The 261,446-nt window shown below is 40.3% G+C and overlaps 10 protein-coding genes and 1 long non-coding RNA gene across 36 annotated transcripts; 7 read left to right on the forward strand and 4 right to left on the reverse strand.

Annotated features, from left to right (window-relative positions):
* Positions 1–11,078: 11,078 nt before the first annotated feature.
* Positions 11,079–125,149, reverse strand: slc2a9l2 (solute carrier family 2 member 9, like 2). Of its 2 annotated transcripts, XM_004545266.5 has the most exons (14): positions 125,030–125,149; positions 114,499–114,636; positions 112,749–112,828; positions 108,775–108,876; positions 98,706–98,866; positions 96,049–96,173; positions 94,375–94,520; positions 80,800–80,932; positions 65,282–65,469; positions 63,056–63,166; positions 48,952–49,053; positions 48,541–48,616; positions 28,350–28,477; positions 11,079–11,488 (listed from the first exon to the last, which is right to left on the reverse strand). In XM_004545266.5, exons 3-14 carry the CDS (start codon positions 112,809–112,811, stop codon positions 11,246–11,248), a joined length of 1,578 nt encoding a protein of 525 aa, XP_004545323.3. In that variant the 5' UTR covers positions 112,812–112,828; positions 114,499–114,636; positions 125,030–125,149; the 3' UTR covers positions 11,079–11,245. The 2 variants fall into 2 exon arrangements, with proteins under 2 accessions (XP_004545323.3, XP_004545324.3); XM_004545267.5 differs by lacking the exon at positions 114,499–114,636.
* A 1,995-nt stretch (positions 125,150–127,144) lies between these two features.
* On the reverse strand, positions 127,145–140,116 carry wdr1 (WD repeat domain 1). Of its 2 annotated transcripts, none has more exons than XM_076883841.1 (15): positions 139,958–140,116; positions 138,369–138,490; positions 137,750–137,840; positions 134,230–134,377; positions 133,695–133,875; positions 132,591–132,668; positions 132,430–132,510; positions 131,775–132,008; positions 131,054–131,143; positions 130,347–130,501; positions 130,028–130,115; positions 129,785–129,895; positions 129,481–129,654; positions 129,186–129,330; positions 127,145–128,031 (listed from the first exon to the last, which is right to left on the reverse strand). In XM_076883841.1, exons 1-15 carry the CDS (start codon positions 139,971–139,973, stop codon positions 127,925–127,927), a joined length of 1,821 nt encoding a protein of 606 aa, XP_076739956.1. In that variant the 5' UTR covers positions 139,974–140,116; the 3' UTR covers positions 127,145–127,924. The 2 variants fall into 2 exon arrangements, with proteins under 2 accessions (XP_076739956.1, XP_076739957.1); XM_076883842.1 differs by having other exon boundaries at positions 130,347–130,498; positions 131,051–131,143.
* Positions 140,117–142,681: 2,565 nt separating this feature from the next.
* Positions 142,682–152,191, forward strand: idh3b (isocitrate dehydrogenase (NAD(+)) 3 non-catalytic subunit beta). 2 transcript variants are annotated; one of them, XM_004545263.6, is made up of 11 exons: positions 142,682–142,793; positions 145,113–145,286; positions 145,669–145,789; positions 145,938–145,998; positions 146,081–146,213; positions 146,600–146,733; positions 146,861–146,963; positions 147,219–147,365; positions 148,544–148,638; positions 148,819–148,879; positions 149,760–152,191. In XM_004545263.6, exons 1-11 carry the CDS (start codon positions 142,752–142,754, stop codon positions 149,847–149,849), a joined length of 1,161 nt encoding a protein of 386 aa, XP_004545320.1. In that variant the 5' UTR covers positions 142,682–142,751; the 3' UTR covers positions 149,850–152,191. The 2 variants fall into 2 exon arrangements, with proteins under 2 accessions (XP_004545320.1, XP_004545321.1); XM_004545264.4 differs by having other exon boundaries at positions 151,643–152,191.
* A 1,687-nt stretch (positions 152,192–153,878) lies between these two features.
* ptpra (protein tyrosine phosphatase receptor type A) lies at positions 153,879–185,058 on the forward strand. 2 transcript variants are annotated; one of them, XM_004545261.5, is made up of 22 exons: positions 153,879–154,310; positions 167,248–167,293; positions 167,552–167,633; positions 167,718–168,119; positions 174,262–174,361; positions 174,554–174,627; positions 175,118–175,254; positions 176,063–176,153; positions 176,280–176,356; positions 176,460–176,496; positions 176,601–176,698; positions 177,033–177,152; positions 177,338–177,504; positions 177,600–177,735; positions 177,904–178,053; positions 178,200–178,293; positions 178,456–178,532; positions 178,710–178,844; positions 179,900–180,025; positions 180,136–180,287; positions 180,657–180,792; positions 181,368–185,058. In XM_004545261.5, exons 2-22 carry the CDS (start codon positions 167,273–167,275, stop codon positions 181,440–181,442), a joined length of 2,487 nt encoding a protein of 828 aa, XP_004545318.3. In that variant the 5' UTR covers positions 153,879–154,310; positions 167,248–167,272; the 3' UTR covers positions 181,443–185,058. The 2 variants fall into 2 exon arrangements, with proteins under 2 accessions (XP_004545318.3, XP_004545319.3); XM_004545262.5 differs by having other exon boundaries at positions 167,557–167,633.
* Positions 185,059–186,365: 1,307 nt separating this feature from the next.
* On the forward strand, positions 186,366–188,170 carry gnrh2 (gonadotropin-releasing hormone 2). Of its 2 annotated transcripts, XM_004545260.2 has the most exons (4): positions 186,366–186,698; positions 187,279–187,424; positions 187,530–187,613; positions 187,875–188,170. In XM_004545260.2, exons 2-4 carry the CDS (start codon positions 187,290–187,292, stop codon positions 187,911–187,913), a joined length of 258 nt encoding a protein of 85 aa, XP_004545317.1. In that variant the 5' UTR covers positions 186,366–186,698; positions 187,279–187,289; the 3' UTR covers positions 187,914–188,170. The 2 variants fall into 2 exon arrangements, with proteins under 2 accessions (XP_004545317.1, XP_076739961.1); XM_076883846.1 differs by lacking the exon at positions 186,366–186,698 and having other exon boundaries at positions 187,123–187,424.
* Positions 188,171–188,306: 136 nt separating this feature from the next.
* zmat1 (zinc finger matrin-type 1) lies at positions 188,307–194,442 on the forward strand. 3 transcript variants are annotated; one of them, XM_076883845.1, is made up of 7 exons: positions 188,307–188,452; positions 190,860–190,966; positions 191,076–191,147; positions 191,375–191,510; positions 191,619–191,906; positions 192,501–192,591; positions 192,965–194,442. In XM_076883845.1, exons 4-7 carry the CDS (start codon positions 191,381–191,383, stop codon positions 193,929–193,931), a joined length of 1,476 nt encoding a protein of 491 aa, XP_076739960.1. In that variant the 5' UTR covers positions 188,307–188,452; positions 190,860–190,966; positions 191,076–191,147; positions 191,375–191,380; the 3' UTR covers positions 193,932–194,442. The 3 variants fall into 3 exon arrangements, with proteins under 3 accessions (XP_076739960.1, XP_023008274.3, XP_076739959.1); XM_023152506.3 differs by lacking the exon at positions 188,307–188,452 and adding an exon at positions 188,464–188,605; XM_076883844.1 differs by lacking the exon at positions 188,307–188,452 and adding an exon at positions 188,628–189,293.
* Positions 194,443–197,128: 2,686 nt separating this feature from the next.
* Positions 197,129–201,720, forward strand: cd8b (cd8 beta). The gene is made up of 7 exons (XM_004545259.3): positions 197,129–197,319; positions 198,350–198,706; positions 200,349–200,432; positions 200,593–200,682; positions 200,870–200,903; positions 201,067–201,113; positions 201,194–201,720. Exons 1-6 carry the CDS (start codon positions 197,265–197,267, stop codon positions 201,083–201,085), a joined length of 639 nt encoding a protein of 212 aa, XP_004545316.1. The 5' UTR covers positions 197,129–197,264; the 3' UTR covers positions 201,086–201,113; positions 201,194–201,720.
* A 1,336-nt stretch (positions 201,721–203,056) lies between these two features.
* LOC143418739 (uncharacterized) lies at positions 203,057–204,601 on the reverse strand. Its single transcript, XR_013098753.1, has 3 exons — positions 204,435–204,601; positions 204,240–204,332; positions 203,057–203,320 (listed from the first exon to the last, which is right to left on the reverse strand). It is a non-coding gene; the product is annotated as an uncharacterized LOC143418739 (long non-coding RNA).
* Positions 204,602–206,847: 2,246 nt separating this feature from the next.
* Positions 206,848–210,369, forward strand: cd8a (CD8a molecule). The gene is made up of 6 exons (XM_004545258.6): positions 206,848–207,167; positions 207,287–207,604; positions 207,694–207,792; positions 207,894–208,004; positions 208,166–208,205; positions 208,646–210,369. The coding sequence occupies exons 1-6, from the start codon at positions 207,119–207,121 to the stop codon at positions 208,695–208,697; spliced, it is 669 nt and encodes a 222-aa protein (XP_004545315.1). The 5' UTR covers positions 206,848–207,118; the 3' UTR covers positions 208,698–210,369.
* On the reverse strand, positions 209,458–240,576 carry cast (calpastatin). Of its 19 annotated transcripts, XM_004545243.6 has the most exons (36): positions 239,419–239,736; positions 238,676–238,765; positions 223,744–223,812; positions 221,283–221,396; positions 220,331–220,441; positions 219,596–219,742; positions 219,190–219,234; positions 219,005–219,106; positions 218,765–218,845; positions 218,090–218,128; positions 217,348–217,431; positions 217,099–217,170; positions 216,883–217,002; positions 216,572–216,694; positions 216,394–216,498; positions 216,159–216,275; positions 215,833–215,943; positions 215,686–215,754; positions 215,420–215,536; positions 215,188–215,292; positions 214,976–215,092; positions 214,740–214,850; positions 214,465–214,578; positions 214,203–214,277; positions 213,973–214,077; positions 213,644–213,760; positions 213,402–213,512; positions 213,208–213,315; positions 213,005–213,109; positions 212,813–212,905; positions 212,335–212,379; positions 212,103–212,240; positions 211,664–211,750; positions 211,364–211,393; positions 210,994–211,094; positions 209,458–210,890 (listed from the first exon to the last, which is right to left on the reverse strand). In XM_004545243.6, exons 1-35 carry the CDS (start codon positions 239,446–239,448, stop codon positions 211,002–211,004), a joined length of 3,300 nt encoding a protein of 1,099 aa, XP_004545300.2. In that variant the 5' UTR covers positions 239,449–239,736; the 3' UTR covers positions 209,458–210,890; positions 210,994–211,001. The 19 variants fall into 19 exon arrangements, with proteins under 19 accessions (XP_004545300.2, XP_004545303.2, XP_004545305.2 ...); XM_004545246.5 differs by lacking the exons at positions 238,676–238,765; positions 239,419–239,736 and adding an exon at positions 240,200–240,576; XM_004545248.6 differs by lacking the exon at positions 220,331–220,441 and having other exon boundaries at positions 239,419–239,735.
* Positions 240,577–247,129: 6,553 nt separating this feature from the next.
* pcsk1 (proprotein convertase subtilisin/kexin type 1) lies at positions 247,130–260,855 on the forward strand. The gene is made up of 14 exons (XM_004545242.6): positions 247,130–247,578; positions 248,559–248,663; positions 248,750–248,872; positions 251,710–251,856; positions 252,940–253,016; positions 253,799–253,887; positions 254,779–254,951; positions 255,378–255,590; positions 255,682–255,782; positions 255,872–256,105; positions 257,273–257,430; positions 257,516–257,649; positions 257,804–257,965; positions 258,747–260,855. The coding sequence occupies exons 1-14, from the start codon at positions 247,396–247,398 to the stop codon at positions 259,155–259,157; spliced, it is 2,310 nt and encodes a 769-aa protein (XP_004545299.3). The 5' UTR covers positions 247,130–247,395; the 3' UTR covers positions 259,158–260,855.
* The last annotated feature ends 591 nt before the right edge of the window (positions 260,856–261,446 follow it).

The raw sequence follows: 261,446 nt of genomic DNA on the forward strand, positions 1-261,446 counted from the left end.
AGCCTCGCGACCCTATCATAACACCGACATTGGGACATAAGACGACATCAGGAGTTAGCACAACTTGATGATAAATTATTCTGTGGTGTTTGTAGAGCAAGCAGTTGAAAATCATTTTTAATTACAGAAGTAGTTTGTGATTATAAGCGAAGGATCAAATAAATACAAATAAAATGCACTGCTCAAAAGCTTGTTTTTACACTCGTGAAACTCATGTTAAACACATGATGAACGATCTTTACTTGAAGGGGGAGAGCCATAGTTTGTTATCCACTACAGTACTTACTGTCCTGCTTACTTTGGGTTCAGGAAGCAATTAACATCAAGCTTTCATTATTGTTATCTGAACTTACACTTACTTTTCTCATATTTATGGCAGCCAGTGTAGAAAATTATGTCCCAGGTTTCTCACAAGTTGATAGAAAAACCTCCACCTGGAATGAAATACAAACTTGTGCACAAGCCGACAGTGAAAAACTGACACCTCTATTTGATCAACAAATTACAGGGTCAGTTTAAATCAACAAAAGCTGGTTACCAGCCTCTGTGTCAGGCTCGGTCCTCTAAAGTCTTTATCAATTTGACCTTGAGCTGAAAGTAAATGCTAAGATCTGGATGCTAGAGAAATATTCTTTTCAGTTTGCATTTTGGAATACAAGGCAGAACAGATGGCCTGTCCAATGTATTGCAAAAAACTGACTGTTTGATCTAATCAGCTTTCTGCCTTTGTACAATCAGGTGTTTTCTGAGATGCCGGCCAACTCTGCTGAATACTTTTCCCCTGTAAATCGTGCTATTGAGAGGGGGTTTTTTTTGAGAGAGAAATTGTATCACTGTGACTTGAGTATGTCTTGGCATACTAAGTTGTGCCACATACACAGTTCAGTTCAGTTCAGTTCAAATCACAAAAGGTGCCTCAAGGTGCTTTATACTGCAAGATAAAGACCCTACAATAATGCAGAGAAAACCTCAACAATCTGATGACCTCCAATAAGCAAGCATTTAGCAACATTCGGAAGGAAAACCTCCCTTTTAACAGGAAGACTCTTCCAACAGAACCAGTGCTCAGGGATGGGCAGCCATCTGCCACAGCTGGTTAAGGTTAAGGGGAGGAAGACAGGACAAAAGACACGCAGTGGAAGAGAGCCAGAGATTAATAATAACTTCTGATTAAATGCAGAGTGGTGTATAAACACATGAAGTGAAGGGAGATGAGTGCAGCAGAAGAAAGGCTCACAGCTTCATGGGAAGCCCCCAGAAGCCTAGACCTTTTATACAGTGGGGAGAGGAGGGCATAACACTGACACATGCACTTTATGTCGGTTGATTGGCAGAAACTGTCTTGTAGTCGTTGGATACAGTATTTAGGGAAGCTTGATGCATCCTGTTACTATCACAAGACTTCTCTTTCCCTTTAAGCCACTACCTTTTATTAGCTGTGAAACTCTGGTTCCTCTTGTGATCTTACATATATAAACATAATTCCCAGAGGTGCTGGGCTCAATATCATGCTTCTTAAATTGTGTTTCATTACAAAGCATGTTAGTCAGAAGTTTTGTGAAGCATGAGAGTTTTATCTATGTATAATCAGCGCTAGGCTATGGACCGGACAGGAGTGTCGGTCTGGAGGTTTGAAGTCGATGTAGCAGCAGCGCTAAGAACATTAGCATGATGCTCCCCTCCTTAAACTACAGGGTGATAAGAGGTGCCGCATTGCTGCCTGACTGCGCTGCCATTGCTATACTGTATAAGGTCACTCCCCCATCCCACCCTGCCCAGAATGGTGGTCTGTTGCCATGGTAACTGATGAATATGTCATTTATGTTAGGTCGATGTGATGGCAGGGAACGCAAGCCTCTGGCCCTGAGCTTTCTTTCTGCGAGTACAGGTGGAGCTTTCTCTCCATTCCAGGAGATGTTGACAGCAGGAAAACATTATCCGCGATGGTGTTCCACTTTGGGGAGTGATTCCATTTATAAAGATCCGAGCCTGACAAGCAGATTGCCATTGTTCATCAAGCCAGACAATATATTTACAGTATGTTAACTCATTGCTTCTTTTGCTTTAATTATAGCATCTATGTCTCTTACCATCTTGTCAATTCCAGTTGTAATGGAGTTTGGCACTTTTTTTTTCAAGCAGATTTTAAGAGTAGGTGACAACATTTGGCCCATCTGTCACAACTTTGAAATGGAAACACGATGAAAGTTTGCTTTTACGACAATCATTTTTGGGCTTTTATGTCAAGCTATTTACAGACAAGGCTCCAATGTGTTAACAGTCTGGGACTCAAATGTGCTGCATTTGAGCAAGGTTTACGACTTTAAGTAATTGAGTAATTTATTTTCACTGGATCACTTTGACTTGCATCACACCATGCAGTGTCCAGCGATAAAAGGGCACAGAGGTTGAAAAAAGCCATCAATTCTCTGAAATAATGAAACCATCTCAAAAGCAAATCAGCTCATTGTCGAAGCCAGTCTAATCAGATTTGGCCTTTCACTGATAGAATCCAAAGACTTGTTGCTTTTTCCTTTTTTCTCCCCATGTAATGTTAGGCTAGCCTAATGATTTGTTCGAATAATAGGCCAGCACACATCTAATTGTTTTCGAATCAATGTTTAAATGCATAACCCAAAACAAATGACTGTGAAATGAAATCAGTAGAGCTGTCTGCTCTCGAATACCAAACATATTCCAACTCTGTTGCAACTTAACTCATTTCAAGGTCTTTGTCATGTTCATGTTTTCCATGTTGTTGTTTTAATGACACCATAATTCAAATTGTTAAGGTTTTCATCCAAAACAGGTGAGAAGACCAACACTTGGGGGATGATTGGCTTGCAGTGAAAGACATGTTTGTAATGTTGCATAAAGTTAGCTTTTATTTAATTAAGCCAGCAGACTTGGTGAACTACAGTGGGGCAAAAAAGTATTTAGTCAGCCACCGATTGTGCAAGTTCCCCCACCTACAATGATGACAGAGGTCAGTAATTTGCACCAGAGGTACACTTCAACTGTGAGAGACAGAATGTGAAAAAAAAATCCATGAATCCACATGGTAGGATTTGTAAAGAATTTATTCGTAAATCAGGGTGGAAAATAAGTATTTGGTCAATAACAAAAATACAACTCAATACTTTGTAACATAACCTTTGTTGGCAATAACAGAGGTCAAACGTTTACTATAGGTCTTTACCAGGTTTGCACACACAGTAGCTGGTATTTTGGCCCATTCCTCCATGCAGATCTTCTCGAGAGCAGTGATGTTTTGGGGCTGTCGCCGAGCAACACGGACTTTCAACTCCCGCCACAGATTTTCTATGGGGTTGAGGTCTGGAGACTGGCTAGGCCACTCCAGGACTTTCAAATGCTTCTTACGGAGCCACTCCTTTGTTGCCCGGGCGGTGTGTTTTGAATCATTGTCATGTTGGAAGACCCAGCCTCGTTTCATCTTCAAAGTTCTCACTGATGGAAGGAGGTTTTGGCTCAAAATCTCACGATACATGGCCCCATTCATTCTTTCCTTAACACGGATCAGTCGTCCTGTCCCCTTGGCAGAAAAACAGCCCCATAGCATGATGTTTCCACCCCCATGCTTCACAGTAGGTATGGTGTTCTTGGGATGCAACTCAGTATTCTTCTTCCTCCAAACACGACGAGTTGAGTTTATACCAAAAAGTTCTACTTTGGTTTCATCTGACCACATGACATTCTCCCAATCCTCTGCTGTACCATCCATGTGCTCTCTGGCAAACTTCAGACGGGCCTGGACATGCACTGGCTTCAGCAGCGGAACACGTCTGGCACTGCGGGATTTGATTCCCTGCCGTTGTAGTGTGTTACTGATGGTGACCTTTGTTACTTTGGTCCCAGCTCTCTGCAGGTCATTCACCAGGTCCCCCCGTGTGGTTCTGGGATCTTTGCTCACCGTTCTCATGATCATTTTGACCCCACGGGATGAGATCTTGCGTGGAGCCCCAGATCAAGGGAGATTATCAGTGGTCTTGTATGTCTTCCATTTTCTGATGATTGCTCCCACAGTTGATTTTTTCACACCAAGCTGCTTGCCTATTGTAGATTCACTCTTCCCAGTCTGGTGCAGGTCTACAATACTTTTCCTGGTGTCCTTCGAAAGCTCTTTGGTCTTGGCCATGGCGGAGTTTGGAGTCTGACTGTTTGAGGCTGTGGACAGGTGTCTTTTATACAGATGATGAGTTCAAACAGGTGCCATTCATACAGGTAACGAGTGGGGGACAGAAAAGCTTCTTACAGAAGACGTTACAGGTCTGTGAGAGCCAGAGATTTTCCATGTTTGAGGTGACCAAATACTTATTTTCCACCCTGATTTACGAATAAATTCTTTACAAATCCTACCATGTGAATTCATGGATTTTTTTTTCACATTCTGTCTCTCACAGTTGAAGTGTACCTCTGGTGCAAATTACTGACCTCTGTCATCATTTTAAGTGGGGGAACTTGCACAATCGGTGGCTGACTAAATACTTTTTGCCCCACTGTACATATGATGGCAACATTACAGATGAAGCATAGTGTGTATGTAAGCACATATACACAGCCATAGAAAGCGAGTGTGTACATATTGAGTCCAGCTCTGTTTGGTGGGTGATGGTATAAAAATATTTTTATTTTATTTTATTGATAAAAATGACTTTATCTAGAGATGTTTATCTTATTTCCATGCTTATGTATCTACATAAACATAAAAATTCAACCTGCAGCGACTTTTGAAAAGTAGTCAGTTAGAGACCTGAGAGGAACTACACCTGTCAGCACTTGGTTAATTATTTTAAATTGTGTAGTTTTTATGGTTGAACTTACTTTCTTTTAAAGACCACGTATCTGCATTCACACACTCCACATTTTGCTAGACTTTGATTGAATTCAATAAAATTAGGTTCTTTCAAACTCCATTATGTGTGGTCTCCCTATTTTGTGAGCTTTGAGCCAGCTCGCACACAGACACACACACACTTAAAGTGACCATCTCGGCCAGTAACAGGAGAATCACTCACCCATTGAGTGTTCTCTCATTGGTTAAGCATAAAGCATCATCCCAGGGTGTCATGCAATGTTGTTCTAACAAAGGCCACCTGCGCCTCCCTGTTGTACACAAGCTTTCTTTTTTTTCATGCTGATCGTTCTGTTTTTCTCTGACTTATTCCCTTCACTGATTACATTTAGACTTTTAAAACTATTTGGTTAGGTTAAGTCACTAAAAAGGACTAGGTGAAAAAAAAACTACTGTGGTTTGTGTAAATGCGCCCGTTCACAAAACAGTAACCCTAAAGTTCAGCGTGACAAACGTGTCTTCCTAACACAATAACCTGGCACGTTAGCTTATGCCAACAAAGGACACTTACAGCTACGATTAAACAGCTTTACCTGGGAATGAGAACAAGCTCATGTTACTGTGTGAATAAAGAATGTTTCAGCTCTACAAATTTTATTCAAATTGAGGATGTTTAGCTGATATTTAGAGGCAGTCCAAGATGCCTTATTTACAGTGATTAGTGTGTTTTTCTTTCTTTGTTTTTGATTAAAACTATACAGTACAAATGAAATGTGTGCTGTAATAAACCAGAGAAAAGAATCCGCTAAACCTAAGTACCCAATGCTTACTAAAAACACACACACTCACATACTTGCTTGAGGGTGTCTGAAGTAATAAAGCTTACTTGTGGTAAACTATCACCACTGAGACTGAAGAGAAAGCAGGTGCTTCAGGGCCACAGTGGCCTTATAAAAGGGCTGCCAGTGGAAGGACCCTATAGCCAAATTGTGTTTTATTAAGTGCAAATGTCAACAAAGGTCTTAAAGCTATAGCCAACACAACAAGATTGAATGGTTCACAGTATCAAGAGTGCCCCCAAACCTTCCTGTTGGGTGGCATGGTTCAACCAATCAACTCTCCAGTCAACAAAAGAGGGTCGGAGGATAAGTACTACAAAAACAAGCCAAAAAATGCCCCAAGACGCAGGTGTGGGAGGCTGGGATGCAACAGGTCAATGTTCCTTTGCAAAACAAGACGTGCCTGTATTATTAAACGCCAGTGAAGTTTTCATCGCAGTGCCAAGGGTCTAATACTGTTGGTGTTGGTTGTGAGGATGGGGAGGCAGCATCCTTGTTATTATCAAGTGACAGGAGAATCCTGGCTATGTTTTTGTTTGTGTGAAAATCGAAATACACTATATGGACAAAAGTACGGGGCCACGTAAATATTACACCCCCAGGAGCTGTTTGGCCATGGAAACTGATGCCATGACGCTCCCAGCACACAGTTTGGTGCTGATGTTAATGATTGAGGTCTGGAACTCCTCAATCATGGAAGGTCTGCAGTAATGGCACTGAAAGCACCTACATTGAAAGATTAAGAAGTGTGACCAAATACTTTAGTCCATACAATGTAGCTTTGATAGTTGCATATCATTTAAAGAAAATACTAGATGTTTTTCCAAAAGGATTTGGGATATAGTGTGCAATATAAAGATGCTTAGTCATAGTGCAGCTGTGTAGACAAAAGATAAAGTCTGACAAATTCCATAATTATGGTTTTCACATCAAAGTAAATTACAGGTTTGACACAGTTAATTTGGTGGATAAACCGATGATTGTTTGTCTCTTTTGTTTTCCATTAGCTGTGACCAGATGGAGAAGACAAATCCAGCAGCGAGTGTTTAATGCAGTGGGCAGGCAGACTCCAAAGTGGGTTAATCCTTCACTGCTGAGGCAACAAACTCCGAGGGTGAGCATGGCAGAGATGTAGCGTGCAATAAATGTCTGCTTAGAGTGAAATGATTATAGAGTTGAACAATGTTAGAATTATACGGAGAGATAAATAATCAGATTATGTTAAATTATATCATATCATCATTAAGTCATTAAAATGCATTTGCTTTGAGACTATTGTGGTAGAAAACATGAAACATGAATGATTTTTGTGATGAATATACTGAAATACAAGCAGGATTCAGCAATATGAACAAAGCAAAGACATCTGGTTGGTTGTCATAATTCAAGTGCTGAGGCAGACTATGTAGAGAGAATACAGTGCACATCTGCAGGGCAGGAAACCTTCTGTCACTGTTCATGTAGATATACTTCAACACACTGTCAGAAACCCAGACTTGGAGAACATTTTTGTCCTCATATTTAACCATAACAGAACTGTGTAAAAAGGAATATACTTATTTTAAACTACAAAGTCCAGGCAGTGTCAGAAAAAAGGGCTCCAATGTACCTGGATAAGAGGCACAGAAACATTGAAGACTGCAGAACTGCTTTCATTGGGTAAAATAGAAAACCACAGAAATTCATATTTTCATTTCTTTCATTGAAAGTTTTCTCATTGTAGAGAAGGGAGACAATCTTGACTTCAACATGAAATGAACTTTAAACTTTAAAAAGTATTTCACACCTGCAATCAAGAGATACAGCGATACATCAGCTCTCAGAGTTAGCCAGACCAAGTCTATATCTACCAAACAAAGTGCTTTAAAGATGAAACTGTCTTTTTTTCACAGTGCTAAAAACTAAAACTACATGTTTTAAATGATCAAACACTTTTTAATTTTAGACAAATTATTATTTAGTTTACTACTAAGGGAAAATAGCTATTCAGACCTATCTGGGCCCATGTGAAAAAGGATTTTCCTCCTACACCTAATGACTGGTTTGGCCACCCTTGGCAGCAAGAATGAAAAATAACATGGTTTCCAAACACCAATCAAGTGTTTGGAAAAACTGCCCGTGAGTCTTTCACATCATTGTGGAAGAATTCTGGCCCACTGTCATTTGCAGAATTATAATTCAGCCAAATTGAAGGCTTTTTGAGCACGAACAGCATGCCAAACCATATCAACAGCTGTTAACTTGTTAGAGTTAAGTGATTAGGCCACTCCAAAAATCTTAATTATGTTCTTTTTGAGCCGTTCAGAGGTGGACTTCCTGGTGTGTTTCAGAAAATTGTCCTGCTGCATAACTCAAAACTGAATTCACAGTTCCATCTATTACAGCAAGTCGTCCAGGTCCTGAAACACCAAAGCACTCTACCTCCACCATTTTTGACTGTTGGTATGATAGTCTTTTTAAAAAATGCTGTTATAGTTTTACACCAGATGTAACAAGACGCAAACCTTCAAAAAGTTCAACTTCTCTGTTGTCAGTCCGCAGACTATTTTTCCAAACATTTATGGCAAATGTGAGACAAGCCTTTGTGTTTCTTTTTTGTCAGTAGTGTCTCGGTCGTTGTGTCCTTGGGCAAGACACTTCACCTACCGCCTACTGGTGTTGGCCAGAGGGGCCGATGGCGCGATATGGCAGCCTTGCTTCTGTCAGTCTGCCCCAGGGCAGCTGTGGCTACAACTGTAGCTTGCCTCCACCAGTGTATGAATGTGAGAGTGAATGAATAGTGGAATTGTAAAGCGCTTTGAGGGCCCTGAAAAGCGCTATATAAATGCAATCCATTATTATTATTATTATTATAGTGGTTTTCTCCTTGGAACATCCCATGGGTTCACTTTTGTCCAGTCTCTGTCTTATTGTTGAAGTCTGACCTTAGCTGAGGCAATTGAAACCTTCAGGTTTTTAGATGTTGCTCTGGGTTCTTTTGTGGCCTTCTAGATGAGTTGCCGATGTACTCTTGGAGTAATTGTGGTAGGCTGTCCACTCCTGGGATTGTTCGCTACTGTTGCACGTTTTTTTCTCTATGTGAATAAAGGCTCTCACTGTGGTTCACTGGAGCCTTAAAAATTTATTTTCAACCCTTTTTAGACTGACAGACGGAAATTACTTTAGATTGTGGCATGATGTGTTGCTTTTGACATCTTTTCACCTACTTCACTTTGTTCTCCCCGTGTTTCGTGGGTTCTCACCGGGTACTGCGGCTTCCTCCCACAATCCAGAGACATCCAGTTAGTGCGGTTAGGTTAATTGGTCATTCTAACCCTGAGCCCACCCACCCCTGAGCAACCCTGACAAGGAAAAGTGGAAGAGATAGGATGGATGGGAGTGGCAGTTACGTTTTCCACCAACAGTGAAATGGTAAATGGCCTGTATTTGTAAAGCGCTTAGGGACTAGGAAAGCGCTATACCACTCCCTCCCGTCCAGTCATCCACCCATATTGACACACTGGTGATGGAAAGCTACGTTGTAGCCGCAGCTGCCCTGGGGCACACTGACAGAGGCGAGGCTGCCGGACACTGGCACCACCGGGCCCTCTGACCATCACCAGTAGGCATAGGGTGAAGTGTCTTGCCCAAGGACACAACGACTGAGACTGTCCAAGCCGGGGCTCAAACCGGCAACCTTACGATTGCAAGGCGATCGCCATAACAAGTGAATTGGAAAAGCACTTAAGAAAATGCATGGATGGTTATTTTCAAGTGGAATCATATCACCCACATTGCAAATTGCTGTCAGCTGTCATTCAGTGTATGATTTGCTGTGCTGCTGCAGAGATCCAGGCCAGACCAGGCAGAAGCTGTTTCATCAGATGAAAAGAGGCTGGTAACATTTTTGTAAAATCAAATGAGCATTACAACCTGGATTTAAGATAAAATGTTAAATATTTACACACAAGGAGCTGTTGAATACCAGAGTGCATCAATTAAATGGAAGGAAAATCCTCGATGGGTTCTGTTTTCAAATGGTTGAAGGAATTGTTTGAAATTTGATTTTCAGTCATTCTCTCTTCATAGGACATGCGAGTGGGATTCACACATGCCTCCTGTTGCACCCACTTCTTATTTTGCATAATCTGAAGTTAATTTGACACCGCTTCCTGACGGGTTGGTTAACCAGCGATTTATCAAGCATACATTACTCTGCAGTGTTCTCTCATTAAACATATACGGCTTTGCAGCAGTGTGGTATCATAATTACTCTCTCAGCACTCACCCAGCAAAGCATTCTGTAAATTGCACAGTAAGTAATGCTTCTGACAATATATTCTCCAATAGTAGCAAGCTGGAACAGAGCTGTAAGGGACAACATTCTCCGTCTTCTGGTATGTTAGGTAAATGTAATCTGAGACACTAACTCACTGGATATTTGCAAAAATTAAAAGGACATGAAGACGCATGTAGGTTCTCCACCACCTTTCTACAATGCTATTTGAAAACGTGGACATCCCATCATAGCATGACACATACACACAGAAACACACTTTGTGTCTGTGTCTATATGAGGGGGTAGAGTGTCAGCCCCCCAGGCAGCGGACTTTCAAATATTGAGTACGCCCTACTGTGGAACAAACTGCGACTGCTATCCAATGCCACGCTTGTCTGCCTCTGTTCAGATCACTTCCTCCGCTGGCTCCAGCCATCTGGTGGGAGGTAGCCTTGGCTCGTTTCAGATTTGGAAAGGATCCAAATAGCTTTCCCTGTCAGCTTTACTGCGCTCTCTGCGTTCTCTCTCCCAGGTTGTGTATATTAAGACGTTAACCAAGACATCAGGATTACAGCTATAATCCTGAAATTTATGTCTCTCCTCAGATGCACGTCTGTCCCACCTCTCATTTATTAGGCTCTTAGGGAAGACTGAGATGAAGAGAGATGGTGATGTTGCTATAACTGGTGTTACTAAAGAAGAATGATCATATTTCTGGTGGTTCTGGCACACCTCTGTTTAGTGTCAGGACACAATCATCTGAGATGTGTTTCTTGCAGTGATAAACCCATAAAGCATGTTTTGGTTTTCTCGCCCCCAGCTGTACTGTTTTGGTCCAATGTCAACATGAAGACAACACTGTGCACAACCAGATCAGTATCAAAAAGCCAAGAAACACCTAGCCCATTAAGTTTTTTGTGGACGTTTTGGCAAAGCAAAATACATTTTTTCAGAGACATTGGTAGAGACTTAAAGTGAAAAAAACAGTGACTAACAGACCGAAAAAAAACTCTGTATGCACTCTAATATTAGACAGAACTGTAAAAGCAATCAGTGGAATCAACATCTAATGTAAGCCCCAAACCGCAGTCATTTTTGTGACTGCTGAAGAGCCTCAGAACAGAATAGGAACGATTTGTTTCATCTTATTGAGAGACACAGACAAATACTTGCTTCATTGCTTTATCTAAAAAAAATTGCAGTCATATGAAAAAAACATTGAAAAAAAGCATTGACTTTACTTCATTTTTTATGCTCAGTAAATATGTAAAAACAAGACATATTTTCACACATTTAACATGGCTTCTCGATTATGACTGTGCTTCATTCCTTCATTTACAAGGACGTTTGCATCTTAGTGGCATCTTGGGCTTTTCCATTCGTGTCAGAGTTAATAGACAGAACCAGCTCCATTTCCTGACCAGGCGAGGGGATGGGCATTTTATTAATCTTGGCAAAGCTCTGGCTGATGTCCATAAAGGTTTTATTTTTGGTTTCCGGGAGGACGACATAGAGGTATATGGATCCCAGAATGCAGACTGCCACAAACACAAGGAAGGAAAAGGACTGCAGCGTCTCCTGTGCAAACAGAAAACATACAGACAAGAAACATGAGACATATCAGATTTGTGCATACACTGTGCTGTTTTCAACATCCTTACCCTCAGTTCATCATTCTTCAATCAGATGACATCTAGTAAAGTTTATTAAAAAACAAAAATTTTACAGCAGAATTTTAAACAATTAAATGATTACTGGCATGTCCACCTCCACACAGCTGGATCGTGACATTTTTCAGTCCATCTCTGCAGAGACATCATCTGTGGCATCTGTTTTGTCATCTGTTTTGTCAAATGTGTGTCATTGATGAGGACAGCATAACATTCCCATGATTTTCCGCTCAAAAGAATCCTACAAGCATATAAACTGAACATTACTCTTCTTGTATATACTTGCATGTAGTCGTGTGTTCAAGTACCAAAAGTATGAAAGGTAACCTTGTCCTGTGGGTTATGCCAATAATAGAGATTAGTGACAGATTTAAAAATACACACTGACTGATTACCCAGAGGGAGATTTAGATGTGGAGAGAGGGTTTTGTGCGTGTGCGTATGTGAGTAAGAGAGAAAGACAGAGAAAGAGTCTGAGAGAGAAAGGTTGGGTGTAGGGCAGAGAAACTTGGCTGACCCTGACCAGTATGTTACCAACTATAATCCCTCGCTTATGAGGAGGCAGACTGCAAATGCAGAACTATGTACCAGGTATTAGAAATGCAGTGTCCAAACAACCACGACCTCAGTAAAGAACTACTTACCACTTTGATTTCAGTTGGTTATATCACCACTGCTGTTAGTCTCTGACACTGTTTTCCTCTGTTGAGAGTATTTCATAATAGCGCCATAAAAAAAAACAAAACCTCAGAGCATCGTGCAAAGGGCCTGACCCAGTTTCCATGCTGCCTCTGTGACGTAACACTCATCTGCAAAGTTAGCAAGTTCTTCAGAAAGAACTGCCTTTCTCTCTCAGTTGTCAGGGTAGATGAGTCATCTTACAAACAGGATATTTATGCGTTCACTCCATTTGTCATTAATCGAATTTTTGCAAGCCCGTGGATTGACAAGGATGAGACAGTCCTGATTTTGACACTGGGATAAGCCTTTGATCTGCTGTGGTGGCTCAGCTGGGTTCAGTGTGGTGCACACGCAGACAGTAAGGCATGAACACAAAGACCCAATTGCTGTACAAACACACACACAAACAGACACACTTTTTTCATGCTTAAATGAATGTTGGCTGAATAATGTGCAAACAGAAAAGGCGAGGTGAATGCTCTAAAATGCACTGCAGACGTACTGTAAATCTAATCTGGTCAAATGAGTGTCCATGCTTGGACATATACTGTCAGTCACTGGTTTCTGGTGCAACAATGAGTCATTGCTGGGGGTAGGGGTTTGCCGGTGTTAAAAGGGGGATATTTGCATGGCTGTGGGCTTTCATAGATTGTGTTGCCTGTGGGAGGCACAACGAGGAGATGGAAATGTATACAAGATTTGAAATGTCCACACTGGACTGATTTATGGATTACACTGATCAGCCACAACATTAAAACCCCTGGGAGAGAATAACATTGATCATCTTGTTACAATGCAGTGTTCTGTTGGGAAACCAGGAGTCCTGGCATTGATGTGGATCTTTTGACGTTGTCTTCAGACTCTCCAGATTCCAATATGATCAAGCTTCTGTGACAACCCATAGGACCCAATGGATCTGCTGCCAAAGTCCTGATGCCCGACTCTACAGTTGAGTGTTGTGGCTAATCCTTGGCTATATCATTGTTGTTACAATATGAGCATACAAGACAAAAAAACAACAATACCCATTAAGCATCATGTTTATGGATCACAGCTGCATTAATAAGACAAACACAAAGTCATTCAAAACTCATAGCGTATGAATGGATGTGATTGAATGTGATGGGTCATTAGGTTTTACAGATCTCATGCACAAATAGAGCTTGTTGTTATTGCCCCATTTTATACTTATATATACATTTATATTGGTGTGAAGCATCGCATTGGAACTAGAGCTCCTGCTATCTTAGCATTTCTCCATACGATGACTTCACCAGCTTTGGTAAGGGTTAAAAAAATGGCAAGTGAAAGTTTCTTCTTTTCATAAAATTCACTGTGGCAGAAATTGACGTTATACTGTTTGTTTGTACTGGCTGACTAGAGTTATAGAGCAGCGTGCATAGTTTGTGAAAAGCTTGCCTGAGTCAATAACTGCAGAGTTCCAAACCTCCACCGTTATTAGCATCAGCACACAAAGTGTGCGCTGGGAGCTTCATGGCATCAGTTTCCATGACAGAGAAGCTCTTGCTCTTGCAATTCTTAGGGAATGCTTTAGACTCCAATTGCAGCAGAAAGAAGGTCCTGTAACCCTGTAGTGCATCCTGCTTGGTGCATGAGTTTGTGAGACCTTTACATCATGTTTATTTGTTTTTTCAGAAAAACCTGATGTACACAATTAGACACGTGGTGCTACTGTGAGCAATAAATACACATAAATGCTCGTTGTAGCAAAAAGGATACAAATTAAAACTAATATGCAAATTGATATTTAATTTCTTTCCTCTTAATTTTTCAGAAGGTTCCATAAATCCTCCAGTTAGACTTTTCTGGCAATTATTTCATGGTTCAGGCTTTATGAGGTGAAAGCACGCATTAGATCTGTTAAATTTATATTAAAAAAGAAAGAAAGAAAAGAGCCAGTTAAACAAAAAATCTCTGTTAAAACTTCAAATGAGGCTGTCAACAGTATCTCAAATGAACACATACAGGATGGCTGGAGCCTTTTCGTGTGGAGTTTGCGTATTATTCCTGTGCCTGTATGGTTTTCCAAATTAGCTAAAGGTGAATTGATTTGGAGAACTGATGATTCAAAATGATGATAGTGTGTGGTTGTCGGTGTTAGCTCTGCGATGAACCTCCAATTTGTCTTGAATATAGACAAATCCAAGATGGCGGTACACATCGAGTTAAGATATCTCACTTATCTTAACTGCACTACTGTATAGTTTTCATTGATCAGGAAATAGCCTTGGTGGAGTTTTCGGGAGTGTTAATTGGTATAATTGCTACTTAATGTGTTCCTTTCCTGCACCATAGGCCTGGGAGCATTTTGCATATCTGTGTTCAGGTGCTGCTGTCCTTTTAGATATCCATGTACGGAATTAAAAAGTGCTAATAATTGATAATATTTCATATTACAAGATTTTAACTGCTATATTTTATAACCCCATTTGAAAACCTAGCTCTGCAGAGCACTAACTGACACCTCAGCAGTGGCCTGCCATGGAAAGATGGGTTGTGACAGTTAAACGGTGTGTTGTCTGGAAAGGGGTCAGAGCTGGTTTCAGGTGCATGTCAGAAACCAGTCAGTCACTGCTGGGATCTGGATGCCAGGCATGTGCCTGGGAGTTCGTGGGGCTAGCAAAACCCAACCAACAAAAGCAACGAGCAACTCTGTAATATTTGTGGAATTGGCTGGCTAAAAATAACCTTCTGTTGCTTTCTGTTTCTCACACGTGTCCAAATCTTCCCTGCCAGGTCAGCCTTATCTCTTGCTCTTCTCTAGGACTTTCTCCTGTGACACACTCTTATTGTATACCTTTATTATCTGTTTAATTACCTATTCAGCTCTATATCTACTTGACCTTCCATTTCCTGACATAAATTACCAGCAATCTCATTGTTCAGCCATCAAAATACCAAAAAAACCCCAAAAAAACCACCTGTTTATCATGACATCATACCTCTTTGTCCTGTCTTCCTACTGGTCAGTGGTACATGACAGGTAGAAGTGCAATATATCATCCTTTATTTCTCCAATCCTTATTTTTTACAAGAATGAAGTGACAGTGCAGACACAATGGTGAGGTGTTCAGGCTCCTGTACATCTACTGACAACTCTTCATTTAAGGATTCATAGTCTGGTGTAGCTCTAGCACAGGAGAGTATAGGTGTTTCATTACATATACAGGGTACCTGACATGCTGAAACCGGCAGGGTTCAGCACATTTCTGTAAATGACTTCCACAATGCAAGCTTCCTATTCTTAGCAGTGGGTGTTGCTTACCTAGTTATATTGTGATCGGTAACATGACACAAAGGAAAACAAATGTAGTTTTTTGTCACACTGCCAATGTGAAGATGTGGATGGCATTTTTGGTTTTTAGTCACACTTCATTCGAGACTGAAATATCTTTACAGATGAGTTCCCCCACCAAACTTTGTGTTTCAGAGAGAAGTATCTGGAGAATGGAGCTCTGACGAGTTTTCCAGAGTTATACTTTGGCGTAACACTCTGGTAACCGCTTCTCTCCTAGCGCCATAGCCAGATCTTGATCGTTAGATTTAAACTCTTCTGTGGTGGTGTACCGAGGTAAAACCACAAACATTGTGTCATTTTCCTAGTGCTTATGGGCCTGACTGTATAGCTATGAAATAGTGACTTTGCAAACATTTTAACATCTCCAAAATTAATTACACTTTGAGAACACATCTGTTATTCCTGTGGGAGCTCATGCATCACACAGTCGGTGTGAGAGTGGAAGTGCAGGAACGCATCGCCCAATGGAGTTTTGAGATGTTTGGGCTTTAATTTTTTTTTTTCTTAAATTCAGCAAGACTAAATGAAAAGGAAAAGACAGATCATACAAGAACAACTTCCACCTCTAAGAAAACACCATCTAAGTGTTTGTTACGCCCTTTTCAGCTATTTTAGTTCTTCGTTCACTCTTTGCCTCCAACACATGACACTCCGGTACAGCTGACTGAAAGGACAAAATTAGATTTATCTGGGGGGGCTACTGAGCGAACAGGCAGAAAACATTTGACGGAAGGTCAAAACGGCGTCACTAAAATGTCCACCGTGCCTCAAGCAAACTTTCACTCTGATCTCAAACTTCTACGATGACTTTTGTCGAACTTTTTCTTTCTCACAATGAATGTGCCCTTAAAGCTACGGTCAGAGAACCTCGCTTTGTGGGAAAGTTGCAGAGGCGGAGGGAAGAACATATTGTTTCTTCCAAAAAAGGTGAAACTCTGTTTAGTTGTAATTACAATCAGGTTCTGAGTCACTGTTTTCATGGCAAACACATATGCTCAACATCTGCTCTCTAGGCTAAAACCACTTCTGATTGACAAGTCGTTTTGTCAAGCCACTTATCATTTATCTCGTCCATGTCAAAACCATAGAATATAATTCATGGTGCTGTAGCATTTTCTGTCGCATACGTCACATAGGGCTGCTAGAATGTAGAAACTGTAACCAAGATCTACATTTATGGATGAATAAAAATCAAAGAGACAAAAGAAAAAGAGAAATCCCCCTGTGAAGTCACACACACCCGTGTACCGTAAACCGAATTCATTTGCATTTCCAGTGTAGTTCAATCCCATATTCATTAATTTTCAAAGCCCTGCTCCTGTTTTCAGAACTTATCAAAATCTTATCCCTGAAAAATCCACTGATAATATCATCTGTGCTCATCTTCATCAATCTGTGAATACACTGTACAACTGATTCCTGTTCACAAAACTCCTGATGAGTGCTAGAGGCTAAATATCACGCACCCAACTGGATCAACTGGAGGTCAGATTCATTCCTGAGTTCCTGCACTCTTATGATGATCATTGGATGCCCGATATTTCAAGGAGCAAAGGAGTGCTTGAGAAAAAACACAAGAACAAAGATGCACGTGAAATCCCAGAAGGAATGTTTAAGATAAGACGGGCAAAGGAATCATGAAATGACACGTCACAGGCTTCTTTATGTAACTCTGTGTAATTAAAACATCATCACACCCAGCTTTAGCTATAAATTCACATGCACTGAATAGTTAATCGTATTTGTAGTCCAGGCACTCAAACACAATTATTCAAAATGTATTTACTTTGCAGAGTCATGCACCTGTGTAGATGCATCCGTATTAACTACCCTGCTGCTCAGAGCTTTAAAGTATTAAATTCAATGTTTTTCTGCATTAATTCACTTTTTTAAATCAGCCGCATCAGATAGAAAATAGCCCTTTCTATTAAAAAAATCCTCCAGGTTAACTGGAAATAAAATAATTTATGTAATTATGAATGATTTATTAACTGAAAACTCTGGCTTTACGGTACAATGTATTCATTCACAGATGAATCTATTTAACTAATTCATTAGAAATCAGCGAAGACAAGCAAGAATACAATGAACAAGTTTGTTTAAGGGTGCAGGAACATCAGCGTACATATTTAGATTTTATTTTTTTATCTCACAAAGATTGAAATGTCAAATGCCATTAGGATCTAATGAGGGACAAGTGGGTCATTATAACCAAGGGCAAAGTTCTGTCTAAAAAAAAAGGCAGAACCATGTCCTCTGCACACAGGGCAGATATAATCAGACACTAGCACTTTATATTAGGTAATGTAAGAAAAGCAAAGTTAAAAACTCAAATATGCCATGTAAGAAATATAAAGGTCACACTTTCAGTTGAAATGTCATTTTTAAAAATATCTCTGTAACGATGTGTTATATAGATAATGCCGTTTTCCTAACGAGCCAGATAATGATGGTACGGTGTCTTTAGCAACAAAGTTTTCCTACTGTGGAGTAGCTAGAAATTGCTATCACTGTCCACAGTAATAGTTTAACAATTTTAATAATGCTCTAATTAGAAAGCACACAATTCAAGTTGCCAGAGTGCAATCTAAAAGTGGCAGCCACACTGAAAGCTGTTTCGAAATGCCTGAGAAGATGATTTTGCCTCTCTCTTTTTGATTAAGATAACTTAATAACTTCAAGACAAACGCAACGCAAAACCTCCATCTGAGTAAGAAACCAAAAGAGCAACACGTCACACTTCTAAGCCCATTTAAGAGCTCTGTTGGTTTTTAACTCAGGTGGAGAGAATGAGGTGTGTCTGCAGCTGCAGAGCAAGCCTCGCAGTTGTGAAGCAGCACTGGTGAATGTTTGCCCAAAGCTCAGTAGATTTGTCACCAGAGACAACTTGCTGAATAGATACAAAAACTCACTGAATCTATAAAGCAAACAGGTTGCCAATAAAGAAGTCTTCTTAAGTGCGATAATCACTGCTGTGAGTGTCAGGAATGCCAAGCACCCAATCTAATGTGGTATATGTTAGGTTATGTGACAAAGAAAGCTTTCACAGGACTCTATGCAGTCCTATAAAAAACTAAGTATGCCGTTAATGCTTCAATAGGAATAAAGAGCATAAGGAGCAGCCAGCATTTGATGCACCTATTGCACCTATATAAACACAAAGGTTTGTGTAGTTTGCTTGCCCGGAGCATACAGGTTTATTTTAAAACAGAGCAATGAGTTTCCCGTGTATGGACAGAAAAGTCACCCCAAGCTTAGAGTGCTCAGAGAAACAAACAAGCAAAAAAACCCAAGAGCTACATCTCAGACTCTACAGACCTCATTGAGCATGTTAAATGTTAAAGTTTATCAGAGAATAATTAGACAGAGGTTCAACAAGGATGGCTTGTTTGGAAGGGTTGCAAAGAGAAAGTCTCTCTCTAAAAAGAACATGGCAGCAAGGCTTAGCTTTGGAAAGGTGCATCTGAACAAATGGAACAATGTCCTTCAGAGAGATGAGACCAGAGGGGAGATGTTGGGCCATAATGAACAGCACCATGTTTAAGTACACTGGTAGAGAGGTGATGATTTGGGCTTGTTTTACAGCCACAGGAGCAGGGCACCTTGCAATCATCGAGTCAGACATGAAATCCTGTGTATACCAAAGTATTCTAAAGATGACCAACCGTTTTCAAGAAATGAATACTTCTAGTTTTCCTGCCGAAGATGATTTTACATGCTATTGAATCATGGAGTGCACTCCATTTGTGAAAAATGCTGTTTTTATTATAGACATTGTACCTTGAAATAGGTAAATGCTGATATAGGAAAAAAATCATCTGTCATGAACAACAGACTGCTGTATGTTGTGTAAAGTTTGAAAAATAGAAGACTGACGCAAGCTGTACAGACAGATCCAGAGAGATCAGCAATAGATGCTTTAATTAAAATCATATTCTGTCAGTAGGAATTACCAGATACAACTCACTTAACAGATCATTGGGAGTGATACAGCAAAAACTACTTAAGTACTCAAAGAATAAAACAGCTCGATATAAATTTTTAAAGGGATCGTGCACTAGGAAAACAGCAGGTTGTTGGAGATCTGTGTTATGAATTCTAACCAGAAATGGAAATGTCAAACTGAAGAACACCTTTGCTTGCAATGCTGTAAACAAACTTGTCTTCACTGGTGCAGTACAGAGTACTGAGACACAATTAATACTGAGACACTTGGACAAAATTAAAGCAATGAACTGTGGATGACTCGAAAGCTTCACTGGCTGAAATGAGAAGAATGTTTTAACCACTAAACGACTTCATTTTTTGTGCGCTAACATGAGATTGAAATGAAAAATAGCAGCAGTGAAGGACACAAAGAGACTGATATAGTTATAATTGTTTAAAATGTGAAAGAGGCCAAAGGAATAGCAAATGAGCTTAATTTTAATCCTTTAGTTATAAAATCCTTGGAAGATGAGCACTAACAGCAGAGGGAAAACAGGAGGAGACATATACTGTGTGACGCATGAGGCTGGCAAACAAGTATTCAGTCTGTGGAATGAGGAACCACATTGCTTCGATAGAACTATGTCAGACTGATTTATCCTCTTTTCAGTTCAGTATCTTTTATGCTAGCCTGCATTCAGATCATAAGCAGATGTATACGATAGGTTGAGGCAGCCACAAATTGTCAGATTCAGCGCATATAGCAATGATTCACCGAGTGGTTCATTTTTAAAGGTAGATAACCCGCATTCATCGCCTTTTCATCAGGATTCCCATTTTTGCAATGTTTGATTTAAAAAAACCCTCACACTTCAGTAAAAGTCCCTTTTTTCACTCTAAAACGCTAGATCCCCCACCCACCGTCTTAAAGGAATACTGCTTGTCTTTACAAAGAAGTTGGTCCACCTTAAAACAAAACAAAATGAAAGAATATAAAAGAATTGTTTTCATGCAGTATCAAGAGAAAATAAATCAATGAATGACCTTTAATGTACCTTCAAAGGACACCGCAGCCAGCCAAGTTGGACAGTTATTATACAGAATGTACTCATTAAGGTTGCCTGTCAAGATATTAATGGCTGCTACAAAATATCAAAGACAGAGGGATGAGAAGAAAGAAACAGCGATGGTTCATTTATAATACACACACAGGCTGTGATTTCCCCAGTAAAACTCCAGGGTTTCCTCCAGTGTCTGCAAGCCAGCTGCGCCAGAGCATCAGATTTTAACATGCTTTTTCAGACAGGAGGGGTCAACAGTCCCAACAACTTTACTCGCTGAAACTATAAACTCTTTTGTTCTTCTTTACAGTTCCAGCCTTTCCCAGCTTTCCTTCTGCACCTCTGAATTCAGTGTTATAGTGTTAAAATTACATGTGAGCTTCACTGTAAGTAACTGTGTCACCACTGCCTTTACAGAACGCAACTGAAAATCAAAGTCTGTGTCTTCAGATAATGTTCCTGTAGGGGGACTCCCACCTCTGTGTCCCAGATGAGAGTTTTGCTTTTGTCACAGCAGCAGCTCGCTAAAAACACCTCGTGCAACAGCATTTAATGAACATATATGTGCCGGCGTTGTTAAAAGAAAGTCTGATATGGGACAGAACACCCTCCAAGATAATAATGGGGGTTTTTTTGTAACTGGAAGAGTACTAAAGGTCTAGAAATAAAGAATTAATAACCTTGGGCCGTCCCCTGTACAGGTATTTAAAAATGCAGTTAAAATGCAGCAGGAAAAAAGAGAATAATAAAAAAGTAGTAATAAAAAGTATTAAATTAGTAAAAAATTATAAATATTAAAAAAGAAAATGAAAAAATGAGCATGTTATGGTTCCACAGTGAAAGTGTTTAATCCAGATTCATATTTTAAGCTTAAAAACAGGTTTTTGATTTTTCTGTTTGTTTTGTTTCATGTTCATCACTGCACATATGTGAGTAAAAAAATATTCCCAGTGACTCTATTGCTTCATAGCTTATTCTATAAATTTCATTTTCCCAATAATGGGAAAAATAAGCATGCACACAGTGTGTACAATAGTACGGAGCTCCATATGTCTTGAACTCCAGGAGCCATAAACCTCCTATCCAGTAAAAAGGCCTCTAAAATCCTCGGGCTTTTTTTTGGGGGGGGGGGGGATACTACATGTGCAGGGCATTCTGTTATCTCACAAACAAAAGCTCAGCGCCATTCTGTGTGGCAGAAAACTGCCGCTGGAACACCTGCAGTGAATTGTCTGTGTTATCAGCCTGATTTCCCCCTACTACACCCAGAGTGGCAGTACAGTTTATAATTGTGTTGGCACTGGTCCAGCTCCTGTTGGGGAAAACTGCAGCCACTCAAGCTGCACAGGAGGTTATACATGTAGTCCAGTCGCATGGAGGAATTTAACACCCTCGTTCAGAATGGTTAGCCCTCTAAACAGACGCATCAAAATGCTGCCAGTCTTCCCCCACCATGATGGAAACCATTCAAAGTGCCCATCCTTGACGTCTGCTGTTTGAAGTGTAACATATTTGAAATAGCTGTAATAACAGCCAAATTATTTCATATCAGTTTTTCTTTTGTTCTGGTGCGTTGTTCTTCTTGGAGAGCAATCAAAAACGATCCCGTTCCCATATCCCTGCTTTCTGCTGCACTGCTTCAGTGATTCTCTGAATGCCCAGTGCTGATCTTGTCTTTGAGAAAGCGTACACTGCAAGAATGTGCAGTTGTTGAAGACATCCGTCCAGAATCAGAAAAGTGCTAACCATCTGAGTCCACCAGCTTGTCCCAGGGCTGTCTGGGTTGTGTTTGCAAGCTAAGACTCTTTTAATGTTCATAATGATGAGTTTATTCAATCTTTGGACATTAATAGATCTGATGGTGCTTCGCTGATCTCCATTTTCTTCTCATGAGGAATATAAATTGATTTCTCTGTCCAGCGTGCTTGCTTTCCTCTTTGTGATCATGGCCTCATATTACCAAGTCTAGCCTTATTTCTTGTCAGTGACTCACTCGCTGCTTTACAGGAGATAACTGCTATGAATGTAGCTGCACAAGAGTAACTATCCCCATGGGCCACAGATTCTATCCAACCCAGGCATATGCTACATCACAGGCCTTGTTAAAAGGGAAGTCAATTCAAGACATTTGACTTCTCACACTGGGAGCAGATTTCCTGAAGTATCTAATCTCTCTGGATTGTCTATCAGGATGTCAGGTTGACTTTAAAGTAATACAGGCTGGTTTTATCTTTATAAAAAGTTAAAGAACTAATTTCAATGAGCTGAAATCCACTAAGTGATAAGACTATAAGGCTGCAACGGATAAACTAGAAATTGCTTCAGATAAGGCAGTTGGTTCTCAGGAAATGAGGGCAAATCCAAAGGCCCAACACATTTACAATACCTAAAGGTCAATTTTAGTCCCATAGGATCTGCAGTATAGTGAGCTGGCTGATGGCTAAAGACAAAGGCAACCAAATGTTTGTAAGAGACACACACATACACATAAAATGGCTCAGAGTATGAGAGCTGCTGAAAGAAATACCACCAGCACTGCATAGGCACAATAGTTAAAACTCCAGAGGAAGTCAGATGTCCACATTTTGCAGCCCAGTGTCTATGTCTGTTATAGCTGTAAACACCATTAACATTAAAGGATCCGACCACATCAGCCTCGATCTTAAAAAAGCAAAAAATACAAATAAAAAGCTCACACATCGACTTGGGTGGTAGAAATGTCATCCATCACTAAAAACATGCAGTTTAATTTATCTGGCATAAATCTGATGTGTGTATGAATGCGATGTTTCTGTGCGTCTGAGTGAAAAGATGTGGTTGTTGTGGTAGCTCAAATTATTAATTTTTAATGCAACCTAAATTGTGGCACAAAAAGACCAAATTTTTTTCTCCAAACAGTTGCAGTAAAACATGCTGCAGTAAAACAATGAAAAAAAAAATAGAAAAACAAACAAACAAAAACACAGGGATGCAACAAAAAGAGTTACGATGAGAGGAGGCAGCGACGAACAGTTGCCTGGAGCAACCGGTTGGGTTTCAGGAGATGAAAGAGGACCTGGTGTCTTTTGAGAAAACATTCCAGTTTTACACACTGATAGGCTCTTCTGTCCTCAACTCCTGTATATTTTTTATTATGTCACCCCAAATTTCATTTCTAACAAACAACATTCAAGGATCTTTTTTTTGCAGTTTTTTGAGAAATCATGTGCATTTAAAGCAAAACTCTCAGCCTGCTCTCTATATTAACCTCTGCACAGTACTTTTGGGTGCTCTGTCTATCCTTGTCTATTTGTAGCAGCTCTTTTTAAAAGGCTAAAGTAACGAGTATCGGCTGTGTGCTGGTTAGGAGAAAATACACCTGAACCGCCACCTTGTTCAAATAAAAATCCTTTTCTGTTGGCACCAAACTACACGAGCTCTTATGCAGCGTTGAATGTAAATCTGTTTCTGTGTCTATGCATTCAGCATTGCTGTCACGTCTCACACTGTTACACCTTGTTAAGAAATGTCCAAACAGTGAAACCGGCGCATCAGCGGTACAGCAGGATACATATCAATGCAGGATGCGTTAAGGCGCAGTGTTGCTGGACATTCGAAAACATTTTGACTAAATGGATGAACAACATCAGACATCACAACATCTCTGAAACACGTAAGATTAAATTTTAGCATTACTGCACAGCTCATGAAGGCTGTACAAACTTTTAATCTTTACTGCTGTTAAGCTCCAAATACACTGCAAACATATACCAACATGTTCCAAAATACAACTGAATCTTTAATTAAAGATCCCCAACTCCAGAAATGAAAATGCCCTTTTCTTTTAAACTATAGATCAATCCAAGTATCGATAGTATTGATACCAACTGCCGGTATTGGTATTGGATTGATAATAGCATGACAGGATCGATAACTTGTTTCTACCCTCCAAGTTCACTTTGTTCCCTAATGAATCGTGTTAATTTTTGATTTATTTAAAGTCTGTAGCACATTTAAAACAACAGAAGCAGAAAGACCCAGTTTCAAAATACACGAAAGGCTATAAAAGGTGTGTTTTGCTGGTATGTCTGTGAAGGTTCTCAGTCATCCAGGTCATCGTAGTCAAAGGAGCTTGCAAAGAAAAGCGTCTGGACTTCTTTAAGTTGCTTGAAGACGTTTCACCTCTCATCCGAGAAGCTTCTTCAGTTCTAAGGTCAAATGGTGGAGAGTCCCAGATATAAACCTAGTGGGAGTAACCCCCCACAGAGGGACAAAAGGACCCCCTGATGATCCTCTAATCACCTGAGCCAAGGTGTGAAACTGGGTGTGGGTCACAATCAGCCAGAGTTTCGGGTGAGTTCATTGTGAAACCTGGCCGCACCTTATCATGCGAATTCCTGAGGTCAGATGGCCCAGGATGTGAGTGGGCGTTAAGGCGTCTGGGAAGGGATCTCAAAACTGGATTATAGATGGCAGAGAGTTGGTGTCGTAAACCCCCGCCTCTGTTCAAAGATGGTCGCTCACAGTGGACATAGATGTCCACATAGACATCTATGTCCACACTCTCCACCATTTGACCTTAGAACTGAAGAAGCTTCTCGGATGAGAGGTGAAACGTCTTCAAGCAACTTAAAGAAGTCCAGACGCTTTTCTTTGCAAGCTCCTTTGACTGTTTTGCTGGTAATTATTCCAAAAATTAAAAATCACAGTGATTTAGTGCTTAATAAAATGTATTCAGAATTAACAAATTAATAATGATTCATCTCATAAACCATGATACGCTACTCTTCCTCACATACACTGCCTTAAAATGATCAGTATTGGTATTGGCAATATCAGCCTTGTATTTACTTAGTGTCAGATCTGTACAAAAACTTTCAGTACTACCACCTCTAGTTTGCAGGATTTTTGTTTAAAAATTCAATTCTAAACTAAAACCTCTTTGATATCACTGATGGTAAGTTCTTAATTTTGGAAAATAGCTTACAAGCTAGACGGGACATTATAAAACAGTTTTCAAAAGTAGTGATTCTCATGAAAATATCTAATCTGTAAAGTGGGTTAAGTGCCCCTTAACAGTAACTTTTACTGCCAATATTTTGCTGGTACGGAGTTAAAGCTCACAATATTATCACACTAACCAGGGAAATAAAACCCCAATTCATAATTCCTGTAGAGTATGCCCTGCATGGCTTAACTGCTTTTCCTCAGGGCTGTGCCAGGCGAGGCTTGTAGTAAATGAAGCAGGATCACAGTTTTCATATCTGCGCTTTACATAAAGGTCAGGATTAAGTTTAAAGTCTTCTGTGCTCAATCCAAGTGCCTTGAAGAAAACTACCTTATAAAAGTTAAGTGGTGTGCGTCGGAGCGCCAGTCGAAGCGAGTTCATCTTCCTATCATCATTTTTAAATACATTCAGGCGTACAAGCATGATTTTCAAGAACATTTTCTTCATTAGGTTAAAAATCATGCATTGTTTGGTTAATAACACTACAGCTTTGGCTTCTTTTGTAATATATTTTTTTATTGTAAATTCAATATATGCTCCTGATGTTGTAAACCTGAGTGAGTAAGCTGCAAAATCATACCATAACTAAAATGCAGTGTGAACATTAAGGAGTGTTACAACATTGATATTTAATAATGATGATATCATGGGAACGATACACATATCCACATACAGGGAGTGCAGAATTATTAGGCAAATGAGTATTTTGTCCACATCATCCTCTTCATGCATGTTGTCTTACTCCAAGCTGTATAGGCTTGAAAGCCTACTACCAATTAAGCATATTAGGTGATGTGCATCTCTGTAATGAGAAGGGGTGTGGTCTAATGACATCAACACCCTATATCAGGTGTGCATAATTATTAGGCAACTTCCTTTCCTTTGGCAAAATGGGTCAAAAGAAGGACTTGACAGGCTCAGAAAAGTCAGAAATAGTGAGATATCTTGCAGAGGGATGCAGCAGTCTCAAAATTGCAAAGCTTCTGAAGCGTGATCATCGAACAATCAAGCGTTTCATTCAAAATAGTCAACAGGGTCGCAAGAAGCGTGTGGAAAAACCAAGGCGCAAAATAACTGGCCATGAACTGAGAAAAGTCAAGCGTGCAGCTGCCAAGATGCCACTTGCCACCAGTTTGGCCATATTTCAGAGCTGCAACATCACTGGAGTGCCCAAAAGCACAAGGTGTGCAATACTCAGAGACATGGCCAAGGTAAGAAAGGCTGAAAGACGACCACCACTGAACAAGACACACAAGCTGAAACGTCAAGACTGGGCTAAGAAATATCTCAAGACTGGTTTTTCTAAGGTTTTATGGACTGATGAAATGAGAGTGAGTCTTGATGGGCCAGATGGATGGGCCCGTGGCTGGATTGGTAAAGGGCAGAGAGCTCCAGTCCGACTCAGACGCCAGCAAGGTGGAGGTGGAGTACTGGTTTGGGCTGGTATCATCAAAGATGAGCTTGTGGGGCCTTTTCGGGTTGAGGATGGAGTCAAGCTCAACTCCCAGTCCTACTGCCAGTTTCTGGAAGACACCTTCAAGCAGTGGTACAGGAAGAAGTCTGCATCCTTCAAGAAAAACATGATTTTCATGCAGGACAATGCTCCATCACACACGTCCAAGTACTCCACAGCGTGGCTGGCAAGAAAGGGTATAAAAGAAGAAAAACTAATGACATGGCCACCTTGTTCACCTGATCTGAACCCCATTGAGAACCTGTGGTCCATCATCAAATGTGAGATTTACAAGGAGGGAAAACAGTACACCTCTCTGAACAGTGTCTGGGAGGCTGTGGTTGCTGCTGCACGCAATGTTGATGGTGAACAGATCAAAACACTGACAGAATCCATGGATGGCAGGCTTTTGAGTGTCCTTGCAAAGAAAGGTGGCTATATTGGTCTCTGATTTGTTTTTGTTTTGTTTTTGAATGTCAGAAATGTATATTTGTGAATGTGGAGATGTTATATTGGTTTCACTGGTGAAAATAAATAATTGAAATGGGTATATATTTGTTTTTTGTTAAGTTTCCTAATAATTATGCACAGTAATAGTCACCTGCACACACAGATATCCCCCTAAAATAGCTAAAACTAAAAACAAACTAAAAACTACTTCCAAAAACATTCAGCTTTGATATTAATGAGTTTTTTGGGTTCATTGAGAACATGGTTGTTGTTCAATAATAAAATTATTCCTCAAAAATACAACTTGCCTAATAATTCTGCACTCCCTGTATTTAAAAGATGGACATAGCTTTGATATTAAAAAATTAAGCCACTGGTAAACTATGTATAAAAAAATTGGTCCACATTAATGCTAAAAAGAATGATAAAATGCATTTAGTGTGGGCCTTCCTTGTGACTAACAAGTCATTACCCTATGAGATGGTGGTTAAAATACTCAGTCCATATTTGATATGGATCTAAACTAACCAACGACTGGTGTCATGGTGTCTACACTCATCTTTTACATCCAGTGGCCAGTACCCCAGTGTGTGGATACGATTGCTCCACAGAGGTGACCTGTCGAGGGTGTACGCGGTCCAGTAACAGCTGAGAACTGGATAAGCAGTTAAGAAACTTGATTGACAGATGATTGTGGATATGAGTGAGACGTTCACACTTTACAGAAGCTAGCTTTCCTCATTTGCCAGTTTTCTCTAACCCCATTTGGCAGAAAAGATTACGTTTTATACGTTTTATAAGTATACTGTGTGTTATTTTTGTCATGATAACCGTGTAATTAAAAACAGATATTGTGGTAGCCTGAGAGTATACATAAATAATGCCACTTACTTGAATAAATGGAAAAAGGAGGCCCACGGCAAAGTTAGATAGCCAGTTTACTGTGCCAGCGATCATGAAGGCAGCAGGTCGATAAGACTGTTCAAACAGTTCCCCGGTCAGGATAAAGGGGATGCCACCTGACAGAGAAAAAGACAGATGCTTAATGATTTATTGATTGATTAATTTTATTATTTTTTTTAAAAATTCTCCAATCTGCTCTATATTTGTTACAATTGACAAAAAAAATGTGCCAGGTGACTTTAAGTTAGATATTAATAATCCCTCTAACTGTACTGCAACAGAATTTCTTAACATTGCTAAATTATTCATTTAGGGCAATGTGTTACCAGCCCCACACAGGATCTGGCTTTTACGCTTGACATATCTGTTAACTGTCGCCTAATGAAAGCCATTATTCTTACATCAACTCATAAAAAATATGTCTTGTTGTCTTGAGTAACAATAATAAGCACAATCCAAGGTTCAACCCTATCAACTGACTCATTCATCATACTCAGTTTTCTATCTTTGCTATATCTTCTAAGGTTTGTGAAAAATTTCTGTTGTCTGAGTTTTATTTATGAGTTCCACGACACGCCGATGATGTGGAAGTCTCAAAAACTCACAAAAAGTCATTTAAAAATATGATACATTTGGCTTTAAAGGGTTAAAGAGGTTTTACCTGTCATAAATCCCTGGCACCTCTCTATCACAAACAAATCCCTTTCATCTCGCTGTGATCCAGATTACTTTAAAACAACCAGTTTCTTCCCTCCTCAGACTCCACTGCTTTAAAGAATTACAGACCCATTTCCAAACAGCCATTTATTTCAAACATCTTTGAGAAAATTGTTGCTCATCACTTCCTTCAGCTGGCTGAGGGAAACATCTTTGATTAATTCCAATCTGGTTACTGATCAAACAGCACCACTAAAACATGACCATAACCTAAAATTACTAAAAAATACAACACTAAAGATAAAGGTGACTATTCCACTTTGGTCCTACTAGACTCATCTGCTGTCTTTGACACCACTGATCATGTCATTCTTACTAACAGATTACAGAATTAGGTTGGCATCACTGCCACAGCTCTCAAATAGTTTTCATCACAATTATCTGACAGATACTTCAGTCCTTATCCGCACCTGTCTTATGTGGAGTCAGTCAAGGCTCAGTCATTGGCCCATTTCTGTTCTCTTTACTAATGTTACCCTGGTTGAGCTTCAAAGCCATTTCTTACCATTTATATGCTGATGATACACAGCTGTACTTTTTTTGTCAAGCCTAACAACCTGAACAGCCTCCCCTACATCAGGGGATGCTTCATTGTCTGTAAAAAAATGGATGTCCTCAAATTTCCTCCCATTTCAATTCTGGTAAAATTGAAGTTTTTTATGATCAGTCCTGAAAACTTCTCTGTGGAGCTCACATCAAGAAAGTGCATCAGCTCACTCTGGAGTAATATCATATCATCTCCTAAGGACGTTTGTATCACAGCTCTTAAGTTAATCTTGTTTCCTTCATCACAGAAAATAAATCCTGACTGTGATTCAATAATGTGGTATTGTTAATACGCAGTTTAGTTTTCTCCAGCATTGATTATTGGAATCATTAACACAAACACCACAAGTTCTGAAATTATTTAATGGGAATCCTCTACAGTTTCTATTCCAACAATACATGCATATAGGCATAAATCCTGGTATTAAGGTCCAGACCAAACTTTTGTTGAAGTGAAATAAAAGTTGCTTCCCTGTTGTCTTATCAATAAATGACACAACAACACAGCATGCAGTTAGAATATTTTCTTAAGCACACAAAACACATGAAGATGGATTTGCTAAATTCTTTTGGCCCCTCAATTATGGATGTAAACACAGTGCCACAGTTGAAAATGGCTAAAAGAGAAAACCTTCGGGCATTCTTATACAAACCAAAGAAACAGTAAAAGGCAACCATCTCTTGGAGCGCTGAGTCTTGGGTAGATTATGTTGGCAGAGAAGCCAAGAGTACCAACAATTTGTTGCAGTGGGCGTATAGCATGTGCAGTAGATTGAAAAAAAGCATGATTAAGGGCGCATGCAGCATGTTTTGCTTGAATGTAAATGACTGAAAACAAAATGCCTTTCAACATTGCTGTGCATGGTCAAGTGATGGAAGAGAATCACACGCAGGGTCATTGTTTATTTTCACAATGTAGACACTATTATTATAAGTTATGCCTAATTTGGAATCAGCTCCAGCCTGCAGAATACTGATGTGAGGGTATAGATGGTGTTCTGTGTAAACCAAAGCATGCTGTCGATTGGTGTTCGCAGGCAGCTTCGAACGTGGCTCCCTATAACCTCACACATCTCACAGTTTCTCCCACACTGATTCTAAACAAAGATATGCACACATGGATGAGTTTATATCTGCATTGTTACTTGTCTGGTATGATTTAAGATATCACTGCTATTGCCTTGTGCATTGTAAATGTGGTTGAAATATCCAACAAAAACATCGGCTAAGATAAAAATCTTTCAGACCAGTGGCTTTTGCATTTAATCCTCACAGCAGGTTTTTTGTTGTCACATAATTGCTTCTGAGGCGACAGTTAATGAGCTACAAGCCACATGAGCATTTTCGGCGTGTGGTGAATAAAGGGAGGAATGGCTTCCATTAGCCCTTAGCATCCTCTTACATTTAATTGCTTGTAGTAATAAACTATCCCATTGATGGAAAAAGATGCTTTTTAACAAATGTGACCAGCTGATTAAAAGTGATTGCATGTGTTCATGCAAGAACAGAGCTGACCTACCTACCTACCATAGGGATAAAGGACTGGCTCTGTGTGAGCACATTACAGCCTCAGATTCTTGAGGTAGTAGAGAAGATAATCAGCTTCACATCAGGTGCGTTATTTGAAAAATTCACTTACTGTGATAGTTTTCTTTATAATGCTAACACAGAAAACCAGTTATTTATAAAGCCTTACTCTGATTGAGAAATGATCTCTTCCTCTTCCCAAAGTCTAAACTTGACACCAAGCAGTTTTAATGTCGATTAATTAGGGGTATGACAGTCTGAGATGCATACCAGTCACAGTTCTGTCTTTCTGTCTCACCTGGTTTTCTGCAGCAATGAACCCCCCCCCCCCCCCCCCCCCCCCCCCCCGCTTTGGCTTTGTGTATCAGAGCCTAATGTTACAGTAGCAGAAAGAAGACAGTGAGCAGCTGTGCATGAATATGAATTCACTAATTCACATAACTAATTTGCATTCACATTCGAAGCCTTAGTTTTAAAGTTTGCAAACACGAATCACATTTACTGATAAATTTCAGACATATTAGGCATTTTGTGCATGATTCCTCCCCAGGATTGCAACTCTGATATAAATGTAACACAAAACTAATCACAGTAGCAGGACAGCACCACACGGGACAGAACAAATGTGCAGACACACAATGCAGAGAGAATGTGTATATATGTATAAGTTGTATAAGAGGCTAGGGTTCGGTGTGTTTACAACTATTAAAAAAATGGATGAAAAGCAAAGTGATATTTAGAGCAATTTAAGCTTAAAAATGTTGGCAATGCCTTACAATTTAACTTCAGTTAATTAAGTGGTTGAGGATTTGCCAAGGACAGCCATTTAATTGGGCTATTCATGTTATACGGCCAGCAGCATAAGTTTGTGGAGGAGACGGCATGCTACCATCTATGTGCTAGTTTTACCTAAATGTCAAAGCCCTTTTCTCTGGAAACATCCGTCTTTATGACCTGTGCGGACACATTTTTACTGTATGGCCTATTTATGTTAACGATTAATATCCAACCGCGTATATACATGATAAAATTGAAAAAAAAAAATGTACGGGGGGAGATTCCTGCTAGAGGGAATTGCATTTATCAAAATTATACTGGCAAATGTTTTCTGCATTAAAACATACAATTGTTTGGATTACAACACGTTCACACTGAGGGACTCGCAGCTGGTGGGCAATGCATGCATACATTACAGCATTCTGACACGTTCGTGTTCATGCAAAAATATGACATGTGCATTGTTCCAGTGTTTATTGTAGCGTACATCAAAACCATACAAATGGAAGAAGAAATTTCAAAAGATATACATCCAAATACAAATCTCAGAACCAATGCTGTAGCTTTGCTATTCACTTGCTTACTAATGGATGGCGTGTTTAAGTGTATTATTAAATAATTAGCATTTATCTGCTAGTATGACAGAATGCAATTAAAGCTATTTAATAATTAAGAGATCATTTGTGACAGAAAACAAAAGGTTTAATTAAAAAACATGAATTAAATCAGGCCTGAATGATATAACATCACAGAGCAGATCAGACCAAAAAATGGGTTGGATTTGTGACAGGAACTGTTGCACTGTCCTTCTGTTTAGGGCTGAACGATTATGGAAAATAATCTAATTGCGATTTTTTGCCCCAATATTGCGATTGCGATGCGATATGCGATTATTTTTAAAGGTCTTTGTCTTCTGTATTATTAAACAAAGACAAGCAATACATCATATAGTATGGCCAATACTATATTACATTAATTTTAAACTGTTCTTTCCTGGAAGACAGACCTCTGTTATGATGACATGAGGTGATGCATGAATTGATGACTGACATTTTTATTTAACTTCTTCAATCACAACAGTATATTTGAACATACACAATAGTTTATTTTTAGCTTACAAACATCTGAGCATAAAGTGCTGACAAGGAACCCTGGTGTAAACATTAAAATGAAAGTCAGTACAATGTGCAGATTGCAGAAATATACATAAACAAAATCAGTGGCTTTACCACACTCAGTTTTTCGACATCTGTGAACTACTAGACAGTCATTCAATTAAAAAATAATATTAAATAAATAAAACTAATAAATAAAAAATACACACATCTTACTGATCTCTGCAGTCAGTAACATTACACATAAAGTGCAAACATAATAGCAATTGTATAAACACACACACAAACACGCCTTTAAAATTTAAAGGCGTGAAATTGGACGGTCTAGCCTTCTGAATCAGAAGGCTAGTTCTGATTAGCGTCACCGCTGTCTCGGTGGAGTTTAATAAACTCGGCCGTCTGCTTCTTGCTATCTAAAATATAACCAGACACTGGTGTAAATTCTCGACTGTCTCATACTTCTGTTTAATAAGTTTTCTGTTTGACGTTTAGTCAGCTGTGTGAAAACCAAGGAGGAACCCACCCGGGGGATTAATAAAGTTTTATTTTATCTAATCTAATAACTTTAATCTCAGCCAAACCGATTTACTCACGAACAAACAAAACACTGAAAAAAGCCCAACAATAACATTTTTAGGTTGTCTAAGTGACTTATATATTACGTTTAACCCGAGCAGCGAAACTCCGCGGTGATCTGAAAATGATGTGCCGGGAGTTGTGCCGTTCTCGGCCGCATCAGTAACCCTCGAGCTCCCGGCTAGCTGTCGAGCTGGTGGGTAGCAGACGCCTCTGAAAACGTCGAAGCACTTTTGCAAATATGGGATATCTTGATAAACCGAGCAGATATTTGATGTTTACACAACTACTTTCTCGCCTGAAAATATGTTAAAAGTTTATTTTGTGACCCAGAAAGATTAGTATGAGTAATTTTAAAACTTAGTAGCGGCCGCCATTGCTGGAAACTGGAGTTTGGCTGGGCCGCGCTATGAATTCTGGGATATGGTAGTAATTTGGACAGCCTTCGGCGCATCGCTGTGATGTAATCGGTCTACAAATGCGGCCTCAGGAGGATGCAGCCCATGAATTTGGACATGTCCAGAGTATAATCGCAGCCTTTGCGGTTAGAAAATTGCACTTGATCATGTCGCGATATTATCGCAAATGCGATATATCGTTCAGCCCTACTTCTGTTTCAGCTTGACCTGCTGCGATGTCAGTGGACTGGTTACGCGCTACTAGTGCCAGACCCTTGATCTGTTGTGCCTCAGGCAGACAGAGCTGCAGAGTAAAACAAATACAAGAAGGCCTCACTAGAGGCAAGTGGGTTTCTTTCTCTCTCACCCACAATTAGTTGTGACAGATCTTTTTGTTTTAAATCAACTTAAATATTTATCAATCAGTGTTTTATGCCAATGCTGGAGTTTTCATTTTTCATACATATAGTTTTGTTTCATTTACAAAAGCATAATCAGCATTATTGTTTATGAGATGGTTATAGTTGGTTTTAAATTATGCACAGGTCCCAGAGACACTGCTGTTCCTGGAACAATCTTGGTTATGTGCGTAGTCACCCCTAATGGCAAATTCTGAGCTAAGAAAAATCCTGTGTGACCTTGTCATAACTCATGTGGCTTACTCGATTGCTCTCCGTTTGTTGTATCTATGTTTCTAATATTATCTAACAACAGTTCACACACTAATTACATAATGGGATAATACTGTCACAGTAGCAGAATGGTGCCCAGCAAGGGCACAGCAAGGGTGTCATATTTTGCGGTATATTCAGAAACGTCCAAGTATTTAATGGATTTAGAAGTAAAAGATAATCGTGCTCAGAAAATCATCATTAATGCCAGTAGATGCATTTAGAGTTAGACTGTTAAAGTACCAGTTTTTAACATTTCCACTTAATATTTAAGCACATCACTGTGGAGTTTGAAAAGCAGCACCACTACTTAAACTGATGTACTGCTGAGCAGTTCTGAGTTGTTCTGAGGACTAAAGTAAAATGAAGTCTGGTATTCATTTACTAATTGTGACTTTATAAAATCTTGGCTAAAACATTTTAATCCTTGTGAGTTTGTTAAAGGTTATAGCAGAGCATTTATGGAGACCATCTGCAGGGATAACATTTTTTTAAAAAAAAAGCAACTAAAGGGAAAGATTATTTTTCTCGCTGATATGACAAGAAATGTAGACGTCGTCTAAAATGTTACATGACTGAGAAAAAACTGTCAAAGCTCACAAAATTACTAGGATGTTTCTGCTTTTCTTTGCACGCCACAGAAATGCACATATCTATTACCGGCTCAGCTTCACATAATCAGATGAGACTTATAAAGTACGGCTGTCATGGACCTCAACACATCACTGCAGTTTTGTCAAGCTATTTGCAGGTATGTGACCACAAACAATGCAACACTAATGTGTCCACTGTTTTGGACAATAAGCCCCCAGTCAACTGGGCTTAGAAACATCCACAATCATCTGGCAACCACTGGATGCTAGATGTAACTGGCTGCTGGAGGTTGACAGCAGTTACTGGGAACATGACTGCAAAAGCTCGAGTTACTGGTCGTTACAATCACCTCATATTCTTTCACCCTCTGGTTGATGAATTGAGACAAAATTTGTTGCATTTGCTGTAGTTTCAGGGTGGGCTTTTTCCAAGCAGCCATTTTGACATTTAAACACAGGTGGTAGTAAACATTACTTAATACTCTGTAGCTAGATAGAAAATAATCTTTGACTTAAAAAAGATGGAAATGTCCTATTTTAATGGAAAGTAGGACATTAAAAGAGTTTAATATGGTAAATATATTGCACATTTACGTGCTAATCATCAGTAGCATAGAATTATCATACTCATGTTGGGATGCAGGCAACAGCTTTTGACTCAAAACACTGCAGTGCTTGCTAACATACAGCACAGAGTGACTAGCATGTATTTTGTGTGTCATCCAGAAAACATCTTTTAATCATCTCTTACGTTCACTATCCATCTTGGCTCATTCATTAATTTTGGGCAGTTTAAAAATAATTACTAGCTGGCTGACTGTACTGCATTATGCACAATAAAAAGTCATCATAAATATGAGATAATTACTTTGGATTAGTTTCTTAAAGTAATTTCCATCCAGGCGTAGGTCATGACACCATTAAGAGCCTGGTTTGGAGTCAGTAAGTGTGCTCTGGGCATCTGTGACATCTTTCTTTTATCTAACACAAAAGAGTAGCAAGTAAAATGTCACTAAAATAACTCTTCAAAAATGTGGAGGCTGCTTCTGCTATTCAATGAAGATCAAAAGATATTTTTAACTCGGTGTATTCTGGCGAAAAGAAAAAAAACTGGCTGAGCATCAGCATTTGACTAACTCCACAGCTGTTGTATTACCCAGTTCGCTGTGTTTACTCTAAGGCTTTTCTGACACTAAAAGAGAAAGATGTCTGTGAGAGTGAACTGCGGGGAGTTAAGCTCATATTCTGCCCACAGCAGGAAAAAAAAACAGCTGAGGAATTTCCAGGTCAATTGCTCTCTCAGCTTGAATATATTGTAGATGAGTCCAGAGGAGAGAGACGAGGCCATTTTTGCCCAGGAGCAAGCAGAGTCATGGCACAAACCGGTGGCCCTGACTAGAAACATGCTAACTGGTGAGTTGATGCTTAATCTTTGAGCAGAAACGAGAGGCTTACCAACATGTCAGCGTTAACTTTGGAGTGAAGGGGAAAAGTCAGGATTGCAATTATTATATTATTATTACAGGAGACTGTTTGCAGGACACACAATGCTGAGTCCACACAGAGCTCGCATTGACAAAGGAATTCATGTGCCATCTCAAAGGATTCCTGATCCATGACACCATTCATGTTTCCAACAATAGGAAAACCTCTTCCGGCTGGTAATGCAGAGACAGTTATGAATCCAGAAGCAAAGGCATTTCAAGTGTTCTCTTCTTCACATTCAGGACCCAAAAGACAGCCGAGGACGAGCTCCTGGCAGAAGATCAATACCACATCTATGTGAACAAAACATTGTTTCCTGCTTTTCAGAAACCGGGCACTGTATCCATGGGTGGAATATTACAAAGTGCAAACGATCCTCACAGGAGACATCAGCCTTGGGATGCAAAGAAATATTTATGAAGCTAAGAAAGAAATTACAACAATCAGGGCTCTACTGCAAACTACAGCAACTTATGATCATAATTTATATTTTTATGCTAAATGCAACTGTGAGGGTTGATTTAAGTGTTAATTCATGAGGCTAAATGACAAATTAGTCAAACGACATACTGTACAGCAAGACTGGGATATTTAAAAAAAGTAGAAACTCTGCCTCTGTGTACTGAGAAGACACAATAAATGACAAGAGATGATAAACACAAAAATGACAGATGCACCCACACGCATATAATTTCACATGCAGAGACCATTTCCCTCACAGACTCATAAATCCATAAGACTTTACTTCTTCCTTCAAAGCCCTCCTCAACAACAAGAAGAGGGCTTTCAGAGGGGGCAACAAAGAGGAGGTGAGGAAGGTCCAGGTGTTACTAAAGGACAAGATCAGAGAGGCTAAGGACAATTACAGGAGGAAGCTGGAGTGGAAACTCCAGCAGAACAGCATGAGAGAGGTGTGGAGGGGCATGAAGACCATCACTGGATTCAGGCCAACCAACAGCAGGGGAGCTGAGGGAGGTGAGAATAGAGCCGACGAGTTGAATCTGTTTTTCAATAGATTCGACACCACAGTGTCTGCTCCCACCCCCACAACCTCACCTGCAGTCAGCCTGGAATCCAGAGCCACACCACTGTGCCAGCCTCTCTCTTCACATGTTGCCTCCTGTGAGATTCCTGACACCCCTCCCCCACCCATCACCTTCACTCAATACCAGGTTGAGATGCAAATGAGGAGACTTCACTCAGGCAAGTCTGCTGGACCAGACGGAGTGAGTCCCCTTGTCCTCAAGGCCTGTGCCCCCCAGCTGTGTGGAGTCTTTCATAAACTGTTTATGCTGAGTCTGAGTCTGCAGAGGGTCCCGGTGATGTGGAAGACATCATGCCTCGTCCCTGTACCAAAGACGCCACGTCCCAGTGGCCCCCAGGATTACAGGCCCGTGGCACTGACCTCCCACATCATGAAGACCCTGGAAAGGCTCATCCTGGACCAGCTGCGACCCATAGTAAGACCACATCTGGATCCCCTTCAGTTCGCTTATCAGCCTCGTCTCGGAACAGAGGACGCCATCATCTACCTGCTCAATCGTGTCTACACCCATCTGGACCAGCCGGCGAGCACTGTGAGGGTCATGTTTTTTGACTTTTCCAGTGCTTTCAACACCATCAGGCCGACCCTCCTGGGTGATAAGTTAGCAGCGATGCAGGTGGATGCTTCTCTGGTGTCCTGGATTGTTGATTACCTGACAGGAAGACCACAATATGTACGTCTCCCACAGTGTGTGTCTGACAAGGTGATTAGCAACACAGGGGCACCACAGGGGACTGTCCTCTCCCCCTTCCTCTTCACCCTCTACACCACAGACTTCAGCCACTGCACAGAGACCTGCCATCTTCAGAAGTTTTCTGATGACTCTGCGGTGGTTGGATGCATCAGCAGGGATGATGAGACAGAGTACCGGGCTGTGGTCGACTCCTTTGTCACGTGGTGTGAGCAGAATCATCTGCAGCTCAACGTGGCAAAGACCAAGGAACTGATCGTGGACTTCAGGAAGACCAGGAAACACTTGACCCCTGTTTCAATCCAGGGGGTCAGTGTTGACATTGTGGAGGACTATAAATACCTTGGAGTACACATTGACAATAAACTGGACTGGGCTAAAAACACCACAGCACTTTACAGGAAGGGCCAGAGTCGTCTCTATTTTTTGAGGCGACTGAGGTCCTTCAACATCTGCCAGAAAATGCTGAGGATTTTCTATGAGTCTGTTGTGGCCAGTGCGATCCTCTATGCTGTTGCATGCTGGGGGAGCAGGCTGAGGGTCGCAGATGCCAACAGACTTAATAAACTGATCCGTAAGGCCAGCAATGTTGTGGGGATGGAGCTGGACTCCCTCAAGGTGGTGTCGGAGAGGCGGATGCTGTCCAAGATAAAGACAATGTTGGATAACACCTCCCACCCACTCCATGACATGTTGGTCAGTCACAGGAGCATGTTCAGTGAGAGACTGAGATTACCGAAAAGCACCACTGAACGACACAGGAAATCTTTCCTGCCTGTGGCCATCTCCCTGTACAACGCATCCACTTAACACACTGTTTGCTGCTACAACTACACATGTTTCTTTTCCAAATATTTATTTATAAGTGACTTATGTATGTATGTATGTATATATATGTATATATTGTACTATTCTTAGTTAGCGTATTGTCTGTCTTGTCTTAATGTTGGTTTAAAATGGAGCACTGTAACAAAAAATAATTTCCCCCAGGGATCAATAAAGTATTCTGATTCTGATTCTGATTCTGATTTCTTTTGCTCTTCTAATCATTTTTTTCTCCGTCTGCCACGCATCATTAAGTTTCCCCTTGGTGTGAGTTCACTCCACAGAGACGCTGCTCTTATCACTTCGGTTTCTGTGTGTTTTTGCTCGTGGCTCCTAAAGAGAAAGCGCATGCCACTCTTGTCAGGAAGCATTCCCATCTTACCCCTGGTGTCTCTCATTGCTTGCCACCTCTCACAACAGCAAGCCGGGTGGCCCAACATGTTTATGTCCAGATTCTCAGGTGAAAGGTGATTCATCTTGTTCAGTGGATTTCAGTCTCCTCTGTCGTGGCCTGTCTGTAGCACTTTGCAACCATCTTTTTGTCTTTCCCTCACTTATATCGACAAATGGACAATTGACTGCAAAAATCCATAACTTTCCAAAAAGAAACTCTTTTGTTTTAAATCTGATTTATGTGAATGGAACTGATTTGACCTAAATGTGTCGTGTATGATGGAGTTATCCTACTTTTGTTTTGCAACTCCCAGAAAATTATTCAATTGTACTAAAATAACAATACAAGTCAGGCTCAGACCACAACTGCCGATTATTTATTCAAATAGCTTTTAGCTGAATTCCAATGCAATTGAAAATCTTTACGACTGTGATTTAATTTACACTCCACCAAAGCTCCAGTGATATAAATAATAACAGTATTTCACCACCCACACACCACCACGATTGCGAAGGGAACTACACATAGAGAATCCTTAATGTTGTAGCCAAATTGAGTGTCCTTCACTCTCAAAGTAGCAGTACTACTCTATTACTAGCCATACTCACACAAGCCCTGCTCTGAAGAAGAGTGCTGCTGGGCTGTGGCTGTGGAGCCACATCTTGCACTGGGTCGCTGCTTCTGTCAAATTAGATACTCTTTGTTTTTGAAAAAGAAAACAAAAGAGATCACCGTGGTTGTGATTGGTGTATCGAATCTGGCAGAGCCAGCAGGGGCAGTTGTGCTGGCTTTGAAAGATGCAGGTATGCCCTAGGTTTGGTTTTTGGCTAAGAGGAACTCTGATTCTTAGCTCCTGTTCACATTAAAGCAGCTGAAAGCAGTATATATTTCACTTCACTTCACTAATAGAATAAGGTGTCACTCTTGGTCGTACAACCCTTATATGTGTTCAGTAATTTTGCACAAACATTTCACTTAAGTTGTCTGCCAGTGAAAAATGTGCACAGAGCCATTTTTATGTAAATACACAATTTACACTTGGACAATAAGGGGTCTAGTGTAATATGACAGGGAACACCAATTATTTTCCTTTTATCGCTGAACAATGTTTATCTATAGCGACTGCTTCAATGCTTTTCCATAATCGCCTCCAGGCAGATTTGCACTGTAGTGCACAAAAGAATGTCATTTGCATTTTATCCCACAAAGAAAACTCTCCTAGAACACGTGGGTTTGTTTACTTGCTCCTGCAGTGATTGAATACTTCCATTCTGACCAACAGATAAAATGTCAAAGGAGCAACGTGATCAATATTAATATGTTAATGTTGAAAGAAATCACTGTGTGCCATCAATGTGGTCAGCTGATTTGGGGAACAAAAGGATTCAAGGACTCTCCACTGGATTATGTTTGTGTAAAGTGAGCACAATATGCTACAATCTAATTAAAAGTTTTCTTCAGCCACCTACCTATAATGAATGTTCTCAAACTCTCACGGGCCAGTGCTTCCACTCAGCCTTCTAGTAGATGTACATTTGGTTTAAATTAGAAAATCCTAGAAGATTTTTTAAAAAGTTGCCCTCTGACTTTGAGGTCAAGGTCACTGGGATTCTCACTCTTCCGAGACTTTTAGTAGATGCATTTATAGTATTCATTTGCAAAATTGTTACTGCCTTCTGCTCAAGCTATTGTATTCACAAACTTGTCGCATGCTGGCCTGGCAGGGGGACAGCTATAGGTCATCAACCTTTTATGGATGAGAGGTAAAATGATTATATCATTATTACTTCTGATTAGCGTCATTAAAATACATTAAAATAGTAAGCGGATGGTCACTGGTCAGGAGCAGGACAAGATCGCAGTTACATGTAACCAACCAGCAAAAAGTTGACTGCATGAAAGTAACACATTACTAGAAAGAAAAACTTGTCAAAGTTGTAAAATGTTTGTTTGCAGCAGCTCACAGCCATGACTGGGAGGAGCTTTTTAAAACTTTCTCCTTACTGAACATTTTAGTAATTCCAGTGTTCAATTACAATGCTTCCCTGTGAAAAAGCTAAAAAAAAACAGCACCATCCCTAATCAAGAGTAAAATAAATGAGTTCTTCTTCTGAAGATAACTAAGCTCAAAGAATAGCCACATGCTTATTTTTAATTCTGTTTAACTGACTCTGCCCACCACAGTCCTTTTTTTTTAAAGCGCTTTGTTAGCGTCTTCTCCTCTAGAGATCAATTCTGCCATTTCCTCAAAGTGACAAGTTTATAGTGGCAACACTTTCTGTGAGTTCAGCCTGCATTGATCCCTTGCCCTTGTGCTCTATTGTTGAGGATTAGAAGAACTTTTATTTGTTAGATCACAAACTTCATCTCCAGGCTGTTCACTAAAGAGAAGTCATCAGGGAACTGAGACAGGGAGAAATAAAGAGGATGAGAGATGAGTTTGTACCATACACAAAGTGCTTAGTTTGACAATATGGGTTTGTTTCTTGTACATGCTCGTCTCTCAGTGGTATGTCAATAGTGCAATATGAAAGAAAAGCTGCAAAGTTACACAACAAACCGACCAAAATAACAATGCACACATCTAGGTGCAAACGGTGACAGCTTGACTGTGAAATGCTTATTTTTATCCTCGGCGGCAGAATAATCCCCGCTTTACATGAGAAGTGACTCACCAGCATAAACTGATTTAATTGTTCAGCTGTGAAATGAGCACGTGCTTAAAATATTGATTTCAAGAACTTCTTCCAAATTAGATTTGAAACTGTTTACAGAGCAGGAGAAACCTCTGTCTGCAGGCTGGGTTTGCAGGGGGGCTCAGTTTGAATCCAACAGATTCAAATTCCACGTTCACCATGTGCCTGTATGGATTCTCTCCAGATACTCCACAGACATGCTTATTACATTAATAGGTGAGCCTAAATTGGTTGTACTGTAGGTGTGAATGTGAGTACATCTGTCTGTTTCAGCCTTGCGATAGACTGGGGACCTGTCCAATATTCACCCCACATCTTATCAAATGACAGCTGGAATCGCTTCCAGCCCTACCCCGCAATCTTGATTTGGATAAGCAGTTAAGAAAATGGATGAGTTTCTGTCACATTAAAATAATTTGGTACTAAACTTTCAATAATTTCTGTCAGACGTTAGGGCTGACTCCAAAAAGTGGCAAATTTATTTCACAGTAAGCAGGAAGACAGCTATTTTGGCCAATGCATCCAAACTTTGGATGTTGCCTTCAAGGTGCTGCACTGACGAATCAAAATGCACAGAGGCTCCACTAGCTGACTGATTTTTGCTACAGCTGAGCAAATTATCTCCTTAAAGAAAAAAAAATGCACAAAAAAAATCATATGAGATACGACAACTCTACAGTTTAGATTTAAATTAAAGCCAAGTGATTCGTGCTGTGGAGCAACACTTCACATGCAACTGAGTCAGTGCTATCACAAAGAGCTGCAGGCCCATGAAGCAGGCGTCGCTGCAGTGAATATTCAGCAGGATGCAAGCTGAGGATATTCCTCCCTCGATTGAGCAACCCACGACAAAACGTGAAATGGACACAGTGGACCAGCAGGTCTATTTCACATTTTGCTTTGCCTCTCCAAAATGTGAAATGGACACCCATGCAGAAATTGCATTACAAATAGGGGCAGATAATATATTTAAAGCCATAAAGTTGGTAGTGAGCAAAAAACTTATGAAGTACATCCCAGGGTCTGTAAATTGTCAGAATCAATTAAGCTAGGCGGTTTATATGTATATATGTTTATATGTACATACATGTAAATGTGTTATGTCTGTTTAAATGCTTTCCTGTGATTATTTTCATGTTGGCTCAAAATAAAATATTACCCTCTGCTGTTCCTACAACTTCTGCTTGCGTGTCCATTTCACATTTTGGACAGGCAAAGCCTGAAATGGACACAGTGGTCTGTTTCAGGCTTTGTCGTGACATCGGGTTGGAATGAGATATCTGTTATACTGTTTAGTACTACAAATCCAGTAGAGCTCATTTAAAATTAATTACGTAAAAGTAATAATTAATTTTAGAAGGTTTTGTGAAAATAAAGTATTGGCCTAGACCAGGGGTGGGCAAGTCCAGGCCTCGAGGGCCGGTGTCCCACAGGATTTAGATATGACCCTGGGTCAACACACCTGAATCACATGATTAGTTCATTACCAGCCTCTGGAGAACTTAAGGACATGTTGAGGAGGTCATTTAGCCATTTAAATTAGCTGTGTTGGTTCAAGGACACATCTAAAACCTGCAGGACACCGGCCCTCGAGGCCTGGAGTTGCCCACCCCTGGCTTAGACCCACAAAGATCATTAATGAGTTGGATCCAACCTGTGTTTCTGTACAACACTTTGGGCAAACGTTTTGTTTTTAAACGTGCTATATAAATAAACTGGATTTGGATTTGGATTTGAACCCAAGATTCACAGGATATTTATTATGTGGATTTACAATTCGGCACTACCACTCAAATCATATCCCTTTAGATTCATGACGTATAACATAAGTACCCACATAAATGAAAAATAATGAAGAATATGTCACAACCACTGAAAGAAACACCAGTGCCGTGGGGGAAAAGACAATATTCCAAACTAACAAACACTTCACTACACTTTGGGGTTGCATTTATCTCTGCTGTCCCACAGGAAACAGTGACAACAGCATTAAAGCTATTTACTTTTTGGCAAGATAAAAGGAATTGCAATCCCAGGACTCTATAAAATAAAGATATATTTTAGGAAGATACTATTTATTGACTTGCTTCTGCTTCGAAATGACAGCTCTCAACTTGTTCTCCATGCAGAGTGTAGGGATGGAAGGAGTGATGGGATGCGGCGTAAGTTTGTTATAGACTATGCAGTATTATTTGTTTACAAAAATAGGAGGCACAGTTAAATGGGTTTAGAAACAGCTCAGGAGTGGTTTCTGACATGGGCTCAACACTCAACACGGGCGACAAAAAGAGAGAATCAGCAATTTCCAGTTGAGGTGAGAGTGTCAGCCTGCTAGAAGAAATTAAAAAAAGGAGTGGTGTGGAGCTATACTGCAGTACTTGAATGCTTCTATTTCAGTACCCTTGCACTTCAATGTATAATCGCTGTCCCTATGGTGACAGCTGCACAAATCATTAGCTTCATGAACGTATACAGTGATTCAATATACAGCCTGCAGCTATGAAAAGACCCAGTAAATCTTGACTAGACATATCTGCATCAAGGATGCTCCACAACAGCTTCAGTGTACACCACAAGAATGGATTTGCTCAACAGACAGCAGTTTCACCTGTCAATCATCTGAACATCTGTCTACGTGTGAAAAATGTGCATATTTTTTTTTCTTCCTGAAGCTTCGACAGCTGTCTGTCACTATTAGAAGTAATATGTCAAAAACAGCACATTCAGTAGTTTGTACCAAACAAGGTGTGTGGACATATGTGTTTGCTGTAATGAGCAGGTGTTGGAGGACTTTGTAAAATCTGTAACTAAGTTTCAGTTCAGACTGAATCTGCACATTTTGTTGTTGTCCTGTCCTCTCCCGAAAATATGTTACAGTTATTCTTGATAAAAAGAAGCCAGAATCAAATATTTAATTATCACCTGTATTGTTCAAGGATTGTTATAAAGTTTGAGGACAAAATGCCAAATTCATAGAGCAACACAATCACAATAAAAAAGAAAGTAGGCCTTCTTTCAGACCCAAGGTTTTATGTATCAAGGCAACATAAAAACAGCAAGACTTTTGAGTCATGGAACAGGACAGAACCTGAATGAACTGAAACAACACTGTAAAGAACAGTTGACCAATGAGAGACTGATGAGTTCATACAGAAAATGATTACTTCGGCTTATTGCTGCTAAAGGTGGTTCTACAGTGACAATCATGTGGTGTACTATTTTCACACATTCTGCATTGTGGCTTAGTTTTTATTCGACACATAATGAAACAGTGTCTCGTGTTGCTGGTCGTGTGAGTTTGTCACTGAATAATTTTACCTTTGGTAAGGACAAGATAATTATGTATTATATACTGACACATAACATATCATTTTATTATCTCTGTATGTCTTAATTTTGCTGCCATGTACAGTAATTACAGCTAATTCATTTTTATAAGTTACCCTAAAGAAACATTTTAAATGCTGTAAAATGTAGAACGCTGTCACACAGAGCGGTGGTAATAATTTGATGCGAGCTAATCAAAGCTTCGTCCTTTCCTTTCTTTAATTGACGACCTCCTGTTACATCTATTTTATTGGCGCCAGTAATTTACTGCAGTGGTGCCATATGGATACATGCTTGGCCAGATTTCATGAGAGTTTAGCATTAATAAACAACTGGTTATAATTAAAAATGTTACTTACATTATAACTTATAATTAACATTTTCACTTGACTGCAGTTTTACACTTTGCCCTTTTTCCATCTTCCAGTCCATCGTTTTCTATTTGACAGCACTAATATCCAGTTGAGGGAATATGTTTTAGTTCCATAAGCAACCACACTATGAAAACATGATATTTTTACAGAGCATTAACTAAACCAGCGCTGAGCTATTGTTTTAGATACATCACTATTTTAAACGATAAAACATACCAATATTCAATTCACAAAAAATATAATTATTTATGTGGTGGACTGTAATAACCAAAGGGTGTCACAGTGTTGTTTGAGTGTACTGCTACAAAACCCAGTTAAGTCTATTCTGTTGCATTCTCCCATGTAACAAGACTGCTGCAGAGGGCAACTGCTAGCAGTAAATTAACCTTCCACCGATCACAGTTTTAATCTATTCTAATGTCGTCTATAAAAATCTCCATGAGTGATGGAAGTGAACTTAAAAGCCATCAAATATGTCTGCCAAATTTTGTTCTTCTAAAGGTGAACCCTGAGACACAGTGAAGAAACTGAAGCCTATGCCAAATTGGCTATTAGTCCTTGTGACAGCACTTTCTAGGACAGTGCAAACAGGGAATCCAATAAAGTCACTCCCCTGATCTCACACTGAGTAACTGCGCTGTCTGAGGCTCATTCAGCTTCCTCTAAAATATCCCATCGCACCACTAAACCCTAACAAGTACTGTACAAGCGCCCAAAGTGTGTCATTCCTGCATGTTTTGAATGTTACGTTGACACTGTGAAAGCTGGATAACTGTCTGCGACAGTCATATGAAGAAGCACAGAGAGATTATTTATCTCTTTTATTGCTCTGTTTAGCAGAATGGCAAAAAGGACAGGGTGAGAGAGCGATAACGACTAAACTACAGTCCAGGTGAGCTTCATACAAGATGCTACAAAGGCACAAGATACACCAATGCAAACAAGGACTAACTCAAATCTGTATCTGATGATTTCCTATGAGCCAAGACATTATTTTGGTTAAAGAAAAAAAATCTGTGAATTTGTTGCAACTGTGACAGCTGCACTGATTATATTTCAAATACTAGTTCATAGTGCTAAAATACAGAAAACTAAGAAATGAAGTGAAGTAAAACACAACCAAATTTGGAAAGTAATAAGCTCATCCGGGACAATCAGGATCAGAAAAAGAAAGATTTGAATAAAAGATTCATTTTTTTAAAAAGGTTTAGTTTTTGTTCTCTTACAAGTACAACGCAAAGCATTAGCATTAGCATTAGAAAATGAAAATGACATTTGACAAAGCATTTTGAATGCTGGCCTTATCAAACTGCAAATTGGAAAAAGAGGAAAATGAAAGAAAGAAACATTCAGATATAAAAAACAATACCAAGAAAGCAGCTTCAAGAGACAGAGAGACAAGAAAGAAGGCTTTCAAGATTCAAAGATTCCAAGATTAAGAAAAAAATCATATATTTGAAGAAATAAAATTATAATTCAATGAAAGGGGAAGCTAAAAAGAGAAAATAAACAATAAACAAAAATAAAAGCTACAGCTCTGCCTTTTGTCATTATCAAACAGGAAAATCTCCCTCTGCTCTTATGGAGAAATATAATCTTTGTTTTTGAAATATCTGGGCCATGGTTTCCATGGTGAAGTGACTTAAGAGGAGGTGTGGCTGCTCATTTATCCACTGGAAGGCTCACATCACTACTGGGGTCATCCCTCTGGTGAAACCCCACCCCCACCCCCACTCTCAAGCCATTCACCAGGCATCAGTAGTGAGAAGCTTCATTTGTTTCAATAGGCTATAAATCATCACTGTGCAGTCAAACGATCTTCCTTTCCTCAGTGATTACCTCAAAAATGCACCTTAAAAAGAATTGATTGACTCAAATGGTGTTGTTATGTGCATTATGTCTGTGTCTCAGCATAAGGTTGTCTCATTTTCTTCCTCTTTATTAAAGAACTTTGGTATGAAAAAAATAAAACAATAAAATGTGCTTCACTTACTGTTGTGTGCGTGTCAGGTTTTTGATATTTTCTCCTACTCTGCAATTCCAGTCTCATTCTAAAGACACTGAGACACTTTACTGGGTGAATGCTCCCTGGAGATATTACTGCACAAGGATGAGCATGTGTGATGACAGGAATAGCTTCACCTTGAAACTTAAAGTCAAACTTGCACAAGACCTGCCGTGGACACTGCCACATTTGCAGGACAATGACATACACTGTATACTGTATGGCTCCTTTTTTAGTATGCTAATATATGACAGGAGCTTACTTTGCGATGCCAATCATTCCAGGCCGGAGTTGGGGAAAGTCACATTGATTATACAACAGGTACAGTACTTCACTGAATTACAGACACAGATTATTGAGCTAATCTGCTTGCAGGGTGTTTACTTTGATCGAAACAGAATATGTGAGTAGTTTTACCTGGTCCAGAGCAAAACGAGGCAATCACAGCGAGTATGCAGAGGTAACTGAGGTAGGGCATCCATGACACTCTATCCTGAAAGGAATCAGAGAGAGCAAGTGACATAATCAGTATTTTGTTATATATTACAGCTGCTGTACTGTGTGGTATTTAAATATTTTGCATTGTAAAAGTTTTGCTAATAAGTAATTACAGTTCAAGATTTTAATGATACTGAATGATGCAAAAAATGTTTCATAATAAAAGTGCTTTTTTTAAATATAAATATATGTACATTTATAGAATTTTGATGAATTTTAGAAGTTTGAGATTTGCAACTGTGTTAAAATCCATGTTTTCTCAGAATATATTTTTATGTTGCCTCTTCAGATATTGTATGTCTAGTATAAAGGACAGGAAGTGTGGCTTACCTGGAAATTAAGAAAAACTGTGAGTAGGCTGAAGAACACGGCCATGGAAAAGAAACCAAATATGAGAAGGGGCTTCCTGCCAATTCGTTCTATCACCAAGCCCTGGAGAAAAGACAGCATAATAAACAACAGGGTTTTGTATATCATTTTTGGCTGCAGAGTTAATTTTATCCAATTTATAGATCTGGGATCCACATGCCAATGGTCCACCATGATAAAGTTTATGACTATTAGAATTTGTCATTCCTTGTATGATTTGTAAAAAAAATTAACTGCACTCCGCCCATACAACCACTGAAAGCAGCCCATCCGCCCAATCACATCTCTTAACATGACCGGCCCCTCCCCTACCTTCACTGTCTAGAAAAGCTTTAGTGTGGAAGAAGTGGTGAGAAGATGGAGCTGGAAAGCTGAGAGAAAACTATAAAAAGGAAGTAAAAGCATAATGTGTCAAATTAACCAACATGTTAGCTATCGCAGCAGCTGCACCGTGAACAGTAGTACCAGAAACAACTAATAACCAGGCCTCACAAGTGACAGGAGGCTGCAGCTGCTAGCACCAGCTGTGGAGAATAGGCGAAGTGATGAGAAGGGTGAAATTAATGTGGTAAGAAAATTAATGGAGGAACATAATTAGGAAGAGAGAGATTCAAGGATTCAGGTAAAATGACAATGAGTCACTGCTAACAGCTAAAGTGTAGCTTCTCATTGTCACACGCTGCAGTGCAACAAAGAACTAACCCGACAACAACTGTGCCAAGCATGATATCAATAATCAAACAAAATGAAATGAAATATGAACATTATATGTGTACGCTATATGTAGAGTGAGATATATCTCTGCTGAAACCTTTTCATTATTTAGAGACACATTCTTTATGTTGGCAGAGCTCATTACAGCCAGTTTTTGTAGCGTACTGACCTCTGGAATTTTATTTTTACTTGATCAGTGCAGGAGATAGATTAAAAACAAATAGTTAATGCTAATGGTTCTAGTGTAAAGTCTAGTAAAGCCATTAAAGGTCACTGATCATCAGTTTATCAGAGTGAGGGTTATGGTCCTGGCTTAAAAAGTTGGCCGACATATCTGTAAGGGAATTTGCCAGTTGGTCAGCACAACATCTGGGCATCTTTTAAGGTACTGTAGCTTTGCATAGGTTGACTCACTTTATAAAGGTCCAAATCAAATGTGTCCTGAAAGACCAGAAGTCATTACAATCACAGGACTTCCCAGAGTCTTTAAAGTGATTCTGCATTGTCTGACCTTAAGAACATTTGACTTTCCCGATAAATGAGATCTGATTGGCTCCTACTGGTCTCATGGGTAACCATATCACTGATTTAGATGGCATCATTTTGCAAAGTTGTCCTATCCCTCAAACCTTGCTGATATGCTGATTTACTTCACAGTTCACCCTGTGATTTGCTTCAGTGAAGCAAAGGCTTATATCCAAGAATTACCATCACAAATGGGATGGTCTGAGGTGCTGCCTATATATACAGTAACATATACATACAGATTTCATCATCCATAACACTGCATGTGGCTCATCAGTGATTCTGTCACAGTAGGTCTTTGACCGGGTCCGTCTAGATTATGGATGCAGCATGAGCCATGACCCTATTCAAGTGCAGGCCACAGCTGCAGGCCTTCTTCCATCATAGTCTGTGTGAATTAAATGGCACTGCTCTTACCTCTTAAAACCAGTGGGACTTCATGACGTTGTGCAAAAAGGTCACTGTTATTTGTACAATATTTGTTCCCATACCAAGGGGCTTCTGAGTTGAGACTGAGAGGCAAAGATAGCGGGTGTTTATGTATGGTGTAGGGGAGGTGCTGAGCTTTCTTAAGAAGAAAACAGATTTTTTTTTTTATGTTCCAAGAATACATTGGCTTTAATTTTGCTTTTTTAAGCAGTTTCCTATTAGCATGTTGCAGAATATATCAGTCTTCATTTGTAAATGACTCCAAAAGCACTGCAGTTCACTTAGGATGTATGTGTACATGTGTGTAAATACAGTGTCCATACCCTACTAGTCCCTGTAGGCACCAACTATTAATCTTCTAGGCTCTACCCACACTGCAGAGGCACACGGATTTGCACACAGCAGCAAAACTCCAGTTCATTAAGACCTCTGAAGGTGCGAGAAGCTGAATATTTATAAGCCTTATTTTATATTTACATGACACAAAGTGACAACACACATTTGTCTATTGTAGCTTTTGTGTGCTGTACAAAGATGGTAAAAAGAAAGTACACCCCCTGATCATTTTAAGGGTTTACATATCAGGACAATTTAAAAATCATCTAGTCCCTTCCAGGTCATAAACTTAGGTAAATACAACGTCAGATCAACAACACAACAGATTTCACAATGTCATTATTTATTTAAGAATATTTAAGCCACAATCTAGAAACAATGTGTGAAAAATTAAGTGCACCCGATGACTCAGTAGCTTGTAGAACCTCTGGCAGCAATAATTTGAAGTAATTACTGTCTGCATGAATTTATCAGTGTCACATGGTTTTGGGTGAATTCTGGCTGACTCCTCTTTACAGTGTTGCTTAAATTCATTGATGTTTGTGGGTATTTGTTTATGCATAGCCCTCTTAAGGTCTCCTAAGCTGTTGGACAGATGGCCTCAAATACTTTTGGTAGACAGAGGAGCTCACGTTCACCTCAACAACTTAACAATGTGCCCAGGTCATGTGGTTGCAAAACACCCTTCCACCACCATGCTTAACAGTTGGCGTCAGGTGTTTGTGCTGATATGCTGCATTTCTTTTTGGCTTAACGTGGAGCTCTGCATTAGGGCTAAACAGATGCAATTTTGCAAACTTAAGCCATGCTGGTATGTCCTTTTTAGAGAAAAAATTACATAGCAACCAGATTTCTCATTGCAAACAGTCTTTTTCTAATTGCACTGTCATGAACTTAAACATTCAACATGCTAACTGAGGCCTATAAAGCTAGAGACATAGTTTCGGTTTCTGTGGCTTCAGGGGGTGAATTTGCTGGGGAATCCACTCTTGGAAAAATTGGCAATGTTCTTGAATCTTTTCCACTTGATGGAAACAGCCTTATGACACTTCCCACACTGATGGGCGGCAACAATTGCTTCTTCATTCATTCTTCATTGCATGTACTTGTACTGACATATACCTAAATGTTCCAAAGCAGCAAACTGTCAAAGCTTTTGCAAAAGTGCTCACACTTGCTGACTGATGATCAGTTAACCAAGTGCATTTAATTAGCAGCACAGAGCTGCTACTTACCTTCTTAATTCCCATGGAAGAAGTAAGGGTGTACTTAAGCCGCTTTTCTATTAGTACCTACTCCACCAGGGTTCCAAGCGATACGAGGTGATTCAAAAATGTGACATCAACAGACTACATGCCAAAGATTGGCTAGTCAGTGACATCGCTCAATTAGTCATGAGAGCGTCTCCTTCACAAAAATCAAAACTACCATTGCGTTTTTTATAGGGCTGCATATGTGAAAACTTTCTGTAAAGTCCTGCTGCTGAGGTTAGATTCTACAAGCTATCAAATGAGGTGTTTTTGTGTAATCTTCATTAAGTAAATAATGTCATACTATAATATGTCACATCTTGTGAGTTATCTTACGATCTGGACCAGATGATTTTTGCATGTAAAACCTAAGAATTGAAAGACAGTGCACTTTTTATCATGACTGTCACAGACGTGATCTGGCAGACATCATTTTTTCATTGTGTCATTCCTATAAAGCAGTTTGAACAGTTACGTTTTATTTTGCTGCTTTAATGTGGCTTAATATCATGTCACGCTCAGTTTTAATAAGCAAACTTCACAAACTTATAAAAAGATCTTCTAGCTAATGATAATGTCTCAGTAACTCTGAGAATGACTTAATCATACAGCTCCTAGCTTAAAAATAAGATACATTTATATAGAGAGTCATAAATATATGTATTTATTTTCATATGACTTGCAGCAAAACCAAATATGATTATGTGTTTCTGTGTCAGGAGTATTTGTGCCTATAAATAACACACTTAAGTACTGATTAAACAGGATTAAATGACAGCTCTAACAGAATAATACTCACAACCTAATATACTCTTTCTTGGCAGGCTTGACAGAGGTCAGAATGGAAACTTCAGCTGTCACGGTTGGCAGGATTAAAACGTCATGCCACTCTTCATCACATCAAAAAGCAGATGAGCCATTCAAGACAACTGGCCACAGCTTAAGGGCCCACCGGCCATTCTGTCTGTATAAACACTGAAAATCATTGATCATTAAAAAACAATCTCAGCTAAAAGTAAATCCACATTTTACTGTTTGGATCTTTTATTGTAGATTCAAATGCTTCATCACTACCAGAAGACGCATTTTGCTATTTCAAGATAACTTGCTTGTTTTGCCAAAGGGTTACATGTGTGACGACATGCCCAGATGTGCATGAAATAATGTGGGTTGGCATGCAGTCCTCGGCTCTTGTATGTTAACCAGCCTTATAGTGACAAGTCTGCCACAATGAAAGGGCGATTGCCCAGTAGGTCACTAGTAAACATGGCAGGTTTCTTAAAGGAGTTACAGTAGATTTGTTTGTGAATAACAAATTTATTTCAATAAAGCTTAGCATGTTATCGTAAAAATGCTTAATGATACATTTAGATCTAGATTGAGGAGGAAAAGAGAAGAGTCCATCAGTAGCTGATGAATAGTACAGAACTGACTGTAGTGACTGGAACACATACAGTGGGGCAAAAAAGTATTTAGTCAGCCACCGATTGTGCAAGTTCCCCTACTTAAAATGATGACAGAGGTCAGTAATTTGCACCAGAGGTACACTTCAACTGTGAGAGACAGAATATGAAAAAAAAAATCCATGAATCCACATGGTAGGATTTGTAAAGAATTTATTCGTAAATCAGGGTGGAAAATAAGTATTTGGTCAATAACAAAAATACAACTCAATACTTTGTAACATAACCTTTGTTGGCAATAACAGAGGTCAAACGTTTACTATAGGTCTTTACCAGGTTTGCACACACAGTAGCTGGTATTTTGGCCCATTCCTCCATGCAGATCTTCTCGAGAGCAGTGATGTTTTGGGGCTGTCGCCGAGCAACACGGACTTTCAACTCCCGCCACAGATTTTCTATGGGGTTGAGGTCTGGAGACTGGCTAGGCCACTCCAGGACTTTCAAATGCTTCTTACGGAGCCACTCCTTTGTTGCCCGGGCGGTGTGTTTTGGATCATTTTCATGTTGCAAGACCCAGCCTCGTTTCATCTTCAAAGTTCTCACTGATGGAAGGAGGTTTTGGCTCAAAATCTCACGATACATGGCCCCATTCATTCTGTCCTTAACACGGATCAGTCGTCCTGTCCCCTTGGCAGAAAAACAGCCCCATAGCATGATGTTTCCACCCCCATGCTTCACAGTAGGTATGGTGTTCTTGGGATGCAACTCAGTATTCTTCTTCCTCCAAACACGACGAGTTGAGTTTATACCAAAAAGTTCTACTTTGGTTTCATCTGACCACATGACATTCTCCCAATCCTCTGCTGTATCATCCATGTACTCACTGGCAAACTTCAGACGGGCCTGGACATGCACTGGCTTCAGCAGCGGAACACGTCTGGCACTGCGGGATTTGATTCCCTGCCGTTGTAGTGTGTTACTGATGGTGACCTTTGTTACTTTGGTCCCAGCTCTCTGCAGGTCATTCACCAGGTCCCCCCGTGTGGTTCTGGGATCTTTGCTCACCGTTCTCATGATCATTTTGACCCCACGGGATGAGATCTTGCGTGGAGCCCCAGATCGAGGGAGATTATCAGTGGTCTTGTATGTCTTCCATTTTCTGATGATTGCTCCCACAGTTGATTTTTTCACACCAAGCTGCTTGCCTATTGTAGATTCACTCTTGCCAGTCTGGTGCAGGTCTACAATACTTTTCCTGGTGTCCTTCGAAAGCTCTTTGGTCTTGGCCATGGCGGAGTTTGGAGTCTGACTGTTTGAGGCTGTGGACAGGTGTCTTTTATACAGATGATGAGTTCAAACGGGTGCCATTCATTCATTCACGAGTGGGGGACAGAAAAGCTTCTTACAGAAGACGTTACAGGTCTGTGAGAGCCAGAGATTTTCCTTGTTTGAGGTGACCAAATACTTATTTTCCACCCTGATTTACGAATAAATTCTTTACAAATCCTACCATGAGAATTCATGGATTTTTTTTTCACATTCTGTCTCTCACAGTTGAAGTGTACCTCTGGTGCAAATTACTGACCTCTGTCATCATTTTAAGTGGGGGAACTTGCACAATCGGTGGCTGACTAAATACTTTTTTGCCCCACTGTAGATGCTTAATTGTTAAATTGGAAATTGGGCTTTCCAGTATAAAGGCTTCAGGATGCCAGCAGAAGTAGCATAAAGAGTAATGAAGTCCATGTAGGAAAGACATTTGGCTGGATGGATGAGTAACATGCACGGCTTTCATTCCAGAGTGTTTCATTCATTTTATTCCAGGTGTTTATATCTCATGTAAGAACAAAAGGCATCTTAAGGGAGCTAAAAACATGGTTTGGGTTAAAATAGATCCTTTTGTAATATTAGTGACATGTTACAAAGCCTTTTTTCCAGATCTGCAAGGAAACTTTTCTTTCTGCCCAAAAACAATTTGTTCTGATATGCACGACAAGCAAGTCCCATCTAGGTTCGTTACATTTTCTGTCATCTGGAAATAAGATCTGTTGCAATCTGTACTGCTTGAAGTTGCCCCCTCATTTATGTCATGGGTTTCTTTTTGTGTCCAGCTCGTGTGTTTTCGGTTCGATGAGCACCTTTTCTCAATTTGTTTGTGTTTTGTCTGTTTGCATGCTTTTTTTCCTAAGCTACCTAAGCTGCATTGACATTTCTCAGGAACTATTTGTCTCTAAACTATTTCACTGTAATCTTTCAGTAGATTCTTTCCATCTTGCCATGTGCCCTGTCGGTGGAAAAATCGAGTATAAAAAGAGCTTTTTAATATATAGCTCAAGAAGAAAAATACTCAAATACAAGCATTCTAGTGCCTTAATGAGCTGAGGACAGAAGGATTGCATTAGCTAGTGACATTGTCAAAGGGGAACTGCTAATCAAACAGCGTTAAACTCTGCATAGGTCATTTGATTTAAATCATAATAGTTAGCTTGTTATATGTTCGTTTCTCTTAGTCATTAATTCAGTTTAAAATGTTTTGTTTTGTGGTCACAGTGCATTATTGTAATTTTTTAACATCCCAAACTTTAGCTGGTGATTGCAAAAGATGCAATACAAGCACAGCATACAAAAAATGGAATGCCATTCATGATAAATAGCTCATTTTCATTTTAAACCTCCGTATCCTTTTCTGTGTAAAGTGAATTGTACTGCATGGGTAAAAGCAATTCAGAATGCAGTATTGTGACATTTAACAAACCATTGAATAAATCTGATTTTTTTTTTCTATAAAGCAATATGAGGAACATTTCTCCTGGGTGCATTTGATGCCTGGGCTTCCCAAAACTCATTAACAGCAAACTGCAACTAATCTGTTAGTGTTTACAAGCAAGGACCAGGATTTGGAGGCATGCAACACATGCCTTTTTCATATGTAAAACTCTTTGTATAAGAAATTAATTGTGTGTGGGCAGCTTTATGTAAAAGGAAAAGCTTTGTTAATGGATGAAAGTCAGAGCTACATCACGAGGTGCATTCATTTCTCATATTACGAAGCATATAGTGTTAAATACAGGGATTAAATTCTAACTTTAAAATGTTTTCTACCTAAATTGAAGAAAAGGTAAGGTGTAGACTTTAATTCAAAAATCATAAATATCTTAAACTCACAAAGTCAAAATTGAAATTCATCTTTCTTAATACATGTCAAATTATTGTGAACATCCAACCAATGTTTAACACCAACGAACGATTAAAACATGTCTGTAAAGCTCTTGAGTTTGCACCATCAGCTACTTATATTTATTACAGAGTACAAATAAAGGCTTGTATATTTACATTTGCCTGATAGTGCTTGAAGTATTGTCCATCCATCCATTTTCATAACCACTTATCCAATTCCATTGCAATTGCACACAGGTGGGCAGGAGCCTAAACCATCTGTCACAGGGCCAGAGGCAGAGAACACCCTGAACAGGTCACTAGTCTATGGCAGAGCTAACACAAATTTACAGCCAATTTAGAGACACAAATGAATGTGTGTCCAGACAGAACCCACAGAGGCACAGGGAGAACATGCAAACTCCAGACAGAAAGGTCTCAGCCAGTTAGTTGGGTTCAAACCCAGAACCCTCTAGATACTAATAACTGTACCACTGTACCAACTGGAATAGTTCTAAAGAGCAAAGTTTGTACAGTTTATGACTATAACATAACATATTGCCTGTGGTGCAAAAAGTTGAGCTTCAGCATGAGTGACGTGTCAGCTACGATAGTTGTGGATTCTGTCATTCGTTACCAAAAAGTCACAACTCATGACAAGTTATTTATTGGATTAATACACAGTCATAAATCTGAAGATTACGCTGGCTTCATTTGGATCATTTCCGACTACGTTGTGCATGCTAGCAAAACAGCCAGGTGATCATTATTGTCAGCCACATAAGAAGGGTGGTGTTCAGTAAAGGCAGCTGGAGGTGAGTTAGCAGTGCCTGATGAAGAGATACTGCAGAGCTGGGGGTAAAACTGGTATCTGAAGAGTACATGCTGGTGTTTGAAGTCAGTCACCTGGCAGCTAAGTCACTCAGCGGGGTCTCCTCACTGCTGCAGATCAAAGATCATCTGTGCTCATGCTTACAGGAATCACAGAAATAGATAGCAGCCCACGCAGGGCATTAACAATCTCACAACATTAAATATGGAGAGATGACATACTGCATTCCCCAGTGCATTTTTGCAATTAGTATTTGGTTTAAACTAAAAATGTAATGCCCTTTTTGGGCAAAGAGCTCCTTCAACTAAAATTTGATTGATCATTTTGTTCATTTCTTTTGGCATTTCAAATGCATCTCAATAACAAGAGGATAACAGCAATTAGACCAATCCTTGGACACTTCCTGTAGCTATTCCTGGGGATCCCAGAGTGTTCCCGTGCCAGAAGAGATAGACAATCACTATAATGTAAACTTGATCTGCTTTGTGGTCTCCACCCAGTTCAGCATGCCAAGAATACCTCCCTTGGAAACTCAGGTAGTGTCCTAGTCCGGTGTCTATACCACATTAGCATTCCCACTCAGTGTGAAGTAGCAGCTGTTCAGTTGTGAGCTCCAGCTTTATGTATAAGCTCCTTACTCTGTCAGTGAGTCCACGGATCCCAAAAAGAAAACTCTTTTTGGGCCAACTTTATAACCTTTGGTTACTGGCCAGAAGACTGACTGATCATAGGTGAGAACAGGACCCTGCACTGGGAAGCTGAGAGTATTGCTCTGTAGATCAGCTCCTACTGTTCAGGAGACAGTAATACAGCTCTAGTATCAGTCATAAAAAATCAAATATTTTTACCCTGTCATTGTGCTTTGTGTGTGAATTGGGTAACACATGGTTACGTTATCTCGATCGATAGCGTACCTTCATCATCATGAATCACTGCTACTGCAGCAAAATAGTTTTACTGATTGGTCCCTAAACTGTTGGACAGTGACACATTTTGTAATTTTGCCTCTGCACACCATCACAGTGGATTTTAAATCAAACAAACAAGATCTGATTGAAGTGCAGACCTTCAGCTTTCATTCAAGGGTTAGAAAAATTTTACATTGAATGTTATATTGGCTTTTATACAAAGTCACCATTTTCAGAAGGTTAAAATGAATAGGATGGCTGATGCACAAGCAGTTTCATGGCCAGGTGAAACCTTTTCCCTTCCGATTTCATGACAATGGAAGCAGACATATCAGAAGTTGATTCAACGCATTAAATATGAGGTCCAAAAAGATGCAAAGTGCAAGCGAGGGAGGCCATCATTTGGCTGAAAAAATAAATAAACCATCAGAGAGCAAAAACTTTAGGAGTGGCTAATTCAACAATCTGTATGTTCTTAAAAAGAACGAATGCACTGGCCGGCTCAGCACCATAAAAAAGGTCTGAGAGACCAAAGATGACAAATGAAGTGCATGATGACCTCATTATTTCTAAAAACAGCAAAACAAATATCAAAAGCTCCATAACTGATCAATAATGCTTCTCAGTGCAAATGAGCTAAAGCATACTGCAAAAGCAACCCAAGACATTCTCAAAGCAAAGAAATGGGATATTGCTAATGGCCAAGTCAGTCACGTGATCTCATCCCAATAGAGCATCATTTTCAGCTACTGAAGACAAATGAGAAAGAAGAGTGAGCCACAAATAAGCAGAAACTGAAGGGAGATGCATCAAAGACCTGGTAGAGCCTTTTACTTCAGGCAGTTACTGACTGTAGAGGATTTTCATCCAAGTAGTTATGTTAGTTATCGTGGGAACCAAGGAGGCAAACGTAAGTCCAATACATCAAACACTGCTTTGTCTTCTCTGGAAAATATGTATCTCAAAGTTGTGAATAATATTCTTACATAAAATATAATTGTATCCTACTTGACATTTCTGAGACGTTTTACCGTAATAGTTTTTTGAAGTTTAGAGTTTTTGACAAGTGTCTGTGGCTTTGACTGTTGACCTCCAAAATCTAATTAGTAAATCCTCCAGTGTGGGACAGACATACAACCTGAAAATATAATGTCTGTATACTGATGCTGCTTTACGCTAACATTTGCTGCTGACTGAAACATGTCTCCAGTGGAATATCTGTAAGATGGTCTTATTAGTGGGTTTTATGTCTTTCAAGCACGCTGTTGTTCAACCTCTCCTTAAAAAGCCTAATCTAGATCCATCCCTACTCTCTAACTATAGGCCCATTTCCAACCTCCCTTTTCTGTCCAAAGTACTGGAACGAGCCGCCCTCACGCAGCTCCAGCTATTTCTTGACAACAACAATCTCTATGAGAAGTTCCAGTCTGGTTTTAGAGCTCGGCATAGCACAGAAACCGCCCTACTGAGAGTTTTTAATGATTTGCTTTTAACTGTTGACTCTGGTTGTGCTGCTGTCTTAGTAACCTTGGACCTGACAGCAGCCTTCGACACTGTAGATCACAACATACTGCTAGCCCGCCTTCAACATTGTGTCGGTTTAAAGGGCACTGTCTTAAAGTTTTTCCAGTCCTATTTGAATAATAGGAGTTTTTCTGTTCACCTTGGTGAACTGTCATCTCCCAGAGCTCCTTTAACCTGTGGCGTACCTCAGGGGTCCATACTAGGCCCCCTGTTGTTTATTCTGTACTTGCTCCCTCTGGGCGATGTGCTCCGTAAACATAATGTGTCCTTCCATATCTTTGCCGATGATATTCAGATCTACCTCCCTCTGAGGTTGAACTGCAATGTTTCTTTGCAGCCGCTACTCTCCTGCTTGTCTGACATTAAGACTTGGATGACTCTTAACTTCTTACACCTTAATGAAAGCAAAACTGAAGTCATTGTGTTTGGGCTTCCTAAAGATCCCAACTTCTCTCTTGACTTTTTGGGACCCCTAACCTCCGATTGCACTTCTTCCATTAAGAGTCTTGGAGTTATTTTTGACAATGCTTTTAAACTTGATAAACAAATCAGCTCTGTAGTTAAGGGATCTTTTTATCATTTACGGATTTTAGCCAAAGTCAAGTCTTACCTTTGCAGGAACGATCTAGAAAGAGTGGTCCATGCTTTTATTACTTCACGGCTGGACTACTGTAATTCCCTCTATGCTGGCCTAGATCGTTCCTGTCTACATCGCCTTCAACTGGTGCAGAACGCTGCCGCTCGCCTGTTGACCGGTTCAAAAAAAAGAGACCACATCACTCCGGTTCTCTGCTCTCTCCACTGGCTCCCAGTTGCTTTTAGGATTGATTTTAAAATCTTACTGCTGGCTTTTAAGGTTTTAAATGGCACTGCACCTTCTTACCTGTCAGAACTCCTTAGTACTTATCGCCCCAGGAGATCTTTGAGGTCAGCCGATCTGATGCTTTTAGATGTTCCCAGGTATAAATTAAAGACAAAGGGAGAGAGGGCGTTTGCTGTGGCTGCACCCAGACTGTGGAACAGTTTACCTCCTCACGTCAGATTCTCCAAAAGCCTAGAAACTTTTAAAACTGCTCTTAAAACTCACCTCTTTTCATTGGCTTTTAGAAAGGTTTAATTTATTTGTTTATTTATTTTTTATATGATCAGCGAGGTGTTTTACGAAATTGTGTTCTATTGTATTTTTATCTGTATTTACTGTACAGCACTTTGGTCAGCCTTGGTTGTTTTTAAATGTGCTCTATAAATAAACTTGACTTGACTTGACTTGACTTTATGTGATCATAACTGTGATTATGCAAAGTTACTATTGCAAGTAAATCATCACATGATGTCAAATACTAACAACTCCGCCCACAAGCTGCCAGGAGAGATGCTCCAACAAACTAACTACTTCATTAAGCCGTTTCCCAAACAAAGTGCTCCCTGCTCCATCATTTAGAAAGTGATTTACTGCCAGAGGAAGTAATACTAAAAAGCATGTCAAGTGAAATGACATGGCTGAGAGCAATCCAAGTACAGCTGAGCTGCTAATATGTTAGAATATGCTAACATAGTAACAATAAAGGATTGGGTTGATTGGGTTAAAGGATTGTCAACTACTGCATATTTGTCTTTGCCCTTCACACTACCCAGATTTCATTCACGGAGATCACGAGTCATATTTAATCAATAAATATGACAATATTTAGTAGTTGTTCAATACACTTGTATAGAACTGACTTTACACAAATACACACACACACTTTATAACATACACCTGTTTTACTGCTCAATAATACCTAATCAGCCAGTCACATGGCAGCAGCTCATTGCATTTAGCCATGTAAATGGTATCAATGGTATCAATGGCATCAAGACATCGACTTGCTGAAATTCAAACTCAGCATCAGAATGGAGAAGAAAGGTGATTTAAGTAACTTGGAATGTGGTATGGTTGTTTGTGCCAGACAGAAGCTGCAGACCTACTGAGAATTTCCAAGAGAAAAATATCCAGTGCACCTCAGTTCTCTGGTTAAAAATGTCTTATTGATGCCAGAGGTCAGAGGAGCATGGCCGGCCTGTGGTGACCTGACAGCAAAGCAACTGTAAGTCAAACAACCACCTGTCACAGCCCAGCTATGCAGTACAGGATCTCTGAATGCACAATACACTGAACCCTGCACCTAAAAAAGTGGCCGGTCAGAGTGTGTATGCATGTGCAGGAATGTAAATTACAACAAAAAGCATCATCCAATGCTAACAAAATAAAAGCAAACCTCTCTCACATAGCACATACCCATGTAAACCTAGAATTGTCAAACATACCAAAGCATACAATCAAACAGAAAATGTGCCTTGTGACTGTTCATTAGCAGAGGGGCCTTCTGGGTCATGGTGTCTGGCTTAGATAAGGGTTTGAATTTTCATTACTCTTGGTTTTCCAGTTTGCAAGAATATCTTATCTGCCTTCGTGTGCTTTTATAATTGTCTGCTCTTCCTAATTGGTTCCACCTGCACCTCATTAGTCCTGTGTGTGTGCGCAGAGTCTCGTCCCCTCCCTCAGTTTGTATGTTGACTAACTTCAGGTCCCAGGTCATTGCTGCCAGAGTTTTGGTTTCTTTTTGGATTCTCTATCATTTTTTACCCTCTCAGGCTCAAATTAAACTTTTTGTTGCTAATGCACAACCAAGTCCTGCAGTGGTACTTCTGAGTAAAAAACACTCATAAAATATGTATGTGGGGTAAGCAGGTTGTTAGTTTTGAACTGTTGCAAATCGGCAACGCCTGCCTTGAGAGGGTTAACAGGACTTTCTCTTTGTTCTCTGCAGCACCTTTTGTTGTTCTCTTCCATGTGAGTTATTTCTTCTTCTTTTTGGTTGTTATATTGACCACTCAGCTTTTTTTTGCCTGTCTGTGCTTGTTTTTCATTTTTGAACTCCTAGTACTTGACAGTAAACCTGAAAGCTGTTGCTGACTTACAGTAATAAATCAAATAGCCATACTTACTGAGATGATGGCAGCCAGAGTCTCTATGGCACCTGTGCTCAGTGTGACGTAGGGAAGTATGCTCTCAGTAAAGCCTGCTTCACGAAGAATCCCATTGGTATAATACCAGATCTAAAAAAATTAAAAAGTACCATTGGTCTTGGTTTTCACAACAACATACTCATTTATATATATCTTTACACAAAACTCAGCAATCCTGTTCGCTTCAGAGCTGACACACAAATTTTAACAATGTCACTAAAGTTGGCCTACATTCTCATCACATTTAGAATGAGATGAATTGACATTAAAATGCAACAAGCTTAACACCTGCACTAATATTGTTAAAAACACAAAGAAAGACATTAAAACCTTTGAACGTGTTTTACAGAAGGCTGAATAAGTGCGAACAAACGGAAGCAAAGTGAGAAAATACAATCTAGAGTTTTAAAAACTGCCAGTGTTTTTGCATTTGTGTGTGAATGTGTGTGTGAATGGTAAATGGCCTGTATTTGTATAGCGCTTTACTAGTCCCTAAGGACCCCAAAGCGCTTTACACATCCAGTCATCCACACATTCACACACTGGTGATGGCAAGCTACATTGTAGCCACAGCCACCCTGGGGCGCACTGACAGAGGCGAGGCTGCCGGACATTGGCGCCACCGGGCCCTCTAACCACCACCAGTAGGCAACGGGTGAAGTGTCTTGCCCAAGGACACAACGACCGAGACTGTCCAAGCTGGGGCTCGAACCGGTAACCTTCTGATTACAAGGCAAACTCCCAACTCTTGAGCCACGATCACCCCGATATAAGCTGCAGGAAGCTGAACACAGCTTCAACCGTCTGTTGAAAAATAGTAACGCAACTGACTTCAGACTCCCAACTCTTGAGCGATCGTGACTCAAGAGTTGGGAGTCTGAAGTCAATTTTAAAGTAAGTTTTTCTCAGTCTGCTGTAATTAGCAGCAACTTTCCTCCAGGTGAAGGACTATTCTTGGCATTTATAAAGCCAGCTCAGAGACATACCAATCATTGACACTCGAGTGCAGTGCAGCACAGCAGGTGAAGGATGGCTAAGCATCTTAGTCTGAACAAAGTGCACAAAATATAGTGACTCACAGCGATTCTCCACAGCCACTGGGTCTCCTGCACAGCGCTGTACATAAACCTAGAGTCACTTTAATTAGGTTAACGGTGCACAAGCGCTCTTGTTTTTTTCTGTATTTACACTTGAACCTTCTCTTTAAACTTTTATAACAAAATGCAGTTCAAGAACTATGTAATTAAGCAAAGGACAGATTTAAAACTTGATTTAAAAAAGAAAAAAAATACTTGACTTCAAAAGTGATGAAACATACAAGGATCACACTTGTGAAAGCACAGGTACAGACCTCAGTGGGTTAAGTGGTGGAGTTGTTACCAAACCAGACACACATAATGGTTAAATAACAAGGTAAGGTAACAAAATTTTACTGGTACACTTTGGTCGCGTTGTCGCCTTGCACGCTAGGAATGTAGGGCAAATCAGTACAAAGTTGTGATTGATTGTCTTTTATTCTACCGTGATGGGTGGGTCATCTCTTCCAAGATGACACTGACCCATTTTTGGACTGATGTGTTAAACAGAACTTTCTCCAATGTGATCAAAAGCCCTCGTGAGGCAGTATGTCACTTAAAGAAAGCAGTTCCATCCCTCAAATAGAAATCACGAAGCCTTTTTCTCATGCGGCAATTGGTGGTCGAACACTTTACTCGTGCATTTTCTGTTCCTTTTTTTTGTCTTTAATTCGTCATCAGTGTTTACTGCAATATTCTCTAGCCCAAGCCGAAATCATAAAAATCAGAAAACAGCATAATCGACTGGGAATGTACTCCAGAGTGCCAGAATAGAGCAGAATGACAAGTTCTCCTGTTGAAGTATCTCCAGTAGAAGAGGTAACACTTATCACCTTCCTGCCTGGGGAAGGACCAAGGCTCCAAACTTATTAACAAGGTCTAGGTGTAACTCTAAGAGTGCCAGATCATCTTTAAAGATATATTGAATGTTTGCTTTCAGAATGGTGTTGGGGTGGGGTCCTTATAATGAAATATTTACACAGAGCTTGCATTATTGATTTGGTGCATCTGAATCTATTTAAATGAATAATAAATGATCTATAAATACAGTCAAATGCACTGTGAAATAGCATAAAGGGAGCTGATTCCACTCAAAACCTGAGAAAGGTAAGTTAAATCAAAAACTTACTGCATTGAGGCCACAGAGCTGATAGCAGGCCATGGTGATGATGACAGTTATGAGCTGCCAGCGAACAGCTGGGCTCTTCAGCAGCTGTAACACAGAGACGGTGTGTAGTTTGTCCTGAGCTCGAGCCTCCATGTGGACCTCTTCCAGCTCCTGGGAAACATCCTTCTTTCCCAAAAACCTCTGAAAGGCTTACGCACAAACATTCACACATACAAGCGCAGCAGCGTTAAAAATATCGACAGTGCCATAACCCTCAATAACAACCATCACGCTGAGATCAAAGGACCTAACGATTTGTTCCACGGGCAAATGAGAACATATTGCTGTAAATGGAGCAGTGAAACTTTGAAAATGCAAAATTTCTATTGGTTTATCAACGGTACTTAAAAGTGAAGTAAACTGAGCCCCACACTTTTGTTATTAACAGGCTGCATTTCAACCCTGACATTATGTCCAGCCTTTTGGCTCTTTTTACCAACATAATGTGAGCAGGTAGAAGTGTGAGCTGTCACACGGCTTAACAACAACAAACAGCATTGAGAGCGCACACCTCCACCAAGGCAGCTCCTTCTCTGGGTAGTATTTACCTTTAAAGGGAATCACATTGTATTTTGTAAACATTATGTAGGAGTAGGTAATGTGTAATAGGTATTGATTGGTAAATGGTAAATGGCCTGTATTTATATAGCGCTTTTTACTAGTCCCTAAGGACCCCAAAGCACTTTACATATCCAGTCATGCACTCATTCACACACACATTCATACACTGGTGATGGCAAGCTACATTGTAGCCACAGCCACCAGGGGTGCACTGACAGAGGCGATTCATAGATAACAGGAGATGAATAACTTTAGCCTATTATATGATATTTATTATATTATATGATATTATACTACGGTATTTCTGTATCTAGACAGCTCATTCTCTTTCACTCGACAATGCTTTCTTCAAAGATATAACATGCGAAATGCAAACGTAAGGTCAAAGGTCAAATGTAACATTATTTGGATGCAAACTATGAGGCATTTACCCGAAAAGGTTGATTCTGTTCATCTGGACATAGTGTTTTGAATGGGAGAAACGTTTCGTCACTCATCCAATTGACTTCTTCAGTCTCAGCTGACTGCAGGTTTCCCCAACCTTATAAACAGTACAGAGAACTGACCTCACAGCCCAGTGTTCATCCAGTGGGCTGGTTTCAGTTATTATGCAAATGTACTGTTTACAAGGTGACAAAAGATGAAACGTGTCTCCCATTGAAAACGCTACATCCAAATGAACAGAATCAACCTTTTGGGATTTACGTACCTGGATGATTGAGCATGTATCCAGATATGTGGCATTTAGAATCTCCACATACTTGTAATAATACCTAATAAACCTAAATGTCACCAATACAGTAGAATTAGAATTTTTTCACCACAAAATTCTAAAAGTCAACAATAATTATTGTTGACTCATGTGACAACTTCAATTCTTCCCATAGAGAATGATAGTTGCGTCACATTTCTATGGCTTGAATCAATTGAAAATCACAGGTTAAGTAACTATGTTAATAGATATGTCGTTCTCTTTTTGCTGAAGGTACAAGCAGGTTTACATAAACTCATTTGCCTTTCTTTGCCATTAAATTATACAGCCATGGTGACAACAAATCATTTTCAATTTCCTGCCATTCCTTTTAGCTCCTGTGACCAGCATCTTCTTCATAACAATGGTGGACGGGTCTCATGGGTGTGGCAGTAATTAGATTTGGAAGCTAAAATAATTAAAACTGGCCACAACAACACAAACCTATGGAGCTGTTACATTACAGGACAGAGTCCCGTGTGTCATTTTTCAGTTTTTTTAATGATTGGTCCCTGTTTTATTTACACTCAACAAAAATATAAACGCAACACCTTTGTTACTGCTCCCATTCCCCATGGGATGGACGTAGAGACCTAAAATTCATTCCAGATACACAATATAACCATCCCTCCCAAACAGTGGTCACAAATCAGTCCAAATGTGTGGTAGTGGGCACATCTGCCATATTGAGATAATCCATCCCACCTCACAGGTGTGCCACATCAGGATGCTGATCTGACATCATGAGTAGTGCACAGGTGTACCTCAGACTGCCCACAACAAAAGGCCACCCTGGAATGTGCAGTTTTTTGCGCTATTGGGGGTCTGGGGACCCAGAACCGGTCAGTATCTGGTGCGACCACCATTTGCCTCATGCAGTGCAACACATCGTCGCATGGAGTCTATCAGATTGTCAATTGTGGCCTGTGGAATGTTGGTCCACTCCACTTCAATGGCTGTGCGAGGTTGTTGGATAATCGTGGGAACTGGTACACGCTGTCGTATACGCCGGTCAAGCACATCCCGAACATGCTCAATGGGTGACATGTCCGGTGAGTATGCTGGCCATGCAAGAACTGGGACATTCTCAGCTGCCATCTGCCCTGAACAATGTGAACCATGATTCATCCGTGAAGCGCACACCTCTCCAACGTGCCAGACGCCATCGAATGTGAGCATTTGCCCACACAAGTCTGTTACGGCGACGAGCTGGAGTCAGGTCAAGACCCCGATGAGGACGACGGGCATGCAGTTGAGCGTCCCTGAGACGGTTTCTGACAGTTTGTGCAGAAATTGTTTGGTTGTGCAAACCAATTGTTCCAGCAGCTGTCTGGGTGGCTGGTCTCAGACGATCTTGGAGGTGAACCTGCTGGATGTGGAGGTCCTGGGCTGGTGTGGTTACACGAGGTCTGCGGTTGTGAGGCCGGTTGGATGTGCTGCCATATTCTCTGAAACGCCTGTGGAGACGGCTTATGGTTGAGAAATGAACATTCAATGCACGGGCGACAGATCTGGTTGACATTCCTGCTGTCAGCATGCCAATTGCACGCTCCCTCATTGCTTGTGGCATCTGTGGCATTTTGCTGTGAGACAAAACTGCACATTCCAGGGTGGCCTTTTGTTGTGGGCAGTCTGAGGTACACCTGTGCACTACTCATGATGTCAGATCAGCATCCTGATGTGGCACACCTGTGAGGTGGGATGGATTATCTCAATATAGCAGATGTGCCCACTACCACACATTTGGACTGATTTGTGACCACTGTTTGGGAGGGATGGTTATATTGTGTATCTGGAATGAATTTTAGGTCTCTACGTCCATCCCATGGGGAATGGGAGCAGTAACAAAGGTGTTGCGTTTATATTTTTGTTGAGTGTATATATTGTGAAAAAAATGTAATACAAAATATAATATTTGAAAAACTGACTTGGATAACAGCATGAAGAAAATGCATTCAAGATGGAAAACATATTTTGCTTGTTTAAAATCTAAAGATTTGTTATATCTACAGGCCACATTTTCCCTGTTTCAATGCTTTTTCTGGGATACATAATTCATCAGCATAATAATACACTCTGCTGCAATGCAGATGACTCTCAGACCTCTTTGTTTGTTGGCTTTAGTGATTTAAGTATCTATCACATTATTTTGACCTCTGCTGAATGTGAAATAGGTGAGATTTTCTTTTTAATTGCCACAAATAGATTTTAGAAACACATATCATCTGTGACTAGATGTCGATGTCCTACGTACTGCCTAACAAGTTTATGCATTTGTTATATAATATCGACCCAATACAAGACAGATTATTTACATTTAAGTAAGTTTAATGTCTTTTCTTTGTGTCAGAATGAAGCAGAAATCACCACACCTTTTTTATTCAAGGCGAGACGACTGCTAACCGTTTTCTGTTATTTTTAGCTCGGCCATTTGAAGGTTGTTTGAACTCGTGCCTTCTTGGATGCAATAGATGGCAAAGAATAAGTGGATGGAAAGACTCTTTTCTCACTTTGAGCCCTTCTCTTGTGAAGGTTAATCCCTGGAGTTGAGGGCAGGTCAACTAGGCACGAGTTTAGGACACAGTCCACGGGAGCAAATCTCTACAGTCAAGGACTAAAAGCAGGTCATTAGGATGTGGAAATGAAATGACACGCGGTGCAGACGCTGCCCACACAAGATGGAGTCGGCCAGTGTCACAGTAAAGGCTGGGCCATGATTTCTGAGGCAGGAAAGGGGAAGCATTTAAAGTAAAAATACGTGTATCTCTGCTAAACCAAATAATCAAGCAAAAGAAGGCCAGTTAGGATTTTGATACTGATATAATAAAGAGAAAAGGGTGAGAGGGAAAAAAGAGAGAGGACATTCTGTGCAGAATACAGATATATGAAACTCCAGTGAGAAATTATGATACTAAAACATAGCATAATATACTTAACTCACCTATCGACAGCCCAGTTGACAGCTAAATATAAAAAGATATTCCCAGCAGTTTACATGGAAGCCCAAAATCTAAAATCCATTAACTACAATGGTGTGATCTCTGAAACAAAGTTTAGAAAGGGAGAGAAAAGAACCAACAAGCTGAAATGATCAGTGTTATCAACCTAACTTCATGTAATTCTAATATAGATAGAGCATTAAACACCACTCGCTGCTATCCGAGTAGGTGTGACTTGATATCGATATCTGTTGGAGTAAGGTGAGTTGTTCAACAGTGTCACTGTCCCCATGCAGCCATCCTGTGTTACTGAGAACTGCAGGGCTCCACTCTGTGTCACTGTTGTGACCAAAGACTCACAGTGCCACAAGGTGGAGGGATGTGGTGCAACAAAGGAGCTTTAAAGAACCATGATGGGCTTGTCGGTTCTGCAGTTTTACACTGGCAATAAAATCGTCATGGAGACAAGTGTGAAACAGAATATTTAAAGTTAGTCTCAAGGTGAAGTAAAATGTTGTGTGTGTTAGGATACAGCTGCCAGAATTTAAAGGTTGATGCTGCTGTATTCTGTGTCTCTGCCTGTTGTCAACATCCATTCTCTTCCACTTATCCAAATCAGGGTCACAGGGGAGCTGGAGCCTCTCCCAGCTGTCTTAGGGCAAGTGGCAAGGTACACCCTGGACAGGTCACCAATCTGTCACACGGCTAACACATAGAGACAGGGAACCATTTAGAATCATCATCTTTGGACTTTGGGAGGAACCCAGAGTACCTGGAGAGAACATGCATACTCGACAGACCCTGGCTGGATGGTGGAACTGACCAACTGACCTTACTGTGAGGCAACCGTACTAACCACTGTTCGACCATGAGGCGACCTACAAAAATGCTTAAAAGAAGCAATGCATAGCTCACCTCTCTGTGATACCTTTAAATTGTAAATTATCTGTGAGTAGAAGTTCTGCAAGCATTGCACTGGTTGCATTTTACTTTACTAAATAAAACAACAACACTCGTCTACGAGGCCCATCAGTTTCCCTAAAAAGTCAGATATTGTAAGTTTTAGTAATATCACTCAGTAACTAAGGAGATCATTCGTTGGGGAAAGCATTGTGTGTTAAATTAAAGTCATATGCCCGTGAAGGGCACTTGTAGAGACAATAAGAAAGCAGGAAGTCTTTACCCAACCCTTCATCGCTTCGTCAGTTATTTAATGTTAGTATTGTAACATTCACAAGAACCAGACGGTTGGGTCTCAGTTTGTCCGTTTATTCGGCACATAAGCAAGCGGGTTGCTAACTCCGGGGAGAGCGCCCTCGTACAGCTCCTCTCTCCAGCCTGGCACACACACACAAAAACAACCAGGTCCCCCCTCCCCTTCCTGTACCACAACCAAACATGAATCTTAAAGGAACAACAACAATGTGCAGAGATCACCAACATGTCACTGTACAATAACACTTAACCATCGTTACACTGCCCCCCCAGCAATAAGTTCCTCGTCCCCGAGGGAACGACACAGTCTCTGAGGCGGGGTGGTAGCCTACGTTCCCTCCTTGACCTCCTGAGCCCCTGAGGTGGACGCGGAGCTTCGGGGCTTTGGGGTGGAGAGTCCGAGGGAGGGGAACGCAGCCCCGGTCGGGGGTCCCTCTGAGCAGGGTCACGGACACTCTGTACACGTCCCTCTGGAAAGGAGGGGAGGGACTACCCTCTGTAGGGGGCCATCCGGTCTCTGTGCAGCGCTACTATCCTCCCCCTAGGAGGCAACTGCACCCTGTAAACAACCTCCCCTACTCGCTCTAGGACGCTGCAAGGCCCCACCCAGCTGCTATCCAGTTTAGGACACCGTCCCTTCTTCCTCTTTGGGCTGTAGACCCACACCAGCTCCCCAGCATGGAAGTGCCTCCCCTTAGTGGTGATGTCGTAATTCCTCTTTTGGCGCAGGCCTGCCTTCGCCAGCTGCTCTCGGGCGTAGGAATGTGCAGAATCCAGCCGGTCCTGCAGCTTCCTTGCGTAGTCCCGGCCCGGTGGTGCCTCTGGTGCGTCCGGGGGCTTCCCAAAAGCCAACTCTGCAGGAGTTCTCAGCTCTCTCCCTAACATGAGCAGGGCAGGCGTACATTGGGTGGAGTCCTGTACTGCCGACCTGTAGGCCATGAGGGTAAGGGGAAGATGGTAATCCCAGTCCCGTTGGTGTTCTGAGGTAAGGATGGCTAGCTGCTGGGCCAGCGTCCTGTTAAACCTTTCCACCAGCCCATCGCTTTGGAGGTGAAGTGGGGTGGTGCGGGTCTTCTTAATCCCAAGGCGTCCACACATGGCAGCAAATACCTTGGACTCAAAGTTACGCCCCTGGTCACTGTGGAGGGTCTCTGCTGTTCCAAAGCGGCTGAACATCCCCTCCACTAATACATCAGCGACAGTCTCAGCCTCCTGATCTGGGATGGCGTATGCTTCCGGCCACTTGGTAAAATAGTCCATTGCCACAAGAACATAGCGGTTTCCTCTGTCTGTGCGAGGAAATGGGCCCATGACGTCCACAGCTACTCGCTCCATTGGGGCTCCTGCTGGTTGCTGCTGAAGCTGAGCCCGGGACTGGTCCTGTGGCCCTTTGTGTGAGGAACATGCATCACAGCTGCGGCAAAAGTCCTCCACGTCCCTCCGCTGTTGACCCCAGTAATAGCCCTGGCGGAGGCGGCGGAGAGTCTTGGAGACCCCAAAGTGGCCGGAGCCAGTGCTCCCATGGCAGGCTCCCAGCACAGCTGACCTCAGCGACCTTGGCACCACAACCTGCCACCTCTCCTCCCCCGTGGCAGGATCCTTCCAGGCATGCTCCAACACCCCCTCCTTCAGCCTGAGAGCTGCAAACTTGGCCCATAGCCCCCTGGTACAGATGGAAAACCCAGTGACCTCATCCCAAAGGGGTTGCTCCCCCTTCTCCAGCCACTGCAGGACCGGCAGCAGGTCCGTGTCTTGTTCCTGCCGTGCCCTCCACTCCGCTGCATCCACCACCAGAAGAGCCCTGCAGGCGAGCTGTGCTGCTCCGTCTATTGTCGTGAGTTCCCGCTCTATTTCCTCTCGCTTCTCACAGTAACGGCAGCCAGCTGCAGCACATGGGCAGCGAGAGAGGGCGTCTGCGTTAGAATGGTGCGTCCCTGCTCTGTGCTCCACAGTGAAATTGAAGGCTTGGAGCTCCTCCAGCCAGCGAGCCACCTGTCCCTCTGGCTCCCTGAAAGACATCAGCCACTGAAGGGCAGCATGATCAGTTCTGATAACAAATGCTGTGCCGCACAGGTAGTACTTAAAGTGTCTCACCCCCGCCACCACAGCCAACAGCTCTCGTCGTGTGACACAGTAGCGCTGCTCACTCCTGTTCAGGACCCGGCTGAAGTACGCCACCACCTTCTCCCCTTCCGGCCCAACCTGCGACAACACCGCTCCCAGCCCCACATTACTTGCGTCAGTGTCCAGGACAAAAGGCAGGGCGGGGTCAGGGGGGGCAAGGACTGGGGACTCTGTCAGCGATCTGCGGAGGGTGTCGAACGCCTGCTGACAGTCCTGGGTCCAGATGAAGTCACGGTCCTTCTGCAGCAGGTGGAAGAGTGGTGCGGCTATGGAGGAAAAGCCCTTCACAAACCTCCTGTAATAAGACGCCAGTCCTAGGAAGCTTTTGAGCTGTTTCTGGTCTGCTGGTGTGGGCCACTCGGTAATGGTGTGAATTTTTTCCTCCAACGTGCTGATGCCCTCACGACCCAGCTTGTGGCCCAGAAACTCCACCTCCCTCCTCATGAAGTGGCACTTGTCGGGGTGCAGCTTCAGGCCTGCAGCCGCCACCCTCTCCAACACTTGTCTCAGGGCATCCAGGGCAGCATCAAAGGAGCTCCCGTGCACTAGAAGGTCATCCAGGTAAACCAGACACCGTTGCCGTGGGACGCCAGCCAGCACACTGTCCATAAGCCTCTCGAAGGTCGCAGGAGCGTTGCAAAGACCAAAGCTCAGGACTTTGAACTGCCATAGTCCCCTGTTAGTGCAGAAGGCTGTCTTCGGTCTGGATTCCGGGGACAGTGGCACCTGCCAGTAGCCACTCCGCAGGTCCAGGGTGGAGAACCAGGAGGACCCGGCTACTAAGTCGAGAGACTCATCAATCCTGGGAAGGGGGTAAGAGTCCTTCTTCGTCACTTTGTTGAGTGGTCTGTAGTCCACACAGAAACGCATCCTAGGACTTTTTTTCTTAGGCACCATCACCACCGCGGAGGCCCACGGGCTATCAGATGGCTCTATGATGCCCGCCTTCATCATTTCACACAACTCTCTGTCCGCAGCCTCCTGATGAGCCAGGGGCAGGTGGCGTGGGCGCACTTTAATAGGCTGGGCATCCCCGGTCTCAATGACGTGCTCTACCAAGTGTGTCAAGCCAACATCACTTTCTTTCAGGGCAAAAATGTCACTAAACTCTTTTAGTACCTGCCATAGACTCTCTTGCTGCTGTGGAGTCAGCCCCTCACAGTTCTTTGACCAGATACTCCTCACTGCTAAGAGCCTCTCCTCCTCCTCCGCTTGCTGTTCTGCTGGCGGGTCTGCAGGGGTCTCTGCGGTGGAGGTGGACGCCGCGGCAGATGCTGTGCAGACCGGGGGAGGAATAAGCGGCACCTTCTTCCCATCAGGGATTACGAGGAAGCCTTTGCCTAAGTCCAGTACACCGCCAATGGCTCGTAAAAAATCCAGCCCAAGGATGCAGGCGTCCTGCACGTCAGCCACCCAGGCAGCATAAGACACACCGAGGTCCCCCACCTTGAACTGGAACACTCCCCTCCCTCTCATTGGGGCCAGATCACCGGTCACAGTCTTAAGTTGCACATTAGTCGGTTGCACAGCAGCTCCGGTTGGGACAATATCGGGTCGGACCAGCGTTGCATTGGACCCCGTGTCCAGCAGGGCCGTACAGGACACCCCCGCGATCGTCACTGGAACATGGCAAAAGCCGCCAACCTGGGTCCATCCCACAGCGATGGCCGCACCGGGTGGAGGTGGTGGTGGCGTGGGGATGTCGTTCTCCCAGGCCCGTGTACTCCCGCCTACACGGGCCCGTGGGCGTTTCCCTGAGCCGCTGCAAGCTTGGGGCACTGCCTGATGAGGTGTCCGGGTTGTCCACATCCCCAGCAGCTCTGTGGTCGGCGGTGTGGGCCAGCCCGAGGGGAAGGCGACTGCAGCGAAGCCGCCTGCACCAAACTGCACAAGCCCGCTGGCGTCTCCATCTGTTCCACAGGTGCTGACACAGCCCTCACCACGTGTGCGTCATCAGCGCCCCCAGAGGATCCTGCAAGCATCTCCCTCTCCAACGCTAGCTCCAGGGCTGCACTGAGTGTGGCCGGCCGAGCAAGCTGAGTTTGCATGCGGAGCTCTTTAGGGCTCAGGGCCTGCAGGAACTGGTCCCGAGCTAACTCCGCTTGCACTGATGGTGGCATGCTGTCATACGCCCTCCGGCAAAGGCACTCTATTTCATGGGCCAAAATGCGGAGGGGCTCGCCTGGCAATCTGCGTCTGTTGTGGAACTCCGACCTCAGCAGCACTGGTTGGTTATACTGCCCGAAGCGCCTCTGAAGTGCTCCGACCAGAGCATTATAATCTCCCCTCTGCTCCTCGGTCAGCAGCAGCAGGCATGCAGCTGCATCCTCACACAGGCACAAAGCCAATTGGAGAGCTTTATGTTCCTCAGACCAGCCAGCTGCGACAGCTAACAGCTCGAACTGTGCGATAAACACTTCCCATGGCGTCTTGCCGCTGAACTTAGGCGTTTTTATATTCGCTGCAGCTTGCTGGGCGCCGCCATGTTTGTTTACATCACGTGACGGCGCACCAAGCGAGGTCGACTCCTTCCCGCCGGAATCGCGGCCGCTGTGCGAACAGTTCCCGAGCCGAGTCAAACCTGGAGAAAATCCAGCCTCGGCAGACAGCCGCAGCGCCGTTTCCCTCACTCCATGGGCGGGCGAGCGCGGACGAACGTCCCTCTCCTCCGTCTCCTTCTTAATTTTGCCCGGCAACATCCTCGTCTCGTAACGGCAAGCGTCGCCAGCAACAGGGTGTCGGGCGTTCTGGGGTTCTTTTTTCTTTCTTCACTTCTGACACCAATGTAACATTCACAAGAACCAGACGGTTGGGTCTCAGTTTGTCCGTTTATTCGGCACATAAGCAAGCGGGTTGCTAACTCCGGGGAGAGCGCCCTCGTACAGCTCCTCTCTCCAGCCTGGCACACACACACAAAAACAACCAGGTCCCCCCTCCCCTTCCTGTACCACAACCAAACATGAATCTTAAAGGAACAACAACAGTGTGCAGAGATCACCAACATGTCACTGTACAATAACACTTAACCATCGTTACAGTATGAAAAAGCTGCTTCCGGCTTCACCCTTGCCACAAGGGGTGATGACAGCCGGTAGGGCTTGCACTAGTTGTTATGCACTAGCTGCTCTTCCTGAAAAAGCCCTAAAGAGGATTTGAGTCTCCAGCTGGGATTAAAACCAGCAACCCTTTCCTTGCCAAGCAAATGTGTTAACCACTACACCACTGGAGGCACACTGTTTTAATCCAATTGTAATAAAAAGTAAGACAGAATTATATAAATAAAAGATTTAGAAACTTTAAATTTATAACATCATGCTTTTCTGCAGTTGGTTTCTGGACTTGTTCAACTATCTTTTTGTCTTTTTTGTAAGATAAAAGCAACAAAAACACATTTCTTTGGTTCTAACTTGCTGGAAGTACTCAAGGTAGGAATTTATTACACAAAGGAAGCAGCAACAAAAGACAGATGGCAAAACCAGAGCTAAACAAACAGTGTTCCATCATGAGAGGTAAGAGTACTCTCCTTGAATTTTCACTTAAAGTGTGCAGAAAAAAGACATCGCAGAACTAGAATGTGTTTTCAAAGAAGCCCATAAGACCAACCAATTATTATTATCACTACTATTTGGTAACATGTCTATTGCTGCATAATAAATCTGTTTATTCCATTTAATTGTATTTTTGATCATTAATTTTCTCATGTGACACCATCATCATAAATACTGCTTTGTCCTCTGAGACCTTCATGCACAACATGTTCAAAAGAATCAAAGATCATGTTCAATTTTACAAAGAATAAACTGTAAGCCACCAAACCTTCAGAGATTACCAATCTATAATGTATGGACGCGGGCATGAAACAGCTCAAACCACCCCAGAGACCAAATTCATTAAAGTTTTGTTTGAAATTATATTTTTCTTTATACTTCATTAACACATGTAGTTTGAGCTACGTATGCCTTTAATCCATGCTGTGCCTTTTCATGTCACAGCATTTATATCATATTCTTTTTTTGAAGCTTGAAATATTTGTAATAGTTATGAAAACTTTTTATAATTTTGCACCTGTAACCTTTTACTATGGCCAATGTATAGGTAAGGTACAACAAAACAAATTGTTGGAAAAGGTTGTGGTCAGTGAGAATAAATTATTGTTTGAGTAAGGTCTAAGGGGAAATGTAACACAACTGTGCAAAGATTGCTGCAATAAATAATGTATGTATTTCTCATGCTTCATAAAAAGCAGCTGATTTTTGCCTTTTTTTCTGATATTTACTGCCTTTCGCAGCTGTGCAATCGGAATACCAAAAAAGTAAAAAATAGGTGATTTGAAAACATTTTCAAAAACAGAATACTAAAAAGACATGATTAAAAAGTAATGAATAATTTTCATTTGCATTTGTTTCAAATGAAACATTTCTGTGAAAATGTAGCTGCAAATTAAAGGTTAAGGGTCTACGCAGTTTCAAAACAGAGTTTTAATGGATAAAACTCTTAACTGGGACATAACATTCAAGAGCAACTTTTTATTTCCCCTATTGTGTCATAAGAGCCAAATAAATATGCGAAAGACCATCTCCTCATTTCTTTCCTTTGTTTGAGGTCAGAAAGATGAAGATGTGCTGTGATTTTAAGTATCTCTCTGCCTCTCTGGCAGCTGCAGCTTACTGTGGTTTAAAGGCACTGAATCAGTGCATTTGAAACAGAATATTAAAAAAAACAAAAGATTGTACAAGACATTTATACCTCCAATCAATGATTTGTGAGGTATCAAAGAAAAAGATTTGTAAAATAGAAAACCAGAATTTTAATTGAGTAACTAAGGAACTGAATTACTCAATTAAAAGAGGATGGACTTTCAGGAGAGGAATGCTCTCCCATTCTTGTGTAATATGGGATTCTAGATGCTCAGTAGTCTTGGGCCTTCTTTGTCAGATTTTCCATTTTGTGGCAACAAATGTTTTCGACTGGTGAAATGTCTGGACTGCAGGTTAGTTCAGTGCAAAGCCATGCTGTTTGTAGTTTTACATTGTCTTGCAGAAATATGCAGTATCTAGATATACATGCTATCTATGCACAGGCACGAGTGCACCCATATACCATCAGAGATGCAGGCTTTTGAACTCTTGGACAATTTTTCTCCTCGGTAGTCCAGAGGTGTGGTGTTCATGTTTTCCAAAACCAATTTAAAATGTTGATGTGTTTAAACACAGAACAGTTTTACACTTTGCCTCAATCCAATTTAAATGAGCTTTGGCCCATGGTGTGGGAGTTTGGTTATTTTGAGTTTTCTGGTTGTTAAGATTTTTTTTAGTTTGCCTCTCATTGTTATCCTATCCTCTTGCCCTTCAGTTTTTATTACTATTGAGGGTTGAGTTTTGTTGTTTCTGTTATTCTTTCATTTTGATTGCTGTGAGAGTTGTTATTCTGTTTTCGGTTCAGTGTACTGTGCCATGATTTTAGTGTATGTATCACTCTAGGTTCCTTAGTGTTTTCTTGTTAAGTCCCTGTCTATTTGTGTTTTCCAGTGGAGTTACTTACTTACCTATTTTATTTTGTAATTCCCAGTTGCCTGTGGTTTGTATTTTGTTTTACTTCCTTTGAATCACTGGGCTTAATTAGTTTCAGTTTCCTTGTTCCGCTCCTGTTTCCTCTTCCCTTGATTAAACCTCAGTGTCTTTGTGTGTATATGAAGTCCCAGTCTCCATTTTCCTTTTGTCAGACTGCCTGTATACACGCCCTGTTATACTGGACTCACTTCAATGGTTATTATTAAAGAAGCACTTTATTTGACACCTTTCCTGCCCTCTGAGTCTGTGTTTGGGTGCTTGTTCCTCATCACATGACAGGATCATGTTCATAATGTGGCTTTGTTCTTCCTGATAGAGCTTTACCCTGCTATTGTAGATGACATGGTGAACTGTGGTTACAGACATTGGTTCCTGGAAGTATTTCTGAGCCCATTACAGAATCATGCCTGTTCTTAATGCAGCGCTGCCTGAGGCCGTGAAATTCACAGCTCTTCAGTCTTGTCCTTTGTGTACGTCTCTCAAGTCCTGGAATCTTTTGATGATATGTACTGTAGATGACTAAATATTCAAAGTATCCATGATTTTAAGGAATATTATTGTCAGGGGCTGAATTTTTGATCTAACATTTTGAGTTTATTTTGTATTCTTGATTTTCTTATGTTAGACTGCAATAATGTTAACTTCTTGTGTTATTATTCAGTTAGGGTTTAGTTGAGTTTTTTTCTAGCTTTTCTTTTTTCTTATGTTTCATCCATGTCTCCATGTTTATGAGTCGTTTCCTGTCTTCTGTGTACATCTGTCTTGTCCTCTATGTTTAACGCTTAGTTATACCCTTGCTTTCATCTCCCTTATCTGTTCCCACGTCTCTCCTTGTGTTCTGTGTCTCCCCAGTCTGTCGTGTGTGCGTGTTTCCATGTTCTATTGTCAAGCTTGTGTTCTCATCTCTACATTCAATTATGTTTCCTGTTTTACTTTGAAGAGACTGGTGTTTCCATTTTCAGTGTGTTTAGTTTTACTTCCCCTGTGGCGTCATGTTCATTCGTGTCAGCTGTGTTTCCCCAGTTGTTTCCACTTCCATCATTACCCTTCTGTGTATTTAAGTCCTCTGTCTTCATCTGTTTACGTTGCGTCAAGTCACAGCAAGTCACAGCTTTTCTTAATACTGTTCAGGTTTATGCTCATGTTTTGATTATTTCTCGTTTACGTTTTGCACATTCCTGTTCAGTTTCATGCCATTGTCTCATGTCATTGTTTTTATAGTTGATCCTAGGATTTTTTCCCAGTTTAGGTTAGTGTAGTTCCTCCCTTGTTTCACCTTGCCTTATTTTTGGTATTCAGCCTAATACAAAGCTTGTTTTTATTACACTTCTTTTCCTTTCTCCCATGTCTGCTAATATTTTTTTTTTGAAATACAAGCTCTCACTATTAAAACATGAAAAAGAAATTAAAAATAAAATATTGGTTTATGAAATTTGCATTTCATTCTGTTTCTATTTCCATTTTATACAGCATCCCAACCTTTTTGGAATTGGTATAGTAACATATGACTGAATATTACAACAGATTTTAGATTTTATGGTTTTTTTAACTGGTTTAGGTCAGTTAAAAAAGGTAACTAAAAGACTTTTCACACTCCCAGCTTTATCACTTATTATATAAGAAAAAAACAGTTATATTAATAATGGCTGCAATAAATTCCAAATGTAGCATGTCAAAATGTCTGCTGTGAAAAAAATAAATAAAAAACAATTATGTGTAGAATTAAAACCACTGAGAGTCACAGTTTATTTAACTCACATTACCAATGCACTTCTTTTTTGAAACTGCTTTACAATCATAAATAAAGATGTGAAGCCATCTCTCAGTCTTTAATTTACTATTTGAAAGCTGTATTTAAGAATATATTTTTACATTTAAAAGTGAAGAATTCAAGAATTCACTCTCTGATTTGGTCCTCTTAAAACCTTGGCCAGTATTAAAAATTGAAGTATTTATATAAAGCAAAACTTTCACTTGTGAAAATTGTGTAGCTAGTCTTCTGTACACTGAAATAGCTGAAAACAGCATAAAACACTCTAAAAGCCACAAATCTCACCAGTGGGAAAGCAATCATGAACTTCTGTTTCACTAAAAAACTATGTCTGGTCCCTGCAGATATACTCCAGTCACCTGAGTGACAGTGACAGTCTTACTTCTTAAGACATTTTTTCTAACTCTAAAAGAGTGGTAATGTGTAGTAGTTGTTGTAAAGAGCAACAGCAGAGTTTTCAAACATAATAACCACAATGAGACACCAAAGCCTCTTGTGTCAGCCGGACTGCATTTTGCAGATGTTCTTAAGTGTTGTTTATGGAATACCTTTTTCCGCTCCAGCCTCATCCCTCCTCTCCATCAGCAGGTAGCGAGGACTCTCAGGGAGGAAGGGCAGCACACACAGCTGCAGCATTGCGGGCAACGCAAGGAAGGAAAACAGGTAAATCCAGGTGGACTCCTGCAGTCAAAACATCAACAAAAGAACTGCATCAAAGGTTCAGACATGGAACGGCTACACCATATTAAACAGCGATAAAACAGATGTATATCACAGCTGTTACAACACGTTCCACTGAATGGGTGGATGCATTTGGATTTTTTTAAAAGAATTTCTGCAAGATGATGAGGTTACTATTTATGTTATGTGACTATAACATCATTGGCTACTGTGCTAGCAAATACTGAGTAGGTTTAGTCAAGAATGTGAGGGTTTAGTAAAGCGATGCATTCTTTCTTGCATATATTTACTTAAAGCAGAAGGGGAATCTTTATATGGGCTGAAGGCCGTCTGCTGCTCTCATTAAATGTGAAGAGCATTTCAAATGTCAAGCAATGGTAATGAATATGGTAAAGTTTCTAAAACCTAATTTAGGAAAAAGAAAAGTTACAACACTGGATAAAAACAGGATGCAGGCATTTAACTAAATATGTGCTCAGATTTAATTTGATGGAATGGACTGCAACAAAAAAAGAGAAAAAAAAAGAAAGAAGAAACTTGACAGGCACCTGTTACCATGGTGTTGCATCACCTCTTAACAACAGGCTGTAAGCATGTGTGAACTCAGGGGGGAAATTGCTGCAGTTATGAAGGCAAATAAAAGGTTTCGCACCTCCTTTATAGGAGTTTTTGTGTCATAATATACTCAATATATTCAGTAGGTCACTTGTGTGGGCACTTTGGGCAGACCAGCTTAACACCTTGCTACAGATTCATACCGCTAAAATGCATGCAGAGTGTATTTTAGTATTATATTGTTGAAATGAGAAAGACTTCTTCTTTAAAAAAAGAAAGAAAGAAAGAAAGAAAGAAAGAAAGAAAGAAAGAAAGAAAGAAAGAAAAACAAGAAAAAGAAAAACAAGACTGAGTGGTTCAAACTAAGTGGTGCACTAAACAACATCAAAACCTGATTTCTAAGACTGCAGACAAGATTTTTCCTTCTCTCTCTATCTCTGTATAAATAAACCCATAAACTTGGGTTCAAGTTAGGCACTATATTTATGTAGATTTTGGGTTATTTTTGGCAGAGTAGTTTAGCTATAAAGTGTGTGCCTAATGCCAAAAAGAGATTTCCACTAAACAATTGTATATTTTTAAATAATCTACAGCCTCAAAGATCATTCAAAACAGGTTTTTGTCCTTGTCCCATGTGATCAGAGATCTCCTCCAGATCCTCTGAATCTTTTAATTAGTTTATGTACTGCAGATGATGAGATCTCCAAATTCTTTGCAACTTTATATTGGGCATTGTTAATCTCAAATAGTTTATCCAGTTGCACATGCAATTTTTCAAAGAGAAGTGAACTCCCTGGCTTTACTTGTAAATGGCTTATCTTCTCCATGAGGCTCTTTTTACATCCAGTAATGTTACTAATTCATTAGCTGTGAGTTGTGCCAGCAAGTGCGTATCAGAATCAGAACACCTTAATAATCCCAAAGGAAATTATGTGGTTACAGTTTAAGCTCAATTATAAATATCCAGAACATTACAGAGGTGAAATATATATGATTGACATTTTACATATCTATATGTATAATGTATATGTGTGTGTATGTGTGTTAAATACAGGGTTTTTATTAAAATTGAAAATTTCATCCAACCAGATAACACAACATGGAAGATAAAATAACAAGGTCTTTTCAGCTGCTTGCGCTTTAAAACATACTTTCATTAAAAGTACCCTTGAAAACAAAATCAAGTGATCCTTGAATGCATCACAACAATCCGAAGTAACCGTGTAGCCTCACCACAATGGACCGATTAAAAGTTATGTAAGTACCAGCATGTGTAAAAGACGAAAGAAGTCATCTTTACTGCAAAGATGAGAGGATGCACAGTCTCATCTCTGTGCAGGGCTGTGCTTCCTGATGTCACTTTAGCAAATGGGAGGACAGTATGTATTCGTATGCACAGAGAAGGAGGTGTCATTTGGACAGAAAATGCTCTGAATTTATGTGAACTAAATCCCCAAAATACTTTCCAGTTTCCAGGGATTAAGTTCACGTAAGAGTTTGTAAAAGGTTTGTTTAATGTTTATTCTTGGTCATCTTCACCAACTGAACAAGCTGTAAACACTGACACATTATTGATATGTCAGACGAGATCGGCTTGTGTTTTTGTTATTCATAACTGACTTTTCTTCTTTTAAGTTTTGAGAGTGCTGGAAATAAAATGAAATTTGTGGGTGAAACACTGATTATTTATGAGTTTTTATATGGTATATGCAGTGATGAAATATGCTGGATATACAAAAATGTTTGGTTGTGCAGCTTTAAATCTAAAATGAATCCAGGCTGGGAGAGTGAATCACTTTGTTATCTTGGGGAAACCGTAGTTGTGTTTCTCAGCGAAGCCCTTCACAGATATTTCTTGGAACATAAAAAAAGAATATATAAGATGTATAGTTTTTTGTCTCTGTCTCTCTGATGCTGAACAGTGGATCATCTTATCCCAGCAGGAGGTGACAGTGGCTGGTGTGGAGCAGGGAAATTATTTTACTGCTATTGTTAAATAATCATCATTATTACCATTGCATTAATAATATAATCTGGAGTTTATATTGCATTCAGGGGTTGAACAGTGTGTGTCTTTCAGAAAGGCTAAAAGTCACAGGCTGACAGGAAACAGGCTTGCAGAGAGTTTGCAGAAGCAGGAAGTTATTTTGAGCAGCGGGCTAAGACGAGGCTTTAACAATGTAACAGATAGCTTTAAGAAGGCCTTAAGATGTTATGCATACAGTTATTATGTTGACCTTGTATTTCAGGTGCAGTTATGACTATTTTATACACAATGCATATCTGTGCTTATTAAAGAGTTGGAGCTCGGTCAATTAATTGGGGGTTGGAAGCTTTGTTCGGCGCGATGTTCGGACAATTTATTGTGCAAGTGACTTGGAGCCATAGAAGGAATTGCAATACATGCTTACAAAACACTTATATATCAGATCATTTTATATTAAGGTTTTAGTAGAGGTTCTTGGTTAAAACATTTATTTAGTAGAAGACATACACATAGTCTCAGTGAGCTTCTGGTCTAGTGAAAGGTCAGAAGTGCAACAGGTGAATTGAGAAAGAGCATTTGAGGGCGAGACACAGAGTTAGTAGGTGAAGAGGTGACACAAAGAGCATGTGAGGTCAACACACACACACACACATGAGTTAGATTTATTTAGAGGAGAGATTAGTCATGTCTCGGTGAAAGAGGAACAATTCACTTTAAGACAAGAACGGAAAGTACCAGCCATGAAAATAGAAGATGATCTTCTGGGTTAAAAGCCATTGTGGTGTTGATCTGATCTATGTATAAAATGTATCTGTGACGCATGAAGGGGCGTCAGTAAATCAAACCCTGATGCTATAAAATATCTGTTCATGCTTTGATTAAGTTGGAGATCACTTGCTGTCGGCGTACAGAGTGTTCTTCCCACACGTGTGTATTCATTAAAATCATTGTTTGACCAAGACCTTCTGGACCATGGGTGGTTTGTACTCTCCTTCCTCAATTTTGAACCTTAACACTGGCTAGATTAAAGCTCTATAGAGTGCTCTCAGAGACAAAGAATCTGTGCTGCAGGCATTGATTTCTGTGATCTGTACTATAAACATCTCATGTTACCTCTGCGTAATCTTCTGATAAGATGTAATAGAAGCTGACTGCACTCACAAAGTGATTATTTCTATTCTAACAAGCTTGTCAAGTGTGATTCAAGAAAGAAAAGAAGAAAAACAAACTTAATTTAATCCTGTGATGACCCCATCTGCCTACTTGTTTAGTCTGTCTTGTTATTTCTTAAAACATCCATAATCCCCCGCTCTTCTTCGCCTATCTCTCGCTAACATGATCTCTTTTCTGTTTTGTCGAAATTATGAGCCAGTTCTTGATCAGAATTTACAAGACTGGCAGCAAGCGACATGTCCCAATCAATCATCTGCAGAGAAATGCCTAACAATCAAGTGGCACAATGCTTATTAGGTATACGCACAGGAAACCATAGTTGACTTGGCAATTGTGACACAGCTGAAGAATGATCATTTGTGGGTTCACACTGAGGCCCTGTTCCATTAGTGTGTAACTTGTGAAGCACGCATTAAATGTTCTGTTTCACTCTCACACACCCATATGCACGCAAAGGTTTATCTGTGCAGTCAACAGCATGAACTAAATGCACGCCTTTCAGTGTCTAATAATTGTCATAAACAAAGCAGACAAATACTTTACTGCCTTATTACAAAGGCCGTGTAGCTTTCCCTTTTAATTATTACATGTGAGATGTTGACGGTTGTAGATTCTGGGATTGAACAAATGCAAAGCATGAGCCTTTGTTGTTGGGAGCTGACAGGAATGAAATGGAGAAGATTTACAACAGCAGCGTGGCTTCATGAAATGCACAGAGGACTACTACAACTGCCAGAGGGGTTTTGATATGAACATTATCTGAGACAGAGATAATGATAAAGTCAGGTGTACCACATCTTTGATATAGACAGTTATAAACACTAACATTATCTCTGTGTGGTTAGCCTTAATTACTTTTGCTGACCAGTGCATTCCCCAGCCAGGAGGTGAACTTGTTCTGTAGCGATTTTTTCTAATCATTTAATTGCAAATCTTTATTTCCCACAACAGGCAGTGAGATTAAGACAGTCATTCACTGTCAGTGTGGCACTCTGTTGTTCATAATTAACACATGAAGGATAGACTGTGCGTTGCAAAACGAAAAGTTGTCACTTTGGGATCTTTATAGAAGTGTTGTGTTTTCCAAAGCCTTTAGATGGATCATGAGTCATCATTCTTGTGACGCACAAAAGAACTTTCTAACGTCTGTTTATGTTTGTGTAAATGGTTGCACTTTGATCCAAACCATATTTTTCTAAAACTTATAAAGTTGTTTGAATGAAAAAAAGAAACACTGAGTAAAAATTTTAATTAAAAAAAACGTTTCCTGGTGTGACATCTTTTTAAATTTCTACTTTCTAAAGTGTTTCTTGTCCAAATAGTTTCCCCGTGGAGCACAAACATTTATCTGGAGCCGTTTTGTATCTGCATGATAAGAGGAAGATCACAACACCTCTTTCATATTTAATTCTCACAAAATGAGAGCCTACTTGGTAAAAATGTCATGGCACCAGGATCTCAGCCATTGGAATACTTTATAGATGGACATCTGCCAGGATCAGATGAAAAGCTGTTTCTGATGAAAGTCACCTTCTCTGTAAGCCTGTTTTCCCGATGGTCTGTCAGAGGAACAAATTGACCACTGGCCCTCTCTGGTGTGTGCTGTTCTTAAAATATTAAAGAAGACTCCTTCTACTAGGGAAAATGTGAAAGTGCTGGATTCACACAAGCCTTAAACTCTTACCGCATATTATATTCTTTTCTATTATTTGACAGACAGACAGATGATTCATACCCTGTGACAATGTGGGTTCAAAAATATTAACATGGTACACACGTATAAAAGCAATCAGCTTGAGAGACCTTGGGCTTTCCAACAAATCTAGACTCATTAACAGAAAAAACTTACAGAACATATTTGTTTTAATTGGTTTTTTTTTTATCCTGTTAATATATGAATGTATGTATTCCCCATATATAACAACCAATCTACAGTCTAAGTATCTATGTGATAAAGAATGTCATGTGGAAAATTAAGTATACACAGCTTACAATAGAAAGTATCCAGGTGTTAAAAATCAAATTGAATTGAATAATTGATCATTAGCAAGTGTGAACGTCTCTATAAAAGCAGATGTTTTGGTAACTTACTGGTCTGAAGCACTCAGGTGTGCATTAATACAGACATCATCAGGGATCTTGGAGAAGCAATGCTGCTCATCAATATGGGTAGATTTATAATGTCATTTCTAAACAATTTGAAGTCAATCATTCATTCTACAGCGACAAAGATTCACCAAGTTGAGCTGTTTCTAAGAGCAGACATCCCGGTAAATTGAGCCCAAGGTCAGACTGTGCAATGCTCAGAGAAATTGCAAAAAATCCAAGAGCTACATCTCACACTACATCACAGGCTTCAGTTAGAATGTTAAATGTTAAAGTTCATCACAGTACAATAAAGAAAAAGACTGAGCAAGCATGACTTGTTTGGAAAGGTTTACAGGGGAAAGTCTGTTCACTTTAAAAAATAACATAGCAGCACAGCTAGGCTTTGTAAAGTTACATCAAAAAACACCTCAAGACTTTGGAACAATGTCCTTTGGACTAATATGACCAAAGTGGAGATGTTTGGCCACGATGCACCACAAACACCTCATTACCTCTCAAGCATGGTATTAGAGGAGTGATGATTTGGGTTTGCTTTCTAGAGTCAAATGTGAGTCTGTCCCAAGCACAGCAGCAAATCTACACAGAATGCCTGGAAAAGAATCAAGGTGCTGCAATGGCCCAGACAAAGTCCAGCCCTCAACCTAAGTGAAATGCTTTGGTGGGACCTTAAAAGAGCCTGGAATAAATGCATGCCTGCAAACCTCAATGCATAGAGGCAACAATGTAAAGAAGAGTGGGCCAAAATTCCCCCACAACAACATAAGAGACGGATAGTCATACAGAAAATGTTTACTTCAATGTACTACTGCTAAAGGTAGTTGTGCAGGCTACTGAATAACGGGCTGTCGTTTTTCACACACACTTCTTCTGAATTTTGGTCCAGTTATGCTAAATAAGAGAAAGAAAGAAAGTGTGACACATGTTGTTGCTCATCTGAAGATTTATTTAAATTATTTTAGAACCTGTCAAGGACCAAGTGATATTATATCATGTCCCTTTCATATGACTCTAGCTGTAGTCAAGGCAGGCTGATAGCTTCACTATCTTGCACATGCACAGTGGATGACTGGTTAAGATCCTGTCACATATGTCTGTGATTTACTTGTGAAATGAAAAGCAAAGAAATGTAATAAGTGGGGCTGTATGTCAACACAAAACTCAATTTAGAGATGTGGTCAGCAGGTCATATTGACATGCGACAAATCAATGCTTTACAAATAAAAAAGAAATCCTTTTGTTTGCCTAAAGCTATAAAATAACACCAATATTTAATGGTAAAGTGCAAGGTAGCAATGGAAGAAAATAGGAGAGCACTTCATCAAATAAAGAGTGAGCAGGTTTGCGTAAAGATATCATTGATTTTATTTTGGTTTATCTTTTTGAAACAAAGGTTAAAATGCAAAGCAGTTTATAGGGGAATGAATTTGGTTTAGGAAGTTGAATACATTATTTTAATTATGTTTATCTTTTTTTTCTTTTCTTTTTTTAACCAGAGCAGGAATGCATCACATATTTGCAGGACAGCCATGCAAAAGGCAGAAGAAAGTAACAAAAAACCAAATTCATCACTACAACACTCGTGCCTTTATTCAGGATGGGCATTGGTCCACAGAAATTACGTAAAAGGAAGCTGGAGCCAAAATCCACTGGCTTGTATTCTCGTTGTTGGAAAGACAGCTCATGCGCTGCTGGAGATGTGCATTATGCATATAGGTTTCTGAACAAAGGGATAAGCTTCAAACAAAGCAGGACGCAGATACAGTCTGGTCTTTGAAGCCTTTGAACTACGTTATCAAACACAAACAATTACACTGACAAATCAGTGTCACTTCATATGCATTAACATTTGTTGATGTGGTTAATGTGCTGGCACACATTTATGAATTACATTTGCATACAGGTGCTCAGCTTTGTACACTCAATTGCTTTTTCTTTCTTTCTTTTATGACTTGATTACACACTGAAAGGCTACTGGAGGACTAGGTGTGACTTTGTGAACAGGGATCAATTTGTGAAATGTGAAATTTGGAATGGCATGTTAATGCTTTGTCAAACAATGCACCGCCTACAGAAGCTTAATGCTAATGGCTATCAGGTGTAACTGTTTCGGACGAGCGTGACAACCAGCAGCACAACATTACAGAAGACTTAAAAAAGATGGGAGTGGGCACTTTAGATTTAGATTAAAGACATAAAGTGGATGGGGTTTTTTTTTTGTATCCAGCCACTCATTATCTTCCACTTCCACTCCAGCGTCTGGGTTTTTTATATGTCACACAAACATCGTAAAGCAAAAGCTGATCATTCACCAAACTTGATTTGTAACAGCACATCCCTTTTTTTCTAACAAAAAAAAGTATATTTTTATTTTAGGTTTAGTTTCTTTTTAACCTCCTTTTTAGGCAGAAAAATCCCTAACATCTCTGGGGTGCACCCTAGACAGGTTGCCAGTCCATCACATGGGTAACACAGAAAACAGAAAACCGCACATTCTCACATGATCATTCTGGAATAAATATACATCTTTTTTTTATTTATATATTTTAAAGTCATAATCCAAAACTATCTGAGCAGGCTGGTGCCAAAAAGTGTAATGTCATACTTTAAATTTGGAAAAGCAATTCTGGGAAAACATATTCCATTATTATTCCTGTTTTAATATGATGCCAAAGCAAGCAGTGATCTAATGTCAATAAATTTTGCCAGGAGTAGAGCACTTAGATTATTGGCTTTCTGTTCATATTACACAACTGATTTTGGCTTTCAAAGCATCTGTGCCTTAGGCTAATGTCTGTTTCCAGCCCCAACAGATAAACTGAAAATCTAGCACATAAATAATCTGTTATAAAAACATTCCAGCAGCAGACCAAGTCAACATGGCTAAAGTTGTGCACAGTGAGCAGTGAGGTGAGAAAGGATAAAATGAATAATATTTCCTCAAGGGTAAACAAGGTGTGTCTGAGAACTCCTACTAAATAGCCTATTGAAATAAGGAACCGATAGAACCAATCAGATAGCGTGAAGGGTAAAAACGGGAGTTTGTTGCTCAAGTGGCAGAGGAAGCCATTGCTCATGGCCAAAGCGCTTTCAGCCAGCCTTAGAAAGGGAGGAGTAATAGTGTGAGCAGAGTTGGAACTTTTTCCTTCAGTATGACTTCATGCTTGAATATCAAGTCAAAATGAAATTTTCTGCTATGCTGAAGCTGTAGAGCGAAGAAGTCTGCCACTGAGGCGTCATCAGTACGACTGACTAATAGAACGACCTTGATGTAACCCGGTGTTAAAAACGGGATTAAAAGTATAAATATTCATACTCTCACAATGGGAATAAAAATTGATAAAAACAAAGTTAATTATAATAAATACTGATAAAAAGCATGTAAACATAAGTTTAATTAATATGTACATATGTATATGTAATATTTAAATGGTGTGGGGGCAGGACTTAGTCCTTTAGAGTGTGTTTGTTAGATCCACTGAGCGACCAATCATTGGCCGGTCTGACCCTCCCCTGTCTGTGTGCGCTGCTTAGACACCTGTGTGTGCCTTCGTGTGCCAGTCAGATACGCCAGAGACACAGACGATCAAAGATCCGTTTACCCGTGCGGCGAAGAAGCTAGCTGGATAGTGAAAGTCCTTTCTCCGGCGAGAATAATAAGAGTGATACTGTATTCCAGAGCAGAGGCGGAGGCAGACATTTGATACACCCGGGGCTTAGCCCTAAAGGATAGTATGCATGTGGGATTGGGGGGGTTTGAAATGACTGAAAGATTAATTGGCTCTGTTTTGAGTTTTGTTCAAAAAAAAGAATGATTTTATATAGGTTATGTTGAAACCAAGCACACCATTGTTTTTCTTGTGACATTACCAATAAGTTTGATGTGTCACATGGCCCTCTTCCCATTGAAAAAACAAAAGTTGTATTCAAGATGGACGACTTCCAAATGGCCACCATGGTCACCACCCATCTTGAGGAGTTTTCCCCCTCACATATACTAATGTGCCACAAACAGGACTTTAATATCACCAACCATTCCCATGTTATTACGGTGTATCCATATAAATGGCCCACCCTGTAGAACCTGTCTGATCTGGCCGATATTTCCCTTCTGTCCTCATACTGTGGTTAAAGGTAACTATTCTGCCCGTACTACATCCAAAGAAGGCAAGAAGTAGCACTAACAGGTCTTACATGCTCACTACTAGTATTGCACCACCAGTGTTACATTGACATTTAAACGCTGGTGGTTAATTCTCACCTTAATGCCACCTAGTCACCAAGGTCACACACAGACGTGAGAGGCACAAAGAAATTTCGGTCTAGACAACCCAAAATGTGATGTCCACATATGTGGACACCAGGTCCTAGGAGGGGTTCACTCCAGGTTCTAAATTGCTCATAGGTGTGAATGTGAGTCTGAATAGTTGTTGCTCTGTGTTAGCCCTGCAACACACTGGCAACCTGTCCAGGGTGTAATGTGTCTCTCATCCTTTGTTAGTTGGGATAGTCTCCTTGCTACATGCAGTTATAGAGAATTTCGTTTTTGCTTTCAACATTGAAATACTAGAAACTCCCCAGCAGCCAGGTTGTCTGGGTGCATTTGATCTTGGCATTGTCCAGTCCGGACGGAAAAGATTTGACTTTTTCACTGTCTTTACCAAAGTTTAAACTGATGTGCTGGTTCCTCTCAGTGTGTGAACTAAACATGCCAAATATGAACAAAATATGAACAATTTGTGAGCTATCGGTGATAAAATAAATTTTTTTACTACTCATTAAGTACTGTATTTTTTCAAAGTGTTTTTTCTAGTTAATATTGATAGGTTTATGTTGTAAGTCAGACATATAGTGGAACCTGTCAGGCAGGGGAGAGGAAACAAACAGGATCCAAGAAACAAAAGAATGAGCTGACAGCGAGCCTTTAGTACAGCTGATGCAAAAGATACAAAAAATAACAAAAACCACAACATGAGGTACATGAAAATCCAGAGAGAATAAATTGGGCTGGCTGCACACACACACACACACACACACACATTGACAAAAAGGACAAAAAAGCAGACAAGATTATAAATACTCAGAAGTCACTGGGGACAACGAGCAGATGAGCGGGGAGACACAAGTGAAAGCAATTAACAACAGGTGAAAACAATCAGGGAATCAGAGGACAGGAAGGAAGCAAACCTGACAGCAGACATGAAAGAAAACTACGCTTCAAAGCAAAACCGGAAACAACCAAAGGAAACTAACAAACACCAACACAAGAACTTAAGATGTCAGAGACTAGGCAACACGGAGGGACAGAGGCATGAATGCAGAAATAAGGTACAATAAGACACAAGCTGAGGAAACTACTAATACTACTATTAAATATAACAATACACCGGAAAGAAGACAAAACAAGACAAAATAGAACATGTAACTGGTTACCACATTAAAAATAAGCAATAAAATCTTATCTTATCAATAATGTGAGAACTAAGTCTCACATTAGACTAGAATAATAAATAAGTCAAAATCTAAAAATTCAGCTAAGAACAAAACACAAAATGTAAACCAAGACTGGAACCAGTTCAACCAGTGACAAGTGACTCTCACAATAGGTGAATAGTACTTTATCTAAATGCATCACCAAAGTCATGACAGGTTCACATTTTACTTAAAGTGCCAATTTATATGACTTTTAGCATAATTTATTGATTCAGATTCCTCACTCACTCACTCACACTGGCTTTGGGCTTGCTGAAATGCCTTTAAGTGCAGTTTGTTTATGACAGTGACTCGAGAGCAAACTTTATTACAGTCAAGGGAAAAAATAATAAAGAAATTCCCCACCACCACTACCAGACATCCACAGTCAACAGACCTTCTCCACAGACAATATACTAAAAACTTGGAGTGATGTGGTGGTTATGTTTAGCCCACTTTTCATTTACTAAACTCAAATTTCTTGTCTTGATTTAAAATTTCTCCAGCCTCAAAACCATTCTTACAGAAAACAACACGACATATACAGGGAGTGCAGAATTATTAGGCAAGTTGTATTTTTGAGGAATAATTTTATTATTGAACAACAACCATGTTCTCAATGAACCCAAAAAACTCATTAATATCAAAGCTGAATGTTTTTGGAAGTAGTTTTTAGTTTGTTTTTAGTTTTAGCTATTTTAGGGGGATATCTGTGTGTGCAGGTGACTATTACTGTGCATAATTATTAGGAAACTTAACAAAAAACAAATATATACCCATTTCAATTATTTATTTTTACCAGTGAAACCAATATAACATCTCCACATTCACAAATATACATTTCTGACATTCAAAAACAAAACAAAAACAAATCAGCGACCAATATAGCCACCTTTCTTTGCAAGGACACTCAAAAGCCTGCCATCCATGGATTCTGTCAGTGTTTTGATCTGTTCACCATCAACATTGCGTGCAGCAGCAACCACAGCCTCCCAGACACTGTTCAGAGAGGTGTACTGTTTTCCCTCCTTGTAAATCTCACATTTGATGATGGACCACAGGTTCTCAATGGGGTTCAGATCAGGTGAACAAGGAGGCCATGTCATTAGTTTTTCTTCTTTTATACCCTTTCTTGCCAGCCACGCTGTGGAGTACTTGGACGCGTGTGATGGAGCATTGTCCTGCATGAAAATCATGTTTTTCTTGAAGGATGCAGACTTCTTCCTGTACCACTGCTTGAAGAAGGTGTCTTCCAGAAACTGGCAGTAGGACTGGGAGTTGAGCTCGACTCCATCCTCAACCCGAAAAGGCCCCACAAGCTCATCTTTGATGATACCAGCCCAAACCAGTACTCCACCTCCACTGGCGTCTGAGTCGGACTGGAGCTCTCTGCCCTTTACCAATCCAGCCACGGGCCCATCCATCTGGCCCATCAAGACTCACTCTCATTTCATCAGTCCATAAAACCTTAGAAAAACCAGTCTTGAGATATTTCTTGGCCCAGTCTTGACGTTTCAGCTTGTGTGTCTTGTTCAGTGGTGGTCGTCTTTCAGCCTTTCTTACCTTGGCCATGTCTCTGAGTATTGCACACCTTGTGCTTTTGGGCGCTCCAGTGATGTTGCAGCTCTGAAATATGGCCAAACTGGTGGCAAGTGGCATCTTGGCAGCTGCACGCTTGACTTTTCTCAGTTCATGGGCAGTTATTTTGCGCCTTGGTTTTTCCAAACACTTCTTGCGACCCTGTTGACTATTTTGAATGAAACGCTTGATTGTTCGATGATCACGCTTCATAAGCTTTGCAATTTTGAGACTGCTGCATCCCTCTGCAAGATATCTCACTATTTTTGACTTTTCTGAGCCTGTCAAGTCCTTTTGACCCATTTTGCCAAAGGAAAGGACGTTGCCTAATAATTATGCACACCTGATATAGGGTGTTGATGTCATTAGACCACACCCCTTCTCATTACAGAGATGCACATCACCTAATATGCTTAATTGGTAGTAGGCTTTCGAGCCTATACAGCTTGGAGTAAGACAACATGCATGAAGAGGATGATGTGGACAAAATACTCATTTGCCTAATAATTCTGCACTCCCTGTACAGCACACTTTCAAAATGTAATCGTTCATAGCCTCCTAAACCACTAACCTGACCCAGCAGCTCAGGCATCCCCAGCACTTGCCCAGTGAACACTCCTAAGCAGATTAGAATGGAGTTGAACTGGCCAATCATACCTCTGAAGTGTTTTGGGGAAATTTCTCCCAGGTACATGGGGAGAGCACTGAGAGCAATACCTGTCAGAAAGAAACAAGCAAACAATATATTAAAACCTATTAAAAACAATATATTCGTGTCTATGTAGACACCCCTGTCATCAGTATGTATTGACATAGTAGAGGAATATGCATTCACGTATCTTGGCCGTATCTAGGATCTGTAAGCATCAGCTGTCTTTAAAAGCATTGGGGGTGTTTTTATCAGTATCGAAGTCTGTTTTGTTTTACCACATAAATGTGCAGACACACCAACAGCTCCACTGCACTAACACACACTGAACATCAAGTCACATTTCACAGTTGGCTGTCTTGAACTGTGGGGCACAGTCATGGGTACTAGTATTGATGGTCTGTGCATTAGAAACGGTCTACACTGAAGAACAAGTTAATACTTAAAAACAAATCAATTTCCACACACTACAATTTGTAAACAAGTTACCCCACGCTTCTGTAAATGTGTGTATTTTTTTTAAAGGTAGCTACTATTTCTCCGTTGTGGTATAACCAAGCTACTATTAAAACCAAAACTGAGTTGCATTTTATGAGGTAGCACTTTTTTAGCACATGTGAAATCAGTGATCATTGAATTTAAAACACACAATGGCTTCTTCAGTTCTAACACCAGATGGGAAGTCCCAGGTATTTGACCTCTAATAGTGCTATCACCTTGGATGTGCTCTTTGAATGACCATCACTGAGTGGAGGTCGTGGCCTGTGACACCATTTATCTGCAACATAGTCTTGAGATACCTTTCCAGACGACTCTACCCACACTCACACATTGAGTCAAGTCATCTTAATGACTCATGTGATTCAGGATGGGGGAACATCTCACACCAATTCAAACCTGATGCAAGTGATTCGCACGATTGACACCAAGAAGCACATCTTAGCTGATGTGACCCCAGGGACTGAAAGGACTACAGCAGTGACCTGCAGCCCAGGAACCAGAAGTAAGCCTCCAGTCTGAGAGCAAAGTGCTCTATTAGGATAATATGGTACTATCAAGTCTATAAGGTATGATGGGTCCTGTTTAGCCCTGTGACAGACTGGCGACCTGTCCAGAGTGTACCCCGCCTTTCGCCCTATGACGGCTGGGATGGGCTCCAGCGCCCCCCGCGACCCTGAAAAGGATAAGCGGAAGAGAATGGATGGATGGATGGATGGATGGATGGATGGGTCCTGTTTATTCGAGATGTTAATATGGAAGAAATACAGTATTTTGTCCTCGCCCATGTCCAGTACTCTCACTGCAGCATTTTGGACTAACTGGAGGTTTTTCATGGACCTTTTAGAATAACCTGATGATAATGAATTCCCATAGTCGTAGAAGTAAGTAAAAAGCCAGCGTCACTACAAGAGGTGATGTATGTAATTAACATTTTCTGATAAGGTCAACCAGATTAAACTTAAAAATATCATCATAATTTACATGATTAACTGAATTAATATTTTCTTTGTACTCCCTTACACTACAGCATTATGCTCTATATTGAATGTTCTACACTCTCTGATGAGTGGGAAATTATAAAAGCATATTTCTTACCAGAATCCACCCCCATAATGAGTCGTCCAATGATGAGCATCTCAAAAGATCTTGACATTTCACCCAGAGACAGAAGCACAGCAGCTATTACAGCAAAGCTGTTATTCAGCAGCAAGGTCCCCTTTCTAAAGTCAGTAAGAAAAATACATGAAAAAAATGTAAAAATTAACTAAATGTAACTCATTAAATTCAATTTCTATAGTGCTTCACCTGGGATGAAAAGAACTTCACCTAACAAAAAACTAGCAGAGCAAGAACTATCAGAGATAGCCGAGTTTTAAAAAGTTAACATCATGGAATAGCTGAATAACTTTTTATAGTTTCAAAGGAACACATTTGAGGCCATCACAACAGAAAAATCAGTTCTGTAATGGAGGTTTCTTACACTACGCTGAATCTGAAACTATTTCATTATCCCTAGTTGCTAGTATTCTATAAAAATTAACCCAAGCTCCCAGAAGCACCAAGTCAGTGGGAACTGTTCCTCTTCTTGACAAGTAACAATCAGTTCTCAATCACTTATTATATAACAGAATTTAGTGCGGCCTCTAGCCATGCAGGACACGATTACACCAGGTCGCATCAGCTGTCACAACTGACCCCCGTTTCAAAGAGCATCTGTCTGTCCTGCCTGCTGAACCTCTTCTGTTGTCCAACTGTTCTGGTTTCCAGCCTTTGTCTTGACCTCATCTCTTCTTTGGTCTTCCTACCTGTTCCCTGCTGTATCTTAACCATTAGCCTCTAGCATGGCCCTGATGGAGCTCCACTTTCACAGCAGGTCCTGCCTCCTGGAGTAGTCTCTTTTTAATCCCCCGTCTGCAGCACCTGGGCAGCACTGTTTATCTGCCTTGCCACCAGGCCACCCAACATCTCTGGTTCCCTTGTTCTCCAGCATCGGGCCATTTGCGTGTGATCTCCAGCTCATCTGCGTACTTTTACTTTACCAGCCTTTGTTGACCAAGTTTCTTTTTTTCTTCAGCATGCCTGTCTGCCGTGTGTGCGCATTCAGGTCTTGTCTGAACTGTACTTTTTTTAATGTCAGGGGTCAAAGAAAAATGTTTTCTTCCTATTGATTTTTGCTATCTTTGAAGTGAGATGCTTAACAACGCCACTGAGGCTCTCAGAGCAGCACATTTCGTAAGTTATAGCATTTGTATTTCAACATCAGTCACACAACACCAGCAGCATGATAATCAGCCGTGTTTTGTTTCTGAGATGAAGGCTTTTCTCTCTTGCTGTGTCTAAATCTACATTTAAATCTAAAATTTAAATACACTCATTTATGTAGCAGTGCAGTTGACCACAAATGTTTATTAATCTCTTTTCATGTCTGTGGTGAAATGTCCACACACCTCTACTGATTTTTTTTTTAAAACTAAACCTACCTCGGCTTCCCTGGCATACTTTGAAGTGTGTTTCATTTCAATTGCTCCATGAGTCCTCATTAAGTTAACATATATATTCAACTCTTGTCCCTGACATCTGAATTTCAACCTTTCCGAAACTCTGTGTAAAACTTCCAGCTGACCCACACGTCTAGCAGGGAATGTGGAGGGAAAATGAATTATACACTTCAACCTAATTAACACAGTGAGGATCGCAACCTGAGAAATCCAAGGTGAACCTCAAGGGTATCTTAATTGTCTGAAATGACTCTGAGTAAAAGCTTCATAAGTCTCTCTGTGACACTCTTGTCATTAGTGGATAACAGATTCTTTAGAAGACGTATCATTTCATAGCCCTGAGGTGATTTTGTTAGTGCCTGAACGTGTCCCTTGAGGATAGTAGGACATGTGGCTCTGCAGTCCAACACATAGGTGATCAAAAGTTAAAGCTAAATGCATCACGCTGGCTGTGAGATTGGATCTCATCATGCAGTATATAGGCTGTCAAACCAGTGCAAGTCAGTAAAGACCAATACCTTTTATGTCCTTGGAGTCAGTGCACTGACAGTCTTTTATGTCTTAAATCCATTACAAAAACTTACTGGTACTTGATCATTGTAAATGGAGGCTAAAGACAACAGTGAGATTGCTACAGAGTAGATTTAAAATTATTCATTATTGTACTTAAAGGAACTGGTTGTCTAACGGAGCCTTGTACCAAAAGGGAGACACGAGGAACAAAAATAACACTTGTACACTTTAAGGGTCTGTGTTTGTATTTAACATCACTGTTATTTAGTCACAGCTGGAGAGGTGAGCCACAGTGTTAAAACCACAATGATTTTGTTGGATCATTTTGTTAAATTAACATCATACTGAGAAGCCAACAGTTCGTGCACAAACAAGGTCATTTACCACCTGCCTAAGCACTGTTGCAGATCAAGTGGTTAGTGGTTTCTTTCTTCCCTTGCTAACAGCAGCACACCACACTTCAAAAATTCCCCTTTCTTGTGTTTGTGCAGCACAGTGTTATCCTGCGGTCCCTCGATTTCAATCCGACCAAGCATTTGTGGGATTCACCAGAACAAGCTCGATCCAGAGAGACCGCTCCCCACAACAAAGGAAGCCAAAGGATCTACAGTGTTGTTCATATTCACTCATAACATAATCGTTTGCACCAAAATGACTGCTGTTCGCCATTCCCTGATGAGTGAAGGATATAAAAGCAAACTTCTTACCAGTGATATTGTAAGCACATAACAGTGTTCTCACCTGCCCAGTACTTTGATGATTAACGTGGCAGACAGGGCTCCAAAAAGGCCTCCAATAGAAAATATGGACACTGTGACGGACCAGAGGAGGGTCACCGTCTCCGCTGAAATAGGCTCCCCATATCTCTCAATCCATGTCTTATTGTAGAAAGCTTTAATGTACTGCAATACAAAAGGAACACAAAGAGATGTTTTAAATGTGTTATTCATATGGATAAATGGTGAAAACAAACAAAAAACATTGATATTTAAAAAGTTTAAATGTAAACCTAGAAACCCCCAACACATGTTTACTGAATATCATATGTATCATGAGTGTGTTTTTACATTTCCAATCTGACTTTATGACCTAAACTTTGCCTGGAGAAAAGGACTACCAGGAAATGATTGTTAAACAATATGATCTGAAAACATTTTGCTTTAATACCAGTAATAATATTGGTAAGATTTTATATCTGGTCTCCACAATATGCAAATAAATTAATTTCAGCAGGCTTAATGCAGGCATGTCATTAGCCCTGGGCGGCCCTGGATGTTTATTGAATAGCTCCAGATTTCATAAAAGAATTGTTTATTCTTTGCATCTGTATTCAGGTTTGTCACATGTGAAACACTCTTATCTCTCTCTGACCTACCTGCCCTAATGCGATCTAAAATTTGTTCATGTGTTCATATACGTGATTGATTGACTCCTTGTATCCAATAAAATGAATAAATGACGTGTAAAACACCTAATCAATCATCACATCAAAAGTTTGAGATTTGGATAGTTTGACTGGAGCATCACGATAGCATTCTTTTTACAGACAGTGTCTGACGTTTTGTATAACTTTACTTTAAAAAATAGCAAATAGCGTAATAGCAACAAACTGAGTGACTTCATTAAGAAGTTGAAGCACAGGCTACAATGAGTCAGTGAATGCGTCGCATTAAATTTTTACGGCACTTGTATCAACCCACGAGAATTCTAAAGTGTCTTCATTGAGCGTGAAGACGTCGGTTGCATAGAAAGCAAAGGGCCTTATAGCTTTTTGATCTTTCATTTAACAACTGCGACTGAATTCCTGTTAAACCAAAGCTGAAGCCCTCCCTGTCTTCAGCACTGTCAGGAAGGGCAGTGGTCACACAGTTGCTGTCATTGCTTGCTTTGGCTTAGGAGCTACTCATTGTAAGCATCATGTATCACGAGCATGATTGCCGGCTTTGCTTAACTTAAGACTGAAAAATGACCTTTGATGTCACTTCAAATTTGCTGAAAACAATTCTATCGCTAGGAAAAGGGGGGGGGGGGGGGGGGGGTTTACAGGTTACACCAGTTTCTACAGGGCTTTCATCACCCTTATCGCTACTTTTACTGAAGATCAGCCAAGTCACGTGCTATAGATAAATAATTACTAGGGGTGCAACGATATTCGTATCGATATTGAACCGTTCGATACAGTGCTTTCGGTTCGGTACGCATATGTATGAACAATACAACATTTGTAATTTATTTTATCAACTTTCCTTCTGACGATGCTGTCTGTGTTGAGCGCTCAGTGAATCTGCGTTCGACTACTCCGCCTAGGCTGCACTGTGGAGCGCAGATCCACTGAGCGCTCAACACAGACAGCATAGTCAGAAGGAAGAGCGCAGGGCAAGCTAGCAAGACAGAAGTTAAGCTTTCCTTGCAACATGGACCCCCCCCCCCTCATTCAGATCTGGCGTTTGGAATTATTTTGGTTTTCATGTGACGTATGACCCTGAAGGTAAGCGAGTCATGGACTAAAGTAAAACAGTATGTTGGATGTGCCACGCAATGCTCAATTACATGGGTGGGAACTAGTGTGTTAGCGCAGTTAGCTCGTTAACGTGTTGGCCGTCTAGCCCCATGCACGGGGCGATCGGCGGTAGCTCGTTAACAGAGATTTGCCGTGTTGTGGCATTAAGGTCATTTCAATGAGATTAACCTGAAAGCACTAGTGGGAACACAACGAATATGACTGCACATTTACGCCGACATCATCCTAGTGCAAAGACAAAAACAACAAGCATGCTACTAACTTTAGCCGAGTCATTTAGACAGCTGTTAGCACATGATTCTCCTTATGCTGCTGAGAATATAGCCCAGAAGAAGCGGATAGTATAGCTTTTATTTTGGAAAGAGACATTTCTCTGTAATAAACTCTCTTTTCCAAAGATGAGTGATTCCTCAATCAGATACAGGGCTCGCAATATCGCTAGCCCGACGTCCTGGGGCTAGCGATTTTTTCAGTCGGGCTACCAAAATCTATCTCTTCCCTGCCCGTCGGGCTATTGTAGGAAAAATATATGTCAATGCTTTTGCATTCTTTCAGAAATGTAGCTGGGTAATTATGTCATTGGCATCGGTGAGCCACTGTCAATATGTGACATATTGAAATCGCGTTTGAATTTGCGCTTGTTTTTTTGCTTTCACTTTGCAATCGTGCGAACTGTGTATAGAGACGACAGCACTGATCTGTGAGTGATGATATTTTGTGCACCAATTCCTCTGACATCGTCTTATTAATCGTTAGCTTACTATGCAAACATGACAAGTGAAATCTCCCGCAGCAAGCTTAAACATGTGAGAGGTTGATCGCGCAGAGAATCGCTGAGCATTATGTGAGTCCGTGTGTAAAAGCAGCAGGATTTATATTTTAGTTCTGCTGAGCCAAATAAGACAGGTCAGGGTGAAGGTCAGGGTGTTGTTTCAAGATGGCGCCGAGTATGGCAGCCTCATCACGAGCTCCCCCAAGCAACGGCTTTCTTCTGTGTTTAATTTTACTTTTCCTTTATTTTTTCACGAGCAGCACTTGTCTCCTTGTGTACGACCGACAAACCTTACTGGACATAAAAGACGGTCTTTCTTATAACTTTCCGGAGTTCAAGTTTTGCAACACGGACGCTCCGTTTGCAGACCCCCCATTCATCTCACCTGAGACGCCTTTGTTCTCTGGCCCTGGAGGCCGCAAACGCCGACGCAGAGGGAGAAGATCTGGCGTTCTGGTTCGACTGAGACGGCGCACTTACAGACCACCGTTACCCAGTTTATTACTGGCTAATATGCAGTCTCTGGAGAACAAGCTGTGCGAGCTTCGGGCACGGATCTCATTCCAGCGAGAGATGCGGGACTGCTGCGTGATCTGCCTCACAGAAACCTGGCTATCGGACAAAGTACCGGACTCCGCAATACAACTGCCGGGGTTCTCTGTGCACCGCGCGGACAGGTCACAGGATCTTACTGGGAAAAGCAGAGGCGGTGGTGTGTGTTTCATGATCAACAACAGCTGGTGTGATTATGCGAACGTGCACCCGGTCAAATCCTTCTGCTCACCGGACCTGGAGTACCTGATGATTAAGTGCCGGCCATTCTGGCTACCGAGGGAATTTACAGCAGTGATTATTACGGCTGTTTACATTCCCCCACAAGCCGACACTGACCGTGCACTCAGGGAATTGTACAGCGCGATCAGCAGCGAGGAAACCGCACACCCAGAGGCAGCGTTTATCACAGCCGGAGACTTTAATAAGGGAAACCTGAAGAAAGTCTCACCAAAACTCCATCAACACATCCTTTTCAACACACGTGGAAACCGGCTACTCGACCACTGTTACACCTCTTTCCGGGATGCGTACAAAGCCCTCCCCCGCGCCCCATTCGGCCAATCAGATCACTGCTCCATCCTGCTCCTGCCCGCCTACAGGCAGAAGCTGAAACAGGAAGCTCCAACCCGGAGGGCGGTGCACTGTTGGACGGACCAATCGGAGTCTGCGCTGCGGGACTGTTTTGATCACGCAGACTGGGAAATGTTTCACGTGGCCGCCAGAGACATTGATGAATACACAGACTCAGTCTGTGGATTTATCAGGAAATGCGTGGAAGATGTCGTCCCATCCAGAACAGTCAAATCCTTCCCAAATCAAAAACCCTGGATTAACGGAGATGTTCGCGTGGCACTGGCGGCACGGAACACCGCCTTTGCCTCCGCGAACACATCGGACTACAAACACGCACATTACCAACTCCGGAAGATGATCAAAGCAGCCAAACGTGAGTACAGGGACAGGGTGGAGCAACAGTTTGACAACCCTCGGAGTATGTGGCAGGGACTAAACACGATCACAGACTTTAGAGGGAAAACCAGCACACCGCAGACCACGGCCTCTCTGTGTGAGGATCTAAACGTATTCTACGCTAGATTCGACACAGCGAACACCATGAGACTGGACAGTGTGCGCACCGCGGATGACGTCAGTGCGCACACTGTGTCTGAGGAGGATGTGCGGAAGTGCTTCAGGAAGGTGAACGCACGCAAAGCTACTGGTCCGGACGGGATTCCCGGCCGCGTCCTCAGGTCATGCGCGGCTCAGCTGGCTGGAGTGTTCACGCACATCTTCAACCTTTCCCTCTCTCTGTCTGTAGTCCCAGCCTGCTTCAAAATGGCCACCATCGTCCCTGTACCCAAATCCTCCACCATCTCCTCATTGAACGACTGGCGACCTGTAGCCCTGACCCCCATCGTAAGCAAATGCTTCGAGAAGCTGGTCAGGGACTTCATCTGCTCTGCACTACCCGACTCACTGGACCCTCTACAGTTTGCATACCGCCACAACAGGTTCACTGATGATGCCATAGCCCTGACACTACACACTGCCCTGTCACACCTGGAGAAGAGAGACACGTATGTGAGAATGCTGTTTGTAGATTACAGCTCAGCATTCAATACCATCGTTCCCTCGAAGCTGGACAGGAAACTGCAGGATCTAGGACTGAGCAGCTCCCTCTGCAGCTGGATCCTTAGCTTCCTGTCTGACAGACGCCAGGTGGTCAGACTGGGCAGCATCACCTCATCCCCCATCACACTGAACACTGGTGCTCCACAGGGGTGTGTACTGAGCCCTCTCCTGTACTCACTCTACACCTACGACTGCACAGCCACTAACAGCTCCAACATCATTGTGAAGTTTGCGGACGACACTACAGTGGTGGGTCTTATCACCAACGGTGATGAGACGGCTTACAGGGAGGAGGTCAGCGCCCTGACCCACTGGTGTCAAGACAACCATCTCACCCTCAACGTCGCAAAGACAAAGGAGTTGATAGTGGACTTCCGGAGGTGCAGAGAAGTACACACCCCCATCACCATCAACGGCGCTGCTGTGGAGAGAGTGAGCAGCTTCCGGTTCCTTGGAGTACATCTGGCTGAGGATCTTACGTGGTCAGTACACACAAACAAAACAGTGAAGAAGGCGCAGCAGCGCCTCTTCTTTCTCAGGAGACTGAAAAGATTCGGCATGAGCCCCCGCATCCTCAGGACCTTCTATCACTGTGCCATTGAGAGCATCCTCACTGGATGCATCACCACCTGGTATGGCAACAGCACCGCCTACAACTGCAAAGCTCTCCAGCGAGTAGTGCGGTGCTCTGAACGGATAATTGGAGGTGAGCTTCCCTCCCTCCAAGACATCTACAGGAAGCGCTGCCTGAGGAAAGCGGGGAGGATCATCAAGGACTCCAGTCACCCCAGCCATAAACTGTTCAGACTGCTTCCATCAGGAAGGAGGTTCTGCAGCATCCGGTCCCGTACCAGCAGACTGAGAGACAGCTTTTTCCATCAGGCCATCAGACTGCTGAACACGTCATAGACACCTCAGCTTCACTACTGGAACTTCAACATTATGCACTCCACACTGTATATAAATGCCACTTGTTTTGCACATATTCAACTCTGTATATTTTATATATTTTATTATTATTATTATTATTTTTTTTTTTTTTTTTTTTTTTTTTTTACTATTTAATTTGTAAAAATGTGTATACACACACACACACACACACATACACACACACACACACGTAGGAAAATATTTAGTATACACATCCAGAAATGCATACACTATTATATATTGTACATATATTTATTAGTTCAGGTTGGCCATTCTTGTATTTTGCTCGTTTGTGTTGTTGTGTTTGCACATCTCTGTTGCTTGTGGGGCTCGCACACAAGAATTTCACTCGCATGTGCTGTGCCAGTGTGCCTGCACATGTGATGTGACAATAAAAGTGATTTGATTTGATTTGATTTGAAGAAGTGACAGCCAAAGAAAAGCTTACCACAAAACGGAGAAGTTATGACAAATCAGACTATAAGGCAAAAAGAAAGTGCAGCTTTATGGTTTCATGGACAAAATAATTTCTGTGGCTGCAATATGATGAGCTAAATAACCGGGGCTGCACATAAGTGGTCCGCAGGTGCGCATTCGCTGTCAAAATAAAAAACACGCACAAGGGTTAGGGTTAAATTTAAAAACTGTACTTTTGAGTTAAAATATATATTTATAATTTTAATAAATGACAAATTAAAAAGGCATGAACATTTTTTTTGTATCGAAAAAATATCGAACCGTGACACCAAAGTATCGTATCGAACCGAACCGAACCGTGAATTTTGTGTATCGTTGCACCCCTAATAATTACCAAAGATATTACTTCACATCATCATCACATCACTCCCTGCAAACATCCACCGAGTTCAGTTATTCATGTGTTCAACAGTTATTTCTCACCAGCATCACAGCCACAAAACACAATCAATATTTTTAGATTTTGTACCATGGCAACATCTGTTTGACATGGCTATATAATATTTTACACTCACTGGTTTTCTATCAGAGTGAAGCCGTTCATGAGTCGATCTGTTGTTATGTTGTCTCAGTTAATGTCAAGCTGTCGTAAGAAATGTTTGCATAAATAATGATTAAGACTCCTTCATTTTTATAACAGGTGTTGTGTCGAGGGGAGATTAATGCCATGCCACTATCATGCACATTAATTCAAAGATGTTACTGGTGCACCCAGTTACCTCCAAGAAAATGTCTTTGTGAAGATTTCTTTAGCAGGGTAAATTTGATGTCTACAGAAAATGACGGTAGTTATACATTATTAATGAGTAAATTCCCATCATCTTGACATTGTCTGGAAGTGGAATGAAGAGTAGCAAATAGTTTTTTGCCCCTACTTTGATGCTTCTCCTCTAAGATGAGGTTTGTGGTCTACTTGCATATCTAATGTCTGATACCTCAATAGCTCAACCTATTAGAGTTCAATGGAAATGAATTTTTAACACTTCATATAATATTCCTTTGCCCACATTTGAAGATAGCTCGCTGCTGGGGGTGGCCCTGCTGTGCGTGGAGAAAGCTGAATGTTCATTTATAGGTTTTTGTGCCGCGTGTAGAAACGATTGTGGCTTTAGTGAACTATTAAAGAGATCGACTCGGTCTTTTTTGAAATGTAGTGAGAACTCTGTCTGTAACATTCCTTCTGTTGTGTTATCCTAATTCAACTCAACGTTTTTGTTGGTTTATTCTGTTCGGCTTTTGTAAAGACAGCAGGAGAAGTGGTGAGCCCTACTGAGGTGGAGGAGAGCCAGCGCTGCATAAATGATCAGCTGGTGCTTCTGGTGGGCAGATTCTATAAAGGGGAGTAAACAAAAAAGCAATGGCTCAACAACGACGTAAACTGGAGAATTAGCTGCAAAATACAGATTAAACAGTAGGTGGGACTTTTAAGTTTGCTAAGCCAAGCAGAAAACAAAATATCCAGGCAACAGATTTTGGGGTTGTGCAGAGTGGAACTGTGTGCAAAGAAGATCTGGAAGGTTAATTTTTGTTTGCTTGTTTTTTTTTAATTACTTCTCAATTTTCTTTTATTTATTTTTTGTTAAGTGCATTTTACACCCTACTAATTCCATGCAGTAATCAGTAGGTCGCTTGAAAATGAGAACCCGTGTCTCAGTGAGGTTCATTTGTACAAATAACGGTGAAATAAATTTAAAATATAAAATAAAATCATCACATTTCTGAACAAATTGTTAAAAAGGAAAGCCTTAATAGTATGTAGGCTGTGTTTTGTTGAGTTCTACCAAGTATAGAGAAGTGAACAATTAGAAACATTAGGAATGAAGCCCTTAAGATGCAAATAAAACCAGCCTGTTACAAAGTCTCACACAGCCTAAACCCAGGGTGCCCATAATGTTTTTTAATGAAAGCAAAGCAATTTCAGTTATAGCCTGCCACTAAGAAATTTGGAGGATTTGTAGAAGATCATACATGTACAGCATTTAAAGAATAATCCACTTGGATAGTAGGTCCTAGAGAACATAATAACATGATGTCCTTGACAAGAAAACAACATTTCAAAACTTTACATTCTGAAATAAAAAACAGTGGGAAACTTATTGTCATTGTTTAGACAAAGAATGCATTGTTCATAAACTGTGCTATCATTTTTGCGCCTCTTATTTTTGAGAGGTACTGTGACAAAATATGCAGGCTCTTGGTAAGCGTACAACTACCACCCCCTATATATTGTTTTCAAGCTTGTTTGGAGGACTCATAATCTACTGAAGGCACACTGAGAAATACATCATATGAATCTGTTCTGTTAAAATCTTCCCATATAAGGTCAATCATCTATTTTCAAATTTATTTTAAAATATGGACACTGTTAAGAGCAGTATCAAAATGTGAAATTACACTGAACTGTCAGAAAGTACACTGTAAAACATAATATTATGCTTAATTTAAAATATAAAGTAGACTGAATTCACTTTTTATCAGCTTTCTAAACTACAGCTCCTTAATCTGAGCTTGGGAATTGTACTACGATGAAAAATAAAATCATGTTTTTTGTGTTTTCTGCAGTATTAGTTGTTAGTGTAGGTGTAACTGCAGAGCTGAAGGTCGTGGCGCTTGAACACTAATTATATAACCTGTGAGACACCTAATTACCTCTGAACAAACAAACAGCCTGATTGGAAAGCATGACCTCTGAAACACGTTTCCCATTCGAGTGGCACCACATAATTGAACTTGTACAGAACTCAAAAATGCAGTTTCTGTTTCACCAGTCAAAGAAGATGTAATGTAAACTTACAAGAACATTGGCTGCACATGTTGTATTTTTCGGATACACATTACTTTGCAAAAGCAACCCCTCATTTCTTTATATTTTTTGCTGGAAAATTTGAAATAGTTGTAGTACTGAAAAATACATAGAAACACATTATATAATGCAAAAACAGAGTCCATACATTTCATACAAAAGCTAGAAAGTCAGTATTTGGTATGACCACCTTTACTGCTTCAATGCTGTTGAGGTTCAAGCTCGAAGAAGACTCGTGACTCATTGTATTGCACTGTGTATTTTTCTATCCAAGTATGCTTTTAGTGCATTGGCAGTGTGTTTGGGATCGATGTCATACTGAAAAATTAATGGTAAATGGTAAATGGCCTGTATTTATATAGCGCTTTACTAGTCCCTAAGGACCCCAAAGCGCTTTACATATCCAGTCATCCACCCATTCACACACACATTCACACACTGGTGATGGCAAGCTACATTGTAGCCACAGCCACCCTGGGGCGCACTGACAGAGGCGAGGCTGCTGGACACTGGCGCCACCGGGCCACTGAAAAATGAAGCTGCTGCCAGTCACATGCTTTCCAGATGATACTGCATGATGGATCAACTTTTTCATCAGACCTATTGCCACTGATTTTCAGTCCTGTCCAAAATGTAATGTACAGTATATTTAATATAAGTATATGTATTTGGTCTGGAGGTTTAGGCTCCCCTGCTCTCAGCTGCCCAAACAAACTGTGAAACCATTAATCTGGCAGGACACTCCCCTGGGACTGTCCTGCAATCACATGGAAATAATACCTATATATAAAAAGTATACCTAAAGGTATTATGTATCGGTATAATACCTGTAAATGGTCACTGTACTGGGGATAAGCCTGACTACAACAGTGTCTATGAGTCCGATATACTGTGTTCATTTTGAACAATTTCTTCTTAATGGGTGGGGGGGTGGGGGGGGGGGTGTCTCTGTATCTGCAGAGCTACAGTTCTGTCAATTGTACCTTTATTAGAAGCTGGTTTTAGCACTGCCATTCAATATTTATGGATGAGTACTAAAAGTTTAATTACCGCACAAAGAAAACATACAAAATCACTTGTGGTTCCCTGCAAAAAGGCTGAGAACAAGTGTTTGACTCACCAGAGCAGGAGCGTTGACCACAGAGAGGTTGTAGCCATAAAGGAAAGATGAGCCCAGGGAGCCAAAGAAGGCGGCACACAACAGGCAGGCTGTAAGTGACTGCTAACGAGAGAGCACACATGAACACATTATGCTAGTCATGCAGTCCTTTCCAGATTGGTGTTGATCAATGCCAAGGGCAGATTCAGTCAAGGGAATTCAACCCTGGGTGAGTTGTGTTACTCTGGGCATCAATGCTAAGAAAACAGCTTCTTAAATCCATGCTTTGTTTTTATTTTGTCAATTGTTTCATTTTAGCGCAAAGTCAACACTGTGTGAAATATATTTCTCATGACAACGTGATATATTATTACTGAAAATGACAAAGGAGGATGGAAATAGGAAATAAACCATATCAAGGCTAAAACTGTGATGACCTGAAAGAAGCTCATTAAAAACTTCAATACAAAAGAGAAGGATAGAAATTCAATAAATGCAATAAAGGGGTTAAAATCATAAAGGTTTGCCCTCAGTGTAGCACATGATGAAAGGAGATAACATCATTAAATTGAAACCATTTTCCATTAGAAGAAGAAACTTGATTAGCAGATTGTATTGCATACTTGCTTTATGAGTATCCTCTTGGCAAGGTGCTACGCTCTCCATCAGAAGGTTGTGCAAAATATTAAGTAAACGAGTTATAGAAGACCATGAGTTTCTATTGGGTATAGGTTTACGGGAGAGAAAGGGTTAAATAATGATCAGGAATGTTAGGAATCATCCTCGGGGGATTATACTGGGGTAATCTAGGTGTTTGCTATTACATGTTGCTATAAACCACTGGAGAAGTCTAGTGGCAACAGCAGAGGCACTGAAGAGACAACAACAACAACACAACCTCCAAAAAGGGAACGACTTTATACTTGGTAACAATCATCTATGGCTCTCTCTTTATCCTTATTAGGTGATTTATCTCTTTCTTCTCTTTGCTTTTTGTTAGTGTCTTGAAACCGTTCCGGCAGCCTGGGTTGCACAAGAAGTCCAGCTCCTCAAGGATGACACATTTATACATGCCACTGCAAGATGTTTGCCGTGTCTCACAGAACAGTCTCAAAAATGTAAAGGAGATCCCAGGAGACGGGTCGTGGAACCATCATCAGCACAGCACCAGGATCTGCTCCTCTGTGTAGGAGGAACAGAAGAAGCACTGCCAGAATACCACAAAAAGACCTCCAGTGGGCTACTTCTGCATGTTTCTGACCAAATTATGATAATCAGAGTCCTTGAGCATGACATGAGGGCCTGACTTCCTGTAATGAGGCCTGTGTTCAAACTAGTGTCATTCAGCTTGATTGGCATTTGCCAGAGAAACCCCAGAACTGGCAGGTCTGCCATTAGCACCCTGTTCTATTCACAGATGACAACGGGCTCACATTGAGCAGATGTGACAGATGGGAAAGAGTCTGGAGATGGCGTACCAATCATTATGCTACCTGCAATATCATTTAACTTGAGTGATCAAAGTAAGCATAACCTTGGAGGATCACACAGATCTCCATGTGTTAGTACCAGTACCCTGACAGCTGTTATGCATGGGGATGAAAACCTCAGATTCACCGTCCGGCCTTACGCTGGTACAATGAGTCCTGGGTTCTCCTAATTCAAGACAATTTCCAGCCAACTGTGGCCAGAGTGTACAGGTTACTGGTTGATTAACGCACTGATACCACTGACTGGCTCTCACTTTCCCAAAACCTGAATCAAATTGGGGATCTCTGGAACAATCTGAGTCAGTGCATCCAAAGACACCAAATAGCTTCACAGAGTTCACTAACAGCCTTTTCCAGGTCTAACAGGAGGAGAACCCCAAGGACACCAGCTGTCATCTTATCAGGCTGTTGTTGGGAGTGTATACAGACAACATATGCACTAGTGAGCCACATATTATGACACAAGTTGTATCAGCATGTGTTTTCAATTTTTAACTCTGATTTTTGGTGTGTTTTCAAATGCAGTCGTCAAAGGTTTGACGATTTTTCATTTCCACTGACGAAACGAAGTAACACAATGTGTGCCAATCACTGTGTTCAACTTGAATATTTTATTCACCAAGATCCAGTGTGTGGTTTAAGTGCACATTTTGTAAGTGTAATTAATTTGTTTTATAGCAACAAACATATTTTAAAACATCATACAGCATTAAGTGAAGGATGATAAGCTTTTCTATGAAGTACCAACCTATACCTTGGACCAATAGACTGCAAAGACGAGCTAAAAAACTGAATGCACAGTATTGTTATCAAGTCCATGAGGATAAGATGCAGCAGAGCTATGAGGAGCCAGTGATTAAAGCTGAAGAAAATGAGTAGTAGACTGTAGATAAAGCTTTAGGAGGAGGAAAGGAAGGAAAAGTTGTGATTCCAGCTCATAATGATAAGCTAAAGGGGTGGGGTGTGGGGAGAGGAGAGGGGAAGGATATTCTGGATATCATTTGAAATTACATTTGATCCACAATGCTATCTGATAAAATGAAGTCAAAGTAAAGGAAACTACATCACAGTTAAAGGAGATGAAGCTGAAACAGAATACATAAGGCTACTGCGAGCCTTGAATACGCATGTATAAGTCATCCTTATATATTTTTAATAAAGAGTAAAATCTCAAGCAATCGCCTTAAAACCCAGGGAGTAGTGTCATATAGGGGAAATTGATATCTCATATTTTTAAAGGTTAAAAACTCACTGATAGTAGCATCTTTCCCACAGTCCCTTAAAAAATATGTCCCAGTGACGCTGAGAGTTGTTTTCACGTGTCTTTCCATGCATTTCCTTTGTTTGGTAATGGATTCTCTAGAGCCCCTTAAAGTTTAATCTTGCAAACTTTGAAACAGACATATGTGCGTGAGGGAGTTGTACTAACAATGGAGCTGATGAGTTACTTCCAGGTACTTACAGCCTAAACTATGTTCTCAATCAGGGGCTCAGTGTGACAATCACTTTGTAGCATATGTGAAGAGTTGGGCGCAAATTCCAACAAGACTAATTTTTTTTTCTTTTCATAAATACAACAATACACAAATGACAAAGTTTCCCCAAGTGGCTTTGAGACCTATACAGCATTTGACATCCACTGTCCTCAGTAACAAGCAAACACACAAATTTGTGCGATTTGAGTACTTGTCAGAAAATAAGAAAAATTAACACCCAGCAAAACATAAAAGAAAAGGACCAATTAAATTCTGTTTATCCTAAAGCACATTTCCATCCATCCAGTGTCTTCTGTTTATCCGATTAAGGCTCTCAGCTGTCATAGGGTGAAAAGCGGGGAACACCCTAGAAAGACTGCCGGTCCATTGTAGAGCTAACACAAAGACAAGAACCATTCACACTCACATCAACACCTACAGACAATTTAGAACTGCCAATGAATCTAATCCAATGTGGACTGTGGGAGGAAGCCAGAGAACCCAGGGAGAACCCACATACGCACAATGAGAATATGCAAACTCCCTCAAAGCTCACACAAATCTATGTATTTTAGACATAACACTGTTTCTGCAGAAGTGGACTGGCCAAAAAATAAGTAATGAAATATGCAGATCCACTGACAGATTATATTGCAACATAATTTTAGTTTTTATCTGAAGAAGGTTACCACTAAAGCTGATGTCATTTTAGATCAAAAAGTGGGGTTCCAAGTTTCAGCAGCAGGTTTTAGGGGAAAAGCTTGAAATGTGTGTGTTTCAGTACATATTTACATATTTACATATTTACTGAGGTGCAGTATCTTCACAGCTGTGTAATGTCCACGGATAACATAACGGGTTAATGTATGACATAGTAGCCAAATAACAGGGAAACCAGAGGTCTATATAGTACTATTAGGGCAGGGCTGTTCCTCCATAAAGCAAAGACATGATTGTCTATATTATAACATTTTTCATGCCAGAACAACACAAAGAAGTACGTAAGAATCAGTGCCTTAATCTGACTAACCTCCTTTTCAGAGTTGTTAGTGCTGTCATCTTGGTCAATCTGATCATCCTTTTGTTCGTCCATGTTCACGTTTCAGCGACCTTAAATGAGAAGGCCATGTTATATCACGTGAGATACGTTGTGTATATGGAAAGGAGACGGGACACATTTCACAACGAGGATGAGGAGGAACCGAAAACTAAGTGAAACGTGCTGAAAAGGAAATGACCTCTTTGTACGGACATGCAGAACATCTTTGCAAGCCAGAAAGCAAACTGGCTTCCTGGCTTGCAAAAGTGTGAAATGTTACCCCCAGCTTGAAGTTTTGAGGGGATTTTACCCAGTTGCTCAACAACAGGGGGAATACTGGTCTTGATTTAAAGTACACTTTAATGTCGTTTTCTACTGCTAGACCAGCTGACTGATCAAAGACTCAGTCTGCCACCTAGTGGTTACTAGAACAGCAGCAGGCAATCGCTGGGCAGTGGAAAACTGGTAGGGTTAAATAAAAAATTACAGGAAGTTTTATCCACCACAGGTTACACGGTGGTGAAAGGGGAAGAAGGAGAACTGTACTTTTTATGAAGCTTTTTGGGGATTCTGAACAAACCAAAGACAAAACCAGAAAGAAGTAATTCATGCAGTACTGATAGAAGTTGATATTGTATAGCAGTCCTCTCTGACTTCAAGGTTAATTACATTTTGCATTCAGACAGTTTCTGAAAAGTAAATTAGTCTCTGACTGGATGCAAATGAAAGCCAGCAGGACTCTGAGTCACAGGGAGCAGTATCAAAACCCACAGCTGTGGATTGAATTCTTAAGAAGACGTGTGACAAATCAGATTGTTCTTGTTTTACCTTCCTAATTTTACGCAAAGGATCACTGCAACTTTTTAATTAAATCAGCTGTTTGATCAGGAGGTCAAATTAGAAGCTATAAAGTAATAAATGTGATTAATTTTATTGCCAGCCTGAGTGGATGATTTATGTTTTACGGTGTATTTCTTCAACAATAAATGGCTGTGAAGGCTAACGCTTGAAAGTTTCATCAGGCATAAGACAAAATTCATGAGGTGACTATATCTGCAATGGGAAATGTGCTCGTTCAAGCATCAAACGAGTCCGCCTTGTTTCAGAAGACGTTTTTAGTTGGTTGAAGCAGTTTATACAAGGACTTCAAACTGTTTGATGTTCTGCAGTGTTGGAAGCCACCCAGCAGATAACAAGCAAAAACATATCCACATAGTGACCCTTAGCAGTGTGACTGTTAGGGTGTTAGTCTGAGATTCTACACCATAACTCTCAATTAGTGCAGTGCTGTAGGTGAAACACCACCTCATCAAAGCAAAATCTTTCTCCGGCTTATAAAACCCAGACCCCATGTAGTGTTGAAAAGTGGCTTTCGAAGATATGCACCTTGCTCCACGATTTTTGTATGTGGTACATCCTATACCCAGATAAAAAAAAACAACTGTTGTCAATAAATAAAGTTATGCTGTCTTATATATAACAGAAAAGTGACTAAAAAGGGGACATGTGTAAGCCACTTTCTTTGCACAATAACACACAGCAATGTAGCAATCTAGCAAAGATGACTCGACAAGGACAACTTTACTGGACTTGTTCAGCTCTGTTAAACAAAGTTTGGTAAAACAACACAAGCCATGGTGTTGTGAATATAGTCAAAATATAAAAGCCCACCGTGGATACATGTAAGTCAGAAATGGTACAAAGTTTTTAACAAAAAGTATGACTGTGGGCATATACTTACCCAGCATTCAGGCAACGTATCCAGTGCATACAAAGAGAATACTCCCCAAACATTTCCCAGACAGAACTGTGATAACAGAACTGAGAAATGATTAACCTTGAGTTCTTCCCTCCCTCTCCATATCTGAGATCAGCCACACTGCAGATAAAAGAACAAATACGCTGCATGTGTATAAGCTGGTATTACTGCATAACTGAGACACACAGACGGCAATGACTGATCTCTCTACTGTCCTGTCTTAATAAGAGCATGAACAGTTTCATGAGGATGGTGATAACAATTTATTACGCTTGATTAACTTACAGAAATAACTCTTCCTCAAAAAAGGGGGTGGGGGTTTAGATGAAACACCTTTTTCTTCCTTAAAAGGTGTATTAACCAGCAAGCTGCTCTACAGTATGAATCGATTTTAAATAAAGAATTTATGGGGAAGAACAAGGGCTGTGAAATACACAACAAATGCACAAACATACCGCCAACATTATATTCTACAGTAAATTCGACAACCGCGTAAAACACTGCAAAACTGTATCGTGGCACAAGCAGCTTCATTTTTCATTTTGCTCCAGTGAAGCACAGGTGTACTCCAGGAACTGGTGGCATCACTCATAGATGTGATTACAGGTGTTTAAAGTCTGACTTCCAACTGCATCCACATGTTTGACACTTAGAAGTTCAAAGTTCAAAGCAGTGAAATTCAGGTCTTCGATCACTAAGTTCACTTCTCTGCATTCGAATCGGACACAGTCGGTAAAATGCGCCCAACTCCTGTACGCTGTGGGATAGCAGGTGCACTGGCTATTTTATATTTTTATTCAGCATTCAAATCACTAGTGAACCAATTGGGGGTTTTCTCGTTTATTAGATAATTTGCTAGCTCCCCTCCCTGTGTCTCTTGCTTTTCTAGGTCAGTTTTGGGTACTTTAGATTTGGGTCTATTAAGTAGTTGGTTAGTTATGTTACATTGTTATCCTAGTTGGCATTACCGCTTGAGTTTAATCTGGTTTATTTGATCTCTTCTAAGGACCCAGAGCTACATCTGACTTCTTGCAAACTCTTTTTTTAATACTCATTGTATTAACCCTAACCCCTAGTATATTCATATTCAGAATCTACTTATAAAGATTATAAAGTGATAAACTAAAAAGGCATTGTAAAAGCATGACTATATTGTGTCTCTTATTTGTCACATAGTACATTCAAGTCAAATAAGGATTTCAATATTATGCAACAGAAAGTCATAATTACAAGACACGAAATCGCTGTTACGAGCTCTCCTGATGAAACAAAAAGTTCTGATACACTAGGTCATAACTATAAGAATATGAGGTCACAATTAGGAGAAATAATTTTGTTTTTTGACATAAAGGTAATGATTCTATAAAAACAAAGAGACTTCTCCTCTTCCTTCCATAGCCCTAGGTCCCAGGGTCCGCATCCATACCTACAGCTAGTGACGCTTACATGTCTTTGGACTGTGGAGCAACTACAGGAAACGCACACCGGGAGAAGCTGAAGTCAAACAAAGTCCAAACAAATGAGAACCAGGAGATTCAAACCCGGAACACGCTGCAACTCAGTGAAACCATTTAAGTACCATCTATTATGTTTGGGGACAAGGAACATAAACCTCCTTCATTTCATGCATGGAAACACTGCAGTCAGACAACATAAAGATCCTGGAACTCACCATGAAATTTGGTATATAGTACATCCCATCCAGGCGCTGGAAATGCAAGGCCTGAACTCACAAATGTGCAAATACCATGCTGATAAGAGCTTGACTCTCGAAATATAAGAACAATGAAGTGTGGTCATCCGGTTTAACCACACACCACATTGTTCGGCCACATTCCTAGAACTCGTGTGAGAATGAGGAGCAAACCATTCACGGACACAATAATCCAAAGTGAACATTCAGATGAAAGTATTCCACAGAGACATGTCGGAGGCTAATGTGCTATCAAAAACAGGAACAACAATATTCCAATGCCAAAAAGAAAAAACTGATTTTGCAGGCAGAAAGAACCATGACATGCTGCAGTTTTATAGAGCACAACAACTTGGTGTTTAATCCCCCCCAAAAAAAACCTCCTCATGCAGCTTTTTCAATGGCTTCTTTTTCACTGGCTTCTTTTTCACTGGTTTTTTCAATGGCTTCTTTATTCGCCCTCAACCTCACAGTAATTACATTTTTAAACAGCTTGTGACTACTATTTATAATGCAAACACGTGATTTTTTTTTTGGATTTTTTTTTTACCAAAACTGCAAAGTACAGGCTCTACAGCAGCAGCACATGGCTGAAGGATTAAGCAACAACTCTTTCTTCTTTTTTTATTTTTTTTTGCTTTGAAAACTGTCCTAAAGAAACATTTGGGTCAATAGCTGCCGTGGGGAAAAAAGATACTGCTGAGTAATGAAACTCGGGCTTGTAAGCTGAACACCCCCTTTGGGAGCGCTTTTCTCAGCTCGGGAGTCTAGGTAACACAAGTATTAGATTGCCTGGGGTGTGTGTGGACCTTTCAGGAGGGGAAAAATCCATAGACCGTGCGCGTCAAACCTCTGAATTCATACTTGAATTTTTATTTTTACAACAAAAATATTGAACCTAGGATGCCTTGTGTATTTTATATATTGCATGTTACACACTGGGGTTAAAATGTGGTCAGTCAAAGTATATATATATATATATATACACTCAACAAAAATATAAACGCAACACCTTTGTTACTGCTCCCATTCCCCATGGGATGGACGTAGAGACCTAAAATTCATTCCAGATACACAATATAACCATCCCTCCCAAACAGTGGTCACAAATCAGTCCAAATGTGTGGTAGTGGGCACATCTGCTATATTGAGATAATCCATCCCACCTCACAGGTGTGCCACATCAGGATGCTGATCTGACATCATGAGTAGTGCACAGGTGTACCTCAGACTGCCCACAACAAAAGGCCACCCTGGAATGTGCAGTTTTTTGCGCTATTGGGGGTCTGGGGACCCAGAACCGGTCAGTATCTGGTGTGACCACCATTTGCCTCATGCAGTGCAACACATCGTCGCATGGAGTCTATCAGATTGTCAATTGTGGCCTGTGGAATGTTGGTCCACTCCACTTCAATGGCTGTGCGAGGTTGTTGGATATTCGTGGGAACTGGTACACGCTGTCGTATACGCCGGTCAAGCACATCCCGAACATGCTCAATGGGTGACATGTCCGGTGAGTATGCTGGCCATGCAAGAACTGGGACATTCTCAGCTGCCATCTGCCCTGAACAATGTGAACCATGATTCATCCGTGAAGCGCACACCTCTCCAACGTGCCAGACGCCATCGAATGTGAGCATTTGCCCACACAAGTCTGTTACGGCGACGAGCTGGAGTCAGGTCAAGACCCCGATGAGGATGACGGGCATGCAGTTGAGCGTCCCTGAGACGGTTTCTGACAGTTTGTGCAGAAATTGTTTGGTTGTGCAAACCAATTGTTCCAGCAGCTGTCTGGGTGGCTGGTCTCAGACGATCTTGGAGGTGAACCTGCTGGATGTGGAGGTCCTGGGCTGGTGTGGTTACACGAGGTCTGCGGTTGTGAGGCCGGTTGGATGTGCTGCCATATTCTCTGAAACGCCTGTGGAGACGGCTTATGGTTGAGAAATGAACATTCAATGCACGGGCGACAGATCTGGTTGACATTCCTGCTGTCAGCATGCCAATTGCACGCTCCCTCATTGCTTGTGGCATCTGTGGCATTTTGCTGTGAGACAAAACTGCACATTCCAGGGTGGCCTTTTGTTGTGGGCAGTCTGAGGTACACCTGTGCACTACTCATGATGTCAGATCAGCATCCTGATGTGGCACACCTGTGAGGTGGGATGGATTATCTCAATATAGCAGATGTGCCCACTACCACACATTTGGACTGATTTGTGACCACTGTTTGGGAGGGATGGTTATATTGTGTATCTGGAATGAATTTTAGGTCTCTACGTCCATCCCATGGGGAATGGGAGCAGTAACAAAGGTGTTGCGTTTATAAGTTCGATTCCTGCCTGGGGCGTCTGTATCCAGTAAGGGTCCTAAGGCTAGACCCCCTATGCTAAGCAAGCCTACCGCAGACATGAGCGAGACAGATAAATATGAAGGCATGCCGGCTCGGACGTCGCCCGGATCAACAAGGTCCGCGTCAGGTGTTGAGGAACCAGGGCACCCTGACGAAAAGTGGGCTACTGGAACAAGAAGGCATCGGTGGGCAAGAGACGAAAACAGGGCGTTGTTGGAATGCTACTATGCAAGTAACCCCGGCGGAAGGGGCTACATGAATAGGATGAGGGACCTATGGATTCTTCGATACCCAACATCCACAATGACGGCGAAACAACTAGTAGCTCAGTGTTCCAACATTCGAAAGAAGGGACTGCTCTCACAGCTAGAGATTGACGAGGTACAACACAAATGCTACGGCAAGGAGGAGTCAGGACGCCAGGTCAGGGGGGAGATATCATCACCCCCACCCGAGATTGGGTACATAGCCCCAAGTGCGATAGGAGAAGGATCGTTGAGTGCGAGAGGAACTGACCTGAAAAATAGGATCATGGCCAAGCTTGAAACCTGGATCCCGCGTAGCCGGTTACCAAGATTACGTGAAGTTCCCTCAGAAGGTCTGCTAGATGATGTTAATGCAGCACTACGGGCAATACCTACAACCACGATTACCGACACTAACAAGCTGATCTACAATACGGCAACAGTGATCAGTGAGATGCTTGGCTACAAGTTGAACAGCGACAAGGGGCAGTACCCTCCATGGAGAAGGAGGCTAGAGGGCAAGATCAAAGTAGCACGGAGGGAGGTTAGCCAACTAACGGAGTTGCAGAAAGGTGCGACAAATAAGGTGCCTAAGAAATACAGCAAGCTGTCCATACCTGAGGCCTTGGAAACTGCCAAGCAAAGACTCACAGCCTTGGCCAGCCGCTTGAGGAGGTACACCAGAGAGATAGAAGGCAGGAGAATAAACCAGCTGTTCTCCACAGAACCAGCAAAGGTGTACTCTCAGTGGCAAGGGAACAATAAGAGAACAGCACCACCAAGGCTGGAGACGGAGCAATACTGGAAGAGCATATGGGAGAAGGATGCAACCCATAACGGCAATGCTCAGTGGCTAGAGGATCTGAGGGCTGACCACAGCGACCTCCCTGAACAGGGTCCAGTAACCATCACAGTGGCAGATATCCAAGAAAGGGTCTCCAGTATGAAGAGTTGGACAGCACCAGGGCCCGACATGGTTCACGCCTACTGGCTGAAGAAGCTGACTGCACTCCACGAGCGTCTGGCAGCACAAATGAACCAGCTGCTAGTTAACGAGAGACACCCGGAATGGCTAACTGAAGGCCGGACGGTCCTGATCCCCAAGGACCCCAAGAAGGGACCGGTCCCCTCCAACTACCGACCAATAACCTGCCTCAGTACTACATGGAAGCTCCTGTCAGGCATCATATCGGCTAAGATGAACAGGCACATGGGTCAATACATGAGCGGGACACAGAAAGGAATTGGCAAGAATACCAGAGGCGCAAAACACCAGCTACTGGTAGACAGAACAATCAGCCGAGACTGCAAGACCAGACTGACCAACCTGTGCACTGCCTGGATTGATTACAAGAAGGCCTATGACTCAATGCCCCACAGCTGGATACTGGAATGCCTAGAATTGTACAAGATCAATGGGACCCTAAGAGCCTTCATCAGGAACTCAATGGGGATGTGGCGTACAACACTAGAGGCCAACTCCAAGCCCATAGCACAAGTCACCATCAAGTGCGGGATCTACCAAGGAGATGCTCTGTCCCCACTGCTGTTCTGCATAGGCCTGAACCCCCTCAGTGAGATCATTAACAAGACTGGCTACGGATACCGACTACAGAACGGAGCAGTTGTCAGCCACCTCCTGTACATGGATGACATCAAGCTGTATGCCAAGAGTGAACGAGACATCGATTCACTGATCCACACTACCAGGCTATACAGCAATGACATTGGAATGTCGTTCGGGCTGGAGAAGTGTAGTCGGATGGTAACAAAGAGAGGGAAGGTAGTCAGAACTGAGGGGATTGAACTACCAGAAGGCAACATTGCAGACATAGAGGACAGTTACAAGTACTTGGGGATCCCACAGGCGAATGGGAACCATGAAGAGGCCGCTAGAAAAGCTGCAACCACCAAGTACCTGCAGAGGGTCAGGCAAGTCCTGAGGAGTCAGCTGAATGGTAAGAACAAGATCCGGGCCATCAACACGTACGCCCTGCCCGTGATCAGGTACCCTGCTGGGGTAATAGGCTGGCCAAAGGAGGAGATAGAAGCCACTGACATAAAGACAAGAAAGCTCCTTACCATGCATGGAGGGTTTCACCCCAAATCCAGCACCCTGAGGCTGTACGCTAAGCGGAAGGAAGGGGGCCGGGGACTGGTGAGTGTCAGCACCACAGTCCAGGATGAGACAACGAACATCCAAGAATACATTAGGAAGATGGCCCCAACTGACCGAGTGCTCAGTGAATACCTCAGGCAGCAGAAACCCAAGAAAGAGGAGGGAGACGAGGAACCATCATGGAAGGACAGGCCCCTGCACGGTATGTACCACCGGCAGATAGAGGAGGTGGCTGATATCCAGAAATCCTACCAGTGGCTGGACAAAGCTGGACTGAAAGACAGCACAGAGGCACTAATCATGGCAGCACAAGAACAAGCTCTGAGCACAAGATCCATAGAGGCTGGGGTCTATCACACCAGGCAAGACCCCAGGTGCAGGGTGTGTAAAGATGCCCCAGAGACAATCCAGCACATAACAGCAGGGTGCAAGATGCTAGCAGGCAAGGCATACATGGAACGCCATAACCAAGTGGCCGGCATAGTGTACAGGAACATCTGTGCCGAGTATAACCTGGAAGTCCCGAGGTCAAAATGGGAGATGCCCCCAAGGGTGGTGGAGAATGACCGAGCTAAGATCCTGTGGGACTTCCAGATACAGACGGACAAAATGGTGGTGGCTAACCAACCGGACATAGTGGTGGTAGACAAACAGAAGAAGACGGCCGTAGTGATCGATGTAGCGGTTCCGAATGACAGCAATATCAGGAAGAAGGAACACGAGAAGCTGGAGAAATACCAAGGGCTCAGAGAAGAGCTCGAGAGGATGTGGAGGGTGAAGGTAACGGTGGTCCCCGTGGTAATCGGAGCACTAGGTGCGGTGACTCCCAAGCTAGGCGAGTGGCTCCAGCAGATCCCGGGAACAACATCGGAGATCTCTGTCCAGAAGAGCGCAGTCCTGGGAACAGCTAAGATACTGCGCAGGACCCTCAAGCTCCCAGGCCTCTGGTAGAGGACCCGAGCTTGAAGGATAAACCGCCCGCAGGGGCGTGCTGGGTGTTTTTTTAGGGGTGCAACGATATTCGTATCGATATTGAACCGTTCGATACAGTGCTTTCGGTTCGGTACGCATATGTATCGAACAATACAAAATTTGTAATTTATTTTATCAACTTTCCTTCTGACGATGCTGTCTGTGTTGAGCGCTCAGTGAATCTGCGTTCGACTGCTCCGCCTAGGGTCGACAGTGCAGCCTAGGCGGAGTAGTCGAACGCAGATTCACTGAGCGCTCAACACAGACAGCATCGTCAGAAGGAAGAGCGCACGGCAAGCTAGCGAGACAGAAGTTAAGCTCCCCTTACAACATGGACCTCCCCCACTCTCATTCAGATCTGGCGTTTGGAATTATTTTGGTTTTCATGTGACGTATGACCCTGAAGGTAAGCGAGTCATGGACTAAAGTAAAACAGTATGTTGGATGTGCCATGCAATGCTCAATTACATGGGTGGGAACTAGTGTGTTAGCGCAGTTAGCTCGTTAACGTGTTGGCCGTCTAGCCCCATGCACGGGGCGATCGGCAGTAGCTCGTTAACGGAGATTTGCTGTGTTGTGGCGTTAAGGTCATTTCAACGAGATTAACCTGAAAGCACTAGTGGGAACACAACGAATATGACTGCACATTTACGCCGACATCATCCTAGTGCAAAGACAAGTGGAAGCAGACAAAAAAAAGCAAGCATGCTAGCCGAGTCATTTAGACAGCTGTTTAATATGCTGCTGAGAATATAGCCCAGAAGAAGCGGATAGTATAGCTTTTATTTTGGAAAGAGACATTTCTCTGTAATAAACTCTCTTTTCCAAAGATGAGTGATTCCTCAATCAGATACAGGGCTCGCAATATCGCTAGCCCAACGTCCCGGGGCTAGCGATTTTTTCAGTCGGGCTACCAGAATCTATCTCTGCCCTGCCCGTCGGGCTTTTGTAGGAAGGAAAAATATATGTCAATGCTTTTGCATTCTTTCGGAAATGTAGCTGGGTAATTATGTCATTGGCATCGGTGAGCCACTGTCAATATGTGACATATTGAAATCGCGTTTGAATTTGCGCTTGTTTTTTTGCTTTCACTTTGCAATCGCGCGAACTGTGTATAGAGTAGGGCTGCCACGATTTGTCGACTAGTCACGATTACGTCGACTATCAAAATCGTCGACGACTGATTTAATAGTCGACGTGTCGTTTGAAGCTTTGTAAGATCGCAAAAGACGCAGGAATAATAGCAGGATTTAAGAGTGTAATAACGGACTGAAACAGAAGATGGCAGCACAGCATGTACAAGGATGCCAGCTGCCGTTAAACCCCGAAGAAGAAGAAGCAGCTGTGTCCCAGAATTCATAGCGCGGCCCAGCTTAGTTTCCAACAATGGCGGTAGCTAGTTAGTTTTAATATTACTCTTATTATTCTTTCTGGGTCACAAAATAAACGTTTAACATATTTTCAGGCGAGAATGTAGCTGTGTAAACCTCAAATATCGGCTCAGTTTATCAGGACACCACATATTTTCAAAAGCGCTCCGACGTTTTCGGAGACGTCTGTTACCCACTAGCTCGATAGCTAGCCGGGGGCTAGGTCACTAGGTTAAATATATATGAGTCACTTAGATAAATTAAAAATGTTGTTGTTTGGCTTTTTTTTTTTTTTTTGTATTTTATTTGTTCCTGAGTAAATCGGTTTGGCTGAGATTAAAGTTATAGTTTTTACACAGCTGAATAAACGTCAAGCAGACAGCTGATTATCAGAAGTGTGAGATGCTGGAGAATATACTCCGGTGTCCTGTTATATTTTAGATAGCAAGGAGTTTATTAAACTTTACCGAAACAATCTGCAAATTTCATTAAAATTGAATAAACTATCATCTTGTCTTTATTTTTAGTTAGCACCTTAAAAGCTTAAAGCTGTAAGCTAATGATAGTTATATAAGAGCAGATGTTGCTGGTGCAATAAGCTGTAGTTTTACGTCCAGTGATGGTTGCTGCATTTTATTTTTGAAGGACTTTTTGTTTATTTTGGATGATGATGATGATCTGATTAGTCGACTAATCGCATAAATAATCGGTGACTAGTCGACTATCAAAATAATCGTTTGTGGCAGCCCTAGTATAGAGAGCGACAGCACTGATCTGTGAGTGATGATAATTTGTGCACCAATTCCTCTGACATCGTCTTATTAATTGTTAGCTTACTATGCAAACATGACAAGTGAAATCTCCCGCAGCAAGCTTAAACATGTGAGAGGTTGATCGCGCAGAGAATTGCTGAGCTTATGTGAGTGCATGTGTAAAAGCATTTCAGTTCTGCTGAGCCAAATAAGACAGGTCAGGGTGAAGAAGTGACAGCCAAAGAAAAGCTTACCACAAAACGGAAAAGTTATGACAAATCAGACTATAAGGCAAAAAGAAAGTGCAGCTTTATGGTTTCATGGACAAAATAATTTCTGTGGCTGCAATATGACAAGCTAAATAACCAGGGCTGCACATAAGTGGTCCGCAGGTGCGCATTCGCTGTCAAAATAAAAAACACGCACAAGGGTTAGGGTTAAATTTAAAAACTGTACTTTTGAGTTAAAATATATATTTATAATTTTAATAAATGACAAATTAAAAAGGCATGAACATTTTTTTTGTATCGAAAAAATATCGAACCGTGACACCAAAGTACCGAACCGTGAATTTTGTGTATCGTTGCACCCCTTATATATATATATATATATATATATATATATATATATATATATATATATATACTGCAATAATGTACAATAAAAATGACAGATATGGACATATTACAATAAAAAACAGCAGATAAATGGACTGGATCTTTTATTCATATACAGTATAGATAGATAGATTGTTGATTGTGCCAACAACACAAAGTTCATGTCCTAGCCTTGTTTTATCTCTGAGATCATTCTCTCTGGTGCTTTCTACTCCACTGACTTCACATAGTTACGACAGAAAATTGTTGCTACTACTACAATGTCACTGTCAACAAAGTATTTTTCCACAAGTGGGAAAAAACAGGAAAGTTCCCAAACGTTCCCCTGATAACAGCAGCATTCATTTTGTAAAAAGAAAAAATACATAAACAAGCGTAAGAGAGAGTAAACTCACCAGACCCTCTTAAGAATCTTTCTGTCCAGTGCCGGGGTTTCCCTGCAGATTCAGAGAGTAGCCATAGGCACATAATTAAAAAGTAATCATTATCACATGAGAGCCTGCTGGGTAACTTAATTTGCTGAAGCTGGACATGAAAAGAGAAAGAACACAGCTCAGACAGGAACTCAGTCAATCATTGGCCTGATAGCATTACATAATGTTACTGCTGGAAGAAAATAACAATTTAACAAGCGCTGACCTTTGAACATCTCTTTACATCAACAGCACTTTACATCATTTTTAATCAACACATTTCCCTGACTGTCCTTGTTTTTAATCTCATAGTATAGTATTTCACTTGCCTTTTTATTTGCCTTTCTCTAGCAGGTTGCTTCAAGAAGTCCAGCTGAGCTCCTTCTCACTCCAACACAAAACCTGTTTGAGTCAAGCTGTTTCTTTCTTCAACTGCTTTTTCTAAAGGACACCTTGCCGTGCGAGTACGCTGTGAACTTGGAAAATAGACAGATCTTTTTTGTGACCCCTATGTGCTAGAGAGACACGGGCCTACTTTACAGATGAGGATAGAATTATTAGCCCACCTATACATGTTTTCAAAGTATTTCCCAAGTGCCAAACATCCTAGTTTTATTTTTGATGGTTACATTGTTTAACTTTGTGCACAGAAACAAAATGATTCCACTAAAACTACAATGGTCAAAATTATTAGCCCAAATGATGTTAATCTTCATTTGTGTATCCTTTTTGCTGTTGTCAGGTGTTGTTTTCATGTCTCAAACACACCTCTAGAGTAACCCCAGTTCATTCTTCTTTGTCAAATCTCTCAAGCTTCTCCAGATTTGATGATCTTCTTACGTGGACCTTGCTCCTCAGTTCACCACACAGATTTATGTCAGTTTACTTTGGTCTTTAGTTCTTTACCAGAAGCGATATATGTTTAAGGTTTTGATGGAAGACAAAGCATACACTCACTCAGTTTTGCTGCTGACTACTTGAGGGTTTTCTTTCAAATATTTCACATATGCTTCTGCTTTCATGATTCCTTCCATCTTGACAAGATTCCCAGTTTCAGACACACTGAAGCATCCCCACAGTTCTTCTGCAAAAGTGCAATTTTTCTTAGCCTGCAACGTCACAGTCCATTCCTGTGCAGAGTTCTAGTGATTGTCTTAAGACTGCAAATACTGACCTGTCTAAGTCAATCACTGGTGTCTTGGCAGTTATTCTGGGATCTTTAGACACATCTTTCACTAGTTTTCTTCGCAGAGTCTTTGATATCTTACAGTTACTTCTGCCAGGCTTGTTCTGTACTGTGTGGCTCTCTTTCAATTTCTTGAAGATACTTCTCACTTCAGTTGTCATAACCGTGTTTATGCTTCGCTTTCCTGCTTTGTAAGCATCAATTCTTTTTCTCAAGTCTAAACTTTTTCCTTTGATTTTGGCACAATGCTTTCTCAAGTGCCAGCTCCCTGAAGTTATGCTGTGTGTAAATTGGAAGATATCCATCAGTTTAACTTGATTTTACAAGCTTTGACTATTACAAAGTAAAAGCACATCCTTTCAGTTGTTTGTGCTATGGCTCAATAAACAGTTTTCAGGGAGCTAGAATTTGCCTGGCATTATCTTTTTTTACTTTATTTTTTTTAAGTAAATAATCCATTGCACATTAAACAAAAATCTGTTCTAACTATTGCTATAATAATAATAATAATAATAATAATAATGTGCTTTTATTGATGCCATGAGGACCTCTAGGCAAGTACCATCAGCTTCTATTATACTAAAGAGGACTTTTTAATCAAACAGCTGAATAAATTATGTAAAATGATAGGGATGTGCAAATGGTACTACAGACCAGAGAGAAAATACGTTAGGAAACATTTCAATCACCTCTGCTTTGTTATATTTATGAAAAAAAAAAAAAAAAGACTGGAAATTATTTGAATCATAAACACCCTTTAAAGAAGTTCATCGGCTCCGGTCACTCAGGAGGCCCCTCTTAGTAAACCTCTACAGTTCAATCTATTCATGTTCGCCATGAAGCTGTGCTGAAAATTCTCAGTTCAGTCTACAACTCCAGGTGTTTAAAAGGATTACTGCGTGACAAGAAACCTGCATAAAAAGTTTTATTATTATTAACAATAATAATAATCATGAGTCTGTTCCACTTTGTAAGTGGATGCATAAAGACATAGAAAAAAAAAATAATAATAATTATGAGACAAGCAATGAGAGCCCAAACGCACAGCAACAACACAGGACCTTCAACTAAACAGGCAGCATCTTGATTGTACACATACTTCTCTCAGTTCCTATTATTGCTCCCCAGTCCAACAAGAAGAAATGTGAACCACAAAGTATGAAACCTAGGACAAAGCCAAAAGGCAAAGACTCACCCACCTTAAAACTTTGAAAATAAAGACTGACAGGCAGTTGCAGTTGGAACCAGTTACAGCTAATTTCAGGAATGTAACCAACGGGTTTTGTTTCCAACATACTTTTGTTCAATTTAAGAGAAGGAAAAAAAAAAAAAAAAAAAAAAAGATTATGGTTCTTCCTTTAAGCCAGAAAGCATTGACCCCAACCACAGTTTATACCCATGGAATGATGAGCTCATTAATATTTTTTTGGGTCCATCATGCTTAAAGTGCTGTAAAAGCACACATTGTTACACGTTTCCTCTCTGTAAGCTGAGGTTATTTGCATTAAACAGATCACATGTGGTACCTTTTTTACTGCTCAAAATCATTTACAAGTTTGGTGTTTATAGACAGCATTGAACACTTTTTAGACAAGGAAAATACAGAAGAGAAAAAAGAAAAGGGAAAAAAAAGAATTAAATTCAACAGTAGTCCTTGTCCCTGGAGATGTGGATGTTTGTCTGCTTGAAGCTCAGTATGTAATAGTCCACTGCTTGACACTGGCGTCGTGGGAGGTGGTGACCAGAGTGTGAGCATCTATCCAAGCCAGGCCGCTAACGTGGTGCAATCGGTGAGCGTCTGCAACAAAGACATCACAGCAATTTAAAAAAAAAAAAAAAAAAAAAAAGCCATCTTCAACTAAAAGAACCTGGGTTTAATAAAAGTTTAGTTTGTTTAACATCCCATACTGACTGAGATGTGAGTTACAACTCTTTAAGAAATCAAGCCTGGTTTTGCTCCTAAATTTTAAGAAGCAGATTCAACAAACTGAGTTTATAAACTTTGTAACAGTTTAGGACCATTTAATTTATTTTTACCCTCTTTTCAATGATTGCTCAGTAAACATTTAATATTAAAAAGCTTATTCCTTATTGAAAATAAGAAAAATAATGGTAACAGTCCCACTGTGTAACTGCATCCAGATTCAAACCCTAATTGCAGATCCAGTTCAGAGTCAATGCTATCTACGATGACCAGATGTCTCTTTGTGGGACTGCACAGCATTTTTATTCCTTCTCCTCATCACACATTTTCACTGGTTATGCAGGACATGCACTTTTTTTTAAAGTCTGTATTGTCTCAACGTATAAGAAGTAAAGACACCAAAAAGGCACAAGCAGTTTGTTGATAATCATCATGAAAGCTACCATAAAGAAAATGAAGTGTCTGTATATTCTGACAAGTAGTTTGTCTTTTTTGATGGATATTTTTCAGTTTTAATCTCCAAATGTGACAGGCATTTTCCATCACTGTGACTGATTACAACAGATCATTGATCAATGTGCTATGCGTCTGATTTAAACACCGATTACTACAGTAACACACAGAAAGTAGAGTTTGCAGAAAATGTGACAGAAGCCACTCAAACCATTCATTTATCTGAAGAACGTATACATGTAGAAATCACTTATTCAACAGCGAAATATTTTCGAGAATAAAATTTCCTCTGACAGTTCCCAGGAAAGTTGTTTTGGGGTTACTTAACAGCATTTGGTTTTCTAACAGCTTTTGCTGTGCCCGGCGTAAAAATCAGACCACAGCTGTAATCGTTTTTGACGGTTTTGAAAACTATGCAGGTTTGTTCAGCTGAACTGTAATCAGATGCAGTTTCTTCATGGTTCCGTGAAATGAGCCAACAGTAAATGTATAAATTTAGCTTAGCTATAGTTACTCCTAGTCTTTTTTAAAAACACGCTTAGATGTGTTGAGTGTGGATTGCTTGCGAGACAGACCTGGGATTTTGAGCCGCTGGTCTGGATCGCTAACTGTCCAGACGTAGACCAGCATGTCCATCCCACCAGTCGCAAAGTGCTCGTTATCAGGTGACCAGGCCAAAGTCACAGGTTTGGCATGGTGTCCATAAAACTCATTTTTAACCTGATGGGGGAGAAAAAAAAAAAAAAGGCAACCATAAAACAGTAATTAGTATTTAAAAAAAAAAAACAAACAAACAAAAAAAAAAAAAAAAAAACCCACGTAACAGGCAGCAAACAGAAGACAGGATCATTAAGAAAGGCAAATATTTACCGAATAGCCGTCTGCCACGTTAAAGACCGTGATAACCTTCTTGTCATCAATGGCAGCCAGATAGGCGCCATCATTCGAATAGGCCATGTCTGTAATGGGCCCTTTGACCTCAAGAGCTTTCCCCTCATCTTTCAGAGTGTTGCCCTGAACTGAGTACAGATGAACTTTTCCATCCTAAGAAGAAAGAAAATGAATCCAGAGTCCAACCAAGCTTTTCTGTGATAGCTATAGTGTTTTTATTACATGGAACCAACAAACATTGAACGAATGTAAACATGTGGTGAGATTATCTGTGTCCACTTACTGCTCCGCCCACTGCAGCAGTGGTGCCGCCAGGATGCAAAGCTCCAACCTCTGCTTCATAGCCAAGATTGTCCAATGTGAAGACTTTCTTCTTATCCTTCACAAGGACAATCTACAAAGAGCCATGAATAACAATGCAGTCATTATTCCCCAAACAAAAAAAAAAAAAATCACCAACCTTGCAAGTGCAAGAATGACTGGATCTGATTTATGCAAGCAGTAATGACTGAAGCAAAGACATTACCTGCCCAATGCACACAGCCAATGACAGCCCACCTGCCCCTACGGACACACTTTTAGGCTGGAAATCCATCTTCACCACATCAGAGGCACTAGAAACCAACAAAGAGGTTATTTATGTGAGGAGAGGAAGAAGAACAACAACCCTCTTCCTACTATGAACAATTGAACTGTAAGCATGCATTTAAAAAAAAGAAAAAAAAGGTACTTTTAGCCTTCAACCCTGTCCTTCACCTTATCAAGGACAAACTTCTGTTTAATAGACCAAATGTAAAATGATTAATAAAATGGCTTATTCATAAAGCCACATCATGGCCCCTCACCTGTACTCCTTCTTGCTGATGCTGGTGTAGCGCAGTGTATCATCCATGCTACAAGTCACCAACTCATTAGCTTCATCAGTCACGATCTTGCTAACCTGGTTGCTGTGACCTTTTCCTGAGAAGCAGTCGTTCTCTCCAGTTTCTGCATCCCAGTAATGTGAGGGATACGTTAAGGAACGTTATCTATGTCTGCAGTTATTCTATGCAAATATGAAAGTCTGAGAAATGCCTGCAAAAAACAAAACTGAAAAGTTGTTTTGTAACTTGCGTCACTATTCAAATAACAAAGCTCTCTAAAGAGTTATTCAATAGTGGTAGATGGGCCATATTTTTTATTTATGGCTTTTTTTAAGCAAACTATTAGAAAGTTCTGCTGCTTCAGGTTGTAAAAATGTAATTGTTCAATTTAAAAAGCTCAAATTTTTAACATTTTGATTTTTAAATTTTGATTAAAACTCAGCTCCTGCACAATGTGAATCAAATCTACATTGATAGAAATTAATTAAATTTGATGAATGAAAAAAGGGCATGTTACATTATCACTACAAGTGTGTAATGACCTTGTGTTAAACAGAAAAACATCAAACCTCTTTTATATTGAAAACAATTGGGCAAGATTGAGCTTACATGCAGGACAGGACGCCTACGCATGTCCCACTGAGTAACCTTTACAGTCATTAGCGACAATCAGTAAGTGTTGAAAGGATATTTATGTGTCCGTCGTGACTCCCCGAGTAGATGTACGGCCGCCCTTCATTTTTGTGAACAGTAACACACTGGATGGACTTGGTATGACCCTGTAGAAAGAACAAGCACACATTTGAATATATGGAAAGGTACACAAGACATTAACACTACAGTATTGCATCCCCACACAAATGAAAGACAGCACAGAGAACTGAAAACATTCATCTTTGTAATAGCCACAGTGCATATTTAGATGCTTCTGTGAGAAGTTTATGTAATGACTTATTTTCCTGTCTTACCTACTGAACACCACAAGTGTATGATGGATACATCAGGAAGATGTGTCACAAGACACTTCTAGCCTCCTCACACAGACACCCTCCACGTGTAAATGTTGAGCACACTGCTCTTTCATCACTAAAAACTAATCTTCCCATTTGAAAACAAAAAAAATTTGTATGAAAACAAGCAACTCAGTAAAGCAGGATCTGCAGTGTGCATTTGCACTCTTAGGCATGCAGTTTGAACCATCGCTATGCAAATATTGATGGCGATTTACATTTAACAGATGCCAAGTTTGGTTTTCAAACACTGTAGAAAATGTTTCTACTATGACACTTTAATTTCCATTGTATTTCAGAAGCTCAAACACAGTTAAAAAACTAACAAAACTGCCATTATTATCATTATCAAATCAGTGATTCTATCCAGAAATAGCATCCTTTAATTCTTGGGGCTGACCTTGATTGTGCGTATGGGCCGGTTGGGGTTGTTCTTGTCCAAGTAGTTGATGTATCCTGACAAGGAGATGCTGAGGAGGTGGTCTTTCTGCCACAGGCACCCCAGCTGCTGGTCTGTCACGTCGGAGCCCAGGTTGAAGGTGGTGACAGCCGTGGTTGCACCGACATCCCAGAGCTTCACGGTCTTGTCCCCTGAGGCAGAGATCAGTTGAGAGCTGTCAGGGCTCCAGCTGACCTGTGGGCGAAAAAAAACCCCAGAAACGTAGCATGTCAGAATGCATGTGAGCAAAGACAGAAATTTTGTAAGCACCGTTTGTGCAACCTATGAATGGGCATTAAACAATAGAAGAAAACACACCAACACTACGTGGAAAAGAAATCAAAGAAAAATGAGAAAAGATTAGTAACTCGAGGACAGAAGGGTTTATAGCATGCATAATTCCTATTGGCACATAATTCCTCTAGGCAGACTGCCAAATCTGATTATAGTTGGCTCTCCGGAACAACAAAAGCCATTCATTTAACAAAGTGACTGTAAGTTAACACTGTAGCAAAGAGGTAAAACACTAGGATTGATCCTTTAAACAAGGCAGACTGTTAATGTACCTATCCATATTATTCACTGGAGTTTGGTTTTTAACCTAAAAAAGACTTACAGCATAGATTCCTCCTTTGTGAGCCTTCTCTCCACCAAGGGAGCCAACACGTTCACCAGTTGTTCCATCATAGATGAAAATCTGTGGATATTTAATAAAAACAATTAGGTACACATTTTGCTTAAAGTCATTTTAATTTTCACATGATAACGGACACTTACCTGACCATCAGCACCCGCTGTAACAAACCGACTTCCATCTGGAGAGAAACGAATGCAGTTGACGAACTGGCTGTGGTCCTTTGGGTGGAAAAAAATTAAAAAGAAATCAACATAGAAGTTAGCTTTATGGATCAAATGAGTGTTTGATTTTGACACATAATATTTGGTCTTGTGCATAAATGGAAACCAAACATTGAAAGTAGATCCAGTATTTTCAATAGTCATAGTGTAGATTTAACATAGTCTCAAACAAGTGAGGAAGGAAGAAGCAAAAAATAAATAAATTAACAAAAAAAAAAAAAAAAAAAAAAAAAAAAAAGACTGCTTAGTCATCTTCATGACCGACAGAAACTCAGTCCTTCCTCAATTGAGACCATCATGACCGACCAGTATGCAGGCTTAAAGAAAACAAATGTTTCCTTGATTTTCCTTTAAGCATGTGTTATAGGCAAATTTGAGAATTTAAATTTACCTATGACACAAATAGCACAAGGTTCATGTGGAGAGCAAAGACATGGGATCAATAGCTGTGATTACAATTCTTGTTTGTTTTAATTTAATAACACCCCACTAATAAGCCAATAATGCAATTCTTAAAGGGAATACAAGGTGTAATTTACTTTAAAATTTAACAAATATATCCACCGTTTTATGTACCTTGACCAACTGGATTTTATATTAACTTCAAATAAATTAGTCTGCAGTACACTTTGTGCCTGGTTGTAGGAAGCAGCTCACACTCTCGAAGAATTTATGGGGATGTGGATTATGTAATATGGAAACAGGCAAACAAGGCCACATTGTCAAAACCCAACAGAGTGTGGCAGATTTGAGATGGCCAACAGATATTAAAGCCAGAGAAAGTTGGAAAGCTGCAATGCTTTGTTACCAGTGCATGTCAAAGACAACATTTAGCCATTGGCTGTTCTGACCACTTTAATCCAGCACATGTCAGCAGATCATCTTTTCTCTAAGACTTGTCCAGCAAAACAACAGCCAAGAAAAAAAAAAAAGAAAAAACAAACAATCCAGCTTAGCTCTAATCACTCTGGAACAAACACCTCTTTACTAAAGCTCCTCAAATTGCCAACAAATGCAACTCACCCGTAATGTGAACTTGAACTTGAAGGGAGGTCCCTCAAAGAAGGAGGCACAGGTGTCGTCACTGGCAGTGGCAAGGCGGTAAGGGCGCTTCTGCCTTATGTCTACACTGTTAATTAATTTTGAGTGGCCAGAAACCTCTCCCACTGATGAGCCAGAGTCCCACAGGAACACTGCCCCAAACCTACAATGACAAGTGAACACCGATACAGTTGATCCAGGTTTGAATTAGAGGAAGAAAGATACGTGCTAGAAGGTTTCGATTTCCTGCACAATAGTGATGCAAACAGTTCTTTTTATAATAAAAACAATAAATAAATAACATTGGTCCTGCAAGTGCACAAACATATCACCTTGATATCTAAAGCAAACAGTGAGTTTGTGCCACGTGGGAATAAATCAGTGTGAACGCTGTAAGAGAAGTTTCTCATGAGACAGTTACCATGGTTGATTTTAAACTACGAATCAATTTGTAGCCAGTGTAGCGCCAAAAGAAAAGAAAAAAATAAAAAAAATAAAAAAAAATCCTGACACTCACTTCTCTCGTCCGTCCCCAACAACAGCAAGCCTCTTGCTGTCCTCGGTCCATGCAATGTCCTTCACCTTCCCTGAAATCGGGGTGTACTCATACTTGAGCATGTGTTCCTTCTGGGTGGTGTCCCAGATACGGATCTTTCCTGATGCATCTAACGGATATAAAAGCAACATGATTACATAGCAGTCACATTATTGTGGCAACTATGAGAATACACAGTTTTACCAGGATTTTTGCAGTGGCTACTGATAAAAATGTGACTTGACCTTCATTATGGTCCAAATTCTACACAAAATCTGACAAATCCATTTAAAAACATGTTTTAATTTAGCACAACTTCTTAACCCTTTAAGACCTACCATAGAACCAAGTTCGCCAGAGCTTATATTATATTTTTACATGCTGTGGAGCCATTTTTGGGAGCATTTCAAGTTGCTATACATCAATACAACCATTATAGCCCAAACTTTAATAATATGTCTGCATTAGGTGCATAGTAATTACATAAATTGCAAAAAAGTGCTATAAACTACAAAAAAATTGAAAATCGTTTTTGTTTTTTTAACATATATTTCTAGTTAGAGAAATTTAAGAGGCTTATCCCTCAAAACTGTAAATACAAAAAAGTTACAAACTAGTTTCCCACCACAGGAAATTTATTTTGAGTGTCTTCATAGTTTTATTTTTGAAATACACCAATTTTTATATACTGCAGGAAAAACGAAAATAAATATTATAGTGCAAATTTGCAAAATAACAGCATATGCATCAAAATAAACTATTTCCAGCAGTGCAATATGAGTCTTAAGCATCCCAGAAACGACACAGAAAGTCATAAAGTCAAACATAACTTTTTAAAACACATAACAAGTAAAACACAAGCTCATAAGGCCCCGATCGTAAAAAAACTACATTTCCGCAAAATGACGTCACTTCCGGTTTCGGGCAGGTCATGCGATAGTTCGCGCTGATGGACGTAGGAAGTGTTACAAACAGCTGATGGATCGGCGAAGCGTGTTTCTGGAATATCATGTTTTTGTTGCTGCAAGTGATTTTTTATGCAGTTTTTGCAAAGCTATATGTGGAAGGAAACTGTGACCTAGGACAAGCTGATGGCATAAGATGTAAGTACAACTCCTCCAGTTTCATATGCAAAAAAAATTATTGCGCTAGCTTACTTGGTTGCAGAGCTACCGGGATTTAAAAATAGTTACGCAAAACAGAGCGTGCCCGCTCCGATCGGCTGTAAAGGGTTAAGTAATAACTCACAATGCAAGCTGGAAAAAGTAAATAAAAGTCAATTAACATCATCAAAACCTACTTGGACTCAGATATTTCAGTTAAAACCTTGTCCCTAAATGTCCACAAATCACAATCTACTCTTCCTAGGAAAAACTGGTTCACGTGCATTGTGCCGTAACAGCAATTTTCATAGGAACTTAGCAAGGAGCATTACAAAAGTGCATGAAATTAGAGGAGATATGCACAATCTGCAGTTTGACAGGATATCAGGATTGTTGCTAGACTGTTGGGAGTGAAGATTCTAGAAAGACTACAATATTCATTCAATAAAGTGTAAAAGAACCCAAGGGCAAGGGCAGAACACCATTACAAGAAACAACAAACCACACAAAGCTTACAGTGGGGCAAAAAAGTATTTAGTCAGCCACCGATTGTGCAAGTTCCCCCACTTAAAATGATGACAGAGGTCAGTAATTTGCACCAGAGGTACACTTCAACTGTGAGAGACAGAATGTGAAAAAAGAATCCATGAATTCACATGGTAGGATTTGTAAAGAATTTATTCGTAAATCAGGGTGGAAAATAAGTATTTGGTCACCTCAAACAAGGAAAATCTCTGGCTCTCACAGACCTGTAACGTCTTCTGTAAGAAGCTTTTCTGTCCCCCACTCGTTACCTGTATGAATGGCACCTGTTTGAACTCATCATCTGTATAAAAGACACCTGTCCACAGCCTCAAACAGTCAGACTCCAAACTCCGCCATGGCCAAGACCAAAGAGCTTTCGAAGGACACCAGGAAAAGTATTGTAGACCTGCACCAGACTGGGAAGAGTGAATCTACAATAGGCAAGCAGCTTGGTGTGAAAAAAAATCAACTGTGGGAGCAATCATCAGAAAATGGAAGACATACAAGACCACTGATAATCTCCCTCGATCTGGGACTCCACGCAAGATCTCATCCCGTGGGGTCAAAATGATCATGAGAACGGTGAGCAAAGATCCCAGAACCACACGGGGGGACCTGGTGAATGACCTGCAGAGAGCTGGGACCAAAGTAACAAAGGTCACCATCAGTAACACACTACAACGGCAGGGAATCAAATCCCGCAGTGCCAGACGTGTTCTGCTGCTGAAGCCAGTGCATGTCCAGGCCCGTCTGAAGTTTGCCAGAGAGCACATGGATGATACAGCAGAGGATTGGGAGAACGTCATGTGGTCAGATGAAACCAAAGTAGAACTTTTTGGTATAAACTCAACTCGTCGTGTTTGGAGGAAGAAGAATACTGAGTTGCATCCCAAGAACACCATACCTACTGTGAAGCATGGGGGTGGAAACATCATGCTATGGGGCTGTTTTTCTGCCAAGGGGACAGGACGACTGATCCGTGTTAAGGACAGAATGAATGGGGCCATGTATCGTGAGATTTTGAGCCAAAACCTCCTTCCATCAGTGAGAACTTTGAAGATGAAACGAGGCTGGGTCTTCCAACATGACAATGATCCAAAACACACCGCCCGGGCAACAAAGGAGTGGATCCGTAAGAAGCATTTGAAAGTCCTGGAGTGGCCTAGCCAGTCTCCAGACCTCAACCCCATAGAAAATCTGTGGCGGGAGTTGAAAGTCCGTGTTGCTCAGCGACAGCCCCAAAACATCACTGGTCTCGAGAAGATCTGCATGGAGGAATGGGCCAAAATACCAGCTACTGTGTGTGCAAACCTGGTAAAGACCTATAGTAAACGTTTGACCTCTGTTATTGCCAACAAAGGTTATGTTACAAAGTATTGAGTTGTATTTTTGTTATTGACCAAATACTTATTTTCCACCCTGATTTACGAATAAATTCTTTACAAATCCTACCATGTGGATTCATGGATTTCTTTTTCACATTCTGTCTCTCACAGTTGAAGTGTACCTCTGGTGCAAATTACTGACCTCTGTCATCATTTTAGGTGGGGGAACTTGCACAATCGGTGGCTGACTAAATACTTTTTTGCCCCACTGTAGATGTTCAGTAACACTACTGGGATAACATTTTGATGCCAAAAAGACAAAAATTGAGCTTGTTTGCAAAAATGGTCCAAGCCCCGAGTCGGCAGAAGGAGTCCAGTTTTTTTCTGCATGCACTGCGAGTGGTTACTGAGTGTCAGAAGCACAGCAGTTTGTTTTTTGTTTACTCTAATGGTGTTCATCCCTAATTATGTTTTAGATAAAAATCAGTAAATTCCAGTAGGTTTACAAACTCTTTCTTGCAAATGTTCAAATGTATTTTTCTCTTTTACCTCCAGATGCAATGTAGAATCCACTGGGTGCATACTTCGCAACAGTAACTTGATGGGCATGCTCAGTGTAAATGTCTGCAATAGCTGGGTTCTTAAAAAAAAAAACGAAAAAAAAAAACAAAACACAAAAATGGAAAGATTAGCTAGATTAGCTCAGAAATTGCAAATAAATGATGAGCATTTTTCCAATTGGTCACTTAAACCCAAACATCTAATCAACAATTAGTGTTGGCAAAGAAAAAATAAATTTTGGTAAACACTGGTAAACCACAAGCTGAAATCCTTTCCTGAGCTACTTCTAGATTAGGTGCTAACTGACAGCATTATGCTAACAGTAATTGTGCCAGCATGCAACTCAGATTTCAGAGAATATCAAGGGCACAATACTGAACACGCCCAAAAATACTGGGTGTAGCAGGAGGGCAACAAACAAAACCACCCACTAGTAGAGTGAAATGCTGTCTTTGATGTGGCTGCTAGCTTTTGATGCTGTACATTTTATGTGGTCATTACTCTCATTCAGTAGATTCTGTCATAGCCAGTAGATTTGTAAATACAAATGAATAAAATAATCAGCATCATGTTGATACAACTTTAAGACTTTTTTTTTTTTAATTACTTCAATGTTCCTGATGATGACACATTTCCCATTGGTGTAGAGGAAGTTGTTGCCTTTGGGATCACCACCGATCACTTTTGCAACTCCCCTCTCCATCTGTGGGAGACTGGCAAACACACGTTCTGAAAAAAGTGAAAATAATAAAATCAAAGATGTGGAAAACATCAATTAATGCACTGCAGACAGGGTTAAACACAAATAGAAAAAGTGTTTCACTGCATATCCTTTATCTGCTGGGAATAAAATCTGCCATTTCAGATAGCAGATTTTATTATTAACAGAAGTGTTCTATATCAACTAGTCGTTCATTAGTCATCCATAGGACTTAAAGTGGAGCTGGTTTCAGGTACCTTACTGATTATCACAGACACTTTGAGCACACGGCCAAGTCTATTCCTATTGTTCTACCAAGCAGTTTCACCCTCCTTATTAAATTCCCTGAACGCAAAGCGTTTTACACTTCAACCTTTAAGGAGTAACAAAAATAAAACATAACTAGATTAAGTTCTTCGGTGCACTTCCTCAAAATTTGGGCCATCATTTTTGACGCCAACTATGTTAGAAAACCAGTAAAAGACAAGTCTGGATTTGTTGCTGATCATTACATGGGTGAATTTTCTACTTTGTAAATTACTAAAGAAAAAAAAAATACAAGTAACTGCTTGTAATTGAAGTATTTGCTTTTGTTTAGTTACACATTTTTTAAGTACAGAGTATCCATTTAGTAAGGTTTATGTTGATGAGTCTTGTTTTATTATAATAATAATAATAATAATAATAATAATAATAATAAGTGTACCGATTTTTATATAATTGCACAAATTATACAGCAATTTCAAATATTAGTATTTAAAATGTTTTATTATAGTTCTATTATAAATTTACCAACACTTTGCTTGCCATAATTTTTACATACCATTGTAATAAACTAAACGAGATATACACTCAGGTCAAAATGCACTAGCACACTTTTGCTTGCTCATAATGGTTTTTGAATACATCACGAGTCAATCCTGCCTTATGCAGTAACTACACGGTTGTAACTTGAATGTGCCTTGAAAGACCAAAAATAAATAAATAAATCACTGCCATGTTTTCGCCATTTATATTTCCGACTGATTCAATGAGAAAAAAAAAATGTAGCGTTAAATATGTTAGGACATTCGACCAGCGACAAATGTGTACTTCAGTACTTCCTCAGTGCTTCACTGGCAGACAGCCTCTGTGTGGACATGTCATAACAAAGCAATGGGAGCACAACTATTTCCTGACTGAGGCTAGCAACCTAGCTAACTAAAAAGCCACTGCCTGTGGCATGAAGCGGCTGCACTGAGTGCCAAAACATCTGCACAACACTCCGAGCTATCCAAACACAGGTGTGTACTACACCTGCCAGAATCGTTGCATGAGCGAAGCTTTTTTTGGTCTTTCTTGTGTGGGGTGAAGTGTCAAAATTACGCAGCTATGGGCGAGGCTAGCTAGCTGCTACCTGGATGACTAGCAGATCTGCCGACTAGTGTCACGCGAAGTAAGAGCCTTGTTCCTGTTTTTCCCGCCCTGCTGCTGACACAGAAATGAGACAGACTTACTCAGTTCATACGGCATTTTTTCTCCGCTGCCTCTGGCTTGGCTTTTCTCTTCCAGATGAATGAAACAGTGAAGACAGAAAAGCGCCCGTGGCTTTGCACTACCCTCCCTGATACACAAACACGGAAGCGGGTGCAGCTCTCGCTCTGCCTGGCTTTGCCCATATATAGTAAACTCAGATACCACGCTGAGGCTGTCAGCCAGTAACCGTGCGCTCGAGCTTTGGGGATAAATTCTACCTAAATATGGTCTCTCAGGTTCCAGGGCCAAACTAAAGCCATTCCAAAGCTTCACTAATCAAAATGGCCAGGTTTGCCTCATTTTGAGGCATATCATGTGCTACAGCCAGGTCACAGAGTCTTTTTTAATTTTTAAAAAGATAAACATATAGAAACAACATTTCTAATTCCTCAAAGAATGTTACCCTGTTAGTAAATATATATAATCCAGGAATCTATTTCTAGATGAATGTGTCATCTAGAAATAGAGTTAAAACTAAAATAAGGAGGTGAGTTTTGCGCAATCATTTGATTGCCTGAGAGGCCTGACTCAGGGTAGTAAAGCTCGCTGTCTGAGACGCACTCCTTTGGGCGCCGTGGATTTGTGATAGCATGAGTAACCAAATGAATTGCCCGGAAAGGTAAATGAAGAAAATCTATCTACAGTCACTTGTAACCTGTCCCTTATCTGTAATTCCATAGTGGTGATGTTATAAGCCTGTGCTTATTATTTGCATGAGTGTAGGCACTCACTTGCTTGGAATAGGACTGGGAATCCCCTGACCTATTTATGATGGGTCCATTTGAGAGTGTGGACCTCTGCAGGCTGGGAGGTCAGTTCCATAATCATAATTGTGCAAATTCTCATGACCATTGATCAACAACCACTGACCAAAACCCACTGATCAAAACCCACTGATCAATGGCCACGAGTACCATTCACAGAGAGTTGGGGAATGGCTGCAATCACAGCATTGTAAGATGGCGAAAGATGTACCCTTAGGCCCCCTCCTCGATTCAGAGATGGTCTTTCCCTTTTCACGTAAATGGCCTCCTTGACTCCGCGCTCAAACCAGCATTCCTCCCTGTCCAGGATTTGTACATCCTTATCATTGAAAGAGTGTCCACTGGCCTGTAGGTGTAAATAGACTGCAGAGTCCTGGCGAGGTAGCTCTTCTGTGTTGTGCCGTCCGCTTCGCCAGAGGTTGTTTGGTTTCCCCGATGTATAAATTCTGGCAATCCTCCTGGCACTTAACAGCGTACACTATGTTACTCTGTGTCGGGGGACACACATCCTTGGGGTGGACCAATTTTTGGCGCAGCTTGTTTTGGGGTTTAAAAGCCACAGAGACTCGGTGTTTAGAAAAAATGCGTCTCAACTGTTCCGATACTCCTGATACATAAGGGATCACTACAGGTTTTCGCTTGGGCAGCGGTTGTCCTTCTCTCCTGGATCGGCTGGAGCTTTCTTTAGGTGCCTTTCCAGCTTTGACAAAAGTCCAGCTGGGATAACCACATTTACTCAGGGCCTTCTTGATGTGCTGTTCTTCTGCCTCCCTGGCCGCTGTGTCTGTGGGGATGGTGTTCGCTCTGTGTTGTAGCGTCCTGATGACACCCAGTTTGTGCTCCAGTGGATGATGAGAGTCAAACCTTAGATACTGCTCCGTATGTGTAGGTTTACGGTACACGTCAGCTTTTAGATGACATCTCTCACCTTCTCAACAAAATCCAGGGTGTTCTGGATGTGGTGTTCAGAGCTGCCTACCAACGGGTTGAAGATCGAAGCCAGAAACTTGGAGATGTTATAGGTGACAGAGTTGATCATGCAGACAATCGGTCTTAAAGGTGCACCCTGTTTATGTATTTACACCTACAGGCCAGTGGACACTCTTTCAATGATAAGGATGTACAAATCCTGGACAGGGAGGAACGCTGGTTTGAGCGCGGAGTCAAGGAGGCCATTTACGTGAAAAGGGAAAGACCATCTCTGAATCAAGGAGGGGGCCTAAGGGTACATCTTTCGCCATCTTACAATGCTGTGATTGCAGCCATTCCCCAACTCTCTGTGAATGGTACTCATGGCCATTGATCAGTGGGTTTTGGTCAGTGGTTGTTGATCAATGGTCATGAGAATTTGCATAATTATGATTAAGGAACTGACCTCCCAGCCATTGTTGGTTTCAGTCATTATGCAAATGTACTGTTTATAAGGTTGGGGAAACTTGCAGTCAGCTGAGACTGAAGAAGTCACTTGGATGAGTGACGAAACATTTCTCCCACAAAACGCTACGTCCAGATGAACAGAATCAACTTTTGGAGAACTCATCTGTGTAATTTTGGTCTGAGCATATGATGTGTCCTCTCCCAGGACATTTTAATCAACACACAAATCCTTTATTGCATTCTGGTGATGTTTCTTTTTAATAATGAGAGGGTCATGTTGAGGGCCCCAAGCTCCAACTCAACTCAATGACAGCTCTGTCAGGATCACCTTAATTGAGGGGGTCGTTCAAGTTCAAATTCTGTTTGAAATGTTTTTTCTAACGCTCTGTTTTGTTTTGTTTTCTGTTTTCTGCTAATTTCATTTATTTATTTATGTATTTATTTCAGACTGGCAATGTGATAGCACTGTGACATGTAAGGTGAGAACCAGGTTTGAGTACCATCTGGTTTATGGAAATTGGTCTCCCCGTGGAGTAAGCGGTAGTTTTACGTTCTCCCCTGCAGGTGGCGCCATTGTCCCATTATTACCCCTCCACCACAGAAGAAGTAGCCCAGTTGCTTCGTGCCTGTGACGATGGCGGTCGTCTTGAGGGGAAGTTTAGTAACGTTGTTCAAGGTGAGAGCACAAATTATGTTGACGGGCTTTTTGTGTAAATAGAAAAAAAATGGCTGCTTTAGTCATATTTCATATAAACGCAGCAAAGAGACGTTTACGCACTGAGTGTTGTCATGTGTTTCTTACGTGAATGCTAACCATCGTGAGCTTCGTGGACGTCTGCATTACTGATAGAACGATTCTGAAGTGTGTTTCCGTATCTGGAATTATTTTGCTGGACATAGTTCTCGGTTTGTTTTATTTGTCAGTAGATACGCGCCTTAATAAGACATCCTCGTTAATTGAGAAGGTCAGCTAAATTAGCTTAGCCTCCCAGCCTGTGTCAGTTAACCATGTCAGTAACCTCCCTGTCCTTAGTGAACCGTTAGCTACTGCTACTCGTGGGGCTAATCACAAGCTTAGAGACTTGAAGCGAGCAACTCAGACAAGGTTTAGTTTTCAGTCAGATTTCTAGGTGTCAGTAAGAGTGCAAATATATTCAGTGTCTTACTTTAACTTGTAAGATTGCAGAGTTGGCCTTTTAACTTGTTGCCTACAGGTAAGATGCGGGTGAGGGTGATAATCATTCAGGATCACCTTGAAATATACAAACCGGTGACAAAATAAATGAAGAGGACGACAACATAAAGTCTCTTATTAATAGATGCTGGGGCAACACCAGGACAGTTTTACCATGCATTGCTACTGATTCCTAAAGTCTCAGGAACTCTTCCTGGATGGAAAACCACTTTTTCCCCATTGTGGTCGCGCAGAGTGCTGTTTTACCCGTCGATCCAAAACCTCCCTTAGGGTTTTCAGCTGTTGACTGACCATTATTCTCAACGACAATTTTTCATACCACTAAGTAATAAATTTCTCATAGATCTAAATGCAGATGTAACTCTTCCCATTGAAACATTAGTACTAGCCAGTACAGAGCCAGTAAAAAAAATGTCTTTAGCACAGTGCGAAGCTTGTGTCACAGGGATTATTTATACATATACTGACTTGATTATTTGGACAGATGTAATCTGTGGATCAACTATGACTCCAAGAAGAAAGCTCCTCCCCATTCTTTTTGTCTTGGTGGTCAGCAGACAGTAACATCTTCTGATGTTGTAGTGTACTAGTTAACACAATTCACCTAACAAGCCAAAGATTCCGTCAGGAAGGGCATCTGACCTAAAAATCCGTTGAGCTACCCATTGTTGCATGAAAGTTGCTGCTGCTGCTTCTGATTTGCTGATTGAAGCATAAATTCCCATTAACAGTATATGGATGGCAGAAAATAAGGATGGCATAACCTGGCTTGTTTGAGACCGATGCGCCTGCCATCTTTGCTCAAACAATGATCTACAAAGACTTCATCTTTCAAAGTCACCAACACCTTTTCTTATTGCCATTTTCTATTAATACAGAATCACCTGGGCCTGCTTAAAATATTCATATATGCCTCCAAACCTGATTGGAGTTGTGTTATATAGTGCACCTGTGTGGAAACATCTGCATTTGTTGTTTCTTTATTTATGCAGATTTTTTTTTTCTCATTTATTTGTCTGTGTGTATTTACACAAAATCCCCTACTGACATCTTCCCTTATAAAATGCATCTAGGCATCATCCTGAATAGCAATATGCATGAAATTACTATAATATTAGGTGAAATGTAATTTATAATATTATATACAGTGTTGTACCCTCATTCTCTCTTTCTGACTAAAACATGCTTCTCATAAAGTTGGGCTCACGTCATGACATGATGAAATGAGTGAAATAGGAAAAGACATTCCTGCTACACAAAGTTGTTCTCACTTGGTGTTTTTTCTAACAAATGTCTGAACACAGGTGCATTCCCCCAACATTGTTTTATTCCGATAATTTCTAAATGTCTTTATGTTTCAAAATCTTGAACAGATTTTTGTATATACACACTGGGGGGGGGGGAGGTCAGAAGCTGTAACAAGCAAACATTGAATGTAACAGATGTAGACAAGTGATTCTGGTGTTGCTTGTTATCAAAAAAGTTCTTTTTGACCAATTGGACACTAACAGACCTCTGACCAATGATCAATGACCAATAATAGTCTTGTTTCAAGTAGGCTAGCTGCTCTATTAACTTCTCTTAGGTCCTAAAAAGTTACCACAAAATGTATAATGTAGGTGCACTGTTTGGTATATGTGCAAATTATATATATATATGTAGTATATCTGTCTCGATATTAGGGTTTTCAATGTGTTGATAAGTAATACTATTAGAGAGTAGATATATGGGTTTATAGTATACTGCAGTGTTCTTTGTAATACTGTACCTAGTAAGTGTACCTTTGTTTCCCTCCTTCAGGGCCTGGTCGGTTCCAGGTGTCCACAGTTGGCCTCTCGTCCACTGAGTGTATCTGCTGGTCTCTGTAGTCCAGAAACACCACCGGCCCGTGCTGATGCTACCTTTAAAGTCACAATGGTGCCAGGGGATGGAGTAGGACCTGAACTAATGACTGCTGTAAAGGAAGTTTTTAAGGTACATTTACATAAGATTGACGATGGACTCATAACTGCTTTTTATCCTTATACCAAACATGTTGTCTTCAGTATATCAGGTTTACTGATGATAGAAAATAATAGGGAACTTTTGACAAAAAATACATGTACAGATTTTTTTTTTCTCTGTCTGGTCTGATTTTTTACATTTTTCTTATATTAAATGTTAAGAAGCTCCTTTTTCATCTCGTTGTGTTTTACAAATAATCTCCTTGCTTTACTTTTTCTAAGAAATCATTTTAAATATGGTGCTTAATGTTAAAGTAAAATAGTGCATTAAAACTGAGTAAGATTGTCATTCTTTATGTTGATTTGTGATTTTTTTTTAAGAATGATTTTTTTTTCTCCCCATTTTTCTGAAGGCAGGTGATGTCCCAGTAGAATTTGAGGAATTCCACATGAGTGAAGTGCAGAACATGGCCAGCGAGGAAAAACTGGAACAAGTGTTGACCTCTATGAAGAGCAACAGAGTTGCCATTAAAGGTAGTCTTATTTCCTTTAATTCTTTGATTTTTCTCTCACAAAAAAATTTAATCCAATAACAAAAAGCTGATTTAAATGGCTGCACTGAAGTAGTCTGAACTGCAGTGTATTTAGGCTTTAACATGTTGGGGCACGTTACCTTATTTAGGAAAGATTCACACACCCATGGAATTCAAAGGCGAGCTGGCTTCATATGAGATGAGATTAAGGTAAATGATCAAATAAAAAATTGTGTGTTATTATTTGCATATGTCACGTTTAAAAATAACTCTACATCCGTCCACTCCCCAGGCGCAAGCTGGACCTGTTTGCTAATGTAGTTCATGTAAACAGCCTGCCAGGCTACAGCACTCGTCACAACAACCTGGACCTAGTCATCATCCGTGAGCAGACTGAGGGGGAGTACAGCTCCCTAGAGCATGAGGTAAACAGTACTCTTACTCACTGCAATCAGAGCGTAAACAGCAGTTTTACACCCACCTGCAAACACACTGGAAGGTTTGTTTAAGGGTTTTGAAAGAAGCCTTAAACTGGGCATCAGAATATAGTTAAGTCACAGAAATACAGATTAAGCCAGATTTTGATTTGTCCTTTACTTATATTGAGGTTCTTTAACTCTCCTATTTATTCATTTCAATATGAAACCTAGTTTACAGCATGATTATTTACACTTAGACCTCAAAGACTGTCTACAGTCAGGTTATGTGGGAGATTGTTGTTTATAGAACATAATGTATGTGTTCATTTTCTTGCATGATTCTTCGGCAAAATATATTTAACCATATGTTGTCATCCTCTTGTGTTTTCCAGAGTGTAACAGGTGTGATTGAATGTCTGAAGATCATCACCAGAAAGAAGTCACGCCGCATCGCCAAGTTTGCCTTTGACTATGCTACCAAGAAAGGGCGAAACAAGGTCACTGCTGTTCACAAAGCTAACATCATGTGGGTAATTTTTTTTTTCTTTTAAAGGCAGCTTTGTCTTTGTTATTGTCTTATTTTGAAACCATGTACCTCCATTAAGGCTAAAAATTAGCATTACAGTAACTCCTGTCCTCGTATCTTATTTCAGGAAACTCGGTGATGGCCTGTTTCTGCAGAGCTGTGCAGAGGTGGCACAGCTGTACCCCAAAATCAAATATGAGAACATCATCATTGATAACTGTTGTATGCAGGTATAAACAGACTTGCAGTTCCTTCCCTTTGCCTTATTATTATTGTTCTTATTATCCATTACCATTCAGATTAAATAAGTGAATGCTGTCTTTTATTCCTAATTGTATATTTATAACTTAGCGTTTGCTAGAAGTGCTCCATTAAAAAAAAATAGAATAACTGAAGACGTGCACTTTGATTTCACTGCAGTAAATGACCATAGCTGAGCACCGCTGATTCAGGCTTAAATTTGTCATTGTATTATTCTTCTGCAGCTGGTGCAAAACCCTTACCAGTTTGACGTGCTGGTGATGCCTAACCTGTACGGTAACATTATTGACAATCTAGCAGCAGGGTTGGTTGGAGGAGCAGGAGTTGTTCCTGGGGAAAGCTACAGTGCAGAATATGCTGTTTTTGAGACTGTGAGTTTCCAAAACCTCTCGCTTGTTTGTCTTTTTGTTTTGTTTTTTTCCTTGTCCTGATTTTACTTAAAAGCCTATACTTTCCCTTTTTGTATTACTGTATTATTATTGTTTTTCTCTGAACAAAACAGTGGTGTTTACAGCATGACGAACGGTAAAAACTGCGTTTTCTACAGACAACTGTAGCAAACACTTTGCGAGTGAAAAAAGAAAAAACACCCCTTCCCTATTGGTTTTAGAGTTTACCATGTCAGCCAATCAAAAAAATGAAAAGGCAACATGTGACATTTGGTTGTTTAGGGAGAAGGGGAAGTTTTTAGGAGTGACACCGGAGACGGAAAGTGGGCGAGCGAAAGACAGAGAGAGCGAGTTTTCATATGTGAGACATTAGTGACGTTTAGCGTGTTTGGAGGCTGTAGTTAGTGTGCTGTGTAGTTATTGTTTTTTATTATGTGTCAGTTAGACTGCTGAATTTTATATTTGCTCTAAAAAAGCCGTCAAAGGCAGATTCCAGTGTAAACGCTGTTCCCACATGGAAAACTGGACTGATGCACCTCCTGCTGTCAGACCTGCAGGGTTTAGGCCTTTGGTGTTCTCCTCTGTCTTATACTGAACACAAACTACATTTTTTGGACTGGCACAAATAATTTGTGTGTCTTCTTATTTGATGCAGAACACCTGATCGTTCTGTAAATAGACTTAAATGGTTATATAAAAAACGTCTGAGGCCTTGGCTGCATTTTTAGGTAAATAGTACCATATAACTTTGTTGTTTGCAAAACTTGTGCATAATTTTTAGAAATGTACAATTTCTATTTGCATTTCAAGTTAAGAAAATGATTCATTAAACATGTTTGTGGGTTTTACAGTAAAAAATATAACTTTTCTACTCGGATTTTGAATTTTTTTGTCTGAATTTAGATCCACTGTGCTAATATAGTATACCAAAATGAAAAAAATAACTCAAATTTCAGATATTTGAGGTTGTGCTGAAAATAATGATACCAAACAAGGCAAGAAAAACACATTTTAAAGGTGAAATATAGAGGTAAAATCAAAAGTAGTCAAAAACGGCCAATTATACCCTGGACCCCAGAGGGTTAATGGACTGTTGGTTTCTCTGCCCAGATCCTTATACTGCAGTTTTTCATTTCTCGTATCATTTTTTTCTTTTTCAGGGTGCACGCCACCCATTTGCACAAGCTGTTGGAAGGAACATTGCAAACCCCACAGCCATGCTGCTCAGTGCTGCTAACATGCTCAGGCACCTCAAGTGAGTCACCTTCTACATGTTTTTTCATAATGAGTATATCAAATTTTACACAATAGCCTCAAATTGTCTGTCCTAACCCAATATAATCATCAAGATCTTAAACAACCTCAGGCAGCTCTGTTTGTCTGAATGCAGACATGTGTCTGGTCACCTGTTCATTGTGATTATATTGTGTTGCAGTCTGGAATACCATTCTCAAATGGTGTCAGATGCTGTCAAGAGGGTCATAAAACAGGGCAAGGTAAGTGTTAGCTCTGCCCAGTCTGTGCTGCATGCAGGCTTTGAATGATAAGACCACCACTATGGTATATAAATCCAGAAGCATTAACATTATTAACACCAAAAGAGCTGCTTTTTCTGTATGTTTTACTTCCACTTTTTCAGTACCTCTAACAGAGTAAAATAACAGCTGATAGCTCTGCAATATGTGGGCAAATAAAGTCAGACTTGTATATTCTAAATCTGTGATCTTGGTATTGTGGGTCAATAACTGCTGTCTTTGTGTACACAAAGTCTCAAAGAGAACCTCTAAAGAAAATGGTGATAGAAACGTAATGTAAATCATTGATTACATTACACTTGCCTTAGATGAGCTTGCCTTAGAGCTCTGCCTTGCAGTCTAAGGCCAACAACATCATCTTAAATCTCAGTAGTTCTTGGCCTACAAATAACTCATCCTAACTGTTTGTATACTATACCATAGTGTGTTAAAGAGCCTTTGAATTCCTACTTTTAAGTCACTCTTAGCTCCTCTCTTTCAGTGCCTTCCTTGCTTAATTTTGTCCCTCTTTTACATGTTCAGGATTGTATGGGTTTGTTAACAAAATTATGTCGTAAATTCCTTTTTAAACTATTTTGGACTAAAAAGCTGCATCTGCTCTGTACTGAAACTAACATGCACTGACACAAACATGCACATGAAGGTGGTCAGACTTTGTCCCCTAGATGATGATAATAAACACCAGCTTGCAGGGTAGTTTATCATTAAAGTATTATTATTTTTATTATTACACTGTCTGAATGCTCATTTTCTCCCATCTGCTTTAATTTCCTCCACCTCCTTGTACCCCATTGCCATCTGTTTGTGTGTGTATACATTTGTGTGTTTGTGCAAATTCCAGGTACGGACACGAGACCTTGGCGGATACTGTACCACTACCGATTTTGTGCATGCTGTTGTGGAAAACCTGCGTCACCGACCCATTTACTAAGATATTTCATCATAGACCTCGCTGACTGACTCCTTTTTCCCTAAATCTGGACGTTGTTCTTAACATGGTCTGGATGCATGTTAAGACACCCTCCCCACCCACCCACCCCAAATGCCAGCTCACTGAGAGCTGTACTATACATTTCTGACATAAGTTGCATCATAATGACATTAGTTCTGCTGGCTTGCTTGTAGATCCTCTTCCGTTAAGCTTTGACATCTGTTGATTTGGGATTAAAAAGTATACCTCATGATGTTTTGCATCACACAGCTAGACCTCCTGTTTCCTGTATTCATGCAGTCTCCTCTGCCCTCACAATCTTTTGTCCATTTGCATCTTTTTGTTTTTGGAGTTTTGAACTGATGAGTTCATAAAGACGATTTCTTCGCACATTGTGGGAAACGCATCTTTTTTTTTTTTTTCTTTTCACTTTTATTATCTAAATGTTTCTTCCTGTCCCATCGGTCTCGCATTTCATTGAAAACTTGCTGTAAAGCCACCAGTCTTTTAAAAAGTTTGTATCGCCTTTTTTCAGAATTGGTCTAAAAACTAACTGTAACTCAGTAACAGTACAACGCTGCTACAAATTACTGCACATTTAAATAAAACTGTAATTTCATTATTGCAGCACTATAAATTCAACTATTGGTGCTGGGATTTCCTGTTCACTGTAACCTGGCGTAATTAAAAACATAATTGGCAGCTGTTGGGGAAACTGATATGAAAGATCAGTATCTTTGTGCATCAAAAAAAATTAAATGGCAGCATTAGCTTGCATTAGCCATTCACAATCAAAGTCACCATTGTTGTAGCATGTAGTTTATTAAAAAGAGTTATTTAAGCACATAGCAGAAGAATTTGTTACATGATTATACAGAAATCAGCCATAACATTAAAAACATTAATATTATTTGGATCCTTACTGTGGTGCTGCTCCAAGCGCTGACCATCAGGCTGTGGACATGGGACTTGTCCTGTGGTGTCTGACTTGGATGCTCACAAAGGTTCCTTTGATTTGTTTTGGTGTGATGCAGTGTAGTCAGGGAGAGGCTGCTGCTGTCAGGGAGTGTTGTCACCTTGGAAGGGTGTGCCTCTTCTGTAAAAATGTTGGTGGGAAGCAACAAATAAAACCTCCCAACAAATGCTCTCACAGCACATTGATCAATGTAATTTACATTTTAATTGGTTTTGATGTTTTTGCTGATTGCTGTATGGCATTTCCTGGTTTAGTCTTCTTTTTTTTCCCCACCATAAAGTCAGCACAGTTATAACTGCTACACTAAGGTTCAATTATCCTGTCCATCTCGCTTTTGGTACCATTTTGTATCAATTTGAAATGGAAGCTTGCTCACCAAAAATAAAAAAAATACTTTTTCAGTATACAGTGTTTGTGTGTTGACCTTTGACCCAAGTTCCCCAGTAAAAGCAATATCATGTGCCTTTAGCCAGCATTTAAATTTAAGTATTTCAACAAACCAAGAGTTTCACTCATACTGAACAACAACAACGTGATCTTTCCTGGATCATTAAAATACACTGAAATACTGTATATGGTCATTTGATGTGTTTTAAATCCAAACCTGGACTGGTACTTGAAATAATGTGGGGCCAGAAAAAGAGAGGAAAGTTCAACTGATGCTTTTTTTTTTCTTTTCATATCATCATTCACACTGTGTTCATTCTGTGAGTACTGCTTTCAAAGGCTCTCTAACATGCTGACCGTGATACAGAATGTGGACATGTGTTTCTGCAGCTGTGCATATAATAACGTGCTGTCCTTATGTTTGCAACAGGTGCGCACTGCAGATCTGGGGGGCTATGCAACAAGCAACGAGTTCACCCGTGCTGTCATTGCTAACCTGTCGGTCTGAGCATTATGTTTGCAGATCTGTCAGCTGCTGAATCGCACACATTTTTAATTATCTTCCTGTCTTACACGCTTGTACGCACAGTACAGCCCTATCCCCCTACATTCTACACGCAGTGCCCTTCTTATCAGAGCAAAATGCAAATGAAATACATTGTCCACAATGTTTTATTTTTGCTGTTTTACAGTTGATATTTAAACACTTAACGTTGCATCCAATTAAAAAAAAAAGTGGATTGGTGATATTTTTTCTTTTTATTATGGTGCAAAACTTATAATGCTGTTACACTATTTCACACCACTTCCTGACATTCTACTGCCTTGCATGATACTCTAATTTCTACTTAATGATTTTATGTGTGGACATTAACCGGAAGTCAAAACACAACGTATGTATATTTCAATATTAATAAAGTTTTAACTTAATGCTTCTTCATTTATGCTATATGAATAATAAATAAGAAATGGAATATGACATCTTGCGTGCAGAATCCTTGAATGAGCATTATGGAGACTAATACGGTGTTATTAAAAGTTTATTATGGCTGATGGCACATGTCACCTCGCATGAGGATCCTAACTCCCTTCCTGTGTCCAAACATATTCATGGTGGTTTTTGGAGAATTTAAATGTTGGTAAAACTGAGTTTTTCTGGCTGTGTTGGGTGTATCATGGGACAGTGTATGCTCCAAGTCCCCAATACCATTAACTAACAGTTCAATATTAAATATATTTTTTGCCTTCGTCTATATAAATTATTAATAAATTGTAGGAAATTTTCCAGCTTTCTCTTTACTGCAGAAGGTCGCAAAAGAGTTATTACAGGTCAGTTATGTGACTATTTTCAGAGGAATAGTTTATGGATGAATTTTAGTAATAAATTTAAAGCATAGAAGCAGCACTATAATGATGCTTCCTTATGATCTTCTCACACCCTCAGACAACATCTCTGCCTGGCCTTGTGCTGCTAGATGAGTGCAACATTTCATAACACTGATCACGTGTACCCTGCCTCTTACCTTATGGTAGCCAGGATAGGCTCCAGACGACCCTGATAAGGATAAGCGGAAGAGGATGGCTGGATGGACTAGAATACACAATTGTGTTTCCAGGAAGTTTTAATTGTAGTTATTTATATATATAAATGATGGTTCTTACACACAAAAGTTAATCACGGAGTTCCACAGGGTTCTGTGCTAGGGCCCAGACTGTTCTCGTTATACATTCTTCACTTTGGAATTAATATTAGAAAACGCTGCATATACAGATGATACCCGATGTTGATACAAATCGTCTGGTTAAACTCCTGGCATGTGTTAAAGATATAAGGGCCAGTAATTTTGTTTTTTCCTCTAGCCCACAGTTTCCTATTGATTATTTTATTAACACATGCTCAAAGAAACACAACAACAGCAAAAAACAATGAAAAATATTTTTTATTAAACTTTCTGAATCTGATGATCATTCCGACTGTTGTAGACAGAAAATGAACTATTTACCCTTTATATGTTACTACTAGTTATTTATTAGTTTCAAAGTGGCTCAGTAAATTATATTTAAAAAATTGTTACCAGTAAAATAAAAATATAATTTAAAATGTATATTATTTTAGTTAGAAAATCAGTTCTCTACCTACTTATCCCTACTAAACCAAGATGTAATACTGAAAACGTCATTAGAAAGGGTAAAAATGTAATAACCTCAGCAAAATAACTTGACTAATAATGAAAGGATAAAAATAATAATAATTTTGCTTATAGGCAAAAGACTATCGCTGGATATATTACTGAATAAAATAGTCTTTAATTATTTGTTAAAAATAAATTACATGGCTTTCAACAAATTACCTTTTCCTCTATTAAACATGTGGGCCCAACCATCAAACTGACGTCACATTTCTGTAATATTGCCCCTGGAGAGTTGCCTCTTTAAAGAATAATCTGATAATTCCCTTTGAAATGTATGTAGATTGGAAAAATGAAGTGGTCTATCATCAATCAGAACAGGTCTCTGGCCCTCAATGCTGTGTTAAGTAGCACTGATGGGGGCCGCTGCAGTGTGGAAGGTGTAAAGTGGATCTGGGCCAGCAGGTGTCGCTGCGGGCTACAGAGAAACACAGCGGAGAAGAGACGGGGCCAGGCCTGGGAATTCGTTCCCCGCTTCCCATTCTTCCTATGCAGACAGACACACAACATGGCGGACTAGAATAGTCGGCCGACGCGCCCGGATACAGCGGATAAACCCTGGGATTTAACATCCAAGAAGGCGAAGAAAATACCCTCCGAAGAGACGCTACAGAAGGGCGAAATTCTAATTTTTTTGGAGGGGGCGCTTTCTTTACCCTGGCTTTAGCGGATAAACTGACTGTGAAGTGTTGGCAGTGCGTCCCAGATCGTGCTTCCCTCCTCTGGTATCACCCTGGTCCCCCCCCCACCTCCACCCCACTCACACTCTTGGTTCCTGGGGTGTGGAGAAAGGGGCCGGGGTTGAAAACGTGGAAGACAGGATAAATTCCCACTTGGCTTTCATTTTTTCCCCCCTTCTTCTTCTCTCGCCTCCCCCTCCGGTTTCCTTTGGGCTCTACAGGAGTTGTGGTGAGTTTTCTTGTTTTTGTTGCGCAAAGCAGAATCCCACTTGTTACAATGTCGCTCTACGAGCATGTTTCCCCGTGTTGTAACATTGTGTCACCCTCAAACGAGCACTTTCCGTCCCCGTCCCCCCCTTCCTCCCGCTTTTTACGTTACATGATGCCGTTATCGATTGGGGGGGGGGCTCGTCCACGGAGCAGCGCGGCGTTTAATGAGTTGTGAGCCTCCCTGTAACGCCTGAACATTTCAGAAGTAGCTCGGAGGCAGGGAGGGAAATTTTGGCGAGAGGGGACTCCGAAGAAAGGAGGGGAGGGGGGAAGCTTTAAGAGAGAGTGCGACAACATTTAAGAAGTTGGTTTTGTTGTGCCAACACAGATGCTGTTGCGCTTACGCTGGAACAAAGAGGGGGTGGAGTGGCGGGGAGAGGGGGTTCCAGGGTTGCCTCACTGGAAAGTACACTTTATTGATCAACGCTTTGTTATTACACGTTCAGAGAGGGAGGGAGTGGAGCTGGCTGGGTGGAGGAGCAAGGGGGGCTTCATGCGACCCACAACAGGAATTAGGTCGCCCTGACGTTAACGTGTATGCTCTGTCACATCACAGCGGCTGCTTTGTGTTTCCTCACCTCTTCAAGATGGGGGTCTCACATGTGTGCTTTCCCAAACTTTTTTCTTTTTTTAATTATTAATAATAGTCCTCTCTCTTTCTAAGCTTTGGGTGTATCCAAGCATACAATTTTAGTCGTGTGGGTGTTGATGGCTTTTTAAAATTATTATTATTTCAATCCTCTACTCAGACTTGAGCAGTGATTCGTGATTCCCAGCTCATCAGAACACGGATCTTGTTGTAAGGGTTCGCTTGTCATTGCCAGTAGTGGGAATTGACATTAAACATCGGTGGCATAACTGCTGCAGCCGAGCTGAGCATCAGCGAAAGAGTGTGAAAGCCTCAAAGTCAGAGCAGAGAGAGGGAGAGGAACATCGTCAGGCTGATCGGACATGGCAGAGACTTCCTTGTCATTTCTGGGAAAAGCCTCTGCTACAGAATGTCAGCCTGAAGCTCCGCTTATAATGCTTGGTTCAGTTCACTGAACTGTGGCACATATCTATACACCATGCTTCACCATGTGTGCCTCCCCACAGCAGGCATTCAGCTTCACTTGAAGCCGTCATGTCATGTTAGGACCATCTCAGTGCACAAAACCTCCCAACTCCTGTGACTCTTCTCTCCGGCTTATCCTGACCTCTGTCTGTCAGGCCTGAACATATTCACCTTTCACCCTGTACCCCATTAAAAAACAAACCAAACCAAAAAACTGTAACATCATATCTGCCTGTCAAACATCACCAGCACCTTGAAAGCCGTATTGTGAAAAGAGGGAAAAAGTTTGCTTTGGCAATGCGGCAGAAAAAGGCAGGGCTGTTAGAATCGTGCTCACTATGCCTGTATATATCTTTGCACCTATTCTAAGGAGAGAGAAAAAAATGAGTTATTTCTGTCTTGTTGGGATGCTGTCAGAGTTTTAGCAGAGGAAGTGGAGTGATCATCCTCGCACCACATTTTTCACGATTGGCCTAGTTACTAAAAATAAAATAAGTATAGCTTGAAATCACTTTGTGGGAACTTTGCGTTGAGTGTCAATGAGTGGGTGTTTAAAATAATGGCCCGTGTGTTGTGAAATTTCACAATTTCAGGGCTCTGACACAATATTATGAGTTTGCTTTTTGGGTGGGGCTGGAGGTATATTTTTGTTTCCACCTGTGGGCCCTGTATGTTTTGCTGAGGAAGAGCACTGTAATTCAGCCTCTCGCGGGATAAACACTGCTCCATTTAGAGGATTATGATGCATTACAGGGGCCTGATTGGAGCTACATGCGATATGTCAATTGGATCTTAATGACATTTATTCCACAATACAGGAAATGAACCTGTGTGATTACTAATGACTGACTAAATATTGTGCCTGGCTAGAAAGGACGCCATCGAACATCCTTCAGCTTTGCCCTGCCTCTCTGCTGAATGGAAATAGTAATTATGTAATATCTTCAAGTTATTTAGTCAAATGTTTCTTTAAAATCTTCTTGATTCCGGCTGACTGGTGTTTCTGGTCGCTCACGCTCATAGCAACGATTAACAGTGGGTGTTTTTGTACATGGAAAAGTACTTTGGATGTGCAAAGAGGTTCTTTTGATTTTTGTAAGCTCACGTGGGTCCACGTCAGTCAGGAGGATCTGGTTGCCACCTTCCTTTTCCACCATAGTGTGTTAAAGCAGTGCTGTTTCTCCCTTTTGGGGGATGTTAGAAATCAACATAAAGGATTACTCTTGGCTGTACTGCAGTACTGTAACTACAGCTACATGAATACCTTTTTTTCCTCATATGGCATATGTGTTATTATAGCCAGTAATTGGGTTTAAAACTTTTTTGTGTGTGATTTCTGTTCATAAAAAGCAAGAATTTGGAGCCATGTTGCACATTTATGTTGTGTTAGGTTTTCACTTTATTTCAAATGAGTGCCTATGATTCACACTGAAGCTATATGTATTAATATTTGCCATCGGCCTGCCAACAAGACTTGTTTTGTCCTGCTCTGGAAGAAGGGGGGGAGTGCTCAGAGAGCCTGTAAGCAAGTGAGTAGTTTTTCAGTGCACCACCTAAAGGTGAAGCTGGACAAAATGGATTTTAAAGAGAAGCCAAGTCATGATGTTGCTTTGAAGTCAAGTCTCCGGTGATTATGTTATTATCTTAGATGGTTTTGTTATCTTTCAGAGGAAAAGGAGGGGACGGCTGCAGTAGGATGACTACTTCAGATATCAGAGCTGTCATTTTGGGTTTCCATTGATAGAGATCCAAAATAACCAAGGGATAGTTGGCAAGTGTTGCTGGGAAATTGAGCAATGCCACCCTGTGCATGTAAACCTGTATATGTGTATTTTTTTGTATAAGCAGTACTTAACCGATCATGGAGATGTTTATTTACTTATATATTGCAAATTAGAGCTTTTTTTTCCTTAAATATTTCCTTTCCTTAAGATTTTTTTCTGGATGTTCCAATAACTGCTTTATGGTTTTGTTGTCATGTGACAACATTAAATTAAAGAGCTTAAAGGGAATAAATCAATAGGACATAAAATGTATTGAAATTATCCGCAACTTGACCACAGAGTAAAACATCAGTAAAAGTAAATGAGTAATTTCTAATGCAGTAATAGCCTACTCATTGATGGGGGCTGTTTTCTGTATTTACTCCTTTGTATACGTGTGTCTACATTTTACTATCATCAACAGATGGTATCGGCTCAGCAGCAAATGTGGATAGAGGGGCCTTTAACTTGACACCTGGTTAAGGTCAATTTTATGGGGTGTTATTAAATTCTATACCCCCTATGTTGTATTATAAAGAAAACATGTAAGAATCAAACCTTCAGCTCAAATTTGGCGACCTCAGACATCAGACCAAGCTTGTATAATGACGGAACGCAGCAGGATGTCCTCACAGCAACCCCTACACACACACACACACACACACACACACACACACACACACACACACACACACACACACACACACACACAGATGTGTGAGTTGTATATAACTAAGTGGTCACTTAGGAGAACAGGCTCTACTGTATTGTATGATGTTCATTATTTAAGAATGAAAAGTGTGGTCCTGTGGTGTAGTGGTTAACATATTACACATCAGATTCCTGCTTTGAGACTGGGAGGAGATATAAACTAGTGGGATGGGTGTTTTTCATCAGGAAGAACATCTACTGTAAAATCTGCCTATACAAATACGGGACTACAGCTGCCTCTCATTTCTTAATACATAGGACATAAAACAGCTCTAACAAACTTGAAAAGTGAGCGGTCCCCAACCCCCGGGCCTCGGACCGGTACTGGTCCGTGAGTCGTTTGGTACCGGGCCGCGAGAGTTGAGGCTCAGGTGTGAAATGTATGGTTTTCAGGGTTTTTATCAGTTTTCAGCTTTATTTTGTTACCATTTTTATCATTAACTCGGTTTTCCTGGGTCTTTTCACGTGTGTTATGAATAAATCTTTTTTTTCGGTACCGGTACTAGTTTTATTTTGTTGTATTTATCCGTGACACCTTAAAGGCCAGTCCGTGAAAATATTGTCGGGCATAAACCGGTCCGTGTTGCAAAAAAGGTTGGGGACCGCTGTTTGGTGTGACCACGTTTAATTCTTCAATAAAACTTTGGCACTTATGTTGTTGGTACAAAACAATTTAATGCCTAACAGACTGATTTTTTTGGGGGGGGGGCGGACCAGCTGTTAATAAGCGTATCAGTAAGTGTATGAGTTCTTGGTAATGTGTAGCACAACACTGGTCGTCCCTTGAGTTACGTGCCTTTTATATGCTTGAATGATTCATAGGTCGGTATGACTGTTACAGCCCCAAGTAACTGTACTTTTCTTTTTTATTACTCCTGTTAATTAGTTATAAAATCAGCTTACATCCTTCACTGCTTTATATATGATATGAGTGTTGGCACCAACAACTACAAAGATAAATGTTTTCTGCCTCCCAACAGCTGCACAGGAGCAATAAAATATAGTCTAAAGCTGTTTAAAAATAGGTTTTAAATACAGAGATTTATTATCTTTTAAAACAGTTAGGTAAGCAAGACTAACAGTGTGAAGTTCTCATTCAGTGCCAACTTTTGGGGCTTGATGGTTTTTATATACCGGTACGTAGTGCAGTGCCCAAAAAAAAAAAAATCTGATTTCATGCCTGCTTCAGATGCATGCTGGATCTACAAATCGGTTTTGGTGTTTAAGTTTCAAAGGGCAGAAGTGAATCGAGTTTCATTGTGGCCCTTGAGCTGTCCATTTGGCCCTGCACCACTCTTCAAGGTCACAGTGGCTTTTGTGGGGAGACCATGCTTTGCGCCTCCACATCCTCTCTGTGTCCAATGTGGGAAAGCTTGAGAGGCCCCTGGCATGCTCTGTGAGAAACCCCACAACGAATTAGACACAGAGCAGAGCTTCACTGACTCACCACTTTCACTCATTGAAACAAGTTAGTTTTCTTGATCCTTCCAGCCTAATGGAACCAAATGATCATTACAGGCTTAATAACAGACACAGCAGTCTCTCTTGCCCTTATGATTAGCCAGAATAGTAACCCCATGCTTCTCTTCATCTTTTCATCAACTCACCAGCTTGTGAATGAAGCCAACAGGAACACAAACCACACCAGCAGGGAGTAGTATCCCTCAAAAAGGGAAGTCCAGAGGATTGTGGCTGTTGTATGTGGCACTGGGGACATATAATCTGTGGTCTGTTTTAGAGCATGAGTCCTAGCGGCCTTGACTTAGACCTACTTCAGTCTCCCGTGAAGAGAAGCATTCACAGTAGTTCAGTTACCCCAGACCCCCTCCCTCTGAGGACATAGAAACAGTATTAATATGCTATGAATGGAAACAGACAGACAAGCAGTGCAGAAACTTGTGAAGCTGGAAGCCTTGTGAGAAAGCCATGAATGGTGAATTCCCTTGACTCTGCTGCTGGTGTCCTGTCGTTGAGGTCTAGGCTCTGTGTGGTACAGGGGTCAAGCGCTTACCTTTTAAAATATATTGAATCCTAAATACAATTATTTTTAAAAATAATATAAAAGATGAGTGTCTTTTAGTCCTCCAATGCCTTCCATTAATTAGATGGGATTGGAATGTGAGTAGTTATTTTGATATCACTTTCAGCATAGCACCAGTCCCCCTGCTCTCAGTGGCAAAAACAAAGAGAACTAAAAAGTAAAAAAATGTGGTCACACTAGAGCTGATGCTACTGTACTTGATGTCACTAACACAGTCTTTTCCACACACAGAAAAAATCTGCAACTCGCTCCCTGGCATCTGAATCACAACAGTCTTGTCCCGTTAACACATTGATAAAACGAGCAGTCTCGACTGTGGTTTCAGTCACATCTACTTTAGATAAAAGGTGTGATCAGCAACTGCTAGGGATTCTTCTTTTTCTATTCATACATTTATATTCCTGCAGTTGAAAAATATAGTAATAACCTATATGACCCTAAGGTCACATGTAAATACAAAACCATCACTGAAGTCCTCAACCATGAGCAAGAACTTGCCATATCAAATGACTACCTTGCATTGATTTTGGCCTGTGGTTGTCATGGAGATGTAATATTGGACTTCCTTTATATTTTACCTATAAATGCTCCTTTCACTGTGTGAATGAAATTGCATGGCAACAGCCCAGCTCTTTCACAACTGTACGATTGCTCTCTTATTAGGTCTGCCTGCGCTTGACTGTAGACAGAATTGTATGTGTCATTATAAGGCTTTGACTTGCTTGCACAGTTTCTCAGAGTTCAGTATATTATCATTCATATATGTATGTTTAGATAGATAGATAGATAGATAGATAGATAGATAGATAGATAGATAGATAGATAGATCTTCACTGTACTTGTAAATATGAGACTTAAAGAGATTCCAGTGGAAGTGAAGGAAACCTTCATCAAGCCGAATACACATAATAAAGCTGGAGAGACAGACAGCAAAAAACTTTAGGAGTGGCCAAATAACAATGTGATGCATTCTTAATTGAATGAATGCATTTGCCAGCTCAGCAGCACCAAAAGGTCTGAAAGGCCATATAAGATGACTAAAGTGCATGATGACTGAATTATTTCCATTGTTAAAAAAAATAATTTCACAACATCTGACCAAGTCTTGACCAAGCTAAGAGGTGCCTTCATGAATGTAAATACAAAGTGTTTCTAACTAGGTGCAAAAGAAAAAAGACTCAAGAACAGGAAGGCCAGATTAGACTTTGTAGATAAATATCTTAAACAGCTGGCACAGTTCTTCCATCCATCCATTTTCTTCCATTTAAGCATGTATGGCTGGCACTACCGCTACTGTGGTACTACTGTGCGTTGATGATGTGACTGCTGATAGAAGAAGCAGAATGAATTCAGAAGTGTACAGGGTTATGCTCTCTGCTTAGATTAAGCCAGACTGATTGCACAGCACTAGCAAATAGATAGTGACCCAAAACAAAGGAATGAGATATTAAGTGGCCAAATAAGTCACCTGATTACAACCCCAAAGAACATACTCATCAGTTTTAAATACAAGATATTTTATGTACCGTCATAGCACTGTCCCCTACATTTGCTGGCTGCCATTAAGAATCTATAAGGTTATCTTAAACAACTAAAAGGGTATTGGTTTTTGGTTTCTTCTACCCCCAATTTTTTACTCACAAAATGTGACACCTGCTCTTTGACTGCAATGTCAGCTGCCTGTTCCATAATCACAGAGAAATACTCTGGAGACTTTATTTAATTAGCATTCTCAAAACATCACGGGACATAATTTCAGTAAACACGTTTAGGATATCATGAGAGACTCACTTGCTATCCTTACAAATTAGCCATGACTGCAACTCTGGTATATCCTTAGCATACAGGTTTAGCAACTGGATCAAATTGAACTGTGCATCTGGTTTCATTCAAATCGCCAATCCTTGACACTGAAGACAGAATAATGTAGCCAACAAAGCTATTCTAGTAGACATAGAAGGAACAATGCTAGCAGCAGCAACTTGAAAAGCCATCTTACACAAAAGCTACCATCTTACAAACCTTGATCATGTGTTGATAATAGAAGCAGGGTACTCATATTTATAGCTGTAGCACAGATCTCAGAGGACACTTTTTTTCATGGAGTTTAAAGCTATGTAGAGAAATTTAATTTCTCAGCTAGTTTTATACAAGTCATTCTCTTCTTTTGTGTTATCTGTCAGTGTTAACTGATGAGCACTGGTGGAACTGGAACTAGTGGATTTCAGTTTCCTAACTACAAATTTGTCCATTTCATCAACATTACATCTCTCTCTCTCCAAGGCTAATGTTCTAGCAGCTAACGTTGCGTAAGGAGCGTTGGTGCCAAACTGTTCGTTTGTTCTATGAAATAGTGCTCTGATTGAAGTTCTCAGACCTGAAAGTTTTCATATCGAGTCAATCTAAATTTAATCTGGGCGTGTGCCGGCACACATGGGTGCTCAGCATTCTGTGGAGGCCAAAGTTTTTCTGCCCCAGACTCATTTTGTCTCATATGACACATAATTGGAAATGCCTAATGTTGATAAGAAAACATGCAATATTCGACTAGTCAGAGAATAATTAAAAAATGTAGTCCGAGTGGAAAAAGTCAGTTTATTGATACTTTTTTAAAACAAAGTCCTTTTTATCTAAGGATCATTCCAGCCAGTGCAGTTGGTTCTCATAGTTCTTTTATTTCTAAAGCTAAATCAAAAGTATATCTTTTAAAAGAGTAAAAAAAACATCCCATTATTTAATGGAGTTAAAAAGGAAGAGGGTGTGCTGACACATTTCTGCGTTGTATTTTTATTCCCACCAGTCAATCTATTGATTTTATGTTGCATGTCATAGTCTTAAGGAAGCTGTGGCGGCTTTCACTTTGCTGTAGGACAGCTCTTCCAAACAGTGGCCACTGTAAAGGGCTAGCTCTAAGTGCTCTGCCTTGTCTGAAAAATACTCACATGGCTGCACAACACAAGCCCAAAGTAAGGCGAGCAGGAACTGCATGACTACCTTTTGCGCTATTCATTCTCTAATAGATGTGTATGTGTATGTACATGTTGCCTCTGCAGGGAATAGTATGATGAAACTGTTGGAAAGATATTTACTGCTGAGCAGCAGGCTGGCTCTAAAGAAGGCAGACTGAGAATTAAAAAATGCTTTGTCAGTCAAATGTGTTTGTGAAATATCTAATCAAATAGGAGTGGTGAGCTGCTGCGTTTTGTTTTAAGCAGGAGCTTGTCACACGTTGTCAGTAATGGTGTTACAGTAAGACGATGTTTATCAGACATTTTGAGACATTAGTGTCTTGTCAAGGCACCACATGACTGACTAATTTAAGCTGCAGTGTCCTCTTTATTAATTCAAGTACACAGCTAATTAATTGAACACTAAAAGCACTTTGGCTCCTGCATCCTCATTTGAGTGTAAATTACAGTGTTTAAGGTAACACATTCCAAAGTAAAGTGTTACCTTAAACTGAAAGTGACGTTGTGGACGTTACTCTTATTTTTAGCGTATGAAAGGAGAAGAACGAGACGCTAAAGTGCAAACTGCATCCAGGACAGAAACAACAGCATTATAGTGTTGACACAACAGCAGCTCTTTGCAAGCATCTGCACTGACGGCATGGTGACACAAATCTAGCAAACAGTCCAGAGTGATGCTAAAGCTGAGTGCATGCCAACCCCAGCCCAGCAGCCAGTCTGGCCTTCAACAGGTAACAAAGGCAGTGAAGATCACTCAGTCTTGTAGTATTATTCCTATTCCTACCTGTACATATATCTACAGTAGAATTACGAGTAGTCTTTTTGCTCTGGTTTTCAACTGCTTTGTGTTTTCAGCATTGTGGTCCAACTTAAACACGAAAATAATTATATTTATCTCCTCTTTAGCATAGGGGTTTGTGTTAATAGGGAGGATTGTAGTCTAAGCCTTATATTCTTAACTAGTAATTATCTAGGCCCTTACCAACTGAACACATTGTGAAATATTTGCATGTGTATAAAGGCCTTAATACAAAAATAACATAATGAGTATTGTAACAAATGATTCATTAACATACTGCATTACTTTTTAAAAAAAAAGTAACAAGTAATTTGTAATGCATTACTGTTTTTGAGTAAGGACACCAACCCTGTCCATCACCTAGCGTATCTTTTTAATAAATAGCTCTGCCTGCATAGAGTCTAAAAGTGGCACAAATAGAAGCTCTTTCCCAGTGCGTGTTAAATTAATGATGTCTTCTACCAACACATGAGTCTTCTGAGAAGGAATTGCATGCATTTACACCTACACACTGGAACAACTGCTCAAGAGGCTAAAATACATTAAAATGTCACCTTAGGCTATTGTAGTCCTGCAGCTACACTGCCTCTAGATAAAAACCTCTCAGGCACCTGCAGCATCTGTGAAGTGAGGTTAGCAGCAGGACTGGCATATATCACTTACACCAGCACAGTGACACGTCATGCAGCCTCGGTGGATAGCATACAGAAAGCAATGAGTCACGAGTACATTACTAATCTTAGTGCATCTCATCAAATTGATCTGGTAGAACGCTGCTTCACACAGACTGGTATCAATCATCCTGTCTGCTATATTTGAAGGCTCTTTTTTGAGTACTGGAGGAGAACAGGGTAAGGTAGTGTTTATGGGCTTAGGTCAAAGATGTATTAACAGGGAGTTTTGTTTTTCTGACTACTTGACCAGACAGGATATGCTCTTTGAGTTATGAGTGACATAATTTAACATGTGATATAGCTTTTCTTTGGATCGTTTTTTTTCCTGAAAGCAGGCATTTGTTGGCTAAGTAGTTGGTTGAAAGTGAGAAAGGGAGAGCAACAAGTGGATTTGTAGATTAATAGCATCCACATTGACCGCATTACTTGCTTATCATGTCCCATTTTTAACTGTAGCCAGAGTGGTGTGCTCAAACCAGAATGTAAGTACTGCAATGAATGAGCTTAGTTCAAAACAGCAGAATATTGGCAACTGGCTCAATTATAGCTTTTAGAGCCCAATTTATTCTCTGCCCTGTGATGCAATAATCTGTGATTTAAAGCGGTGGTTTGTGTGGTAGCGCTGCAGTGTTTGGCTCTGTTGGCTGGTACAAGTATCTCTGTAAGCACAGGCAGATGGGCTGGATTATTCAAAGGTCAAGACCGTGGGATTAGATTCAGAGATTATCACAGCTCAGTCAGTCTCTGCGATAACGCAGAAGAATGACAGTCGACCCAACCAACCACTCGGCCTCTGCCTTCTTCACATCTGTCTGCATTCTGGCCTTTTATTCACCGTTCACTCAGTATTCAGTTTGAGAACATTTGTAGCAAGAATTAAAGTGTGACACCAATTCAGCATCAATCCTGCTTAGTTTTTGAATGCTCAACTGACTGCACAGAGTCCACTCCACCCTATGATTCAATAACTTGTAGAACCAGCAGTAACAGCTTGATGTAATCATTTTCTGTGTGATGTTATCGGTTTCTCACATTGTTGCGGGGGAGTTTTGGTCCATTCGTCTTTACAGTGTTGCTTCAGTTCATTGAGGTTTGTGAGCTTTTGTTTATGCGCAACTCTTTTAACGTGTAGGCTTTGACTGAGCCATTGCAACACTGATTTTTTTCTTTTTCTGTTATTCTGTCAGAGATTTGCTGCTGTGTTTGGGATCATAGTCCTGTTGCACGGCCCAATTTTGAGTCGGGTAACTTCAAATTTGACTCTAGAATACTTTGTCAAAGTACAGAGGAGTTCTGGCTTAACCTTACAGGTAAAAGAAGTCCAAATGATCACCCCTCCACCACCGGTTTGACACTTGTTATGTGATTTTTACCAAATGTGGCACAGTGCATGATAGCCAAACATCTCAGCTTTTGCTCTCATCTGTCCAAAGGACATTGCTCCAGACATCTTGCAACTTTGCAAGCCTACAATGTTCTTTTTAAGCAAGAACCGACTTTCTTCTGGCGACCCTTCCAAACAAGATCATATGTTCGTACAAGTACGCAAACTTTTATGTGCAATGTTACCTCCGCCCGTAGCTTCAGAGATGTAGCGCTGGGTTTTTTGCAGTTTCTCTGCCTGTAATTTTGCACTGCTCAGTCTGGCCTTGGGGTGAATTTGCTGGGACGTCCACTCTTGGGAAGACTGTAGCGTTGTGTTAAAACAACTCTAAATGCGCCAGTCATTTAAACTGCCAAAATCAGCTTTTTTGAAGGTGGTCATGCTTATTGATCCTCAGATAATCAACTTCATCTGATTAGGAATTACTTACTCTCTTTATTCCTATGGAAGCAGTAAGGGTGCACTGAGTTTTTGACAAGACAGAGTGCTGTGAAAGCTTTCTTTTAAACACAACTGTACACAGATCTGAACATGGTATCATTGAAATAAACATACTAATAATACAGTTTTTCAGATATTACAGGTAACCGTGTTTGTCCTCAGTGGAGTAAACTATCCCCGTGTCGAGCTGCAGAAAGTGTTCTGTAAAAACATTTTAACTGCAGCTCTCTTTGAATCATTCATTTAGACAGCTGAGATTTAGCTTCTGATAACAATGAAAATATTTCTTAACTTCAGCTCATGCCCCCGGGGTTTTCGAGCTTGTCCCAGGTGACATCAAGCAAGAGGTGGGTTACTCCCTGGACAGATCACCAAGGAGACAGACAACCATTCATGCTCAAATCCACACCTACAACCAATTTGGAATCACCAGTTAACCTAACAGGCATGTCTTTGGACTCTAGAAGGAAGCAGACATGCCCGGTGAAAACCCACACGGGCACATAGAGAGAACACACCAACTTAACACAAAAAGGCCTCAGCTGACGAGCAAACCCAGAACCTTCCTGTGTGACGGGGCAGTGGTAAGCACTGCACTGCTGCTTTATCACTTCATCCCATCAGCTTTACAGCAGCAGCAAAGAGAATGTGAAAGAGTCATTCTCCCCTGTCATTTTGTCATCATAGATTCGATTTTAATGCACTTTTAGTTTGGTAATAAGTTTGTAACATTACCTTCACTTTGCTGAGTTCTCCACTGCTCAGTGCTGCTTCGTATATACAGAGAAAGGGGCTTCAAGCATGAAAAACAGTGAGCACAGGTGAAAAAACTAGCATGTTTGTGAATTACAAAAAAATAGCAATTTAAACAAATAACTAGTTTACGTACGGTTGTTTAACAGCCTTTGCAGAGCAGAGGCAGGATGTCGTGGTGGATGATAGGGGAAGCAGTATTACCAAAACATGTTGCAGTTTTTTAGTTTAAAAGAAGGGAAATGATTGAGGGGAAGGATCTGCTTGTCGTTCTAAACTGTTCTTTTTTTCTTTTTTTTTTCTTCAGACCAGGCTGTGCGGATGAGTGATTGATGCCAACTACGCTTCTTCAGGTAAACACACACAAGCCCACGTCATCAAAGTTTTTATTTGTTTTTTTTTCTTTGCAAACAAATAGCATGTTGGATTAGGATGGAAGATTATAAAATACATAATGGATTATAGAACAACCAAACCTTTATCTTTTGAAAAAAAAATCAATCATTTTCAGTTTTGTTTTTTCCACTAATAGGATTTTGTCTCGTGTGTGTGTGTGTGTGTGTGTGTGTGTGTGTGTGTGTGTGTGTGTGTGTGTGTGTGTACTTACGTAGGGCAGAATGGGTGTGTGCACCCTGCTCCTGCTACTTGGTGTAGCCCTGGGGGGCTCAGCCGAGGATCTTGCCCCTGTCACAGGTATGAGCCATTTCCACATTTAATTCAAATGCCTTTATGTTCTCATTTTTACAGGTTAAAATTACGTACTGTTTTCTTCAACAGGTCCTCCAGATATTACTACCATACCCACAAAGCCATCTACAGCACCCTCCCTCAAGGATGGAGTGCCAGTATCAAACCCTACACACCCACCCACAAAGCTTGCCCAAGCTGTCATTACATCAGCAGCAATCACAACAAAAACCACGATGACAACGACAACGACAACAACAAAAGCAGCAGAAGCAGCAGCTACCACAGACACAAGCCTAGATAGTAATCAGGACACAGAACTCAATAGTTCAACACCCACAGTACAGCTAGCTTCACCTCCTACCCCTCAGGCACCACCAAGCATCAACCTTCCACTTACTCCTAGCATATCGGAAGGAGATGATGAGACCTCAGCCACATCTCCAGAGACTGCAACGACTCCGACAACCACAACAACATCCACCCCTAATAGTGAGTGATGCACACATCATTGTTTTTTTCTCTTCTTGCATATAAACCTTTTAGATTATAGTGAAATAGTTTGAGGATGATGAAAGGAAGATTTCAGATTATTATTTTTTCAGGTAAATTTATGGTAGTTTTCGCCATCGTTCCCATCTCTACTCACACGCACAATGTAGTCAAGGTTAGTGCTGACATCTGAGTACAAGGAGGCCTCCCTAAAAGGTACTCAGATGGGGCAAGAAACACAACATTTCAGATTTCGATTTTACAAGCCTTAAACAAATAAGCTGGTCAGTCAAAATTCCAGACTAGTGGGATTTAAAATCAAGGTTTATATAAGAGCTTTTATAAATATGAATTTTAAGTTCAGAAAAAATTTTTGATGGTGCCCGGTGGTCCCAGATCACACGTGATTGATACATTGTCGTAGCCAACAGAGAAAAATGGTGAAAATGACAAAAAAAACCTCTCATGTTATAATAAATAAATTATAGTTAGGTCCATCAGTGACACAGTTGGCATGTTTGTTTGTTTGTTTTGTTTTGGGGTTGTTGTTTTTTCATTGCCACAGGATTTTAAATCAAACAATCAAAATTGGATTGTAGTGGCTGTCTTCCACAGTGTGCCTTTCCTGCTCCCCCACCTCACCCCAACTGGTCACAGCAGTTGGCTGCCCCTCCCTGAGGCTGGTTCCTCCAGCTATAAGGGAGTTTTTCCTTCCCACTGTTGTCAAGATCTTGCTCATAGGGGTCTGTTAGGGTTTCTCGCTATTATTGTAGGAGCTATATCTTATAGTATAAAGCACCTTGGGGTGCTTGTTGGGCACTATATACGGTAAATACAATTCAAAACTGCTGTTTAGGAATTACAGATCTTTTTATACAAGAACTGAATGTGGTCCAGAGAGATGTCAGTGCAAGTGAAGGAGACCTCTGTTGATCATTTCTACAATCAAGAGAGGACTTGAATGGAAAAACAGAGGGTTTACAACAAGGTGCAAACACCTGATTACACTCAAGAACAACAAGGCTAGATTAGACATCTAAAAGAGCCTGCACAGTGCTGGAAAAATCTCTGGACACATGAAACCAAGTTTAATTTGTACCATTTGTACTCATTATCCATTTGCTTCAGAGTGCAAATGGATAATGAGCCAAAGCATTCTGTGAAAGTAACCCAAGGGTTTCTCAAGGCAAAGAAAAGGGATATTCTTCAATGGCCAAATCAGTTAGCTGATCTCAAGCCAGCAGAGCAAGCTTTTCAGTTACTGAAGACAAAACTGAATGCAGAAAGACCCACAAACAAGCAGCAACTGGAGGTGGCTGCTGTAAAGGCCCAGCAGAGTAGTTAAAGGGAGGGAACACTGAATGTTGTGACGTCCTGTGGGTTCCAGACAGACAGTTACTGACTTATTTCAGTAATTGTAATAAGTTATGGCAAAAGATTTTCAATTCATATTTATTTAATTTTATTTATTTATCACCAAATCCCAACAACAGTCACCTCAAGGCACCTTATATTGACCCTACAATAATACAGAAAACACATTAAGTATTAAAATCAGTCCTTGTGAAAATGATTGTAATTCCTAAACAATGAATCCAATATTTTTGTCAAACCTCTTAAATTACAAATGAAACTGCTCTTGAGTCATTTCTCATATTATCCAAACACTGTATATAAATAAAATAATCCAGTTAGATTGCATCAAGACTCCATCTACATCTGAATCTCTTATCTCTGAAAGTGTAGCTATAAAACATAGTATGTAACATATATATTATAAAAAATATTTTAAAACTTTCGCAGCCCTGAAAGAAGAAAAATTAGAACTCGTCTGACCAGTGATGAGAGCCTCCCAACCACAGCTGTCTGTGGAGTAAAGCTGTGTTTAAGAAGTTAATAATTTCACCTTCACTGCAGATGTTCAGTCTTAAGAGAAGTGTAGGAAATTATTAAATTCTAAAAGTTCATACCTTAGTAAATATGTCACTTCTGATTAGATTTTATTCTCTCGATCAGTTTGGCTTTATCTGTTACTAAGCAGAAACCATATCAGCTGATCATCATGTGACGACTGTGTAATCTGCGTTATACTTTAAAACCTTATTCAAACTGTTTGGGTAAGATCAGAGAGCTCTTCTGCTCCATGATGGTGTTATGGAGGTCCATGCGAGTGTGTCCCTTCTGAATAAATTGCCTCTTGGTGCTTTCATGCCTGTAGTTAGAGCCTTCTGCCTGGCATCAGATTGTCTACGACACATTTTTATTCTTATGTGTGAACAGATCCTGCCTGAAGCAGAGTAAAAGAAGACAAAAGAGGATAAGGGAATTTGGATATGACCAGACAGCGACACTAGATTAGAACAGCTCCATGAATAAATGAAGATCATGGATTACTTATAAACACAGTGTCAAGGTGTTTTTTTCCTTTAGCTGTGTTCTATTTGTGCAAAAAAGCAGAAGCTGAAAACAGCAAGCAAGTGCGCTTTCTGGTCAAGAGTCAATCTTTAATATTTTAGATGGTTGAACATTTTTCTGCTTTTAGACTCCATTGTCGCAGTGCTGGAAATATCCTGACGGGACATACCTGCATTTGACCACTCATCCACGCATTCACTGCCAAAAACTTTTACATAATAACAAAGTTTTCTTCTTCAGAATCTTAGAGATTTATTAGAACCTTTATTGTGTTAAATAAACAGCATGTTTGTTCAGCTTCAGACTGAAACCTGGGAGATTTCTGGTGTTAGCTTCGTGTCTGTGCGCTGAAAATCCTGCTAATACCCCTGCAAGTGAAACACGAGACCACCAACCTTTTCTTTCACATTAATTATTCATATTACGAAATTACAGAGAAGTATAACAGTCACTGTCGAACGTCACTGGTTGATTTGGAAGATCATTATAATGGTGTAATAATAGCAGGTTGGATTGTATTTATTTTTTCCAGAATATGAAGTGTAGTATTAGACTATGAATTAAGTCTATTGCACGTATTTGGTATTTACCTATGAAGAGTCTAAAATTATAGATATGTAACTTGCAACATTCAGTCATCCATAAAACATGTGATGACATTACACACGAGTCGAATGCTGAACGCTGGCAAAGATTGCATCAAAGAGAAGTAAAGTTCACCACAAGGAGAAACATGCAATAAAAAGAATCATCTACATAAAGCAAACATCAGAAGCCCGGAGAAAAGCGCTTACTTCACTACAAAAGAAGCTTTTTGTATGTTATAACTTCGGTCTTCGGCACGGCAACAAAATTGACCAACAATAGCATAACCAAGAGTAGCCCACAGACCCCGATGGCGCCACACAGTTACAAGATGTTTAATCTAAAACCAGGCTTGGATGCATTAAACTGTCAGTAGCAACATGATCGTTGTGTCCTGTTGGCTTCTTGTTCATTGAGTTTATTTTTCCATCTAGCTATCACTTACAGTTAGAATTAGAAGGTGCTCTGTGTATTTAAAAAAGTCTTTTATTACCTCCTAATTTTGCAAAACTGCACTGCTAGAAGGGTAGAAGGGTGCTAGAAGGGTAATGGGAGTGCTTTCCAATTTACTTGAAAATCTCTACTTTAGCATAAAATTGTTAGATTCATAAATGAATAACAAAATGTCTGCTTCTTTTAATTTCACTCCTACCAGTCTCTGAAATAAAAATGGAATAATGAAAGCATCCGCTGACCATTTTTTAATTTAATTGATTTTTTTGGTACAACAACACATACCTGATGTGTTTGTAGATGTTCCAATAGGGGTTCCAATACACATCAAGCTATCTACCTTAAGTCCTGGTCAATGTAAATGTGGCTACACAGCACTATAGGGCATGTCTGACATAATCATCATGGGTTTACAGGTGTTATGTAATTGCTCTATTGTCTATCTCTGGCCGTCTGTGAGCTTTGTGTGGAAAGTTGCAAGCAGTTGTAAATGGCATTAGATCCGTCAAGGCTGTGTCAGTTCCACATGATACTCACAGCCTGTTGTGCTCTTGTTCTGTTCAATGTAGACATTGTCCGAAGGGGAACACTGAAAAGTCCTGGGAATTGTGCGAGGAATAAGCAACACAACTGGGCGTCGTTCCAAAATACTTCTCCCAGAAAGTGTGTACAGAGCTAGAAGTCAAATGATGCATTCTTTGCAGCATAGTTTGTCTGCAATGTTGAGAACTTTCTTGAATTTAGCCCGCAGAAGAGCTGACGTTGTCTTTCCATTGTGATCACCACAGTGCAGGTTTCTAGAAAATCCTCTCCTTTTGTTTGGCCCTAACGTGTCTTACTGCCGAGTCATCGACACACAAACGGCAGCCATTATTTGCACACCAAACGACCCTTGTTGTTAGGGCAAATCTCATGTCTTTTGTTCCAACTGTGGCAGTGAAAGGTCACCAGAAGACCACAGGGTCTTCAAATAGTAACTTTTGCACATGGTGGTGACGTATACAAAATGTCAAGTAACAGCCCAGTAACATCACGAAGAACAGGTAACTTGGCAATGTGACTGCAATCCTTTCCTGCTAGTCACGAACATCACAGCAGGATAGAGGCTTGTAGAGACTTGATATGTAAAAAGTGCTTAAAATTTGCTCTTAATAATTCAGATTGAATTCACAGCAAACCTCTTTAAAGTTTCAGTGTTTTATACCATCATCCTGTGTGTGCTGTCATCTTGGGTGTAACCAGTTTTTGACCTTCACAGTTAAACTGTGATTTCTGCTTATTCTTAAGGGACAGCCTGTTGCTCTCTCCATTTGTGGCTTTTTCCTTCTTAAAGCCATGCAATGAAATATTAACATGGACGGCCATTCTGGAAGGGAAAAGTGCAGGATGATGTTGAAAGAGTCCGAGCTCACTGTTGGCAGACAACAGAGGAGGACCTGCTTTAGCTGTCAGTTAGAGGGCCTCACATTTGACTCCAGAATACTTATACAGGAGTTCATGGTTCACTTAGTGACTGCAAGGTGCTCATAGTCCTGTGGCTGCAAAACAAGTCCAAATCCTCACCCCTCCACTGCTGTGCTTGACAGTTATGCTGTTAGGTGTTAATGCTGATTAACCTGTTTGTCCAAACATTGCACTATGACCAAATATCTCGGCTTTAGTGTCATCTCTCCAAAGGAAATTGTTCCAGGAGTCTTGTGGTTTGTTCAGATTCAACTTTACAAAGCTAAGCTGTGCTGCCGTGTTCTTTTTAAAGAGAAGAGGCTTTCTCCTGGCAGCCTTTCCAAACAAACTGTACTGGTTCACTCTTTTTCTGTTTGCGTTGTCATGAACTTTAACATTTAACATGCTAATTGAGGCTCGAGTAGAGTCTGAGATGTAGCTCTTGGGGTTTTTTTGCAAGGTCTCTGCTTATTAGACATCTATTTCTGAGAAGATTGTGGCTTCAGACCAACAAACTGTCAGATGTTCTGCTTATATATAGTTGGTCACACTTGCTGATGATCAGTTAATAAAGCGCTTTTAATTAGCAGCTCCTGGCTGCTCACTGCTGGACAGCATAGAGTCCTGTGAAAATGTCCTTGCTTGTTTTTGTAGATATAAAGATTGTCACCCTCTATAAACAAGGGGGCATTAGCTATTCTGCTCTCTTATGAGTTAGCCTAATTTCCCCCTGAACCACTGAGAACTTCACTGTAGTATTACATGTAACAACGTGCTATTGTGTTTATTCTTTACATACAACAAATTTTGGATTTGCTCGTGATTGTGCTTTCCTTTTTTCTTTTTTTTTTTTAACTCTGGCAGTAAAGGCAGTTGTTTGATTTGCCAGCTGTTAAGTTGTGAATCAGCTTTGAGCTTTTGAATGTCGAAAGAACTTTAGTGCCTCAACCTATTCTTTGACATCAGTTATATTTGGTGTGTTGGTAACATTACTCTTCTACACATTTTGTGCACCAAGAACACAACATGTCTGCTGTTAAATGTGGACGTTAAGCTAATCAGCATTCACATTTAGCAAGTTCAGCACATGCTTTTATGGCCCACCAGAACACGAGAATAATTTAGTAATGGTTTTGGAATTTGGCATCTAACCAAAGCACTGAATCAGATCAGGTGTTGACTCCCTCCCCCTAAAATTCTGTGCATTTATCGGTTATTCTGCCCTTTCCCTTTGTGCCTCGTGTAGGTGACGAAGATGCTGGGGACATGCCGATCATAGCCGTGATGGTGGCCCTGTCCTCCCTGCTGGTCATCATTTTCATCATCATAATCCTCTACATGCTCAGGTTGGTAAACTACAGTTGATGTTTGTCAGACACGGAGACCTGTGGTGAGGGCCTGAGGTGCTGCTGTTACCATGGCAATGACTGACTGCCATTCTGCTGTGAGACAAAAGTAGTGTGTTTTTGTGAGAGAGCGAGATCAAGTAAGAGTGTGTATCTGTGTTAAAATGCACTTTGATCTTTGTTGATCGACAGGTTTAAGAAGTACAAACAAGCAGGGAGCCATTCGAACTCCTTCAGACTGACCAATGGCAGGTCAGACGACACAGGTAAAAGCAATCGCGCATCCCTTGTCAGCTCTGGGTGACTGTGTGTTTGTGTGTGCTTTGTATTTGTTGACAGATACGGCAACAATCTCGGTGAAATACTGAGCTTATTTGATTTGGGTCATTTGGGCAAACATGCACAGCCAGGTTGACCAGACTTGTTAGTCAGTGTTTTTTCCCCGATAAGCTTAGATTGATCTTACTTCCCCAACTGATAACATTTCCCTGGCTCACTGCTGGAGGAAGCTTTTGTTCACTGTGATTACCTAATCAGCAGAGCTGCAGTTAGTCCTATATGTTGCAGCGCTGACTCACATCGCCCTCTGCTGTGCGTTTCAAGAAAAGACAGTGAATGATGAAGTCAGTGTTGCATGATGTAAGTCATCTCTAGTCTCATGCTCTTACCCATGTGTTTATCTCTACCTGTCTCACCCCTCCCGTTCCTTCCCCTTCTCCTCGCTCCTGCCTCCTCCCTTCCTACTCATTGCTACAGAACTCCAGAGTGTGCCGCTATTGGCCCGCTCACCCAGTACAAACAGGAAGTACCCGCCGCTTCCCGTGGACAAGCTGGAGGAAGAAATGAACCGTCGCATGGCTGATGACAACAAGCTCTTCAGAGAGGAGTTTAATGTATGGCACACTCAAGCAAGCACTCTTTGATAGCATGCAACTCTGTTGGTTTAATTAGTAAATCAGAATGAAAAACTTTAAATGAAAAAGTATAGATATTTGTATTAAAGGACAAGTAACAGTTCAAAAGTCATATTTAGACTTGGCTAATTCTGGAGGCACAGTCTCCAGTAAATTTAGAGCCACATGAGACTCAGTTGTTACATAATTACATTTAATGTAGGAAAAGTAATGGATTAAAGGGTAAGGAGCCGTGTTAGTCACTCCACGTGGTAGCAGTACAAATGTAAGGCTGATGATTCCATTTCATGAAGAAGAAATGTTGAAGAGAAAAGGTTAAGGAGCCACTGGCTTAAATAGTTAACCCTGTTTGCACAAAATGAGAGTTTATTTCTAAAGCACATTTTAAACAAGCTCAGCTGACCAACATGCTGTACAGTTTATATTAGGTATAGACTATACATAACAGTCACTAAATCAAAAATAAGCATACACTATAACCAAATAAAAGAAGCAAATAAGACTGTTTGCATTATAAAAGCCAGGATACTTTGTTCAACTAGACCTGAAATTAAGTGACAACAAATAGGTTTTTAAAAGTGTTTTAAAATAAAGTAGGCAGCTAAACTGTGGTGAATAAATAAGGATGAATCCTGATCAATGCACAGACCATACTGTGCAGTCACACTAAATGAGTTTGTGATGTGCATTAGGTTCAGTTGGCAAAAAGAGCAGGAAATTATCTTTATGGTCACACTGATGCAAATCTCTGCTGTCTATAAATATGTCTGTTCTTCTCCTGTTTTAGGCACTGCCAGTCTGCCCCATTCAGGCAACGTGTGACGCTGCCTCTAAGGAAGAGAATAAAGAAAAGAACAGATATGTGAATATCCTTCCATGTAAGTGAAACCTCGTCTCTCAGACTGATACTGACTGACACAAAAAACAGATCTCGTAGTTTCAAAAAGAAAAAAGTCACAATTAAACTGAGGTGGAATTAACATGCGTCATTCTTTCTCTCCCAGATGATCACTCCAGGGTGCATCTCTCATCTCTGGAGGGAGTCCCAGACTCTGACTTTATTAATGCCTCATTTATAAATGTTTGTATATACATTGAGCTTCTTTTCCACAGTTCTGCTTTTTACCGATCACATTTTATTCAGTGTCATGCTAATGTGTCCTCGCGGCCTTTTACTTCTGCAGGGTTACCAAGAGAAGAACAAGTTTATTGCAGCTCAAGGTGAGGCTGGCAGTTGCAGTCAGGCAGAAACAAACTGTGCCGTCGTTCGCTAATAATAAACCTGATTGTGCTTCTTGATTGCTTCATCTGTCTCAATCTCTCAGGGCCAAAGGAGGAAACTGTAAATGACTTCTGGCGTATGATCTGGGAGCAGAACACAGTCACAATAGTCATGGTGACCAATCTGAAGGAGAGAAAAGAGGTGAGAGAGCTGGACACATGATGATGATGATGATGATGACGCTTCTTTTGAGCTAATTTGATTTATGTGATGTTATAACAGCTTTTTAACATATGAACGATTGCATTTGTATCCACATTCATAATATAGTTAAGATGGTAAATTGAGTGCTCCTTTAAAGCCCCCCTTGTATGAGTCCTTATGCAAAGACCTTCACAGCATGACTTAACCTGTCTTTGTTTTCTCTACTGTACTTGTTCTGTTAATCCTACAGCAATACTGTAATACCTGAGTGTTTCATTACATGCACTTCTTTACGCATGTGCTTTGTCTCGAATCACTCTGTATTTTTTAGTGTAAGTGTGCTCAGTACTGGCCGGACCAGGGCTGCTGGACATATGGGAACATTCGGGTGTCTGTAGAAGACACAATGGTTCTAGTGGATTACACCATCCGCAAGTTCTGCATCCAACAGGTACCATGCTTGTCCTTTAACTGTTGAGCTTTACTCATTGTTTTGAAGTTTATTATCAGAATAAGTTTCCATGCCTGGTTTATCAGTGTAAAGTCTGTTCTGTACATACTGTGAAATTTGTTGTGTGTTTTTTTTTTTTTTATATATTCTGGTTTACTTTATGGTGTGTGTTGTTTGTGTCTCAGGTAGGAGATGTTTCTGGGAAGAAGCCTCAGCGCCTCATCACCCAGTTCCATTTCACCAGCTGGCCAGACTTCGGGGTGCCCTTCACCCCTATTGGAATGCTCAAGTTCCTAAAGAAGGTCAAGGCCTGCAACCCCCAGTATGCTGGGCCCATTGTTGTTCACTGCAGGTAAGTAGGTGTGCTTCACGCCGCCCACTGTGTTTTTGTTATGTATTTCTCTGCACACTACTTGCAATTCACAAGATCATGTTTCCTTCTGTCAGTGCGGGTGTGGGGAGGACTGGTACCTTTATTGTGATCGATGCCATGTTGGACATGATGATCGCGGAAAAGAAGGTGGACGTGTTTGGCTTTGTCACCAGGATAAGAGCCCAACGCTGTCAAATGGTTCAGACAGATGTAAGTGGAGTATCAACACAAAGCACCAACGGTAGATTCATGATTATAATGCAGAAGCAAAAACCTAGACACTAACTACTGAATTATCAAAACTCTGTATCGGAGTCATTTATTCACGATTTCCTTTTATTCCGTCTTGCTCTGCACAATCATCACTCTCTCCCACAGATGCAGTACGTTTTTATCTTCCAAGCGCTGTTAGAGCACTATCTGTACGGAGACACAGAGTTAGAGGTGACCTCACTGGAATCCCACTTGGCCAAACTCTATGCGCCCTCACCTGGAGCTGGCTGCAGTGGTCTGGAGGCTGAATTTAAGGTCTGCTTATGTGTTCTTCCGTAGACAAATTATTCTCTGTTACTCCCCTCCTTTTTGCATTATTTTGTATCAATTGAGGTTCCTACTAGTAATATTGTGAAGTTCGAAGTAATTTAAACTTTTGCTTGTTATCTTGTAATTTCTAGAAACTGACATCCATCAAGATTCAAAATGACAAGATGAGAACGGGCAACCTTCCTGTCAACATGAAGAAGAACAGAGTTCTGCAGATCATTCCATGTGAGTCGAGCTATTTTAGTTGTGCGGTGTGGGTTTTTATTTGGCGCCTATATGAATTAGTAATGCATAAAAACAGCGTATTTATTAATGCATATGCTCCTGTGCAAACGCTTAAAGCTTTTTCCATTAATCAAGAGAAATGCTTCTCCTTTATTCTAACAGACGAGTTCAACAGAGTGATCATTCCAGTCAAACGAGGAGAGGAGAACACCGACTATGTCAATGCTTCCTTCATTGATGTGAGTGTAACAGTGTCCGGATTAGAGTGGAGCATTTCATTTCATTAATGCGTGCAATCGATCGTTTTTTTTTACATCTACCTTTTTCCCTCCGCTCTTGTTCTCTCTCTTTTTTTGCATCATTAAACTTTTTCTCCGTGGACATCACTCCTGTCTCTTTCCTCCTTGTGGTAACAGGGCTATCGTCAGAAGGATGCTTATATGGCGAGCCAGGGGCCCCTGCAACACACTATAGAGGACTTCTGGAGGATGATCTGGGAGTGGAGAAGCTGCTCCATAGTCATGCTCACTGAGCTGGAGGAGAGAGGCCAGGTCTCTGTGTGTGTCTGTGTGTGTGCAGTTATTGATCTGGTATTAGATACCGAATCAGTAACTGGTAAAGATAGAATATTGATATCGGGACTGATTCCAACTGGATGCTACCAGTCTTGTATAATGTATTACTTGTGGCGTCACATTTCTCTTGTGAGACACTAGCAAATATTATGTCACACACATACTGCTGTTGACTGTCTCTCTCACAGTATAAAGCCTTATGCACAAACAACACAAAACTACACAGCAAGCTAAAAAAGCAGCAACTGAGAGTGCGAGAGTTTGAGTGCACGCTCTCACTGGTGTCTCCGTTTTCAAAGATCATTTCTTCTACTGTGAATCAACTGGATTTTGACAGTTCAGTGGCGAATAGGAAGTGAGGAAATGACCCTCTTATCACTGGTCACTTTTAATTACATTACATATGACAGGCTGGCAACTTCAGTCAACTGTTTTATCTCCATTAAACGCTCGATTTGTTGGGAAATAAAATCTTACATGTACTGTTCAATTCAGTGATACCTATAACTGTACTACTTTGATATTAGAAACATCTTAAACCGGAGCATTCTGGGGTGAATTGTGAAGTGAAACGGTGTGTTTCTGCATGTGTGCATCTGGCTTGCATTGTACAAATTGCAGTACATGTGCAGAACTGTTATTTTGCCAGTGGACATGTTTTTATCATGAATCTCTATTAACTGCACTATAAATTATTCCCAGCAAGTAAAAGCAACTTTTTTTTTTTTTTTTTTTTTTGGAAAGCTCAACAGTAACGGTAAATCCCTTTTTAAAGGCCAGAATTAGAAATAAAGATTCCAGCGTTACCAGTTCAGTTTCATTTTTTTCCCTTAGTTTTTGTAATTAATGTGTAATAAAGGTTCTCTCTGTGTTCCAAGTAGATGGATGCAGTACTAAAGTACTACATATACAATATAAAAATTAGCATATATTTCAGATGTGTCTGACATTTTAAATCTGCTTGGTATTTTATGACTTCTAACATGTCATCAACCTTTATTTGACTTTTTTCCATGTCCTGTGTCCTATAGGAGAAATGTGCTCAGTATTGGCCCAGTGATTCAGCAGTGACCCATGGAGACATCACAATTGAGCTTAAAAGAGAGGAAGAGAACGAGAGTTACACAGTGCGTGACCTCTTGGTCACCAACACCAGGGTAATAAAGGGCTCAATGAAATGATGAAATACTATAAAACAACCGAGCAGTTCTAACATGGAACAAACACATTATCTGTTTATTATCTGTTTTATCATCCATCTTTCCAGGAGAACAAGACTCGAGTAGTGCGTCAATTCCATTTCCATGGCTGGCCAGAGGTGGGCATCCCCACTGATGGTAAAGGCATGATCAACTTAATTGCTGCAGTGCAGAGACAACAGCAGCAATCTGGCAACCACCCAATCACTGTGCACTGCAGGTAAGAAAATACAGACACACACAAACCCCTAACCTTTGAATTTGTATGTGCCAGTCTAACAAAATTTACGGAGATAAATGCGTAACATTAATATAATTACATTTTTTTCTGTTGTACACTTCTAAACTGCCCTGCAATTGTAGGTGCTGGAAAACTGTTCCTCTAAACAAACCACAGGAAAAAACAGCTCAGACTAATTGTTCTCTTCTTCCTTATGATATTTTAACTGCTCCCAGATCAGTTCCTACCCTTTTTTTGTTTCTAGCAAGTACGCTCAAAACAAATGTTATTTGCATGTGTTATTTCTGCAGGCTCGGACTCCAGCGTGCATACTGAGGTTTGCATTTTTGGCTGTGTTTGTGTTTACAGTGCTGGTGCTGGCCGGACGGGGACTTTCTGTGCATTGAGTACAGTTCTGGAGCGGGTGAAAGCAGAAGGGATCCTGGATGTCTTCCAGACAGTGAAGAGCCTCAGACTGCAGAGACCCCACATGGTGCAGACACTGGTAAGGACTTATTACACTTGAACTTGAACTTTTCATTTATTATAATGCCCCATTATGCAGCAAGTTTGTCTTTGACGAGGAGAGTTTGCTTTCATCACACTGACTTCCTTGAAAGATGCTCTTATTGATCTTGTTTAGGTGTTTCAAATGTTCAGACTCAGCTGGCTGTAGACGCTTAATGGAAAACCCTAAAAACTGAGTCGAGTCAAGCTGAGTGGGTAATACTGCAGTTCCTAGTAGAAAAGGGGCGTATGTAGCTTCTGGGTCTGAAAACTGAAGCTAATGTGGAAGAGTATTAAACCCACATTCTTTCTATTGACCAGTGCCTCCGTTGTCCTGTAGAGGTCTATGAGAAAAGGGACCCTTGGCTCTCTTGCTCTGTGACATCTGTAAAAACTAAGTCAGTATTTTCAAGAGTCAAAAAGGGAGATAAAGCAGGTTGATTGACAAGCTGCTAGCCTGAGAGTACGCAGTGCCTCTCAGATTGTGGGCTCGATGACTTCAGTGACTGAACTGTCACAGATTGATAGCTCCAGCTGATGTAGCTGTTTTTTTTTTCTCTCTCCCCTTTGCAGGAGCAGTACGAGTTCTGCTACAAAGTGGTTCAAGAATACATTGATGCTTTTTCTGACTATGCCAACTTCAAGTAGGGACCTGCCATTGATGAATGGATGAATAGATATCCACATGCACTTCATAAAAGCATATACACGCTCCAGAGCACACACATTCAGTATGTTGCCATGCAGAGAGCTGCGTATCCCCATCTGATGGATCTTTGAAAAAACAACAACAAAAAACTCATCACAGCTTGATCTGTGGATGGGATTGAACTGCCCGGAGGAAAAGGGAAAAGAGGTCTCCTCCCAAAGGACAGAACAGGGCAGTGCAGCTGGACAGAGAAAAAAACTGAGATGCCTTCTTGAATATTTTGTAATGATGTTAATACAGCCCTTCACCCCTATTTTGCTTTCCATCTTCACCCCCCCTCCCCAATATGTATATATATACCTAACTGTGTTGCATTTTATTATTATGGTTTTAGACACAGTTTTGAGTTTGGCTGCATTTTAGGGTGGCACCTGTAATGTATTTTATTGGTATAAATATATAAATATATATGACTATAAATCTAATGCTTTGGTGGCTAATGTACAACAACCATTTGTTTTTATTTTTTGTAAACACCTTGGGGACAGAGACCTAAAACATTTTAAACTTTGCCCGAGCCACACTGTAGCAACTTTGTGTGGTAGCAGAAGTTTCTACATTCACCCACAGACCCTGAACTGTTTTTCACTCCTCAGACATTCACACAAGCAGTTTTTCTCTACATTGGGTCGGTTGCCTCGATTTGGCAAAAAAAAAAAAAACAGCTTTCCAAGCCAGTTACAGTTTCTCTCTGTTAGGTTTCAGGGGTTCAGAGGTAGCTCATTACTGGAGATCGGAATCTCTGATGTAGCTCATAGTCTCAGGTTTTAATATGTGTAAACGTACACCCTAAATACCAGGAGCCGCTAATTATTCTTTGAGCGTCTGTGTGTGTTTGAACTGGAGCACAAGCTGGCAGAGAGCGCTGTGGCGTGGTTCCACATCGCTTTCTCGTGTCTGCAAAGTGCCAAAGTCCTTCACTTAGTCGGGTATGTAGCTCTGGAGTCTGGAGACTTTCATCTTTAGACGTTCAGAACAGCAAAACTTTTGAGCTATCCAAGGATCACTAATTAAAACATTGAGATTTTATATGCCCCGTACACTCAAGACATGTAGTTTTATTAAGGCTTATATGACGTTCTAGGGTCTGTTACGGTATCAGCAGTAATGTTGATGATGTTGGCGAGCCAAATCATAAACAGTAACTCATTATTGCATCATACAAATCAACAATACCCAGCATTTGTTTTGTTTACATAAGCACTTCAGTATTTTTTTTTTAAATTTTGTAGACTGTATTTCCTTTCTGTCTGGGTTTATAGTTTTCCTTTGAGCCTGCTGGGATTTACTGTCTTTTTTTCCTCCTTTTCTTTTTTAAATATTTGGCGTCGGGTCACGAGACTGCGCTGTCACTCCTTCAGAGCGATGCCTTTTTAATTCCCATCATGAATATTGATAACTGAGGAATGTTTTCTTTTACTCGAATGCTGTTGCTAACAATTTCTCTCAAAAATGGATTTGTTGTTACTTTAAAAGAGGAAATGTGCCATGCAATGCTTTTTTTAAATGAATGTCGTAGGATGGCGCTCAGACTTGAACTACAGTGTTTTTATTTAATCCAAGGTCAACATTGAGGCCATGCCCTTTTTTGATTGTAATAAAAGATAAATGATGTCTGTTAACCGCAGGGTTTTAGGTCAGTCCGCTCAGGAAATGACTGATGCCAGGATGTTTAAATTTACAAATTGAACATATTCAACTTGAGTTGATCTCTGCAGCTGTGTCACCTTCAAGTGGTACTGGCTTCCACCAAAGTCAGGGTATTCAGATATGATCCCACAGCTGGATTTTAAAAGACTGTAATAAAAAATGTAATCTTTTTTTTTCTCCTTCTTTTAGAATTTTCCAGCTAGTTCAGTGTTTCTTATTGTAGCTTTTAACTGTAAACAGACCCATACTTGTGTATAATCTACATTACATTAGCACTCCTTTATTTAATTTATTTTATTAAAAGAAGGAGCACAATCAAGTGTGTCAAACTGATAGTGGCTATATCGTTTTTAAAAATAATAAATTTTGAGAAGGGTTGATCGCATCAATGTTGATTGTTTGAACACTTATGCACTCTTTGCACCAAATGTAAAGCCCTTAAAAAGTACAGAACCAAATGAGAGCTAAGGTCAAAAAGATATGGCCTTGATTTTTACAATATGGTGACTATACTGTGTTTGATCTGTTGAAGGGTTTTCAGGTCTCAAAGCCCTAGGCTGATTACTTAAAAGTAGCGGACAGCTAAGCTGACCAGTCACTCAAATCACTGTTGGCTGTGAGTGGGTCATGTTCTTCATTTCAGGTCTTTTTGTTCCAAAGCATCACAAGTGCTAACACGATTGGTTAGGTTCCATTATGTTTTTCATTTATTTACATTGACACTCACTGGGTGTTTCATCAGGTTATAGAAGAGGGGATGCTTAGCGTTACTGTCTGTTCTTAAATTACAGGGGTTTGTTGTGCACGTTTCAATCATGTGATCATGTCTCACTGCAATTTGACCACAAAACATGACACTGTGCCAAACTGTGAGACCCAATATTTTGTTAATTTTGTTATTATAAGTGAACTGATGAAGTGCCTCACGGGTAGGTTTTCAAAACAAATGAATCATCCCTGGAGTTTTCTTAACTCGCATGCATTTCCTCATGTTTCACCTGTTGACCAATGACAAATCCTTTTTGTGTGACAAATTGAGGGAGCCAGAACCAAGTGTGGGTCAGTTATTCTTTCACATTCCCTGTAGTTGTATATTTGTGGATTTCGTGCTTGTGTACATCAAACTAACATTGACACCTTTATTTTATTTTTTTTCAAATGCATAGTATTTTAATTTCATTCCATATCAGCTGAACGTGGGATCCATGACTAGTAATCAAGTGTTGGTACCCCGAATGTAGAACTAAAACACAGAAATAGGATTTGCATCCTTTACCACCAAGGGAAACCAGTTACCCTTGTTTTATCCCTTTATTCCAGGAGTTTTCCCCCACTGGAGCGTTTTGAATGCCCTTATGAAACTCAATCCACGGTCTCCATTTCTAGAAAGGGAGACAGCAGAAAACTGTTGCCCAACTTTTCTCTTCTCATCACCTTCTCTTTGTCTCCTATTCATCTCCGCTCACTTGTTGCTTCCTTTTTATCCTTCACTTTCCCTCTTGAACCATTCCTCCCAGTGGTCAACACCCTCTCCGCTTTTGTACATAATGTAAGGTTATTTATAATTCATTCCTGTCTGCTGCCTTGCTTATTTTATTTTCTATTCCCTCCTGTAATTTTTTTTTTAAAGATGTATATTGAACTGTATCGGGACCATTTTCAAATGTATTACAGATGTGTTTCGGCCATTTTTTAATTTGGTATGATTGTCTTAAGCAAATCCTATTTTTTATTTTGCCTAAGTTTGTTTCTTGTGTTTTTTTTGTTATTCAACATTTGAATATATGTATATATAATTATATATGATAAAATTATATATAATTATATAATGCCAAATGGCCTTTCTAAGCAAGATACTGTTCAAACCTAATAAAGTGCTTGAGATTTTAACCTCTTGTCAGCATACATCCCATCTCTAAGTACAATTTGTGCGTCCACGTTTTCTCTGCTTCTTTAAAGTCACGATGATCTGACGCACATGTACAGCTCACCTCTCAATAACTAATGCTGGTGCTGTGGTGCCAAATAATTGACTATGGGTTGTGGTTACCTTAAGGATCAGGCACTCCTGCTCTTGAAAGATTTCCAGTCAATATCGAACCCTTTGCACCATTCATTCACTGGTGTTGTTGAAGTATTGAAAGGTATAAAGAATGGAAAGCGACTATTTTTGGTAGTGTTAGTACTGAGTTAACCCTTAACCCTAATATTACTCGGTGTGATGGGTACAGTATTTATTTTTATTGACACTGACAAGAAATTCCTAATTTTATATCAAGAGCTGAAAAATGCTGTGATTTAAGAGGCAGCTTTAAGTCAAAATGTTAACACAAAGTCTGCAACACCTACTGAAAGAACTGGATGTTTAGCAACAAACCTTTCACTGTCGAGCCTAATCTGCAGATATCCATTTTTAAACGGGGCTAGTTTCACTTACGCGCCAACATGAGATTCAATTTTATTTATATATATATAATCACATCAGCCACCTCATATCAGTTGCCTCATATTGCAAGAACCCTACAATAATACACACAAATATGTAAAGGAAATACCTTTAGTGAAAATGGTTTCATTTCTGCTTCGTAGGGTGAAAAAAATACATTAATAATGACCAAACTTAGCCCTCTAAGTTAATTATAGTATTTGATGAATAAGGCAATGGGAAAACGAATTGGCCATTAAGGTTAAATTTTTACATCAAAATGTACTGATTTTATTAATGGTCAGCTTGGCCTGTTGTAGCATCTACCACTGACTGATTATGTCTAATGAGTTATGTTACATCTGTAGCAACATATGCAGTCACTTCCTGGGTGTGAACTGAAACATAAATACCTTTTCTCCTCTAATTGACAATAATGTCACCTGTGGATTGGTCAGGAATCCAGTGTATTTGTTCCTCTTCCTATCAGATCCCCCTGAGGTGTCAGCAAGGTCAGAGAGAAAACGTGTGGTGGTTCATTGTGGTCAATACTGGTGTAAAAAGTAGGAAATTGAAGCTTCAGACATTGTATGGCTAAGCATTCTTACTTAAAAGGCCCTCCCTGTTGAGAGCCAGTAATGAAAGCAAGCTGACCGTGTATAAGGTTTATCCTCAATGAGCACTGACTGTGACAGAATGATGATGGATCTCACTAATAATGACTTGAATGTCTTATTTAAATTGACATAGTGTAGAAGAGGATATTGGTGGTATAGATGGGTGTCAGTGCTGTTTACAGATGATAATTGGAATTGGTCGGACCGCATGTACGTCTCGTCCCCATGGATGATTCATTTGACCCCTTAGAAGAAGAGGGAGTCAAAGGGGTCAAAAATGGGCGGGGAAGAATAAGGAAGACAATGATGTGTGCTGGGGGATTGGTCTATATATTGAGGGGAAGAAAGAGGGAGCAGAGAATCTCTTCAGTAAAACACCTCGGTTGTACCGCAAGCTGATTTTAGCACTAAATCCACCAAAGGAAAAGAACATTTTGAAGTGAACCCCTGCAGGTACACTGAGGGAAACTTGGACTGATAAAGCTGTGAAATCTAAGACTAAGGTAAGGACAAATGACTACATTTCTGCCCAGTTTTAGTAGTTTATCTAAAACTATTATTCGATTCAAGATCTGATACTTTCAATATTTACTTTCAGAATGACAAAGGACAACTAGAATATTGTACTCAAAATTGAGTAAATGATAGAAGCGCCGAAAGCAGGGATGTCAAACTCATTTTTCTTTATGAGTGGGAAAAGCTGTAAAATTTGTGAAAATGCAGTAAAAAGTTCAAAAATGTATGTGTTCCTTCACGTTTTCCAGAGCCATCCAGTGGGCCGCGATTGGAGTCTTTGCAGGGCTGATTCTGGTCTGCGGGTCTTACGTTTGACACCCCTGGCTTAAAGTGATGTTATGTAAAAGTTTTCCAAATGCAGTGAAAAATTTGGATGTTCGCCTGAAATGATAGCCAGCATCCATAATAATATAGCAAGTTTGCACTGAAATGTTTTAGCTCAGATCTTAAAATTAACTTTATTGCAGCTAACAACACTTTTCTTTTTAGCTTTTATTGCAGGAAATTCTCAATAAAGAATGTGTTCTTCAAATATTTTTCAAACTAACTCTATGTCCATTCTTCTAGGTGGGAATATCATGTGTGTGTCTCGACTGGCTTTGCTCTTGGGGCTGCTTCTCTGTGTGGGGGCTCAGCTGTCCTTTGCCCAGCACTGGTCCCATGGTTGGTATCCTGGAGGAAAAAGGGAGCTGGACTCCTTTGGCACATCAGAGGTTGGGATAAGTGTTTGTGTGAATAATTTAACCAATCACTGAGTAGTTTCTGTTGAGAATGAAGATACCCTTTATCCCTTAACCTCAATCTGTTTTGCTTCTTAGATTTCAGAGGAGATTAAGCTGTGTGAAGCAGGGGAATGCAGCTACCTGAGACCCCAGAGGAGGAGTATCCTGAGAAACATTCTTGTAAGTGAGAAAAGCAGAGATGAACAGTAGCATGTTTAATGGTACTTGAATCACAATGTCTTGCCATCAGTATATTTCTTATGATCATATGATCATGAGATTTTGTCTACTCTGAAATCTGACTGACATTGACTGAAAATTCTTGACTGACATACACATATTAGTGAAGTTGTGCTTATCCAGCCATAGTGTGCATATCTGTGTGTAGCCTGTATTGATTTCTGTGTATTAGTCTAATGCCATACTAAATTCTTTCCACAGCTGGATGCCTTAGCCAGAGAGCTTCAGAAGAGAAAGTGACATCTTTCCAGAGACGGCTTTTCTATAGTAACCCACTTCCTTTGTATTTCTGCCTTGACGTGATTTTGTGATCATCTGGCCTTGCTGTTTGTAATGTTTGTCAGTAAATTTGTCTTGTTTTTTTCGATGTGAAAATGATGTCCCAGAATAAAATATCTATTTTGATATTAACTTGTTTTTTTTTCTTCATTTTTGGTGCAGCTAATGATATGAATATAAGGCATAGAGAGAAAACACTGATTTCTTAGATGATAAAAAAGTAGCAAATACATAAATATGAATCAGTTCCATTTACATACTAAGGATCCGGGTCCTGCTGTGCATGCGCAGAGTCGTGATTTTAGATATTTCGATAGAAGAAGTAAATCATTTGAGCATAACAGAGAGATTTTCCCATTGCCGTTTCTGATTATTCGTTAAAGGATTTTCATGAAAACAAGTCTTTAAAATACACAAGACGAAAAAATACGGAGGATGTAAGTTATTAAAACTAGCTTTCCTGTACCAGGACTACAATACTACTGCGCATGCACGTTCAGGTAGGGAAAAAAAGATGGACGACACAAGTGGCTGTACTTCGCTAACTGCGGAGTCAGACTCTCAAAATAACATTGCCAGTATCCCTAACGCGACTTCTGTCACAGGTGCTGACAAAGTAATAAACAATAAAATAGATAGTACCCAGGTTGAAGGTGAGTTGTCTTCAGAATGTGAAAATTCAGCCGTATGGCACCCTACCTGCTGCGCCTTTGTTAGCTTTTCTGCTATGTGGCTAGCCAGCTCATTATTCTAGTGAGCTCGTTAGCTGCTTAGCTAAATTTGCTAACGTCGGCTGCCTAACGTTAATCTGCTTTAACGTGAGGGGCTTTCAGAATTTTATAGCGGTCTCTACGAGGAGGATAGTAGAAACTATCGCCCCGAAAATCTCCCTCTTACCCTTGGCCCAGCTTGATGATTAAACCATGAACAGTTAGGATACTTTTCCTTATGTTGTTTGTCTCAGAGCTAGTACCAGCAAGTTCGACCCCCACACGAAACGAAACAGTCCCTTTAAATGATTCCATATACCGGTAGTTAATGCTAACCGATTCGTCGACTAACCGGTTTTAGCAGCAGAAGCCATAAACTGTTAAGTGGATGACATAATTTATTTCATCCTACATGGGAAAGCTAGTCTAATTGTAAACTTAGTCTGAAATGTCGCCATTTAAAAAAAAAAAAAAAACAATATTAAGGACTGCAAACCTTAGCACCTGAAGCATCATTGAGGCTAAAACTTAAAGTTGGCATCCACCTTTTTTGTGCCGGTTAAACTCATTAGTAAACTAAAACAGTGTTCTCAAGGTGAAAGGATAATAAATGGAAATGGAAAGTCATTTGGTAAGTACAATATTTGAAATATATCAGTGCACATAAATTCTTCAGGAGCATCAGAGTGAGTACATATAGAGTACTTGTTTCAGTCTTTTATTTCTTGCATTTAAACACCTTTTAGTGTTTAATTGTCCTGAGGTCCTTTATATGTGCTTCACAGCACTTCATGTAGGATGCCAGTGTTGATACTCAGCACTTTAAAAGTAAACCCTCATCACCTTTGATTGCCTTATTTTCTTTTTCATAGTAATTTTCAGTATTTATAAGTATATCAGACTGTCCCGTAATTTCAATTAGAAAATTTTTTCATGATAAGCACCTCTGCAAGTGCATGTGTTTACATTTGAGACAAACGCAGATATTTTAAATAAGTTATTTTTTTAATTTAAAAAAACTACTGAAGTAAAGTAGTTAACAATTTTAGTTCTTCTAACAGAAATTCAGTCTCCACCAGTCATCATGTCCTATGATTAGTTCAGTACAGCCTACAACATCAATAATCTTGCCTAAACATTGTTATTTACTGGTATCAGCACTGTACTCGTTGATTTCACTTTAATAAATTTCATATTTCTGTGTTGCAAAATGTCCTTCAAAGTTTTGAAAATATGAGCAATACAAGACTGGCTGAACAGTTAGGTTGTTGAAATAACACAGAAACATCATGCTCATTCAGTGTGGTTTAATGTTGTTTCTGGGCCACACTTTATCAAAATATCCGAGCAGACAAGTTATTTCTTTGCTTGTAAAACTTAATATTTAATCCACATGCGTGAGTGTCATCACTAAACTGTACTTTTTAAAAGTAAATCACTAAACAGGTATTGCAACAAAAGGGTAATTTGTCATCTATTTTTTATTTATTTAGGAATTAGTTTAACTTTTTTGTTTTATGTGTGGGTATTTAAGTTGTCACATATTTTTTTTCTTTTTTTTACGTCTACTTTTAGTTAATTGGCACTGAATGCACCACTAGTGAATCAGCTATTGCATCTCAACCAGAATCTGCAGAATGGAAGAAATCAAGTAACAATTTGTTATGGGCTAGCAATATAATATGCAGTATGTGTCAACATGTGTGTTGCATGCTACTTTAGGAAGTGTGTGTTGAGCGGAAATAGTTTTAGAAGATTAAAAAAAATAAAAGTGTATCTTACTTTTCCCTCATAAATGATAAATAAACTTTTCCATAAGGGGAACGTTTTAATAGAAATATGTATTTAAGTGGTTATATTCACAACTCCCCAGTTGTGTAGACCTTTGTAGAATTAGCAGGTCATATTAAAATCATTGTAAATGTTGAATGAGATTTGCCACACTAAGGCAAAGCATATTGTATAAATTAACAAATTACAAAACAAATTAGTTTGTTTTGAAAAAGAACCATTAGATAGGTTAATATATGATCCAATAAAGGTTGTGTGAAAGTTAAAGATTCAGCCTTTTTTTTCTGTGTACTGAGAAAATGGAAGTTGTATTGGAAAAACTTTTCTCTTATGTGAATTTAATAATTTAATAGTGTTTCGTTTGTGCTTCATGTTTAAATAAGTTTTCATGTATTCTGCCGCACAGGAAACAAAGCTGAAGAGGCGCTACTGAAGTGTCTCCTTACAGACAGTTACTGCCATGTGTGTGAGGCTGTGCTGCTGTTTAAGTCACAGCGGCTGTCTCACTATGAGGTGTGTTTTATCCTCCAGGCACAAATCATAGCACCGTAGTACAACTTTAATTAGACCTGCCATAAGTAAAATATTTTCTAATAATGTCTCACATGTTGTCCAACTGCAGGGAAAGAAACACGCTCAGAAACTCAAGCTGTACCTGCAGACCAAAAAAGCAGAAAAGTCAACAGGCGCCCAGGTTAGTGGCCAAGTTTAAGTTTTCTTTTTCTGTCAGATGGAGTCTCTTGTCTGTAATCATGAGAACTGAGTGAGGACAAACTAATGTAAGCATCCAATAGTGAAGAATATCAGAGCTACAGTATTAGTGCTTTAATAATATCCCTCTCAAAAGAATATGAGGGGTATATGAAAGCAATCTTGTATTCATAAAATAAGTAGTTTATAGTTTTTGTTTGTTTTTTGCAGCAGACGATGAGTAATGATAAAGATCATTTCTGTGAGCTTTGCAACATGGTATTTAGCTCACCTGTGGTGGCAAGATCACACTATGAAGGCAAAGTCCATACAAAAAATCTTCGTAAACAAAGTCTTCACCTATCAGGCAAGTTTGAGCTCTGTGATGCAAAAAGCATTTTCTTGATGTAGATTTTGATATTTACACACAGTAAGGAAGATATGTTGACATCATGATTTCACTGTCATTTTATAGAGAAGTCTACAGAAGTGCGTGCTTCATCAGGTCTCCAACAGGATCCTGATAAGTCTCAGCAAAAACCATCCTCAGAGGGTGTTGTGGAGCATGATTTGGATCCAGCAGTCACCAGTGCTACATGTAGCACAGAGGTTGATTTGAAGGATCCCAACAAGTACTGTGCCCTGTGTACTGCCTCCTTCACGAATCTCCATGTAGCCTTGCAGCACTACAGTGGACGCAAACACCAGAGGAATCAGGCCAGACAGGAGCTGCTCAAACAGCTAGGACACAATGTAGAGCAAGGTAACTTTTTGCCTTTGAGCAAACAGGATAATACAAAGAGCGTTAAATCCTTCAGGAATTTAATAAAAATCACCACAGCAGCCTGAAACCAGGACAGAAACATTAACAAGAAAGGGAAAAAGAAACAGGAAGTTCTGAAGGGAAAAGTGAAAAATCTAGTTGAAACATCTACATCAGCAGTGAAGATTTATCCCAGTACAGGTGGGTGAATAGGAGATAATCAAATAGAAGTTGGCTTTGTAGCATTATTACAGTAAGTATGGATGTGATTCAGATAGTCTGATTAGCTATAATTCTGTGGTTTTGTTATTATTTATTATTATAACAATAATCTGACTTTAATCTGATAAGTCTGACTCGAGGGGATTGAATCAGGTGAGCCAGAATGTCAGAAAGTTTAATAAAGCAGTTTCCTGTTTTTTATTTTCAGCTTTAAGCGCTACAGCATCTCTTTGTGGAGATGGCATGAATGATTTGGAGAAAACCAGAATTTGTAAAACAGTAGAAAAATGACTTTACTAAATCTTTATTGGCCCGTTGAAAGTTGTTGGATTTTTAAAAAAAATCTCTCTTCTTTCTAATCTTTTTCTCCAGGCAGTTCCTTGATGTGTCAGATGTGTAGTATGCAATTTAACTCTGTGGAGATGTACCAGGACCACATGCAGGGAAACAAACACCAGATAAAGTAAGTTTAAGAAGACAATGTCAACTTTTAAAGTGTAATATTTACTACATTGCACTTCAGCTTACCTTTGGCAAGAAGTAATTATTTGTGATGACACTAAATAATATGAAAATAACACTGTTATAAATATACAAAGGAATTGCAACCTGTAACAACCTGACACAAATCAAGTGTTAGCTTAATTTAGATACCAAGTTGGTTTACAGGGAGTTTGTAATTGTAGAGAGATAATGAATTCATTTTGGGCATGTCATTTTCAAGCAGGAACCTCAGAATGCCTCTGTGGTTTACTAAGGCTATAATTTGTAGGTTTTTCATCACCATTTATCTGATTGAATAGCAGCCTAATTCAAGTTTATGTGTTCTTGCTCAGGGAGAAGAAGGTCATCGATCTATGCAAATCCCAGCAAAAACTGTACAGCACATTTGCAGATGAACTGGCTGATTACATTCAGGTTCAGAAGGCTCGTGGAATCACTCCTAAGACTAATCAGGTCCTCCCTCAGGATACCATGCAAAAGGAAGATGAAGCTGAAGAACGGGAAGTAATAAATAGGAAGAATATGGTGGAACTAAATAAACCTGTGTCCAACCTCCTTCCTACCTCCATTTCTCCTCATCAGTCCCACTCTGGTCATTACTCTCCACTTCAAATGGGGTGTTCATCGTTTCAGGGCCCACCCTTGCCATCACGTGCCTCAAACTACAACTATCCTCCTCCAGTTCTTCGTAACTCAGGTCCTCCACCGCTCACTAGTTGGCCCATGAGAAGAAGGCAGAGAAGGTCAAGCTCTTCCTCCTGTACTACCTCATTATCTTACTCCTCCTCCTCGTATTCCTCCTCCAGCAGTAGTGAAAGTGACAGTGATCATAGTGAATATAGGCACAGAGAAAAGAGGCAGATTAAAACATCCCATACGGAGAGAGTGAGGAGAGGAAGGGATGAGGAGAGGAGGAGGAAACGCCAGAGGAGGGAAAGAGATGATGACTCAGAGGAGAGAAGAAGAGAGCAATCTGTTGAGTCGGAGGAGGAGAGGAGCAGGAAAAAGTCAAAAATTCATGGCAAGTGGAGACGAAAAGAAAGAAAATCCCTTAAGGAAAACTTTAAAGTGGAAAGAGGAGATCAAGTTATGGACAAATTAAAGCCAGAAGTCATGATGAAGAATAGCAAAGAGACTGAACTGCATATTCAGACTGAAATGAATGTTAAGCAAAGGGAGGGTGAAGAGGATGAGTCCATTAAACCTAAATACAGAAAAGAGAAGAAGAAGGCAAAAGAGAAAGCAGACACTAGGACAGAGGAGGAAAAGCTGTGGGACGACTCGATTCTGGGGTGTTAAACTCTGCAGGAGCAGCTGAAGTGAACAGTATTCTGGACTACTTTTGGCAAACATTTATTATAAGCATGACATTGAAAATAATAATAAGCTATATTAAAATGATTTTTAAAAAATCCTGTCAGCAGGTAGCAAAGGCCTTTTCTATATCTGCTCTAATAACCGAAAAGTGTTTTCTTATACAAGTTTGCTAGCTGGCTAGCCATGTAGAGTCAATTTGTATGTGTATAAGAAATGAATGTATTTCGTTTGTATCTGGAGGAGATTCAGCATTAATTTTATACTATGACACTTTATAATAAGTTTGGTTTGTGTGTACAGTGAGTTGATGGCTGTAATGTTTAGCACTGTTTGTTTATGAAGTACTCTTAACTCATCACTAAGGTAAATTTGATTATGGATGCGTGCATCTGGCATGGACTTGATAGATTGTCATCCCTTTAGCAGTCTCTGGTTGGCACTGTTGAGCTTCATCCATTTCATCAGTACTGAAAATAAAAGCTCATAGATGTCAGAAGCTTATTCATTTCATTACTTCAGAAGCTCTCTGTGTGTTCTCACTCTCAGGCACAAAAGTTGAAATAAAGCCACTGACAACGTGCTGTACAGAAGTTCAGTGTAAGACGTATTATGAAATGATAAAAATACAACAAATACTGCCTGGCACATGTGTTGCACCACAGCAGATTTAACACTTCATTAGTCTGCAGTGCACTGTGTACATGTGTATGTTTTATGATTGTATTTATACAACCAGAAAACACATTTGCGGTCATACAGGTGCAGACGTTCAAATGAGGACAACTCTTTACATAACCTCAGAATTCAGGTTGAAGAGCAATGTGCAAACTGAACAAAGTTAGTAGTTAAAGGAAACTCCAAAGGGAAACAGTATCACCTACTGTTAAACTATGAGCTATAAAGTGGGCCACTTACACTCCTAATCCCTACTGTCATTTTTATTTACATGCATCTACACAAATGTTCTTTTAAGTAAATATTAAGGTATCTGAAATGAGTTATCAAAATACTTTGATTGGCCGAGCCACTGTTCCTCTGATGCTCTTGGTACATCACATCTACTCAAGAAAAACAATTTTGTGTTTTTATCTTTTCGTTTGCTTGTGGGCTGTATTGTTAAATGTTCATTGAGAGCTATATGTATGAGCCTAGATATGAAAGTAGTTGGTAGTGGTCAAACGAGGAGTGAGTGTGAATTTATCTGAAAAGTTTATAAAGAAAAACTTTTAAATCAACATGCGTGAAATAACTTCCCATTGTGTTTTGAATGTCAGTCGTTATTAAGTTAGATGTTGATTGGATTGCTGGCGCAAAGAAAAAATGTGGATCATAGAAGTGACACAAAAGTTGAAATGGTTTAGTGCAGAAGTCCTGCAGATGCTGTAAATAATCTTCTGAACTATGGTCTTGACATTAATTATCTTTAAAGCTCTGGTAATGAGAATGACACTGCTACATCTCTGTATTTTTTATGGATGACTTCTCAAAGAATACTAAAGTAAAAAAATTAAGAAAGAAATAGCAGAGCAGGCAAGTAAAACCAGAGCTTGGCAGCATTTGACGTAAAGCATTGAAGTGGAGAGACCAACAAAGGCTTTATAGCTCAGCGATGTGTGAAGAGCGCACATCTGAAGACCCCTGAGATCTGTTTTCAAAGAATCTTGTTCCTCGCCTGAGTGTACAACCCCCGTAGAACTTTAGGGTTCCCACATCCTCTCACTTTAAGATCCCCACCAGACCGTTCTGTACCCTTACCCTTTACGAACGCACAAAAGATCCACAAACACCACATGATTTAAAGGATCATCACTGTTATCGAGCAAGTGTGAAAAGGACGTCTGAAAAAGAGATTTCAAAAGTCCTCTCTTTGTCAGAATGGCAACTTTAAAAATTACACATCAAACATTGCAGAGATACTGTCTTGATGTAGGGAAAAGTGCTTCAAATCAGGTTTTTATCTCTGAATGTCAGTGAAACTCATAGTCTTCAACGTGAGGCATAGATTTGAGTTTATTGAGTAGATGTTGATGTATCTTGTCACAAAATGCAAAAATAAAAACATACAATGGCTCCACATTTGGAAATGCATAGGTGTCCTGTGTGTGATGTATGTGTACATATATAAAGTTTAAATACTATATCTGTAATGATTTTCTGTAATTTTAAATATAAAATCAATCAGTGGTTGTTGTTTTTTTAAGCAATCATGAAAATAACTGATGGTTGCAGCTCTAACTGGCTTATTTTTCTGTTTCAAGCAATGTGCCTGTAACTGCCTGATTAAACTTAATAATGAGTCCCCTTAACAATGATGCTGGTGCAGTGGGACATAATGAACATAGTCTGCTGTTTTTACACAGCCAGGGGTCTGTAACTGTTAAATGCTTGTATGTAAGGGGTTGGATAGTAAAAATGTGAATATCAAACAAGTCAGATAATATGAGATATATTTACTTAAGAACTGATTATAATATAAAACTATATGTGCACTTTTCAAAGAAGAAAAAGGTAATGCAAAATTACTTGCACAGGCACAAACTTCACTGGTTTTGACTTTAATGTTTGTTTCATGCGAGTCTTTAAGAACTTTATGGCAGGTGGAATACTGAAGTTGCCTTACACACTCCATTGAATATTTAAATGTATTTTGTATTGTTAATCCTCGTATGCAATTATTTCGTTACAGAGTTTAGGTGCCATATGTTTATATTCCCTTTTTGTTCTGTGCATGAAGCTCTGTATGTGTGGCTCTGCTGAACTCTAGGTCATGCACCTGGGCAGAGACCACAGCACTGCAAACTGCTGCTCTGGAAATATGCAACATTTTTTAATTGCTTTTGTTTATGTGGGACATAATGTGAGACAACACCACATTTTCAGCTGTGAAACATTCACTTTACGCCTCTATGAATGTTGGGGATGAATACGTTTTCTTTTTTCTTTTTTTTAAATAACAGACTTAACATAATAGTAACAGCTGTCATCGTTGGGCTCTGTTAGTTGAACAGAATAAAGAATGGCATCAATAGGTTTATTTTGATGCAGCACTTGTGCTGATCCTTATCTGTATTAGGCATTTGGGGTTTTAGAGCGTGTACGTTAAAGTCCCAGTGACTGGTGTAATGCTGTTATACCGTATCTGATAGGCCCTCTGTATCATTTTAGGGTGTTGCATTCAAGCCTCAGGGCCCTGTCAGCATAGTTCCTCCCATCATCTATGACAGATAGATATCAAGACGAGAAAGTATTAGCAACCTCCCTCAGCTAGCACACAAGTTACACACAGATACGGATACACAGCGACGGCCTGACAAAATGTTCTTTCTGTCACTGGCATGGCTATTGTTGACAGGACCACTTTGGACATCTGGTAAGACCATCAGCTTTGTCTTTAATCTCATAAGACACAAACGTTCTTGCTGTTGCAAAGTCAGGTAGCTTACCGAGGGATGTTGTTGTTTTCAAGTTCAACTGATAATCGTCTGATTTTTATCTTAAAATGTACATTTATTAAATACAGTCATTGCCATAGCATGTGATAAAGAATGAAATGTGGCTTTAAGAGTCAAAGAAGTGAGCTTTGGTTTGTTGGTTTAACACTTAGACATGATATATATGAAAGTATAGATTATTGATACGGCTATGTTATTACGTTAATTATCAGCCTTTGAGTTTTGCTTCTATACTTTAAGGGTAACATTGCAGCATTCCCCTGTAGTTTTTCATCATCATCGTCTTTTTTATATTTGCATCACTCTACTGGGGAGATTGAAATAAATCAGATTTGTGTCGTATTGTGACACATGTAAACTAAATTAGTCTTGAATGTAACACAGCACTTGTATTTCATTTATTTTTGCAAGAACAGCATGAAGCAAGAGCCAGTAAGTCTTAACCTTTCATACAAACACAGTGTTTGACTTGCTGTGTATGTTTATATATTTCATAACACTATTTCATAACACAGGCCTGTGCATTTGACTTGAAAACATAGAAAGTAGAAAATGATTGTAAAATGCGAAAAGATGTTTTACCACATAGGCCTCTTGTAAAATATCACCTAAATGCTAAATCCACCATACAGCAAATCCAAAATGTCACTGTTAAGAGTTTGAAATATATACAGGAGATTTCTTCATATTTTCATATTTTATATTGCCAGTTGGATTTATACTGGCTTTCGCTATGTAGGAAGCGTGACAACTTGCATTTATTATTACACGTATTAGTATTCCTTTTCCTTAATTAACTGCACATCTTTACGGGAGGATTGGCCATAAACCTTTGCAACGAATGGGCGAGGCAGCTTGTTATATAGTAACTCAAAAATAATTTCGGAGGAGTTTTTGAATGTGCTACAAATGTGTTGCTGAAATCTTAAATGTCGCTCTTTTTCCTAGGTCAAGATTTAAAACAGAAGCTGCTGGAAGAAGAAGTCAGCGTTCGTTACCCTAAGATCCCAAGCAGTGAGACCATTGATTGTGATTGTGGCAGCATGGCTTGTGACTTAGTCTTCTGGTTCCACAGTGACATGAGTAGCAAAGTCCACTTTCTAGGCAGATGCAACAATGCTGACCGTACTCTCTATGGAGATAACGTGGACGAAACACGTTTTAAACTCAGTAAGAGGGGCAGTAAGTCTTTTGCGCTCCGTATCATCAATGTGACGAAAGAAGACAGAGGGATTTATTCTTGTGTCTTGAAGGAAAAAAATCTTAATGAAGTATGGAAGCCTGGGACTCTTCTACTGCCAGGAGGTTTGTATTCTAAGTGCTTCCTGTCACAGTTAAATATCAGGCTAAATGTGAAATTTTCAAAATATCCATCTGATTTTGAAGAGGCAGGTCAAGCTGATGGATGATTTAAGGCTTTGGTGTGTAAATCCAACATATTAGGACTCCTACTTTAATACAAAAAATGTCTAATATTCTGCGGATTCACTGGACAGCTTTAAAAGTGTGGCGCACTTACCTTGGTGTATCAGTCGAATTCAACACCATTTTTAAAACGGTGAAGGTGCACTGCAAAAATGTGAACTAAAACAGTATGCAGTGATTTGCTACTCATTTACAAAGAAAGAATATCACTTTCTGACAGACCTTCATTTAGATTTTTTGTTGTTGTTTTTTTAAATATATATGATCGTTTTTCCAGGAGAAGCAGCTATAGAATGTTTAAAGATACCTGGGGGAGCATGCCACAAGTAATCATGTTTTGTTTTTGTTTTTTTTTTAATAAAATTGGGTATGAAAAAGCATTCCAATGTCCATAAGGAGTAAAAGATGGAGCTTTCACGACTCTCTGAAAGCGTGTGTGACTACATATGTAGTCAAGGTAGAATTTCTAAGTATCTGAGGAAAATTCAAATTTGTCGATTTTATCATCTAGAGAACTTAATATCAAAAGATTCAGGGAATGCACGGAAATCTTTGTACAGACGTGAAAGGGGTATGGAATGCCCGTGATGTTCATGCACTCTGGAGTTATTGTGTTAAAAATGGATGTTTCATGGAAATCACTGCACGGACTCCAGAAACACTTCTGACAGTGAGTGAACACTGTTTATCGCTTAAAGCTGCACCAGAGAAAGAAAACCTTTTTTAAAGGTGTTTATGGCATCACAATCAAAATGAGTGTATATTTTTCAAATCATAAAAAATTCTGTTTCCACATTTGGTATGACATAAGGTTTAAATCATTTGCAAATCAATGCATATTTGCATTTTGGAAACCAAACTGGTGTCTTTGACACAAGTAAACGTTGAGAAGTTCTTTTGTATCCTGGCTTTCTGCTTCTCTTTGCCTAGCTGATGCTGCCTTACTTATCTTTCTGAACGAGGCTTAAGCAGTAAAACTTTCTCACAGCACGGGCAAACAGAAGATATTGGTACACATTCAATAGGCCAAATGGGTAAATTCTAACTACAAATAAGAAAATAAAATGCTGAAAAACTGTTCGCTGGCTCAACAGATGTACAGATGGAGGGCGATTCTGTTAATAATCATGTCAATTGTTTCTTCTCTTTGCCAATTAGAAACTTGGTAGAGAATTGCTGCAACAACAACTTTTTTTTTTTTTTTTTAGAAAAAAGTTGCTTTTTACTTTTCTTAATGGTGCTTCTGGGTGGCTTTGGCTCAGGCGATCAGGCAAGTCATCTCCTAATCGGAAGGCTGGTGATTCGATCCCCGGCTTAACCCATCTACATGTTAAGAAGGATACTTGAACCTTGAGTTGTGTTCGTCAGAGTGTAAATTTTGGTTAGAAAAACACTTAAAGAAAAAAGTGCCTCTATGTGACAGAGATATGTTGTATAAAACGCTGAATTACAGCAGAACTAGAGCAGAAAAGCGTTCTACAAGAACCAGTCCATTTACCTTTCTTTGGTCTTTATTTGACAGAGACCCCACCAACACCACCTCCTAAGCCAAAACCCAAACCACCATCCAAACCAACCTGTCGTTGCAATACAGGCGACTCCAAGGGTAAGTTATTATAGAATAAAAAGAATAAAAAGGACTTTAAATTGTTTGCAGCAGTGCATAATTGAACATTTTCTTGCAAAATGAAAATTGATTAATGATTGATTATATCATGACTCCATTGGGGGGAAGAAACATGTACTCCATTATTCCTTTGTTCCAGGAGGCTGTGGCTCTATGATTCTTTGGCCTCTTGTCGGACTTCTTGGAGGCTTGGCTCTGGCTGTTCTCTGCACGCTGCGTTACTTCAGCCGTGAGTAGCGTTTAATACATTAAATACCGTGAAGTCAACAAAACAGCCGGACAAAGGTTCCAGAAAGACACGACCAGAAATGGATTAAATTGTGCTAATAAAGGTTGAGAAAATCAAATTTTGTGATATAGTAATGTTTTATTTCTAAAATGTTTCCTTTTTTCTTCAACAACATTCTCACTTACAGGACTGCCAAGAAAGTGTCACCACCACTTTGCAAAGTAAATACAACATTAGTAAAAACAACTGTTTTTGTCTTTCATTTTATTTTTCATCCATATGCACAAGAAAAATCAAAATTCTTTACAGTATTTTTAAACTCTGATTCTGCCACCATATGCACGGATGATGCTTTAATCTCCGTCTTCTGTTTTCTCTATTAAGGAAAAGGCAGACGTTCTAAAAAAACCTGCGTCTCATGTATTTTTAAGGTAAGTATTACATATGTTAAATGTTGTCTATGGTTATTGAAACTAATGAAAATTAACAAATATTGCTTCTTTGATTGCAGTGACTGAAGTGCTTTGTTTGAGTGTTCTCTCCGGCCACGAAAGGCATGATTCACCCCTAATATCAGGTCTTCTAACAACATCTCGAGTTTATTTACACTTCAATGAACTCTCAGCAAGAAGAAAAATTTGCTTTTTCAACAGCAGCAGCAGCCATGTAACATAACGCATGTAATAATGCATAATGTAACATAAAGTTTAAAGACCCATGTTGTGTTTTGTATCTATAATCTTTCTTTCTGCCTCTAATCAGTGAGCTGCATTTAGCGTAATTTATCAATGTGGTTTTCAATTCATCAGGTATTAATGTGCTGTGAACTGTAATCATTTATTTTGATGCAAACATCACAAAGTACACAAATAGACATAGAGTAATTGTGCAGTTTTCTGCGTTCTTTGCTTTCTTCTGTACTTCTTTGTGTTTTTCACGTTATTGCAGCAGTTTAGACACAGAACAAAAAGCACTGTCATGTCGGTATTTCTGTGAGCATGCTTGTGTTTAAACAATAAAACTGTATCATTTCAGTCATTTATGGTGGTTATGAGTGATCTAATTATCCAAAATGCAGCATTGCCTAGAAAGCAATGATACTCAGGAGGTATTTTGCAATAGCAGAAATGCTTCCTGTCCTGAAGCTACAGGTCAAGCACTGTGCATGTTTTCCAGTGATAGGAACAGATAAGACGTTCTGGCTTTGTTGCGTTGTTCGTCTTAGATGTCTGTGCCTGTCTGTGGAGAGGGCATAGAGGTTTGAAAGTGGGCGTTGTACTTCCATTGTCAATATTGTGCTTAGCGGAAGTTGAGTAGGTGAGTGACAGGGTTTGGTGTCTTCTTTTACTTTTGATGTGTAAACTTGCATCATATTCAGTTTCTCTTGAACTGCCATGTATGTGGCAACAAGCTTTGCTGTATAATGTTAAATTACAGGCTACAAAGTCATTTCATAGTAAGTGTAAGTCTCTTGCTTCCTTATTCACCCTTGTGTGCATGCATACAGATACACACACACACATACGCAAACCAACCCAGTTACACCTGGGTGATTGAGAAGTGCAAAGACACAACTAAGTTCGCGGTTGATTGGGTCGCAGGGAATGTACGCAGCTCTTTCCTGTGTGCTGGAGCACGAGGATATACCGAACTATGTTCACTGAGATGCTATCGCTTCGCTCAGCTTTGAGCTATTCGTCTAGTCCCTGAAACAAAAAGACCACAAAAAGTACCACAGACTGAACCACAAGCACTGAGGGAGAAAGAGGAGCAGTAAGCGAAAGACAAAGTAAAAAGTTTCTAAATTAATGCAGTAAAATAAATAAATAAATGCATGAAAACCTTCTTAAGAGTTTTTGGAAGACATTTCATTGACCAAATGGATTTACACTGGCTGAGGATGTTACACATTTAATAAATGGAAATACAAGAACTATTATACAAGAAAATTAAGGAATGCGTTTGAATTCTTGTAAACTGAGGTAACACTGGTTGAGAAGACTTTTAAAAACACATCCTGTATCAGCACTATGCAAAAGTATTACTGCTTCACAGTCAAAGCCAAGTAGACCAAGGTCACAGTACACTGCCACCTTAAGAAAAGCAAAAATGTAAGTATGAGATAATCTTAAGACACAGCAACACAAATCATAAAGGTGCGCCAACTCATTGGGTAGAAAACTTAATATTGTAATCTTTGTAGAGTTTGTTGTTTGTATTTGCTTTTAATTTTAACATGTATTTTAAAAACTTATAGAACCCTTACACGTTATTATCATATGTAAGTAAATTCATTAAGTTATGTGATGTATGCTAAAAAGAATGGATTTCTTCAGCTTTCTGTTTGTAGATAGATTTATTTTAAACATTGAGACACAGTTGAAACTAAATGCTCACAGATATGATGAACTGTAAACATTATTTTTCTGTTATTTTTCAGTTTTCTGATGTCTCCTTCATTTGTTTCCTGTAATAGTAGAGTCAAATCAGACATACATTTTTTACATTTACTTTTTAAAAAAACAAAACAAACTTGTTTGCAAATGATAATGTTTGTATAATGTTTGACCTGCAAAATAACAATGTCTTTGTGAAGTCTTGTAAACGTCCATTCATCCATCCATCTTCTTCCGGTTATCTGAAAATACACACGATTAATTTTTTGGATTAAATTTTTTTTTTTTTTGGTGGGGGGGGGGGGGGGGGGGGGGGCAGCATAAATCATGGAAAACAAGTGCTTACATCCCAAAAAAGGGAATTTAATCCAGTACTTTTCTTCTTAAATATTGTAACAGCCATAAACTATAACAGCATGCAATTTTTAATCTAATGATGTGGCAGTGCTATACACTCAACTGTTTGTGGTGAAATCCATAACTATTATCTCATGTTACGTCTTGCTACAGATACAAAATACATAAAAGCCACATATTTATATATTATTTAATTAAATATAGGTAATATGCACATTGTGACACAATTAGGATAAACTAAAATTGAAACTGCAGTTTTCTAATATTAAGTACAGTTTCATGCATGTAATAAGAGTCAATACACAGAAAAATTGAGCTTTATCCTTTCATGTGTACAGAAAGTGTTGTGCACTATTTTCAAAACTCTATTGAAAAGTGCAACAAACAAAATTATTCCAAGCTCTTTAGTAAGAAGACACGTACACGTATTATTTCCAATTTGTCACATTTGTATAAACTATTTCAGCTTCCTTCCCAAAAAATCCCAAACAGTATATGTAAATATATCACGTCTTCAGATAGAGAAACATTTTATATGTAAAATGGCCTGAGTGTAAATTTAGCCCATTCAGGACAAATTTGTGCTGCTTGTAAAAAGCACACAGCGTAGACCTTTTTGAGATATCAGTATCAAGGAGATGTAACTTCTTACTTTGCAATATTTAGACAGTTTACTTAGCAAAAGCCAACAAAGTAAAGCGAAATGAAAGTCGTAACAGGAAGCATTATCCACAAATTATGAAAAAAATTCTGACCAAATCACTTTAACTTTGAAGTCTTTTAGAGCGCTCCATTTCTACTTACTCCAATCCTCTTGATGCTCTTGGTTTCCACTTTACTCCTTTTTCTATAATGCTTGAAACCAGACCAGCCAGTTGAGCAGCAGAGCAATGATAACTGAGCCAAAGTGAACAAAAAAATACTATTCAAATGTGTTTACTGGTAATGAAGGTGGCATTTTCAGAACACAAGGATATTCAGCATTATTGTGCTGAGTACCTTTTTTTTTTCACTGGCTTCCCCTGGTCACCCACCACATAATCACACACACACACGCTCAGGTTTCAGGTTGGAGATCCCCTGTGTGACTAAGATAGGGAAGCCCATGCAGGTGTGTTTGTGAGTGACTCAACCCTGAAACAGAGAGATGGAAAGGTGAAGTGGGCTAATTGTGTGCTTTTTGACTGGGTCTTCCCTTTGATACAATGCATCAACAGAATCCCCTATTTGCTGAAAACAATGCAAGACTGAAACTTGATTTAATTTGTAATAAATATAAAAGTGACTTATTGAAAGCAAAAATAGGGTCAATGACAATCTGAATTTCGAGGAATTATTGTAACAGTTGAAAGAAAGACAAAAAAAGACAGACAGACAGAAAGAAAGAAAGAAAGAAAGAAAGAAAGAAAGACGCTAAATGAGATTAACAAACCAAACAAAACTGTGTCCTCTTATTACTCTCACTCCCCCCTCTTTTTCATTCTTTCTGTCTCCTCCCACCCATGGAACAGATCACCCACAAAAGCGCAAAATGTCAGCACTCAGTGCCCATTACCAAATTGCTGCATTTATTTTCCAGCACTGAACCGGAAAAAGGGCTTCGAGTTGCGCCATAGCAGCTGTTGCTCTACTCAGTTTATCTGAAGGGGGTTTCACTTCCGTACAGCTCTTAGACAACATTTCACTTGAAATGATACAAGCTGTAACGCTTTATGGTTGCTACGTTCTTCTTTCCTTTTGCTAGAGTTGTTAGCTCAATATAGCTTTATAAACTGTGAATAAAACTGATAAGATTTAAACTGAAGCAGGTAGGAACACTCTTTGAAATGAATATTCTAGAAATTTAATGAATTCAAATTCCTGTCTTTTCCCATAATGAAAATTGTAGTATCTTTTGTTAGCTCACAAGCGGTTTCCTTTAAATTTTCAGTCCCCCAAGTTCCCCAAGACCGAAAAAAAAGACCTGATAGCCATTATCTTTAAGAATGACTTCATGCTGTTGCTCATGCACAGCATAACAAAACAATAAAAACATTTTTTTTAAAAATGTTACTTTGTTCATTTTTCACAAGATTAAAATCATGCGCTGTACCCTCCATCCAATAGAAGAAGTACTTGTATGAATATGTGTGAATGGATGAAAGAGGCAAGTTAAATAAAGCGCTCTGAGTGCTCAAGAAGAGTAGAAAAGCACTACGAACCAGTCCATTTACCATTCAGACCAATGTCACTGAACATATTTTCCATTACTTGTTTCAGCAGGTGTACACCTGTAATAAAATGAATTATTCAGGTTTGACTAATACTTCAAATTATTTTACATAAGTTTGTGTCTTTGCTCAGAAGTATGTCTTGATGGATGCTTAATCATTCAGGTAAATAAATCCCAAAAAGTTGATTCTGTTCATCTGGACTGGGCTGTGAGTTGATCAGATCCTGACCTCACAGCCCATTGTTCATTCAGGGGACTAGTTTCAGTAATTGTGCAAAGGTACTGTTGACGAAACGTTTCTCCCACTTAAAACGCTACGTCCAGATGAACAGAATCAGCTTTTTGGGACGCTCAGAAGTATGTTTTGAGATTTTGTTCAAAGATTCAGTGCACTGACAGCAACATGGCGCTAAGTCATTTTGCTGCCATCTAATGGTGTAAATATCGGTCTTGTGGAAGCGTTGTAACACTGCGCAATCGCATGCCTAACATTGGATTTTAGGGGTGTTTGCCTACACAGTACTTTAAAATAATTTGGAACAATGAAAATATTGGAAATTGTCATAAATTAGTCGAGTATAAAGGTAAAAATCTTAAATCTTAAATATAACACAGTGATTATAAATTGAAGAGGACAACAATCTTTATCCAGAACTTGAGAAGATGGGAAATCACTAAAGTGAATATTAGTTTATATAATAATAGTATTTTTTTTTTTTAATTAATTTATTGACGTTATATTTGTGTTATATCTTGTGCTTGTTACAGTTTCAAGGCTTTTTGCCCGTATTTAAGAACATGGTGATGTTAAAAACTGGGGTGTAAGATGTAAGATAATGTGAAGTCTTAGAAAAGGCCTCTGAGAGACCCTGATGTTTTACTCTTAACTAAACTGTTATATTTCTCTAAACTAGTTTAATCTGAGAGATTAAAATATAGCAATGTTTGCAATCTTTGAATGTTTAAATTTCAGCAATCATTCACCAAAGGCAGGTCAAATTCAAATTACATAGCAATGACAAAGTGACTGTTAGGAGTTCATGATGAAACTTCAACAAAGAAAAGTTTGGTATAATGCACCATTTAATTTGTGCAGAATTTGGTGTAGAGTTGCGTGAACTATGTTTGTTGTGCATCGTTTTCACTTCCTATCTCATCCATTTTCAGCCTACATACTGCACCCTGCTGCATTTGTGTGCCAATAGTTTGTGGATGAAGTAGTGGTGTTCAATGCTTCAAACCAGAGGTAGAGGAGTGAAGTGCAGATTGGGTGGGTTACAAACATTGTGCAGACCACGATCGTGTTGCAGGAGGTCTCTGCAAGACTCTGCTGCAATGGTCCCATTTGACAGAGCAGAAAAGAAGGTTACAGCTGGGGCGGGGTTTCATATCACGCTGAATTATCTCCCAGCAGACTTCAATAAACACGAAAAGGACGTGTTTAGCTCCTATTCTCGTCTGCAAGATTAAAATGGACCAAAAATGGCTTCTGATTCTGGTGATTGTGGTGTCATGTCAGAGTAAGTTGAACTTAATTATTAAGTATTATCTGATTTGTTTTGTTTTGTTTTTTGTGTATTGTGTATTGTTCGCAGACACAGAATGTTTTTTTCTTCTCTCATTTTATAAAATCTTTTAGAATTCACTTCAGGGACTTTCAAAGAGGAAAGAGCAAAGGAAGGGGGTAGGATTGATATCAGCTGTACACCTGATCCAACGAGGGCCAGCATGATTGTCTGGTTTCGAGTTCTAAGCAATCACATGGAATTCATTGGGTCTTTCAGCAAAACTGGCATGGAAAAGGCCTTAGCAAAAAACTTTAATGAGCTCTACACTTACGCAAATAATCGTCTATCACTGAAGTCCTTCAAAAAAAACGACGCTGGCCTATATGGCTGTGCGTCACTTATCCAAGGTAATACACTGGTGTTTGGAGACACAACACAAATATCTGCAGGTAAGTTATGTTTCTTTGTTTGGTTTAATTTATTGTTTTGTTTATTGTTTTAGTAGGTTTACACATAACTTTAACTTCTTCTTTTTTAGATAAAACTGAAGATAAAACTGAAGCACCACCAACATGCACCACCAAACTGAGTGTGCCCAAAATTGTAACCTGTGATTGTGAAGGCAAGACAGTAGGAGGCAAGTGTTCAAAATCAGTGATGTGTTATAACATTTATCATATTCATGTTTAAAATTCTGTGAGTAGAAAAAGTTGGTAAACAAGGATGGTTCATTTTCAGAAGGGGAGTCCAGTTCTGCTTTTAATTGTAGTCCAATAATGCTGGGAGCTCTTTCTGGTGGCTGTGGCCTTTTTCTTCTGCTCCTCATCGTCACCATATTGTACTGCAATCGTAAGTGCATCTTCAATATGAAATCTACATGATCTTCATGTGCATAAAATTTGGAACTGAATAATATATAAAATTCTGTCATTTTCTGCACTTGGAAAGCTGAAAACTATTGTAAAATCTATATTTTCACCTCAAGTTTAAATCATTTCAATTGCATGTAGGGATAAGGACACGGAGATGCCCACACCATCACAAAAGAAGGTAAGTTATTCCTTTATTTATTTTTTTTACATTTAACATTATTGTTCCATTTTAGTCTAGGAATACAGTCCATGAATAAATGAGGAATACTTAGTTATTAGTCCAACATCAGGAACCATACCCAGACAGCAAAAATGACATTTTAGACTTTATTTTGTTAATATTGTTCAGCAATTTTCTTTCTTCTTATTTTCATTAATATTTTATTTTTGAAAAAAAACGTATTATATAATATTAATATTTGAATAACAAAATTAAATACCTATACCCATAGTATATTATGATTGTTGTTGAATGTGTTTTTTCTCCCTATTTCCAATTACACTTGCAGTCTATTTGAAGAAAACAGTCCCTTTTTACATTAAAAAAGACAAAGGTTACTAATTATTATTTGTATTAATCATCTAAATTTACATCTGTTTTTGTCTTTTAAAATTTAGACCTCGAACGGCACCTCCTGCAAAAGAAGTGATGCCCGGCCGATATGTTTAATCTAAATGGTGAAATTTCAGACACTTCTTTTTTTCTTTAACGCTATTGCTGCATCTTCTCATCCTATTTGCTAAAGTCAGCCTAAAACATTTTCTTTGTTTGTGAAAATATGAGATGGTTTTAAAGTGGTTGTGTATTCAGCGCATAAATGGAAAGCCTTTTATTGCCAACATTGAGTTATAATTTTCATGTGGCTTGATGGCTAACAACACTGTTTTGTCACAGGTAGATTGAACCCTTTTAATGATAATTGTGTGGTTTAAAGAGTTTATTTTGCAAATCCACATCAATTCTTATGGTTACGGGTACGGCTGAAGATGATCCTGAGAAGAATTCATTTTTGTTTCTGAACTGTGAGCAATAATTGTATATAATTCTTTTGAATTTAAATATTTTTTATTTAATTTTTTGGGAAGTTTTAAAAGCAATAACAGTGTGCTTTTGTTTTGCATTCTGCACACACTATTTGAATTGCTGCACTCGCATTTAGTCATCAAAACAATTTAAAGCAGATTTTTTTTTATGGCTTGTTTAAAATTACACTTACTCGAAAAGCATTTGATTTTATTCATTCACATGTTTTTAAGACTGTAGAGTAATACTGAAAAGAACAAATATGGCACGTTCTTTTGTTTTTGCTTTTAACCGTTGCACATCCTCAAAAAAAAAAAAAAAAAAAAAAAAAAAACTTCTCGTTTCTATTTTCAACATAAAACGCTGTACAAAATAAAATAAAAAAATAAAACCACTCGGACAAGCATTCCTTCTTCAATGAACTGTATTTGACTTTATTAGATTTTATTTTTCCACACATCAAACCCACTCATTTGGATTCCCATCAGTCATTCAGGGTCTTGGGACCAAAGTAGATTTGAGCAAAAGACATTTGTTTTTTAAGCCCCCCCCCCTTGAGTCTAAAGGAAGTGGAGTGCTACAACTGTAAGCAGAGCGCAAAACCACAAGTCAAGAGCGGATAAAAAAATTCTTTCATAGGAGATTACACTCCCACGCACTTTAATACATACACATTTCCCCTTGCACCTTTACAAACACATTGTTTGTTCACCTTTCCTACAATATTTAGTTATTTTCTCCAGCATATTAAGTCAGTTAATGTTATCTTTTGTTTCTCTTTTAAGGTACAATAATAATAAAATGATACTGCATGATTTATTTATGTATTTATTTTTTTCAATTTAGTTAGCATTTCCCCTTATACATCTCATATCTTGGCTTAACTCTACAAAAAAAGGGTGGAATTATAGTGACTAACTTTACAATTGAAAGCAGTAGCCCTTTGCAAATTACAGTGTTGTGTTACGTAGAGCAAAACTCTTTTACAGCTCACAAACAACGGCAGTTTACAAAGCTTGTAAACATCCTGCTTCAATAAGTGCACTTTTGAACGTCTTTTTTTTCCTTTCTGCAAACCCAAAAACACAGAAAAAGACCTACTTGACAGATATTGCTCTGTTTAAAGAGAGACATTTGCAAAAAGCTCTCCAATACAGAATTAATTAGAACACCTCCTGGGAAATCCACATATTCAATAATGTAAACTATGTATTGTTTAAAATATAAGCGAACTAAGCTGTACACTAGTGTCTTATGTAATGGTGTCCAATCATGATAGAAAAACTTTTTGTGTGTGTGTACATCTGGATTGCACAAAACTTCCCGGTGCTATACACCTACTCCATACTGCACTCACACAAGTTGACAGTCTCCACTGCTCCAACTAATGTCACAACACCAGCAGGTTTAGGTCACCGGTGTTGTAATAGAAGTGTTTTGCTGTAGGAAAAAGAAAAAGACGAAACAAAAAAACCCCACCTGTCAACTGTGATGTACATGCGTGATTCTTGGCACCCAAAAACGTTTTCCCACAGTTTCACGTCTTTCATTTCCATCCAGTTTTTAAAAGTCTCTTTTATATTCTCTAAAAAAACCCAAAAAGCCCAAAACAAAACTTCTTATCTTTGAACTGTAAAGCAGATAGGTGTTTAAGTGTGCGTGCATGTCCGTTTGTGCTTCTATGTGTGTGCATTGCGTAAATGTTATGGGTATGTGTAGGTTTTTTTCTTGACTCCAATATACATTCTTAACAATTTACAAAAATAGAATCGTTATCCAGAGAGCAGCTCCCTCACCGATGCATCCACGTGGCCTGGAGGACAGATTTAAAGCGACAACCTGTAACAAGTGATATTCAGCAGTCAGTTTAAAGACTTGATATCTATCCTTCTAATATTCAGGGTTTTTTTTTTTTAAATCACTTAAATATGACAGATCTTACCATGTGACCTAGCTCTTCTTCTTTGTAGAAGTTGGCACAACGTCTGAGCTTCTCTGAGCTGATAGCTGGCCAGGGGCAGATGGTTCCTCTGCTTGTTGTTTCTGATGTTTTTAACAAATAAGTATTAAAAATGATAAAGAATTCATGCCTTTGCAGTATTACAGGCTGAAATCAACATCAGGCAAAGCAGCGTGAGGAGCGTGAGCAGCTTGTCACATGCCACTATGTGGAGGCCCCTGCAGAAATTAGAATTCAATAACTGCTTCTGCTGTGAGACTTTGGCTCAGTTATAAGTGCACAGATCCAGTGTGTCAGATACGTTGCTTATTCAGCCTAAATTAGGTCTTCATGCAGCAGACGATTTGCTTACTTTAGATTTTGACTTTGACTTGCTCTTTCCCTGTAACAAAGTCGACACCTTGATTAGGCTCTACAACTCACACTGCTCCATGACGTAGTGAGCACAGACACAGTAACAGCTAGAAAGGAAACCTATAGGGGGCGCCATGTACCAATGAGAAATAAATGTTCTGCAATCATTCTTCTGAAGTGCAGTTTAGTCAGAAGCGTTTTTCTTAGAAGCTTCCAAGAAAAAGATGTACATTTGGTCCTGTTTCTTATAGTAAAGTGTAATATTTAAACACTTCTAAATAGTCATATAGATTTTTACCTTTGGTTTGTCTGTTTTAGATTTGCCTTTTACTGGATCTGGAAGCAGGGTATCAGACAGGGACTCCAGAACAGGACCAGCCATCGGCTAGAAAAGCAAGAATAAATAAAAAACAGTTAATAAACTCAAGAAGATCATAAGAAAGCATTTTCTAGAAGTGGTTTCAGGTACAAAGATGGTATAAAACAACTAAGTAAGGACCATTTTTAACACTGTAAGTAATCATCAGTGATAGTCGCAATCACAGCCTATTAGGTGGCTCTCCCTGGTATGAGCTCATTGTTCCTTTTTCAGGATGAGCAAAGATTAGGATTATGGTCGTCACCAACTATGAGTCAAACCTCACAACGCTCAGTTAAGGTGAGACAGGCACATGTCTCACACCTTGATGGAATTTAGCTAGAAGGAGTAGAAATGGTAGGTTTTATTTCTCCACTACCTTCAGAGGAGCTGAGTCCAGCGCAGGAGGTTCCAACTTTGTTGTGGCAGCACACGAGGTGACCGGTGCATCAGGCTTGGGTGCATCAGAGAAGTCACTGGACAGCATTTCTAAGGCTGTTGTGTCATCCATACTCTTCTACAGAGTGTTAAAAAGGGAATGCTTTATTGTCATCTTTCACATATATCATTAATGTTTATTTTATTTTAGAAATATTGTGTGAGGAACTGACCTCTTTGGGGATGTTGGCAGCTTTTTTCTTTGCTTCTTCCATTTTCTTTAAAATGAAATTCATGAAGTTTAGACTCTCAATAAAGCAACAAATGCTATACTACACTTTATAAATGTCCCTGTCACATGTTGCAGTCTTCAGTAGTGTATGGATGGACTAGTGGACTAATAACAAGATTATATAATGTAAAAGACTTCTGTTTTCACAATATTACACACCGACTGAAAAATACAGTTAAATGAATGAATAGTGTCCCTGATCATGTTTTGTATTGTTATTACTTCACAATATTTAATGTAATTCTCATTACCCAACCCAGCTTGCAGCAGACTATCAAGAGGAAGAACACTTTATATGTTCACATCTTTAAAGTAGGAAAGTTGTACTGAGTAAATGCATGGATTGGTAGAGAAATTGATGGACTGCTAAGTAAATGTACTTCACTTTTAGGATCTCATTTCAAAGGCTGTCAGGTTACCTTACGGTCTTCCTCAGTGGGTCGATACTCTGGTGGTAGTGTGTCATCTCTCTCTCCCATTTTAATAAGCTTCTCCTCAGCAATCGTTTTCTCCTGCAACAACAAGGCAAATCAAAACAGCTGAAGTGGCATGCAGATTTTTTATTATTATTTTAAATTATTTCTATTATTTTTTTAAACCATGCTGGCTACCTTGACGGGATCTTTAACGGGACCTGGGGCGGGCTGAGGAACAGGTTTGATATCCCCCAAGGTGTCTGACAGAGCATCAAGGGCATTGTCTGCTCCAGCTTCCAGCTGAATGTGCAAAAACCCCAGAAAAAAATATGATTTTGATGTAGCTGCAGATAGTTGTATAAAGAGTATAAGTAGATGAGAAACACTTGAGCCTTTACCTGTGGCTTTGTTTGTGTAGGAATACGAGGTTCTGACTTCACTGCCGGTGCAGCGCTGGAGGCAACCAAGTCTCCGGCCAAGGACTTAAGAGCAGCGTCTGCAGAGGCCTGAGGGGGAGACAGAATACAATCCTATGCTTAAAATCGATAATACTCAACTTGAAATTAATACTATTGCTTTTCGTGATTGGTACCTGTGTAGGAGGAGCTGACGAGCAGACGACAGGAGCCTGGACAGCAGGAGCGGCCGAAGAGCTGAAGTCTCCAGACAAAATATCCATAGCATCATCAGTATTTATCTTGGGCTACAGGAGAAGATAAAGAGAGAAAATAAGCCGTTATTTCAATTACTAAATGTACATATTCTTTATGGCTTTTTATCCATTAATAAATATCTAACTTTTGTTGCTTAGAAATAGATTTGCCCTGGGCTCACCTCAGGTTTGGGGGCAGGCAGTTTTTTGAGATCTTCCTCTTTAAATCTGTAATCTGGAGGAAGTGTATCCTCCCTCTCTCCTACACGCACACCCTTCTCCTTTTTGACTTTGCCCTCCTGAAAAAGGGGAAAAGGGTGAATGACTGGCTGGTCCAGACACTCTGTTTCTCCTAAATACAGATTTTTTTTAAAGGGTTCTAAACAGGACAAGTGTTTAAAAAAAACCCAAATATGTGCACGGATAATTCAGTTGTACTGGTATACCATTACTGGAATAAAATATGTCACTCATAACAAAACAACACTATATGTTTTTAGGCACCACATACCGAGACAATATCCTCAGGTCTGAGTTTTGGAGACTCTGGCTTTGGTGCTTCTGTTGGCAGTGTTTCGCTGAGAGCACTGAGAGCATCCAGAGAGATGGAGTCACCCTGAGGGGTGAGAGAAGAGGAACTTCATAGGCCAGTTTTAGACAAGGCATGTTATACAGCTCTGAATGATAAATGAAGAACTAAAGCCAAAAGAAATCAGAAGACTTTTGATTCCTCACAGTTACCTTCTCAATTTTGGGCTTTGTCTGTTGTGCGCTTACATCGACTTTTTTAGGTTGTTCCACGGGACAGACTGTTTTCTGCAGAAACGCAGAGATGGAAAAAAGGAGTGAAAACAAAGACATGAATGTAAAAGGGCACAATGACAGCCATGGTGGCAAAAATAAAAACAAAATAATATTTATTTATTTGCTTGGCAGGGAAATCCTCTATGGAAGGAAAAAAAATAGTTTATGCAAAAACCCGCATTCACACCAACAAGTTTACCTCTGGTGGCTTCTTTGATGGAGGAGGGACTGGTGCATGAACTCCAGAAGCCTTAGATGAAGCCACGAACTCTCCAGAGAGTACATCAAGAGCTGACAAATCCTCTACTTTTGCCTGAAAAGCAGAGATAAGAGTTTGAAACAAAGCACTGAAACGATGCAGTTTTATATTTTGTGGAATTTTGTAGGGACTCCAAAAAAAAGATGGAGGCTTTTCATTTTTAGAGATACGTGCGCTGTTTATGTGCAGGAACAAATAACTGATTCACAGTGTACCTGTGTAGGAGGAGCTGAGGAGCAGACGACAGGAGCCTGGACAGCAGGAGCTGATGAAGAACTGAAGTCTCCAGACAAAATGTCCAGAGCATCAGCAGCGTCCATCTTGGGCTGCGGGAGGAGACAAAGTAAAGCTTAAATCAAGTTACTAAATGTTCAACAGTTGTAGATCTACGAGTTTCATAAGCTTAATGTGCTGAAGTTTAACCCATAAAGTAAATTTCCTTCAGTCTCACCTCGGGTTTTGGAGGTGGCAGTTTTTTGGGGTCTTTATCTTTAAACCTGTAAGCTGGTGGAAGAGTGTCGTCTCGCTCTCCAACACGTACACCCTTCTCCGCCTTCACTTTGCCCTCCTGTACATAGAGAAAGAGAACAAAATCACCTGGTGGAAAAAAAAAAAGTTATCAAAAGCTGTGAATTTAATGCTAGGGTGTAGCTTCACTCTTACAGAGACGATATCTTTAGGTTTGAGTTTGGGGGATTCAGGTTTTGGTGCATCTGCTGGTAATGTGTCGCCCAGAGCACTGAGAGCATCCAGAGACATGGAGCCACCCTGAAGACAGAACAGGATTTATCAAACTATTAAAAATAAAATGTCTGTCTAAAGAATATGAAGTGAAACAAGAACAGGAAGAAGGGCAAAAAAGAAGAAAAATGACTTCAAACATCTTATGTCAAACCTTGTCGGTCTCTGGTTTGGCGTCCTTCCCAGCAGCAGGTTTGTGTTCTTGTGCTTTCTTCTCAGCAGAAGGAGCACCGGGCCCAGCCGCAGGAGGAGCTGCAGCTGATTCCACTTTCTACACCACACAACACAGATGGCAGTAAAGAAAAAGCCCAACTCAAAATAAATCTTGCTATTTCACTCAGTATATAACTTATGCCATGATGTACACTGTTATTTTACAGATCTCTTTAAAAAAAATGATTGGAAGAAGTTCTGCTGTACCTTAGCAGTAGTTGCTGAGAGTCCAGCCTCCACCTTGGCTTTCTTATCAGTGGGAGGAGCGGGAGATTTCTGCAGCAATCACAAAGCACCATTAAAACTGGATATTAGATTTTATACAGTGGTGTCACTGATCGAGACAGAGCTTACCTGCAGAGGAGCAGCTGAGGAGCAGAGAGGAGCCTGGACAGCAGGAGCTGTTGAAGCAGTACTGAAGTCCCCAGACAAAATGTCCAGAGCATCATCAGCGTCCATCTTGGGCTGCAAGGGTCGGGTCGGGCAGATATGACGTAAAGAAAGAGAAGATATTTGACATTCAAGATTCCTGATATTACCCTCACAAAATGTGATGTTATGTGCATACAAAGAAAACAAACCTATAAAATCTGTAACTTTTTAAATATCAGTATCAACACTGGCCTCAAAAATCTATCATCAATGGAGCTCATCGTTAAATGAATTCACTCTGGGCTCACCTCGGGTTTTGGAGGAGGCAGTTTTTTGAGGTCTTCCTCTTTGAACCTGTAATCTGGAGGAAGCGTGTCCTCCCTCTCTCCTACACGTACACCCTTCTCGTTCTTCACTTTTCCCTCCTGTAGAAAGTAAGGGGGACAAAGTGAGACATCGTCTAGCAATGAATCTTATGTGTAACTGAACTAAAGTGACTGCAGAGTTGCTGCTTAAGACAGTGCAGCTGTTTGTGCCTCTTACCGATACAATGTCCTGAGGTCTGAGTTTGGGGGGTTCAGGTTTTGGTGCATCTTTTGGTAGTGTGTCACACAGAGCACCGAGAGCATCCAGAGACATGGAGTCACCCTGAAGAGAGAACATGGCGTTTATGACAAGCTAATGACACCCGTGTTGTTTAACCTCATCTCCTGCATCTCACCTCACTGGTCTTGGGCTTGGTGCCTGCTTTGGTATCCAATCCAGCCTTGACAGAGACATCGGGAGTGGTTTTATCCATCTTGGCTTTCTTATCAGCAGGAGCAACCGCAGGAGATACCGCTTTCTACAAGAGCAAACAGACAAATGTTTTAGTTTTCACTGATCCATGCAGAATAACAATGCAACTTTAATCAGGTTTATTTTCAGTGTAGTAAAATTTTGGCTTTAACTTTAACAGCCATAAGAAATTTACTTATTAAAACATTTTAAGACAGAGCTAAGATCTGTAAGTAACCATTACAGTAAAAGTACCGTGCTGGAAGAAGAGAGTCCAGCCTCCAGTGAGAAGTCATCTGAGACTTTCTCCATCTTAGCTTTTTTATCAGCTGGAGGAGCCGCCATAGGAGGAACTGCTGCAGGAGTTTCAGCTTTCTGCAACAAAAGGGACAGCAAGGACGAAAAGGCATCAGCCTCTGCAGCCAGACTCTGCTGTAATGACACATCAGGGACTTAAAAATGTAAATTTACCTTCACAGGAGGAGGTGCAAAGTTCGCAGGGCCAGCAGAAGAGGCACTTATAGTCTCAACATGTGCCTTTTGCTATTTATTTTATGGATGAAGATGAAAAAAAAAACACAATGAGACTTTTTAGACCTTTAAGACAAAAATGATATTATTGGAGCCAATGCAGTCTACAGCACAGGTGCCATACTAGGAGTGTGCAGCACATACATCAAATGGAAGTAGCAGCTAAGTGCTTCATGCTTAAAGACTGACCTCTTGTTTCTTGGGTCCAGGCTGACCAGTTGATTTAAAATCAGCTGAAAGGGAATCAAGGGCCGCGTCTGTGCTCAGTGGTTTCTGAAATGAAAAATACTGTGCGTTACACCAACCTAAAATAACTCAGTCAGAAAGAATTGCTCCAAAGTTCCACTAGAGGGCATGAGTGACCAAATCAAAAATAATGCAAACCAGACTTGTACCAACAGTGAAGGAAAAGTACAGACACACCCTTTACATTCCACAGACGCCAAAAACTCAAATACTCTCTCTAAAGAGATGCAGGTGACACAAATCGTGTTGACTCCACAAAAATATGACCAACACAAAATTGAAACCATTAAACTCACACAGGAAGAAAGAACAGAAAGACTTGGTGAGACACTGAACCAAAAAAGCTTCTTCGATGCCAGGAGGCCAAAGTGGGAGTCGGCTATGATGCAAATGTGGGTGTGTTAGTGACTGTGAGTAACTATGAACACATTCCTCGGTTTAACTGGTGTATCACTGTGCGCAATGTAAGTGTGCATGTGACAGGGCACATATATTTGTGAGTGTTTGGGTTTGGTCGGACAGGAGCCAACAAGCTCAAACGGAGAAGGTGGTTTCTTAGGACAACACCCAACACATTCTCCACCCAGGAACGGGTAGATTATACAGTGGAAACAGCACTTCCTGCATGTGTGAGTTATCTGGACTACAAAGAACTGATAGCAGGAGTTTGAAAAGCTTTACTTACAGGGACATCCACAGGTTTAGCATCTGCAGGAGCTCCACCCTAGAAAGTATAAAGTAGTTTTACACTTGGTAAGAAAAATAAAATGGTGAAATCATTTAAGATCTGAAAAGGCCTTCTAATTCTAAGTAATAAACATGCCAGTAGTAATTGTTGATTGGTTTGGTTTGTTTGCTTCTTTTTGTTTAACAGGATCATTTTTTAATACATTGCTGATGGATTTGCATGAAAATGTTACCAAAAAAGAAATGGAGCTTGGTTTTTCTTTAAAGCAATTACATTTTGGATGTAATCTGGATTTGAGATTTTGGCAAGATTTTATATTGCAAGGTCAAATTGGACATTTCCTGCCATAGTCTCAGGAATAGGAAAAGGCTAAGACATATCCTCTTGATTTTCACATGAAAACCTCAGACTAATCTGGATCAAATATCCTTCCAGATGCAGGAGTCAGCCACTCTTGCTTCATACTAACAAGTTATCAGTCCTAAAGCTTTAATTTGGTGTCAAAGTCATGCCTGTAAAGCAACTTTGTCTAAAGAACATAAGCTAAAAGTGACAGTTTCCTACCAACATAAAGTAGTCCCTACGAATTTGTCAGCGAAGCACGCAAAAGCAAAAAACAAGGTGAGGTTGGGTAGAAAGTTTAGAAAGCAGTGGAAAGTGGTGCACACTGACCGTATTTTTGAATCTGTAGTTTGGAGGCAGTGTGTCGTCCCTTTCTCCACACTTCTGACCTTTCTCAGAGGTGATGTCATGCTGTGACACATGCATTACACGGTTACACACTAAAGGCCCATGCAGCTTGCTGCTCACTTTCTAAAGCATACACACACACACACACACACACACACACACACACACACACACACACACACACTCCAACATGTATGCTTGCACACTGTGGCTATGCTATACCTCTTTGACCTCTGGCCCCGTGAACACAGGCTCTGGGCGAGCGAACGGATCAGTTGATGGTAGTATGTTGGCCAGCTCGTCGATTGCATCCACTGGAGGTGCCTGCGCATGCAACACAGCTCAGCACACAAGCGCAAGCGACATGCTTTTTAAAGGAAACTAGCACTGCTACATTAAGTCTTTACCTGTTGGGCTCCTTTAGCTGCTGTGGATGTAACCTCCGCCTGAACCTGCAACACAGATCCAGAATCAGGCCACAGACCTTAACAACACAATATATCCATTGTGCTATTAGGAGTAAGGCATCATGAAATTATCAGCCATAAAAAAAAGAAATTCCAACTCTTTCTTAGTTAATTGCTTTAATGAAATGACTTTTCTTCTTTAGAATTTCCAGAAAAAAAATGTTTGATTGGTGTGAAAAATTCCTGCTAGCCATGACAACACCTCATCACAACATCCTCATCCATTCATTAAACACAGAGACCGAGAGGATGAATTGAATTGAATGCAAAATCATCACTGTGCAGAGTATACGGAGGGCAGAGTTGACACACAGCCTCTGCCATGTTTGGCTTCAGGAACATCTACCTTTGTTTGCGCTGATTTAGCTTCTTCCTTTTTGCCTTGCACAGACACATTTCCAGCCGCAGCTGTGCCTGCTGCAGCTGGCTTTGATGTTTTAGCAGGATCAACTTTAGGAACATCAGCTTTGACTGCTGTGGCAGCAGTGGCACTCTAAAATGCAACAAGATTTGATTCTATTACAGGCCAAGTTCATGTCAAGTAAAAGTGCAGATCTGCTACATACATGCAAAACACCCAAAGAAACAAATGAAAGACAGGAAGTCACTTGAGGAAAAGAAAGCCTCCACCAACTTCTTTCATCTAGAAGTGTTGTGCAATGAAACTGGGGTCAGAAGGGACACGAGTAAACTGTATGCCTCTCCTCTTCATTTGTTTTTTCCTCACTGACTCGGAGTGATGATGCATGCGATGTTGCAAATGGACGGGCGTCGACTATGACGAAATGCAACAACGAGCAGAGGCATGCTGAGCAAAGAGCTGCAGTGTAAAGAATGAAAGTCCTTGTTCTTCAAAAAAATAAAAAATAAAAATCCGAAAAGGAATTCCAAGGCATTCCAAGAAACCCCTAAAGCTAATAAGGTATCTGGACAGTCTCAAGTAAGCACAACCCCAAAAAACCTGATAAGACTACAAGGAAGAAAAAAAGAAGCGCGAAAGGCAAGTAGGCCTTGAAAGATACACCCCAAGAGTCATGGAGGCAGTGAAGACTCAGAGTGGCATTAGTAGTCAGGCTTATACCTTAGCCGTGTCCTTAGGTGACTCTTTAGGAGCGGGCACAGAAGTGGCTGCTGCAGTGCCAGCAGTGGGAGGAATTGTAGGTGCGACTTTGGCTTGGGAGACAGGTGCAGTCTACAAACATGTCGCCAAATGATTACTCAAAAACACAAGGAAGCCAGTAGATGTACTGACACAGTGTAAATTTTTAAAGTGTTAGTGAAAACGAAGCAGAAGAACATTTACACTGATCACTGGTCAGCTCAGTTAAAGTTACCCAAAAGATCTCAAAATAATATGAGGGCTGAGACTGATGACCAGTGATCAGTAAGGGTTCAGATGCTGGAGCTTTTTCATGCCTTAATCACCTTGAACTTTGGGGATTTATTTGCATTCATGAAATATTCAAATACCTCACACACAGTTCACAAAATTTCTAATAAAATAATACAAAAAACATTATCATTTAAAAGATTGTTGGATTAAAGCAAAGAAAAAGCACTAGCTAGAGTTTTGGCCATGATGGCATTACCTTTAACACCTCTCTAGTAGCGCCACTCGCCTCTGCAAACGACATGTTAATAACAGTAGCACCGGCCAGCGTAGTGTTAGTCTACAATCGAGAAGCATGTGTTTAAAGAAAGTGAAAAGAGACAGTTATTCTTTAAGTTAGTGTCACAGTTTGTGAGGAGCATTCATCCCATGCAGGTCATATCAGATCTTTTATGGTGGCACGGTGACAGTCCAGCTTCTGATGCAAGATGAGTGAACGGCCGTGCCAGAAAGACGTCACAGACAGACAGGTAAGATGTTGCGTAACGGTGATGACCAAAGATGAAGCGCGTAAAGAGATGACTAGTGATGAGCACACATGAGGTGCTGAGGCCAAAAGAAAGAAGCAGAGATTCATGTTATGTCACGCCAAAGCGCTGAAAGCCTCCACCACTTTTATTCATACCCGCCAGAGTTTATCTACCTCTGGTTTGGCTTTAGGTGCCGCTTTCCCTGCTGTTGCAACATTAGAGCTTCCTCCTGTTGTCGTGGTAACCGCCCCAGGCTTTGTAGCCATTCCAGATCCCGATGTTGGCGTCTGCAATGCACCAGGTGAGGAGAAGTTGATCAACTGCAATTTTTTACAGCTCTATGGATGCTAGAATTGCCTGTGTGCTTGGCTTTGCACATGAAAGCTAGTTAACTTATCGTCAAGACAGCCACAGAGACTGTGAAACCTACTGTAATATATCTTAGCCTGATATCTTAAAATGACATCTTCTTGGTTACGCTTGAGGGTGGTGAGCAATTAGATATGTTGGTGATTGCAACAATACTCCGTTTCATAACGTAGCTCCGCACATCAGCTGGTAATGTGACTGTGGTTCCATGTTTTATACCTTCTATTGCTTAAAGGAAGGCATCACCAACTGATTTAAGCCAAAAGGACAAATCCTCAGCAGAAATACTGATGCGACTGCTAGCAAGCTGGCTAGCAGCATTATCGTTTCACGTGCTGTTGTATTGTTTGGCATTTATGTGTGTTAAACTGTCATGCTCACTGTAGAAGAATGTATTATTATGTGCAATCAGGGACTTAATAAGTTAAAAATGTTCACAAGATGCCATGGCTAGCATGACAATCCCAGTCAAATGTGATTGTCATTTCAGGTAATTGCACAACTTGCAACACTGCTATGCCATTACGTGTACTACAGGGAATTGTGGTAACAAAAGTATCCAAATTGAGATGTAGTAAATCTTTCAGCCTTTTTTGCTTCCATTATAACCTGCTTTTTCTGAAAGTCGTTAAACTTGCAGAAAAAGCAACACACAAGTAAGATTCCATATTTGTAAGGTTAATAGGTGAATATTATAGTTGTGTTTTTATGTGACAAGAAACTGGCTAATAGTAATTACCATACATTCTGCAGGGACATATTTTTTTTATAGCACAGTAGATTATCTTTCCCATTGCACATGGACACTGAAACACAGGCAGTTGTACTTTACTGTGGCAAAGCAAAAAGAAGGAAGCAGGGCAATGAGATACTTACAGTGAAGGTTAATGACTGAGTAATATAAGCTCAGTGTGTGAATAGGTCTAAAATAAAACCATGTAATTCTCTCACTTCTAAATATCCGACTAAACCTTATCTCTACAAGCCGGGCACCAAACTATACACCGTCTAAGCCCCGCTGCTGAAAGATGTGTGAAAACAATTCAGGCTGGCACTATGGCTCTGTTCAAACATTATTTGTATGCAAGTAAAAGAGATAAATGACAGGCAATGGAGTGTACTATTACTTTGAAAAAAAATAGTCATTAAAAGTGTTTAATGAAGTACACTTTATATAAAATACAGTTATAGTCAGAAGTTTACGTACACTCATCATAAGCATCAATATTGTGGTCATTTAGTTTGATCAGATATGTCACTACTTTGTCATGTTGTGGAAGAAGACCCAAACTGTCACCTCCAGATGAAAGGGAATGGAGCAGGATGTTAAGGAACAACCTGTGAACCAACAGGCTCAAGCCTGCCTTCAGCTGGAAACTGCTGTGACACCAGTTTTATTGTCCACGGTGATGTGAAATTTATGTAGTTGTCATGGACAAGCTAAATGCCTTCTGGAGAAAGGTTTTATGGGATAAATGAGACTCTATGAGACAAAGATGAACTATTTGGCCACAAGAGTATGCTTGGAGGAGTAACTGCTTTCCTAAAATACTATATCTGCTGTTGAGCATGGTCCTGAAGCAACACACTCCAGAGCTGTTATGGTGCCGGTGGTACTCGTACATTGCATGAAGTAATAATAAAAAATTCAACTTAATCTCAAGTCAACAGCTAGAAGATTGACACAATTGTTGTTTGGAATGAATAAGACAAGTTAACATTAAGCTTCTCAAATGGTCTCTCCAAAGCACCCACCTCATCCCAATTCTTCTTTTTTTTAAGTCATTAAATATATGTGCTGTGCAATCATGCAAACCTGGAAACCGTTTACCAACAAAATGCTGATGTTTGCAACATTTTTTCTACCAATAGAGTTCATATACATGCTAATATAGTTACATTCCACTTAATTTATGAGTTCCTGATTGAAATACTGATGAAGTCTTTTAACATTTCCATTAGTCTTCCCTGGAGAATATTCCAGTCAGCATTCAAGCAGCAGTTTGACAACCTTGGTTTGCGAGCAGCATTAATGGGTTAAACAGGGTGTTACCTGCCTTGAGTTTGAAGGAAGGAAAAGGAAAATGTTCTTTTTGCTATTAATCAAAGAGCTGTGCTGGAACAGGAAAGAAAGTAACAATGCTAGAACAACAGAAAATGCTGGGGGGTCAGGGGTCAAACTGGCAGTCAACAAATGAGTTTCTTTTGACAGACTGAGGGAGGAGAAGAAGAAGTTAAACAGCATTACAGGGGAATGTCTAATACCTCAAACTGTGCAGGCTTTCCAGTAGAGACCTGAGCTGCCGGTTTGGGTGTTGTCTGGCTGGACTGCGACTGCAGAGAGAAAGAGACAGAAGTCAAATATGTGCAGGGAACACAAGAAACCACCCAGCAACATGTTGATTTCACAACAGCAATATTTTTGGAAAACAAAACGTTCCAGAAGACTTATTTCTGGATAAAGCTGAAATCGTAATCGTTACAGGTTCAGGTCAATACAGTCTCCTTTTCAAGTTGAAAACAAACATGGGGAGAAATGCAGGACTGTAAACTGCTCACAAACACACCCATCACACAGCAGTCAGAAGTGTTTGATTCAAGTCCTACATTCCTGACTGTGCGGTGGGACTGTTTGACAGCAGTGCGTCAACGAGACTGTCGTCTGTGGTCACCTTAGAAACTGACAAGAAGAATGCAGGATTCACATCTCCAGCCAGTGGCATCCAGTGCAAGCTGAACGCTAACATAGCTCACATTTTTCTGCTTAAGGAACCAGGAGAGATCGGCCTTTGCCTCCCGTGGCTGAAGACATGCAGCCAGTATTCACACACATGCATACTGGATGGAAGTCATATTTGTTCTGCACTGCACTTCTTCACATAGAAACAATTAATCATACTGTATCACTGATGCTTTGATCTTTGTTTTATTACAGCTCAGCTATGGGGAATTTAAGACAATCTATAGAAGCCGTGTTACAACGCATGGGATATTATTACTTTTTATCATGTGTACTAATCAAAGCAAACTTTCCTGGAATGATAGTTGCAGGACCCATGGTTTATCTGTGGGTGCACGGCAGTAGTTTATCATTTAAAACTGTCATCTGAAATATTGATCAGTTATTAGCCTGTTTTTTTACAGTACTGGAAATCCTTCTGCAAGGTAGAATGTCATAAAGATCATTGTTCTTAATACATTTGAGAGAAATATACAGGCCTTCAGAAGCAAATAATGTTTCATTTTGTTTTGTTTTTTTAAACTACAAAAATGTACAAGAAGTAAAGCCTTACACTACTACTCAGTTTCCCCCTGTAAAACATGTGACCTTTATCTGGATAAGGATCGCACGTCAATGAAAAGGTGTTACTGCAAGCAGAATGCACTGGGATTGGAATCTGACCCGATCAGCCCAGTCACATTTGGAGATGGACTCTGTAAAGCCAACTCTCGGGGTCATCTAAATCGCACTCTTTGCGTCTACTCGCACAGGCTCCAGAAAGCTACAGGTAATATATCAGCACAACCTCGTAACGTAGAGCGGAGACAGTAGCACTGCTCCCCTGGACTGTTTTTCCTGTTTGTGCAGTCATTAAATGTGAGGCTCATCCAGACGCCTTGATTCTACCTGTAATAAGCTTCACAATATTGTGAAGATTGTGCTTTTAGTCTAAAATATGCAACCGTGTACAAAAATAAACTTTCTTTTGTTAACAATTATACATGTTGCGCACGTAGTCCAGTATTTTAGAAGCATATACTGATCTCCAGGTGGAGCACAGTTTGCTGCAGAGCCCAGCCCAGCTCTTTTGAAGGTGTGAATACAGAGCAGTGAACCTCCACCCTGTTTAATACTGCTGTCCGTTTCACATTCAGCTCCATATATTGTATGCAGTTGTATCATTGTAGACTCAGACCCAGCCCAGCCTGTCGGCGAGCATTACTGGTTTTTTTTCCATTTGTTCATAATAATAATAATAATAATAATAATAATAATAATAATAATAATAATGATCATAATAAAAGAATAAGTGTACAGAAGTATCCATAACAGATTAACAGATACAATTCTGTGGGGAAACCCCCCAACTATATCTTCCAGTTATTATGCTACTTCTAATCACACGTAAGCTTCTGAGCGAGTTAACCAGCTATGCGTCCTCTTTTACAGCTACACAGGTAGGATGGAGGTAAAGCACATATGTATGCTTGTGAATGACAGTCAAGGTAAATAACATACAGAGACAGAGGACATGTGAATCATCTGCATTAGGTGAACTCTGAGTTAGTAATGATTGCAACTTGGCATAATCAATGATTTCCTCACGCGCTCAAATAGTCACACGGGCTCACAAAGTCATAATCCAGGTCGGGATTAGCACACACAAGTCACATGCCTTCTGCCTTTCACACTTTTCAGATATGAACCGACAGCTTTAAGAGTCAACTTCATATTATTTAGATCGAGAATAAAAAGGAAGTGGCACAGAGGAGGAAGTGAGGTCACAAGCAGCCAAGGGGAAGTTGTGTTGATCCCGTTACCACTGTAAATACTGAACGTTGCCAAGTTACTTAAATAACCAAGAAACAGATGAGCTGTACTGCATGATGTGTCAGGCGCATTTTGCTGCATGTGAGACAACAACTCCACAAGCTTGGATTTTCATGACAAAATGATAAAAGTAGCATTGGATATTTGAAGCCTTGTATTCTCATGGCAGTGATCTGTTCTGGAAGCAGAATTTGCAAACATCTATAGAGCACAAGAGATTGCTGAAAACTTCTAGAACTAATAGACACACTCAAGCCATTCTAGTGGCGCTAGCTTTTATTTAGTTTTTTTAATGTGCCTGCAGTGTTTGATTCAACACAGGAATAATTTAAAGAAACAGTGAAAAGCACCTCTAATTCCATTTGATTAAAGATGTTTAGGCAATCACAGTATTGACTTCCCCCTTCTTATCTACAAAAGGTATTTTGATGTGTCATCAGAGTAATCATACTGACCACATGAATGACATCATTACTTCATCAAAACTTTCTTTTGCAGAAGCGTACATTATGGCAAAACCTATAACAGATTTGTGAGTTACAACAAAGAGTAACACTGTACGGATCAGAACAAATGACATATTTCCATATCACTGTATAAATTAGAATCATGTTCATGCGCTTTTGCATTTACCTCATGAGGGATTCTCTGTTGAAACTATTCTTCAAAACCACACGCAAATAGGTGACTCATCACCACTGCAGAACTCCGACAACACCGACAGATGCCACTTGACAAAGGCCAGGAAGCACGACCCGCTTTTATAATTGTACAGTAGGCAAACAGACAGAGCTCTTAGTTCATTTCCAATCGATTAAAAGAAGCAATACACTGAAACATTAAGTAGTAAATAGTTGAGCTCATCAGTATGTTTACAGTGTCAATATCAGACGATCTTGAAAACATTTATTAAAGAGATAAAAGAAATATCCTCTTAAAAGGAAGCCAACACTGGAAGATGATACAAAAGAAAGAAAGAAAGGATTTCTATTGTAAAATAAAAGTGAACAAAGATGACGAGGGCAGAAACCTGCACTACGGTTAGGAATCAGAAAGGTTAAAAAAAAAAAATAATCATCAACTTTAACTCAAATAAAATAAAACCTGAAGCATGAAACATTTTGTGGATTAGTCCTACTCACTGATTTAGGTAAATTAAAAACAAATGTTTGTGTGTAACCTCTGTGTTCACCTGAGACCAACCCAAACTCTCAGGAAGTCTGTAGTGACTCCAGACTTCTGCATTCCTACATTCCTCATGACTACGGCAGCAGCAGACGCACACTGCAAGTACACGTACACGCATTAGGTACTGGGTTAAACCCACTTTCGACTTTAAAACTGCCCTAATTTTTCACGCCATTGACTCAAAGAGCTGGAGTTTTTCCCTTTTAAATTTTGATGCATATTGACATGATAGAATCAATATTGTTTCAGAACCTCTTGACAAAGAAAACCCAATTGTGTTCACTCTTATTCGACAACGAGTGGGGGGAAAGGACCACTTTCTTGGTTAACACAAACTACAACGCACCACAGAAAAAAAGGAAGTAGCAACAAGTCTTCCCACAGAGCAGACACATTTGGATCAAACATAGTAGACACAGTTGTTTTCTACAGACCAGGTGTTGCATAAATGTCATGAGCCGTGCTTGACGTGGTTTATAGCAGGTGCTGAGTCTTCCAGATGTGCTCGGTATTTGGTCGACCTGTGGCTCATTTGAAGCTGCCTTATGGTGCCATGAGGTCAGGCAGTGTCAAATGTGGCCCAAACACGATTGCAGATGCTGGCCACATTTTTTCTGGGTTATAGTTTCAGAATAATTTTTTGGGAGGTATTTACTAATTTTACCAAACAACCGGAAGAGGCCTAACATCCACTCTTAGGAAATCTCTGCCGTCTTGATAAAGTATTTATTGTATTGATCTGAGTACATATTGGACTGTGTGAAAGTAAAGTGAAGTTGATGGAGGTGAGTTATAAGCTGTATACGTGGAGCATACTGCACAGCAAAACTTAAAAGGTCCAAATGATCAATAGTGCCTTTATCAGAAGATGCACTCAATAGTAGAACTGACAGTATGCAAGATGTCACTTGCCATTCTGTCCAGCCTTAAGTTTTGGCTCATTCTTTATACACACAACAGGTATACAAGTTTGATAAAAAAGCCAATAGAGCAGAAATAACCTTTGCACGCATCATATATGAAAACTGTGCAGATAATACAAACTTTATGAGACCTTCTTTGGTTGAACCCGTGACAGTGAACTAACTTCTGCAGCTTGTGATGTTGTCTTCTTAAACAGCACTCTGTGTTTCTGTTATGCAGCACAGAAATGCACAAGACAGTAAAAGAAGAGGGGGGGGCGTGTCATAAAAATGATGCAGGGTTCCAAATTTAGTCGAAGCGTGGAAAAGACTCAATAGTTAGCATGGATCTGCTTTGCAAAGGACATATTGATTTTGTCAGACACATACAGTACATACAGTAGACTGGGATTCGGTGCAGTTGTAGTCTGAAACACAACAGCGCATATAAAGATCGTGATATGTGAACATATGTTGTTGAATCTTTTATTCCATGTAAGACACATGACGTATGCAAACACTGACATGCCGTGCATGTCCATAGATAGAGCCACTGGGTAAGCAGCGAGGACACTGCCTGACGTAGTTGATAACGGGACACCAGTAACATCATGGTCATTCTGAGAGAGCTAGACGCAGTGCTGGGCATAGTTTAAGTGAGTGTGTCCAAAATAGATGCAGCACTTTAGATCCACACCATTTCTGTCACATGACTTGGGCCAGCAGTGACAGTGTGGCAAGGGCGGCGCACTGCCATCTGAAACCAACAGGTTTTGGTAGTCTTTCAATTTAGCACGACAGGAAACTGCCTGTCAGCTTGAGGTTTATTGCTCAAGTCTTTGTCTGCTGTCAGATATGAATGATAGAAAAACACACGCAGGCATGAAACGCCAAGACTGCACCCCATATTGTGCATTTGTCACTGGTCAAGGAACAATGCAGTACATATATCCAGGCCCTACCAAACAACAGGGACTGAAGCAGTAGCTTTGCCCTCTTATGAAAACTGATGACTAATGCTGGCCCCACCCAACACACCACAGACACGCATATGTGAAAATGGCTGGAAACGACTCCTCAGCTTTCTGTTTTAAAATAGCACTGGCAACTTGTGGAAAAAAGGTCAATAGTGATAAGTGGCTCACGTCTGACCAGTGGTGGAAATGACGAAAGCTGCAGTCAGCTGCATAACAAGGAAAGAAAGTGGAGCAATAGTGTGAAAGTTAAGCGTTTCAGTTTTAGCACAGAGCTGCAGCAGGAGGAGCATTATTGCTGGAGGGCAGATTTCAAGAGAGCTGGGTGAAATCAGGAGTAATGGCGTTGACTAAACGTACTTTAAAAGGCAACCTGTTCTGATGAGGTGGTGACGCATTTAACTGTCACATCAGGCGAGGACAAGAAACAGGACAACCATGGCAAAATTACAACTGCAGCCAAACAAAATCCTAATCATACAAGACAAACAAACCAACCCTTGTGCTTCAGTGTTTGTACTGCATTTTCCCATCAGGATTATTGTATCACACGTTTACAGTGAGAAAACCCAGTATGGAGAGCACAAAAAGATGATATAAAGCCATAAAGAGCCAGGTGTCAACCTTGAATGCCACATACATAAATAGTAATGAAACATTTGATTGCTGGTCGTTCACGTTTACTTGGAACAAAGTTTTTGTTACACTAGCAACAACTGCTCTCAAGGCCCATTTGAGAGAGACTAACACAAAAATCTTTAGTCCTTTAGTTCCATAATTTGAGGCTTAAAGGGAAGCACGCTGATCTTACCACAACATGAAGGATCACATGAGCGATAAACTGTCAAATGCTGATCTGAACAAACGTTCTGCTACACACCAGCCACCAAAGTGATGTGACAGGTATCAAACAGGAAGCTTCTCCACGCAAGCATTTACAAAAGAGCAAGCATAAAGGGAAATACCATCCAGATACATACCATAGGTCAGACTGTGAGTGTGTATCCTCTTTAAATGTTGCTGTGAATACTACCAAGAGGCTCTCTTCAGGCTGCTTAACCTAAGACCCCTGCTTTAGGAACACTTTAGTTCGAACTTTATGTCATGCACACGCACACATGTAAACACATACACACACCCAGCAGTGAAAAACTTGCTACTCCGCCCTCTTTGAATCAGCACAACAAGACGCCGCTGCATCAGGCTCCACCCCTTCATCCAACATGGCAGAGCAGGCTCGGTCGGATTGGGCAGTTGAACACATGAAGCCCCACCCACTGCTCGATGGGTGCCAGGAAAACTGAACAAGCTTTGGGTCGGGCTGGGCTAGGTGAAGACGCATGATGCAGCTCAGCACGCGATAGCCTGCATCAAGCCGGAAGAGGTGAAGAAGAGAGAAAGAGTTGAGGGGTGACGAAGGAAAGTAGATTTTCTGCAGCAGTGCTTTGGCAGGAGTCTGGGTGTGTCGGGTAGACTCACAACTTTGGAATCTAGAATGCAAAGCTACAACAAAGGCAGAAAAGAGGAGAGGGAGGGAGGAGGATCCATCACATGCAGCTCAAACCACACCCTAAGGCAGACAGAGAGGAACATTAAAATGGGGGAGAACGACAAAGTTTAAAGGGCAAGAGCAGTGATGTTCAGACATGTTTGTTTCCATCACAGGTCGTCAAAAAAGGCCCCGAACAACGGAACAGACAGGAAATACCAGCCAGAGGTTACAAAGGAATTTGGGGGGGGGGACAAGAGAGAGGGGCATTTAACGCTTCCCCTTTCTTTAAACAGGACCTTTCAGCAGTGGCAGCGTTGATTGGCTGAAAGGTCAATAACTTCTAAACTTTATCCTTATTATGTTAACTTCTTCAAGCACTCCACACCGAAAAACATGTCAAACGCGTTAAGAGGCGAGTGCTCTGGGGAGCAGCGCCCCCTCGTGTCACAAAACACCAAAAGCACATAGATGAAACTTAAAAAGGAGCATTGTGTTCATGTGTGTCATCTGAAACCGTTGTGCATGCCTGTTAACTTGCAGACTGTTGTTTGGACACAATGTCGGCCTGTATGCGTGTCGTGTTTGTTCAGTCCCAGTACTTTAACGCTGCGGTTAAAATGGGAACTCAAACAGCTCTAAATACTTTGCATTTAGACTTGGCATGAAATTTAATGTTATTATAGATGTGCTAGAAAAGGATTATAGGAAATATTCTATGTGGAAGCTGCTTTGACACAAGCTTCAACAGACTTGGTTAAATATCAGCCGAAGCCAGCTGACAATCAAGCACCAGGATAATCAGCTCGAATGAAGATAAACAGCAGAGCGTAAGCATGATCATGACATATCGCTGTATTCTTCGAGAGCTATAGTCTGGTTTTTATCGGCTTGGCTTCAACCATGTTTCTTTTAAAATGTCTTTATAAGAACAAGCAGACAGACTCCTGATGTCTCCTGCCCTGGCAGAAATTCTTGTGTCTGTCCTGGGACCCTTCAAAATAAATCACTTAACAGCTTTCGCCTGACTGACTCCAAAAACACACCAGAGCCTGCCCCCTTTTCTGAAATGCCTTAGTTTGCAACCCCTGGTAACAGCTGTCTTTATTGACAACATTAGACACACCCTTTCATGGAGATCAACCAATAGAAATGGTAAACCTAGAAGCTGGAGGTTTCTATTATAAAAGGTGGGCTCTGTTCATAGAAGTTTACAGGCAAACTTGGTGGGAGGCTGCATGCAAACTAAGACTTTAAGCAAAGACTAATGTGGGATATTTACATTGGCAAAAGTTTGCAGTCAAATCAATTGGAACTCTGCAGAGAGATTAGACTTGTAGAAACGTGTTTTGCCAGAAAGTTCTAGCTGTTATGAAAGAGCGTGTGAATCAGGTCTGATTAGGAGCAGGAGCAGCCATACACAATCTGTGCGCTCAGTTTGAACCAGATACAAGGAAGCACTTAAAAGTGCAAATGGAAAACAGTGAGTGTTGTGCTGACTGTGCACAAACAGCCAGAAAAAAATGCAGAGGAGTGGCCTGAGGAACTTGACAAACCCTAATCGTATATTTTTTAAATAAACACAGTGAAGTCAAATCAAAAGGATGCATTTGCTTTTGTTGAGATTAACCTAACCAAACACAACAGTTTTGCATCCCCTTTTAGCTCATTGTTTTGGCAGCAGTGTTTTCAGGAGCAACAGCCTGCAAGTTTGACCGAGGTAAATCTGAGAAACACACTTTGCTCCCAGCCAGAAGCATGACAAGTGGTCAATGCTAGCAACCAGTGGTTACTGCTTAAATAGCACACTTCTACTCGGAGCACACAAATCATTTTACTACAAGCTTCATACCACAGCACCTTGTCTAACATTTACACACACACACTCGCACACATAACTTGGGATTTAATGTCTTGTCCAAAGATACTTCAACATGCAGACTAGAGCAGCATTCACCGGACTTCCAGTTGTAAAGCGAGCCACACTTACTGTGAAACATTTCAGTTACAGAGACATCAATAGGGACAGTTTAAAAAAAGTGAAGCAAAAAAGCTTCAGGGAAAACATTACATCTGCTCAAAGTTGCTTTATTTCTAGGAAAAGTAGAGAAATATTTGTAATAATATTTTTAAAAAATAATATGTTAGCTTGTTGTGACTGCCAACAAACCACCGATTATTAGGTACAGGAAGTGTGCTAAATCAAGTGTCCAGATTGAGGCTATTTTAGCGAGCTGAGCTTCAGTTTCAGACTTGTATCATCTTCAGCACAGGTTTGTTTGCTTCAGCTAAAATTACTTCTGCATTAGCTTATCAGGTTCTACCATGAATTTAAACTTGTGTGTTAGCCATGCAATGATGCTATACTATACTATAACTAGATTTTCAGACAGATTAGCCAGATACAAATAGAAATATCATCACCACAAAAACGACTAAGCTATAAATGTCTCTTGCTTAGCTGCATTTCCACATTATGTCATCAATCTATCCAGCCATCCACTTCAGGGTCATGGAGGGCTAGAGCCTATCCAGAGGAAACAGCTCGACTCTGTCAGCCACATGACAGAATAAGAACAAGAACTACAATAACACGATTTAGTTGGGACTTGTCAGCAATTACCAATAATCATAGCATGCCTGCTAACATTTTTACCTCTCCTGCGTGTTTATGAGGAGCGATACTGAGAATCTCAATCATTGCATCACATTACAGTTTCCAGCAATCGTGAGTCTGCTGCCTTCACATTACTTATCCGGACAAATGTCATCTGGCTCCAAGTACAGGCTGTTGCTCGAGCATTGCAGTAAACAGACAGGAGGACGGGTATACCAAAACGGACATAACAAAATTCAGCGAGCAACATTTAGATGAGGTGTCAAGCCAAACTGAGAGCACAGTGTCAAATCTGAAGGCACGAGTTTTGAGGAGTGATGGAAAGTAGCACCGTACCTACCAACGGGATAAACAACAACAAACTCAACAGGAAATGGAAGGCTGATTTAGCTGAGCAGGATATGTGTCAACAAAGTTTCTGTGTATATATATGGTCTCATACACAGTATGTTCCTCCACTCCAGTGCAAACTGGGCTTTAGTACCGTGGTCTGAAATGATCTTTTTGAGGTGTGGCTTCAGAAGGCAGTCAGAGGTGGTTATGACGTATGAACTGAAGCAATCGGGCACTGTGTGTCATGATGTCATTAGTAACCACCTTAGTTGAACTGTTTGTGATTTGCTGAATATTAAAACATGAAAGATGGAAATTTGAGTGTCAGCATTTTCTGACAGTGGGGGCAGATAGGTGCACGCTTGACATCAGACTGTGATTTAATAACATGAGTCAGTTGTGTCTCACTGTCTCAGTGATTGCTCAATACTTTGTATTCTGGTTGCACACAGTGCTATAGTCCTTCATAACTGAACCGTACAGTGTAACTCACTGTTCAAATGCCCAACCGTAAAACCGAGGGGATCATTTCACATGACTACATCGAACTTAAAGATGAAAAATACATACGGAGGCTGAGACGTCTCAAGAGGATAAAAGTCAAAAACCTAGAATAACAAATACTGCTTAAGCCAAGCTAATATGAATAATACAACAGTAACACAGGTAACTTCAGGCAACAGGAAACAGCATGATATTGTATTTAAAGGTGCCTTATAGCGGTTCTATGAAGTGACACTTTTCATTGGGTCTTAGTTTTGTTTATCAAGCACTAGTAGCCACATGCATGATTCATTACACAGCGTTCCTACCAGCAGGGTTAGATTTTCCAACTAATAATATGTCTCAGAAAAAGAGTTCCCAGTTCTTTTTTTTAAAATAGGTAATTCATCATCGACATTCCTTATTTAAAAATAAAGAATGTGTATGATAACAGTTGTTTGTAGATCAAACTTTTTCTTTGACAAAGCAGATACAAGCTTGAAAAATGCCAGTCCAGAAATCTCTTTTTAGCTCTGTTTTTCATTTCCAACACTATTGTCTCTTTATCTTTGTCCATCTACTGAGAGCAGGTATGAAGCAGGTATTTATAGCATGTTCGGCTACACGTTGCAGCCAAGGACAACAAGACAAAGCTCTGTGAGCGTGAACCAGAACAGTACAGCAGTGAGCCGAGTGACTAAACAATGGACTGAAACTGGCTTTTAAGATCTGTGAAGCCATCAGTTTCTGTTTAGTTTAATTTAAAGATATAAGTTCACGCTATAGTTGTAAAGCCCTCTAATGTACCACACCATGTAAAAACAGGTATGTCATGACTAACTTGCACAGTATCCCCTCCTGCCTGTTTATGCCTTTTTGTCTTTGACTTTGTTGTAATGGTTATGCATGTGCAGGCAAGATATATTTTCCCAGTGGCCATTTCCTGTTAAGTTTTATGATAATGCTGCCAGACCCCAAGGGAGGGTGATCTCTGCAGCCCAGAGCTGGGAAAATGCAACACAACAAAAATGGTCTGACCAGAAGTCCAAAGGCTATCTGTGTGCAGTCAGCCTCCTGGGACACATTTATTCTTTGACCTTTAACACATAAAATGACTCAGAGCAAACGAACACAGCCCTGATAACAGAGCACTGACATGAGGACAGCCAATGCTGAACTGTCACACATCAGCATGCAATCACATTCTCTGCCAGACGAGTGAAAATTTAACAAAAGCCTGCAGCATATGACCTACATTGCATTCAACTTTAACTTGTCCAAATAAAAAACAGAGCACTTAAGCTCATTCCAGCTAAACACACCCTTTCAGACAGCTCCATCTGCAGCTTTGGATTATCACAGGAGAATGCTATTTGGGGTGGGAGCCTTCACAAAGAAAAAACTGGTATATCCTTCAAAACAACCATTATCACTTATAGGAGTCTATCAGTTTCCCATGTAGTTTGATGGTTTAAGCACCTCATAGCAAATACTGGAGGCCTTCCTGCAGCCTTGGTTTAATATCCCACTACAGTAAGAACACTGAACTCACAGAGGCTGACCGGGAGCCTCAGACATTCCAGCAGAGAGAGCGTGTGGCTGGATTTGGACTGGCTCCAAGACAGTTTTCCTCCTTGTGTGAGTTTCCCTTATAAGTCCTTTGTTAAACATACAGTACACAAAAGACTAGGACAGCTAACAAAACAGTAACAGCAGACATGCTTTTATATCTATAGAGATGGGGGTCACAAACAAAACAAAACACACGTGGACACTTTTGTTACTCAGCACAAACCATTACACAAGCACACAGACACACTTTTACTACACACCTGCTCCTCCACTGCCACATCCTGCAGAGCCGGGGTGTCCCGTGGGCCTCGGATCCAGCTCAGTATCTGACCCATGTTGGCTGAACGTGTCGTTTGTGTGAGTGTGTGTGTGCGCGCGTGTGTCAGCCTCTGCCTTGTCTGTCGGCTTGCAGCATGTTTCCCTGCATCAAACGGGGAATGGACCCAGACAGAGAAAAGGGGAGGGCAGAAGGACTAAACTGGGCGTAGTCAGGGAGAAGAGGATCTGATGTGGAAGTCACAACCGGGAGGGGCGTAACTCTCCGGGCTATACTAGGAAGTGAGCTGACCATGGGCTGACACCCACTTAAAAGGGGGGCAACATGTAAGCTTCTGCTTGGGGAAATAGATCCTTTAACGCACACGGGGGCACACATGCAAGAAGATATGCACGCAGTGGTGTTAAAAAATTTACTCAGCATACCTAAAACAGAACCGGTTTTATTTGGGACAATGTTCAAGTTACACATTAGCAAGAACACATTTAGATATATGATAGTGCACGAGCCTTGAGCACACATGGGCGCATACGTCTATCCACACTGCATATATAAAACAAGAGACCAACTTTTATATTCTGCCTGTGTCAGCTATTTTCCATGACAGAAGAGGCCGAAGCTGAAATCTTCAATTCTTTTCTGCATTGCAGTAATAAAATCTGCGAAGGATAATAGCAGGAAGAGATACTGATTAGATGCAGGCTAATCTCAACATCTAGTTGAGCCAAAGAAAACCTGTCTAATGACAACAGAAGAGATTTCATCATGTCTCTCTGCACCACGGCCTGAGCAACAAACAAGGTGTGTTAAAGAGGAATGTAGGGAGTGTCTCTGTGAACACATGACTGAAGCATGAAACACGGGTGTTGGGCTTCTGAAACTTCACCAGTGTGGTCCCTTTTTTCAACTTTATTAATAAGAATTATCCCAGAAGAACTGTGGAAAACATGAAAAGTAAACTGAGAAACATCGGAAGGCAATTAAGTTGCAAAGGTGATGAAAACCAATGAAAGTGCAATCCCATCCATACCTATGGGGCTGTACCTCACCTGTAAAGTGTGAGTTTATCTGTCTCTCTGGGTAGTTCTTGGGTGGGGTGTGCAAACAGTGCAGCCCCTGAGTGAATCACTGTGATGGAATCAGTTTGACAGGCAAGCCTTTCACTTTTTGAGCGTTTTAACGGCACACCTTGGAAAAATATGACAATCACGCACCCTACCACTAATCACTTTAAATCAAACAGACAGAAACTGACACTCCTATTTGATCTGCAAAAAGCTACAAGTGGTGAATCGGCCCTTTATGCACAAAGCACACTTTGAGGATAATCCGCTTGTTTTCAACAATGCAATGCGATACTGATGATAACACTCTCGCCTGAGAAACCCCATCACCTCTTTGTTTTTTTAAAAAGGACATAACATTGTAAATGCATACCATCTGACACTATTAAAAACAGATTAAATCAACAAACACTATGAGCTAGAGACCATCTGTACCTGTGAATATTTATATTATTGTACCTAATATATTATTGGGAAAGTACTCAGGGAGATATGAGGTGTCTCCAGGATCATATTGTGCAATGATGGTGCATGCACAGAGACACACAGGCTGTCCATAACTCATTACACACTCCCTCTGAGACTGACATATCTCTTTCAAAGTGTCAACTGATCAAACCTGCAAAACTAGCTCATCGGCCATGTGAAGCAAACTATCCGTTCCCATAACCTCACAAAAACTGGTGTGAACCTGCAGCGGTTGTGTGGCATGTGGTAGTCTTTTTTTTTAAAAACTCTTTTTCACCTAGACTGAGGTTATCAGAGAATCAGCAGATAGCAGTATGCTCAACATATTTAACTGTGTCAGAAAACAAAATAGCAGATGTTGTCACCAACGTGCTGGTGTAAGAGAGCATAAAGTGGGTAACTGGACTCCCTGTGACCAAAGTGGCATTCATCTTTATATTTAGATCCACGCTGCACTTCAGTCACCTATAAGCTCCTCCTGTCGAGCTGCATCAAATGTATGGACCATGATCAGATGTCGACAGAAGCCTGTATTTTGTTTTTCTTTTCTTTTTTTAGAAAACAAGAATAACAGAATTTATATTGTGCTGCAGCTAAAGATACTTAAAAGTTATTACAGGTAAAAGTGATCCTTGATAAATGGCTTCACGTGTGATTCCTAAAGTTGTCAGTCACAGTAAATTACTCTTAACAATCACAAACATGTACATTTTTTTTTATTTATGTAGCAGGTTAAATAAGCGTGCACGCTCATTGTGTCTCCTGATTTTTGGGTAACAAAAAAGACATGCAGTCCTTAAACATCTGCAGCCAAAAGCAGCACTGCCCTCAGCAGAGGGAGACAAACACAAAGAGTTGAGTTTTGTTCCCATCCATCCTGCAACTCCAACGCTTGACCCACAAAGAAAAACAAAGATAAGATAGATGTGAAATATTCAAAATGTCTGGAAAGATCACAGTCTAATTTTGAGGCTCTGATAGCAACTGCAGCTGAAAATTCAAACTGTAAATATTGTCACCTACTTGTTTGCATCTACATTAACAGGCCAGTGGGTTCAGCGGTGATTCTTTTTTACAGCTACACTTCTACTTGTATCCACTCTCAGTTACTGGGCAGTGTTGAGAGACAAAAATCACACAGCAGCCCCTATCTTTTAATGTATCCTGTGAGGTTTACATGGAGCAAAGTAGCTGACTGCATCCCCGCCCTGTTTTAACCTTGAGCTGCAGAACATTGCTGAAGGCATTGTGTCATTCAGGAGAAAATGAAGTCAGTACCTTGCCATAGTAGGACCCTGCAGTGGGATAGAAGGCTGAAGTCTGTCTACTCTTTTTGACTTCAGCTGTGCAAGGATCTGCTTTTCCATGCTACAAACACACACACACACACAACAGTTTGTTAGGGCTTTTAGGGTGAGTCAGTTGTTGGCATTAAATTAAACACAACTTCTGGACAGGAAGCAGTGATTTCAGTCTATTGTGTTACTGTGTTGGTGCCTTATTTTCTAGCTTTTCCTCTTTTTCTTTTTTTGGTAACATTTTTGTAATATTCTTAACTGTGAAAAAGTTCTGCTCAAATAGATTTTCATAGTTTGTAGCATTAAGGTATGTAAGCAAGGTAACACCAGCTCATTAATTGCATTAGTTAACATGCTAAAATGTTCATTATTGATATGCAACAGTACCGAGACACAATAACTGGAGATAATCCAGATGTGAAACGTGAGGGCTGAAGGCCGTTTAAACAGCCACACGCCCTCATGTATGAATAGTGTTTGACAAAAAGTGGGCGAAGTCTTTTCAGCACTTTATTTCGGTTCTAACAATATCTTGTACAGCCCACAGAGCATCCAGAACCGCTCCTACACTTTCAGACTAGCTGTTCGGGTTTTCTGCAATAAAAGCACACCTGGCGTCTAAAAGGGTGCCAAGATTTACTTTGAAAGTGCTAATGCCAGAGGCTCAAATAAAAGAAAGAGGGAGAAGAAGGTGAAGGGGAAAAAAGAGGGCGATGTACTCACAGTACTGCTCCAGTATGCCGCATACGCCATGAGAGAGCAGGAGGTGAAAACAACTGTCCGAAATAAAACTTCCACTCTGCTACAATGCCGCTCTCTCCTGTCTTCACTGACAGATATCTTTTCTCATACCTTGCCGAACAGAGCGCCACTCCCAGCAGACACCAAATTATCGCCACACACTTCTGTCCGGGGTGCAATTTCTGACTCAGAGAGATTACAAAAGAATTTCACTCTCTAATTTTTTTTTCCAGTGAAATTTTCTGGTTCGCATAAACAAAAACAATCCAGCATTAACCTGTAGGCCTGGCATTAAACCACCCCACTGACTCACATCACCACACACACACACGGTTGTATTTCCAAAGAAGGAACTTCGTAGAGCTCTATTGTGCTTGTTTCTGGCTCAGTGGTGCGCGCTACCAAGGGGGGCTTTACGCAATAGCCCATAGTTACAAAAGATGACATGAAAGCCTTATAGGCATTTGGCACCGGCAAATCATTCGCGACGCCGAGTAAAACCAATTACTGACATTATAAGAATTTTCAACGAGCCCTGAGCAATTCCTCTGCAAACGATGACACAGCCAAGCTCTAACATGTGCAGAACAGTTTCTCGCTTGAGCACATATATGGCAATGGGATGCAGTTTATCAGGTTAAATCAGAATCAACACTTCTGCAGCTTTGTCTAAGAATAATCAGCTGTGATATATCGGAGATGTTTACATCTTTAAACACATTAACTGAATTCCGCATGTCTCTAAAAAACGGAAAAATCCTACCTCGTCCTTTGCTTCCTTTGTAGCTTTATGATGGCCATGGCTTCTCTTCTTATGTGGCATCTTCAAAAATCTAAATGGATGAACTTCTATTCAAAGTTTCGTTAGTGCCCTCAGTTCTGTTTGGGAAATCAAACTCTACAGACTGACACACAGCCTTTGGTTTTAATTAGGCTGCCCCTCCCGCTGAAAGAGCTTTCGTCCTTGATGATTAAAGTAGTTGGCAAAACCAGAAAATTTCTCAACGTGGAGTTTATTTAATCGCGTAAGCATGTAAGGTCTCGTTGGTCTGCTGCTTTTTAGGATTTATAGTGCAGACTGGTTCAGAAACTAAGCCAAAAGTTACGAAAGTACACACAAAACTCTAATTTGATCACGTGAATGGGAAAACTCAGTGTTCAGCGGAAATAACTGGGATCGGTTGGCATTCACAAATGTATTCTTTTGCATTTTAAACAAGTATCCAACACATTCGCTTCAGTTTGGGTGTGTGAGAGGAAACGCCCCACAGCTCCAGGAAGAGTTGACTCACCCCTGGTTATTTTTCCCTTCCCAGCAAGATGTTTTTCTTGACACAATGCTGCCCTCTGCTGGCTAAACCGAGTACAGTCTGGGTCAACACGAAACAACAGCAGCAACAGCAGGTTTGAATACAGTGTTCAGTGACGAAATTAGCCTTTTCTATGGCGATGTTACTGGTTGTCCATTCTGATCTAGTTTCTACGTGACAGAAAAAATGTCCAGTGTTAAAATTTATTTACTTATAATTGCATTTAATCATATTATAAGTAATGCTCTTATTTTGAAAACGCTGCAACGCTTTCAGTATAATGAATAATGCGAATGTTTGACAAGAGGTTTTGGTTTTGGCCTTCACCCGAGTGAACATAAAACATTTAACAGACAACATTTTCAGGGGGGGGAAAGAACAAAGGCTTATTTTGATTGCTCTGAAAGAATCTCGTTTGAATTTGAATCGGCAGACACCGCATGGCCTTCACGAGGCAATCCTCCGTGAGATTTGTGTCCCTTTTACGGTTTTGTGCCAAAAAGTTCTCTTTAGAAAAAAAAAACTCCATATTTTCTTCTAGATAGCATGTAGTCATCATGTTTTATGAAGGGATTATATATAAAATAAAGAGATGTAGAAAGTATCTTTAAGACTCTTTTTCAAAATCTACATTATAATAAATTCAGTGTTTTTTGGCCATTAAAATTCTTTATAGAACTGTGATAATATATTTTTGGGAATTTCTGCTTCCCTGTTGGCCAAACCTTGAAAAGAAGTGTCAGTGGCACTTCTTATCTGTATAAATAAAGGACAAAATCATGTTGCAAAAAACTGCTGCATCTTTTAACTTGACATGAATATTCTTTCTGGCTCACAATGACTTGATATTATTCATAAAGGATGTGTGTGACTGCTCATAGGTCAATAAGTCATTTACAACAGTTTAAATAAAGGCAAACACTTTTTGGCACAAACTGGGGTGCTTCACATGTAGGGCAAATGTGCAAACCAACACTCAGTCATGTTCAGTAAATATCAGGTGATGGGGCTCCTTCAATGACGTGACAGCATGGAAAAATATTTTGTTTACACAAGCACCAACTCACTAGGGTTTAGCTATGTCAGCTTTTTTCCACCCTTTAAGCACTAAGTTGGTCGTAGCATTAAGAAGGTTACTGATCACACTGCAAATGAAATATCACACAAGATGAAGACCGTTTAAAGATGATCTGTTGAATGCACTTCTCTAATGTATAATATAAATATATATCCTTCTTTGAGAGTTGTTTTTCCATAATAGGCAGTAATGATAACGTTAAAACTGTCAACAATACATACATAGATACATACTGGCATAAACAAAATTTTGTATGCAGCGGACATGCAGATTAGATTAAATGAGCCTGAATTGGATATTCTGTAGTCTCTTTTATCTATTTGCTTTCTCCAGCGACTCCTAATAACACATTTTCTGACGTGCTAGATGTTGAATTTTTTGCAGATTAATGCGAGATTGTTCTCCATACCTAATATGTTCATGTCTGTGACACATCAATTCAAAACATTTCGTTTTAAATGTATGGATCATTACAGGGTAATTTTTTTCAGGACTGCTTTTGTGTTTATGAAATTGTTTACTTTAAAAAATGAGAAACTATCAGAACAGACGATTTGACTGACATCTTCTTCTGTAAATTAAAAGAGACCACTAGATAAGACACCAAAGAAGTCTACAAAGACGATTGCACCCCAATGAGTTGCACTTCCTGTCTAATCTACCCGTCAGCACCAAGCCTTTTCCACATTTTATCTACTTCCTGTAAATCTATGCTTCCCGCATCTCTGTTTTTCAGTGCTGACATCCCTGAAGTGACGTGACTGACTAACATGTCCGAACAACACTCTGATGGCCTTTAGAGACAAAGTCCGTTTGACACCTGCACGTCCCGATAACACCCCCACATCAATCAACTGTTTCCTCACTCTATCAATCTCAATCTGTCTGACACCAGAAAGAGAATTTCACAGCACCCTCTGATAGCACATGGCATTTGTGCAGCGTTGATTGAACTTTGGGGACGTGAATGATTTAATCAAAATCTTAACCTTTGCTTTGGTTAACAGTTTAGGTTTTCTTATATTCATTTACAATAGCTAAAAGATTACGCCAAACATTGCGTCAAAATAGTGCAACATTGCCTGCACAAAGCAAGGTTCAGATTGCAAAATGTGGCTGGGGACATTTCTCAGTGATGACTAGTTAAATTGCACTTGTAGTGTTTTCTCCTAATAGCAACACAACACCGCAGTATCTCCTAGAAACCAAACTAACATAGGTAAACTTTTGTTTCGGCCAAGAGCTTTATCTGAAAATCATCATTACAGATTACATTACATTTTGGGATGTTCAGTAGTACATTTACAGGGCAGTATTACAGGTCTTATTAGCTTTTGTCTGCACAGCATGTCTGTGTAAAAATGTCGCACTATTACTTCAGCTAAGCAATAATCTGACCAACACATGACACATGCAATGTAATAAAGGAGACACTTGTGAACTTATTTCAAATGAACTGTAGTCCTTCTAGACAACTTATTGAGACGTGTGGGTGAAGATGTGTCACACGCTTGTAATGTGGGTTGGCATGGCAACCATGTGTCACAGCCTGCAGATTCCATTGGTTACTAACTTGTATAACTTGTAAGGCATCTCCTCATGTCACAAGTATTTGCTTTGTGTTTGCTGCATAACAGACTTCAGCTGAATGGACTATGAATATAATTCATCATTAAACTATTTCATTATTGTTCATTTTTTTATGTGCTTGAAATTTGATCTGTGGCTCTTAAAAAGTAACATGCTCATAAATCACTAAACAACCTAGAATATTGTTGCTGCCACTGAACCATGAGAGGGACAGGAAGTGCAGCTCAAGTCGTCACATCTATTTGCCACGCCTAATTGATTCGGGGCTGAACATTTGTGTGTTGAGGTGGCTCTACAGCCACCTCTGCGTCAACCTCCAGCTAAAAGCTCCTGCTTTCCGTCACTGCCTGTCTGTAGAGCTGGAAAAATAATTAGCTGACGAAACACGGCGGGACCTTTGACCTCATTTCGATGAACTCATTGTGCATATCTTTTTGGTAAACTGGTGTGAGTGTCCGCTCAGCGGAATAAGGAAAGGAGGAGGAGTAAGCTCACACCACTCACTGAAACACGCACACATCCCAGAGATAAAGGCAGAGGATGCAGAGAATCGATGACAACCAAGTCAAAGATTCAGTGATCTGTAATGAAACCATAATCCCCTGAAATAAACTGCCCAGCTTGCTCATATTCCTGCAGCTCTTCAAGTGTGTGTCCGCCTGAGTGTGCCTCTGTGGTCAGAGCAAACAGTGGTTGCTAGGTAAAGATGGATTATACTGCAGATCTGGTGCAGACCTGTTTGCACACTGCCAGATGACCAGACATATCAGTCATTATCAGCTCTGACAAGTTTAGAGCACAATGACTAACAAGCTCACTCTATAAAAAAAGAAAAAAGAAGGGAAAAAACAGTGTACACTGGAATGAATAAGTCCATTACTATAGTAGTGTTTTTATTTTCATGGTTCTTTTGTGGTTCTTTATTTATACAGTTTGTGTGCCATGCACTGCAGCTAAACAATTTCTATTATGTCCATAATCATGGTACTTTTGCCTCTGGGTCATTGCACCTAAATGCAATCAGAGCACACTAAAACAGATTTTCCATTAGTAAACAAACTCAACCGCATCTGTGGCTATATAACTGTTACAAATAGCTACCTGCAGTCAGTGGGGGCAGAATTGTATTTTTACATGGAAAAACTATTTTCTTTCTAGATTGTGCAAGACAACATTTACAACCCATATGCTGGTTTGGATTTGTTTTAATGTACCTCTGCATGTGTCACACCGTGACGACAGAATCTGAGGTTCACAGGATTTATATTAATTATAAATCTAGCAACTCTGATGATGCTTCACGCAATTATTAACGCCGTTCCACATAACAACAATTCTTTCTATAATACCAAATGTTGCATGGTTTGCCTCTTTTAAAAAAAATGTATTGTTGCATTATCTTTGACAAAATCTGTAGATAATTTTAGGGACTCAACACTGTCCAGTGTATATGGATGTATTTTTGCCATATTTGCGTTTGATTTTATATTTACCAGACTAACAAATACAATGAACTCTGTAGCTCACAACTAGGGCTGCCACAAACGATTATTTTGATAGTCGACTAGTCACCGATTATTTAGTCGACTAATCAGATCATCATCCACTGGACGTAAAACGTACAGCTTATTGCACCAGCAGCATCTGCTCTATCATTAGCTTACAGCTTTAAGTGTTTAAGGTATGTGCTAACTAAAAATAAAGACATGCTAGTTTATTAAATTTTAATGAAGTTTGCAGATTGTTTAGGTGAAGTTTAATAAATTCAGCCGTCTGCTCCTTGCTATCTAAAATATAACAGGACACCAGAGTATGTTCTCCAGCATCTCACACTTCTGATAATCAGCTGTCTGCTTGATGTTTACTCAGCTGTGTAAGAACTATAACTTTAATCTCAGCCAAACAGATTTACTCAGGAACAAATAAAATACTGAAAAAAGCCAAACAATAACATTTTAAGTTATCTAAGTGACTCATACATCATGTTTGACCTGAGAAGCGAAAAACGATTTGCCGGGAGTCCGGTGTTCTCACGGGCTCTAGTGAGCCTTGCCCCCGGCTAGCTATCGAGCTAGTGGGTAACAGACGTCTCCGAAAACGTTGGAGCGCTTTTGAAAATATGTGGTGTCTTGATAAACTGAGCAGATATTTGAGGTTTACACAGCTACATTCTCGCCTGAAAATATGTTAAACGTTTATTTTGTGACCCAGAAAGAATAATAAGAGTAATATTAAAACTAACTAGCTGCCGCCATTGTTGACAACTGAGCTGGGCCGCGCTATGAATTCTGGGACAGAGCTACTTCTTCTTCGGGGTTTAACGGCAGCTGGCATCCTTGTACATGCAGTGCTGCCATCTTCTGTTTCAGTCCGTTATTACACTCTTAAATCCTACTACTTATTCCTGCGTCTTTTGTGATCTTACAAAGCTTCAAACTACAAATCAGTCGTTGACGATTTGACTAGTCGACTAATCGTGGCAGCCCCTCATGTGGCCAAATATACACATATAAAACAAATATTCAGAAAAAGACTATTTAAATCACAACTAATCAAAACTGCAAATAGACACTAAAAACATAACCAGACTAGAATCAACGCACAATAACCTTTAAATATTCTCACTTAATGGCAGCACTGTCAAAACCTTTGTATCATCTGGTTTAGATACAGGGTGAAAAAAACACAAATATGAGAATAATAAACATTTACATCCTGTGTGTGCTTATACCAGAAAGATGCTACTAATGTCACCTGTCTCTGAGCAGCACTGCTGTTTCTGTGACTCTCAGATCTTCAGTAACTATCAGATTTCCTTAGAAGCAGTTTTATATAATATTTATGTAAAAATAATTATAATTATATACAAGAAGAAAGAATTAAACCACGTTATTGTCTCAGCAGCTTTAAATCAGAATATTGTACTATTGTGAGAGCAGTCTCTTATATTTAAAGTATAGCTTCCTTTTAGATTATGATTTCACTCTGCTGTCAATGGACTTACGAAATATGAAACATTATTACTGTTGTTTGACAGCCATGTCCACCTCCACCTGCTGCACTAAAGCTGTATCAGTCATTACGCTCTTATCGTGTAAGCTGAAATAACATAATGCTGAGCTAATAAATAATAAATTGTCTGGTTCCATAAATATAATGTTGGGATTTTGTCCTCAGTTAGTGGAAGAACCATTTCCCCCTTACGGGCAGCTCCGTGTTTGCTTTAGTTTTATCTCCTCGTTCTCTGACGTGAATCAGTGGTGTGGACGAGGAGCTGTCCGCGGTGCTGAAACCGCTTGCGTGTATGTGTGTGTTGGCAGAGTGGGATGTTTCGTGAACTGGGACAGATTTCCCTCATCCACGCTACGAGGTGCATCCAAAAGCACACGAATAATAGCACAAACAAATGCGTGTACGAGAGACTGCGAGGACATTTGGCTCATAAGGATAAGCCACCTTAAAGGGGATCACATAAGACTTCTGTTATTGTTGTTTTCTTCCCGGTGTCTCCTCTTTCTCCTCCTCCTTCTCTTCCTCTGGTTGGGGTGGGGGGGCACTGAGAGATATTTTTAGTCCGAGCCCCCCACCCCCACCACAGTTTGAGTTACATCCTCGGAGACTTGCGCTCACATCCCACCAAAGGTAGACGCCAAATTGACGTCAGAGCACCAGTAATTTGACGTGTGATCACCTCCCTCCTCCCCCTCCCCATCCCGACCACACGCACACCCATGCAGCGCACAAGCCATCCCTCCCCATCACCAGTATTTCCTCTCCTTGGCGGACCAATAACGCGCAGTTTCACTCTCCCTCCATCTCAGCCAGCGGTTTCTTCAAGAATAAACTAAAAAAGAAGAAGAAGATTTATTTATTATCACTGCACGGCGTTCATATCTGAGAATTCTGGCTGCTTATCCTGTCTTGGAGGGAATCAAAGCATCTTTGTAAATATTTTTCCTCTCTGGTTGAATTACCTCTGACATGGAAGTGAGATGTCGTCCGGTGGTGATGTGCTGTGTTTTTGCCGTTCTCTGCTCCGCGCTTCCCCGACAGTCTTCTTACGGGGACAGACAGTACCTGAACGAGTGGGCAGTGGAGATCCCGGGCGGGCTGTCCGCTGCGGAGGCGATCGCCAGAGAGCTGGACTACGAACTGGTCCGACAGGTAGGCACCAACGCCCAGCGGCAATATGCGTGAACGAGTCTAAAATTAACTGTGTATTGGCAGTTTCCGTATTTGGCAAGAAATGAAGGCAAACTGGAACCAGTACAGAATTGTTGCAGGCTCGTTTTCATGTAACAAACAGCTCATTTAACAGTTAGAAATCTGAAAGCAGTGAGTGAAAAGGTAATTAAACGTGGTGCCGACAGTACAGGCTGTGGGCTGTGCTCAAACAACAGACCAGCAGGATATAGCTCTGCCAGTTACTCTGGTTTTTCTTGGTAAAGCCATTAAAGTTGAAGCTTATTGGTTTAACGATAGCCCTAAAGCACACACTGCATTTTTCATTAGAGGAAAATTATTTAATCAAGCTATGACTCACTGTTTACATCCTTCTGGTAACCCATACCTGGGAGTCAGGGTTTTAATATCCCTGCTGTGTGCATCACTGCTTTTCCTGTTACTGGAGACTGACTAATGCAGACCTATGCAAACATATTACACTGAGTCTCAATTAGAAACTCAATTCATTAATTCTTAGTGATCCCCTGACTTTGAAAAGCAGCGGTCAATGATTAACTGATCTTCCGTGTGTAAATGTTATAAGCAGTGTTCATTTGTGCAGTTTCTCCTACGTGAATTCAGTATGTTAGTCTACACGTTTCCAAAGAAGTTTGAAATAATTGCATTCATCCTCATTGGAAATGACATGTGATTGGTTCAGCTGTGGAACAGACTACGAACAGTAATCAATAAAAACTTTAACAACCTTAAAGATCAATGTAATGTATCCAAATGTGAGCTTTCATAGCTGTAGGCCCCTTTTCTGTAGGCACTGCATTTTATTTGCTTCCAGCTGTAAATATTAGAAACAAAAAGTGTAAATAGGCTGATTTCTAATGATGCAGTTGGTCACATGCTGTAAAATGAAATAAATGAATAAAATATCACTCCTATCGCACATCTTGTCTTCTCCTCGGCAGATCGGGGCCCTGGAAGACCATTTTTTGTTCAAGCACCGCAGCCATCCTCGCAGAATGAAACGCAGCGCCAGCCACATCACCAGGCAGCTGTCCGAGGATGATAGGGTGAGTGGATTGTCTCTCTCCTAGTCTAACCTTTAAAGACTGAAAAAAACAAAATCCAATGCCTTCATCTATCTGTGTATGTGTAGGTGTTGTGGGCTGAACAGCAGTATGAGAAACGGCGCAGCAAACGAGCATCCCTCAGGGAGTGCAGGGACTGCCCGGTGGACAAGCTTTTTGATGATCCCATGTGGAACCAGCAGTGGTACCTGGTGAGTTACACTGAATTAAGTCTCAAAGTATAAAACATTAAAACATTTTGTACTCACTAGAACTCTTTAAACGCCAGATCTAAGTCGGCAACCACACTTCAACTCACATTGTGTTGTGTACTTTGGGCTTGGTTTGGCCTTCTGTTTGCATGCACCCAGTCTGTCTACCCATGAGACATATATCCCAAAGCCCTGTGAGTGCTGGACAGCTCCCTACAGTTTCTGCTCTGTCCCCACAGAGCCCTTGTGCTTCGAGAGGGGGATTAATCCATAAATATATATGCAAAATTTGCACTCTCCGGTCTACAAAATGAACAGCAAACGCTTCCATTTGTTCCCATAACCTCTGCCCAAAGAGTAGAGGAAAAACATGACAACAGTGAAACAATAGCATGGTATCAAGCAGTTCTTGCCAAAAGAGCCATTTGCTTAATTGGTTATCCAGTCCCTCGTGGAGATGAGAGGGATGGAGAGACTATAATCCAGCGGGATGGTGTAGAGTAGAACATTAGGTCTCAATTTACCCTCAATTGGATGTTTTAGCCCTGTGAGGCCAAGTAGTAGCATACAACAGTAGCATGTCACAGCATCATATCCCTTTCCAGATCCATTACTACCATATTCATTTAAACCCTGAGCACAAACTGACCCCAACATCTTCATAGAGTTTGATCCATAAGTTCAGGACTTTTAGCATGGTTGAATGCAAAGTGCCTACTATTGCAGCTGCTTGGGTTTTTGTAAGCTTTTCAGGGCAAAACACAGCTTTTTTCTTGCCTCTTTTTTAAAAAGAGATGTCTGGCTTTTTTACAAAAATCATTCAAATTCTGATTAATTGAATTAATTTTAGCTGATCAATTGAGTCACTGCTTTTTCTCTTACCCAAAAGGAAAAATAATAACCCTTTTTTTTTTTCAGAGCGGTCCTTTTATCAGCAAAGTAGGTGAACACAAATGTCGCTGATCATAATAATTAACTGACCCTAACGCTTCTTTAAAGCGATCTGCAACACCTGCCTTACCTACGTCAAAATGGCTACATAACTGTGTGCGGCATATGTGCTGGTGTGTGAGTTTAAGGTGAAAGAAATAGAGAGCAAGGGATGTGCATTACGCTTAGCCCCGACTTTTTTGCACCTGCACTAACTGAACATGAGTCACACGCTTGTGCAGAATAAGAAAACAAATTGAGATGAATCATTTTTGCCGATGAGGGATGATGACACTAATGGAATTGGCCTTAAAGTGCCGCTTAGTGTATTTCCACATCAGCCTGTGTCTGTGCTGCTGCACGGCCCACAAGATATTCCTCCTCAAGCATCATGATTTATTCACTTCCTCCACTCAGCACGGACAAAAGCAGAGGTAGACAAAGCGATGGTCTCAGCCACTATAGTATAATATGTTTGGGTTTTTTTAGCTCTAGTGTATGCACACACAGACACACACACACACACATAATAAGTAGATAATAAGCAAAGAAAAAAAGAGTGCTGAATGGTAATAGAAGGTTGCAGTGTGTGAGTAAAGCAAAGAGGTGCGACAGGTTACAAGACTCGATGATCACTGATGCTGGATTTGAGGTGGAGCTGTGTGACGGGGGCAGAGGCCAGCATAATGGCAGGGGAGGAGAGCTGGGATGAGTGTCGTTATCTATCGTGAGTGGGTGACTGCCTGAATTTAATCAGAGAGTGACTCATACTTGTAGCCTGAAATCCCCCCTGTTTGCGCGGGTGTGTGTGTGTGTGTGAGTGTGTATCCATGGCTGTACATGTGTCAGTCCACTTTAATTGTGCATCGAGGGATCTTTGTTCTGTGGTTTTAAGTCGCCACTCATTTGTTATATGTGCAGTGAGCGTGGAGAGACTTGAGAAAGCTGCTGCTGTGTTTACCATTAAAATCAATGCATTGCAGGTTACTGAAAGACCCCCTCAGCTGCTGTCAGCATCAACAAGTGAGTCATTTGGTCACACTGAGACAGGCGATGTGTAACTATGTGCTGTCTTGGGCGTACAAGCCGTTCTGACAAACTGCTGGTGAACAAATGTTATGTAAAAGTGTGACAGTTGTTGTGTATTTTCTCTGAGATTTGAGTTCTATTCATTGTCAGCTGCAACTGAGAGGATGGGGTGAAAACAGGGAACTGAGGTGGAAGTCGGGGAGGGAGGGGGGGGAAAAGGGAATATATCACAGGGATGAGTCACATCTTGGGGAAGCGTTCTGCAGTGTCTGTGCATAATGCACAAAGAGCAAAAGAGCAGAGTTCTTTTTTTAGGTTTAACTGTCTCCAGCTCTGAATCATGCTCTTCCCAAAGCAAACAGGCTTCAGCCCTGCTCCCTCTCCATCCACCCCCTGCTGATTTTCCATTTAAAACAGGCTTGATGCACTCCACACTGTGTAATGTTATACAGCCGCAGAGATGGATTTCTAAATATGCCGACAGGGGGATTGAATGTGTGTCGAGGCAGGAAAACCAGAAAAACTGTGGGCTGACACACACTTCATCTCCAGATATTGTTAGGCACTTTGAGGGTTAGGCTAATCAGCCGATTTGATGTTTTTGAAAACACAAAAGCCTGAATTATATGACCTTCCCATAGCAATCTGTTTTCAAGTGGCCCAGCAGTGAAAGTGAAGTGACAAAGGAAATGCCTCCAATTCGGTAATGAATTTCGGTAAAGGTCAGTGGAAGAACCAGGAGACTGGAGAACTTTGACTGACCGTTGCATGATAATGCTTTAACAGCCTGACTAAATGAAGTGGTCGTAGATATTTCCCACGTAATCTAACTTGAAATTACTCGTGTGTCATTTTGTGATGTCGTGCCTCTCTTCCAGCAAGACACGCGGACGTCCTCCTCGCTGCCGAAACTCGACCTGCACGTGATCCCCGTGTGGCAGAAAGGCATCACGGGGAAAGGAGTGGTCATCACCGTTCTCGATGACGGGCTGGAGTGGAACCACACAGACATCTACTCCAACTACGTAAGACACCGTTTCCATGGAGACAGCCTCCGTAGTCTGGGTCTGTCGTTTCCATAGCAATGCTGCTGGTGACACCTTGCAAGACGACTCATAAAGGCAGTATTAAATCATCTATATGATAATGCCTACCTCAGAGGAGCTTTATGAGCTTTCATTTCTAGACCCGAAATGGGCGTTTAACTGTAATGATGATTTCACTGCGAATGACTGCACTCCTAGCGAACAAGGATGCAAAATTTGAAAACATTTGTTGTTCCTCCGTGAATGTTTTGACTGTCTCGTAATTATGAGCCGATGAGACTGAGGGCGACTGAAAAGAAGCTCAAAGAGACGTTTCAGTTTGGCATAGTTTCTCTTGTTGAGAAAAACTCTAAAGGCTCCATCTGTGGTTTGGTTTCAAACAGTGCCGTTGCTGTCAGAAGCGAGCAGAAAGCAAGAGAATGAAGGCGGAAGAGACAGGGATTGAGCAAGAGAAGAAGAGAAATGATGTGTGACAGGGGTCATCCACAGGCCTGATGGAAAAGACTCCCACTGTAATCAAGTTAACACTGGTTAATCAACTAGGGCCAATCAAGTGAGACACTCATCCTCAGCGATCAGGGCATATGAGTGGCATGCATTTGCATTTACTTAATGGCAGTCCATTTAAAGATGACAGTCACGGCCATTAAGTTGATGTTAAAGCTGCTGCTGAGAACCAGAAACTGAAAAGAAGCTAAAACAGCTCTGTTTGACTTCCCTTTCAGCTAGAGGATCATTTCTATGATTGACTGCGCTTGTAATGCAGGAGAATGACAGGAATGAGAAAAATGGAGAGCAGATATATCTTGCTATAAATAAAAAGGGCAGTTTGTAAATTCATGCCGCAACCTCCTGCCAAGAGCAATAATTCAGTATGTGTGGTTTCACTGTTTGACCACAACACCTCTTTTCTCTGAACGCAATCATATGTGTTACCATGACAGGAGGTAGGCCATGGCGAATCTGTGTTTGAAGCGTGTGTCGTCACTGGCGTGAACCGACCTCATCCCATCTTTTCAGAAACGCCCCCTGACTGTTGTGTTCCCTTGTCACTTTTTCCAGGATCCAGCAGCCAGCTATGATTTCAATGACAATGATCCCGACCCTTTCCCCAGATATGACTCCACTAATGAAAACAAGTAAGTTAATGGCACTGGTATTCTCACTGCTTCATCTGTCTTTCCTTTGTTTTTTTTAACAAAATAGGACTAACTCTTCCTCCTGTCACAACCTGGCTTGTAGAGCCGGGACAAAAAGATGGACACACCGTTTGCCAATTTAAACATTATCAGTTACAACAACTGAAATACAAGCTAATGAGGTGTGTAAATCAACAGGATCAGTGGGGTAGGGTGTGCATGTATGAAAAGATATTGCAAGTGTTGTAAATTTAGTAAATAACCAAAAATGAAAGAAAAACAAGTGCAGCGCACAAGCGGGAGTTGAGAGAGTGCCAGATTTATAGTCTGGAAACACAAGGTCCAGGTGTAGCAAAGACTTGAAACACATGAGAAAAGACTGAAAACAAGGGGCAGGGGTCGTCATACGTAGTTTAGCAGTGTAAATCCTTTCCATAAACAGAGTGTTTCTGCAGTAGCTTCAGATAACGGCAAGAAAATTGAAAAACAGCGCTCACGTTGGACTCACTTTACTCCTGTTTAGGTTAACAATCCTCCCTCTGCCAGCTGCCGCACACGCATGCACATCCACACACTTTATCCTCTGCCAGCAACCCCGAGCTCCTTTGTTATCAGAATACTCCACTCCAGTTCAAAGCCTCCTGGATGAATTGGAGCCAGTCAAACAAAAACACCTCTGTTTTAGCCTCTGCTCTAAATATGAAATTCAATGAGATAAGTTATGTAACTAAACAAGGTAGTGGGTAATGAGTGTTGTTAATTAATTGTGTTTTTCTTCTCAGGCATGGCACTAGGTGTGCTGGGGAGATTGCAATGCGGGCAGACAACAATAAATGTGGGGTTGGAGTGGCCTACAACTCTAAAGTTGGAGGTAAGAGGTTTAGTTTCCCTTTTTTTAGATCCACAGTAGACAGATATTTAGGGGAAGGAGGGAGGGGAAATTTATAGATTTATAGATTTATAGCTAGACTGTTGTAGATCTCTCCTCTAAGAGAGGGGACAAGGCTCATGAGTGCCAAGAGTAAATGATGATATTTGTTCTCTATTCAGGATTAAAACATCACTCTTCCCTTTTAAAATCCCATTTGGGCTTTTTTTTTCTTTAGATTTCCTGATGTTGACACTCTGCTGAGAGATGATTGAGGATTTTTGTCCAATGACAAAAACATTTTGACCCAAGTTTAATTATTCATATATTTATTATAAGCCACCTCTTACAGCATCTTTGTCTTTGTGTGTAAAACAGATATTAACCCAAATGTTAAAAATATACCACGTTAAGAATCTCAACAAAGTTGGAACACATGTACCACTGTGAAGCAATCCCGTCCTCTTTTAATGTTCTTCTTAATGTTCTTAGTCAGGATGCAAAAGAGCAGAAATGGCCGGGTTTTTTTTCAGTACTCTGGCTGCTATCCTGGGATTTTTGTTGTTTTGGTTTTATTTTAAGCATGTGTGGAGGAAAGACTTCCTGATGGAGGCCTGATTTTGATACCAGATGGTTACATAATGTCAATCTACAAAATTACTCAGCTCCAATCCACTGAAACAATGATCTGCATATTATGGCTCAAAAAATATGAATGGGCAGCAGCAACATCATCTTTAAAATCTAAAGAGAAGAGTTTTATTCATAGCAAATTAATTAAAGTCTTTGACTTTTCTTTCTTTGTTTTAATTAAACCATAATGAATAGTCAGTAACTGACAGTAAGCCCAAGAGTCTGGACACCGCTCTGACCTTCCCGTCTCACTCTGCTCAGGGATTCGTATGCTGGACGGGATTGTGACCGATGCCATCGAGGCGAGCTCTATTGGGTTCAATCCGGAACACGTGGACATTTACAGTGCCAGCTGGGGACCAAATGATGACGGCAAGACAGTGGAGGGCCCTGGTCGTCTGGCGCAGAAAGCTTTTGAATATGGCATTCAGAAGGTATATGATCCAACTGGGAGCTTTGAAACACATTTGGCATTCCTAATAGGAGCTGCTATGTGCAGCAGAAAGGAAGTGTGATTGGAAAAAATCAATATGGACAACATAATTCGTTCCTGAGAATAAAACTGCTAATGACAAAGTGCCATGACTTCCAGTTTATTAGCAAAGATTGGCAGCGGACAGCACTGATTTACTCTCAGACTGCTTTTGTCAAAATAAGACAAAAACTTTTCACATGAAATTTATTACACCCTACACCTCTAAATAATTCATTAAATGCCAACATTTATATATTAGTGTGTAATCCTATATGACAGCATTACAGTGTTTGTACAGTGTCTTATTAGGAGTATAAGCTACAGGGCAATATCTGATAGCACAAACCCAAGCTGTGCTTGCTTTTGTCTTTCATGCCTTCTGTAGGGCCGTGGTGGAAAAGGCTCTATCTTTGTTTGGGCATCGGGGAACGGCGGCCGCCAGGGTGATAACTGTGACTGTGACGGCTACACAGACAGCATCTACACTATCTCAATCAGCAGTGCCTCCCAGCAGGGCCTGTCCCCGTGGTACGCTGAGAAGTGCTCCTCCACTCTGGCTACGGCGTACAGCAGTGGAGACTACACTGACCAGAGGATCGTATGTAACCATGTCTGTTTGTGTCACATGTAAGGTTAGATTGTGGCATGATTTTCGTTTTAACGTCATTTGTTGCCTGCTTGGTTTTCAGACCAGTGCCGATCTCCATAATGAGTGCACTCAGACTCACACTGGAACTTCAGCTTCTGCCCCGCTGGCTGCTGGAATATTTGCCCTGGCACTGGAACAAAAGTATGATCTAAAATTTGAACTCATTTAAAATATATTCATGCCATTGACAGTTTAAGTATTATTAAATGCTGACTGATCTCACTACTCAGTCCTGACCTTACCTGGAGAGACCTGCAGCACATCGTGGTCTGGACATCAGAGTTTGATCCTTTGGCCAATAACCCCGGCTGGAAGAGGAACGGAGCAGGGCTGATGGTCAACAGCCGCTTTGGGTTTGGCCTTCTCAACGCCAAAGCCTTGGTGGACCTAGCTGACCCGGCCACTTGGAAGCATGTGCCAGAGAAGAAGCAATGTATAGTCAGAGATGATTCTTTTCAGCCAAGGTGTGTAAAATTTTACAGCTGCTGCTCCATTTGTCTGCATGGTGTTAGTTTTATTTCATGTTGTAATTTATTTTTTTTTAATTATTAATGGCAACAAAAGGACAAGATTTTTTGATCAAATGATGCATGATGATACTAGCTGTATGACACGTGCACATTGTAACTAATATATCCCGGACATGATCGTGATTAAGTCCACCACACAATCCAACAATCATTTTCAGTATCTAATTTTAGATATACAGAGACAAAGCTTGTTCCCTTTTGTCCTGACATGTTGATTCCAGCAGAGCAAACAGACAAACCCATCTGTGTTATTAAAGACACATCTGTTACTTGTTGATTCGAGTCATGAGAATATTAAGTCTTAAGCCTGAGCACAGGAGATTTCTTTGCAATGAAAACGCACGAAAGCCACAGTCATTTAAATTTTATGCCAGCCTTTACCTTTACGTTTACCTGTTTGTTGAGCATTGGCATTAAGTATTCAAATACATAAGCTACCAGCCATGGAGAAAGTAAAAAAAAAAAAACACCTTCCTTTCCCTCTATCTCACTAGATGTCATCTTTATATTAACAAGAAATCGAAGAAAATTGATCCGTCATTGAAACTTTTAAGAGCATATTGGAAAGACCGACAGGCAGCCGAGGTCAGCTGAGCTGTGTCTTCCTGAAAGTGTCTGTTCTGCAATTTGCTTTGGATTATAGGACTCAATAGCACCCAGTTTCCCCATTACCGCCCAACATCCATGTTTAATCCCGGGGATTTGGCTTTACATTTCCGTCAATGCTTAGTGGGCTACAACCCCCCCTCCATCTTTATGCCAGCTTGAACACGGAAATCCTTTCATTCATGTCTGGGAGAGATGGGGATTAGCTTTTTTATTTTTTTTATGCAAATAAACGAGCAGAGGTTTCAAATGCCTCATATGCATTTTATATGTGCATATATATATGTGTCTGAACTAACTATAAACTGATATGCAAGCTGTGCAACTAAAGTAGTGCAGGATTTTGTTGTTGTTGTTGTTGTTGTTGTTGTCGTTTTGCTTGTTTTAGCTGAGTTACCTGCAAAAATGAGAAAATGTCACGTATGATCAATTTTTGTCGTCATGAGGAGCTGTTTGCTGCCTGCTGTTTCACTGCTATTTTAATGCATCCCGCAGGGAGCTAAAAGCAACGGGGGAGATCACTATAGAGATTCCAACTAAAGCCTGTGCAGGCCAAGAGAACGCGGTCCGCTCACTGGAGCATGTGCAGGTGGAGGCGAGCATTGAATATACCAGGAGGGGGGACCTACACATCACACTCACCTCTCCAGCTGGTTAGAGACACGCACACAAACACAAATAACACACGCGAGCGAAATGACAAAGCTCTCAAATAATCCCTTTTGGCTTTTCCCTCAGGGACCAGTACAGTGCTGCTGGCAGAGAGAGAGAGGGACACATCCTCTAACGGCTTCAGAAACTGGGACTTCATGTCCGTCCACACATGGGGGGAGGACCCTGCTGGTACATGGACCCTAAAAATCACAGATACTGTGAGTTAAGAATGTATATATATATATATATACTTATATATGTTGTGATGAAAATCTTCTTTCTACATGTATTCCCAATACAAATTCCACTCTCTACTATAAGTAAAATTAAGTCTTTTTTATATATTATATATATTTTTCAAACCTTACCCAGTCCGGCCGCATGGAGAACAAGGGTCGGATTTTGAACTGGAAGCTGATCCTTCATGGAACATCAGAAAAACCGGAGCACATGAAGAAACCTCGAGTGTACATTCCTTACAATGCCGTGCAGAACGACCGCCGTGGTGTAGAACATATGGATGACATGATGGAGGTGAGTGCAAGTCCAACATAAATTAAAACTGCAGGTGAATCCCTACGAAGGTTTGGATGCTAGACGATTGACAGACAGTAATAAGTGCACAAAGGAACAGATCAAAGCATCCATTTAAGATCAACTTGAGTCGAAAGCGCGAAGTTTAAACTATGTACCAGTTTTTAATTCTAATAGTGATTGGCAGCTTGATGCATATAAATCCTACACCACAGAATCGGTTCAAAGCCAACACGATAACCGTGCTTATGTTGTCTATTTGGTCGACAAATCTTAGTGTAACAAACACAGAAGCTTTTCAGATGTTTGATGATGTAGTAATGATCCTGTTAACTATGTAAAAGAATCCATGCAAAAACAAGAAATGTTCTGAATCCCAGTCAGTGTTACATTTCAGATAATCTCAAAAGATGTGTGGGAATTGAGCATTACACTAAGTTTGAGAGCAATTGTTGGTGCTGCTCTCCCAGCAGCGCGGGGCAGCATTAGATTAGGGTTAGCACATTTGATAACTTAGACCTCAGAGGGTTAAACGATAAGGAGATGACAGGAACCTTGTTTAGATCTGATAACAGATGTTGTTTTATTTCAGCTAGCCTGTCTACATCTGCAAAGCAGTGATACAGGGATCTTGTCCATAGAAACGATTTTTAAACATATTTTACGACCCACAAGAATCAAAACCAAACTTTAGACCTCCTCATTGGATTATTCTGGTATCACTGTGAGTGTGCCAAACTAATGGCTAGCCTCCTTTCTCTCTTTGTGTCTGCTGTTACAGGAACCAACACAGGCCCAACCTCAGAAGACTGAGAATGCCCAAGCCTCTTCTAATAACTCAGAGAAGGAGATCAAAAAACCCTCAAATTCACCCTTCTCCCCCTCCCTTGCTCTGCTGCGTCTCCTGCAGACGGCCTTCAACCGGCAGACCCCAGCGCTGCAGCAGTCTGAGCCCATTGCCAAGGCCTGGAGGAAGCAGCAGCAGCTGGGCCAGAGCTTCTCTCCCCCTGCTACGAGACTCCCGCCTCAGAAGCTGTACCAGGCTCTGGACATGATCAACAAGTACCGGAGCCCTGAGGACAGTGTCTACAGTGACTACAGTGACGGCTTCTACAGCACCAAGCCGTACAGGCACAGAGATGACCGTCTGCTCCAGGCCCTGTTTGAGATGCTCGACGATGCCCGCAAGTGAAAGTCTAACAGAGCAGTGAGGAGATCTAAGTGGAAGAGACTGTTGGTTTGGGAGCTGTGGAACAAGGTGAAACGAAGAAGGCTGAGACCAGGCACTGGGAGAGGAGGAGGAAAAAAGATACAGAAAAAGAGAGAACTCTTCCTGTTCTGTTGTTCCCCCCAAAATGCTGCATATCTGACCTATTAACCTTCACTTGCCAATCACCTTTTGTAAACAGATATTTAAATTCCTTCATTCAGTGCATAATGTCCAAATGTGATTCAAAGCATCTGCTTTATCTCCATGTAGTGAAAGTAAAAAAAATCATTTACACCAGACGAAAAGTGGAGTTGGTGGTGGTGATGGGGTTGACGGTGGCCTTTTCTCTCATCTCTTTACTGCCTGCTGAAGCATGCCACCTTTAGAATCTAAGTTTTGTAATAGTAGCTATATATTATCTATATATTATTCAGAGACATGGATTGTAATATGGATTTGTAATTACATCAAAAATCTTGACATTCTGATTCAAAAATCCCATTTCTACAGACTTTTTTTGGCATTGTCCAAAGTTTATGTCAATATGTTTCTCACTACAAATTTATTTGCTGTAGGGGACAAATTGATCCTAATTCAAATCAACATGAATTTAAGAGTGAAATTAAATTTGAATTCGATTAGTCATTTGAAAAGGTTTAAAAGTGTTGACTAAAGATTTATTCTCAGGGTGTCAGCGAACCTCAACAGAGGACTTTTCAAAGTATTTAGAGAAATATATTTAGTGTGACAGATTATTTAGTGTAAAATGATACAGATGACACGATAATACAGACGAAACATTAAAACTAGAAAAGATTATGATAGCAACAAATGACTGAAAGAGCACTGGAAATCTTTTCAGTTGGAGCGAATTACAGATTAATCTTCTTGTGCAATTTGTTTAATTTTGTATGAGTATAATGCTGCATTAAATTAAATATTTTTCTATGGATACCTTATAGGTTATGAAACAATATATAGAGTCTCAAACTATTTATTTTCTCGTGACACAGTTCAGTAAAGTCAGTGTAGTTATAATCACTGCAAATGAGCACTGCCAAAAATCCTGCTCTTACAAAGAAGCTCCTGTGCAAAAAGCTCTTTAATCAGAATTTGTAATATGCCATCTATAAACAGTTCTGTGAATCCTGGACACAATTATTATTATTTATTTTTTTTGCATTATTATTTGCAAATAAACCACTTCTCTGGTGTTGTTTGATTTTAATCAATCTATTGACTGACCAAAAGCTGTGTAGAGTAGGGGCTCTGCAGTACAACTCTTAAGCACATTCATGTTGAACGCCTTAAAATATGCTGTAACACATGTGCATACTCATCTCTATGTGATGTAGGTTGGTTTAGAGATGCTAGTGTAAGTGTTTATGACATAAATAGCTATGAAGTTCTTATGCAGAGTCCCTACCCTCCAGCTTGGAGCTGCCCGCCCCCACTGCTCTGCCAGCACAGTGACAGGAAAACAACAATGTTTGGAAAAACACTTTACATGCACCCTGTAATTTAGCCATTCTTTAGTGTAGTCCATGCTGTTTCCTTTATGTTTTAGTTTCTGGCTGAGACTTCAGGCCAGAGTTGTTTACACAAACCAATGTTATGTTGTGATATCTGTATGGGTGTACAAAAAATTATTATTATTTATCTTAATAAACTGCAAAGTGACTTCTTGTGTGTGTTTGAGTCTCTGGCAATAGGTTAGGGCCACCTTGCTAATACTGAGTTGGATCTCCCTTTTTCTTTCTGCACTGCTGTAATTCAACAAGGTGCTGCAAAGATTCCTCACAGATTTTTAGTCCATATTGACATGAGAGCATCACACAGTTGCTGCAGACTTGTTGGCTGCACATCCATCATGTGGCTCTTCCATTCCACCGCATCCCAAAGGTCTTCTATTGGTGACCAATGGACTTTTGAGACAACCTGGGTACAATAAAGTCATGCTCCAAAAACTAGTTTGAATTTTTTAAAGGTTTGTGACATGGTGCATTATCCTGCTGAATGCAGATGACTACACTGTGGTCATAAAGACACGATAACGATCGCTGACAATACTCAGGTAAGCTGTGGTGTTTAAACGGTGCTCAGTTAGTACTAAGGAGCCCAAAGTGTGCCAAAAACAGACATTCCTCACACTATTAATTCACTAACAGCAGCCTGAACCATTAATACAAGGCAGGATGGATCCATGCTTTGATATTTGCTTTACAGCTGAACATTAGATAGGTTTCCCAATAGATAATCAAGTCCAGATTA

Source organism: Maylandia zebra, linkage group LG5 (assembly GCF_041146795.1).
Source record: "Maylandia zebra isolate NMK-2024a linkage group LG5, Mzebra_GT3a, whole genome shotgun sequence".
Lineage (NCBI taxonomy): Eukaryota > Metazoa > Chordata > Actinopteri > Cichliformes > Cichlidae > Maylandia > Maylandia zebra.

Excerpts from the sequence above, each read along its gene's own strand:
- slc2a9l2 (XM_004545267.5), bottom strand. The coding sequence starts at position 112,811 with ATGGACGAACAAAAGGATGATCAGATTGACCAAGATGACAGCACTAAC. Across the intron at positions 80,933-94,374 it reads TGCCTGAGCTGCTGGGTCAG|GAGTCCACCTGGATTTACCT; the intron begins GTTAGTGGTTTA and ends TTTTGACTGCAG. Across the intron at positions 28,478-48,540 it reads CTCGTTTTGCTCTGGACCAG|GTGGCATCCCCTTTATCCTG; the intron begins GTAAAACTACTC and ends TTTCTCTGTCAG.
- wdr1 (XM_076883841.1), bottom strand. Across the intron at positions 132,669-133,694 it reads AGTTCAAGTTCACATTACGG|GACCACAGCCAGTTCGTCAA; the intron begins GTGAGTTGCATT and ends TTCCACCCAAAG. Across the intron at positions 129,896-130,027 it reads TGGCTGTGTGCATTGGGCAG|ATTGTCCTTGTGAAGGATAA; the intron begins GTAATGTCTTTG and ends GGCTCTTTGTAG.
- idh3b (XM_004545263.6), top strand. The coding sequence starts at position 142,752 with ATGGCGGTCGTCTTGAGGGGAAGTTTAGTAACGTTGTTCAAG. Across the intron at positions 145,999-146,080 it reads TCATATGAGATGAGATTAAG|GCGCAAGCTGGACCTGTTTG; the intron begins GTAAATGATCAA and ends TCCACTCCCCAG. Across the intron at positions 146,964-147,218 it reads TTGATAACTGTTGTATGCAG|CTGGTGCAAAACCCTTACCA; the intron begins GTATAAACAGAC and ends ATTCTTCTGCAG.
- ptpra (XM_004545261.5), top strand. The coding sequence starts at position 167,273 with ATGCCAACTACGCTTCTTCAG. Across the intron at positions 174,628-175,117 it reads TGGCAGGTCAGACGACACAG|AACTCCAGAGTGTGCCGCTA; the intron begins GTAAAAGCAATC and ends TCATTGCTACAG. Across the intron at positions 176,357-176,459 it reads TTAATGCCTCATTTATAAAT|GGTTACCAAGAGAAGAACAA; the intron begins GTTTGTATATAC and ends TTACTTCTGCAG.
- gnrh2 (XM_076883846.1), top strand. The coding sequence starts at position 187,230 with ATGTGTTCTTCAAATATTTTTCAAACTAACTCTATGTCCATTCTTCTA. Across the intron at positions 187,425-187,529 it reads ACTCCTTTGGCACATCAGAG|ATTTCAGAGGAGATTAAGCT; the intron begins GTTGGGATAAGT and ends TTTGCTTCTTAG. Across the intron at positions 187,614-187,874 it reads GTATCCTGAGAAACATTCTT|CTGGATGCCTTAGCCAGAGA; the intron begins GTAAGTGAGAAA and ends TTCTTTCCACAG.
- zmat1 (XM_023152506.3), top strand. The coding sequence starts at position 188,467 with ATGGACGACACAAGTGGCTGTACTTCGCTAACTGCGGAGTCAGACTCT. Across the intron at positions 191,511-191,618 it reads ACAAAGTCTTCACCTATCAG|AGAAGTCTACAGAAGTGCGT; the intron begins GCAAGTTTGAGC and ends GTCATTTTATAG. Across the intron at positions 192,592-192,964 it reads GGAAACAAACACCAGATAAA|GGAGAAGAAGGTCATCGATC; the intron begins GTAAGTTTAAGA and ends GTTCTTGCTCAG.
- cd8b (XM_004545259.3), top strand. The coding sequence starts at position 197,265 with ATGTTCTTTCTGTCACTGGCATGGCTATTGTTGACAGGACCACTTTGG. Across the intron at positions 198,707-200,348 it reads GACTCTTCTACTGCCAGGAG|AGACCCCACCAACACCACCT; the intron begins GTTTGTATTCTA and ends TTTATTTGACAG. Across the intron at positions 200,683-200,869 it reads CACGCTGCGTTACTTCAGCC|GACTGCCAAGAAAGTGTCAC; the intron begins GTGAGTAGCGTT and ends TCTCACTTACAG.
- cd8a (XM_004545258.6), top strand. The coding sequence starts at position 207,119 with ATGGACCAAAAATGGCTTCTGATTCTGGTGATTGTGGTGTCATGTCAG. Across the intron at positions 207,793-207,893 it reads TGAAGGCAAGACAGTAGGAG|AAGGGGAGTCCAGTTCTGCT; the intron begins GCAAGTGTTCAA and ends GTTCATTTTCAG. Across the intron at positions 208,005-208,165 it reads CACCATATTGTACTGCAATC|GGATAAGGACACGGAGATGC; the intron begins GTAAGTGCATCT and ends AATTGCATGTAG.
- cast (XM_004545243.6), bottom strand. The coding sequence starts at position 239,448 with ATGGCGTATGCGGCATACTGGAGCAGTACT. Across the intron at positions 218,129-218,764 it reads ACTACAGATTCAAAAATACG|GGTGGAGCTCCTGCAGATGC; the intron begins GTCAGTGTGCAC and ends TATACTTTCTAG. Across the intron at positions 212,906-213,004 it reads CCGTTAAAGATCCCGTCAAG|GAGAAAACGATTGCTGAGGA; the intron begins GTAGCCAGCATG and ends TTGTTGTTGCAG.
- pcsk1 (XM_004545242.6), top strand. The coding sequence starts at position 247,396 with ATGGAAGTGAGATGTCGTCCGGTGGTGATGTGCTGTGTTTTTGCCGTT. Across the intron at positions 248,664-248,749 it reads AGCTGTCCGAGGATGATAGG|GTGTTGTGGGCTGAACAGCA; the intron begins GTGAGTGGATTG and ends GTGTATGTGTAG. Across the intron at positions 248,873-251,709 it reads GGAACCAGCAGTGGTACCTG|CAAGACACGCGGACGTCCTC; the intron begins GTGAGTTACACT and ends CCTCTCTTCCAG.